Here is a 288,358-nt window from a genome sequence, read left to right as displayed (position 1 = left end):
CAAATAATTGTTATACTGGTTCATGACAGAATCCATAGGAATTAATTGTAATTAATCATTAAAAACAAATTAAAAATGGGATTAAAAGATTACATTGGTTTGGAAATGTGTCAACTATGCATAAAACATCATCTCTTGAAATGCCATCTTTTGTATACATCCGATGAACTATGTTTACAATATCCTCTCGATCTGGCTGCCTGAGTCAATTATTTTATTTATCAGAAAAGTTACATTTAGGTACAAGGTTATGATAGTAATTGTTACAGAGGGGCATACCAGTAAAATTTCTCCATGCGTCCGTCTCGAATGAGGGGAGCATATAGAGTTGAGAAATCATTTCCGGTTACAATAACCGGGACCCGGTGTGTCACATCAGAATCTCTCCATTTTTGGCCAATGCTAACTCTTGTTGGATTATCTGATAAATTCATCAGTGTGCCTACCACTATCTGGTTATTCACTGTCATCTGTGTGTTTCCTGTCAATTCATTCAAATATATATGAAAAATTATACTTGAAACAAATTGCATTAATAGTTAAAAATATATATATATATATATATAAAGAACGAACCAAATCTGCCAAGACCAGCATCTATATCATTGATCATTAAGCAGCTCATCTTTCCCTGTTCAAAGTATATTAATTAAGTAAACTATAATTAACAACCATGCAATTATTTTGGGGTTTTCAACTGAGAGAGAGAGAGAGAGAGTCACTTGGTTTTGAACAACTTGAGAGGCGGTTCGGTACCTATCACGTATAAGTCTTCCAGGCTCTCCTGCATAAAGATTCGTTCTAGTATGACTTGACTTGACTAGTCACAAACTAATTTCTTCTTTTCAAAATTAAACTTCAAATTTGAATTTAGAGGTAATTACCAGCTCTCTCAGATTCAAGTTCTCCAGCCGACATGATAACAGGTTCGACCCCCATAGCACGGAAAATTAACTCAGTTTGAAATGTCTTTCCCTGACCTTTACCACCCCATATCCCTACATTTTTTTTTTATTTCCAAAAAAGAAAAAGAAAAATTAGAGATAAATTGACATATTATATGACAAGATACCCAATTAGATTAAGGTTAATTATACCTAAAATTAAAGGAACTTTGATGTCTAGAGTATGTGCCAGGTAGTTCTTGGCAATATGACAAGCTGCAACAAGTAAAAAAGATAGATATTGAAATGAATTAGAAAATGGTTGAGAATAGCTCATAGATGATGATGTATGATGAACTTACCAACTTTATCCTGAAAATGAAAAGGATAAAGGGTAATTAAAAAACCAATAAAAAACCAAGAAGAAGATTAGATGTTATACTTTATAGTACACAATACATACAAGGAAGAGAGGGGCGATGTAGTAATCCCCATGGAGGTATTGGAAAGAGCGAGTGGCCTTCTGTCTGTAATCGAAAACTATATCGGAATCCTTGCCGAGGAAGTTTCCGACGAAGAGATCGTCGACGACGCCATGGCGGGCGCCGACGGAGATGTTCATGTTATCAGCTTCCTGTCCCAGTCGGAAGAGGTAGTCGTCTCCTTCTGAATCCTTCGATTCCCATGACGACTGAAGTTTCTTCTTCTTCTTAGATTCTTGTGAAGAGGAGGAGGAAGAAGAAGAAGAAGTGGAGGAGCAACGAAGAGAGGTGAGAAGAAGGGGAGATGGTTTCGGGTTCGGGTTCAAACCGAGAAATTTACCCGTTAATAATTTCATACCTGATTAGATTGCAGTGAAGAGTGAAGAGGCAGACAAGCGGCGAGGCTTATCGCCTCCCAACGGTTGCAACTTGCGTCGGCTCTAAATTCATTTTTTTTTTATATAAATCCATCAATATTTTATATTTTAGGTATATTTAACTATTTATTCATTTTAAACTTTTAAATTAATTATTTTTATCTAATTTATATACAGGGATGGTTCAAATGCCTCTATTTTTTATGTCTTCATCATGCTTTCATTTTTAAAAATTTAATAATTAAAATTTAAAATTTAAAAGTCAACATAAAACCATTGGATATGATCTACATCATTTTATCTATTCGCGTATAAAAAATTATGATATTTCAACTTTGTTTTGGTTGTCATCAAGAGTTTATAAAAATATACTAATGTGGATAATTTCTAGACGTTGATTTTTTAACTTATTAATTCACATATAAACAAAACCGAAATGTGATAATTTTTTATGAGCACTTAAAGAAAATAATATAGATCACATCTAACGGTTTTATTTTTAAAATTTATGATTTAAATTTTGAGTTATTAACGTTTTAAAAATGAAGATATTTGAACCCTCCTCTTTATATATTTACCAATATTCCTTATTTGACATTTTAACTAATAAAAATATTAGAAATATTAACAAAATTATTATGTAAAAGGGAATCGAACAAATATATATTTTTTATTTTTACTACATGAGTTCAAATGAAAAATAAGAAGCAAATTACATTTAGGGGTATCGATGACACTCTTTTATTCATTTATTCGATCCGTACTAAATTCGATAAAATGAATACAAGTACGGGTATGAGTAATTTTTTTTTTGTTATTTAAACGGATAAAGATTCAAATAAAAACTATTTCATACATGTTATCTGATCGGATAAATATAAACAAAATTAAATTATATATATTGATGAACAATAAATTAATGTTCATTCTCGACTTGGACAATTGAGTTTCTTGTGTTACAACTTATTAACCAGTAAATACATAAATGAATCTCATTCTTAAAATTATTCTAGAAGATTTCTAAAAAGTCTAAAATAATAATAATAATTAAAGTGTGTTAAAGAGGAATTATCAAACATTCACAAAATATTCATAACTTACAAAATGAATAGAGATAGAAGTAGGAATATCTAGATGCATGTTCTTGTATGAAGTGTACAAGTTTAGAATGTTCTTTTATTATTCAAGTTATCTTTTATTTGTTCAAGTTATCTTCACAATCTTGCAAATCGATCTGAATCATCGATCCATCGATCAACGTAACTGAAGACAAATGTATTATTATTATTATTATTATTATTATTATTGCTTTGAGATTGTCAAATTAAAATCCAATAATTAGAACAACATAAACTAGTAATTAAACTTTCATGTGAAATTAATAAGAAAAAGAAAATTCCAAAGAAAATAAAAATAAAAATGACACAATCTGAGTGAGTGGGACCCACGTGGAGATCGCACTCGCGAATAATTTTGGTAACCCAAATTCAGAAATTGACAAATTCAAACAAAAGATAAGAACAATTAATATTACATATAATAATTACTAGAGACAGAGATTGAAACTAAAACTGGTCCTTATTTTGTCTCTGATTCTAACAAACTAAAAGTTGCCATTAATTGCTCCAATTCTCTTTCCGTTCACACTCTCCATCTATCTTTATCTTTTTCATATTACACCCAGAAAAATGCAAAATTAATTAGCCATACCAAAGACTATATATGCTAGCTCCTGAGATGTAAAATTAAAATTACCGGCCTTCAGACTACAAAACTTTTTTTTTTTTTTATAAATAATAAAATTAATGAAGACATTCAACTTATAATATTAAATATCCATAAAAATTTCTCATCCGAATTTTTTAAACTCGCAACTTCCTGCTCAAAGAGCACAACTTCAATTAACTATTAGATCAACAATCATTTTTTTTTTGTTAATTAAATATAATTTCATCATCTTTCCAATTAAAACTCACAAATTAATTAAGTACAGTTTTGCAAGAAAAAAGATTAAAGTGAAATAAAATAAAATAAAATAAATAAATGCATCACCTATATGACCTGTAGGTATTCTTCGCTTGTGTTCATCAACAGAAGAAGAAGCAAAGCTCTCATTTCTATTGTTCTTCTTCTTCTTCATATCATGAGAGATCATGTTGTACTGATTGGCGGTTACAAGAAGCTGCTCATGATGCTTTCTGGTGACATCTCTTGCACTGTTCACATAAGAAATCAATGCACTTACTGATACTATGAACATGAACATGAACATGAATACCAGTACAGTTGCATGAACCCATTTCCATCTCCATCTCCATCTCCATCTCCTCCTCCTCCTCATATGCATGTTCATCTCTTCTCTGATCCTTAAATTTTCCTACTGAGACTGATAGATTCTCAATTTCAGATGAAATTAAATAATATATGAGATTGTGGGCCAGGGATATATATAGAATACATACGGTTAGAAATAAAAGGTCGGTGCACTCGCTTGTTGCCTTGTTGCTAATTCCTTTTCTTTTTATATATATATATATATAGGTGTAGAAAGGGTTGTCAAGAGAAAATGTGATGAGACTAAGCCAAGCTATCTCTCACTTTCTCTCTCTTAGAGAGAGAACAAAAGAGACCACCAGAGAGAGAGAATCATGGGACGTTGAGGTACTGTAACGCTCTACAATTGTATAACTTGGTTTCTCTATAATTTGTTATAATTTTCCCACAAAAATTTGAAAATTATGTAATTACCCCTCTAATATTCAAAATATTATATTTACCCTCCAAACTTTAAAAACTCACAAATTTATCCATTTTATTTTCTCATTAATCTAATCTTCTAATAGGTATATTTCTGAGAGCAAATGCGTAATTTCTCTAATTAGAAGACTGACAATTTTTTAAAACATGCTACATTATTTTATAATAAAGGGTAACATAATTATTTTATAAATTTAAAATGAGTTTTATACTTCCATAGAAACTTTAGTCCGTAATGAAAAATTAAACAAAACTATTTAGAATATTTTTTTTACAAAATTATCATATAAATATCCATAACGTGATTAATATACAAGAAACACAACACCACCTGTATTTTCTTTTTCTTCTTTTGCAATGAAAAAGAAAATTACATTTTCTGATTTGAATATGTAGTTACAAAATATTAATTGTATTTATCGGCCATAAAATTATGAATAAATGAGTTTGAGTACTAAAGCACGTTTTTAACAATCACCAAATATTATGCGTGATAAGTTCTTATAGTGAAAAATGTAGTTTCACAACAAAACTATATTTTATTAAAACAATAAAAAAAATAAAAATTTCTTTTTATTTTTAACCATCAATTTAAATGAAAATGAGAATATTAGATAATTAGAAACTCAAATTAAAGTTTGAGGATTGCATTAAAAGGTTTTACAGTATAATAAAGTCATGATCCATTTGCATGCATCTTTCAATTAATTAATATCTGTCTTCCACCGAACTGCATTTAATGTCGACCCTCTTCAATTACCCAATTTTGAAACTCCTATATTTTTCTCTTTGAACTTTGATTAAAAAAACATATATATCAATTTTTTTTTAGTTTAAATATTACCTTCCAACATTTGAATAGAATAGAAGTATCAAAGAAAAAGTAAGCAAGAATTACTCTTTTTATATATATAAGTACATAACCAATATAATATAAATTTTACATTTTTCCAATAGCTAATTATAATAGCAAATAATTAAACTAATAAAATATAATAATAATCTCGTCTAAACCGCACAAATATATATCACTTTGTAATACTAATTAATTAGGCTGCTATATATGTTGAACTTTAATTGTGGGTGGATGACTTAATTTTGTTTTTATATATATTTTATTTTGAAGCTAGAGTTTTAATTGGGTAGGTTTTGGATTGATATTATTGTTTTTGGAGTTATATATTCAGCATATTTGTGATGGTCTGACTTTTGTACTTGATTTGCTTTTGTAAAGAAATGAAAGCCGGTATTATCTCGGGATTAAGTTTTTAATGAAAGAATTAATATATCATTGGATTAATAAAGATTGAGAAATTAAAGAGGGTGAAACTTGGGGAGCCAAGTCTTTGTCCCCATTTTCTTTCTTTATCTGAAAATAATATGTTCTTTCTAAAAAATTATATTTTTTTTCTTTTCGGAATTTTTTATGAGAGTGGGACTATGCTACTTTACAAAGCATATACTATAAATTTATAATTTGTTTTTAATATCTGAATAGTCAATTCAAATTGTTTAACATGATCTACATATGAAAATATACTCAAGATCAAATTAATTTTATATTTTCTGTTTGTATTTTTAAAAATCAGTAAAAATGATCTATTTTAAAAATTCTGAACTATATATGTATGAGAAATCAGAAGCTTGAAATTTGAATGGAGGATCCCCTAGTGATTTACAACCTATATATATGATCTAAAAGATAGAAAAAAATTCTAAAAATATAAAATTCAGTCTTCAACTATATATATTTCATATAGAAATTATATTAAGTGATTTATATTAACTGTGTGAACTTCAAAACATGTTCTCACTTTATTTCGGTTAAGCAGTTGGCAATTGAAACTGCTTTTTAACTACTGACTCAGAGATAACTTTTCGTTTGGTTTAGTAAGATCGATTAAAATGTTGAAGACTCTAGGGAACGAGATATGTTCTAAAAAATCATGAGTAGAACTAAGGGTGTTCTTTAGCTTAATTACCAAGTATTTTGGTCTAACTAATTCAAAAATTTGTTAAATTGACTTTAAATTAGGATAGGCAAAAAAAACTTGGAGCTCCTGAATTGCTCAGGATTAGTTTGTGACTCATTCAGTAACAACTTGATTGTTACTAGTCTGAGTTCAAAACGAGCCAGCTCATCATTAGTGGTTTGAGCTAGGCCTAGCTCGCTCATGAGCCTGCTTGCTCGTTAGTGAATTTATATGAATTTGTGTGAATTTCATTTTATCCAGCTTGGTTCAATTTAGTTCTAATTGTTTGTATATTTTATTTTCTTCTTAAAATTCGGTCCATCTAGACCCAACAAGCTAATACGAGCCAGTTCGGTCCAGCTCGGTCCGATTATGGGCTAAGGTATTAGCTCACCCACCTATCCATGTCACTCGGTTCCTGCTATAAGCCAATTACGAGCTGAGCCTAACTCGTTCCGAGACAGCTCGTTGTCATTCCTATTTTAAACGACGAATCTAAACTGTTAAAATTGATCTAATTCTGAGTGATGCATTTGAATGTAAAATTTATAAATTCTCAAATTAATTTAGTTTAAAGTTAAGCGGTCACAAAACGATAAAAACAAACATATTAACTTATAAACCTTCTTCGATCTCTTGACCGCTTGACTTTACACTAAATTATAAATTTTATATGTGAACACATCACTAGTAAAGTATACCAATTTTAATAGTTTAAATTCATAATTTAAAATCAATTCGATAGATTTTGGAGTTAAGCCCACAAAAGACTTGGCGAGGAGTTTAATTAAGAACACTCTAGTTCTAGTAAAAAATCATAACTTATATTTTCAATATTGTAAGTAGAGCTGAGCAGTAATAGGGAAGGCAAATAAGATTGGATGTGTTGAGAATGAAATTATTGTTGATTTCTCGTGATAGAATCATTGTGCCTAGGTAAGGTAGGCATGCGCTATCTCGATCAGTACTTGTCCCTGAAACTGAAATGGGTGGGGGTCCAGTTAGCAGCAAATCCATTAACTCTGGTCAAAAGATTCATTATTTATTGGTCCTGGCAATCTGGCATGTACTCCTGTTGATGTAAAGTTAACAGTTGGCTGCACAATGTATGGATTATAATGGCAAACATTGATCATCGGTCAATATATTAATCAAATTTGAGATAACCTTAATTAATTTGGTTATTTAATATGTCCTAATGAAGGAGTGCAATGGAGGTGATGTGTCCTTTTTGTTTCATGGAGAAATGGAATGTCCATTTAATACTGGGCTGGGCTGGGCTGGGTTGGGCTGACTTGTGATACCTCTTGAAATTAAAATTAGTATATTGGTTAATATCATTGAAGTTTGCAATGCAGATTATATTCACATTAGTTATTACTGTAAGCAGTAGTTAATAAGACAATTACAAATCATGTGTGCATAGGAGAATTTTAATTTGTGCACAGGAGAACTTTGCCTTTATAAAACAATTACAAGGATCATTTTGAAGATATACAGTATATATATTGGAGGAATCATTGATTGATTGATTGATTGATTGATTAGGTGTTTAAGCCAAAATAGTGATGGGTTCACATGTTACAGAAAGGAGCTATTTTGAGCATATCATTAACACCCCCTAATAAAAGATTTTGGATTAATTAGTATTGGATCAGTGATCATCCATGTGGCATCAATCTCCACATTACTCGGAGCCCTTCAAGCTCGATCTCTACCTAAGTCTCAATCAATCGACATACATACATGTATAAATAGCCCTTCAAGTCTTCATTCAGCCTCAACCACACCATTAATTAATTCCATCAATCAAGAACACAAATCCATTTCCTTAATCCCTTAATTACTTGAAAAAGTTTCCAAGATCACCATGTCGAACGAGCAGGCTTTCAACTCTGGCAAGACCATGGGCAAGGCCGAGGTATATATATATATGCATGCCTATATAATTGATCATCAATTGACAAACTTGGACCTAAATAATTGATATATTAATTAATTGATTTGTGTAGGAGAAGACGGATAATCTCATGGGCAAAGCCTCCTCAGCCGCATCCAGTGTGACTGAATCAGCTACGCAGGCATGCCTCGATTAATTCATCTTACCATTTTAGTTGCATTACTTGCTTCATTAGTAGTTTTTTAATTTACCATTAACTGATTTCCTCTAGAGTTCTTAATTAGTCATACTTGAAAAGAAGGATCTGATCATCTGATCTTTGTTTTATTTCATGATTGTTCTTATGTACAGCTTTATAGTGAAGGATATTGTGCTGCAAACTTTAAATAATATATATATATATATAGATAATTTACCATTTGTATTTTCAGAAGGGAGAAGGAATGAAGTGCATGGCGCAAGATGTAGCTGGAACAGTGAGCGACAAGTCATCGAGTGCAGCGGATTCCATCAAGAGCAACTTCAAATGATAAAATCCAACTTGAAGAAGAATTTAATTCCAGGGCTTTTTAATTGCATTTACATTTACATTCTGCTTTTGCTTCAGTAATTTTGGTTTCTGAATTCTGAGTTCATTTGCATTTGTTTGCATATATGTGAGCCTTGTCCTTCCTTTGGAAAGTGAAGTGAATAATTACTCAATATATAATTTTAAATTTTATCCATTTGTTGATGATGTGCAAGCTTGGGGAATTAACACAATTAATGGTTTATGACCTGGACAACATTCAATTTATAATTAAAGAGTATGTACTCCTAACTCCTAAGCAGTCAGAAGGGGCTGCTTAACAACAAAAACATATTATAATTAGATTTAGAGTGCCTCTGAGAGACATTATTACAGAGCAAACAACTGATAACATGAAGTGACAAAAAAATGCCAGTTCTCAAAATAAAATACAGGGACTTGAAATCACTTAAAAATAGCAAATGACAATATACTCTTCCTATAGGCGACTCAAAGGAATTTAATGTGCAATATACTCTTCCTATGTACAAAATCTTCTGAATATCTAAAAATAAGAGTACAAATTTCCAAACAAATATAAAATTTGGTATCAAACACATTTTAATATGGAGATCATATTGAGCTAAATTGGATCGAAACTTGGAATTTTTTTGGTAGAAGCTTATTTTGTAGCCAAAATATAGGGAACAATTGTAAAAAAAAAATTTGTAAAAAAAACTGTAGACAAAAGATTATACTCAAATAATCCACTAATTATATAATATAATATAAACATTACAAATAGAATACACCTTTTATGCAAGCTAGCTATAATTTTATCCATAAAAAATAATATTGCATTGGCAGTATAAATTTAGTGTCGAACTGTTGGATTATGTGTTAAGTTTTTTTTCTTGTTCAAATTTTGTTTGCATAATTTAATTTTTTCTTTTTTGTGATTTGAAATCATAAATTAACAACTGTCAGGAAAAAAATGTAAAATAATTGAAGGACTCGGCCTTACTCGGGCATGACTCGGCCTAACTCGGGCTAAATTGGTCTGACTCGACTTGAAAATCAGATAACTTGGCCAAGTCAACATTGTCCAACCGAGTTTTGATGAAAAAATCGCATGGGCGTGGTTCTGTTATATTCCGAAATTTTAAAAACATGATTAATTTGTTAAATTGATCATTACGCCTAAATAAAAAATTTAATTAAATTAACGATGGTTCTTATCTGATTTATTTAAAACGAAACTAAAATTTTGAAATATAAATATGAATTATGAAATTATGTATATTAAAATTTAGAGATGAAAAAAATAAAATATATAGCATTATAGATAAATTATAATCATTCGGTAAATTCGTAACTTAAAAAAAAATTCGTTACAAGTTCCTTCGAATTTTAGAAAGAAGAAGAAATTGAATTAATTAGATTCATGTGAATAAATAAAATAATTGAATTCTAATTAAGAGTATAATTATACGAAATATTCGTACAAATTAATTATAAAATTTACGAAATTGAAAAAAGAAACGGACTTTAAAATCAATTAAAGGAAACCATATTGAAATTCTGAATTTGTTTAAGCCATTTGATTTCATCCCAGCACGTATCTTAAAGCGGGCCTTTAATAACCCCTCAGTCCCTCACCTCTCTCTCTCTCTCTGCGTTCTTCTTACGCCAAAACCCACCCTCCCGTTTCCTCCTCTCCCGTGCGCGCAAGACAGGGGGCTCCGCCACCCTCCTCTCTTCTGACGCTGCAGCGGCCAGCCCACAAACCCCGGCCCCCTTGTCTCTCCTTCCTCTCTCTGTCCGTGAAACCCCACCAGCGCCCCGCTCCCTCTCTGTCTCTCTTTCCGCCTCCCTTTTTCCCTCCGTTCCAAAACCCTAACCCTCCTCTCTCTTGCTCACTGACCCGTCTCTGTTGCGTGGGGGTTTCCCTTGACTGCCTATTGGTTGTAAGCAGGCCCTTCTCCTCTAAATTTTGGTTAATTTGGTTGTTTGTTCTCATGTGTTGAGGATTTTTGGTTTTTTTTTTCCCTCTTTTCTGTTTTCCTCTAATTTAATTGCTAATTACCCGAATTGTAGAGATCTTGCTGTGATTTTTGAGAAATTCGGTGCATTGTTGTCTCTTGGTTGTGATTCGGTGATTTTGAGAGAGTCGCGAGACGAGACGACTAACCTTGGAACCGGCCATCTTTCCGTGTCTCTGACGGGTGTTCAAACTTTCTTGGGTAAGTACAAAACAACCCTTTTTCTGATTCTCGAGACTTGAATGGTGCCTTGCTGATTTTTCGTTGCTTGTATCAATTTCTGGTGCCGAGTGACTCCCTATCCGGTGCTCTCTGACCTTGCTGCCTCGGTGTGACTGTGCGCTTCTGACTTTTTTTTGTGACGGCCGTGGAGCGAGGTGCCTCGCCTTGGTACTGGCCGAACCGCACCCCTTTGTGATTTGCAGCCATCTCTGGTAAACATTCAATTACGCATCTATTGTTCGATTTCATGTCTTATCGGGTTTTATGGGATGATTTGGGCATTTATGAATTGTCTAGCGCAGGTTGTTGATTTTCCCGGCTGGACTTGTGTTGACTATGCCCTTTTTGCTTGTCCAAATTTCTTGCTGATTTTTGCGATTAATCGGGAGCTCGTATCTGATTTTTGCTTGTCTAAATTGTTTGTGTAATCTTGATTGATTAGTCATCGATGATTATTAACTCGTAAGTAGGTGCTTGAACTACTAAATGACCCCCTTTGTGTATTGGTGCTAGGTGGTATTAAAGCTTCTCTGTTACTGGTACGGTTTGAAAATGACAGGGATCAAAGCGTAAATTTTTATAGTTCGTGGGGTTGACATGTAAATTCTACGCCCTTGGAAATATTCTAATCACAAGGACTTATATGTAAAAATTGAAATTTTGAAATAATAGGCTCGGCATAGAACAAATAGAAAACTGATTTTTGAAAGTTTAGATTTGAGCTCGCGTGGCTGGAATAAAATTCTTGAACTAGGCCTAAGTGGCATTGGGCTCTCTGACTCAACCAAAGAAAGTTTTAGGTATAGAGTGAAGGAGTTGTCAAGAGTTGTCTCCGATGGCCACACCGCTTGACTTAGCTAGGGTTAAGCTTTGATTTGATTTATGAGTCCCGTATTTCATGTGTTATATATACGGGCTCGATAGATCATGTATCCCCTTCATTATTTGATGTTATTTTGGATCCGAGACGGATCAGACTGTATGATATTTATACTTATGTTTGTTTATTTGTTATGTGACTGATACTTGATATTTATATTATTATGCTTTCTCTGCTTTTGTTTATTATGTTTATGATTAGCTTTGCGTGCTTAATAATTAATTAAGCACGAGGTGAGATTGATCACACCTTAATTCAAAATTCTTGGTTTGAGATGTAACACATACCATAATAGATTGTTGTCTCAGACGCGATCATATCACATCAACAAACGAAAACTGTACGCCTACGGGCTTCCAGATAATAAAAAAAGAAACAAAAACTGCAATAGTTATACCTCTATAAGAAAATTCTCCAAATGCTAATAGACTAATATTAGTATATGACGTCATGTACTACATATCTAAAGTTACAGGAGTTTTCATAAAGGGGAACGGGTTTTGTCCGAAGCCCTTTGGACTGAACTCCTTTCCAAAGCCTTAGTTCACCGTACTAGATTGTATCGTATGGTGAAAAAAGGCTTTGGAGAGGAGTTCAGTCCAAAGTGCTTCGGACAAAACCTGTTCCCTTCATAAAGTCGGTAATGGTTGGTATATGTTTGACTTTATCCCATTCCTCCCCTGACTTGTTCTCAATTTTTGACAGGAGTTTTCCCTCTATCTCCAGCTGTTGTAGGGTGGTGACACAATGTAGGTCGGGAAGAGCACGTAAATCAGAACAGCCTACAATTTGAAGGCGCTTGAGCACGGGCAATGCTCCATCCTCCACCTTCCATTCCTTCATTTCCTTGACACCATAGAGCATCAGAGTTTGTAGTCCAGGAAAACTTCCATTAGTGCAAACTATGGTATCCGCCTCCATTTTAATATGGGACAGGTCCAGATACTTCAAACCACGTAATTTCTCAAGTTTCAGCATTGAATCGTCATTCAAATGGAAGCCGTGTAGTGTTAGCTTGGCTATGTTTGGAGGCATTTCTGTAATGTGAACAGTTGGAGGGTCTCTAGGCTTGTACCCAGAGAGATACATGGTGTGTATGTTTTCATAACTTGGGGAGGTGCTGAAATCAATCATACCTCTTGGAGGATAAAAGTTTACAAATTCCACTAAGAGGAGGTGGTTCAACTTGGACATGAGGTTATGTATCACCATGCCATCATTCTCATCATTACAGTGTAGTTTCAACTTACGAACACCATGGAGGTGAGGAAAGTTTTTCTTCCATGATTGTGGAACTTGTAATCCTACAAGGCTTCTTAGGTTAACTAGTTTTGCAGTTGATGGCGGTCCCATTATTTTCTTGGGAAAAGGGGACCGAACATGCCTCAAACTAGGGATTTTCCAGAAACTTTTTGGTAACTTTTCGATTTCTGTATCTCTAATATCAAAGGTCTGCAGATTTTGCAAATGACCAATCCATGATGGAATTGTAGTTACTTTAGTCCCTCTCAAACCCAAGTATCTCAAGTGGATCATCTTCTTCAAATCAGTCGGTAGGTCTCTTATTTTTGCATCTGTTAGTTCCAAGACTCTGAGTAATATAAATCCTGCACCAATGACTCTGCCTTCTTTGAAATTTATGAATGTTCGAAGTCTGGGCATTTTGATCTTTTTGAGATCCTTTGATTGGTTTATGATGCTACTCTCATCGATCTCTTCATGAAATGCCACTCTTCGTGTCATGCTTACATCCCCCTCTGCATTTTCATTCTTCCAAATGAGAAGGAAATCATTTTCTTTGGCTTCACCCAATGCCACTTCGCGCAGAAGATCGTGAACTCGAATAGACTCAATGGCATCATCAGGAGACCTCTCAACAACTTGAACCAAACATCTGTAAGTTTAATAGTACAAAAAAAGTGTTAAAAAAATAGAAAAAAAAAAAGTGTTCTGTATCAGTTAGCACTCTGTAACCACTGTAAATTGTCAATCAAGTAAGGTTGGAGCTACCGGTACTTGGATAATAGAGTCAGCAAAAATATGCTAATAACGAAAACAATATTTTTTTTTTAAGAATCCTACTTATTATGTTTAATAGAACATTGTGTAACAAAGGCTCTGTTTTGGTAACCTACATGTTAGAAGTTGTTATGAATACAAGGTGAAGTAAAGGACTACCATCTACACATTAATTTAATTAATAGGGTAATTTTGCCCAATGCCTTTACTCTCTGTGTTGTAACAAACTTTGAAAATAAATAAAAGGAAAAAAATCAGAATTGGAATCGAAATCGGTCACTTGACTGTGGAATTGAAATTGGAATCGGAATCGGATGAATTGATCAGAATCGGCGGAATCGGATAGAAAACAAAAAAAAAAAAAGAGGAAGAAAATTAAGACAAACAAATCATAAATAAAGAAAAAGGAGGTGTCCATTGTTAATAAAAATGGAGAAGGGAAAAACAAGAAGAAAAGAATTAAAAAGAAATGGATCTGGACTCTTCCAATATTTTACAAAATGGAGAGCGAGAAAAACGAAGGGACCTTCTCCCTCAACCAGTCGCGAACAAAAAAAAATGAAAAATGTCTCCCTCAATTACTTAAGTGTTTAATTGAAAAATCGGTTTGAACAGTGTTGAAACGGACGATTCAAGCAATTCTGCACCGATTATATATAGATCAAGTCAGACGGAGTTAGACCGATTTTCTTGATTATTTTCCCTTTTTTCTTACTTTTTTACTTTCATCAAAAAAATATATGTCGTGACTATGAATTCGTGCACCATCATGCATAATTGACCAAAAATGGTGCATATATGATGATCTGCTAGCAGTGCTCTTTCGAATCAGTGTATATTAGTAATCAATCTTTTTATTAGTACAAAACAAGATTTTGGTAAAAAGTTCGAGTTTCCCATCTGATTTGGCCGATTCATCCGATTTCACTATTGAATGACCGATCCGAATCGATTCCGGTTCCGAATTGTGAACCATGGTTTGATGTTCCAATACAAAATAGAAGTACAAGGAGTTTTATAGACATTTGAAGATCAGAAACAGAGTTTAGAAAGGTATTCTAACAGGCCGATCGAGATGTTTAGAGAGGTATTCTAAAAGGCCTTATGAGTTATGACAACAGTACCTTTGCGCAAGCTCCTCCAAATAATCTTCAGCATAATCCTCTAATTCCCCTTTATTTTTGGTCTCTATTAACCCTTCAGCTATCCACATCTGCATGAGATGTTTTGCCTGATTTTCATAGTCCTCCGGGAAGCAAGCTAAGTACCTGAAACATGCAACCAGCTTGATTCATATATAGTTTGGAATTGCGAGGTTTTATACAAATTTTTTTTGATAATTTACCGGAAGCATGACTTGTGATGATACGGCAAGTCATCATAGCTTGTGCCTAGAATTTTCATGCATTCTCCTTGGCCAATGGTGTGCCAATCCAACCTCTTGAGCACTCCAGACCATTCTCGGTGAGTACAAGGTTTACTTGACAAGAGGCCACCCAACACAACGACAGCCAATGGCAAACCATTGCATCTCTGAACTAGCTTTCTAGCAACATCCTTCAGTTCTTCCGGACAATCCGGCGAGGGATCGCTGCTTCGAAGTGCCTTCTTTAGGAAAAGAACCAAGCTTTCTTCTTCATTGAGAAACCGAAGACGATACACACCTCTAGAATCTGCATAATTTGCTACATTAAGGTTACGGGTCGTCATTAGCACCCGGCTCCCGTTTCTGACATCCACAAGGCCTTTCTCGAGCTGGGTAAAGACATGCTCGGTCCACACATCATCTAACACAATTAGATATATCTTCTCTTTCAACAATGTGTTGACTTCTCCTAATAGAAATACAATCTGATCTTCTTGGTGTATTTCTTTTAATACACCAAGAACACGCTTCCACTCAGTCTCATTTGCAAGCTGCTGGTGTATTTTCTTCAATACATCAAGGAGATTAAAATCTTGGGAGACAGTAATCCATAAGAAATAATTAAAATTATTCCTTACAGTTGAACTATTGTACACCTTTTGAGCAAGCGTGGTCTTCCCAAGACCACCAGATCCAACAATGGAAACTACATACCGGCTTTGGTCGCTCAGCCCATTCAACAACAAATTGATTATATCTCTCTTTTCAGCCTCAAAACCGACAACTTCGCTGTCATCGACATCAGGGAGCACACGGCGTTTAAAAGAATAAGAAGTTCTACTTTGAGAGTGATCTCCATCTCCACTAAGATCTTGTATACCGAAAGTAGTTCTACTTTGAGAGATTATGCAGAGTTTGGCTTGGATCTTAGAAATCTTCCCACCGAGAGAGAAATGAGCTAATAGCCCATTTAGTTTGAGACCGAGCCTCCGACGGTTGGCTTCAACAAGGAATGTGTCGACCGCATCCTCAGTCTCATATGCGACACTCCTCACATCACGCACCCATCCCTTGATCCTCTCATCACCTCTCTTCTTCTTGGATTCTGCATCCTTTAGAAAGCACTGCATCTGACCCAGTTGAAGCTTCACCTCGGCCACTTTGCTGTTGACTCCGCACAGGAAGCGAACTTCGTCTGCAAGAAGGTCTGCTAACTTCTTTCCCACAGCAGAGACGATCGCCTCAGTCATCTTGCTCTATATATTGTACTTTTATCAAAAATAACCTTTGCTCTATTGGTAAGATGGAAAGCGTATTGCATTTGCAGGTATTTAAAGTAAGAGAATATTTAACCAATCTGTCTCTCTATATCGGGTCCACAATCGAAATACAGTACTTCAAAGAAAAATAAAATATTATTTTAGGGCACTAATATTTGACAAATGGGGAAAAACATGGGATCTTTCGTACCAGTGTCATCCAATATATATATATATATATACCAAAGCCTTAACATTGAAAGATATATAATTTGTTTGAGAAAACGTTCAAATATAATTTGATGAACAGTGCCCATGGAATGGTTAATAAACATTCCAATTTGGATGCATCAGATTAAAATTTAATCCATTTTTTTATAATTTCAGATTAAATTATTAATAGTTCAAGTCATGATAAATTAAATAGATTTCCGTCTTAAAAAAGGAGAGAAAAATAAATTAACTCGTCAAAAAGTGAAAGAGAAACCTAAATATATACTATAATTTTTAATTGTTGTTCATAAACAATGAAAGTGAAACCTAAATCTGTACTATAATTTTTAATTGTTATTTATAAACAATTTCGCCAACAAACTTTGTATTGATGAGCTTTCTAACAATGACATACTTATCTGAAGTTTCAACATCCAACGAATCAAATGTTGGAGAAGTTTCCAAGAAACGAAATAAGATGTACGATATATATATAGTCTATAGAAATTGAAATTTATATGAGATTTCTCAGAACCGTGTCGGTGATAATATATAATAAATGCTTGTGCCTGTGGGTTCCATTCCGCGTGGTTTTCTTGTGCCTGTGGGGTCCATTCCACGTGGTACATACATTGATTATTGATGCTTTTTTTGACCCGAAATTTTTAAATATACCATACTTCAAAAATTAATAAACCTAATAATCATGATTTTGTGAAAACTTTAAAATTGCCGTTTAATGAGCCGCATCTAGACAAAGCGATCACTTATTGTGGGCCGCTTCTAAAGAACGTGGCCACTCTTTTTTTTTTTTTTTTTTTTTTTCTTTCAGAATAGATTTTTTTTTATTTATTCGTTGTTTTTTGTTTTAAAAAAAGTTGTAAATTGTGTTGCTTTTTATATCTGTTATTTTGATAAGATTTTATGTTTGCGGAAAAATATTATGTTCGAAATGTCGTTACATTTAGATTTTACTGTGACGAAAAACTAAATAGTTGCTATTTTGAAAAGATTTTTTTTCAGAATGTATATATTTTTTGTTTTGATTTATTTGTAGTTTTTTGTTTTCAAAATAATTTGAATTGTGTTTTTTTTTATGTCTGTTATTTTGAAAAGATTTTACGTTTGTCGTAAGAAATATTATTTTCGAAATGTCGTTACGTTTAGATTTTACTGTGACGAAAAAACTAAATAGTTGTTATTTTGAAAAGATTTTTTTTCAGAATATGTTAGATTTGTTAGATTTATTGAATATGTTGGATTTATTTAGTTTATATTAGATTTGTTAGATGTGAAGTAATTAGATTTGTTTTGAATAGGTTAGATTTTATTTTTGAAATTCGTATTTATTTTTAATAGGTTAAAAAAATATGTTAGATTTATTTTTTGAATATGTTAGTAATTTACATTTTTTTTTGAATAGGTTTAAAAAATGACATCTTATCGCGAATCGGTGGAAAAAGACATCGCGAGAATGTCAGACTCTTTTTTTGGCCCCGAGTTGTCACCACCTAATCCACAAATTTATTCACAAAATTATCTTGATAGTTCCTCCCAGATGACACCACCTAATTATCCACAAAATTATCCAAGAAGAGACCAAATGCTACAAACAAATTATCAACAACTCCCCAATATGAGTGCACCATATTATACTTCAAATGATCCAAACATGTATATTCCACAAGAAGCATATCAACCGACACCATCGTATGCATATGGAGGCACTTCTTCTGTAGCATTGAGTCAATTCACTGACACTGTCCCTGTAGGAGATACTCCTTCGACAAGTTTCCCTCCATCAACAAGTGTCCCCCCACAAGAACCATCAGGAAAGAAGACTAAAAGACAACCCGATTACAATCAGTCGTTGATGAGATTTTATAAGCAGACCAAAGATGATGAGGGCACTTTGCTATATCTACATTATAAGGTAAAAGGTTGCAAGAAACAAAATTTTGAGTATAAAAAAACTAGTGGTATGACTAGCGTTAAGCCGTTAAGAGACATGCTGAAATGCACGAAAGAAAGGGTGAGATTTCAAGTGAAAATCTTGGACCGAGACAAATCCAAACCCTTGTGAACCCGGATGGTACCAGAATCAACCCAAAATACGATGAATAAAAAATGCTTAGTGAATTGGTCCGGTACATTACCCATAAAGAACAACCAATAAGTATAGGTGGTTGCATGAGTTTTGTCGGGTTGATCATTCGGAGGTGTAGTCAACCAATGTACAAGAGGTTCCATCATAGAAAAATGGTTAGTGAAATAAAAAATCAGTTTACCATTACAAAAAACAAGCTACGAGCTTTATTTGCATATCAAAACAATAAGGTGTCAATTACCTCCGATATATGGACTGCCGGTAAACATGGACTTGGGTACTCTTGTATTACCGGGCATTGGATCGATGATCGTTGAGTATTAAAAAAAATGATACTAAGTTTTCGAATGTTGGATTCCCCGCACACTGCAAATGTAATTTTCAAATCCATTATTGAGGTTTTAGAATAATATAACCTTAAGAGAGATATGGATAACAAGATTTTTTCTATCTCATTCGATAATATTAGCAACAACATAGCTTCCATTGAGATTTTTAAACGGTCTCTAAACCCGATTATGAATGGTGCAATGTTTCATTAAAAGTGTGCTTGCCACATACTTAACCTCGTCGTGAAGGCAGGCCTTAAAACAGAAGCCGTAAAACTATTGATAATTAAATTTAAGGATGCTCTCAACCACATTGTTTCAAACCAAGAAAGAAAAAAATATTTGCATTTTTGTGTGTCCACCATAAATTGAGCAAGTTGAAAGTACCTTGGGATATAGATACCCGTTGGAACTCAACCTATAGGTTTTTGAACCGATGCCTTCCTTACAAAGCTGTCATAAGGGAGTTTTTAAGAAGCTCCAGCCCCGAGGGAATGACATTGGATTTAAGCAACGGAGAATGGGAGCAACTAGAAAGGGTTAAGGATTTTCTAGGAACCATTTTTACACCAACCATCAAACTATCATGCTCGTATTCACCGACGTCATTTGAGATGCTCAGACATCTCTATGATATCTCCAAGGTGTATCGTGATTTGGAACAAGCTGAACCCACGATAAATCTCTCACGCCGATCGTAAATGCCATGAAACAAAAATTTCTAAAATATTGGAAAGATGTACCCCTCCTGGCCATTGTCGCAAACTGCCTAAACCCGGCATACAAGGAGTATTACAAGATCAAAGTAGTTGAAAGGTACAAAGATAATCTACATTTAGACAAAATCGGGGTGGAGGCGTACGTGAATTCGAAGTTCAATGAGATATATAACATATACAACTCAAGAATGAGTGACAACCCGTCTTCGTCCCGTGCCCCCCTAGGTATGAATTTAAATATACATGTATTTTTAATCTTTATTATTTATAATATCTACATTATTTGTCCACTAATTTTTGTTTTATTTTTTAATAGTTCCACTTCAGGAGCATTAGCAGTGGTGGATTGTTAGAAGATTTCTAGTCGGAGAGCGAACCGCACACATCTACAAACGAGTTATTGAGCTATATGCCATTGCTCAACGAAAATGAACATGGACTTAACCTCATGGAGTGGTGGAGGCGGCATGCAAGGGCCTATCTAACGCTGGCGATGATGGCCTGCGACGTATTTGCCATGCCCATGTCAACTGTCCCTTCCAAAAGTTGTTTTAGTTGGGTGAACAGGATCCTCTCCGATAAACGCAGTAAGTTGGGTGCACATATTTTTGAGAGACTTGTGTGCATGAAAAATTGAATTAATGCTGAAGAGCGCAAGCAACATCGAGATCAACAAGAATCATCATCCGGATTCGACAATGAAGAAAGCGGTACCGAGGCGCGGCTCGAGGCTAATTCAGATTCAGGCGATGCGGAAGAGAGCGAACAATGGTATATAAATGAGAACTTCTAGATAGGTAGTGTCGGTATAAATTTCTATCCTCTTTTAATCTTTATGGTTATTTTTTAAATTATAAATTTCTAAACATTTCAATTAATTTTAAATTATTCATTTTAAAGAAGAATTACTAACAAAAAAAAAGTTAGAACTCCGCCTATGTTATTTTACATAGTCGATCCCAAGTCCGGAATAAAGGAGGAGGGTAACTTTTATTTTTTAATCTATTGTTTTAAAATAATTCATAATTATTTTTAAAGTAATTAATTTAAGAAAATTTTATTTTATTTTATTGTTTTACAGTAATTGAGTTAAGATATTTTAAAGTAATTGATTCAAGCAACATTGTTTTAAAATAATTAGTAATTTTGATTTATATTTAAAGTAATTGATTTAAGCCACATTGTTTTAAAATAATTAGTAATTTTGATTTATAATTTATTATAACAAAAATTATTGAGTTCAAAAAAATTATAACATTGTTTTAAAATTATTACATTGTTTCAAAATTATAACATTGATTCAAAAAAATTTATTATAATTTATTATAAGCAAATTATTATAACAATGTTTTAAAATTATTGAGTAAAAAAAAACCGAAAAAAAAAAACTGGGTACCCATGTCCGGATCGCTCTACTCGTGAACCTGGACCGCCCTGCCCCCGAACCCGTGACGGGCACGGGTTTGAAACAAGTAGGGCACGGATTTTCAAAATTTTACCTGTGATACCCGACCCGTTGTACCCATGTACTCTTTGTACCCGTGTCTGTTCTACCCATCGCCCGCCACGGATTTGGCGCGGCCTGGCCCGCGGTAGCCGTTTGCAAACCACTAGTAAGAAGCAAAGCGTATTGTATTTGCAGGTACTTAAAGTAAGAGAATATTTAACTTGGGACTAGGAGATGGTCAACAGTAGCAATCTGTCTATATCGGGTCCACAATCGAAATACAGTTTAAAGAAAAGAAAAAATATTTTAGGGCACTACAAAATGATAAATGGGGATAAAACATTCAAAGATAATAATTTGTTTGAGAAAACATTCAAAAATTTAGTGAACACTGCCCATGAAATGGTTAACATTGTTCCGTATGTACATCAGATTAAAATTCAATCCATTCTTATGATTTCAGATAAAATTTATCAAAATATAGATATATATATATTGATACTTCAGGTCATGAGAAAATATATTTTTGTCTTAAAAAAGGAGAGAAATTAACTTGTCCAAAAGTGAAACCTAAATTTGTAATATAATTTTAATTGTTGGTCATTAACGAATTCGATCGTAATTTTTAATCTCCCTCTTTAGCTCTCTCGCTCTTTAATTTCTCTGGTAAGAAACTAAGATGCTAAACGTATTGCATTTGCAGGTATTTCTTTTTTTTTTTTGATTAAAAAAAAAAAAGGGTCCCACCTTCAATATACACCGCTTAGCTTCCATTTGGGCCCACTCTGAAAACCTTTTCCATTGTTTCCATTTTTATGTCGGGGAATCGAATTTAACCAAGGATGCACTTAAGAAACCTCTTCGTATTCGTCAAGCCAAACAATCTCTTGTTCGTAAAGCTAATTTTTATTTCAAAAATACAAAAAATATTTTTGATGTTGGGAAATGTCTCTTTCTTTCCTTCTTTATTTCTCTTTTTCTTTAATTGGATCCACTGTTACGCTTATTTAAACTGCCCAGGGACTTGAGTGTGAAAGAATTAAGTCAAAAATTTTTAGTTATCATCTTAATATTTCAAAATGAGTGAGTCTATGGTACTATACATATCACGGGTTGTTACTGTACTACGGCTCTATATTCAAGTTTTCAAATCTCAATGGTCGATCCAAACCATTCATCTTGTTCTCCATATTAATATGTGTTTGGAGACCAAATTTTACATTTTTTGAAATTTTTTTACTATTTTTTTAGATATTTAGAAAATCACTTGATCTGAAAATTCTGGACCATCCAAAAATAGTGATTTTCAATAAATCTAAAAAAATAGTAAAAAAATTTCAAAAAATGTAAAATTTGGTCTCCAAACACATATTAATATGGAGAACAAGATGAACGGTTCGGATCGACCGTTAGAATTTGAAAACTCGAATATAGAACCATAGCACGGTGCCAAATCATAATATGCATAGTACCATAGACTCACTCTTTCAAAATTCTAATTTTATCATCGCATTTTGAAAAATTCAGAACATAGCACTCACACAGAATTAAGAAGCCGAAAGTGCAGCTATGAGGTGTGCAGGACTCCAACCATAGACTAAGTTGGATCAACCGTTAGCCAAATTAGACCTGAACTGTTTGAAAATTGCACCTAAGTGGACCAAATTTGTACTAATGATCCTTAAAAAATAACAAAATTTATCAGCTTAGTAATTTACCATATTTGACCAATCGTAGATCAAATTGGACCAGATTTGTACCAAATTTGTACTAAAAATAATGCCGGTAAATTATGTAGTATGACATCATCCAGTGGTACGAAGTACACCCCAGATAAGATGACTCACTCAGACATGGACGAGAGGAGCTGGCTCGGTCCATGTTTCCTCAAATCGATGACATAGGAAAATATCAGCACAATGCTCTGGTACCCGACCACGGGATACAAGGTCTTCAAAATACAGAGGTGCAAATTTTAAAATTCTGAATCCAATACACACACTACAAATATATAAGAATTTAGACTATGTATTTAAATTAAATTAACCAAGGATTTATTTTGAAAAATAGACAAGGGAAGCCACACGACATGTTAATCTTAACCTTTCTTTTTCTTTATTATGTGAAAAGCATCGCCTGCCTTTGCCTTTAGTTTTAAGTGCTACAGATGTCCACCTTCAACATACACTGGGTTCACTTGGAAACTTTTTTCTATTATGTCTGGGAATCAAATTTTAGAGATAAGGAATAAATCATGAATAGACTAATTAAGCAATCTCTTCATATTGGTAAAGCCAATCAATCTCTTGTTCGTGAAGCTAATTTTTATTTCCTTATTTTTTTATGTTGGGGAATATATCTCTCTTTCTTTGTCTTCTTTATTTCCTCTTTTTCTTTAAGTGGATCCACTATTATGCTGATTTAAACTGTCGGGGACTTAAGTGTGAAAGAATTAAAGAATAGAAGGTCTAATTTTGCAATATTACTAGAAATAGTAAATTAAACTTGTGGGAGGGTTTAATCGGAAAATTATTAGCCCTTTGTGGTAGTTTGAGAAATTTATTAAAAGGAATTTGGGATCCCATTTGGTTTGGGCTTTTGGTCATGAACTGTTTATGATTCACTAAAGTGCAATTAACTCGATGTAGCTAATAAATAATAATTCGATTGTGAATTCTTATTCTCTGATCGGAACCAAATATATTTTAAAATTAAGTCATTTTTATATGGATTCAAATTTTTCAGTTAAAATTTTGTAAGAATCAACTACAGTCGTTGATTATTAATTATTAGGATAAAATTCATATAATAGTTCTCCATAAAATTTTAATTCATTCTAGTAGAAACGATTCCAAGATAAATAATTTGGAGCTGATTTTTTTTTTTATGCGAATTGTCTCAAAATTAATTGTCTCAAAATTTTCAACAAATCTTGATTTTCATTCAATCTATTGATATTATTGTCAATAAAACTATAAAATGAGAGAAAAAAAAGTAGCACTACAAGAAGGACACTTTTGCATGTTTGCTGAAGTTAAGGGGCAGACTTGATTAAATTACATTTACTGTAATTATATTTACTGACAGTATAAGGACACTTTTGCATGTTTGCAAAAGTTTTTCCTGATATGCAGAAAAGAAGCAATACTCGTTATTTTCTCTTGATTGTGATGTTGCTGACATGTAATTTACTTTGGGAGTGATTCTATGGTACTATGCATATTACGATTTGGCACCGTGCTACGGCTCTATATTCGAGTTTTCAAATTCTAATAGTTGATCCGAACCGTTCATCTTGTTCTCCATATTAATATGTATTTGGAGACCAAATTTTACATTTTTTAAAATTTTTTTACTATTTTTTTAGATATTTAGAAAATCACTTGATCTGAAAATTCTGGACCATCCAAAAACAGTGATTTTCAATAAATTTCAAAAAATAGTAAAAAAATTTCAAAAAATGTAAAATTTGATCTCCAAACACATATTAATATGGAGAACAAGATGAACGGTTCAGATCGACTGTTAGGATTTGAAAACTCGAATATAGAGCCGTAGCACGATGCTAAATCGTAATATGCATAGTACCATAGACTCACTCTTTACTTTGGAGAGCGTAATGTTAAATTGTGTTGATTTTGAACAAAAATCTCAAACGCCAGGTGTTAAGAGTTTTGGGTTTGCAATTTGTGCCAAAGTAACTTTGGTGCTCTGCATTTTGTTGGGTTTCAGGCCCAATATTAGGCCCAGAAACAAAAAAAGATTGCAGCAGTCGACTGCATGATCCTATACTTTGTATTTTGGTGACCAATGCTTTAGACTCGATTGGAAGGAAGTTTTACGGGAGTTGTCTGTTATTTAGTCAATTCTCATAATTAAGTTGTCACATATCAATTAAGAATGAGGGGGAAAGACAAGGGTTATGTGCTCGAGCTTGTTCATGTGGTTTCTATTGTTGCGTACGTCCGGAACGTTTGAAATATGTGTATCGTGTGGATAATAAGGTTATGACTAACGTTTGAAATCTAGGTTGCCCTGTTAATGATAAATTTTGTCTTCAATTTATGTGATAGAAATTAACACAATTTAACCAATTTAACTGTACACTAATAATACCACCTGAGTTCCTTACACGAAATCCATCAAACGGATTCTCCGTGTCATACGAGGTACTATATCTCTTGATTTATTTATTTTATAATTCTTCCACTAACAATTACTTGTGAGTTTATGGTTATTCGAATTCGAATAGTGATATAAGTAGTAGTGCTCATGTGTTCATTGAATTCCCATGAGAACTTGACATTGGGCTTCATAGGGCTCATGTGTTCATGGAAAAGGTACCTGATTACATGGGCCAAGAGCCCATTGTTTCAATTGTGTGTGACTCTCTCTTTTAATTGCGGATATTTGAACCAACAATTCTTAAAACGGAAGAAGTTAGAGCATCTCGAAGGCTTGTTTTTGCCTTGTACAAGATGGATCAATGGTCTGAGGATGTGTTACTCAAAGCATGTTAACTCGAGTTGGGAAATCTGGTATTCTACTCTATTGATATAAGAAACAGATCTAATCTTGCCATGGATGGGTATTCAACTCAGATCGATGTCAATGGTGTTTAAACAATTACTAGGATATTTATTAATTACTATATGGATCAAAGCGATCGATTTGTTTTCAGAATTTGATTAATTAATCGGCGATAAGTCAATCACCTATTTGAACAAATATAGCACTCAGGAAGGTGAAATGAAAAGTTGAGAAAAATTGTCAGACCAAATTAAGGAGCATTATATTAATTAACTAATTAATTTGGCTCTTAGAAAACATGCAAATTCAATAAAAAAAAAGCCATATCAAACACAAGATATACATGTATATATATTAATTAATTAAGAAAGTTCGACTTGAGGCCCAGAGAGAAACATGGTGTGTATGTTTTGATAATTTGGTGAGGTGCTGAAATCAATCATCCCTCTTGGAGGATAAAAGTTTTCAAATTCCACTGAGAGGAGGTTGTTCAACTTAATTGGACATGAGGTTATGTTATGTATCACCATGCCATCATTCTCATCATCACACCTTAGTTGCAACTCACGAACACCAGGGAGGTGAGGAAAGCTTTTCTTCCATGATCGTGGAACTTGAAATCCTACAAGGCTTCTTAGGTTAACTAGGTTTGTAATTGATGGCGGTCCCAATATCATCCGTAAAACAGAGGATTGAACGTGCCTCAAACTAGGGATTTTGCATAAACTTTTTGGCAACTCTTGGATATGTGTCCAAGATATATCAAAGGTCTGGAGATTTTGCAAATGACCAATCGATCTATGATGGAATTACAGCGCAGTTACCTTAGTCCCTGACAAACTCAAGTATCTCAAGTGGATTGTGTTCTTCAAATCAGTCGGTAATTCTCTTATATATTCCTGTGTATTTTTATTTTAGTTCCAAGACTCTGAGTAACAGGTATCCTGTACCAATGACACTGTCTCCTTTGAACTCTATGAATGTTCCTTTGATTGGTTTATGCTGATATTCGCAACGAAATTTTGGTGAAATACCAGTACTCGTCGTGTCATGCTTACATCCCTCTCTACATTTTTATTCTTTCAGATGAGAAGGAAATCATTTTCTGTGACTTCACCCAATGCCACTTCACGCAAAAGATCGTGAACCCGGATATACTTGATGGCACCATCAAGAGACCTCTCAAGAACTTGAAACAAACATCTATATCTTTAATATTACAAAAAAAGGGTTAAAAAAGAATAAAAAAATGATTTCCTTCAACCGGATATACTTGAATATCAATTAGCACTCTGCAACCACTGTAAATTGTCAATCAAGTAAGGTTACAGCTACCAGTACTTGGATAACAGAGTCAGCTAAAATATGCTAACAACGGAAACAGTATTTTTTTTTTTTTTAAGAATCATATTTATTATGTTTAATGGAACATTATGTAACAAATGCTCTGTTTTATTTGCATGTTAAAAGTTGTTATAAATACAAGATGAAGTAAAGGATCTACACATTAATTTAATTAATTAAAAAAAAGGAATGGGGTACCAAATACCATAAGGTTATAGACAAATTCAAATTAACCGTCTACATGTAAATTTAAATTAATCGTCTACATGTATTCATTATAATTATGTGACATAATAAGTTATAGACAAAACCCAAATCTTAAACTAAAAATTGTAGACCTATTCAAATTAAACGTGGAGAAATATTTATTGTCATCTAAATTTTTTTACTATTTTTTTAGATAGGTAGAAAATCACTTGATCTGAAAATTCTGCACCATTCAGATCAAGTAATTTCCTACATATGTAAAAAAATAGTAAATTTTTTTTTAAAAAATGTAAAATTTGGTAAGCAAGTACATATTCATATGGATATCATGTTGAACAGTTTGGATTGATTGTTAGGATTTTAAAAACTCAAATATTGAGCCGTTGCACGGAGGTCCTCTATGCTACGCATAGCATATTAGCATTTTTCATATATATATATATCGTTATCATAAAAAGTTGGGTATTTATTTATTATAAGCCAAAATTTAAACCTCGCTGATTCCTTACCCTATTAAGAATATATAAAACAACAAACTAAACAAAGATATTCAAATACTGTAGTAAAATGAGTAAAAAAAATGTTTTCCTAAAAAATGGCATTTCATTAATACACTAGTTAATATTATCGGAGTGGTATCAAATCCGAACATTAGTTAAAAAGAGGAGGGTTCAAATGCCTCCATTTTTTGTGTCTCCATCATGCCTCTATTTTTAAAAACTTTAATAACTCAAAATTTAAATATTGAAATTCAAAATAAAACCGTTGGATATGAACTATATCATTTTATCTATGCACATGTACAAAATTATGGCATTTCAACTTTGTTTTGATTGTCATCTTGAGCTTGTAAAAATGTATACAAATGTAGATAATTTCTAGACGTTGATTTTTCAACTTATTGATTCATATAAAAGCAAAATCAAAATGTGATAATTTTTTATGGGCACATAGAGAAAATAACATAGATTATATCTAACGGTTTTATTTTGATGTTTAAGTTTTAAAGTTTGAGTTATTTAAGTTTTTAAAAATGGAGGCATGGTGGAGGCACAAAAAATGGAGGCATTTGAACCCTCCTCTAGTTAAAATTAAAATTTACATCTCTAGCTCCTTTCCATGTACACATTAATTATAATGACTGAGTTGTGACAAAGTTTAAACTTTGAAACTAATTTAATTTACCTTTCGAACTATCGATTTCAAAATAACACATTTAATTTATAAAATAATATATTATACTTGGGTGTTAACATTTATGTTTTTTTTTTCCATTTTGAGGCAAAATAATTTTTTATGTGTTCGAATGATATATTTTTGTTACTAAGAGATGAACTGTATATAATAATTTACATTTTATACTCTCATTTTATATGACATCATTTTTTTCTATAATAAACCGTTTCAGTCTTTTAGAAATTAATAAAAATGGTATAACTTAATTGTTAATTAACATAGGAAAAAGAGAAATATGGGAACGGTTTGCAACCGATCGACGGGTCCTTTTATGGTCCGATCTACTTTAAAATCGGTGTGCATTGTTTCCATATTAGTGCGTATTTTTTTTCAAGATTTGTGCCTATCTAGTGCTTATAGATTTTATATCATATCGGACTGTAGAGGAACCATCAAACACAAATTTGAGTAATTTGAGTCCGATGCATGGGCGATGCAAATTTAATTTTACAAATGAAATGGATGGGTTAAAGAAAACTCCAAAAAAAAAAAATAAATAAATAAAAGCAAAGATGGTGCATATATTTCATAACACGGTTTCAAAGTTCCAATACAAAAATAGAAGTACCAGGAAACTGAAAATTTAGAAAGGTATTATGCTATAATATCCATGCATATATTTAGCATTGACTGATAGTTCAACTATAATATTTATGATCAAGATACGAGGGTTGTTTTGACATGGGGAATAATCAAGATACGACAAGCACCAGGTTCATAATCTATGATCACAACACCAAACCGATCACTTCGCATCAGTGTTGTAAATAACGGTATGCGGTCGTCAGACGGACGGGATACTACCAAGCGATTAATTGGTATATGGCCCATTAATCGGAATTATATGGACAATTTAACATTTTTATTAAATTTATGTATAGATATATCATAATTTATTTAACTCATTAAACTTATCAAATAAACTTAATTTAACTTAGTTTGATTATTATAACATGATAATTGCTTGTTTTTCTAACGCATAAATATTTTAGTAAATAACACATTTATTTAATGAAAAATAATTTCAAGAATTAAGGTTTTTCAAATACTAATAACATATTATTTGAAAGAAATGAAATATTCCAACATAAAATCATTAAATTTAGTTTAGGATAACAACTTAGTTTCATAAATAAACATGTCGTACTAATTGAAAAAAAATATCAGTAATTAAAAAAAATATATGGTATATAAATAACATAAGAATTAATTAATTTGAAAGTAAGAAGAGAAAACATATATAATTGGATATAAGTTCAAGCACAAAATAAAACTACAATACATGATTTATAAAACTTATTATCACATACTATCATATAAAAAATCAATATGAAATAAATATTCACTGAAATAAATAGAAATAAACAGAAATAAACAGAAATATACGGGAATAAATATGAATAAATGATCATTAACTGATGATTAAACGGTAAAATGGCCGATTATTCGGAAAAAAAATAGCTGATTAATCATTTTCATCTGCATATAGACATCCCTTAAGTGTATTTATAATGATTTGACCATTGCTAATTATTATAACGGCCGTTTAATCGGAAGTTAAGACTGTTTTTACAACACTGCTTCGCACCAAGTGGTGTTAACTCAGTTTTATCCTGAAAATTTACGACAAGAACTGAATTAACTCCACTTGGTTCAAAGCAATCGGCTTGGTGTTACCATCGTAGATTATGTACCTGGTGCTTGTCGTACCCTGATCAATCGTCGTGACAAAACAATTATCTTCATTTCTAGCCATTTCTTCTTGCTTTTTTTTTTTCCTAATATTATATTGAATTTTGATGGGGGTTCATGAGATGAGGTAAATACACTAATTCAGCTAGCTATCAATGGAGTTAATTACTGTGTGTTTGTGTGTGTCATGGTTATAAGTACTTCTACGAATCATCTAAAAATATCCTATCAACTTCTACGAATATTGCAATCACAAGTAAGTCCCCTACAAATTAACTGGCGAGATTAATGGAAAAAAAAATCATATTACAATTATATATATGGCAACAAATGGAGTAGATCTAGACCCAGATGAGGATTTGTTAGACATGTAGCCCGTAGCCGTAGTCTTCTTTCATGTAGTGTGCCTTAACGTATTTTGTTTTGGTTTAAGTCTTTTGTATGTGTTTGGAAGTCGTATGAATTATTGTTGATTTGTTGAATGTATGATTTAATATGTTTTTAGTTTTTTTTTTTAAATTTGTAGTTTGTTTTTTGTATAAGTCTTTTGTATGTGTTTGGAAGTCGTATGAATCATCAGGCAACAAATTTAAGATGATTTGAAAATTGTTGTTTTTATTAAAATTCTGCACCATTAAAAAACAGCGATTTTCAAACCATTTTAATAAATAGTAAAAATTCCAAAAAAATGTAAAATTTGGTCTCCAAGCACATTTTAATATAGATTAAACATCTAACGGTTTGGATCGGCTATTTAGACTTTGAAACTAGAGATATGAGCGCAAATTAAAACAACCTGTTTAATTCGCGAAGTAGCGGAGCCTTACTAATATATATATATATATATCATCATCATCACACCTACAACAAAAGAAAATAACAAAATTAATTAAGTAAAAACAATTATATAGCTGAAAGTTGCATACAAAATTGTTACATAGTATGAGATACAAAATCATCATCATTCATTCTCCATGGAGATATGTATACTATAACAATAAAAAAGAAAAGAAAAATACCAACTAATGGAAAAAAAAATGGTGCATATAAATAAAGATTGTAGACTCAAAGTCTGATGGGTGCAACTAATGTTTATTGCGAAATCCACCACATGCATGCATGACATATTTTATACAAACAGCTGCCTCCTCATTTTTACTTTTACTGAGGGCAACCGCCCGGTCCACCATAGAAAAAGTTGCGTTGTGCAAACTCCTTACTATGGTACCAGTGAGAGACATCATAACAACCTGGTTTGTCTGTATTGACAATAGGATTATAATGTTTACTCTCAAAACCATTACCATGTTCATCAAATCCAAAGCAATTAATCTTCAATAGAAGCTGCTTTATAATTGAGCTCCCTAGCATGATGCGCACTGCCCATCGAAGGACTTCTCTCTTTGCGATCATGGCTGACAAATCCTGTCCATTCAATTGTCTCTGCATGGCTTGCCAAAGACTTGAAGAGTGTCTTTGGCAATATTCTTTCACCAGTACGATATTGTTTGTACAATGACCAATCTCCAGTTTTTTCGTCCTACACTTCCAATAAACAAGTTCATATCGATATTCCGGTATACATCTAATTCCAATGATAATATTTTTTGTTGAAATTAACATCAGGGATTAATCCTAAATCATTGCAATGCAGACTATGCATGTTATCTATATATACTTAGTATGGCCGATATATAGTAACATATATATACTATATATTAGGCAATTGTACGACGTGTTTGATTATTTCTTCAGTTTAGGAGGTAGCACAATGTTGAATTTATGCAATTTCTGAGGAGAGATTATTTTAAGAAAACAATTATTTCATTTTTTTTTTCTTTACACTGTTACCATTCCTATATATATTACAAACATCTAAGCTACTGTTTTGTTACCGTTTGTACCTTCACTAGTGGAAAAACAGGAATCAGGATCGGCTTATCTGGATCGGGTGTACTAACCAACCGATACTAATACTTACCTGAATCGGTTCTATCACTAAAACCGATACTAAAAGCTAATGAAAGCACAGCACATGCACTATCAGCATCGGTTCTAAGCTTAAAACCGATGCTGATACTATCAGCATCGGTTCTAAGTTTAGAACCGATTCTGATTATAAAGTATCAGCATCGGTTTTAATATTAGAACCGATTCTGATTGTAAAGTATCAGCATCGGTTCTAAGCTTAAAACCGATGCTGATAGTATCAGCATCGGTTTTAAGCTTAGAACCGATGCTGATAGTTCATATTTAGCTTTATCCCGAAGTCTGATTCTTCACAGAATCATTTTTCTTTCTTCTTCCTCCATTGCTTGGCGCAGCAGCTATCTTACTGGGCATTGATCAGCTATCTCACTCTTCGTTCTCAGGTTCATTAATTGATTAATCATCTCTTTTCTCAAGTTTGATGTTAGATCTAGCACAATTTAGGTTCTAATTCGGCCCATTTTATAAACCCTAATCTATCTTTTAGGTTTTAATACATTTTTATATTTTAAGCTTTTCTTTATATGTGAAGATGAGCAAATTCATGATATATATGAATTTTTGATATAACTATATTTGCACATGCATGCTATATTTGAGCTTTTGATATATACCAATATATACCCTAGCATGCATCATATATATGTTATATAGTATTTGGCTAATATGCTATGGGTTGCATAGAGGCCTCCCGTGCTACGGCTCAATATTTGAGTTTTCAAAATACTCACGGTCGATCCGAACCGTTTATCTTGTTCTCCGTATTAATATGTGTTTGGAGACCAAATTTGACATTTTTTGGAAATTGTTTACTACTTTTTTATGGTCCAGATTTGTATGAAAAACAACGATTTTCAATAAATCTAAAAAAATAGTTAAAAATTTCCAAAAAATGTAAAATTTGGTCTCCAAACACATATTAATACGGATAACAAGATAAACGGTTCGGATCGACCGTGAGTATTTTGAAAACTCAAATATTGAGCCGTAGCACGGGAGGCCTCTATGCAACCCATATATAGCATCGTAGTTAAGTCCATGTTATATATATATACATCTCTTATTTAGGTTCCGATGGTTTAATTTTGTAGTTTGGCTATTATTGAGAGATTTGGTGCAGCGATCTTCATCTCACTCGGTACGGCATCTAAAAAAGTTGTAAGTACCGCATAAAACTCATGTTTAATTAGTTTTGTGCATAAATGTGTATTTCGATAGCTAGACTAAATAGATTTGTAGTAAGTATGTAGCTAGAGTATTGTCTTGAGAGCCAAAACCGCATGATTAATGCCTTTAAGTCATGATACCCGTTCAAAATTAATCCATTAGGGATTAATTTTGAATAGTCCCCGTTTTGGGACTGCTCTTTGAATAGTTTGTCTCAATTAAGATGTGACCACTTGTTAGTCGTGTTTTAGTATTTAAGAAAATTTCGGCAGCATTAATCACTGTACCCGTTTTGGGACTCCATATGCGTGTTTGCAGATGATTATGCGGCCTTGCTTACTCCACGGGAGTGGCTCACTGTACCAGTTGTTCAGATCTGGATGCTGTAAGTTAATATTTGTAATAATTGCAGATGTTTAGTACTTGTAATTCAAATTTCACAAAATTGAGATCACCTTTGTGTCTTTATTTTGTAGGTATTGGCACAAATACCTCAAGGAGGAATATCCCGATGAGCAGGTTGGTTTCATGGACCCCAGTCAAACGAATGCCACCCTGTTGAATGATGACCGAGGACGTGTTCTTCAATACATAGGGAAAGCACTCCGAGAAAATCAGGACAAGAGATTAATCTTCATACCATACCATCAGATGTTAGTGTTACATATATATATATTCTAATTTTATTATATTTCTTTCAATTCATATAAATTGAATAATATGACATGCTACAAACCTAACATGCAGAAATCATTGGATATTGGTCGTGCTTATGCCAAGAGAACGTGCATTGTACGTGTACGATTCCGATAAGAAAGGTAAAAGAATGCTGATGATCAGTGCTGCTATCGAGGAGTAAGTGTCTTTCCTAAATTTTACGTTTTTTAAGAATACTAATGATTTTATTATTATATTATCATTTCAAAAATGTATCGTAAGTACTGATTGTTCAATGTTTTCATATTTCAACAGCGTCTTCATAAAGGAAATGGGTGCTTCTTTAACAGTTCATAACGATTGCAAGGTAAAAATTCATATTGCGATATAATTATAATGAATATACATATAAGCCATTTGTATGCTCGTAATACAAACATTTTTTTTTTTGAAACTTGTTATGTAGTGCCCACAACAACCAGCCGGCTGGGAATGTGCATATTATACCATGTTGCTCATGCAAGACATAATAAACCACTGTCTCGATGTTTTTCCGCAATTGAAGGTATATATGCATTTATAAATTTTTCAAAAATAAGAATTGTTGCTTCAAATATAATAAAATACACAATTTAATTGTATATATATGCTCTTCACAAATTCTAAAAATGCAGGATATTCCCGCTAAATATACGTTACAACGCTTGGCCGACTTTCGCCAAATGTGGGCCAAAGCCTTGCTGAAAGAAATTAAGACGAGAGGAAGTTAGGAACATGAATTTTTTGTAATAAGTTAGGATGTGTATGATATATAATTAATTTATGATGTGTTTTATTGATAATTAATTTAGGATGTGTTTTATTGAAAATTAATTTAGAATGTGTTTTATTGATAATTTAGGATTTGTGATAATTTCAAATTTCGGCCAGCTAAATAAATATGGAAGCTGGCCATTTAATAAAAAATATTTTTTAAAAATTCAATTGAGTATCAGCATCGGTTCTTACTTAAGAACCGATGCTGATAGTGATTTTCTTAATTAAAATATAAATCAGTATCGGTTTTTCAGTCAGAACCGATGCTGATACTCTATTTTCTGAATTTAAAAAATATAATTTGAAATATACATCTGTATCGGTTGTACAATAGAACCGATGCTGATAGTTTTTCCTGAATTTTAAAAATTCTATTTACAAAATCTATCTGCATCGGTTGTTAATTAGAACCGATGCAGATTAGTACCTATCTGCATCGGTTGTTAATTAGAACCGATGCAGATAGGTACTAATCTGCATCGGTTGTTAATTAGAACCGATGCAGATTGGTACCTATCTGCATCGGTTGTAACAACCGATACAGATTTGTTTGGTATCTGTGTCGCCCTCATCAGGATCGGTTGTGAACCGATACTGATATCTGTATATAACCGATACTGATTCTATTTTTTCCAATAGTGCTTGTACCTATGTACAGTATACCTATTTGTTGAATATATGCAAGGAGGCCCCTTTACTTCCTTGATTTAATCCTAGCCTTCTATTTCTAGATCTATGATGATTATTAATCTGAGATCCTAGATCCTATTTCTCAACACTCCCCCTCAAGCTTGGAATGTATATATCATACAATCCTAGCTTGCTTGAAATTTTTTCAAATGAACTCGGGTCCAAGCCTTTGGTGAGGATATCCGCTAGTTGATCTTCACTCTTAACGTATGGTGTTTCTATTTCCTTTGCTTGAACTTTTTCTCTAATGAAGTGACAATCCACTTCTATATGTTTGGTTCGCTCGTGGAATACCGGATTCGATGCGATATGTCTTGCGGAGTTATTATCAAAATACATCTTCATTGGTTGATCACAAGCAATGCCTATTTCTTTGAGTAGATGTTTTATCCAAGTTAATTCGCATGCGGTTGACGCCATGGCACGATATTCCGCCTCCGCGCTAGATCGTGCCACAACGTTTTGTTTCTTGCTTTTCCATGTGACTAAATTTCCGCCTACAAATGTGCAAAAGCCGGTAGTGGATTTTCTATCAAAACTTCCAGCCCAATCTGCATCGGAATAGCCACATATGATATTAGAATTATTGTTTTTCATCCAAATTCCCTTGCCGGGATTTTTCTTTAAATACCTTAAAATTCTATTTATTGCCTCTAGGTGTGGAGTTCTTGGTGAGTGCATGAATCTACTAATTTGGCTTACGGAAAAAGAAATATCCGGACGGGTGACCGTTAGATAAATTAGCTTTCCAACTAGCCTTTGAAATTGATTTATGTCTTTAATTGGTTCACCATCCTCATCATTTAATTTATGCCGGTTATCAATTGGGGTAGAGATTGGTTTGCATCCTAATTTACCGGTTTCCTTTAAGAGGTCTAAAGTATACTTTCTTTGGGAGATGAAAAGTCCCAATTTTGAATGTGCTACCTCTATTCCTAGAAAATATTTTAAATATCCAAGGTCTTTGATGTCAAATTTTTCCTTTAATTGGCTTTTAACTCTTTTAATTTCTTCTACGTTATTTCCGGTAACTATAATATCATCTACATATACTAGTACAAGGGTTATATTTTCTCCATCATTTTTAATAAATAATAAATGATCGGCACTACAAATTTTAAACTTGCAAGAAATTAAATAAGAGCTAAGTTTTCCATACCATGCCCGTGGAGATTGCTTCAATCCATAAATCGATTTATTTAACCTACAAACTAAATTAGAATTGTTTTCCAATTTATGGCCGGGTGGTAGGTTCATATATACCTCTTCTTCAAGTGTTCCTTGAAGAAAGGCGTTTTTTACATCCATTTGGTACAAATTCCAATTGTTATTCGTCGCAATAGAAAATAAAATTCTAACGGTATTCATTTTAGCTACCGGGGCAAAGGTTTCATTGTAATCTATTCCATATGTTTGAGTATACCCTTTGGCAACTAATCTAGCCTTGTACCGTTCTATCGTACCATCACTATTATATTTGGTTTTGTATACCCATTTGCAACCAACGGGTTTTTTGTTTTTTGGTAATTGTACAATTACCCATGTCCCATTTTTTTCAAGAGCTCTTAGTTCTTCCTTCATGGCACCACACCATACCGGATCAATTATGGCTTCTTGGTAGTTATTTGGTTCTAGTGTTCTCTCAATGGAGGTGAGAAATGCATTATAAGAAGAAGAAATATTTTTATATGATATGAATTCTTGTATAGGGTATTGCACCGTATAGGTCTCATAGTCTCTAAGTCTAGTGGACGGTATTGGTGTTCTTATGGACCGTCTAACTTCTTGATTTTCTTCTATCTCATTATCATTGGTTTCAATATTTTCTATTGTTTCTTCAACAACACTTGTCTCAACCTCTTGGTCATTATCTTGTGTAACTAATTGGTCATTTACATGAGGTAGTACCGTTGGTTCCAAATTTATTTGGTCACTTGCATGTGGTGTCTCACTCATTTCCATTGTTTTGAAATATGGTTTATCTTCACAAAATATAACGTCTCTAGACGTAAATAATTTTTTTGTTATAGGATCATAACACTTATATCCCTTTTTAAATGAGGAATATCCCAAAAAAATGGTTTTGGTTGAACTGCTCAAAAAACTGCTGCATCGGATCTGACCCGCTTGACCCGCCAGCGCCATCTGGGTTAGACCCTGGTTCACTTGAACCAATCATTTTTATTGGCCGGTTGGGTTCAGTTTGAGCAGAAAAACCCCCACGCGACTCAGTCCCTTTCTTTCTCTTCTTCCCTTCATTCCAGTCCGCCATTTTCACGTCTCCCCCTCCCCTCTTTGAATCCCACCACTTCGACCTGAGATGTGGGTGAAGAAAATAGCATTTTTCGGCTTGGTGACCCTCCTTTTTGCAGTGAGAGCATCTATCTCCCTTGATACTTGATCGGTTTGAGTAATTTGGGAAGTTAGGGTTTTTTCCGAAATTGGGGTTTTTTGCAAAGCTATGAGTCTCGTGTCCCTCACTGCCACCGACTTGTGGACCACTCATAGCAAGCCGTCGGCTTTCTTCTTGCTCCACCATGGTGGTAATTTGAGCAAAGGAGGGAAGGGAAGTTGTTAAAAGAAGTTGTGATTTCACGGCTTCATAGCTTGGATTGAGACCCGCGAGATATTGGAAGATTTTATCTTCTTCTTCTCTCTGAATGGCTATTGGATCTGGTATGGGTGGCCGATAAACTCGAAGTTCATGCCATTTCTTTTGAAGAGCACCCAGGTACTCTATATTACTCCTTGACCCTTGTTGTTCTTGCTGGATTTCTAGTTTTAATCGATAAATGTGGGAATTGTTGTTTTGTCGGCCATACATCGTTTTTAAGCCTTCCCACAGTGAGAAAGCTGTTTCATGGCCAAGGAATATTTCTGAAACACTCGGCTCCATGGATTGCATGATCCATGTCATGACTCTGTCATTCTTAGATTGCCACTGTTTTCTTGCCTTTTTTTCGGCCTCAGTTGCCTCATCTTTCTTTTTTGGAACCGGCTTTACAGACTCTCCTGTGATGAATTCTAAAACCTCTCTTCCACTGAGAGATAATCTTGTGGCACTTGCCCATGAGAGATAGTTTTGGCCGTTGAGCAATGAGTTTGTGAGTTTTGAGGTATTGGTGGCTTCTTTCGAATGCTGCCCCTCTGAAGCCATCTCTTTGACGTGCTAGACTTCTGTTTATGGGTTTTGATTTTGCTTGTGTATATACCAGTTTTGCTGGTAAGAATTTGGAAGAGATTTTTTCGGTCACAGAGACTGATGCTCTGATACCATGTTGAATTTATGCAATTTCTGAGGAGAGATTATTTTGAGAAAACAATTATTTCATTTTTTTTTTCTTTACACTGTTACCATTCCTATATATATTACAAACATCTAAGCTACTGTTTTGTTACCGTTTGTACCTTGTACCTATGTACAGTATACCTATTTGTTGAATATATGCAAGAAGGCCCCTTTACTTCCTTGATTTAATCCTAGCCTTCTATTTCTAGATCTATGATGATTATTAATCTGAGATCCTAGATCCTATTTCTCAACACACAACAAACCTTTTTTATCTGAATTGTCAAATCTAACTCTCTTACACCGTAACTTGAATATGGAGGATCTATGGTTACTCCCGGAAATAAATCTTCACCTGGCTGTATTACGAAACCTGGGCATAACGTATTGTAGCAGCCTGTCGAGTAGTCGTTTCTAGTCTGCATGCAACAGAGATGAATTAATTATGTATTCCATAGTAAATTAATTGAGAGCTATTAAACTGACTGAAAGATGAAAACATCCAATAAACAAATACAAGTTTTGGAATACTTACAGTCCAGTATGTGAAGAAATGCAATTTATTATCATGATAAAGGCTAGGATTTACCTGCCAAAGAACGTAGTTGCTACTGGTTAGAAACTTAGACTTTCTTAATTGATGGAAGAAATTAAGAATGAAGAATGACATATATATATATATACGTGAAATCCAGCTGCGATCATTTCTAGCCCTGGTGATTGGTTGGTTGCTGCTAGGTAAACCCCGGAACTTGACAAAGGATCGACATCATTTATATCCCAAATACCAAATCTTGCTTTAACTCCATGCCACAGTATTGCCTTACTGTAGTAACCTGCTCTAATCTTAATGATAGAACCGCTATTAGATGTTGAAAATTTGATTCCTGGTGGTGCTCCTGTAAAACCAACCTGCATGTAGGATTCATCATGAGATGTTTTAATTTGTTATGACATTTACAGATTTAAAAAATAATAATCATTCAAAAATGAAAACATAATATTCATGTTGCGTACCTTAAAAAGACAAAAGAGCATGGTGACAAAAACTAACATCCTCATTGAAGCCATGGATCGATAAGAATAATTCGTAATTTCTGATACGTGCGATTTTGCTTTTATAAGAAGGCTCTACAATTAAGCATAAACATAACCACCCATTCTTTTCTTTTATTTTCTAGGAGAGAACAGAGGTGGACCTTGCTGCACGGCTCGCACGCACCCATGAGCCAAAATCTCATATATAACAACCCTTCTTTATTTTCGACATATTTTATCCTGATCCAAAATCTCATATATAACATTGTTACTATTTTTATAACGCTGACTTCTTTACTCTTTGTTTAAATAGATAGAATATTAATTACTATTTTAAAAAAAATTATAGATCATTAATTATAACAATTTTTTACCTATCTGAAAATATAGTAAAAAAAAACTAAGAAAAATGTAATATTCGGACTCCAAAGATATTTTTTCATATGGAAATCATGATAAGCAATTTGGATCGACTAGCTCTTTGGATTGGATTTTAAAATAAAAAATATGAATTTAAAGTGAGAAATGACTCTTATTATATCATAATGCACCATAGTCCAAGTTTATAATTTTTTTTTACCACTTTTAATTTTATTGGATAAAACCTAGACTCAGTTTCATGTCAAGGATAATTACTGGAAGATGGCTATGAGTATATCAGTTCTAAACCTAGACTCTGTATATATGACACTAAAACATATACAGGCCTTTCTTTCCCCTGAGCGTTTACAAAATAACTCCCATAATCACTACTATTTTCTCTGCTTTTCACAGGGATAGCAAATTGTTATACAAAGGTTGTAATCATTCATGGCATTTGATTGTTTTAATTGTGAGTAATTGCTTCGCTGCCATTTAAGCTCCATTCTGGTAACAGAGAAGAAGCTCAAGCCAGTTGTTGACAAATCTATAGTTAGCTGTCAGAATGTTTCATTTGTAGTTAAAAGTATGTAGAAAGAGTGCTTGATTTCAAGAAAGCTGTGCTGATCAAAGCTCCAAATGAATTTTTTAGACTTGTGTTCAAATGACGGATCCGAACCGTTGAAATCCGTCTACTTTACGAGTGATGTGTCAACATGTAAATTTTTTTAATTTTGAAATTAATTTTGCATAGAGTCAAGTTGTCAAAAAACATTCAAAAAATGAATGCATCAAAATTAATTTATTAACCTTCTAATTTTGACTGCTTTATTTTATAATTAATTATTTCAAGTATTTAAAATTTTCACATGTAGACGCATCACTCGTAAGGTAGACGGGTTTCAATAGTTCGGATCCATTATTTAAAGCAGATTCGATGGATTTTAGACTTGAGTTCACCGAGAGGCTTAGGGAGCTTAAGAACACCCTAGTTCTACTCAAATTACAGAGTATTTTTGTGTGTACTTTTTTTGAACAACACCCCCTCATATATAATCTGATTGCTAATCTATCTTGCCTTGCCTTAGTTGAATATTTCCAAATAAATACATTTGTCCTTAATAACATATTTTTTTTCTCTACATTATTTTCTTAGTATAATATTGCCTACTATTACATAAGGTAAACAAATATTCAGTAATCTTCTGCCAATTTTGCCAATCTTATTATGATCTTCTGTGACTCACGCACGTCAATATATCATGGTGTATATTCCCACAAAGTAACATTAGCTTAATTTCATATAACACTAATTTTTAAACTCGGTAAGAATACATACTGTATAGAAAAAATATTAATTAATTATTGTTGGAATAGAATAAATACTTGGAAATAATATTTTTGAGTAATGGGATCGTGGATTTTGAACTTCTACATGAAGAATTAATTGATAAGTTCGAGAACATGTCAAATGATCAGGTCTAATACATACAAGAAAAATCTCTAATGGCTTGTTCGGCTGCACAGTGGGAATGAAAATAGGAACAGAAATAAAAAATTTTTGAACTGAAATTTACTGTTCACGTGCGAAAAAAAATTCAATCTGAATGAATTTTTTTTTTTCCCACATAAACAGTAACCTTCGTTTTTCTGCCGAACATGCCCTAAAACAAATAGGACAAACAGAACTGGGGAGAACGTGTGGGATCATCTTTAGGGGTTGTATAGGATCCCCACGTGCCCCATTAATTGAAGGTCATTTTTGTCAAAAGCTCTCATTCACCTCTTTTAGTCGCTGTCCAAACTCCAGTAAAATCTTACATTATATGAACCAAAGAGATAGATTAATGATGCATGCTATCATCATTAAAGGTCGTTTTCAGATGCCACCTTAATTTTATATGACTGGAGAAGTCATATAAAATTTCGTGTAAATGTGCCATCTTCACCAAAAAACTTTCTTGGAATTGTGTCGTCAAAAGGTCAACATACTATTCGCCAGGTGCCAGCAAATAATTTAAGGTTTTTTTCGCAAAGTACTTCACGCTATATCTTCAATTTTAAAGTTCAAAATGTCAATCCGAACCGTTCAAGTTTATCTCCATATTAAATTATGCTTGGAGACCAAATTTTACAGTTTTTAAAAAAAATTTACTATTTTTTTGAATTTTTTTTAAATTATTGTGTTCAGAAAATCGTGGACCATAAAAAATTAGTGATTTTAAAAGGATAAAAAAAATAGCAAACAAATTCTAATAATTGTAAAATTTGGTCTCCAAACACAATTTAATATGAAGATCAATTTGAATAGTTCGGATCAACATTTTAGACTTTGAAATTAAAGATATAGACTTGAAGTAAAACACTCGCTTTACAATAAATTTAAATATAAATTATTACCAATTAGTCTAAAATAAAATATAGAAGATGACAATAACATATATATTTCACAGGAAAAATTATAAATTAAGTTTATAGCACTGAATATCATAATTTAAAGTTTACCACTAAAATATTTCCCTTGACCTTTTCAACTTCTCATTTCGTACGTATTGTAGTCCTTATCAACTTTCATGCAAAATTGAACAAATCAAAGTGAGACCTTTCAGCAATGGAATATTAATTTCCCTTGACCTTTTCAACTTCTCATTTCATACGTATTGTATTGTAATCCTTTTCAACTTTCATGCAAAATTGAACAAATAAAAGTGAGACCTTTCAGCAATGGAATATTTCAATACATATATATGCCAAACTCGGTCGTGCACTAGTTATATATAGAGAGAGAGAGATCATTTATATATAATTTACATTACAAATACAAAATTAGTTTTGCAGGATAGAAATCTCTCATATATACCACCCACAAACTTACGACAGCATGCAGCCGTTTATAATTGCAATATTATTATTTTTCATAATCTTATTTATGGGTTTATTGATTGGTTTATTAAATTATTGTGGAAGAAAAAATAAGAGGATGCAGCTGCCGGTGAAGGGAAGTAGAATTCGATATCACGGTGACGGAGGTGGCGGAGATGACGGAGGTGGTGGCGGAGATGACGGAGGTGGCAGTGGAGGCGGTTTTGGTGGTGGCGATGGAGGCGGTGTCTGCGGTGGAGGAGGCTGTGGAGGTGGCGGTGGCGGTGGCGGTGGAGGAGGCGGTGGAGGTGGCTGTGGCGGTGGTGGTGGTGGAGGAGGCGGTGGTGGCGGTGGAGGAGGTGGTGGAGGTGGCTGTGGCGGTGGTGGTGGTGGTGGCGGTGGTGGTGGCGGTGGTGGCGGTGGAGGAGGCGGTTGAGGGATGCAGTTACCGGCTGTGAGAGGCTGTTATTGATTGATGAATTATGATTATATTGTTTACAATTAATTAATTAATAGGAGGGCATATATGTTGTGGTTTAGTTGTATAATATGTTAACCAATAAACACTTTCAATTATTAATTTCAAAAAGAATAGTTTTGGCTCATATTAGCAGTCAATTGATTTCACTTTGTAAAATGTAAATTTAAATATATACTAAAATATTTGTAGGTATCGAGAAAATAAATTTTATCCATAAATCCACAAATCTCTTTAATTAAAAAAGATCCATAAATTTATTTTGGAGTACAATTTCTTATTGTTTTGTTTTCTTTTACTTGAAAATCTTTGAGTTGTTATTGGCTTGTCCTCCATGTTGTTATGGAGAGATTGTTTATTCAACATTAAAATGCATACAAAATTATTTATATTTTCACCGTTTTTAATTGATGCTAAAAAAATTAAAAAATTATTTATATCTATTGCAATGTTGAAGAATAATTTTGAATTTTATTTAATAAACAATAATGGCAAACAAAACTAAAGGCTATGCATCTAAATCCTCCATAACAAAAACTTTACTAACAAAGCTATAGCAAAGAGACGAACTTAATTAATGGTGCGGAGCTAGATGAGTTATCCGAAGTGTTACTGGTACTGCTAGTCACAATTGACTCTAAACTGTATGGCAACATGTACCGGAACGGGTCTGTAGGTTCTTTAATCTCCTCTTCTCCTTCAAACATTCGCAACACACTACTCATGGTTGGTCGCTCATCGGGTCGATGTTGCACACACCACAAAGCAACATTACACATCCTCTTGGCTTTCTCTCTATGTATCTTCTCTATATCTGCTACATCGAATACAGTATCTATCTGACCTATTTCAAACTTTTGCCAGACCCATCTAGGGTACCATTGATTTTCGCTTTGGAGCTCTTGGTTGAAGTTCCGCCTCCTACCTATGATTTCAAACAGAAGCATTCCAAAACTATAGACATCACATTTACACGTAACTGCTCGGCGCATCCACAGCTCAGGTGCTGTGTACCCGGGTGTGCCTCTAACTCCACTGATGGTTAAATGTGTGTTTTTTCTGTCACATAACTTGGCCAGTCCAAAATCGGCTACCTTTGGTGAAAAATCGGTAGTTAACAGCACGTTTCCTGGCTTTATGTCATAGTGTACTATCCTTTGTTGGCACTCTTCATGCAAATATCTTATCCCTTTGGCTGTCCCAATAGCTATTTTGTACAGCTTGTCGAACCCAATTTTTTTCTCAGTGCTAAACAAATGTTGTTCAAGGGAACCATTTTCCATGTACTCATATACAAGAGCTTTTACTGTTGGTTCGAAACAAAACCCATAAAGTCTAACCAAGTGTAAATGGTAAGTTCTACCTATTGTACCGACTTCCGCCATGAATTGCTCTTCCCCTCTCTTGTCTAAATTATTATCAAGGACTTTTACTGCAACTTGTACGCCATTTGGTAATTGTCCTTTGTACACCACACCAAAACCGCCCGATCCAATCTTCTCAGAATAGTTCACAGTGAAAGATTTCAGATGAAAGGAAGTAAATTGTATCATCCTCTCATTTAATATTTCACCTAGAAATCTATCCATGCTCTGTAGCTCGACTTGGGAGAAACTAATTGCCGCACCAGTGGAGGTATCAGGATTTGGTACAGCTTCATACATTCTGCTAGTTGTGCTAGATTGTAATCTAAGTTCTCTTTTTCTCCATAAACATTGCTTGACACACTTATATATGATATATGCTACGAAGAGTATAACTATGCCGACCACAACAATCGCTACTGGAAAATTGAAATTTAACATTGCAAAATTAATATAAGATGAATCAAGAATTCATGCTATGTTTAATTAGTAACATCTTGTTTGGATGGAGAGTAAAGTGAGGGGAGGTGAAGTATAGGAGGGAATGGAATGGAATATAAATTAATGAGAAATTCGGTGTTTGTTGTAGATTTGTAACAAAGAAAGTTATATGAGAATTACATAGATAATATATATAATTGAACATTTGTGTAGTTTTTTTAAAATATTTGCAACAACTTTGTCTTCATCTGTTATACCTCAAATCAAATCAAGAGGAAAATCAATTCTATTGACTATAATATCATGCAAAGTTCTCTGTTGTACCCTTCATTACCAACATAATTTTGTTAATAAAACATGATTTGAGAGAAAAAATTTTGTTGTCTCCATGCCCTGCCTTCCTCTACTGTCCATCCAAATAAGGTGTATGGTTTCAATAAAAGAAAGAGACCAAAGCTTTGGTGATTTGAAATTAATTTGTTGTACTCTTTTGACATATCAATTGGAGACTGATATGATCATGTGAGATATCTTGTATTTAGGAAATCAAATATGAAAATAATAGAAAAATATGCAATTGAAGGATGAAGAGGAGAGAGTACCAATGGCTATAGCAGCGTCAGCGGCGTTAGTACCGTCTGACATTTCCTTGGAAAGAAAGAACAACTGAGAGAGAGAGAGAGAGAGAGAGAGAGAGAAAATCACTTCTTCTAATTATTAATTGATCTGTGATGTTTATTCAGTAAAGGCTTTTTGCTCTGCTGCAGGTCTCATGCATGTATATATTAATATTGAACTGAAAAACCGTGTTAGATACATGTCGAGAGATGTAGATGATAAGTTTCAACTGCCATACGTCATAAGATGTATTAAAATAACCCAATTAGTCTTGTTCGGCTGCTTAGTATTTCCTAGGAAATTATGTAGGAATTAATGTGCTAAATTTTCCAACCTTTTAATTTCTAGAAACCAAATCAGCGTGTCCTGTTTCAATGTAAATTTTTGGATCCCAAAAAAGGATCCAAAGTCAATATATATTTTCCCACTTCTCCTGTCAGAATCTTCAAAGGGAGGCCCACTTCTTTTATAATTCACACTCTTTTCCTCTCTCTCTCTCCTCTAACTCTCTCTCCTTATACTGTCACACACATATTATCTTATTATACTTCTCATTGTGGGACTAATCAAGATTCTAAATATCCGGACAGATTTTTTTTTTCTTTTTTTTTTAATCGACACCAACAAATAATGGAAAGTGGTAATTAAACACAAACAAATAATGACATGCTAGTACGTATTGACCAGGAGCTGGTCAAGAAAGTAATGAATCTATCTAAACATAAACTGGTTGTTGATTAGAACCTCTGCTTCTATCCTTGGCCGATGCCGATGCCGATGCCGATGCCTAAATTCGACCCATACAAAAGAAATAGGTAATGCAATCTATTAACCTTATAATTAATCAAACGATTTAGAGATAAAAGAGCTGGCGCTCTCCTTAACTTTGACCATTATGCAAAAAATTTAAAATTTGAAATTAATTTTGTATAGAGTCAAGTGATCGAAAGGTGTTCAAAAAAATGAATGCATTAAAATTAATATATAAACCTTCTATTTTGACCACTTTACTTTATATAAAATTAATTTGAAAGTTTAAAATTTTCATATGTAGATACATCACTCGTAAGTAGAAAAATTTCAACGGTTTAAATTCGTTGTTTGAAATCAATCCGATAAATTTTAGAGTTGAGTTCACAAAGAAATTTAGTGAACTTAGAAATACCGTAGTTCTACTCCTGGCGATGTCCTTAACTTGTACCAAATTTTATTAGTATTATTAACATCATTTATTTACCTTTATTTTAAAAATACAGAGAGAAATGTATACTATGTCTTTAGACCATACGCAATGTCATGGCCGCATACTAAAGTTCTTTAATTTCTTGGGGGAATTTCATGTATACCCCTCAAAAATTTCAAAATTACGTATTTATTAATCTAAACTTTGAAATTACATATTCCTCCCTCTAAACATCGAAAACTCATAACTATATCAATTTTATTGTCTTTTGTACCAAAACTCATTTTGTTAAATTTATAAAATACCCATTGTGCATGTTATTAAAAGCATAAAACGTTCATCAAACTCAAATTTGAATCTGAAGGGTTCCTCTACAGTCCGAACTGCGTTACGATCCGTGCGCGCTAGATCACCACGAATTTTGAAGCAAACACATACGGATATTGAAGTGACGTTCACAGATCTTAATGCGATCTATGCAAACCAGAATTGTGTCAAGATCCGTGCGCGCTACATCACAAGCATATTGAAGCGATGCGCACAAATCTTAATGCGATGCGTGCGGATTGGACGGTAGAGGAACCCTTCATATTTAAATTTGAGTTTCATGGGTGTTTTATGCTTTTAATAAAGAGTAAAATGAATATTGTACAAATTTAAAATGAGTTTTAATATAAAAGACAATAAAATGGACATTATATTGTTATATATCTTGAGTTGTTGGGCCGATTTCCATTTTCCAATGACTGAACTCACCGGGCCCATATGATAACGCTCTGATTAATTAATTCAACCAAAGTCAACAGGCTAATATCAAAACATTGATGGTTTTTATTATGATATCCTTTTTTATATGAAAAACTAATTAGGAATAAGCATCTTTCTTTTCTTTTTTAGGGTTGTTCGCCTCTTCATCTCTTCAATTTGATTAAAACCCAAATAAAAATAGACAACTCAAGATTTTATTCAATTTTCAAAATTACAATCCAACTGACCAATATAAATTTATCAACATAATTACAACTGACCTAAACATAAAATTTTGGTTTGTTCAGTTCAACTGAAATAATAAGATTAATCATAAAATTGAATTTTTATTTTTATTTTTAGATTGATTTAAATCGAACCAAACAATATGCATTATGTTGTAACTTTTTTAGATTTTTTTAAATGTTTGGTTAGAACAAGGCATGTGTTAAAAAGTTTTGGCCAGTTTGATCTAAATTGTTTTAAAAATTATGAACTGAACCAAACTATTGAACCATTTTTTAAAAATGAACCGAACCAATCCATTAAATCAGAAAACATAATTGTTTAATCCGAACTCTCTTGGTTCAGTTTAATCCGAATTCTCTCTCAGTTCAATTTAAAACTGATTAAATCGGACCCGATTAACACCTGTATTATTTATCTACTGATCAAGTACTGAGACAAATTGTTTATCGTTTCAAATCGCTTAATTTGTTTGCAAAGGAACAAACTCAGATCATTAATTAAGTTTAGGGCAAGTACAATAAATAGATAATCAATCTACAATTACTCAGGTGTTTGTAATCAATAGAAGGAGGAACGAAAATATATATAAGAAAAAAAAAATGTACAACCACACGAAATATTACAAGAAAAAAAGAAAAAAAAATGAAGACAATGAATAAATTAATAGTCCCCTTTGATCGTTTTATCTCCTTTTTTTACTATGTATAATTACTTCACTGGAGGATGGCAGCTATGCCAGAGACACCTGTAGGTTAGCCACACAAAACCCAGGAGACTCACCACACCTACTGCCGAATAGATCACTGGTACCAACAAAACAAAACAAAATGCAATTTATAATTTCTGATATTTTTTTTACCAGTACAGTTCTCTTGTTTCCTTTCTAAAAGTACTGTTTACTATCCAAGCTGCCACAGTCTCAGTGACCATAAATTTATGACAAAATAACCATTTTTCTTCTTTCTCAAGAAAAGAAAAATAACTATTTTTCTTTGATGATATTTAAAACATGTGCTTTACTATTGGAACAAAATTTTCTATAATGATGGAAAACAACAACCCTAACTTCTCTGAATTCGCATCCTCTGAGATATCTCATATTTTGTATGACTTTTTGAAAAATCTCAACCGTTTAAATACGTTCTACACGAATCTCAAAGCTCAAATAATACTAGCCCCGTGCTATCCCCGAATAGGCACCGGACATGTTGGTCACGCAAAATATTAGATATCTCACAGTATACTTAATATTACAATTATTACAATTTGCCACCCTCATAAAACAAAATTATTCACTTTTGTCCTTTAAATTTTTTAATATTTACAAAATTATTAAAATTAGCTCCTCTCATAAGACAAAATTACATCACACCTATTCATCTAGTTCCCCTATCTCAATTTTCTAGTTCCGCCCCTGTCCTAACTTCTTTGAAATTGCATATATCCTCCGAAATATCTCATATTTTGCATGACTTTTTGGAAAATCTCAACCGTTTTTTTTTTCAAATACATTATGCACAAATCTCAAAGCTCAAATAATATTGACCCCCGCGCTATCCCTGAATAGTCACCGGACACGTTGGTCGCGCAAAATATTAGATATCTCAGATTATACGCACTCAACTTCTCTTTACTTACATAAAAATGGATGTGGAAACAACAACCATTTTTAATTTTTTGTTAAAGAAAACAAGAAACAATTGCAAACATGTACTAATAAATATATATACCAAAAAGGAATTAAGGTTGTAGATTGCATCACCTATTTCTCTTGTATGGGATGAAGGCGGAGCAGGGGGAATGGAATTGCCATCCACCAACGATAGAAGCAGAGGTAAGAAGAAGGAAACCATTGAAACAGAGGCCAAGCCAATTCTAATCAACCAGTTCTCATAACATATATTCATTTTTTTCTTGACCAGCTCCGGTATAAATAGTCAAATTCATTCAAAAAAAAAAAAAAAATATATATATATATATATATAAAGAGAGAGAAAGGGGTTGGCTAAGCTCAAAACGTTTGTTCCTAGCCTTCGGAACAAACGATTCGGTCTTTCAATTTTCAAAGTCTAAACAGTCAGTCCAAACCGTTCAACATTCAATCTATAATAAAATGTGCTAGGAGATCAAATTTTATATTTTTTGAAACTTTTTTTGCTATTTATTAAGCTAGTTTCAAAATCATTTTTTTTAATAATTCAGAAATTTTTCATTGTTTATTAAAATCAGCTATTTTAAAACTGGCTTAATAAATATTAAAAACATTCCAAAAAATATAAAATTTGGTCTCCAAGAACATTTTAATATAGAGATCACATCCAATGATTCAGATCGATCATTTTTATTTTAAAAATTAAAAAACCAATTGGTTGCACCACGGTTCCGAAACAAATGTTTTTATATATATTAGCAAACCCCTCTCCCTCTCTATATATACACACACACGCATACATACATACAACACATATATATAACTGGTCAAAATGTATTATTTAGTTTTCCTGCCAATGGTAGACGTTGCTTAAACTTTCAAACAAGGAACTAATTAATATACGTAATTAGGTTAAGTGTCTTATTAACATATAATTTTTTGACATTTGAAAAAAAAAATATTAACATGTCAACTAGTATTTGTTTTTAAAACTTAATTATTAGGATAAGTTCCAACAATACGTAATGTGGGCCAAAGATTAATAATTAATAATGGAGAGACTATGACAGAATTGACGAAATTTTAATTAATAAATTTAGAATTAATCAAATTTTAAAAAAATGACATCACTTTTTTGAAATTTTTCGTAATAACACTTCAATTGCATTGTACAATCCAAGGAATTGCAACTCCGTCACGAATGAATTGAATAAAATTGCAGAAGCTTAATCTAATTCCACTAGATAATGTTGAAACAATATAATAGAACATTTTAACCCTCCTCATTATTTTAAATGTCTTACAATCCAAAAAATTTATAAGCAGCATACCAAATAAATAAATAAAATAAAATAACATAGTTTTCAATAAATTTCCAGAAGTACCAGTATCACTGGATTATTCAGATATAAAATTGCAATTTCGTTGAATTATCCAGTGGAATTAAATTGAAAGTGATATTAATTTTTTTTAATTTATTAATTTTGTATGTTATTTATTAAAATTTCGGTCGGAATTGTCTTAGCTCATGCACTTATCATCAAAACTGGACTTAAATAAAATACAATGATAAAGTAGAGGGATAATTCAATTACTTGACAAGGATAGAATATTTATTTTACCTGGTCAATAATAGGTATATTATATAGGTTGTTGTGGAGTAAACTTCTGGTTGCGCTCGGTGCACGACATCATTTCCACTTTCCATTGGCTAACAAATTAATTAATTAATTAGATGTTGATGGTCAATAAAATTGCTTATTGGATGTCATTCATTTGGTTTTCAACTGTATGGACAATTATATTTTTGAATTAAATAATTCTGTTTTCTCGGTTAAAATAATTCCATTAGGTTCAATTTTTAAATTTGATTCGGTTTAATTTTTCTTATTTCTTATTTCGTTTACTAAAGAAATTGAAATTTACTTGATATTTATTTAAATTGCTATGGATTTTTATATTTGATTTGATTTAATCTTTGTTATTTCGGTCTGACTGACATATACCGTGATACTCATTTCTATGATTATTTAATGTAATTGTGTATTTACTGAATTTTAATCTTTTAAAAATTAATTTTTTTTATTTTAGTTCTGTCAAAAAAATAAAAAATTTACTTTGATTGTTGTAATTTAGTTATTGTTTGGTTGACAAGTTTAATTTGTTTAGTTGGATTAGATTTTGAAAACTCAATGAAACACAAATGAACCAAAACCTGAAAAGGATTGTGAGCAGTGGGCCCAACCCAACCCAAGCCCACCCACGTGTTGTTTGTATAAACTTATCATGTTTCCAATATCCCCTAAGACTGATACTTTGTGACAACACATGTAAAGGGTTAATGGCAAGTATCTACATACATTGTAACAAATGAATTATTCGAGTTCGGTGAGGTCAGGTCAAAAATTCGTGATTCGGGAATAATTCGGATATAATTCAGGAATAATTAGGAATTATTCAGACTAGATGTCTCATTCCTGCAAGAGAGCAAACAAAAAAAAACCCAAAGAAAAAATATGTTATGAGAAAAATTGCGAATAATTCGGCGTTCAGATCGGCATCACAAAAAAAAAAACAAATTATTTGGGTTTAAATCGCAAATCTTGTGACTAGGTCTACATAATCACAATATTTGCAAATAATTCACGAATAAATTGTTTTATGAGTGATAGTGAAAAGAACACCGAATTATTCAGTTGATTGAACTCCGCCGAACCGAATCCGAATAATTCATTTGTGACTATAGATAAAGCTTTCTAATTCAATATTAAGACATGAAACCTGATTGAAAGCGTGCACAGATGGATAGAGTAAACATCACAGATTAATTATTTACTAGAAGAAGAATTTTCCATGTTATTTAGTCAGAAAAGGTGAACTAAAATTTCAATGTTTCTGGTTGACTAAACTCTAAATTTCTTCAGTTGTCTGTTTCTCTCTCTCTCTCTGTCTCTCTGTTGTTCTTCCTTTCCAAGGAAATGTCTAGCAATAATAGCAGTACCAGTACCAACTCAAACAGTACCAGCGGCACCGACGCTGCTATAGCCATCGGTACTCTCTCTTCTTTACCCTACAATTTCATTTTTTTATTTATTTCATATTTGTTTTCCTAAATCAACATATATATATATATATCTCAGATGGAATCAGTCTCCAATTGATATGTTAAATGAGTTCCAAAAAAGCATGAGTAGTACTGTAGTAGGGTGCCTTAATTGGTCTCTTTCTTTTATTGAAACAGAGCATGAGTTCTTGATTCTTCTTATTAATTTTCATTTTTCTATGTTAAATTTCAATTTTCCAGTAGCGATAGTTGTTATCGGCATAGTTGTACTCTTCATAGCATATCTCATATATAAGTGTGTCAAGAAATTCGCACGGCGAAAAAAAGAAAGAGAACGAGAACGACAATTGCAATCGAGCATGGATGAAGCCTTAGCATTAAATCCTGATACCTCCACCGTTGCGGCAATTAGTTTCTCTCAAGTCGAATTACAGAGCATGGATATATTTCTCGGTGAAATATTAAATGAAAGGCCAATACAATTTAGCTCAATTCATCTAAAAGCTTTCACTGTTAACTATTCTGAGAAGATCGGATCGGGTGGTTTTGGTGTGGTGTACAAAGGACAATTACCAAATGGCGTACCGGTAGCAGTAAAAGTTCTCAATAGTAATTTAGACAAGAGAGCCGAAGAACAATTCATGGCAGAAGTCGGTACAATTGGTAGAACTTACCATTTACACTTGGTTAGACTTTATGGGTTTTGTGTCGAATCATCGGTAAAAGCTCTTGTGTATGAGTACATGGAGAATGGATCCCTCGAGCAACATTTGTTTAGCGCTGAGAAAAACATTGGGTTCGATAAGCTGTACGAGATAGCTATTGGTACGGCCAAGGGGATAAGATATTTGCATGATGAGTGTCAACAAAGGATAGTACACTATGATATAAAGCCGGCAAATGTGCTACTAACTGCTGGTTTTTCACCAAAGGTAGCTGATTTTGGACTTGCCAAATTATGTGACAGAGAAAACACACATTTTACCATCACCGGAGCTAGAGGCACTCCCGGGTACGCAGCACCGGAGCTCTGGATGCCCCTCCCGGTAACATATAAATGTGATGTCTATAGTTTTGGGATGCTTTTATTCGAAATCATAGGTAGGAGGCGAAATTTCAATCTAGAGCTCCCAAGCCAAGATCAATGGTACCCAAGATATGTTTGGCAAAAGTTCGAAATAGGTCAGATGGATACCGTATTTGCCGATATAGAGGAGATGTATAGGGAGAAAGCAAAGAGGATGTGTAATGTTGCTTTGTGGTGTGTGCAATATCGACCCGATGAGCGTCCGACAATGAGTGATGTTGTGCGAATGTTGGAAGGAAAGCAGGAGATTCAAGATCCTACAGACCCATTCCCGTACATGTCACCATACATCTCAAAGTCTATTGCTACTAGCGGTACCGGTACTGGTACCACTTCGGATTACTCACCTAGCACTGCACTATTGAGTTTGTCTCATTGATTCTCAGAGTCAGAGACATATAATTTGTTGTAGTTTTGTTAGTAATTAACTTTTTTATAGAGGATTTAGATGCATAACCTTTCTCTTTGTTTGTCATTATTGTTACATAAGTAAAATTCAAATTTATCATTTTTGTTTCAAATAACCTATAAATTAATTAATTGGTGTATTTATACCAACATTCCAAGTGATAATAAATAGGACCCAATTCTCTGCACTACGTGTGCTTGTGCAACTGCTAACCACTTACTTTTTGAGTGTGCTTATGCAAAGTCTGTTTGGAACCGATTGTCTAATCGCTTGGGATATAGACTAATGGTGTTAGGAGATTCTATTGAGCAGACTTGGTCAAGGTCTAAGCGTTCAGCTATGGCAGCTGGAATTCAAAATTAAAGAGGTTGGATTGTATGGTTACTATAGCATAACTGTGTGGGTTGTGTGGAAGGAAAGGAATGAGGTCTTTAGAAATAATTAAGGTGTTGTCTTCAATGAATTGAGTTGATCGAATTCATGAGAAGGATATTTTGTGGATGAAATTTTGCAAGAGCAAACTGAGATAGATATAAAAGGCTGTAAGAAGAGACAATGGATATATTTTTTATTATTTTTGTTTCATTTTTTGGTTTGGTAGATTATACCAACATTGTCAAAAAAAAAAAAAAAAAAAATACAGAAATCTAACCGGCAGTGCTAGAAACCCAATAGATTTGAGGCCCACATTCCTCTCATTTTGTTTCGTTTGATTTGGGCTTTCACCTTTCAGAAATCCAACCGAAATGAAGAAATTATTGCAATTAGTACTTGTGATTATGATAATTTTATATCATCATATGGAGAGATAATGGTAGCTGCGTGTAACTTTTTGAATAAAAAGTTTTGTCAAGAAACAAAAAAATGTCTGAATTGACTAATTTAAGATATAAACCTTAATTAGAGTACGTTACAAAGTATATCGGCCCTTAATTAGATTCACATAAGTAACAATCATATACTGAGCCTAATAAATTACCATAAAATCAAACTTAACCAAATCAAATACAAAATCTTGGCCCTTAGATTTACAAGTAATAATATATTACCGCGTATTAATCTCATGTAAAGTTTCTGTTTCAATCGGGCTCGACATCTCTACACTATCCATGCCTTTAGTGGCGGTATAATTGCCGGTGGTCGTCCCACCAAGACTCAGACTCCACGGGGTTGAATCCGATGTGTTCCCAGAAAAATAAACAAACGGATTGATAGGCCGCACAATCTCCATTTCCCCCTCAAGCATCCTCACAACACCACTCATTGTCGGTCGTGCCTCGGGCTGATACTGCACGCACCACAATGCAACCTTACAGATTCTCTTCACTTTCATTCGCGACTCATCATCTCCAACAACTCCGCATTGGTCCAAAATCATTTCCAATTCTCCTTCTTCGAACTTTTGCCATACCCATTTGGGAAACCACTGCTGACTCTCCGCCGTGATATCCAGTTGCAAGTTCCTCCTGCGCCCCAAAATCTCAAAAAGTAACATGCCGAAACTATACACATCACATTTGTAGGTCACCAGTTGGCTGAAGTTCCATAGCTCCGGGGCCGCGTACCCTGGGGTCCCACGTCCCCCGGTGAACCCCTTAAATGCGTAGTTTGAACTGCCACTACCACTGTGGGCACTGCTGTTGCTGTTTTCGCTGCTTTTGAGGCTGCTACGTGCACAGTATTTGGCGAGGCCGAAATCAGCAACCTTTGGCACAAAATCGGTAGTTAGAAGGACGTTTGCGGGTTTTATATCGTAGTGTACAATTTTCTGTTGACACTCCTCGTGCAAATACCGGATCCCCTTGGCCGTACCAATTGCTATCTCGTGCAATTTCGGCCATTCCAACCGTTTCTTTTCGTCGAACAAGAAATTATCAAGGGACCCATTTTCCATATACTCATATATCAAAGCTTTTGTGGTTTTATCAAAGCAAAACCCAAATAACTTCACCAGATTTACGTGGTAGGTACGACCGACAGTAGCGATTTCCGCCATGAATTGCTCTTCACTTTTCTTGTTTATAGTTCCTTTCAACACTTTTACTGCCACTTCTAACCCGTTTGGGAATTTGCCCTTGTAAACCACACCGAACCCGCCTTTACCCACTTCGGTTGAGAAGTTGTTAGTAATTTGTAGTATTTGCTCTGCGCTGTATCTCATAGGCCTCTCACTCAAGATTTCATGAAGGAATCGCTCCATTGGTTCCATTTCGATTCTTGCGTCTTTGTCCTTGTTGTATGAATTCGATTGAAGATTTCTTTCTCTAGTCAAATTAATGATTTTCTGAAACTTAGCCACTCGGCGCCATTTTATGGCGAGTATAGTTGCAAGGATAACTACAACGCCACCCAATACACATGATACTGTATATAGAATTAAATTAAGTTAGTACATATTGGAATTGAGAGATAATGCACCAATTATTTATTGAATTTTGGTTTTGAGACTTACTTGTTACCACTACAGAAGTTGAAGGCATTGTATGTGATGCTTGTGCCTGTTCTGTAGTAAATTAAAAAAAGGAAAAGAAAGGAATCAATTAACCAAAAGGCTTCTCAATTATAACTGCAACAAAATTGAAAAAGTACACCTATGCTTCCTTCTTGGATTCTGACTTTGAAAATTCAGGAATCAATTTCACAAAAGAAGGCAGTAAAGATTGAGAATTTCTATTAGTCAAATATTTTCAGTGTTAATAAACTATATCAAAAGTTTAAGGAGGTTTAATCAAGTTTTCTAACAAATTTGCTTTCAAATATGATGTAATCACTTCTTAATAGTGAAAACAATACATAATAGAGAGAGAAGGAGAGACAGAGAGAGAGAGACTTACATTATCTCCAGCAAATGCAACTGTTGTTTGAGTAGCAAAGCGAAATCTTTCTCTCTCTCTATAGGTTTTCTGGCACTGTCTTAATTTGATTTGTCACTGCCTAGTTGCAGGAAGTGAAGTTACCTGTTATCTGGCACTGTCTTTGATTTGTCAGCTGAGAAAATTAAGGGGATAACTTCTGAAACAAGCCATAGCAGTTACCGACAAACAAAAAATCCCAACAACTATATAAGGTGCCTCAATTGACTACCACAAATACAATTATCAATCTTTCTAATCAAAATTTTTATTATTCTAGAAATTTTTAGTCTTTCAGTTAATTTGACTTTTCAATTAAAGTTCATTTCTAAAATTTATAGAGTATTAATTTTGTTTTTTTTATTAAAAAAATATATATGTAACATGTTTAAATAAAATATTTAGTTTTCTGACATATCAGTTTTAGAAGTTAATGATTTTATTTTCTTACATGCAAGGCACAAATAAGTATACTTTCATTTTTTTAGTAAATGATAAAATGAATACTTTATAAATTTAGAATGAGTTTTAATAGAAAAATCAATAAATTAAGTATATTTGTTAGTTTTTTAAATTTATAAAAATAAATACACAATTTTAAGGTTTTTGAGGGGTATACATAAAAATTTCTCCTTTAAAATAGAAATTCTGTCCTTTCAGCTATAGTTGTTTATGTAGCATGGTCGTACTCTATTATGTAACATTGTGACAATATGTTCCAACTATTGTTAATGTCATGTGATGACAGCACAAATGTACGGAAAAACTTCCATCTGATTGCATCAGAGTCCTAAAAAAAAATCTTATTTATTTTCTTATTTATTTGTGTATTCTTCTTCATTCTTTTTTTGAAACTTTTGCAATTTGTAAAAGTTAACCATCCAAATGAGCTGCTAGAGTAGAAAAAAAAATGTCTTGATTAACACGTTGTTACTTTAGTTTCGTGTCATGTATCAAAATATCAAGAGATAATGACTGCACACTTTAAACTTTAACAAGTACCATTTATCAAGTTCTCTGACTTGTACTTGGATACTTTAACCAAAATGTCACATCATGATTTTATAATATGTTGAATAATATGAAGCAGACAAAGTGATTGAGGGTGCCTTTTTCCTTACCTCAAGAAATTATGGACTGAAAAAACTCTTACTTTCCTGAATTTTTTTATTTTTTTCTTACCAAAAATAAATCTCAACAAAGAAAAAAAAAAAAAAAAACAATTCTAATGAGACAGCCATCGATCAGATCTCCTTTTTATATACGCATCTACACTGAAATAAGTAGCAACTTTATATATTTATTTTAATTTTTTCCTTAATTTTTTTCCTTCTATTTTATTTGCTAAAGATGGTAATTAAACATTAAGCAACTCATCAAGCACCTATTAATTCGAAAAAGTTATGGAATCTAATAATTAGTAAAGTTACACAGGAAGCGACAAACAGCCACCATCTAAATCAAATTACCAAAATCAAATTGTTAATTAATTAATTAGCAGCCGCTCCAGCTGAAGTAATCGTGAGGTACGACTTAATTTATAGTTTGCGCCAAATTTGCTGAGATCTGATATTACTGGATAGTTCGATGGCTTTTTCTCAATTAGAGTTACACCTCATAACCAGGGCCGGTCCTGAAGATTTTGGGGCCCGGGGCGGAAGAAAATTTGGGACCCTTTATATATACAAAATTTTTATGAGACCGGCCAATACACTTCGATAAGTATTTCAACACTATATGCTTTAAGTCATTTTTGTATTTTTATAATTCAAATGGTCGATCCGAACCGTTCAATATGATATCCATATTAAAACGTGCTTGGAGACCAAATTTTACATTTTTTTTGGATTTTTTTTTACTTTTTTTAAGATAGTTAGAAGATTCTGAACCATAAAAAAAATTCTACTTACCTTAAAAAATAATAAAAAATTCAAAAAAATATAAAATTAGGTCTCCAAGTACATTTTAATATGGATATTAGGTTGAATGGTTTGGATCGACTATTTGGACTTTTAAAACGCAAAAACACTTATAAACATATGGTGCTGAAGTACTTATGGAAGCAATTAGGGGTGTTCATCGGTTCGGTTCGGTTTCAATTGAACCGAACTAGGCAAACGAAAGTTATAATTTGGTTTTAAAAATAGAACCGAACTGAACCGAACTGAACTAAAGTTTTATTTCGGTTTCTTCGGTTCAAATCGAAAGATATTAATTTTTTTATTTAAAGCAATTGATTTATAATAAACCGAAGTATATTAAGAAATAAACCAGGGTATTAAGAAATAAACCAAAGTATATAAAGCAATTGATTAAGAAATAAACTGGGGGTAGACCGGACCAAATTCATAATATATAAAAATTCGACCGGTTCGGTTTTTTCGATTTTGAAAATTTTCAAACTGAACCGAACCGAAGTTATAATTCGGTTTTGAAAAGCAAACTGAACCAAACCATTAAACCGAATAAATCAAACTGTTTAGTCTAAACTAATTTGATTTGGTTCAAAACCATTAAACCGACTAAATCAAATTGTTTAGCCGATCAGATTTTTTATTGATATGCCAATAAATCATATTTATTTATAGAAAAATTTGAATCATTTATATATACAAAATTTGAGCTCTAATAGTTTATTTATTTTTAATATATACAATTTTTTTTATATATATACAAACTAATTTTTCTTTTTTGAGGCCCCTAGAATTTTGGGGCCCGGGGCGGTCGCCCTGGCTGCACAGCCCCAGGGCCGGGCCTGCTCATAACAATGATTAGGACATGTACATCATTACATATTAGATATTAGTATTGTATCTGTGCGTTGCAACGGAACATGTTAATTATAAGAAAATTAAAAAATATTATATAAAATGATATATTTTCATAAAAAAATATTAATAAAAAATAATTATTTAAAAATATTCACAAAAATAATATAATAGATTAGTCTATCAATATCCAACCTAAACCCTCTGGAAGAGAACAATCCTCAGTGTGTATATATATATACCCCTGCAAGGCCACTTAGGAGTGTCATAATTAATATGATAAATTGAAATTTGAGGTAAGCATAATTATAATAATAGAGTAATAGCCGCACTCCCTCTAACATATCAATATTATATTTTCTAGTCTCCAAAATATATTGAATCAACTTCAAATGACAAATTCAAACCGTTCAAACCAATCTCTTTAACATGAGCTTCATTTTTATATAATTTCTTTTAATTTCTAAATTTATTTACTATCAAGTCAAGCACTCAAAAAAATGAAGGATATAATGCATTCAAATGCGCACAAAATATTTCATATTTTGACCGCTTGACTTGATGGTAAATAAATTCAAAATTTTAACTTTTTTATATGAAAACAAAGTTCTCATTAAGGAGTTTGATTTGAATGGGTTGAATTTATCGTTTGAAGCTGATTTGATAGATTTCGAAGGCTAGAAGCATGTTGTTGAAAATCACTTGATCTAAAATTTTTGTACCATTCATATCAAGTGATTTCCTACCTATCTAAAATAATAGTAAAAAAAATATAAAATTTGGTTCGGATCGACCGTTAGAATTTTGAAAACTCAAATATTGAGCCGTTGCACAGAGGCCCTCTATTCTACACATAGCACTATAGCCAACTCCTATATATATAATACGGCTAATGCGTTTCCTCTAGTATATTGACAATATGCTTATGGTCTTTAAAATCTATCAAATTGGCTTCAAACGACAAATCCAAACCGTTCAAACTAATGTTCTAAACGAGAGCTTCGTTTCCAAATAAAAGAAAAATTCGAATTTATTTACTATCAAGTCAAGCCATTTTTTACCACTTGACTTGATAGTAAATAATTTTTTTTTTTAAATGGAAACGAAGCTCTAGTTAAGGACATAGGTATGAATGGTTCGGATTTATCGTTTAAAGCAAATTTGATAGATTTTGAAGGCCGGAAGTATATTGTTGATGTACTAGAGGAAGCGCCTTAGCAGTAATCTCTCTCTCTCTCTTTTTCTATCTTCATTTCATTATTAAGCACGTTGAGTGTCCGATCCGCCAACGGTTACAATTGAAAGATGAAACTTCGGATTTAATCTTAGCCCTCCAATTACATAATTTGTCTTCTTTTGATTAAATGCATCTGTTTTATGTATAGAAGTCTAAATTTAGTTAAAAACATGCTCACCACATGTGCTGCTACACAATATGTTACAATTAAAATTGAACAAACTATGAAATTTAGCGATATATTTCTCCGTTTCCTTATTTCTTTGTTTTCATGTTTCTTCTCTTCAATTGAGCAGACTCCACTTTCTATTTTCTTATTTCTTTGTTTCCTTACTTCTTCGTTTTTATACGGATCACAATAGAAAACAATTTTTTTTATTTCCTTATTTCTGTTTCTTTGTTTCTATAAATATTTTTGTGGGCAATTTAGAATATATTTTCAATATTGAATATATCAATGTGTGTGTGTGTATATATATTCTAGATTGGAAACAAAGAAGAATATAAATTGGAACGTGTGTGTATATATTTCTCTTATAGTGTGTGTGTGTATACACGATAACACTTTTTATTTATGTTTTTTGATATCATATTATATGTCGATATTGAATTGTTGTACGATATTTAATATTAAATTCGAATCGAGCTATTATTTAATATCATTGGTATTTAAAAATAAAGAATCATCACATCATCAAATTATTATCAAAGATCACGATTCAAGTTAATTAAAAATACAAAATCATATAAATTATCTATTAACATTTCTCTTAATTTTTAGATAATTATTATTTTCATTGATATATTTTTTTTATAAATTTTTTTTCTTATATTATATTCCGTTGCAACGCACGGGCACAATACTAGTATATATATATATGACAGTTCCAATGCCTCATGCTTTTCATACCTCATCATACCTCATATTTTATATCTTCGTTTTAATAGTCTAAATTGTCGATCCAAACCGTTCAACATAATTATATCCATACTAAAATATGGTTAGGGATGAAATTTTATAATTTTTGAAAATTTTTTACTATTTTTTAAGATGGGTAGAAAATCACTGTTTTTTGAACGGTCCAAAAATAGTGATTTTGTACCTATCTTAAAAAATAGTAAAATTTTTTTAAAAAATATAAAATTTCATCTCCATGCATATTTTAGTATAAATATTATATTGAGTGGCTCTGATCAACAGTTTGAACTTTTAAAACAAAGATATAAAATATGAGGTATGATGAGGTATGAAAAGCATGAGGTATTGGAACCCTCCTCATATATATATATATATATAGAGGTGGGCTACGGTGAGTTGCGAAGTAAAACGCGTTTCTACTTCACGCCGTATTTTTATTTTGAAAGTCCAAACGACCGATCCGAACCGTTAGATATTTAATCCATATTGAAATGTGATTGGAGACCAAATTTTATGTTTTTTGGAATTTGTTTACTATTTATTAAGCATTTTTTAAAATTGCTGTTTTGCTGTGAACAGTAAAAATCAGTAAAATTTTCTGAACCATCAGATCAGCGACTTTCAAAATTGCTTAATAAATAGTAAAACAATTCCAAAAAATGTAAAATTTGGTCTCCAAGCACATTTCAATATGGAGAACAAGATGAACGGTTCGGATCGACGTTTTGAACTTAAAAATCACAAAATATGAGCGTGAAGTAAAATAGTCGCTTTACTTCGCAACTCACCGTAGCCCACCTCTATATATATATATATATATAGGAGATGGCTAAAATGAGCCATGGAGTAAAACATGTTGGTGCTCCATGGCTCATTTTAGCCATTTTGAAAATCCAAACAACCGATCCAAACCGCTCAACACGATCTCCATATTGAAATGTGCTTGGAGACCAAATTTTACATTTTTTGGAATTTTTTTAGTATTTATTAAGCCTCTTTGAAAATACTGATCCGGCGGTCCAGAAAGTTTTACTATTTTTTATTGTTCACAGTAAAAAAAAGCCATTTTCAAAGTGGCTTAATAAATAGTAAAAAAAAAATCCAAAAAATGTAAAATTTAGTCTCCAAGCACATTTCAATATAGAGATCACATCTAACGGTTCTGATCGGTTGTTTGGACTTTCAAAATAAAAATATGGCGTGGCGTACAAATGCGTTTTACTCCATGGCTCACCCAAGTACAAACGCATTTTACTCCACTTACATCTTTTTTTTGTGACACCGAATTACACCCTATATTTTCAAAGTTCAAATAGTCGATCCAAACCGTTCAACATAATGGATACATTAAAATGTGCTTGCAAATCAAATTTTATATTTTTTTGAATTTTTTAATATTTATTAAGACGGGTACAAAAATTCAATTGTCCGAAAACAACAATTTTGTAAAATACTTAATAAATAGTAAAAAAATTGAAAAAAAATGTAAAATTTTATCTACAAGCACATTTTAATATATCCATCGCATTGAACGGTTTGGATTGACTATTTATACTTTGAAAATTTTAAAAATGTAGAGTGTAATTCTGTGTCACCAAGAAGGGTGCAAGTGGATCCCTCCTTTCTATATATATATATATATATATATATATATATATATATATATCTCTCTCTCTATATATATATATATATATATACACATATACATACTAGTATCATACCTGTGCGTTGCAACATGGTCATACTATAAGAAAAAAAATATCAATGAAAACAATAATAATTATCCAAAAATTGAGACACATGTTAATAGAAAATTTATATGATTATGTATTTTTAATTAATTTTAATTGTGATCTCTGATAACAATTTGATGATATGATGATTCTTTAATTTTAAGTACCAATGATATCAAATAATAGCTCGATTTGAATCTAATATCAAATATCGTACAACAATTCAATATCAACATATAATATGATATCAAAAAATATAAATAAAAAATGTTATCGTGTGTATGTATAGGATACACACACACATATTATAAGAGAAATATATATCTACACACACGTTCCAATTTATATTCTTCTTTGTTTCCAATTTATATTATTCTTCTTCTTTGTTTCCAATTTAGAATGTATATACATGCACACACACATATTGATATATTATATATTGAAAATATATTCTAAATTGTCAACAACAATATGTATAGAAACAAAGAAAGAGAAATAAGGAAATAAAAAAAAATGATTTATATTGTGATCTATATAGAAACGAATAACAAGTAAGGAAACAAAGAAATAATAAAATAAAAAGTGGAGTCTTCTCAATTGAAAATGAGAAATATGGAAACAAAGAAATAAGGAAACAAATAAATATATCTAAATTTCGGAGTTTGTTCAATTTTAATTGTAATGTATCGTTTGGCAGCACATGTGGTGAGTATATTTTTTTAACTAAATTTAGACTTCTATACATAAAACAGATGCATTTAATTAAAAGAAGATAAATTATGTAATTGGAGGGCTAAGATCAAATCTGACGTTTCATCTTTCAATCGTAGCCATTGGCGGATAGGACACCCAACGTGCTTAATAATAGAATGGAGAAATATATATATATATAGAGAGAGAGATGGGCTACGGTGAGTTGCGAAGTAAAGCGACTATTTTACTTCACGCTCATATTTTGCGGTTTTTAAGTTCAAAACGTCGATCCGAACTGTTCATCTTGTTCTCCATATTGAAATGTGCTTGGAGACCAAATTTTACATTTTTTGAAATTTTTTTACTATTTATTAAGCAATTTTGAAAGTCGCTGATCTGATGGTCCAGAAAATATTATTGTTTTTTACTGTTCACAGCAAAACAGCAATTTTAAAAAATGCTTAATAAATAGTAAAAAAATTCCAAAAAATGTAAAATTTGGTTTCCAAGCACATTTCAATATGGATTAAACATCTAACGGTTCAGATCGGTCGTTTGGACTTTCAAAATAAAAATACGGCGTGAAGTAGAAACGCGTTTTACTTTGCAACTCACCGTAGCCCACCTCATATATATATATATATATATAGAGAGAGAGAGAGAGAGAGATGGGCTATGGTGCATTGCAATGCATGGAGGGGTTTATGCATTGGACCATAAATCTAAAATTCAAAATCCAAATGACCGATCCAAACCGTTCATCTTGTTCTCCATGTTAATATGTGCTTGGAGACCAAATTTTACATTTTTCTGAATTTATTTACTATTTATTAATTATTTTACAAAATTTTTGATCCAACGGTGGCTGCTGATTTTACTGTTTTGTTAAGCCACCGTTGGATCAACAATTTTGTAAAATACTTAATAAATAGTAAAAAAATTCAGAAAAATGTAAAATTTGGTCTCCAAGCACATATTAATATAGAGAACAAGATGAACGGTTTGGATCGGCCATTTGAATTTTAAATTTTAGATTTATGGTCCAATGCACAAACCCCTCCATGCATTGCAATGCACCATAGCCCATCTCTCTCTCTCTCTCTCTATATATATATATATACAGAGAGAGAGAGAGAGAGAGAGTGGAACTAGGGTGTTCTTAAGTTCACCAAGTCATTTTGGGAACTCAACTCTAAAACTAACCGAATTGGCTTCAAATGATAAATCTGAACCATTGAAACCCATCTATCTTACGATGCGAGCGAGTGATGTATCTACATGTGAAAATTTGGAAATAATTTAGCATAATTTCAAGCAGTTAAAATTAGAAGGTTTATAAATTAATTTTAATGCATTCAATTTTTTTTGCACGTTTTTACCATTGACTTTATACAAAATTAATTTTAAATTTTAAATTTTTCGCATGTAGATGCATCACTCATAAGGTACATGAGTTTCAATGGTTCAGATTTGTCATATGAAGCAAATCCAATAAATTTTAGAGGTGAGTTCACAAAGGGAGGGCTTGGCTAAGATCAAAATTGTAGTTTTTGAGTTTTGGTGTTATCAATTAGTTTTGTGATTTTCCGAGTTCAAAAAGTTAATTCAATCCATTAAAGGTATATCTATATATTAAAATGTGCTTGGAGATCAAAAGAGAAGATCAAAATTGTAGTTTTTGAGTTTTGATGTTATCAATTAGTTTTGTGATTTTCAGAGTTTAAAAAGTTAATTCAATCCGTTAAAGGTAATATCTATATATATTAAAATGTGCTTGGAGATCAAAAGAGAATGCGGACTCACTAAGTTATGTTCATATATGAAAAGATTGCGCACCTATACATGGCAGGCTTGAAAGATTCTGATGAGATAATGTATGTGATATTTCATGTAGTGAATAGGTCACAAAGCATGGTAATTTGACTCGGCTTTTTTCCCATTATATATAGCTTGTATAAGATCTAAAGACAAGATTGTGAAACCATCAAAATTAAGGATGTATATCAGTGTATAATTAATTAAAAACTAATTAATAATGAATAAAGTCTATATGTGAAAATTCAAAGATAGCTGATATTTTGCAATTGTTGAACAAATGAGGACACTCTCCTATTGTAAGATTGTTGGGAACAGACACGTATACATCAATATTCAATCAAATGAAGAAATATGAAAGTCAAACAAGAAGTCAACACAAATAATAATCAAGCACACAAAATAAAAGAGACATAAGATTTTATGTGAAAATTCTTTCAGAAAAAAAACTACACGACCACATGGCTCAACTTTACTACATCAATAAGTCTTTACAAATAGAATGGGATAATCAAGATGTTAACACTTATTCTAACACTATCGTACAATTTCATACACAAATCGATGAGATTTTCAAGTGTATAAATATATTGTTACAAAAGAGCAAAAACTCTAAAATGAGCTTGAGGAAGGAGAGAAGAACTCACGGCTTGGGCTCTATTTTTTCTCCTCTATTTTCAATTAATTTGGAAATGAATTTCCGTGAAAAACTAAATGGGCCGAAGTCCAAAATTAGTTTTGGCTTCACGTATGCAACAAAGATAACAGATAAAAAATTCTTTTTTCAAAACTTAGTGATGTATATTTTACAATGAAAAATTTTATGTCACTATCAAGCATGGTGACTTAATGTCTTGCGACATTGTAGATCCGAATTTTAAAATTAATGCTTCGGTACCTCCTATTAATTACTATTACTCTAGCAGGAAATACTTGGTCATAGTTTGTGAGCCAAAAACCCATATATATTAGATAATATATTATAAAGTCAACTACCATTAATTAAGTTTGTAACTAAATTCACACATACTAAAATACTAAATTTTCATATTCATACAATCATAATTCACAAAATAAATTCATGCATACTAAATTCACACAAATTCATATCAATTCACAAATTCATATTTGGAACGAGATGGCTCACCAGCTCACGAGCGAGTTAGGCCCCCAGCTCAAACATGTTAATTTTGATCGAGCTAGTGATGAATTAGTTCGTTAATAGCTCAGTTCACTAACTAACGAGTTGTTAGCGAATGAATCAGATGCGAGTCACGATCGATTCACGAGCTACGAGCTTTTTTCCCACCCCTATGCTAGCTAAAGAAATGGTAATCAATAGGAGGTGCAGAAACATCAATTTGAGTGAAATTCGGATCTACAATGTCACAATGACTCATAGCACAAGGACAAGGATGTCTATAGAAAACAAAAGCATAGATTTAAGTTTTCATATTTAGCCTAGGACTGGGCGTAGCTCGGTCACCAGTGACATGGTTCTCTTATTGGATGTCCGATTGAATGCTTTACCATATATTTGCTTATGGACCAGTTGCTTCCTCTAAGCAATCACCTTTCTATGTAATTCAGCAATCAACCTGGTATAAAAATCCTTAGTTTGAGAAACTGGTGATTTACCTGAAATTGGAAAAAAAAAACAATGAATGAATCTTTCAATAACAACGATTTATTTTCTAAAATTGCATCAAAATGAATATTGACTTACCGTTATCATAAGTTGATGGACCAAGCTAGCTTTAATTTTCTTCGTCAGATGCCATATTAAGTCAATAAGAAATATCCTAAAATTTGAATAGCAGGGCTGTGTAGGCGCCATATTCGGATTGAACATGACCAGAAAAATGTTTGATACGATTGTGAACATTGCATGCTTTGAATTTATAATATGCTACTTGATATGTGAAATTACATTTAAGTACTACGGTTTAGAAATATTGGTGATTTGTTTCTGTGACTTTGTTAATTGTTTTTACATATACATTATTGCATTTAGCAAAATACATAGGTATTTTTTTTTTTTTTTTTTTTTTTTTAAAAAAGGCAGAAGCCCATTTCATATTACTGAAATTGGATAATTACAAAATTAGTTTTAGTGTGCCCTCCAAACAGGGAACACCTCAACTGAGAGTAGATAATATCAAGTCACAAAAACAGCAAATAGTTCATACAACAACCATAATAAAACTAGAGCTAAAGTCCAAAAATATTTCAGATTAGCTAAAACTAAGCCACTCATAAGGGGGCTAAGGTAAACTAGATATGTAGAGCAAAATGGTGAATCTTTCTTCATCTGCCATCAAGTGGCCTCGGAGCCCTCAGCAGGAGGTTGGAGCACTACCACGGAGAGAGGCATGAACTGACTAATTGGAATGGCATCCTCAACGATGGGGAGCCACTCTTCAACCGATTCTTTGGTCTTCTTCTTCAGTATACCTATCCAATACAAGCATAAAGATTTTATCAGCATAATCATTGTTCTAGCTGTTTTAGCTGGAATATTATTAAAACACATTTCATTTCTATTTTTCCAAAGAGACCATGTAACAGCACTTAAAACAATTAGAAAACCTATTCGATTCACAAGAGTAAGGGAGTAAGCAAACTGAATCAAACTATCCCAGTTGTGCCAGAGGTGCATTACCTCTTGACTTTTTCCTAACCAAAACCAAACCTGTTGAGCTAAATCACATTGTAAGAATAAATGATCTACTGTTTCAAGCTGACCACATATATGGCACCGAGTGTTACCTGTCCAACCTTTTTTAGTAAGGTTATCTTTGGTCAGAATTAAATTGTGAGAAACTAACCACATGAAGATTCTTATTTTAGGGGGTATTGGTAATTGCCACCAGACCATAGCATTAGTTGGTTGATACCCTCCAAAGTTTAGAATAGTATAAATTGAGTGAGTTGAGAACTTCCCTGAATTGTCCCATCTCCAGTCTATCTTGTCGTAGGGCAAAGTGAAAGAAGTAGCACTAACAATATCAAGCAATTCTAACCATTCCCTATAATCTACACCTATCAATTCGGTTCTAAATTTCAAAATCTGCCCTTGAGTGTGTATGACATCGGCTAACAGAACTGTTTTATTAATACATTTAGAAAATAAAGAATAATATTTGATTGAGAGGGAGCAATTTTGGTACCACTGATCTACCCAAAACCTAAGTTGAGTTTGTAAGCCAGGGGTATACGAAGAGCTCATTTCGCCAATATGACTAATTTTATTTAGAGAAGACCAGAAAGGAGAAAGATAAACTGTGCGTTTTCGGATATATTTGTGTATGAGAAGAATTTTCCAAAGGGCAACATAGTCAGTATTCTTAAGTTTCCACCACCATTTAAGTAAGAGTGAAATATTCATTTGTCTAAGATCTAAAATTCCTAACCCTCCAAAGTGTTTAGCTAACCGAGAGGTATACCAATCTAAAAGGATGTATTTTTTTCTCTTGGAATTACCTTGCCACATAAATCTTCTCCTAATTTTATCTATCAACTTAATAACAGTAATAGGAACTTTGTAAACCGAAAGAGCATATAGTGGAATAGCAGAAAGGATTGAATTCAACAATGTAAGTCTACCTCCTATTGACAACATAGAACTTTTCCACAGTTGTAATCTACTTTCTACTTTATCTATTAGGAAGGACCAATCAGAAATCTGCAGTTTTTTGTAATGTAATGGAAGGCCTAAGTACTTCATTGGGAATGCACCCCAAGAGCATCTAAACAATTGATTAAGATTTGATGTAGTATCTATATGTAATGGAAACATCTCCGTTTTGTCATAATTAACTTTTATTCCAGAAATGGATTCAAAGGCTAACATAGCCCACCATGCAGCTTCCACATTGTCTTCTTGAGCTTCCAAGAAAAGAATCGTGTCATCGGCATAATGGCAGTTAGTAAGGGCCCTATCGTCTATACATTGAGGACCTAACCCTCGGATAACATTAGCAAGCCTACCCTTAGAGAATATTCTACTTAATGAATCTGCAGCTAGAATATATAAGAAAGGGGATAATGGATCCCCTTGCCTAACCCCCCGTTTACAGTAGAAATAAGGACTAAGATCCCCATTAATATTCAGACAAGATTGTGAGCTTTGAAGCCATTGAGTGATCCATTGGATCCATCTACTACCAAAGTTCCTACCATGAATTATTTCTAGCAGATATTCCCAATTTATCTTATCGTATGCTTTTTCAAAATCTATTTTGATAACTACACCAGATTGTTTTGTAGTATGGCAAGAATGTAAGATTTCTTGACTAAGAATCACGTTATCTAAGATATACCTATTCTTAATAAAGGCAGCTTGACTATGATCAATAAGTCTATCTATAACTATATCTAATCTAGTAGTAAGTAATTTAGAAAGTATCTTAAAACTACAATTAACTAGACTAATTGGTCTAAATTTCTTAACATTATTGGCATTTTTTTCTTTTGGTATAAGGCAGATGCATGACCTATTTATCCTATGCAGATTTAGTTTGTTATCATAGAAAAAATGGACTAGAATCATGAGATCATTTTTAACTATATTCCAAAAAAATTGATAGAATTTAAATGTGAATCCATCTGGGCCTGGTGCCCCATTTGGATCAGAAGCAAAAACCGCATTCTTAAGATCCTCTTCACTAAAAGGTTGTTCTAATTCCCATTGTTCTATTCTAGTGAGTTTATCCCGCTCATCCCAAAAGTTTGCATCCAAATGACCATATTTAAGACCAGGAGTTCCTAATAAATCTTTGTAGTAATCCACTAAGTGATGCCTAATTTCTACCATATTATGATTAAGAGTATTATCTATCATTAAACTATTGATTTGATTTTTCTTAGATCTATGTGAAGCAATTTTATGAAAGTATTTAGTGTTCGCATCACCCCCCTCCAGCCATAATTGTTTAGATCTTAGTCTCCAGTGGTCCTCTTCTTCTTGTAACAATTCTTCTAATCTATTGGTACTTTGAATCCAAATTTCTTCTTCTTGGGGGGTATATACTCTCTCCTCTCTTATTTTCTGGAGGTCATGTAATCTGTTTTGAAGAAGGGTTTTTTCTTTTTTTCGTTGGCCATAAAAATTTTTTGCCCACCCTTTTATTTTTTGTCTAAGTTTTTTCAACTTGTTTGACCAACTTTTAGCTATATCTGGTAACTTCAGAGGTGTTTCGAGCCACCACTTTGTGACCAAATTTACAAATTCCTCTTGTTCAGTCCAGAGAGGATCAAAACGAAAAATTGGAGGGGGTGGATGAATTAAAGAGTTAGTATGTATTAAAAGAGGGCAATGATCAGAACCAGTACTACTTAAATCAGAAATTGAGTAAGAAGGATACAATCTTTCCCATTCAGATGTCACTAATATTCTATCTAATAATGCAAACCGAGTCCCACTAGACCAAGTAAATTTCCTAGAATTAAGTTTCAATTCTATCAAATGATGATCATTAATGAAATTATTAAAAGCTCTACTAAGATTCATATCAAAATTCTGACCTGATTTCTCCTCTTTTTTCCTAATTGCATTAAAGTCTCCACATAAAAGCCAAACATCTATTTTAGGGTCTCTAATTAATCTAAGTTCATCCCAAAATTCAGGTTTATATTGTCTTAAAACTGGACCATATACAACAGTGCATTGCCAAATAACATTATCTAGTTTATTTTCTAAAACTAAATTAACACTAAATCTATGTAATGAATGAGAAATTTCCTTAATTTTATTACTATCCCATCCCACTAATATACCACCAGACCTTCCTATAGAAGGTAGCCAGACCCATTTATCTAGTCTACTAGAAATTTCATTTAGACATCTATTACTAAAATCTACTTTTTTAGTCTCTTGTAATGCTACTAAATCTGGTTTATGTTCTGATATTAAGTCTTTTAGGATATGTCTAGTTCTACTGGAGTTAAGCCCCCTACAATTCCAATTAAGGATATTCATAAGGAAACCATCTGGAATCTATCAGGATGAGAATCCTGTTGAGTATGTGGCTGTATGCTAAGATGATCTAATCTAAGTGTTACTGATGGTTGAGTTGAACAACTAGGTTGAGAGAGAACATTTTTAATCGTGAACTCAAATTGGTTTCTAGGCATTTGTTGAATACTCTCAATAATGGTGTAGCTATCTTCTAAAGAATGCCCTAAATTAATCTGATATACTTTAAACAATTGAATGATCTGATCGATAGTTAGTCTAGAATATGGAAATCGATCTATAAGAGCCATACCTGAGGTACTGCTGCTTGCTCCTTGCTTCCTTTTCTGAGCCTTCTGCATGACTGTCCCCTGATCTACCTGAGCTTGCATCCGGAGGCTCCTTCTGAGATCCTGACCTGCTATGCTATCCCTCACATCAGGAGTGTGAAGTACTGGTGGAGCATCAGGTTCTGTATCTGAGACAGAGATGGGCTTCTTCGGAGATGATCCGGGGGCTCGGTTAGCACTCCTGAGCCGGGAGCTAATGCCCATCCGCTGATTGGGACTAGACAAGTTTCGAGTACGTGCATTCTGACCAGAAGTGGATCCCTGTTTCTTCATCAGAACAGGTTTAGGAGAAATTTTCCTCACAGCAGATTTCTGTTTGGTTCTGGTTGGCTGGTTGTTGGTGTTCAGAATTACATCATGGCTGGTCTGTTCATCCTCACTATCATACTCAACATTAGGGAGAGGAGGGAAAGTCTCATCTTCAATTGGGATCAAACAAACAGACGTACCCTCAAAATCACCAAGGGAGCAGGGAGGAAAGGTAATGTAGAAAGGGAAAGGCACAGCTGGGAACCCTGGGATGGCGGGAAATTCCAGTGCTGGTAAAGTACCATCAGCAGGTTCATCAATAGGTACCGTAGAATCCTTCTCCTCGATGTTCACATTCTCAATAGCCATAACCTGATTAGTAAAAACCAGGGTACTGCCATTCATTACGAAGCCCCCCTCTCCAGCAGGTGGTTGTTCAGGACCAGTTTGAGGTGGCGCTGGAGCTGAGGTTTGCCCAAATTCTGTCCCATTCGGGAAAGGTCGTCCCCCTTTTCTACCAACCCATGCGTGCAACCCTTCTGATTTTGATGATTCGATCTCAAACTCTATGACATGTAATCTGCGTTTACCATTCGCATTTCTAAAGGGCATAAGGTGTGTAGGTGGAATCAGGTTGCGATCACACACTTCCAATTTCACCCGGACAAACCTGACATCAAACCCGCTATGTGTACCAGCATCTACCTCTAACACATAAGCCCCCCATGGCTGAAACAAATGTATTAAATATCAAGAACTAATAGTTATAATAAGGCATTGAGACAAATGGATATTTTTATTCTTGCGCAACTAGTTTAATTATAAGATACTCTTTTGGTTCTGTTTTGCAAGATTTTTCTTGAAATTTGAATCATCCATGTTGTCTTTTCATTTTTGGACTCGATGTGGTTTTACTTAGTTGGTTTGATCTAAGAATAACTTGATTGGAACTGAATATCGCACTTTGAGATTTTCAATCTCTCACATTTTTTCACTTCGGTGGGTTCCAGGTACAAAATGCAAGATGAGGAAAGATGATGCCGAACTTTAGGACTGCGGAACTTGGCAAAAAAAAAAGTTATGTCATTGGTAATGTTTGTATATATATATATATATGGTTATGTATGATAATAGAAATTGCCTGGCACTGATGAGCGTGGCGGGATGTTTTCCCTGTTGTCGGGGTGTAACATATTCCATCTTAAATTCTAATAGTTTTTTTTTTATATATATATTTGATAAATTATGTTTTAAATGTATAGATCACATTGTCTTATCTCCCAAATTAAAAGTAGAAGCAAATTTTTGCAATCAACATCCCGCATTTGGATCACTCACTTGATTTGATTTATTTTAATATTTGGCATTGGGTTGTGAGTTGTGACTAAGCCATTCCATTTGATTTTGACATCTCTATTTGCATAAAATTAACCGCAAACGCAAATGATTAATTATTAACTTAATTTTGGCTCATTTTGTGGATATTGGTTCGTGGGTTGAATTTTATACAAATCTAAGTATTCCTCGGTGGTTTGTTAATTCTAAGTCAGGTGTTCGATTTGATATTAATATGAATCAAATTTTAGTGGATTTTATCGATATTAAAACTAATTATAGCAGCTTATTATTATTGATGTTTTCGTTGTTAAGAAAACTTTGCAGGTATATATAGACATATAATTAATGTATGTGGGATTGTTAATTGCAGCCTCTGGGAATTGGAGTGTTCAATGTACTTGATTTTCTTGGCTTTACTATGATTTTGAAAAAGGAATTACATATACTAGTAATTTAAAATATTAGAAATGTTTTAATCTATTTCAAATTTTTCCACCACTTCAAAAATAATTTTGGGTTTCTTCCCTCTCCAATTTAAACTCTTGACACTATCTATATATATGAATATTCACATGCACACTATCTATACATCAATATTCACATCCAAATAACATGTTAAATAACATTATTCACATGACTTAATGCATGTTGATTGCGCATTATTCAACACTATATGTGTTATATTCCGAAATTTTAAAACATGATTAAATTGCGAAATCGATCATTTCGCTTAAATAAAATATTATTTTTAATTTACATAACGATCGTTCAGAAAATTTTCTGACCGATTAAAATGAATCTAAAATTTCGAAATATAAATGAATCATGAAATTATGTACATTAAAATTTAGAGGGTTAAAACATAAAATAAAATATGGCACTATAAATAAATTGTAAACATCCGGTAAATTGGTAAATCAAAGATTCGTTATAATAATGAAACTAAGAAAGAAAATAAATCAAATCAAATTAATTCATGTAAATAAATAGTTATATTGAGTTCTAATTAGGAGAATAGTTATACAAAATTTTTGTAAGAGATAAATTATATAAAAGTTACCAATTCCGTTTATTTGAGAATTATAAGGATTTGATTTGATATTTATATATATACACATATATACTCTAATTAATATCGAATTATTCGGATTGTAAAACCAAATTATGAACACTCGAATATATTTGTATGACATTATAAAAATATTACGAAACCTCGATTCAAAATTACAAGGGAAACATATTTTAGATCAAACGATCAAGTTAAATAAACTTCTGAATTTGAAGAACCCTGGATCTCGAATCTGCACGAATCTTGAAGTCATCTCATGCCTTGAGCTTTGAATTGTATTTGAAATGGGGAATTAAACTCATTGGATAAAAATTTCGGATCCATTAAAATCCCCTCCATTTCCTCTCCTTTCTCTCCCTCACTGACAGCGGGTCCCCAACAAACTCCTCTCTTTCTCTTCTTCCCATCTCTCCTGTCCGCAGAAACACAGGGGCTTCGCCCCTTTTCTCTTCTGTCGCTGAGGCGACGAGCCCATCTCCCCTCATGCTCTCTCCATTTCCCTCTTGCTAGAGAAGAGAACGGAGAAGACCCGACCCCCTTCCCTTTAGCGCCTCTTTGAGTGGTTTTGAGTGTTGTGTCGTTTCGCTTGTCAGAGGCCTGTACGGGCGACACTCCGTTCACCTGCTCTTGGTGACTTTCGTGCCTTGGCGTGCCTACCCTGTCAGAGGGCTTGGCTGTACCAGCAGACCCTGTTGCGTGTGGTTGCTCCTTTTTACGAGTATATGTATGCTCCCCCTCTTCCCTTTCGAATCTGTTGCTCTCTCTACTCCCTCATGTGTTGAGACAACTTCTTTCCCTCTCTCGATTATTTCTGTTCTGCCTCTGAAATTTGGGGAGGGGATTGTCTGTGAACTCGTGTACATTTGTGTCTGGTGCCGTGTGGTGCTTCCCTTGTGTCAATTCGGTGCTAGGAGGTGTTTCTTCCCTTGTGCTTGTGTCAATTCAGAGGCGAGGCATTACGCTTTGGAATCGACTTTTAAAGAGTAGACACCTAATAATCGGTAATGCACAATCCTTTTTCTTAGAATTTATATGTTGAGCGAGGTTGTATGATTTTGTAGAATTTCATAATCTTTCGAGTAAATTTCGTCTTTTGCGCGGGTTGTTGATTTTCCCGGCAAAGGCATTGCCTAGCTGCATTGTTTAGTCATTTCTCTGACCTGCCTCGTTGAGTGAATTTTGCCTCGCTCGGCTGTTCTGTTTTGTTAGGTATGACTGTGCCTCGTTTAGTTGATCCTTCCCTTTTTCCCGTCTGGTTTTTCCTTCCTTGTCTGTGCTGCCGTGCAACTGTGCTTGCTGTGCTGGTCTTTCCTCCTTTTCTGTTGTGTTACTTGTGTATGGCATGTGCTTAGGAAGTGCTGGTACCAATCCAGTGTCACCACTGGTATGCTAAATTGACCTGACAGGGGCTGATGTGCAAATTTTTATAAATTAGGGACTGTTGTGGAAATTATAGGTCCTTATGTGATTGTATGAATTAAAAAGGGGACCAAATTAGAATATGTGATTTATTTGGATGTGTGGCCGGCTATACATTGTAGATTGATATTGAAGGGGCCCTGAAATGTAAATGATTGTAAATGGACCAAAGTGAAATATTGAAAGGGATATTACGTGATGTGTATGTGTAAATAAAAATTGGATTTCGGATTTGGGAATTAAAATTTTGGACTTGGCTTAGGCTGATAAGCATAATTTGTCGGATAAACGCGGCTTTAAAGGTTTAAGTTTTATAAGGAATCCAATAAAAATTGGATGCTTACATAAATTAAAACATCCAACACATTAAACTAAAATAAAAGTTTTAAAGTTAAAATAATTCTTTTAAACATTTTTCGAACTTGTACAAAAATTCGTTGCTAATTAATAAAGAACAATTAATTAGCAACGAAAAAAATATTCATTATGGACTTAGATTCGAAACGGCTAAAATTAAACGTAGAAATTAAATTAGTTATAAAAATAACGAACTGTGCAACTTAGGAATAAATTAATTAGAAACACGTAAACTAATTAAGGGTTCCGTTTTTAATTTTATAAAACGAATTATACATCTAAAATATAAAATAGCTTAACTATATTAAAACGGATTATAAATTTCGCAATAATCATATAATTAATATATTTTATTAAATTATTTGCCTTAGAGATTTTAATTATAAATTAACTTTCGAAACCGAATTTCGACCCATTTAAAATCAACTATAGTCCGTTTAAAATAAATCGAGTAAGTAGGAAATTAAAATATATTAGTCAAGTAAAACACGTGAAATTTATCGTAGCTCTCAAATAATTATTTATTTGCAAATAATTCAATATTGAAATTCTACAAGTAATATATCTTCAAATTAAATTATTAAAAATATAAATTAATTTAGATCAAAGTGAATGATCAATATCTGACGAACATATAAAGAAATTAAGATTAATTCTAAGCTCGATGACATGAAATTAAATAATTAATATATGCCTAATCGGATCAGCCAGACTGATTGAACCGGTAATTTTATAAAATCAAAATAATCGAGAATTTGACTTGCATATTAATTGGGATGAGGGTTAGAATAAAATTAGCGTAGATTTTAATTAGTTTAAATTACGTGATCACAGATCAGTCAACTTCGTACGAGTTCGACCCGAAGGCCGATCCGACTGACCCGCAGTTCGGAGCATACGCGGAGCACGCTGATTTTTAGCGATAGAGACTCCAGCCCCCTCAGGTGTGAGATATCTGAATTATTCTTTTCGTGGGCGTACTCTTACCAGTCGATCCATCTGACCTGACATCCGCACTTTATTTTTAAGTAGATGCATTAAAACTGTAGAACATGTTTATTCTTTCTGCACTGTAGTTAGATTTGCATAAACCCTGAAAAACCCGAATTTACTGTATTTTAGGAGTAGAATAATGAAATAATATTATAAATATATTATTAGAATATTAGGTTATTAGTTGTCTCCTTCTTGTGGAAGACAATATATTATTATTATAATACGTGCATACGCATGTATTGGTGAGAGCTGAGCAGAGCCGAGTGACTTTGTTCCGTCTTGGTGTCACTTGGCATGGGACGGCCCGACAGCCACTGAGCTGAGGGTCATTTGATCCTTGGATGGCTTTAGGATGTATATTATATGTATAAACTTGATTATATATCATTTTTCGATCATTTTACTATTTGACGTGAGCAGTTCCGTTCTCGAGTTCTGTGGCACGATACGATTCGAGAATTTATTTTTTCCCTACATTAGGAGCTACTTTGCCTAGAACGGAAGTTCCCAAGGTCCAATGCGGGTCTTGAGGAATGAAGTGCAAGTGCATAAGGTCGACGAGCTTTGGTGCACGGGGTCGAGCTCGAGTCGAGCCCCTGATGTCCTATTGGTCTGGCCGGACGGTAGAGTTCTCTCCTGCTCATGAGGGAAGAGATTAACTTTTTACGACTTGCATTGTATGATTTCTCCTATTGGATATGTTTGGGTGATGAATCGTTAGGCGAGATGACACATCGGATTTTGATATAACCATCGGCTAGTGTGCTGTTCTTGTGGGGCAATGCTCGATGTCACTAGGCAACGTGTATCATTGCACTCTGATCACAGTCCTTGGATTATATTGCTGGATCTTGTGATCCTATTGGCACGGCACGGGGTGATTTACTATATCCATATTACTATTATTATTATTGTATCTGGGCACACAGTGCAAGAAGTACTGGATTCGGACTTGATTTATATCCGATATTACACCTTGATTTTATTTTGGGTTTATTTCGCATGTTGGCATAATAGAATAATCGCATCATGACATCATTCAAAAGTATTATAAATTCTATTAGCTATTGATATAGGTTCACACATGTGCATATTTTAATTGTATTCATTTTATAAATAAAAGTGTTTTGACCATAGAGGATCCCTGAGGGGATAATTCTGGGTCACATACTGGGCGATTTGTCGCTCACCCACAAGTTGTTTCGTGAGTTTTAGGTACAGGTTCTGGCAGTCTGCAGCAGGAGATGTCAGGAGCTGTCCCCGAGGGCCACACCACTTGACCTAGTTAGGGTTAGGCTTTTGATTAGATTTACGAGTCCCGTATTTCCTGTGTTATATATACGGGCTCGATAGATCATGTATCCCCTTCTATAGATGGTGTTATTTGGATCCGAGATGGATCGAATTATATGTTATGTATGTGTATGCTTATTTATTTGCTATGTGACTGATGCTTGATATTTATATTATTTTATTTTGCTTCTGCTGCTGTTTGATTTATCATTTATGATTAGCCTTGCGTGCTTAATGATTAATTAAGCACGAGGCGAGGTTGATCACACCTTAATTCAGAATTTCTGGTTTGGGGTGTGACAATATGTTTTTGTTTTTCAATATTGGTTTAAACGATAAGTATATATAATTTACAATAATTTTATGTTAACTCAATATGATAAATGCATGTGTCAATTATGGCTATCCAATTTGAGCAACAAAGCTAATTATAGGATTTTGGAGTAAACTAATTCGTTACCCTTTTTTCATGGTGTTTTTGCATTTGATAATTTTTTTTGGATCAATAGAGATCAAAATTTAACCCGCATTAATAAAATTTGACATTTGAATATCACATATCGTGTTACTTCAATAGAAATTATAATTTGTTAAGCCATATATATTAACTATCCACTTTTGTAATTTTTTTGTCAATCTCTGTCTTGCATTCTAATTTTCAGACTATTTGTTTGCAATTAGGTGGGTTATTTTCACTAATTACACGTTATAGTAGAAGATTTTTGCATTAAATAATTAATTTAATATGAAAGAAAAACCTGTAACTTCATTTCATGGTATTGATAAAATGATGAAACCATTGGTTTAATTAGTTGTTTTTTCATCGTATCTGCAATCCGATTAATATCTCACCAATGATTACAGAAAAGGCTAGTGAATTAAATTGGATGTTAAATATTTATATTGATATTAATTTAGGTACATTGAACTTCAGTCAAATTAATTTGCTTATTCACTTGTAAAATTGTAACAGGAGAGAGAAGAGATTTTTAATGAATGAAATCATCAAATTTACAGAGAGCCCTATTTATAGAGAATGATTAGCCTCTAGTTTACATCAACTAATTATGGTTATATTCTTTAATTAGAGTTCTGACAGACAATCATCATCCTAACAACCACTAATTAATCTGTTTGTTACAGTAACTAACTTTCTAACAACCATTTGCTAATCAAACGTGTCTAAAAGTTATAGCTTGTCTTCTGTGATTGTCTCTCCAGTATAGCTCAATTAACTCCTTCACACCGCCCTCTCCTTTTCTTTTTCATTTGGTGAAATACAATAGTTTCTATCTCACCATTCACCATCGACTATGCACACGAAAAACACATTGTTAATCTTTTCTCTTACAGTCTGGTTTCTTCTCTATAACATAGGCCTCTCTGCTAAAGCTACCAAGATAAATCCACACCGACATCTAACCGTAAGTAAGGTCCTTTCCTTCTTCAATATGTATCCTATTTCTTAAGGACAGGACAACACCAATACTTTTGTTACTTCTTACTTATTACGTACCATTTTTCTTCATGTTGTTTGATCCAACCTTAACTAGTGCATATATATATCAATCGCTAATTTAATTTTCACGTATGAATACATAGTTTTCCATATATGGTGTTTCTGTCATATATACGTATAGTATATTTTGAAATTGGTACTTCTTTATATGATTTCTGAACTGATGTTAACATCTAAATGAAAATACTTTTTGAAATCGTTGTACATGGAGAATTAATAATGGAATCATTTTTTTTCAAATGAAGATAAAAATGGATACCATAGACTGCTACAAATTCAAAGATCTCATGCAAGAGCACGTGCCATGATTAAACGAGCAGCCATTTCCACAGAAAATAATTCAACAATAATTCAAAATGAATTGGGGGTGTCTACTACTCGCATCTACAGAAACCATGCTGTCTTTCTTGAGTAAGCTATTTAATTGTTGTATCTAAGTATTGTTCTGTTCTTAAGTCGATTATGATTTACAGAACACGTGTTCTTAATTTGTTTGCTATAATGGTATAACATGTAACAACGTGATTTAAAGAATAAATTGCTTGTTTATTTTTATATCAATGATTGGAGATGTGGAAAGGAACATAAGATAGAAAACATGACAGTATGCATTTCTTTTCAATGGGCAAACCTAGACAAACTTTCAATATATATCAATGATATTATGCTCAACCATTTATATGCTCCTCTAAATTCTAAATGAACTGGTTTAGGAAAGACAGTGAATAATTTGTTTGCTAATATGGTAGACTAAAATATAAATTGGACCATATACATAATTTAATTTGGCGAATCCAATTTCAGCTGGATTTGCAGCAGAAAACGTAAAAGACATGCATGGTAGTATCAAGTGAGTTGTTGTCGGAAGGACAAAGTACAGGAAATAAGTAGAAACCACACAATGCCTTTTGACGTTACTGTAATATATACATATAATCATCTTACATTTAATATCTCACACGATGTATATTGTTCGCCATTCAAATTTTGATTCAGATTGTTATATATCCTGCATAATGTTTTTGTGATTTAGCCCTTTCTTTGTGTGTGCTTAAAAACCTGAAACAATGCTACATTTCGGAATGTAGGAGCTATAAACAAATGGAGAAAAGATTCAAGGTTTATGTGTACGGGGAAGGAGAGCCACCGATAGTACACCGTGGGCCCTGCAAGGACATCTACTCCATTGAAGGTCGGTTCATCGAACAGTTAGAGATGTTGCAGCCACGCCAAGCAGGGGTTCGGACATGGGACCCGAATCTAGCCAATGCATACTTCATGCCTATCAGTATCCTTGATATGCGTAAATATATTTATGAGCGCCCTCATAGCTATGTCCCTCTCATTCGCACATTAGAAGATTATGTGCAAGTTGTGAAGAGAAAACACCCCTTCTGGAATCGAACTAAAGGCGCTGACCATTTCATGCTTGCTGGACATGATTGGGTACAATTCAAGAATCTCTATTTCTTATTCCATAATTTGGTTTTTTGCCATTTTTATTGGCTGGTACTGTCTTTGTAGAGATGAAATTTGTTCATTTGTGATGTAAATTTCTGCAAAGATATATAGACAAACATTTAAAGATCATTCTGTTTTTGAACAATATTTGATGGACAGTTCGGCACGTAGTCTGAGTGCATTATCTATAATTAAATGTGATATCTTATAACGTAATTCAGCCTAACAAATAATTCCAGGGACCTTATATTACCAAGGAAATTCCAGAACTCTACTCAAATTCTATCCGTGCACTTAGCAATGCCAACACTTCCGAGGGGTTCATCCCGAGCAAGGACGTTTCTGTCCCCGGGATAAGTCTATTTGATGACAGCATGCCTGCGCAACTGACCACAGGTCCGCTCCCGGGTCTGGGGAATCGCACGTTCCTTTCATTTTTCGCCGGAGGTCGTCATGGGCGAGTGAGAGAAATTCTCTTTGACCACTGGAAGGATCGGGATCTTCAAGTCTTTCCTGTGTATGAGTATTTCCCAAAGGGACTTGATTATTATTCATTCATGATGCGGTCTCGATTTTGTCTGTGCCCCAGCGGGTAATCTCCATTGTATCTTCTTCATTAATTAGTTGCTTAAATCAAGGACAGCATAATATCCAAAAAGGCTGGTATTAAACTCAGTTCATAACTAACTTGGAAAAGAGATTGAAATTTCCAATCTAAAAGGCTGGTATAAATATAATATAGCTAGTTTATATAGTTTGACTTTGAAGGGAATTAAACAAAATTTTATGTCATTAATCAAAACTAATTGTAGTCCTTTGAATTTTTACAATAACAGATTTGAGGTCTCAACCCCTCGTATCGCTGAGTCAATTTGGGCAGAGTGTGTACCAGTTATCATCTCTGAAGGTTATGTACTTCCTTTTAGTGACGTGCTACAATGGAACGAGTTCTCAATTTCGATGTCAGTTACTGATATACCAAACCTCAAAGACCTTCTAGCAGCAATACCAGAAGAGAAGATTGAGAGACTCAGAGAAGGCGTGAAGGCCGTGAAGAGGCATTTTGTGTTAAAGCAACAGCCTATGCGATTTGACATGTTTCATATGATTTTACACTCTGTGTGGCTGAGGATACTAAATCTCAATCTAAGATAATTACAAAGCAAGCGGAAATGTCTGTATTTCCAAATATAAATATGGTGCTATACGATTACGACCTTCATTAATTTACAGTTCTTTCACACAATTCTCAAATTGTTATGTTCATGTCCAATTTCAATTAAACCCCAAATTGACATAGTGGGCTGTACTGGTGTCAGTAAACTTGGGACTTGTCCCAATTGTATTTCATTAATATTTTGTTGTATTAATCTCATTAAGATTTATCTTGTATTAATTTTATTAAGATTCTTATCTATAGAAAGTCGCTAATCTTGTTCTTGCGCATCTGACCGACTCCAAAGGCATCTTGCAAGGCACCAACAATCTACTGAGATAGCTGAATTAATGGAATGGTAATGAGGGGCATTTCTGCTCAAAGATGACATACTGTGCAATTTTGTCAAAATATAACTAATCAATCTTATGGTACTAATAAACCTTAAACAGTAAATTCTAAATCCAAAACCAATCTAATAATACAGTTAAAATAAAAAACGAAATCAGAAGAGAATAAAATAAATTACTCGAACATATGAGACCGTAGAAATGAGGACTGACAGTAAAAATGGAGGTCAAAATGAGTAGTAATATCTCTCTATCTACCGCTGGAACAATTTAAACAATAATTGGTTGAATTTGGTACCGTAAAAAATCTAGTTATATTTTTGTCAAAATGGTCAAAATCTAATTAATTTTTATAATTTGGTATTATTAATTTCTACCGTAAATCCTAAACCTACAACAAATTTGGTAATTGTAATGAAATAATAATTATACCCTAAATTCTAAAGGTACAACAAATTTTGGTATTATACTACCGTAAATCCTAAATCCTAAACAGAAAGTTTGATACCGTAAATCATAAACCCTAATTTGGTATTAATTTTAGACAACAAAATTTGGTATTAAAGTTGATACCGTAAATCCTAAAGCTACCCTACATCCTAAACCCTAATCCTATCTAAAACTAGTACTAAAATAAAAATTGAAATGAGAAAAGAAAAATAATACCCACAATCGAAGGAGTTAGGTGCAAAATGAATTTTGAAGTAAAACGAGTGTTTTACTTTACACTCATATTTTGTGACTTTAAAGTTCAAAAGGTTGATCCGAGCCATTCAAGTTGATTTCCATATTAAATTGTTTTTGGAGACCAAATTTTACATTTTTTTGAAATTTCTTACCATTTCTTTAGAATTTTTGAAAATCGTTGTTTTTTATGGTTCATAATTTTCTGAAAAACAATGATTTTCAAAAATTCTAAAGAAATAGTAAACAATTTCCAAAAAATTAAAACTTTTGTCTCGAAGCACAATTTAATATGAAGATCAATTTGAACGGTTCGGATCAATGTTTTGAACTTTCAAATTGAAGATATAGATGTGAAGTAAAACACTTGATTTAATATCAAAACATTTATTCAAGAGTTGTAGTGCAATCAATTGGTTTTTTAAATTCAGAGTCCAAATAGTCGATCCAAATCGTTAGATGTGATCTTTATATTAAAATATGCTTGGAGTCCAAATTTTAAATTTTTTGAAATTTTTTTACCATTTATTAAGCTAGTTTTAAAATCACTGATTTTAATAAACAATAAAAAAATTATGAATAATTGAAAACAGTGATTTTAAAACTGACTATATAAATATGAAACAATATTTCAAAAAATTAAAAAATTGGTCTTCAAGTACATTTTAATATAGATTGAATGTTGAATGGTTTGGATCGACTGTTTGGACTTTTAGAATGTAAATCAACGGTTATTGTTGTTGTCATATAAATCAACGGTTAACAATTTAGTGCATAATGACTCACATAATTCAAGTTGCACTATCGATATCCATGAATAAAATCCTTGATGAAAACCTTTGTTACGGCTACTAATAAATCAAATTAATAGAAACCCTTATTAATAGCGACTTGGATGTATTTTTTTCATATGTTTTTACATAGTGACAATAATGAACACCGATATTAAAAGAACGTAAATAAAGTTATCTCAACAAATACATCAAAATAAAATAAAAGCTACCAAAAATCAGAAACAAATCTATCTCCTCATCTTTTTGCACTTGAACCAGAGAAAAAGAAAACAGAGCAGTCTATATCCAACAATAAAACCCAACATGACCCAGATATTGCTCCATCTTTGTGCCTCCTTCAAACCATACTTTTTAATAAGCATTCCTCCATTTATAACACAACTGGATGCCTCCATTTCCAAGCACTCTCTCCTCCCCTTCTCGCCGCCATACTCGTTCAAGACGAATGCCTCGAACGGGTACTTAAACAAGCTTAAATAGTGCATGAAGATCCAATACTTGGGTATGTTATGTTTGGATATGAAGTAGCCGGAGAAGAGGAAGAAAGACCCCATCAAACCGGCAATTACCGAATTGCCCATGATGAAATTTGGCACGATGGCACTGAAACAGGCAACGAACGAGTTCGCCATTAGCATGACCATCCATACTACCAGAGAGAAATAGAGGAACCTGTCAATTTCTGTTCTGAGACCCACAAGCCAATATACCGGTACGGTGTACAGAAGTGCACCGGCTAGTAAGAACGGTAGAAAAACCAATGCATTGGCTATGACATAAGAAGAAACTCTGTATGCACCTCTAGAGGTCTCCCTTTGTAAGATCTTCTTCTCTTGTAGATATACTGGTAACCCCTCAGTTGTAGAAGACAACAGGAAAGTGAGGCTAAATGCGAAAAACCCTAGCCGTGCTTGGATGTTTGTAACATTTATGAATATTGTACCAAGCCCAATACCAGCTAACAGAGATTGTACCATCCTAGCTACGAATAGCTGCCTTGTTCTTAACACATTTCTAAAGAACCTCTCTGCAAGAATTAGTACCTCACAGACATGAGAATTTGCATAGACAACCCGATCATGATCGACTTTAACATGCCTTGAGATTTCGGTATCGTGCCTTTTTTCCATATTTTCCTCCAATTCTACAATTTTAGAACCAGACATTGTATCCATTGCAAATTCTAGCACATTGACATGGGTAGGTATTACATGACCTAACTCTATCAGCCGGGCCTCCATTGACCCAATTGAACCTTGGTACCGCACCGTACCATCATTGACTAATATGATTTGATCAATCAATTCGAGGATCCGATAACCGGGTTGATGTATTGTTAGAACAATGGTTTTGCCTCGTGACGAACCCATGGATTTCAGCATTTTAACAATTTGCAATGCTGAAACTGAATCCAAACCAGAAGTCGGTTCATCCAGCAATAGCACTGCCGGGTCATGTACCATGTCTACCCCAATTGAAACGCGCCGCCTCTCTCCGCCTGAAATACCACCATTTGATCCACTAATAGTAGAGCCCGCCACATGTGACAAACCCAATTGAGCCATTAATTCATGAACCCGGTGTATGGCCTCGCTATTTGTGACCTTGAGCCTTAGACGCGCACTGTACAATAAAGACTCTTCAGGGGTTAGCAAGGGGAAGAGCGCATCGTCTTGGGTCACATGGCCAGAGATGCGTCTGAATCGAGAGACCTCCATCGGGCTACCATTGACAAGAATTTCACCAGATACATTGCAGGGGTGAATTGCACCAGCAAGAATAGACAACAGTGTGGTTTTGCCGGCCCCGCTCGGGCCCACAATCGCTACCAATTGACCCGGTGGTGCATTGCATGTTACATTTTTAAGGATGGCTGGTTGTCGAGAGGAGGCATTGGGAACATAATAAGAGATCGACTTTGTTTCGATTCGGTACCGGGTTTTTCGGGGTTTCATCAAAGAAGGAGAATCCATAAGGAGATAGTTAGTTTCCAAAGGATAAAAATGGAGGATGGTGAGAGGGGTGTAAGGGAGAAAAAATGGGGTGGTGAGAAAAGAGAGAGAAGGCAAGAGAGGGTGAGCTAACACACCAAACTATGTTTTGTGTGTGTGAGGTGCATGTGTTGAGAGGTGAGTGAGTGCTACATGGCATTCTATTGTTGAAAGTTGGAAACAAATAGGGGCTGTGACGTGTGAGGAGGCTTGACTTGGGAGGTTAATTTGCTTCTCTAACCAACAGCATAATTATATTACTAATTAGGTTATTTGCCTAAGGCCTACGGGCTTGCTTAATTTAATAAATATAAAATGACTTTTGTTTAGTTTCCTGTTTCTGATTATCTGTGGCGCATGTAGATGAAGTTAGTTGTGTAGCGAGTGGAAACTCACCGACAACTAGACCCCACATTTATTTTTTAATTGGGACAAATCTTCAAACTGTAATGAGGTCATAAATACCTCTGAGAAGTGATTCAATTTTAAATTTGTTCACCAAAATTAATGACAGAAGTTTAATTTTGGTCCGATCAGCTTCAAAATTACTAACAATAGAAAATTTAATCATTGGTACTTGAATTGAAAAAAATATTTGGTAATTAATCAAGCCCCTATCATTTCTCAATTGGATACTAATTGCCTGTATGGGATATATAATTCCTAGTTAGATTCAAAGATTTTCCAAAGGAGCAATAGTAAAATTTATGTTGGTGTTATTTGGCTTGTAACATGGTCACAAGACAAATTACTAAGATAGTATGGTGCAACCAATTTTCTGATGAGCTACAACCAAACATTGACCAAACTTTTTTTTTTTTTTTTGGAATTTTGGTTTGGTTGGTATATATATGTGGCCTAACCCCTCTCTATTCTCTAACTCAAATAATACACCAATTATGTGTTCTTTTCTTAATTAATTGGGTATTAATAAGTCCAAGTACAATTGCTCGAGTTAATTTATATGCATATAACAACAAACTTAATCTATTAATTAATCATCTCATAATTTTCTAGGCTCAGATCCAGTCACAGTCTGTGCTTTCTATGTTTCATCACAGAAATTTGTTTTATTTATTTTTTAAATTTGTAATGGAGCAACTAATTAACTTCCAAGGTCATATATACCCATGCATTCTGGTTTTCAAATTCATGTTTTAGATTTTTCAATTAGCAGCAGTTAATGTAGAATCACCATAAATGTCTAATAATAATTTCTCCATTCAATTCTTTTTTAGTTTTGATAAATCTTTCGCACTAATTGTTTTTTACTTTTAAATTTTGAGATCCTGTTTAGAACATTTTACTACCGTTGGATGGACTAGGAAGAAATTCATAGAAGCCATTCAACATTTTTTCAGAACAATTATACTGTTCATCTATTTAATCATAGATTCATTCAGTATTTTGTTTCACATTTACCATCAACAAAATCATCCAAATCAAAAAGAAAAAGAAAATATAACTATATTTTTCATCATTTAATTCGTAGTATATGACAATTTTGGTTCAACATTAATTAAACTTTTTTAGACTTCAGACATAGTTTAAATTCAATGGTTCAAAATTTAAATCATCCGATGAAAAAACTGACCGACTTGTAATTAATTTGGTGTACTTTATTTAGATAGATGATAAAAAAAATTTATATCCAAACAATATTATCAAAGAATATCATATGAGTAATTAGAATCCAAAATCAAAACATAAATCACAATAGATGAAGTGAGATACAAGAACAATTCAAACAACTGCAGATATTTTATAACCACTAAATATAATTTGAACTCTTAGTTAGGGTCTCATTTGAAATCTCTTTTTCTCTAAAAAAAAAGAAACACCCATAAGTTGATTTATTTTTCTTGTAAGAAAGTGTTACTTGAAAAAAGAAAAAAATTTGGTGGTTACCTCTATCTTTTTGTTATGATTGAGAAAAATAACACCTCACATGCACATATCTTTGTCCACAAGATTAATTAGTTACATATTAGAGCTTTTGTTTGGTTACTATTTATTTCAATATTAAAATTCTATGAAGTATGGATTGGCTGAGAACTTGCTCTATAACTTGGCCATGTTAATATCTATTTTGGTTTATCCAAACTTATTGCTCAATGTTTTTTTTTTCTGGTGAAGTGCAATATCAAGAGCACAGCTGCAAAACCAATTTTTGTGCATTTCCATTTGATTCTTTATGTAACTTTCAAGAAAAGAAATAACCATAAAAGTATGTTAAACTTATTGACTGCCATAAATGCAATTATAATCAAAATTATTGACTTTTACAATAGACATTTTTACTTTTCAGCTACTTTGACTAATTTTCTATTAAAATTCATTTGAAAATTATATAATATCATTTTTAACCTTTATAAATATATATATATATATATATATATATATATGAAACATGTTTAAAGAAAAAAAAATCTTCTAACTTATTACTTTTCATAGAAATTTTTTTTTCTTATTTGTGACACACAAGTATGTCTAAATGCAACTATCTACACATCCCAAATAAAAAAAATGACCCATTTGGACCTAAAACCAATCAGTTAGAAGACAAAAAAAATTTATACACTGACTACATACTTATATTTTTAATAAATGATGTAATAGATATTTTATAATTTTAAAATGAGTTTAAATAGAAAAGTAATAAATTGAGTATATTTGTGAGTTTTTGAAATTTATATGGGTAAATATAATATTATTAGTTTTAAAAGGGGAAATACGTAATTTTCAGATTTTTGAAAGGTATACATGTAATTTCCCCTTTTTGGAATAGACATTCTTACTTTTCAGCTAATTGTTTATGTAGCATGGTCCTGCTCTATTATTTAGCATTGTTGACAAAATGTTCCAACTTTATATTGTTAATTGGGGCTACAGGCCATGTTAAAAAAACTTATTTATCTGTGTGTTCTTGTTTTTTTAGAAACATTTACAATTTAACATTATCTTGTAAAAGTTAACCATCCAAATGAGCTGTTACCATCATTTTCAATAATTATCAAATAAATTGAGAGTAGGTTTGATGTCGATCGATCGGACCTACTTTGATTTGATGGGCTCAATTAATTACCATCCGATTTGCTTTAAAATCCATACACTTCACTTTAAAGTTTGTGCAAGTTTGCTTCAATTTTCGTACGCATGAATCTTAAAGTGAATCGGACGGTCTATGAGATCATTTGACCTACTCCGTTCTGTTATCAGATAATTGCCAAAATCTCACATCATGATTTTCTGTTTGGGAAAAGATTTTTTTCCCCGTCTTCTATCCCCCGTTCGTCCCCCATCGCTCTAACTAACCTCAAATCCAGTTACTAACGACTTTTAACTGTTTAAACTTTCATTACCACTCAATCACTGGAAGTGTCCAGTCCACTCTATCTTCTTCTTCTTCGTTCCTTTCCCGAGCCAGCTCTCTGATCTTTCACGATTCCTCCCATCGCTCTCTCAGCCACCCATGGCCACCTAGTTACCCTCCTATCTCTCTCGTCGCTTCAACGCCATTGCATCTCCTCTCTTGTGTCAGCGTGCCACGACCTCTCCTCTCTCGCGCTCCAAGACCTCTCCGCTATCTCCTCCTCTTATGAAACATAGATCTGAAAAGAAGTCCCCCCAGACAGATTCTCAACTCCCGAGGCGGGCTGTGCTCAGTCACAGTGTTCTCATCTCCTCGGTTACAGTTATGTACTCTTCTCCTCTCTTCCTGTAGTTAACCACAAATACAACTCTCAACAGCTATAACCAAGTTCTAGCTAGTTCAGCAAATGGATTCGATTTTTTTCCAATTACAACAGACAGTCTAGGGGTTCCTATGGCTTTATGTAGTTGAAGCAAGAAGACTATTTCAAGCTTAGAGATGGTAATACTGACAACGGATCAATGGAGGAGGCTGGGTGCTGACAGAACGGCACCAACAGATTCATGGAAGAGCGACAAGCAGTTAGTCGTCTTTACTGGTAAATGTGAGATGGGATAGAAAGAATTCTCAGATTTTACTAATAAAAACGGAGCTATCAGAAGGCTAACGAAACTTTTACAATTAGATCCCCAATTTTGTTCTTTTGAAAAGACTTTTCGAAAGGAGAGGGTAGTTGTTAGTTTAATATTTTAGTTTATATTTAAATGGTAGCCTTTTTCTCCTTTTTCCCTAAAACCGGACGAAGGTCCGTTAATTTTCTGTACTGTAATTTATTTTTCTTAGGACAATGTAAGACAGCTTTAAATTCAATAAAATACACCCAAGAAGGAATACTTGCATTACGAATATGTAAGACATATTTTAATATCTAAAATACATCCAGTTATTTTAGAAATATATTAGATGCCTTAGGTATGAATACTTGCATTACGAATGTATAAATATTTGCTCGATGTTGTATGAATACTTATATTCTAGATTTTTGAAAATTGTCATATCGTCGTATTTGTATCGTATCTGTATCATATCTTATACAATATCCATACCTGTATCCAAGCAACATAGTCTACAACGTAAATATTAGTACATAAATGCACAGGTGTCAATACTTTTCATATTACGTATTAATACAATCAAGCACCAAATAGAGTAATTTGTAAAAAATATTAAATTAAGATACTTTTCAACGTAACAATTTATACTTAAGTTATAAGTATGAATACTGACATTATGAGATATGAACACTTACAATACATAATATTAATATTTTCAAATATCATCTAGTGCCACAAGCAAAAAAATAGAAAATATGTTAGATACAAACACTTGATACACGAACTATTCACGCTTGCATGACAATGTATGAATACTTGTAATACTTTATATTAATACTTTCATATATCATCCAGTGCCATATGAAAAAAAAAATAGAATTTGTTAGATACATATACTTGATACATGAACTATTTACACTTATATGAGGAGGTATGAATACTTGCATACTTTATATTAGTACTTTCAAACGTCATCTGATGCCAAAAGAAAAAAAAATCGTTGATAAAATATTTTAGATAAAATGCTTGATACATAAACTATTAACATTTGCATGACAAGGTATGAATACTTGCAATATTTGAAATTAATACTTTCATACATCATCACATGCCATATGGAAATAAAAATAAAAATTTCATAGATTATGCTAGTTACTAACACTTGACATATGAACTATTTACACTTGCATGACGATGTATAAATACTTACACTACTTAATATTAATATTTTCATATGTCATTATCTGTCATATGGAAAAAAAAATTGATAAAATATATCAGGCACAAACACTTCAGACATGAATTATATACACATGCATTACAATATATTAATACTTGAACGTGGAGGTATGAATACTTGCTCGACAAGATATGAATACTTGCACGACGGACAACCCAAAAGTATGTCATCATGGATCTCATTTGAAAGAGAAAATTACGTAGAAGACGTCCATGATTTTAGATTTGCAAATTTCTTCAAAGATCGTTAGAAATATTACTGAGATTAAACGGAGAAAAAAACCCAATTCTAAAAACATGTAGAAGATGTGTGTATGATGTGTCCAGTTTTTTTTTTTTAAAATACTTGGTATCTTAGGTATGAATATTTGATATATTATATATTAACACTTACGCGCATAGGTATTCATACTTGCACGCGTCAGTTATAAAATATATCAAATATTAAGTGGTCCCCCAAGTAATTAATGAAGTACAGTTAGTTAATGGTCCCCACAAGTAGTTATTGACTGGGGGATAAATGGGGGAAATTGATTGGGGATAGTTAGTCGATCCCTTTCTGTTTTGTTGAATAAATTATGGTAACGAAAAACTCAATTTTCCATGAATAAAAACATTTTTTTTTTTAATCTTACTAAATCTAATGAGACAGCCCTCACATCCCATCTTGTGTAACAGAAACATTAATTGAATTCTATTATTAGTTATTGTCCCAGCTTGGCATGAATTGATAGGATAGGGATCCTCTTTTTTAGTAAAAAAATAGAAAGAAAGAAAGGAAAGAAGAAAAAGGAATGGAAAGAAAACATCTTTATAAAGAGTCATCCGACAACTTGATTATATATTGTTGGAATGTAAGGGTGCCTTATCAAATCTTAATTTTGGGCCTACAAGATGTAAAATTGGGCCCAAAAATTAGCCACATAGGAAATTGTGTGGAAGAATTATATTTTTGAAGATATTATTAGTGTGAGAGCATTTCTATCTTTATTTGTTACATATTTAACAAAACTTGTCAATACCGCTATTAGATGCCATTTTTTATATCTAATTTGGACTAGTCGATTGATCAAATAGGAATATTGGACAAAAATTAGAGTATTATGGGGTCAAGCCCAATTTGTTATGTGATTATTTTTGCCATGACAAGTTAATTTTGAAAAGAATTGCTATTTTTTATCCGGTTATACTTGGCTATAGTATTTTTTTTATCAAAAGTTTACCAAAAATAAATTGAAAATTATTCCTTTTTTAGTGTACAAAGCCCTATATAAGTGGAGAGAATGGTTAAGTAGCCTTGTATTTTTCATACCATCGAGTCAATTTGTGAAGAAAGGAGATTTGATCTGATTCTTGTTCAAAATATTAACTAGCATTAGATTTCACAGGTGAGTTCTTCAAAACTTTTATTGTTTTAGCTTTTAGTCAATTTGTTTTTGTCTCCTTCACTTGAAACTTGTTATTTTTAATTGTATTGACAGGTATTTGTAAGTTAAATTTTTCTCATTAATATTTTTTTTTTCCTTTTATCTACATAAAAAGTTCTTGTTTGTATTTTGTTATCAGGAAATTGGTCTTGAATTCTCGAAAACAGATAAAATTGGAAACAAAAATATATATAAATTTGTGCATACTTGCAAAATGAAGAAGAATAAAATAATAGAAATTGTGCATATGTCTTTAAAAGTTAACGTTCCTTAAGTCTTACATAATTGAAATTCATTTACCAAAAATCTACAATATGTTGAATGAGACAATTGATCAATTTTCAGAAATTCTGTCTCTCTACTAGTATTGCAATCCAGAGAATAAGATCTATACATCCAAGTTTCCACCATTAATTGTATGCCATGGAAGCTACCACCATTTTTCATGGCAAGGGCAATGAAAACAAAGAGCAGCAAGATTACATCTCTCGACTGCCGTTAGAATGATTAATGACAGTGATGAAATTAACCTCTCCAAAAGATGTATGTCGATCTGCAGCAGTAAGCACCACCTTTCAATCAGCGGCTGATTTGGACGATGTATGGCAAAGTTTCTTGCCTATTGATCTCTCATCGATCCTTTACCGTGGAGAGATTGATGTCGAACAGCTGCCTGTCTCAAAGAAGGAGCTTTATCTCCACTTTTGCCGCAATTGGATTCTTCTTGATGGCGGTACGAAGGTGATTTTTTTTTCTCTCATTTATTATAGTTTTCCAAAGAACAAATTATGTTCTTTCTCAGTTATTTCCCAATAGTATCAGAAGAAGTCAAGTATTTTGTTGTTTTGAAAAGACTATTGAAAATAAAATTTCTTTAATTCAATATGCTGTGAATTGATTCATCTATCATTATTTTGTTTACTTTGTGTTTGCATTAATTCTTGGTGGTAAAAAGAGTTTTAGGTTGGATTTGTGGAACGGAGCAAAGATAATACAACTGCATAAACAAAATTCATCAATAAAGAATCCGATAGAAACTCCAATAAAGATTCATGAAGCAATACATTTGAAAGATCTCTCCCCCAAGAGGAACTATGGTGCCTATATGATTTTTACAGGAAAACCATATACGCAGGTTCTCAGAATTATACAATGTGTGTATGGCAGTTCAAGTGGCTTTGGAAGTCCAATTTACGCAATGGATATCATCCACCAAGAATCTCAGAAAAGAGAAGATGGATGGAGGGAGATTAAGTTGGAAGAATTTCATACAAATGTTGGAGGGGATCGAGCTGTGCATTTCATCATTAATAATAGATACACTATAAATCCCTACAATGATCTAATATTTAAAGGCATTGAAGTAAGACCTGTATGTTAAATTATGTGTCACATTTGATATATCTATAGAAACATATATAATAGTATTATTCCCCCCAAATTTATTTTGTAATAGATCGATCATTTAGGGAACTAAATTTGCTGAGTTAATTTTTTATTTCCATTTCTTGTCCTTTCAATATTAATGCAATTGATTTCTAGTAATAATAGAAATACGTACTCATTATTAGTATCTGAGTTAGTTACAATATTTCCAGAAAAGATTCATTAAATAACAAAATATTATCATTAGGTACTTGTTTTATTCTATCATATTTCATATTAAAACTTTGAAATACACGTTTTTGTCAATATATATTTTTTTAACTCTTTCCACATAGATATTTAGTTGCATTTCGTGAAGAGATATTTAACTAAAAAATCAAATAAACTTTGCATGATATTACTCCCCTCTCTCAAACAACAAATGCAAATTGTTTTGGTACATCAATTTGGAATGAAGACTTGTAAAAATTCTCTTGTATTCAAATTTTAACTACATGCGTGCCAGCACGCCACAATATATATAACTAGAACCAATAATTTGAAATCATTAAAAACAAATCAGCCGAAAACCTGTTGTTTTGAGGGGTGGAACTAAATCTCCTTGAGGTTTACTTTTGAGTTCATTAGCAAAAAATATAATTAATTTAGAAAAGTGTATTCAATTCTGCTAACCATATATATATATAACTAAGAGGAGGGTTCAAATGCCTCCATTTTTAAAAATTTTAATAGCTCAAAGTTTAAAATTTAAACGTCAAAATAAAACCGTTAGATATCATCTATGTTATTTTCTCTATGTGCTCATAAAAAATTATCACATTTTGATTTTGCTTTTATATGAATCAATAAGTTGAAAAATCAACGTCTAAAAATTATCCACATTAATATACATTTTTACAAGCTCAAGATGACAAATAGAACATAGTTGAAATACCATAATTTTTTGTACGTGCATAGACAAAATGATGTAGTTCATATTCAACGGTTTTATTTTGAATTTTTAGATTTGAATTTTGAGTTATTTAAGTTTTTAAAAATGGAGGCACGATGGATGCACAAAAAATAGAGGCATTTGAACCTCTATAACTAAATTAAGAAATATTCATTGACAGGCCTCAGAATCTTCGACAGGCTTTAAGAAGGAAATTTCCAAATCTTTAAATTTGGGCCGAAAATTTAGCCACATTGAGAATTGCAAGGAAAAATTAAAATAGGACATATTTAGCAAACTTTTTCAGGACCGCCACTTTAATTTGGTAACATTTCCAGTTTGATAAGCCAATTTTGGCAAGTCCATTGATAAAATAAGGTTCGAGAGATATTAAAGCATCAAGGGGTTTATTTTTGTATGGAAAGTTACTTTTGAAAAATATAATTTGGAAAAAAAAAATTCTATTTTCCACTTCTTAAACTTGGCTAGAGTATTTTTATCCAAAATTTACCAAAAAGAGAATTGAAAATGTTTTCATATTTAGTGTACCAAGTCCTATATAAGTGGAAAGAATGAGCAAGTAATACATCGAGTTAATTTGTGAAGAATGATTCTCATTCTTAAATTAAGGGTAAGTTCTTCAATAAATTTTATTTCTTTAGTTTTTAGTCTGAATTGTTTTGTCTCCTCCACTGTTATTTCTTATATTGACAGATATTTGTTAAGTTACTGATTCTTCTCTTTTATTTACACTACAAGTTCTTGATTATATTTTGTTGTTAGAAAATTTGCCTTCCAATTCTCAAAAGGAGATAAAGAGAAAACGAAAAAAAAATATATAATTAAATTTGTACATAATTGCAAAAATGAGATAAAAATAACAGAATTTTGTCGTAAGCACGCAAAATATCAAAAAATAATATTAGTTTATTTTTTTAAGACAAATTAAGGCCTCTCTTTATGTCTGAATTCCGAAAATTATCGAGTTCCTCTTTCGTTCTAATTCTATATATTGCTTATCTAACTCTCCTTAATAAGTATTTCTATATAAGTTCATAATATTTTAAATCTCGGAGAATTTAAATCCATTTGTGAGAAAGGAAAAATATATTTTAGCATACATGCAAAAAGAAAATAGAAACATAAAATTATGCACAAACACTTAATATCTCAATATATACTTTCAATTCATATGCTATCTTTCGCAAAATTATATTTATTTTTCTTTCGTTTGTGTCCTTTCTTCTAAAAAATGTATGTAGGAGAAAATATGACAGACATGACAAAAGCAAAAAAGACAGTTTCAGTCAGTACAAACCAATTGGTAGAAGGTTCACATATATTCAAAATCATTGGTTATTCATTGTTGATAGAAACGAACTGCTCTAAGCCTGTCGAATCGGCAGCTTTTGAGGTCGCCGATCATAATTGGGCTATAAGTTTCTACCCCCAGTCCAATGATGAGCATGTTTCAGTCTATGTCATGCATCTAAGTGAAGACAATGGTGTGAGGGCAAAGATTCGATTCGACGTACGTACGTACTAGACCAATTGGGGAAACCTTCTGGCATGACACCGTAAGTTGGTGATGATACGCTTTTCGAGTTTGGAGGTAATTAAAGACACCGAATGCGGTTATTGGTTCTTTACAAGGAACAAGGATTTGTCATATCTACAAAATGACAGCTTGACAATCAGATGCACATTACGTGTTTTGACATCTTCGGTTAATCAGCTCGTGCGGCCCCTCTTTCGTGAGGCCCGTAGATGGAAAATAGGTACAGATCTTAGTAAGCTCCTAGAGAGCAGAGAAGGGGCAGATGTTATTTTTGATGTCAAGGGGAAACTGTTTTCAGCTCACAAGTGTTTATAAGCTGCGAGATCACCATATTACCATGCGCAATTTTTTGGCCTCATGAAAATGCCAGAAGTGGTAAAACATTTAAAAGTGGAAGACATGGAACTGACCGTTTTTGAAGCTTTGCTTCGTTACATATATATACACCGATTGTTTTCTAGATATAGAAGAGCCATGTGCCAATGACAGAGTTCAGCTTTCACGTACTGTGTTGGCTAAAAAACTACTTTTAGTTGCAGATCTATATTTAATTGATCAATTGAAGATCATATGTGAAGACATATTACGCGAAGACATCTCCGACGAAAATGTTACTCAGTTCTTAGCTTTAGCCGAGAGGCATAAACTACGGTCTGCTTAGAGATACTTGCTTAATTAGGCTATTTTGCTGACTCTAAAACTCTTGCCTTAGCTAGTGTTGTTATCTGATGAATTTTTGCAATTAATGCTAGATTTCCCTTCCCTTTTGAAAGAAATAAAGGAGAACATGATCCATCCAATTGTAGGAGAAGTTTTATTGGATCTTAAGAATTCAGTTGACCTTGCCTCTGATAGTATATGATAATTACAAAATTAGGCAGAGTACCCTCAAATTAGGGTTTCATTTTAGTTTCCATAAGAATATTGTACTAATAATAATTTTCTGTATATTTTATGTCAAATATTATAGTTCATAAATTTTGCTTGAAATTAGTTTGGTTACTACTGCTTGTTTGGATGCTATTACGTGGACTAATTGATGTTATTTATTATAATTCTTCTAGCTAGCTTACTTTATTTATATATTTGAGGAATAATTAATTAAGTCACCTTCTGAAAATAAATTATAGGATTATGTTAACGGATCACATGCACTGAATCTTTCTTTAGAACTGAACTCTAGCTTTCATAATGAGGCCGTATCAATTATGATATTTTATGATTCAGCTGTTGTTTTGTATATAATTAACTTCTCATATTTACAATAGTTTCTAAATACGTACGTGGAGAAAATTAGTCTATGCATGCCCTAAATCAAAATCCCTGGATCAAATGTGACATGCCAATAACTAGCAAATATTTTTAATTGACAAACAGAGATGACATTGAAGGAGAAATTATTATACAAATTAATTAGCAGTGTATAGTATGATAATAACTTTTACTTTTTCTAAGCAGTGTATACTGTTTAGCTGTTTAGCATGAAATTTTTTTAACTAGCTATGAAATGAAACTGAAATTGAAAACACAATTAACTAAACTTACCACGGTGGGAGATTTTTAACTTAAATTAGTGATAAATCAATTTTCTTTATCTCTGTTGGGAGATTTGAGCCTGACTTAGTATACCTTGGCCCAAAAATTAGCTACAGAGATTGCAAAAAGTTAGATTTGCCCTCCTTAGATTGCTTCAAAAAAGCAAACAATATTTCATGTGCTAATTTTAGGAAAGATATTTCTCTCTTCTGCTGTACATGGGTATAGTATATATTTATCAAACTTTATATTTTTAGCTATCAATAATCCTATAAGTAAAGACAATGATAAAATAGTTTTGTACTCATGATATGCCAAGTGAATTTGTGAGGAAAGGAGCAGTGCAGTAGGTATCCAAGTGAGCTCATTAATTGTAATTTCTTTTCATATTTTCAACTCTATTCATCAGTTTTATTTTGCAAGGTACCATGTAGGATATTTTTGGCTTCAGTTTTGCTCTTCTTTTTCTTTTTGTCAAGGGTTAAATCACTGATCAATCTGTCCTGTAATATTTCTCCAACTTCCCAAATATTATAATATCTTCAGAAGTGTAAAGAACCAAGATTTTCCACTGTAATCATTAGATATCTGCAGTGCTTTGGGAGAGCAATGAGGCTCAGTAGGGTCACTTTATGACTGTCTACATAAGACATGTCAATTTATTATTTCAATTAGGAGCAATAACTCAATACTTTCATATGTAGGTCATGAATTTATTTTCAAAATTCAATTTATTATTCTGGTCACATTTTTCTAAGATATATACATGCAGGGGAAGATATGGCAGAGATAAAGAAAACAAATGAGGCAGTTTCAGTGAGCATAAACAAATGGGAGGAAGGTTCACATCTGTTCAAGATCACTAGCCACTCATTACTCTTACTAAATACTCATATATGCTCATATAAAAAGTGCATCCAGTCAGCACCATTTGAAGTCGGCGGCCACACATGGGCCATCAATTATTACCCCCAATGGTTCACCTCGCATTCTTCATTTTATGCCGTGCTACTGAGCGAAGGCAAGGATGTAAATGCAAAGGTCCAATTCACCCTAGTAAACGAATCGGGAAAACCTTACCAGGGAGTGAGTACGACACCATACTATAATTGTATTTTTAATTTTAGGCGTAAAGGCTCCGAGCATGGTTATGATTATTTTATTCTCCATTCGCAATTGTTTCCGTACCTGGAGGATGACAGTTTCACAATCAAATGCACATTGCGTGTTTTGGCATCTTCGGTAAAGCAGCATCTCATGCCCCATCCAATTAGAGAGGCGCCTCCTTCTAAAATAGGTTCAGATTTCGGTGAACTCCTTGTTAGTGGAGAAGGAGTAGATGTCACATTTGAAGTCAAAGGGAAACTGTTTCCAGCTCATAAATGTGTATTGGCTGCTAGATCACCATATTTTCGTGCAGAGTTTTTCGGTCCCATGAGAAAACCGAAAATGGAAGAGCATACAAAAGTGAAAGACATAGAACCGGAAGTCTTCATGGCTCTGCTTCATTACATATATACCGATAGTTTATCTAAGATAGAACAAGAATTGCAGTTCACGCATACCACATTGGCTGAGAAATTACTTGCAGTTGCAGACCAGTTTTTAGTTGACAGATTGAAGATCATCTGTGAAGACATTTTATGTGACAAGATCTCTGTTGAAAATGCTGCTATGAGATTAGTTTTAGCTGAACAGCATAACTGTGGTCGGCTTAGAAATGCTTGCTTAGAGTTCCTTGCCGATACCGACAACATGTCGTTAGTGATGTTGACAGAAGGATTTCGCCAAATCAGTCTAAGTTGCCCTTGGGTTTTGGGGGATATCAAGGTGAAAGATATCTCTAAAAAATGCTAAAGAAAACTCAATCAATTCCCTCAAGTTGCACTTTATTTTATTTTATTTTATTTTTTCTTGAGTTAAGAAAGGGCTCAGCCCTCTTCTTTGTTTTCTTTTAATAAATTCTAGTTAGAGTTGGATTTGAAACCCGCTTGTTACCAGTTTGTATTAGGAATGGTTCTTTCGGATGCACTTGTGGTCGCACCTGATAGAACATGAATACAAATTAGTCACTCCCTCTCCAACTATAAATAAGTAGTGATCCATACATATATGTTTTCTCTATTTGATAAATAAATGCAATTAAACCTGAATTCTTATGATGTTTAATTGATTTGAAAGTTGTTTTGAATTATCCTTTGTAAGAAAATTATATGGCCCAAAATAAAACATTAATGGGCTGATTTAAATAGGCTGATTATGAAGCGTGATTAAATAGACTCAATTAAGAAAGCATAACATTTAGGCTTAATTAGGAGTACACTATTAATTGGACGGGTGCATATCTGTATGTGGTTGGCAATATACAATGCATCTCATAAAAGGCTTGATTAAAAGGTGCCTAATTAAAGGGTGCGTTGATATATTGATTAAAGATGCATAAATCATGATTTAATCTGTAAGGGTGCCCAAGATATCTCCATTCTATTATTAAGCACGTTGGGTGTCCGATCCGCCAACAGCTACGATTGAGAGATGAAACTTCGGATTTGATCTCAGCCCTCCAATTACATAATTTGTCATCTTTTGATTAAATGCATCTATTTTATGTATAAAAGTCTAAATTTAATTAAAAGCATACTCACCACATGTGCTGCCACACGATATGTTACAATTAAAATTGAACAAATTCTGAAATTTAGTGATATATTTATTCATTTTATTATTATTTTGTTTCTATATTTCTCCTCTTCAATTGAGAAGACTCCACTTTTCATTTTCTTATTTATTTGTTTCCTTACTTCTTTTTCGAATCTATACGGATCATAATGAAAATCATTTTTTTTTATTTCCTTATTTCTCTTTCTTTGTTTCTATACATATTGGTGTGGACAATTTTAACTATATTTTTAATATATAATATATCAATGTGTGTGTGTGTATTCTAAATTAGAAACAAAGAAGAAGAGGAATACAAAATTGGAACGTGTGTGTAAGTATATATTTCTCTTATAATATGTGTGTATATATATATCCTATACATACACATGATAACACTTTTTATTTATGTTTTTTTATGTCATATTATATGTCGATATTGAATTGTTGTATGATATTTGATATTAGATTCGAATCGAGCTATTATTTAATATTATTGGTACTTAAAAATAAAAAATCATCACATCATCAGATTGTTATTAGAGATCATGATTAAAGTTAATTAAAAATACAAAATCATATAAATTTTTTATTAATATGTGTCTTAATTTTTAGATAATTATTATTTTCATTGATATATTTGTTTCTTATAATATATCCCGTTGCAACGCACGGATATGATACTAGTATTAATCTGTAAGGGTGCTTGATACAGTGCATAAATTATTGATAGGTGCATATTAAAGGCGCTGTTAAAAGGGTGCTATTAAAAGATGCATACATGCGCTATCTGATTAAATGGCTTAATTAAAGGTGCGCATATAGTGCATATTGTCAACAGATGCATTGACTAAGCTTCTAAAGGGTGCGCTATTATCCACATATTGTCAGACACAGAATTAAAAGGCTGCCCTATCCATCCTTTGCCATATTCATCTCCCTGTAAATATTGCTTTAATGACAGGCAGTAATAGATATGAATTCTAACAGTAAGGTTGATCATCTCTTCATCGATATTTCATAAATAACAAGTTATTATTGCTTAGCTTAGAAAGGAAAAGAGAAGAGAAATCGCTTTACGGTTTTTCTGACGGTTTGCGAAGAACGTTTTAAGTGTTGTTCTACAGATTACTATGGATAAAGGTATGTAATCTATTTGATTGATTTACACTTGGAAACTTTGATTTCTAAAGTCTTTGATTTGCTTGAAGATGATTTTGCACATAATAATGTTGCTCATGACATCCCGATCCTATTCATGGTATGCGTAATTGGCGTTGTAATATTTAACTACGGTCACAAACAGAAGAAACCACCGCCTAAAGTCACATATTATGGAGGTGGTGGTGGTAGTTCTAATTATCCAAGCAAAAGCAAAGTTGGGGTTGGAAAGAAAGGTGGCGCTGCACTGGGGCTAGCAGCAGGAGCTGGCATTGGCCGTCAGCAACATTGGTGGTGGCGATGCTAGCGGTTGCGGCGACGGTGCTAGTGGTTGTGGTTGTGGTGGTTGCGGTGGCAGCGGCGGGTAGGATTTGTTCAATGGGAAATTTGCACAACTCAAATCTAATTTGTATTTGCTTCAATAAATGATTAGTGTGCTTGGTATAGTTGAATTATGTCAATCTTTTCCTTTTTTTCTCTTCAATATATATATAGAGAGAGAGAGATGGGCTATGGTGCATTGCAATGCATGAACCCTCTTATGCATTGCACTATAAATCATGGATTTAAAGTCCAAACGACCAATCCGAACCATTTATCTTGTTCTTCATATTAATATGTGCTTGGGAACCAAATTTTACATTTTTTGGAATTTTTTTACTATTTATTAAGCAATTTTGAAAGTCGCTGATCTGATGGTCCAGAAAATTTTACTGTTTTTTACTGTTTACAGCAAAACAGCAATTTTCAAAAATACTTAATAAATAGTAAAAAAATTCCAAAAAATGTAAAATTTGGTCTCCAAGCACATTTCAATATGGATTAAACATCTAACGGTTCGGATTGGTCGTTTGGACTTTAAATCCATGATTATAGTGCAATGCATAAGAGAGTTCATGCATTGCAATGCACCGTAGCCCATCTCATATATATATTATTGTATGCAAATATTTTCCTTTTTATCTTAAATATATATTTTTTTTATCGTAGAGTGAACTAGTCAGTTTGATTCTGTGAATGAATGCTTATTAATTTTGAAGGAAGCAACCTAAGGGCCTTTTCACTCCAAAAAAAATAAATAATAATAAATAATTGGAAGTAAAGTTGCTATTTCATTCAAGGGTCGGTGTTGTAATTTGGAAGGTTGCCTTATACAGTTATAACGGATCAACTCCCTTTAATTTCTCGATGACTATCGAAATAAAATCAAAATAGTCCAAAATTTTAAATGCATGTACTAGAGAGATGATATGAATCACAAATATAAAGGTTTGACATTATTCGTCACCAATGATCTTTAGTATTGCTCCTAAAAAAAACCAAAAAATTCCAAATTAATAGGCAACAAGCAAGAAGAAAAATGGTAAGCGTTCTTTCCACATTGTTTAGAAATTATTTTACAGTTGGGTAAAGTTGAACTATAACAATCTTTGTTTTATTGTCATTAAATTATTTGATAAATAGTTTCCATAACGTTACAGAATTAATACGCTAACAGTTTCATATATATATATTTTAGGATTTGTTGGGTCAAGGGATATCATTTCCAATTCAACGGTATCAACAGCAAACACATTAAAAACACCACTATTCCTTGTGACAAATAAACCCCATGTAGCAAAAATTAAAACTTAACAATAACAGCATTCCTTCTGTAAAGTGACTAATTATAATCTCTTTGTTCAAGCTTCTACCATAGGTTCAGGTCCTGAAGAGTCTGGCATGCACTGATGATACCGGTTCGAGTTGAATAAGATGTCCTTTATCACCTATATATTTATTCAACATAATGCATAACGGTTTTTAAAATAATAATAATATCAATATAAATTTAATTTAATACAAATCAACAAATTTGTAAACCAACCTGTGACATGAGGCCATGAACCTGCTCGGCTGTAATTTTTGAACTGTCACGAGTTATCTTAGTTAGTTGTGATTCCTCCGGCTACAAAATTAAACAAATAATCATGAAAAAATATTAAATAAATATAGAATGTCAATATATATATTAGTGCTCAAATCAAGGTTTAATAAATAACCTCTTTTTTGCGCTGAGAGGAACTCATGTAAGATCCATAGCGTGACGAGGCCATCTGATTCTCTGCTTGTTCCAGCTTATCAGCTGCACCAAAACAAGTTAAGATAAAATGATATATTATATATATATACATAACAAGGTAACTTCTCCACAACATGGTACCTCAATAACTACATAACAAGGTAGCTTTTACTTAAAAAGAGTGTCAAAAAGAAGGAAAGCTGCCAGCAAAAATTATGTGTTTCTTTGATTGGTTTTTTATTCTCGCAAATTGCATATGGTAAAACACTTTGCTTTTTGGAATAGAATTCCAGAAAACAGTAACTTTGCTTATCTTTGCTTTATAGTAATTTACTAATTTTGATGTTTCACAGGGTAGGAATGTAAATTACAAAAACTTAATTACCTAAATCAAAGATCTGGCCAGCAACATAGTCACGACTAGCGAGAATAGGAGAAGAAGAGAGAGTGTTGACCCAATACTTATTCCACAAAAGATCCAGCAAGTGTGAATCCAGTGCCGATTTGAAGTATGTTATATCCAGTGCATAATACTACAAAAAATAAGATTCAAATTAAAGCATGTAGTTTATTTTCTCAAATGACAACTGATATTTACAATATTTTAACTTACTAACGACCATTAATTTTGACTGCTGATGAATAGTACCCTAACCGTTTAAAAATAAAGGAGGAATTGCGTATTTCACCCTATTAAATTCATAATATCATATTTAGCATTATAAATTTCAAAAACTCACAAAGTTACCCAAGTTATTGTCTTTTCTATTAAAACTCTCACAAGCTTTTAATTGTATTAAAACTCTGTGAAACACAAATTTACCCTGTGAAACATGTATAAAATGAATTATTTTTCATGTTTCACAGGGTAAATATGATATAATGAATTTTAGAGGGGGGGAATACACAATATCAAAGTTTTTGAAGGGTATTATACATGAAACTTAAAAATAAATAAAAAGCAAATGGTTAAATGGTGAATCAATTAAAGCACAAATTTATCAAATGTAAATTCAGGGTCAATATTTTCCCTAAACCCTGAAACCCAAACCCTATTCACAAAAGATACCTGCTTGCAATGCAAAATTCAGGGCCAGGATAATGTCCACTAACTTTAGGCTTGTTTTGAACGAGTTTTAATAGAAATGTCAATAAATTGGGTAAAATTTTTTTAGTTTTTGAAATTTAGAAGGGTAAATATGATACATGAAATTCCTCCAAACAATAAAAGCCCACTGAGACAATGATGAATTAATCAAAGCACAAATTTACATGTTGATTTTGTACCTATCCAAAAAAAAGTAAAATATTTCCAAAAAATAAAAAATTTGGTCTCCAACCACATTTTAACGATGTGGGACACGAAACCAATGGTGTATTGTAACCCTACTAAAAAGAGTATTTTAGAGGGGAAAATACATAATTTCAAAGTTTTTGAAGGGTATACATGAAATTTCCCCAAAAAATAAAAGCCAAGTGATACAATGATGAATTAATTAAAGCACAAATTCGTCAAATGAACCTGAAAACCCTAAACCCTAATCACAAGACATACCTGCTTGCAGTGCACACCAAAATCCTCAATTTTGTTTAGAGGGATAGTTTGATATTCTGATACTGGCTCATCAGGAGGCTTGTACCCTTGCGGATAGGTACGGAAAGCACCGATCTCAACCTTACCGGCCGAGACGGTACGGGTCGGGTCTATAACAACTGCCAGAAAGGGTTCCTGGAATTGCTGATTTAGCATCTGAGTTGAGACATCAATACCAGATAGCCAACAGCCGTAGCCTGGGTGAGAGTGGTACCAACCCACCACATTCTCTAACCGACCCACCTGTTAGTAAAAAATAGAAATGTACAGCATAAAACCCTGTTTCATTAGCCTGAAACCTATGATGTTACATCCCTAAAAGGATAAAATGTATTATTACTATGAAGTAAAGAACGTAAACTGTTAAGGAGTTCTGAAACCCTTTTTTGGCACAAATTCAACACAAGACCTCATTAATACCGATATAGTACATCAAATGTATTCTTTCAGACTGGTTGGAAATAAAAATACATTAATGGTTTTTTTTTTATATTAATAAAATCTACATAGTAGGAACTTGGCCTACTAGAAAAAAAAATACGGCTTTGCAGAACACAGCTTTTATTGGAATGGTAAATGATAATTGTATATACTACATACAGTGAGGCTATGATACTATGCATAGCAAGGATTGGTCCATACCATGGATATAAATCTTCATTTTTAAAGTACAAATAGTCACTCTAAACCTTTCAACATAATCTATATATGCAAATGTACTCGCAGACTAAATTTTACATTATTTAGATTTTTGTTATTATTTTATTAAATAGGTAGAAAATCACTACTTTTGAATGGCCTACAATTTTTAGATCAAGCAATTTTCTATCTATCTAAAAAATATAAAATAATTCTAAGGAATGAAAAACTTGATCTACAAGTACATTTTCATATGGAGATCATGTAGAACGGTTTAGTACCATAGCCTCACTCTACTATATATATAGAGAGAAAAAAGAAATACCAATCTCTCACTCGAATGCAGAGAACCTCACATTCAATATAAAATAAAATCAAAAGAACTACAAGGACCTGCAGGTGTGCAATTAAAATAGATTTTAGTGGCCATGATGCAAAAAAACAAATTTAGGGTTTAATAATACCTGCTTGTTGATAGTAGAATACTCTACCATGTACTCATACGCATCAGCCTGAGCATTAACCCTAGTCTCAGTACCTTCAACTGGAAGGGCAAAAGCGTCCATTACTATTATAGTGTCACCATCTGTTTTCCCTTGCATCAAACCCATCACCTCTATTGTACCGCCCGACCTTGCATGTACCACCATTTTCAAAAGTGCCAAAGCTGATATCTGTTACAATTAATTGTGATTATTTATCAAAGCGTGGTTTAGTGGTGATGGTGGTGGTGTAGTACCAGTAGGAAAAGTACACCAAGAAAGAAAGAACATAAAATTCACACAAATGCTCTCTCTCTCTTTCTCTCTCCCTCCATCTCTCTCTCTCTCTATCCCTCTTTCAAAAGAATTTTTTTCCTCTATTTTGAAGCCATTTTATTGTTCTCTCTTTTTAAACACTTTTTTTTTCCTCTCTCTCTCTCACCCCCATCTCTGGAAGAGGTAATTGTAATACCATGAAATTAGCTCTATTTAGAGAAACAGGTATAAGAGAAGATCAAAAATTCTAATTTTTCCTGTAATAATTACATTCTTATAAAAAAACAATGAACCTAACAGCAGAAATTTGAAACTTCTGTTATCTTTTTCTAATTAAATTTTCATGATTTCCCATGAAATATCTCCAAAATATCACCTACACTTCTATGATGCTACAAAATATAATCTATGTATATATACTGATCAAAACAGAATCATATACCTTAACTTTCTTGAAGTAATGGGGATCGGTGGTCCATGCCTTCTCCTGCTGCGTTCTGGCGTTGGCTGCTTCGTCGTAACAGTAGATCCGATCAGGCGAGTTAACCGCCGAGGAGGCGGCGATGGGATCGTCGGTGGTGACGATTTCGTTCTCCAGTTCCCATCGCTGCCGCGCCATTGTCGACGACGAGGAGGTGGCTTCCATGGCCAAAACCCTAACCCTAGCTTCCTAGCTCAAAGAGAGAGATGGGGTTTTACGCTTCTACTGCTTTGTGTGAAGCGTTGCGAGTCGAGGCTTGGGACAGAGAAGAGAGAAAATAGACATTGGAGTTAATCACCAGAGGTAACGGAAATTTTGAGTTTTTATCCAGATCGTTTAATCTGCTTTGGCACGATTGTTGAAGGATATTTTGTGGTCCGGATTATGATCAAACGGTTAATATCTAAAAATAAATATTATGGTACCTCAGAGGATTTGGGATCTAAAAATAAGACGAAAACTTTAGGTTTTGGAATTGGATGAGTTGGGCTTTTTTTCTGGGTTTTCTAACTGGGCCTTGATTTTCTTTCTTTTAACTTCTAGTTTTTATCATTTATCATCCCTAGCCCAACTGTTCAATTTTGGGCTGTTGGCACGTTCATAGCACTTCTGAAGAATAGATAAACAAATTGATTGGCTTGTGGTTTCACTTCTGAGGTAGATCTTTTGTGATGCTAATGACATTTTTGTTTTGAGAAATGTGATGCTAATGACAGTAACCAAGTGTAGTGGATGTCCTTGTATAATACTAACAACTCACAAGCATAGTGACAAATTATTGATTCAGGAGAGGTTCGGGGGGTCAAAATGTGTGATTCGGAATAATTCAAAAATATACGTTGAGAGAACAAAAAAAGAACCCCCACAAGAGAGCAAAAAAAAATCGTGAAAAAATCGGAAAAAGTTCATAAAATTGGTAAAATTCGCAAATAATTCGGAAAAAGTTCGGAAAACCAAATAATACGGGGATTTATTCGCCAACAGTTCCAATCTGAATTATTCGCAAATCTTGTTACTATGGTAACAAGGTTCTCGATATTATATTCTATTATCTAATGATTTTACTATTTAGTTTTAATTTTTTGAATTATGGGCATCCCACTATTTCTTCAATATTAATTAACTAACTTTAATTTACAAATATTTTTTTATTAATTTTGAAGATATAAATATTTATATATTATTTGCATTATGAGCAATGAACATTTTCTGAATTATATTATTATTATTATTATTATTATTATTATTATTATTATTATTATTATTATTATTATTATTATTATATTCAAACAACAATTTTAGAGGTTACAAAATTATTTGTCCAAAAATAAATATGAAAAAGGAATATAATAAGTGATGTTGTAATAACAATTGAATATCCAAGTGGATTGCATAATTAAGGCCCCAGATACACCTGCCAAGCATGTGCTTGCTCCCTAACCCTAGGTCAGGTGCCAACCCTATTATTACTAATTATTTTCTCATCATTTTTTTTCCTTTGGTAGTTTGGACCATGCATGATATTATTAAATCATGAAACTGCATATTCTCATCACAACTTCCAAAATACCCATATCTAATTTTTGTTCTCACATAAGAGTACAAATAGGGTGTTCTTAAGTTCATCAAATTTTTTGGTGAATTCAAGTCTAAAATTCATCAAATCGGCTTTAAACGACAAATTCGAACAGTTGAAACTCGCATACTTTACAAGTGATGTATCTACATATAAAAAAAATTAATTTTGCATAGAGTCAAGTGGTCAAAATACATTCAAAAATGAATGCATTAAAATTAATTTATTAACCTTCTAATTTTGACCGCTTGATTTTAAACTAAATTAATTCGAATGTTTAAAATTTTTACATGTCGACGCATCACTCGTATGGTAGACGAGTTTTAAAGATTCAGATTCACTATTTAAAACCAATTTGATGGGTTTTAGACTTGAGTTCACTAAGAGACTTGATAAACTTAAGAACACTCTAGTTCTACTCCTCACATAATATTAAAATGGAGACTCTAGAGTCTAGAGTCTGTCTAGCAATATATATATATAACAACTAACATTTATTATGAAACTATTTTTTTTTCAACTATGGATCTACTAGGTTTAAGTATGAGTAGAGGCTATATAATTCTTGTGTGAAGAAAAAATATTTAAAATATATATTCTGCCAAAATTGACTCATACTTAAATTTAAATTTAACACAGACTAATTTAATCATACTATACACTCTCCTTGTTGATAGCCATACAAAACATTCCTAATTCTAACTTAATACTTAATTAGCTAATAATTAAGAAACAACTAAAAAGTAATGTTACATTACATGTAATAACTAACTAATTAATTAATGCGAAAGATACTTTCTAATACTTCTACTTGAAGAAGACGATGAAGATGGCGAATCTGAATCATCGTCTAAATCATCAAAATCCCAGAACTCTTCTTCCTCTTCCTCCGCTTCCAGCATTTGCCATCGATTTGCCGATATCTCGCCGGTGCCTTCTAACAGCTCCAAAACCTACAATGTTATCCAAATTAATATCCATTAATTAGGGTATATATCATTGGTAGTTGTACTCTATTAATCAAACCAAATCATGTTTAAACTAATGATAGTGTGTAGACCACTGTACCTGTTTATATATATTTATATTTCTCTATGTTTGTGTAATTATGAGTGTACATGATTAGCTTAAGCATAATGTGTAATAATAATAGATGCAAGTGTGGGGGGGGGGGGGGGGGGGGGGGGCATGTTTTGTCCTTTCAGAAGTTAAATTGCACAAAATTTCTTGAAACTGAGAGGTGTCAGTGTAACTTAAAAATTCTCGTGAATCAAAGACTGAAGAATGAAAGATAGAGCATGAAATTTAATAGTAGAATCCCTGACTTACAGTCAGAGAATCCTATGCTGCTCCTACAAAGAGCATTTCTCAAAATAAGGAAAAAAAAAGTACAGTTTGCTCAATATAAATTGCCCATAAATACTTTGAACATCAAAAGAAAGTTTTGTATTTTTTTTTAATTTAATTTCTATATATCACTTTATTAAGAACCAAACTAGCTAAAGGTGTAAGGTTTGAGTTAAAGAAAAGACACCAGTTTCTAAAATATTTCATAAACAACATTTCTGCTAAATAATTCAGCAGAAATCCAGGCTAATTCCGCTGTACTATCCAGAGGAATTGAATTGGAGAAGTTGAATCCAATTTCAAAGTCAAAAACATTTCCTACCTATAAAAACAAAGCTTACACATCAACTAGCTAGTAAAGAAAACTTACAAGATTTGTGGTGTATAAATTATATGTTAAATTATAGTACAAAGAGCCAACTACCATTCATGCTAATCTTTTCCTACCAAACATTCTGCTATTATCAAGGACATGTCATGTAATTAATTAATTATTTGCATAACCAATCAAAGAAACACAACCATTATTTGAAGTGTTCAATGCAAAATTTTCTTAATCCAGTTATATATTGGGACTACTAAAGCAGTTGAGAAAAGTGCTCTCTCTAAAACAACACCCCCTCAACCAACAAGGAATTGTACATATTAAAATTTAACTACAAGCAATAATTATGCGTAACAAAAAAACAAGCATGTTTATTATAAGCAAATATGCAAACTCAAGTTGTAAAACTAAAAAAAAAAATATTAGAAAAATATATATATTACCTCAGTCATGGTAGGTCTCCATGAGGCAGATGCTCTAATACATAGAGATGCTACAAAGGTGAGCCTTTTAAGTTGATCTAAATCATAATCATCTCCTATTCTTGGATCCACCATTGCTTCTATTAATCCATCATTTAAATATGGTTTTGCCTATTTATCATAACATGAAAACAAAATTGAGAATTCAATTAGAGAGATTAATATTGAATTATTGATTGAGGTCTCAATAAATAATATAGACAAGTATATACCCAGCTGACGAGGCTCTTGTGGGACCGATCGACCGGTTTTTTACCAGATATAACCTCCAATAAGAACACACCAAATGCAAATACATCTGTTTTCTCATCAACAATTCCATGGGTGTAATATTCAGGTGCCAAGCATCTAATAATTAATACCAACAAAAAAAAATACAAAAAAACAAGAGGTTATTATCACAATTAATTGTTTTCTTAATTTGTAGTACTGTTGAAGGTTATACAGTCAATTCATATAATGTCAACTAATCAACAATAAGAGAATATTTGCAGTTAGAGACAAAAATGTATTTTAATTTTTGTGCATACCCGAAAGTGCCTTCTATTGGAGCTATTGCATGGTGTGACCACTCAGAGGGTAGCCATCTAGCAAGCCCAAAATCCGATATCTATAAATATATATTAATTGAAGTCATCATTTAGTTAATTTGGGTTTGGAAAAACTAAATTAATATATGATGTGTATTATTTTTATTCCATTTTTTTTGTAATTTTATTTCTGAATCCACCAAAAGTTAAAAACTCACAAAGTTATCTATTTTATTGTATTTTCTATTAGAACTCATTTTGAATTTTAAAATACCCATTTTATCCTTATTCAAAATAGAAAAAAAAAAAAGTATGTGTTTTAGAAAAAATTATTCTTCTAATTGATTGATTTCCAAAAGAAAATGATAATTTCTCTACTTCTGATACTTACACAAGTATATACCTAAATAGTACTATACAAGTGACGTCAAAAGCAAAGAAAGATCTTAAAAGCCGACCAATTAGAAAATAAACGTGTTTCTAAAACATGCCACATAATTTTTCTTTTTTTAATAAAGAGTAGAATGGGTATTTTATGAATTTAAAATGAGTGAGTTTTAATAGAAAATACAATAAAATGTGTTAATTTGTGATTTTTTTTTAATTTAGAAGCATAAATATGATAATAAATAATAAATGTCCATTTTGGGTACAAATAAGCACACAACATTTAATTTCATATATTTCAAGTAGATAAATCACAAAAACAAATTAGGAATTTAATTAATTTATATATCTGATTTAATTACCTGAGGTTCAAAATTATCAGTGAGGAGCACATTAGAGGCCTTGATGTCTCTATGTATAATTCTTCTCTGGCATCCTTTGTGCAAATATTGCAACCCTCTTGCTGTGCCAACAGCTATGTTCAACCTTTGCTTCCATGTCATTATGGGTTTGCTCTCATCTGAAACCATATATTGTAATTATTTCATAATAAAACTTAATTAAGTTGTGCATTACAAATTAACATGTTCTGCCTATAATTTGTTATAATTTTACAACATCGATCGGCAACATTTGTTATAAATTTATTTTGGTCAGTTTCAGTTGTATTTTTTAAAACCGAATAAAAAGGATGAACACCCATGTTTGCATCAAAATTTCACAACTCTTGTGTGAATTATAAAAATTAAAATTAAAAAAAAATGTACCATGAAGATTGGAAGAAACAGAGCCTGTGGAGGAGAGTTCAAAGATCAAATGCAAACCATTCTCTACACAACAACCCAATAGGCGAGATACATTTGGATGGCTGACATGGCTGACCGTTCCTAACTCGGTCAGAAATTCTTTCTCTCTTTTGCCATCTGTCAATGCTGCTGGATTTAACCTTTTCACTGCTATGGCCCGCCTGTCAGCGACTAATATTCCTTTGTACACCTCTGCATAGCCTCCTCTTCCCACCAAATTATCTACATATGTAATTCAAATATATGGTACTTATATTTTTTTTAAAAGAATTCTAAAATAGAAAGGTTTTAACTTTTAATGAGCAAAATTTGGAATTTTTTTAAGGGATATTAAAATTGACCGAACCGATCGAAAATTCAAAAAAATTAACAAAAATATGTTTATTTTTATAATTAATCTTTTTTATTTTTGTTCAACCGAACAAACTAAAATTTAGTTCATTTATTCAGTTCGGTTTGAATTCAGTTGATAAATTTATTTTGGTCGGTTCAGTTGTATTTTTTAAAACCAAATAAAATTTTGATTTGCCAAATTTATTTTTATTTTAACTGAACCAAACCAATCAACACCCTAGATATTTCAAATTGCAATGCCAATTTGAAATATTTAAAAATAATTTCACCTTGATTGAAGTCGCCCGTTGCCTGAGAAATCTCTCGGTAGGAGAAGCAACGCCACGCTAGCTTGCGTTGCGGTGACACATCACCGGTAGGTTTCGGGTGCTCTTCGTCGGTTTTTTTGCCAATGGAGAGAAGTCTCTTGAGGCTTCTGCTCCTGAGAAGCAAGTGACCCATTATTGCATAATACTTTTGTTTCTTGAGGTTGAAAATGAAATTGAGAATTTGGCGCCCTTAATTTGCTCAAAAGGAGAGGGAAGAAATAGAGAGGGAGAGAGAAAGAGAGAGAGAGAGAGAGAAGAGATGTTAAAGGCAGAGTGAGGGCTTTAAAAGCAGCAGTTTCTTTAATTTTGATGCAAATACAAGCAACATTTATTGTTTGAACTATTATTGCTGTATGGACCCGGTCCATATTTCACCTCTTCTATTTGGAAGGAATTCATATTACCTCAGGTAATATAATATTTTTGTTTAGATCCTGACCGTCTGATCAGAATCCACACGAATATTATAGAGATCTGTACATTCCACCTAGGGCGGCTGGTTTGACCTAGATTCTGATCAGACGGACATGATTGAAATAGAAATATTTTGTTACCTCATTTGGAAGAACAAAATGCAAAAAGAAGTTAATTTCAAATATCATGACAATTTCTATGAATGTCAATATGAGAAAAGCTAATTAATATATATCAAATGAATTTGTGTATATTCTAGTTTACCATCGAGAATAAGATAATAAGAATTAGAAATATTGGATGAAAAAAATATAATTAAAAAAAACTAACACTTATATATGTTTCCCAACGCGTTGTTCAATTTGTGACCTCTAATTAAAATCTAAATATTTTTTTATCAAAAGAAAAAAATAAAAATAAAGAACATTATGCCAACCAATAATGTCATTTATTGTTACAACTTTATTAGTGCTTTTTGTTTCTCTTTTGTCTTGTGTGTATACTATAATAAAAAAATTCAGATGACTATATAAAGAAAGGTCAACTTATTTATTTACAAGTTATCTTATTTTGCACATTTTTTTTAATAGTTAACATCGAGTTGACAGCTATGAATTTAGGTCACAGAGAAAACAATTGTTGAGACTTTTTTTTAATTTCATTTAATTCATTTTAATAATATAATAAAAACTGAAATGTTCACTTCGTTCCTGGCATGTCTGGTTTAATTATCTAATAAAAACTGAAACAATTGTTGAGACTTTTTGTTTCAGTGATATGTTTTTTATATCTAAATTCTAGAAAATAAGTATAATTCATCTACGAAAGAATTTAAAAACAGAAATCTATATGAAAAAAGAAAGAAATATTGACTGAACCTAAGAATGAACTCATTAAAATTGAACGAATAAAGGTTTGAATAAGATTCAATCGCTTAGATCGTTAACTAAATAAAAAGTTATTTCCTTTTTATTTTTTATGAGCTATGACACCAATTTTATTGAATTTATGATTTTAAAAAAACACTAAACATGACCAAATTAATATATGTACCAACTTAGTTATCTCAAAATTGGCTTTGCATATAAAAAAAATACCCAAATTGGTACACCCAGTATTGTAAACTTGATTAATCAGCCAATTAGTCATTGGCTGTGACTAAATTAACTGTCACGGATTTTCTCGACTAATTAGCCAATTATTTCTGATTATAGCTAATTATTCTCGATTAACAACATGGTGATATCTTGTCTGTCCGATGAACACATTTCGTTATTTACAACACTGGGTACACCAACACATCCTACTTATAGCTAATATGTCACAAGCTAATTATTAAATCTCTCAATGTATATATAAAGCATATATAACAACAGTTTTTAGTACAAATGACAACTGCACATCGTCTCAGAATAATTATATTCCAGCCTACATTTGGTCCTATACAGTGCTGAATAGGGATGGCATTCAAATAATTAATTAAGATGCCATCTACTTTTGCAGATTTGATGTAATTTGTTACTTCATTAAAATTGTCTACCCAATATATATTTACCATGACACAAATTAGTAAAATCATATTTTACTTATTTCAAATTTATGCAGAAAAAAATATATCTCATTTCTCATTTTTAAAGCACACCCACAAATTGCACCAACTATAATAAGAAATGCTCTCTTTTTTTCTTTTCTTTTTTTAAGAATTAGTTGTCTTTCTAAGGATTCTAATTAAGAAAAAAAAATTTAGAAGAGTTGTCACTTTTTCTAAAGCCTGTATTTCTCTGTGAGGCAACTATTCTTTCATTATTTCTGAATTTTTTTCTTTAAATATTTTGGTTGTCAGTTGCTCCCAAGTGGCAATTTTGTCTTGCAAAAATTGACTGGAATTTTGGCAGATATCATGCCTGCTTCAATTATATTTAAAAAAAAAAACATGAAAATAATATCCCAAAAAATAATTTAAAACCCATGATAGGTTGGGCTTTAATATATTTATTGTTTCTTGGTTGTGAGCTTGTGGGGGCATTTCATGAATAAAATGAAATATAGGCCCATTAATTAATCTCCTCAATTATTATAACTCAATAGTAAAGAGGGCCCCTGATGAACAGTTCCCACAACTTATTAACTAATTATTTAGGGTAAATTTCGCTGTAGGTCACTAAACTTTGTTATTTGTCACGAATTGGTCACTCAAGTTTGATTTGTCCATTTTAAGTCACTCAACTTTGTTATTTGTTCCAATCAAGTCCCTCTATTTTTTCCATCCAAAATTTTAACGGAATATACTAATTCCGTTAGTATTTTGGATGGAATATGCTCATTCCGTTAATATTTTGGATGGAATGAGTATATTCCGTTAATTTTTTGGACGGAATAGGAATATTCCGTTAAAATTTTGGATGGAAAAGTGTAGAGAGACTTGATTGGAACAAATAACAAAGTTGAGTGACTCAAAAGGGACAAATCAAACTTGAGTGACCAATTCGTAACAAATAACAAAGTTTAGTGACCTACAATGAAATTTACCCAATTATTTAGGATCATATTTTATGACTAGGAGTGTTAATGGCACCCTTTTATCTGTTTACCCGACTCATCATGTATTTAATAACACGGGTATGAGTAAGATTTTTTTTTTCATAAACTTATCAGGTATGTTATGAGTACGGGTAAAGATTTTTTTCATTATCTAAATGGGTAAGGGTATGGGTAAAGTCTATTTCGTACATGTTATCCGATCAGGCAATTATAAAAAAAAATATGGATATTATACATATTAATAAGCATTGAAAAATTACTTTTATTAGTTTACTTGCGCTTAGCATGATCAGATTTTTTATGCTTAAAGTCTATTTAAAGGGTACGAGTAAAGCCTATTTCATTTATTTATGTTATAAATTAGATTATCTCTCTCTATCTCTCTCTTGGAATTAAACTACATATCATTTTAGATTGATGGTGATATATTTTAGTTAGATTATCTCTCTCTATCTCTCTCTTGGAATTAAACTACATATAATTTTAGATTGATGGGGATATATTTTAATTAGATTCTCTATCTCTATCTCTCTCTTGGAATTAAACAACATATAATTTTTGATTGATGGGGATATATATATTTGTATATGTTTGGTTAGACCTTTTTGGACTGATGCTAACGAGTTTAATGGATCAGTTTGTTGCATCTTAACTTAAATTATATCATCTAATTAACTATCAAATTATGAATTCTGTTACTATTCTTTAATTTGCATTCAAATTCATTGATCACATCATTGTTTATTTTATGCATTTTTTTAATATTTGTTGCTAGCTGGGCTGTTCTTCAATTATTAGATTTAGGTATCTGTTACTAATTATCTTCAATCTTGTGCTATTATCATATAAGAATAATTTAAAGCCTAAATTACATGTGCATATGTCGCTTATGTTATTGAAGGAGAAATAGATATATTAACAATCATTTTTTATTCAAAAGGTGTGACAATTGGTGTCAAAATTTACATAGATCACAAAACAAATTTAGTGCAATATAAAGAATCAACTTTAATTCTAGAGATAAATGACAACATTCTCTCACAAATTAAGATATTGAGTGCTGAAAGAAAACTTCCTCAATAAATACTTATCTTGCCATTTCTCAATAAATACTTATCTGCGAGAATAGCATAATTTTGTGTAATTTTTTTTTTATAGGATTGTGATGTAAACACATTTATTTTATAAAACTTGGTAGTCTCTATCAAGCATTTAAAAATAATAATAATTATTATTATTATAAAAGAAGTGAGAGATATCCATTTTTAAGTGATCACAAAATAAGACTCAAAATTATATCAGAGAAAATTTTCTCTCAACACCCAATATTTAAATTTCCTATAATATAATGCATGTGTTTCATATTTACATAGGCAATATGTTCATGTTGACATTAATTGGTACAGTTCTTTAAACATTTAAGTAAAATCAATTCTATCCAACTTTGCAATATAGTAGTTGGGTCACTCTCTCTTTTAACATGTGATTGCTTTAAATGATGAGAGGTTTGTTTTTTTGTATTTGTTTTTCTTTGCCAAGTTTGTATGGTATGAACTTTGAACTTTGAACTATGAAGAGAGAAGGAGAAATGAGAGCCTGGTCTCGGCCCAATAAAGAAAAAGTCTGGTCTGGGCCTTAAACACATGACACACCATACGGGCCCATAATTTGTATAAAATTTCGACCAAATTCTGGCCTCTGTGGTGTTTGTATTCACCAAATAATTAATTAAGAACAAAACAAAACAAAAAAGTAGTTCAGACGAGTCACGAGTACTACAGTCAATTGATTAGATCGCATCGCATCGCATCAAAATTTGTTCAGAAACAATGTGTACAAAAAAGGTACAAAGCAATTTAATATTAAAAGAGGAGGGTTCAAATAAAATTTCAAAGCACGTGATTATTTAGTTGGCGAATATTGAGTACTTGTAGCAGCACCTTTTGGTTGACCATTTAATTTCCACAGCTCCCTTCTCTTCTCTTAATTAGTCATAGTCTCCCAATGGTAGTTATTGACCAAACTGTTTCCCTTCACCAAATATTTCTTCAAAAAATTCAACTATTAATTAGTCTCCCAATTTATTTTTCTTTTTTTTTTTTCAAAAGCAACTTCATTTGTTCTTCTTTCCATATTTTTTCTTAACAACAAAAGGAATTAAAAAAAAATGGAAACAACTAGCGTTCAAATTTTCAAAGTACAAAAATGCACCAAGTCATAAACTAGAATCCTTCAAATCGTTTACCTTAAAACAGGGGGTATAGGACAAAAATGCTAACAACCTTCTATAAATTAAAATGTTGTATTTCTGTTAGTTCTTCTAACCAAAAAAAAAAAAAATGTATGACACTTACTTATATAGTCCTTCCAACTATAATGACAAATGAATTATTGAGATTATGTATAGCGAAATCAAAAATTTGTGATTCCGAAATAATTCGGGCATAATTTGAAAATGATTCGGAATTATCCAGATCAGAGATCTCAGTCATGCAAGGGAGCAATAAAAAAATACTTGAAAAAAATGTTTTGAAAAAAATCCGGAAAAAATTCGTGAATAATTTGTAAAATTCAACAAAATTTTGTAAAATTTGCGAATTATTCGTGAATAATTTCTTCAAAATTCGGTCAACTAAATAATCCGGTGTTCAGTTCGGCATCACAAAAAAAAAAATGAATTATTGACGAATTTTGTGACTACGCTTCCAACTTGAATTTTCTAATTTCATCCTGCCTTGGAAGTGTTACGTAAGAATTTGTTTAATTTGGAACATATATATGGCTCACATAAATGTAATTAAACATCATCACCCAATATAAAAATGGTTAAATCCAATTAAATCTGGCATTACTAATTAACTTGAGAAAATGGTGAAGAGATCCAAAAAAGCTGATGCATGTGCGACTAATGACATCCGCTTATAGAAAATCACAATCATACCAAACCCACCTAATTTCAATTACTACTATTTAATATATATATGCTTAATTCATACCAAACACTTCATTTCATCAACCCCACCCACCCCACCAAAAGTAACCCAATATTTGGGTTTTAGATTGGGATCATTCGATTCAAATCCGTCATTCGAGATTGCTTCGCGATTCGAATTCATCTCTCATAATGCGTGCACTCCACTTTAGATAGATTATCACGGATTCGAATCAGATGGCCCCAATTTAAAACCCAATGATTTGGCCGCTTCACTGGATCTGAAACCCCGCCCCTTTCGAATACAATACGGATCGGATAAATGGATAAAAAAGTGTCATTAACATTTCGATTTGTGCTTTCGATAAAATATTTTTCAAAATAAAAAAATAATAAATACAACTAATTTGTATTATGAAAATTAAATAAAATACAAAATTTTATTGTATCATGTATCATCTTCATACAAATATATATATATATATATATATAGTACGGCTAACGCGCTTCCTCTAGCATATGGGCCGAAATGCTTCCGGTGGAAATTTGAAATTTCAAAATCCAAAAAGTCGATCTGAACCGTTCATCTTCTTCTCCATATTAATATCTGCTTGGAGACCAAATTTTACATTTTTCTGAAATTTTTTACTATTTATTAAGCCATTTTGAAAATCGCTGATCCAACGGTAGCTTCTGATTTTTACTGTTTGGTAAGCCACCGTTGGATCAGCAATTTTCAAAGTGGCTTAATAAATAGTAAAAAATTTCACAAAAATGTAAAATTTGGTCTCCAAGCAGATATTAATATGGAGAAGAAGATGAACGGTTCAGATCGACTTTTTGGATTTTGAAATTTCAAATTTCCACCGGAAGCATTTCGGCCCATATGCTAGAGGAAGCGCGTTAGCCGTACTCTATATATATATATATATATATAGATTGACTAATATGCTTTCGGTAGCATATGGGCCGAAGTGCTACCGGTCCAAATTTGAAATTTCAAAATCTAAAAGGTCGATCTGAACCGTTCATCTTGTTCTCCATATTAATATGTGCTTGGAGACCAAATTTTACATATTTCTGAATTTTTTTACTATTTATTAAGCCACTTTGAAAATCGCTGATCCAACGGTAGCACTGTTTTGTTGCCGAAAGCATATTAGTCAATCTCTCTCTCTCTATATATATATATATAGAGAGAGAGAGAGAGAGAGATGGGCTATGGTGCATTGCAATGCATAGGTACTCTTGTGCATTGGATTATAAATCATCGATTCAAAGTCCAAATGACCGATCCAAACCGTTCACTTTGTTCTCCATAGTAATATGTGCTTCGAGACCAAATTTTATATTTTTCGGAATATTTTTACTATTTATTAAGCCACTTTAAAAATCGCTGATCTGATGGTCCAGAAATTTTTACTGTTTTTACTGTTCACCCAGATTTTTCAGATTTTCAATAAATCTAAAAAAAATATTAAAAAAATTCCAAAAAATATAAAATTTGGTCTCCAAGCACATATTAATATGGAGAATGAGATGAATGGCTTGGATCGGTCATTTGGACTTTGAATCGATGATTTATGGTCCAATGCACAAGGGGCCTATGCATTGCAATGCACCATAGCCCATCTCTCTCTCTCTCTCTCTCTCATATATATATAGAGAGAGAGAGAGTGGCTAATATGCATTCGGTTGCATATGGACCGAAGTGCTTACGATCCAAATTTGATTTTTCAAAATCCAAACGGTCGATCTGAACCGTTCATCTTGTTCTCCACATTAATATGTGCTTGGAGACCAAATTTTATATTTTTCTGAATTTTTTTACTATTTATTAACTATTTTACAAAATTGTTGATCCAACGGTAGCTTAACAAAACAGTAAAATCAGCAGCTACCGTTGGATCAACAATTTTGTAAAATAGTTAATAAATAGTAAAAAAATTCAGAAAAATATAAAATTTGGTCTCCAAGCACATATTAATGTGGAGAACAAGATGAACGGTTCAGATCGACCGTTTGGATTTTGAAAAATCAAATTTGGATCGTAAGCACTTCGGTCCATATGCAACCGAATGCATATTAGTCACTCTCTCTCTCTCTCTCTCTATATATATATATATGAGTTAGGCTGGGGTGCTATGGATAGCATAGTGGCCTCTATGCTACGGCTCAATATTTGAGTTTTCAAAATCCAAACGGTCGATCCGAACCGTTCATCTTATTCTCCATATTAATATCTGCTTGGAGACCAAATTTTACATTTTTCTGAATTTTTTTACTATTTATTAAGTATTTTACAAAATTGTTGATCCAACGGTGGCTGCACAAAACAGTAAAACCGTTGGATTAGCGATTTTCAAAGTGGCTAAATAAATAGTAAAAAAATTCAGAAAATTATAAAATTTGGTCTCCAAGCAGATATTAATATGAAGAATAAGATGAACGGTTCGGATCGACCGTTTGGATTTTGAAAACTCGAATATTGAGCCGTACCATAGAGGCCACTATGCTATCCATAGCACCCCAGCCTAACTCTATATATATATAATTTTATTTTTAAAAATTATCTTATACGAAAACGGGTAAGACAACAGAAAAAAAATAATTATCCTTATCCGTATCCGATTAGTTAACGGAAAAAAAATCTCATCCTTACTCGTATTTTCAGTTACGATATGAGTCTGGTAAACGGGCAAAAGGGTGCCATTGACGCCCCTAATTTAGCCGGTTCTTTTGCGAAAATTTTGATTTTTACCAGTTTCGCTAAAATGGTTTCCTATCAAATTAGCAGGGAGATTTCGCCATAAAATCCTTTTTTTTAATTTTTTATTGTGCAACAGGCTGTGATTTTCGCATTTTGGGACGCCGAGACGAGAACTAATCAGAAGACACCACGTGTAATATCCTGATTTGAATATATTTCTCTTTTATCAAGTCCGCAGTTAATATCTGCGCAACCAATTTTATGAGATGAATATTTTATAAATTATTTTATAAGTTAATTGTTTTATGTATATTTTTTTATAATATTTTTACTTCTTAATATTGTACTAAATAGATTAAAAACTTCTAATTTTTTTATATATATGCATCATTTATAAAATAGATAGATTTCAATGTATGAATTCGTCATTTAAATTTAATCCATATTTAAATCCAATAAACTTAATAAGCATATCAGATCCTAACTTTGCTCTACTAATATTATCAAATTTTGAATAAACAATCTCCAACTTCAAAATTGAATGCGTCTACTGTAACTATATATGACTTGTGAATAGTGTGGGAAAAATGATACAGCGGAGCCAGTTCCGTCACGGAACGGCATTACACGTGTTACTACTCCGTGTCGCATGCCGTGATTACCCCTTGACATTTTGGCCACGACACGGCATGCGAAAGATTCGGTCACGACACGGCACATAATTACGCGTGTCACGTGTAATTAGAACCGTTAGGTCTTAATTAAATAGTGAATCTTGAAAAAACTAGCTTAAATTATAAAAAAATAGTTAAATGTGAGAAACGTGACCGGTTACGTTTGGACACGACACGCGAGTTACGGCGTGTCTCGCGTGCCGTGACCATTCGGGTGCAGTGACCACCTCTTAACATTTTGGTCACAGCACGGGTCACTGTTTACTTGATCACAACACGACACAGCACAGCACGAGATCAAAGTCACAGCGTGTTAGTGACGGTACATTTTTTCCACTCTACTTGTGAAGTTGTAATAAGTCCACAATTCTATATATTTAATTAATTAATTAATTATTTTATGATATGCACAAAATTTGTTGGTCACGGTGACTCGGTGAGAATAAAAGCGGTAATAATAATATATTTTTTTACCGGGTGTTTGAACTTTGAAGTACTTATAACATATTTACGTAATTAAATAACTGGATCAATTAATTTGACAGCTCTGATGGGACCGACCTCAAAATATGGGGAACATTTACTTCCAAACACATGGACCATGTGTGCATGTACAAACAAATCTAGATTCTCTAAAACATCAATTTCTCTATATCAAACTAATAGGCAAGCAACACCTCATACTCACAAATAAATTATTCATATTTGGTTTGATAGGATTAAAAATTTGTAATTTGAGAATAATTTAATTATAATTTAAAAATTATTTGAAATTATTTAGATTAAAGATCTCAGTTCTAGAAAAGAGAAAAAAAAAATCAAAACAAAAAAAATGTTATGGGAAAAATTCGCGAATAATTTGTAAAATTCAGAAAAATAGTACAATTATCGAATTATTCGCAAATAATTTAGTCAAAATACGGTCAACCGAATAATTCAGTATTCGGTTCAGAATCATCAAAAAGCGAATATTTTGCCAATTTTGTTACTATCATAGTAACAAATGAATTATTCGAGTTTGGTTCGGGGAGGTCAAAAATCGTGATTGGGAATAATTCGGGTATAATTTGAGAATGGTTTGGAATTATCCGGACCAGAGATCTCAATCCTGTAAGAGAGCAAACAAAAAAACAAAAAAAATGTTATGGAAAAAATTCGCGAATAATTTGCAAAATTTGGAAAAAATTCGTAAAATTCACAAATTATTCAGGTTTAACTCAGTCAAAGTTTGATCAACTGAATAATTCGACATTCAATTTAGTATCATAAAAAAACAAATTATTCGGGTTTTAATTCAGGTTTAATTCGTGAATTTTGTGACTATGGTTACTCTGAGCAACACATGAATTAGATTCGCGACATGAAGAGATACACAAGAGAAGAATGAGGAGATCATAATTTGAATTTAATGAGAGAAAGAGAAAGAGAAAGAAAAAGAAAGGGGTTGGTTTGTTTCTCTCTATCTTCTCTTTCTGTGAGGTAGACTCGCACACATCTTGTTTTCCTATCTACCACATTCGCATCTGAGTCGAATCTCTCTCTATTTCTCTCTTCTCTTCTCTTCTCTGGTACATGTACTCTACCTACCCCTCTCACCTCACCTCTTACTCCTATTTATTCTCTCTCTTCCCTCATTTCCCACGCGGTCCTTCTTTCCACCTTTCATTAATTCCTTGTCAATTTTCTGACCCAGACCAGATTTGCTCAAGGTATATATATATATATATATAATATAAATAATTAACTAAATCTTAGTTTTTCTTTGTACTGTAATTAGTTTGTTACTCAACTAGGCAACTACCACTCTCTCCTTTTTCTTCTCTTCTTCTATTGATTTTTGCTTGTTTTTTACTATATTGTTAATTAATATATTATGTTATTTATATAGGAGGTGGTTGGTAGGAAGAGTTGCTATAATAATAACACACGTAGTCACCCCCTTTGCTCTCTCATCCCCTTCTCTCTCTCCTACTTCTTTGGAAAAAGATAGTAACTTGGATCTCTAGCCATGATCACCATTGAATCACCTAAAACAGACACACAAATTCACCAACCATTTTCAACCTCGCCTCAACCCACCACCATTTTCAGGTCAAAACTTCCTGATATACCCCTACCTAACCATCTCCCCCTTCACACTTACTGCTTCGAACACTTGCCGGAATGTCACGACTCGCCATGCCTCATCATGTCAAACTCTAACAAGACCTACACTTTCGCCGAGACTCACCTCCTCAGCAAGAAAGCGGCATGTGGGTTGTCGAAACTCGGGATTACAAAAGGCGATCGCATAATGGTGTTGTTACACAACTCGGCCGAGTACGTGTTTTCGTTCATGGGTGCATCCATGTTGGGTGCAGTCACAACCGCGGCAAATCCTTTTATGACATCGGCTGAGCTTTTGAAGCAGTTCAAATCATCCGGTGCTAAGGTGATCATCACTCATGCCGCATGCGTGGGCAAAATTACAGATTTCGAGGGGTTAACCGCAATTGTCACCGTCGATGAGGCACCGGAGGGGTGTTTGAGCTTCTCAAGTATTTTAGAGAATGATGGAGAATTTGAAGAGGTGGAGATCGATTCAGAGGATCCAGTTGCAATGCCTTACTCATCAGGAACAACAGGTAATTAAATTAAGTAATTCAATTGTTACTAGTTACTAGTTTACTAACTACTTGTTTAGTCAAGTTATATATAATGAGGAGGTATCCAATTAGGCAATTACTATTTATTAAGTATTTAATAAAATTGCTATATTTAGACTGTTGAATTTTTGTACCAAACTTAATAAATAGTAAAAAAATAAAAATAAAATAAAAAATTGAATCTATAAGCACATTTTAACGTATTCATCGTGTTGAACGGTCTGAATCGACTGTTTAAACTTTGAAAATATAGAGTGTAATCTGGTGTCACAAAAAAAGAATGTAATTAGATCTCCTCATATATAATATATATATTAATTTGAGAAAACCACCATAGAGATAAGTATCGATAAAGCAATTCATTTGAGATTATCTCAAACTCAAACTCTGTGTAAATTATATCTTCTTTCATTAATTACTTCCTATATATAATATGACAATAAAGGCTAATATAGATTCCGTAAATTTTGAAATTGATCCTTAAAATCGGACGGTCCAGATTCCAAATTAAAATTTTACGTTACCGTAGAGAGAAGAGGTGCTCCCTTAAAATTGAGTATTTTCCAATACAATTGCCCTTAATTAATTAGTTTTCATATAACAGTCAGTGTCAGTAATTATGGAGGGGCATTTTATTTAATAAATGGCTGGATATATAATATGTGATAAGGACTAATGATCGGTACTAATTAAATATGAGATGCCTAAAAAGGATATATATATAATGACTTTTAAAGTACAAGCTTGCACGCACACTGTCAAAGTCAATTAGTTGTCTATATTCAAAATTGAAACTTGAAATTAAGGGTTGAATGATTTCCACTTTTAAGACTGACAAGAGAAAGGTGGTTACAGGTTACCAATTATGGCATAAACTAAAACAAATTAAAAAATAAACAACACTACTCATTATTAATCATGATCATCTATGAACAGGTTTGCCAAAAGGCGTGGTGTTGACACACAAAAGCCTCATCTCAAGCGTGGCGCAACAAGTCGATGGAGAGAACCCGAACCTCTACCTGAAGCGTGATGACGTGGTCCTTTGCGTGCTGCCTCTTTTTCACATCTTCTCTCTCAACAGTGTGTTGTTGTGCGCTCTTCGTGCCGGAGCTGCCGTTTACATCATGCCCAAGTTTGAAATCAATGCCATGTTGGAGGGAATCGAGAAGCACCGTGTCACCATGGCAGCTGTCGTGCCTCCGCTCGTGTTGGCCATGGCCAAAAGTCCCGTTGTAGACAAGTACGATCTCTCATCGATTCGGATCGTTCTTTCTGGTGCGGCACCACTTGGGAAGGAGTTGCAAGAGGCGTTGAGAAACCGGTTGCCTCAGGCCGTCTTCGGACAGGTCTGTGTTATGTATATATATTAATTGATTCATTCTCATTTCTCTAACTGATCAAATAGGAAATAATTAAGCAAAAAAATTAATTAGGACCCATATGATGGGTTTGTTGGTTTAACATGTTAATTAATATCTAATTCTTTTAATAGAAATAAATGTGTTTGATGCAAGCACCCATGCATACATAGTGGTCTGGTTTTTAGATATTATGACCGCTAATTTTGTTTTTTGTTAGTGCATGCGAGATCCTACCTACCACCAGCAAGTAGTTTGGAAATTAAAAACCCAATTGACAAACGGCACCTAATTAAAAGTTTGTCTTACCTAATTCGTTAGCGGTACAAGACAAGCTTATCATACTGTACTGTACATATATAGTTGCTGTTATCAACGCTTTCAATTTGACGATCTGTTGTTCAAATTAATCCAGTCCGTCCATTTATGAATGGAACATATTTAATCATATATAAATCAATAATTCATAAAAAAATATATAGATATTTTTTTAATCTGGATCGTTAATAAATTATGAAGCTCTTCAAGTCGACATATAAATTAAAATATGCAATTTGCTTGCAAATGCCATAATGAGAAGTGAGAATATATAATATTGAAAATATATAATTAAGACAAGAAAACAAAAAATGTAATAGAAAATTACAAAATAATTTAAAACTCAGCTGGATGAATAAAATAATTTTTCAAATGTTTTGAATATATTATTGAATTAAGTTTTATATTTTTTTCTTTCCATTTTTGTTATGCAGGGTTACGGAATGACAGAGGCAGGACCGGTTCTATCAATGTGCCCGGCCTTTGCGAAGAACCCGACACCTGCCAAGTCGGGCTCATGCGGTACTGTTGTCAGAAATGCCGAGCTCAAAGTTGTTGACCCGGAAACCGGTTTCTCACTCTGTCGCAATCTACCTGGTGAGATCTGCATCCGTGGGCCCCAAATCATGAAAGGTACATATTCTTCTTTCAATTTCAATAATTTCAATATAACTATATATTATATATAGTCAGTGATCCATTCATTAGTTAATTTGAAATCATTAAATCATAATTTCCATCAATTTGTCCTTGAAAAATTCTGTAATCATCTATGCAGGATATTTGAATGATCCTGAAGCCACGGCAACAACAATAGACATCGAGGGATGGCTACACACCGGTGATATCGGGTTTGTAGACGATGATGACGAAGTCTTCATAGTTGATCGTGTCAAGGAGCTCATCAAGTTCAAGGGTTTCCAAGTAATTTCCATTTATGTTTTTCTCTAATTGTCATCTATTATATACTATATATCGAATTTAAAGAAGATTTCTGACATCGATGCTAATATATAGAATATGTGCTTAATTATGCAGGTGCCACCAGCAGAGCTTGAATCTCTACTTATCAACCATCCTTCTATCACTGATGCTGCTGTTGTTCCGTAAGTCCAAATAAAATTTCTTAAATTAGTTATTTTCCTTTTTTTTTAGTTAGTTTTTAATCGGAAAACCTATATTTATTTTTATCTTTTTGTGGATATAATAGGCAAATAGATGAAGTTGCCGGCGAAGTTCCCGTTGCATTTGTCGTCCGAACCAATGATTCTGACATCACTGAAGAGGCTATCAAAGAGTACATATCTAAGCAGGTATGAGGGGTAAAAAGTTTCTATTTGGTATGAAATAAACCAGACATGCCAGAACAAATTGAGCCAAATAAAATATCCTTCATCATATATATTGTATATATAATACCTATGCATTATTTCTATTTTCTATTTCATGAATAGTATGTTTAATTAATTATGGAGCATCACACAACTAAACCTATGTTACAAATTATATAATTAGCCATACCTTTCCAAATATAATTTATTCCCTCAAGTACACTCAACAATAGAATTGATGAGTAGTTTTGAAATACATTGATGAGTTTAATTTACAAAAATAACTAAATAAGATAGTTAATTTGTGATATGAATAATTATTTGTTATGAAATTAAACTAAAATTATATAATCTTTCAGGTGGTTTTCTATAAGAGATTGCACAAGGTGTACTTCATCCATGCAATCCCAAAATCTCCCACTGGAAAAATTCTAAGGAAAGATTTGAGAGCCAAACTGGCTGCTGCTGCTTCAAATTGAAATATTTTTTTGTTCCTATTTCCTTGAATGTAATTTTTTCTCCCTCAAATTAATGCCATATTGGCAATTCTATTGGGTTGGTTTCTAGATACCAGTATCCAATTTAAAGTTGTGGTATAGCTATATATGCTATTATTATGTGGTTGTTGCTTCTTATAATTTTCCGCCTTATGGTAAATAAATCCCATAATTTTCTGGAGCACTTAATTTCAAAAAATTAATTTATAAATTTGCATATTTCTTTCTTTTTTCACTTTGGGGCTGAATACTTGATCAAATTTAATTAAACACACTAGAAACAGTGGATTACAAGGATAAAAAAAAAAAGAGGTCAGCAGAAAATTGCAACGAACAAAAAGGCTAAAAGAAAAAAAAAATGTATATATGTTCAAAGCCAAGTAGCCTTAAAAAATTGCACCTGGACATATTTCTTTGTTGTGTCCATTATTTGATACTTTTTTATAACGTAAGATCCCAGTTCATTTCCCACCAAGTTGGAGATAAGTATCATTTCTAGTATTGGTTAAATTTTTGGTTAATGCAAGCTGATGCCCAATAATTAGCCTACTTAACTTGTCTCATCTAATACTAATATATCTTTTTATATATATATTTTTTTTGTTTTTGAGAATGATTTAGAAAATTTGCTGTTTCCAAATTCTAATAAGGTCAATCTAAATCAGGGATGTCAAAAAATCATGCCGTGATTACATATCATAGCACGGAAAATGTGCCGATTACGTGTTGTGATAGACATGGAACAACACGTCACATGAACTGGTATATTCACGGCACATGGTTACAAGATTAAGGCACATGATCACATGAACTATTTGTTTAAAGTGAGCATCATTTGAAAATGGACACGGCATGACACGTCACATGAATTGGTATATTAACGGCACATGGTTACAAGATTAAGGCATGTGATCACATGAACCATTTGTTTAAAGTGAGCATCATTTGAAAATAGACAAGGCATGACACGTCACATGAATTGGTATATTAACGGCACATGGTTACAAGATTAAGGCACGTGATCACATGAACCATATGTTTAAAGTGAGCATCATTTGAAAATAGACACGGCACGACACGTCACATGAATTGGTATATTCACGGTACATGGTTACAAGATTAAGGCACGTGATCACATGAACCATTTGTTTAAAGTGAGCATCATTTGAAAATAGACACGGCAGGACACGTCACATGAACTGGTATGTTCATGGCACATGGTTACAAGATTAAGGCGTGATCAGAACCGTTAGATCTTGATTTGTAGGTAAATTTTGATTAAATTAACTTAAATTACAAAATAAATAGTTAAACGTAACCAAACGTAACAAATATGATAAGCCACGTTTAATTAGATATGACACGTGTGGTGATTATTCATCTCAATTTAATCACAACATAACACAACACATAAAAATCTGACTAATCATGACAAGGTACATGATGCAAATCACACCATGACTAATTAATCACAGTGCGTCACGGTACCATACATATTTACATCCCTTTTCAAGTGAAACTATTGCTGCCCTTGCTCTGCAACAGGAATTATTAGACCGACCAGTCATGTACATATATCAACGAATCTAATAAAGACGTAATACAGGCTACAGTTATTTTCCCAGTGATGTTTATGTACTTCAACACAGTTACACAGCATGTGGAAACGCGAGAAATTTTGTAGATCATTTTTCTTTTACAGAAAACAGTTTAGTAGTAAAACATCAACCAAAAGAGGAAAAAAAAGTTGGGTTTTATTGGGCTTGGTTCTTCTGAAATCGTAGGCCTTGAAATTTAACTGAAGTTGGGATGAAGATGGTATTTTCTATTCGGGGTTCTAACATGTAACCTCCTACATAAATAGTATTATCTTTGCCGCTGATTAGATAGAAAAAATGATTCTCAGTTTTGAAGTATAAAAGTTGTTTCTGAAAGAAAAAAAATTAAGAAATCAGATAAGAGCCTCGAAAGGAAAAATCCATAACAGATATGTTCCAGGTAATATATAAAATGTAAATAAATAACTAAATCTTTCTTTAGCTCGAACAGATTTTGCTGTCCTCCTTTACTCCTCTAATTTGAATGAGCTCACTTTTCAAATCCATAACAGATATTCAATCCGAAAAACACTATAATTAATTATGCACCGAAATTGGAGGAAAATGCAATGACGTACAAAACATCAAAAAGATGTAGATAATAAAAAAGAAAAGACAAACTATTTTATTAGAGAACTGATATTCAATTTGAAATTTTTTTCTTTTGATCAATCACATCTCTTATCGTATCAATATATCTACATGCTTTATTTGATGGAAGAAATTTGACTTTTCAAATGCAGAGGAATATTCTTATTATGATATAGCATATATTTAGGGGTGTCAATGGCACCCGTTTACCCGTTTACCTTACCCGTATCGTATTCGATAAGACGGGTATGGGTAAGATTTTTTTTTCGTTAACTTATTGGGTATGAGTATGGGTAAGGATTTTTTTTCGTTAGATAAACGGATATGGGTACGGGTAAAGGTTATTTCATACCCATTGGGTAACGGGTAATTATATCATAAGAAGAATATTATGCTAAACATTTTACTTTTTTATTTGAATGTTTTATTATTTAGTTAAGAAATTGAATTTGTTAGAAGAGATATTTATGATTTTGATTTTCTTTTGCTTAATAAAAAAATTATTACTTAGAATTAATTGCATATTTATATTTTAATTTTATATTAGTAATTGTGATTGCTTTGATGGTTTATTTGAAAAATTAATAAAATTATTATATTATGCTAACCATTTCGCCCACTACCGTTTCGTTACCCGCTAATCTTAACGGATATGGGTAGGATAGGGTAAGACAAATTTTTAACGGGTATGGGTAGGATATGGGTAAGGTCAATTCTTAGTGGGTATGGGTGTGAAAATGGTTCCACCCTACCCGTATCGTACCCATTGACACCCCTACATATATTGTACCAAATTAGGAACAAGCTTGTGATTGTGGCAAAGAAGAAGAGCAATAATCGTTTCCGAATTCATCTTTTAACAACCATTTTCACATCACATTTAGTCTTACAACCAAGTTGAATTAAATAACTAAATCTTTGTTTCTTTGTTTTGTATCCAACTAGGCAAAGGCAACTCCCACTCTTAGGGATGTCAATGACACATACACTCTTTTAATCGTTTACCGGATCCGTATCGTATTCAATAAAGTGATTATGAGTAAGATTTTTTTTTCGTTAGTTTATTGAGTATGAATATAGATAAGCATCTTTTTCATTAATTAGTTAAATAGATAAGGTAAAGATATGAGTAAATGTCATTCCATACCCGTTACCTTATAGGATAATTATAAATAAAATTATATATAGATGTATATTTAATTACGGATAATATAAAACACATTGAACGCACAATGAACGGAGCATAATAAAATCAATTTTATTTTTATTTTTAATTAGTTTCTGATATCGTATATTGTTTTCTTTCCGATTCATTTTAAACATGTTAATTACTTTTTTGTATGTCTTGTTTTTAGTTAAAGAATTAAAAAAGAGATATTCATTTTTTGAATTTATTTGCTTTGATAAAAAAAATTAGTTAGAATTGATTGCACATTTGTATTTTGATTTTTTTATTAGTAATGTGATTGTTTATGTGTGTGAAATGTATGAGTTTTAATGGTCTATTTATAAAAATAATAAAACTAATTATTAAATTAATATTATTCGTTATTCATCTGCTATTATTTCATCATCCAATTTTCTTAATAGGTAAAAGTAAAATATGAGTAAGATCAATTTTTAATGGATATGTATATGATAGTGCTTCTATCCAAACTATAATATCGCACCCATTGACACCCCTAACCACTCTCTACCCTTCTCTTTCTTTAGTGGTTTTTTTTTTTCTTTTGAATAAGAGAATCACTCAATATTTTTTTTTGAACTTCTATTATTATAAATAATAATATTTTTTATATGCGTTTTCTCTCACATCACATAATAATAATATACATGAGATAATATGTGTTGTTGCCACTAAACCTCTTGATTCTTCTTTGTTTTCTTTTTCCTTTTTTTCCGTTACTATATCTCTTTCTGTCCTCTTTATCAGTTACTATATCTCTTTTTATCCTTTTATACCATTTTATCCGTTACTATATCTCAAATATATATTTATATATTGGGCCCTGATAATTGTTCCCACTCTCATTCCCCCATTATATCTCCAATTTTATTTGTTTAATCTTGACCACATTTCTCATGATCTATAAGGAATTTTGCGAATCTAAAACCACGAACGTCTTCTACGCAATTTTATCTTTCAAATGAGATCCATGATGACATATTTTCGAGCTTGTCGTCACACAAGTATTTATACCTCGTCATCTAAGTATTTGTACATAGTATTTTCCACATATGACACTGCTGACATTTAAAAGTATTAATATTAAGTATTACAAGTATTTATACCTATGCACTAAAGTATTTATACCTATGTGGTCAACTATTTTTCTTAGAGAAAGGTTGACGCATGGACGATTGGAGAAGGTTGATGCGGAGATGCGGGATCCACGATTAGGGATAAATACTTACAAGTATAGGTATAAATACTTGCACGATGAGGTATAAAAACTTGTGTGACGATGAGCCTGAAAGTATGTTATCATGGATCTCATTTGAAAGATAAAATTGCGTAGAATACGTTCGTAGTTTTAGATTCGCAAAATTTCTCATAGATCGTGAAAAATGTGGACGGCATTGAAAAAAGAAGAAAAAAAAATCACCTCCAAAAACGTGTATGTTTCTTCTCCCCATGTAGTTTGAGTAGTCCCCTCATATAGTCATATCAAGTTAGACATGCAAGTATTAATATCTTAGTTTGCAAGTATTAATTTATTATCTTCCAATTATTTATATCTATGAATTTAATTAAATTTGGAAGACCACAGTGTTTTGAATAAATTTAATTAAACTAGTTAGTTAAGTTAGTTTATGAAAGTTAAAATCTGTTTAAGAGATGGGGGATGATGGGGAGATGCGGGGTCCACGATTGGGGATAAATACTTACAAGTAGAGGTGCTATCGGGTCGGGTCGGATCCGGATACTATTATATTTGGACCTGTACCCTAAAAGTGCTCGGGTCCAAATTTCGATCCATATACTTATTTGTTTCAATTCAGGTCTGGTCCGGATTCGGGTACCTATCTACTCGTAGATATTTCGGGTCCAGTCTTTCGGTTCTGGGTAGATATATACCCATAACTTGTTTGTAGATTATTGGGTCCGGTTCGGATATGGGGCGGTTCCTGATCCGGAGCGGGTATATGTCACAAAAAAATCAGGAGGATGGAGAGAAAATAACTTTTGAAAAAAAATATTGAAGAAGAGATATAATTTTTAAAAAGTAAAATATTAGAGATGACGATTTCATTTTCTATGGTTCAAAAAAATCTATGAATGAAATACTAATAATTTGTAGAAATGACATATCAACGAGAGCAATAAATTTTCATTATTATGCAGAGGATATCAACGCAAATATTGAAGGATATATCAATAGTAATAAATTTTATTTAAAAAATTAATGCGGCTTTATAGAAGAAATAAATTTGGCATCCATCTATGTGCATAAATATAGCGAATATGTCACTCCATTCTATTTTCTCATATTAAAAAAAGTACTGGGCTCACCACGGCCTATGCAAAAATTAATATGCAAAGTTGTATTTTTATATATTAATAGTTATTGATATATGTTTTATCAGGTATTTATACGGGTATTGGGTCGGGTTCAGTTATGGGTTGGATAATTAAATGAAACCCATATCCTACCCATTACAGTATCGGTTTCGGTTCGGATCCGGGTCGGATATTAAATTATTAATTTTGTAACCATACCCATAATTTAACCGGTTATATTTTTTAAACCATACCCTATCCAAATTAATCGGATCCGGGTCGGTTCTGGGTCGGATCCGGTTCGATTCCGGATCAGATCCGGGTAATCGGGTAAAATTAGCACCTCTACTTACAAGTATAGGTATAAATACTTGCACGATGAGGTATAAATACTGGAACCAATTCCTCTGCCCACATATGAGCATGAAAATCCTGTCCACCATTGAGTTTAGCCATTCTTAGCTTGACACATGGCATTTATCTTTTATGTCATTAATTAATGAATCTTTGTATTCAATAAATATATTATAGATAGATTAAAAAAATTACTTACCAAACTAAGTATTTTTCTTTTCTGTTTTTTCGTGACTTCACCTTTCATTTCATAAAAATATTATTATATATATAAAAAAAAATATAAATCCTTGTTTGCTTCATTCGTAGAAGGGATTGTTTAAAAATTTTAGGTTTGGAAATAAAACTCATAGAATGAAAAAAAAATTGTGAAAGTTGGTCAGGTGACTTATCACTTTGATTCCACCAAATTTTTAGGAAAAAAAAAGAACAAAGTAAACCGAATAGATGATATAAATAATAAAAAATAAATGAAAAAACTTTAAAATAGCAGCTCAAGTTATGAACTTCCATACTTACAAAAACCTACAAAATGCTGAAAAATTGAAAATCTATCTAGGGTCCGGCTAAATTGCTGCCGGCAGCATTTCAACAGAGGTGCTGCTGGGACTCTATTTAGTCGTGTGATGTTGAAACAACAAATCCAAACCGTTAGATGTTTAATCTATATTAAAATCTACTTGGAGACCAAATTTTACATTTTTTGGAATTTTTTTACTATTTATTAAGCTGGCTTGAAAACCGCTGTTTTTCAATGCTGCAAAAATTTACTGAAAATAGCGGTTTTCAAACCAGCTTAATAAATAGTAAAAAAATTCCAAAAAATGTAAAATTTTGTTTCCAAGTAGATTTTAATATAGATTAATCATCTAAATGGTTTGGATTTGTTGTTTGAACATCACACGGCTAAATATAGGCCCGACAGCACCTCGGCTGAAATGCTGTCGGCAACAATTTAGCAAGACCCATCTATCTAATGTAAGAATCACCATTGTAACACCTTTATCTCCAAAAAAATAATATGATACCTTAATTTTAATTGAAACTTGTACTGAATTATTATTTATTAGAATTTTTTATATTTTTATTTGTAATTTTTAACAAAAAAAATTGCATAATTTTTTTTAATAATAATATGTTATTTGTAAATTTTTTATTTAATAATTTTCATCTTATGATTGATAAATTGGAAACAAAACATGTAGATATATTTTCTATAAGATATTAAAAGACATGCAGATATATTTTCTATAAATAAAGCAAATAAGAATTAATTAGATCTTTGTATTTTACTAAAAAAAAAAAAAAATGAAATGGAAGGTGAATGAGGAAAACAGAAAAGAAATGATACTCATTAGTTTGAAAAGTTATTTTCTTAATCCATACATAATACATTAATTGAATAAAGATTCTCATTAATAAAATGAAAGAGGGATGCCATGTGTTAAGCAAAGATTGGCTAAATTCAATGATGGGCAGGAAAATCCTACCCATATGTGGGCAGAGGATTTGGTTTCATAAATACTTTGTGTGATGATGAGTCCGAAAGTATGTTATCATGGATTTCATTTGAAAGATAAAATTGCATATAATATGTTCGTGGTTTTAAATTTACAAAATTATTCATAAATCGTGAAAAATGTGAATGACATTGAAAAAAGAAAAAAATTCACCTTTAAAATATGTTTAAGAGATGAGGAAATGATAGGACAATTCATATAATTATTATTATATTATTTATATTGGAGGTATCGGAGGTGGTTGGTAGGAAGAAAAAGATACACTGGCCCAAACCAAATCCAAACAAAACTTACCACACCTCATCCTATAATCTATAAAAACACACGTAAACTCCCTGCTTCAAATCACTCTTCTTCTCTTTATCATTCTTCCTCTGTGAAAACACATAAACTTACTGCCTATTGCAGCCATGATCACCGTGCAATCACCTAAGCCCGACACACAAATCTACCAACCCATCTCCGTTCCGACTCAACCCGACACCATTTTCAGGTCCAAACTTCCCGACATACCCCTTCCTAATCATCTCCCCCTTCATACTTATTGCTTTGAACACTTGCCAGAATGCCATGACTCACCATGCCTCATCATGTCCAACTCCGGCAAGACCTACACTTATGCCGAGACTCACCTCCTCTGCAGGAAAACGGCATGCGGGTTGTCAAAGCTCAGGATTACAAAAGGAGATCGTGTAATGGTGTTGTTACACAACTCGCCTGAATACGTGTTTTCATTCATGGGTGCATCCATGTTGGGTGCAGTCACAACCGCTGCCAATCCTCTAATGACTGCAGCTGAGATTTTAAAGCAGTTCAAATCATCTGGAGCCAAAGTGATCATCACGCATGCCGCATGCGTGGAGAAAATTAGAGACTTCAAGGGGCTAACCGCAATTGTCACCATCGATGAGGCACCGAAGGGGTGTTTGAGTTTCTCGCATATTTTGGAGAATGACGGGGAATTGGAGGAGGTGGAGATCGATTCAGAGGATCCAGTTACATTGCCGTACTCGTCAGGAACAACAGGTGAAGCAATAGATAAAGATTTTGACAGAACATTTTTTATTTCATGCAGCACACGAATCTTATACGCAGTACTATATTAAATTTATTGTAAGTACGCTGCATGAATATATAAAAAAAAAACTACTCTATCAAAATTTTCACCGGAAAAAATTCAATGGCTACTACTTGTTTTAGTCAAGTCAAGTCATACATATAGTTGTTTGACTTAATATTTTATATTATCTTGTAGTATTTCTGTTGAGATTATTTTTCTAAAAACATTTATTGTTAATTTCTTTATATATTATGGCCATACAAGTAAAATATTTGAAGTTGTTGTGTTAATCATATTCATACCAATTATGACATAAACTAAAAGATTTTCTTTAAAAAAAAAAAAACTCATGAAACATGATTTTGTATGAACAGGTTTGCCGAAAGGCGTGGTGCTAACGCACAAGAGCCTGGTCTCCTGCTTGGCTCAGCAAGTTGACGGAGATAACCCTAACATCTACCTCAGGCGTGATGACGTACTCCTCTGTGTGCTACCTCTCTTTCACATCTTCTCTCTCAATAGCGTGCTGCTGTGTGGCCTCCGCACCGGAGCTGCCATTTACATCATGCCCAAGTTTGAAATCAATGCCATGTTAGAGGGAATCGAGAAGCACCGTATCACCTTTGCAGTTGTCGTTCCCCCGCTTGTGTTGGCCATGGCCAAGAGTCCTGTTGTAGACAAGTACGATCTCGGATCAATACGAGTCATACTATCTGGTGCGGCACCACTGGGGAAGGAGATGCAAGAGGCGTTGAGAAACCGGTTGCCCCAGGCTGTCTTCGGACAGGTCTGTGTTATATATATTGATTGATTCTCATCTAATTGAGTTTATTTTTCTTTCTCTTGTATTCATTGTAAGATCAATGGTATAGTAACATTTTCTTTTATGAAAATACTTCTCTCTCTGACCAAATAGGAAATAAGAGAAATTTGTGTAGGACAAATATATGATGTATTTGTTGGTTTGACATTTTTAAATCTAATATTTGTTATGCAGGGATACGGGATGACGGAGGCAGGACCGGTTCTATCAATGTGCCTGGCCTTTGCAAAGAACCCAACACCTGCCAAGTATGGCTCATGCGGTACTGTTGTCAGAAATGCCGAGCTCAAAGTTGTTGATCCCGAAACCGGCTTCTCACTCGGTCACAATCAATGTGGTGAGATCTGCATCCGTGGTCCCCAAATCATGAAAGGTATTAATTCCTCTTTCAATTTCAATATCTATTATTGTTAGTGATCCAATATTCATAAGTTAATATCAAACCATTAAATCATCATTTCCATCAAACTCTCTGTGATCATTAAATTATGCAGGATATTTGAATGATCCGGTTGCCACGGCAACAACAATAGACGTAGAGGGGTGGCTACACACCGGCGATATTGGGTATGTAGACGATGATGATGAAGTCTTCATAGTTGATCGTATCAAGGAGGTCATCAAATTCAAGGGCTTCCAAGTAAATTTCATTTAGTTATCATCTATGATATACTATATAATATATATCGATATAAATGTTTTTGCAATGAATTATTGCAAGTGCCTGTCTTCTTCCTAAACTTTTTTCTCCAAAAAAAGGGTAATAAGGTTTCAAAGATAATTTTGGTCTATATAGGATTTCCAAATGATCTTTAACTTTCTTACTTAATGATTAGTTGATGCTAATATATATAATATGTGTTTACGCAGGTGCCACCAGCAGAGCTTGAATCTCTACTTATCAATCATCCTTCTATCACTGATGCTGCTGTTGTTGCGTATGTGTGCATCCAAAAAGCTCTTAAATTAATTATTTTCCCATCTTATAGTTATTCTTAACTGGAAAACCTATTTTTACATTTATCCTTTTGTGGATATAATATATATATAGGCAAATAGATGAAGATGCTGGCGAAGTTCCAGTTGCATTCGTCGTCCGAACCAATGATTCTGACATCACTGAAGAGGCTATAAAAGAGTACATATCTAAGCAGGTACTAGGAGTATACAAGTTCATATCTTGTCTATGGAGTACACTCAAGTTTACCAGCTAGTAACAAACAGTTACAATCTATCTGATGATTAAAATATACGTTGTATTGTGAATCTAGAAGAATAACTAAACAAGATACTGAATTATAGTGATGTTATCAATAAATTATTATTTATGTAATTGAGCTAGAATTATATATTGTTTCAGGTGGTTTTCTACAAGAGATTGTACAAGGTTTACTTCATCCATGCAATCCCAAAATCTCCCTCTGGAAAAATTCTTAGGAAAAATTTGAGTGCAAAACTTGCTGTTGCCGAGACCTCCTGTTCAAAATAAAGAAGAATCAAGGGTTTGATCTCATATGTATTCATCAGAGATCAAGTGGCTAGAATTTAATTAATCAAGTGATGAAAGTATTTGTACTTTTTCACTTTACTAGAAATAGGAAAGAAATAAACGGTATATATACTGATGTATACACAGTTACCAAAACATCAAAAAATAGCAATTAGCTAGCTAGGTCCAGCAGCTCTCCAACGGCTCTTAGGACTTGGAAGCATTGTAAATTTATCATTGCAAACAATCAATAAAAAAACATTATCTCCTGAGACTTAAATTTCAATAGCTGCTTCAGTTTGAAATTCCTTTTTTTTTGTTCCTATTTGCTTGAATGTTCTTTTTTTCCTCCTCAAATGCCATATTGGACAAGTCTATTGGTAATTAAGTTTCTACCTGTATCCAATTTCAAGTTCTCATACATATGTTATTATAATGTGGTTGTGTTTTCTTGTTTTTGCCTTTTTCTTTTACGACTTGCGGTAAATAAAAGCACTGTGGCTTGATCAGTTTTCTATGTTTTTCTAGGTGTATAAATTTAAATTTATTTAGAAATATACATACTCGTCATATGTAAATGTCGAAATCATTTTTATGCTTTTTTTTTATTCTATGCTCTTTTTTTCATTGGTTATGATTTCTTTTCATTTTGAAAATATCATTTAAGGATACAAATCACTCAATTCTTGATTTTTTTGTATGTCAGTTAACGATATAACACATAACAATAATAAAAATTACATATCCACATTAATAGCAATTGCAATAAGGATATTACATATCCACACGTACTAGCAATAAGAATGACATATCCGCATTAATAGCAATAAAGATATAGATCCACACGTCGTAATAGCCATAAGAATTACATATCCACATTAACATATAAAAAAAAAACTATATAAATTTTCATTCAACAAAACTATAATAGATTGGAAAAATAATAAAATAACAAATTACAGTAGTTTTTGTAATAGAAAATACCACATAAAGCCAACGTATGCATGAATTAAAAGTTCTCCAACTTATTTTGAATAAGTATTCTTTTCATTGGTCTATCGGGCACAATACTAATATCTGATTACTAGTATCGTGTCCGTGCGTTGCAACGGGAACATATTATAAGATTGAATAGAATATAAATAGACTTTTTTGTTTAACATTCACACAAAATTAAGAAAAATATATTTAAATGAAAATAAAAGACAATTGAGAAAAAATAGATATCCAAATAATAAATAACAACAAAAGAAACAACAACAAATGAAAACAAATAAATCAAATATAATATGAAAAAAAAATTCTTGAAGTATCATAGCGATTTAATATCTAATTTTCTCCACAAGCAATACATGTTATTAAACGATTTAGAGGAGAATTAATCTGTAAATAAAGAAAATTGGAAAAGATATGATTAAATAATCAAATAAGGATTTTCTCTACATATGTATTCAGATAAAAAAGATATGATTATTTCCATCAGCACAAGATTTGCTATTCATCTATTCACAAAGATACGGTAACCCTAAATAAAATTCGGAAATATATGATAGTTCCATTTTTGTTTTTAACTAAATTTAGACTTCTATACATAAAATAGATATATTTAATCAAAAGAAGATAGGTTATGTAATTGAAGGATTGATATTCAATTTGAAAGTTCATATTACAATCTCAGCCGTTGACGGATTATGACAACTACGTGTATAATATAATAATGGAGATAAATTGAGGGTACGTGTTAATTCGTAAATGTTAATTATTCAAACTAAATTTTCTGCTAGCTAGATAAAAGACATCCAAAATATCTAATCGAAAGATTTTGTATTTTTTTTTTTCCATTCCGAATTATTATCCAAAGAATTTTGAACAGCCAAAATTGTGGGAAGGTGGTAACTACGTAAAGGTCACGGAGCAACATAGTGGTTTATGAAAACACAGCGAAAAAAAGGTCTTAATAGGAGAGTGGACCCGCAAACGTTGCTAACTATATAATAAGAGATTAATTGTCACGCGTTCAAGCTTTTCTTTCCAATTCTGCGGAATTACTGTTCTCTGTTTTGGAATAAGACTTGACTTCTGTTCTAATAATTTCATAATAAAACAACGACACCTTGAAATCGAGAGTAGCTAGATTCCTAATAATTCTGCGGAATTGGAAAGTTCTCTGTTTTGGAAAAAAGACTTGACTTCCTGTGCATGATATGATTACTTTCTACAAGTATATAAAATTGCATAAATTTTTTTCTTTTCTTTTCTTTTTTCCATTCGCGGCTAAATCCTTTACCAAATTTTATTAAGCAAACTAGAAACAGTGGATTACAAGGATGAAATTAATAATATGGGCTGGGGGGGGGGGGGGGGGGGGGGGGGGTCTAAACCCTCTGGCGTGAGAGAAACAAAAGAATTTTTTTTAAACAAGAATCCTAAAGTGTATTGTTTGATAAATTGTGCGGACTTAGATATTTGTTAATGTGTAAATTCGGTATAAGATATTATGTAATATTTTAGAATTTTATAATTAGAAATAGAATAGAAATATATTTGTAAATAACATTTTTATCAATATGTTTTTTGGCATCCGCCAACCTAAAAAAAAAAAATACAAGGATGAAATAAATAAAAAGGAGGATAAAAAAAATGTATTTTTAAAGCCAAGTTAAAGCTCTAAAAAGGCTCCTCTAAATAATTACACCGTATTGTGAAAGAACATGCAATTAGGATTTGATCATAGGAGGCTAAACATCATTTTTAAAATTTACATAACACAACACAAGATCATATATGATCCTTCACAAATTGATTTCATAAAAAAAAAAAAACCAATTAATGTTATCAGAACCAGATCGAAAATCGATCTGATAAATCTTCGGATCAATGGTTTAGTGGTCCGACCGATGAATCAACCAGCGCAATTACTGATTTAAAAAAAAATATATAATTTATTTATTTATACTTCAAAAACAAAAAATATACGTGATTTCCTCCATAAATTTGTAAATTTTAAATATTTTTTATTAGCTTTCTTGCTTCCTTAATTTTTAAACCGGAGAAGAGTAAACAAACATAACAAGAGTTCAACATTGGAGAGACTACAAACATAACAAGAGTTCAACACTGTGATTCATAGAAATTTTATTAAAACAATTGAATTTGTGCCACCTAAAAAAAATGGAGTGTGTCATTAAAATCCGCGCTACTTAAAATCTTCTCTATGCCACTTTAAAAAATGGGATCACTATTTCATTTGAAGATCTCTAAACTGGGACCACAGAGTCAATTGGCGGTCTCCAATCTTTGGGGCCGCTAAATGATTTGACGGTCTGGATGAATTTGGAATTCCCACCAAACTGGGATGTTTTGATTTTTTTTTATTATAGTAAAAATAAAAATTTCCGTACTAATTAATAAGATAACTTAGTACGTACTTATGTTTTATTCTACCATTGTTTTTCATTCTCAGAACAATTATGTTTTTCACTGATGCTTTAGATTTTACTTGTAGCTTAGTCCGGGTTTTTTTGATTGAATCGTCCGGTTCAATCTGATTTTAAAAATATAATAGATAACTAACACTAATAAAATATTTTTATCAAAATCAAACTAAAAATATAATATATATATAATTTAGACCTATAATTTTCTAAAAAATCAAATTTAGTCATAAGATTATTCTTGACTTGGAATTTTTTCCTCAGATTCACTTTTCATGCATTCCAAATTCCAATCACTTATTTTTCCAGTCACCTATTTTTCAATCAAACTTAGACATGGAATTTTGGGCTGGGAAGTTTCTGTTATACTTCTGAATTGTCTTCTTTTATATCTACCAATTAGGAGACTGAAACACAATTTAAACTTCCCAAATTTCAAATTAAGATTGCATGCTTTCTTTTTTTCCACACAGTCAAAGCTACTGATTTGAATACTTTAAGAACATTTTTAAAACTGAACAACAATTTAAACTTTCCAAATTTCAAAGATTACTTTTGTTTCATCACATAGTCAAAGATATTGATTTGGAAACTGAAGGATACTTTTTTATAACATGAGGGCTCCATTTTCCCCCTATTTTGGTTGTCATTTGAATTTTATTTTGAGCAAAAGTAAGAGATCGTTGTCATTTCTCCAAAGTTAAACAGTATGGGTTTCATTTTTTTTTTTTTTTTTAAATGCAAGCTATGCCCAATATTGGCCTACCTGTCTCTAACAATTTAATAATATATAGGTTTTGGTTTTGTTGGTAGGATAAGTACATGTTATTAGTTTTTAGTTTAGAAATAATTCAATCTACCACTAATATGTTTTTTTTTTTTTTTGTGTGTGTGTTTTGAGAATAATTTGAGTCAAAGTTCAGCGACATTTTTATTTTTACCCCATTAAAAAAATATTTTAATAATAATAACCAAAATTTAGTAACAATTTTAAAAATACCCCACCTGTAGAATTTTTCCACAGGCTGGAATTTTTTTTTTTATAAAACAGAAATTTGTTTTTATTTTTTATTTTTTGTATTGAAATATTAGAAATGTTGGATATATTTCTTTGAAAATAGATAGAATACAATATAATTTGATTTATTAGAAAGACTGTAACAAATAACCCAGATCAATATTTTTCAGGCCGAATTTTTCGCAGCTGTAAGAAAAATTAATATATTTCTTTATGTGTTATTGGAAAAAAATAAAAATGCTTAGATTCTGAGTTATTGATCCCGGTTCAAAAGTCACTTCTATGTAATCTAGAAAATATTGTGATTCTTCTAGGACATTTAATTTATGAAAAGTTGTATCTATTTTTGAAAAAAAACAAAAACTTTAAGTTATTTAATAATTATTATTCAAAAAGAATTATCAAAATAGATACAACTTTTTATAAATTAAATGTCCTAGAAGGATCACAATATTTTCTAGATTACATAGGAGTGACTTTTGAACCGAGATTAATAACTTAGAATCTAAGCATTTTTATTTTTTTTCCAATAACACATAAAGAAATATATTAATTTTTCTTACAGCCGCGAAAAATCCGGCTTGAAAAATATTGATCCGGGTTATTTGTTACAGTCTTTCTAATAAATCAAATTATATTGTATTCTATCTATTTTCAAAGAAATATATCCAATGTTTCTAATATTTCAATACAAAAAATAAAAAATAAAAAAAAATTTCTGTTAAAAAAAAAAAAAAAATTTCAGCCCGTGGAAAAATTTCACGGGTGGGTTATTTTTAAAATTGTTACTAAACTTTGGTTATTATTATTAAAATATTTTTTTAATGAGGTAAAAATAAAAATGTCGGCAAAGTTCACAAATCAATAGAGATATAATACTGGCTACAGTTATATCATAATTTTTAGCCCACTAAAATGAAGGCCCGTTAAGTTAAATTTGGCCCATAAATGGGAGTCATATCTGATTTATTAGTTTTCTCTCATTTTGTGATAGACCCATTAAAGAACTTGGGAAGCATAGGTTTGGATTTATTGGGCTTGATTCTTGTGAAATAGTAGGCCTTAGAATTTAACTGAAATTGGATTTGTTTCAAATTTTAGTCCCACTTCATGTTCTTCTGAAATGTGAAGGTAGGGATGGGCGTTCATTGGATCTAGTTTATTTGGTTTTTACTTAACAGGCTTTTTTTTTATTAAATAGTTATTTTTTTCGGTTTAAATGGTTCAATTTTGTTTAATTTTTGAATTACTTCGGTTTTTTATATTTGATTTTATTTAATTTCTGTCATTTCGGTTCAATCAAATAAATCAAAATTTATTAGGTATTTATTTGAATTGCTTCATTTTTTATATTTTGTCCAGTTTAATCTTTCTTATTTCGATTTGACTAATATATACTTTGTTATTTATTTCTATGATTATAAGATATTTGCGTATGTATTGAGTTTTGATTTTTCTAATTTAATCTTTCAGATAAAGAGCTTTGAAAGCAACACTAACCTTTTTTTTTTTTTTTTTTTTTCCAGTAAAGCAACACTAACCTACTATGTCAACTGTGAGACCTCTTTTTGACGCTATTTGGTGCACTAGTGTGGTTCTTCTGTGGTACTCCATTGTGTGGATTTGCTGTGCTTAGTTCCATCTATATACTATTTTAGCGAATTTAAAGTTTTAATTACAAAATGTCAATAATAATAGTTAGCCTAAGTTTATGGGGCCAATAAGACCATGCATACAAAATTTTAATTCAAGCACCTGTTATACTGACACAAACAGTGCTTTAATTTGAGCCACAGAAGAACCAAGAAGAGTATATTTCTTTCTTTTGACTATATAATAATACAAAAGATAGAAATATTGTAATGCAACAAGGGTAGTGGATTTGGTGAGGTCCCATGGATTCTTTACCTAAACTCTGCCTAAATTACAGCCAGCCTCACATGCTCTCTCTCTCTCTTTCTCAAATCACTAAAACAAATCAAATCAAGCATCCCAATTTCCCAAATCTTGTATTGCATGCAACCTCCTCAGTCAAACAATTAGTCAAACTGATCCTCTTCTAATTTCATTCATAACTCATAACCCCCCAAATTTATCAAATCAACCCATACATATTTTCTTCATCACACATGGCCTCTATCAAATCAACCTTATGTTTCATTCTCTTTGCCTTTTCTCTTCTCTCCTTCTTTTCCTTTATCTATTGGCCAGTCCATTGCAATTCCACCTCTTGCAACTCCATTTCATGCTTCCCCACTTCCTTCTCTCTTATCTCTGAACAACCAAATCGCAACCCTCTTGACCTCCTCTCCTTTTCTTCTTCATGGAATCATCTCTCTTTTCCTTCAAATCCACCACCCAAAACCCTCAAAATCGCATTATTTGTCAAACGGTGGCCTCGCCGCCATCTGGCAGGCGGTCTCGAGAGGCACGCACTAACCCTACATCTAGCCCTAGCTAAGAGAGGCCACCAAATCCATATATTCACCACAAACTATCCTAATGAGACACTAGATAACATGTTCTTTCATGTGACTCCACCGACTAAAGCCGGGTATATAAACCAACCATTAGCATGGGAGCAATTCAGGGTTCTCAACTCCAATAACCCGTTCGATGTGATCCATACCGAAAGTGTTGCGCTATACCATGCGCGTGCACGTAACTTTTCAAATTTGGTGGTTTCATGGCATGGCATAGCTTACGAGACCATACATTCAGATATTGTACAAGACATGTTACGTGCACCTGATGAGCAAAGACAAAAGGCGATTACTGAAAGAATTGGTAAGATAATAGATGAGGTTAAATTTTTTCAAGATTACGCACACCATGTTGCCACTAGCGATCATGTCGGTGATGTACTAAGAAGGGTTTACATGCTCCGTGAAGAACGGGTGCATGTGATTGTCAATGGTGTTGACGAGAGTGTGTACAAATTGGATGTACCAAGAGGGAAGGAGTATAGAGAAAGGATAGGGGTACCCCAAAATGCAGCGCTTGTGTTCGGGTTGGCCGGGAGGCTAGTGAAGGATAAGGGACATCCCTTGATGTTTGAAGCAATCAAGCAATTGTTTGAAGAGCGTGATAGCTTTAAAGAGAATGTGTTCTTCTTGGTGGCCGGTGATGGGCCGTGGGCTAGCCGGTATAGCGAATTGGGGCCCAATGTGGTTGTGTTGGGCCCACTAGAACAGTCTGAGTTAGCCAATTTTTACAACTCAATTGATGTGTTCATAAACCCGACACTTCGGGCTCAGGGTTTAGATCACACGACTATTGAGGCAATGATGTCTGGTGTTACAGTGGCTGTCACGAGATTTGCCAGTATAACCGGGTCACTGATAACGGGTCCTGAGGCAGGATACACATTTTTACCGACGGTCGATTCACTGAAGAGGTGTTTGTACCAAATTTGGGAGGATGGCAAGGTGACGACTAAGAAGAAAGCAGAGTTTGCTAGGAACAGAGCTGTTCAGCTTTTCACGGCAAGTAAAATGGCACTGGCTTATGAGAGGTTGTTTCTCTGTGTTGCTTCCAAAAATGAAAATAAGGGTGAAAATGATTATTGCAAATATCAAAGTATGAGGTGAAATTATAATGTGAAGAGCTGATAATTTTGTTCTTTGAATGTGTTGTGGGGTCCACAATGCAGAAAAGCTAGCCTGAACCAGAGCACAGGAGTGCAAACAATGAGAAAAAAAAAAAAAATCTGATACAATATGAAGAGATAGTTTTCATAATTTTTTTTTTTTTTGTGTTTCAAAGAAAATGAAGGGATAGTTTAATAGGGGGCAAAGATGAATGTTATTGAATTGAGTTTATAGAGGGGTTGAAGAGATAATTTGTAGTGTTTAGATATATAATTTGTAGTGCTTGAAAGAAAATTCAACTGTTATCTTCTCATCTAATCATGATAGATTTTGATCAACAATCATGGAGCCTGACAAAATTAGAAAATAAATCTGCTGCATGTTATTCAAATGGAATAACAGGTTCCTGCTATTCAGATCGTAACCATTGAAAGTTTTCCATGCGCGGATCTCAATAAAGAAACTTTTTCATGCACGAATCTCAACGAAATTGAATGGTTGGGATCGGAATAACAGGAACCTGTTATTCTATTGGAATAACAGCAGATTTATTTCCACAAAATTATGATCCAGTAATTGCAGCATCATGTGATGTGCAACAACTTAGCTGTCATAACTGGGCATTCATTACCAGCACCACACACACACAGAGGCTCCTTTTGTTTAATGGTTGAGCCATTTTTATCAACCTTAATCTGAAACAGACTTATACTTTAAATGAAGTTTAGACATGTAACATACCCTTTTCATCACTTGATTACAACTGTTCAATTTAATCCAAATTTTCTTAGCCCAGTCCTGAATTAATTGGCCCAATTACATGAATGGATCAAATTTAACTCCTACTGTAAGTCCAGTGCCTTGCCACCCTGTGAATGTTCTTATGCATCCTGTTCTGGTATTGTTATTACTATTGCTGGCATTTTATTGAAATTTTTTTATAAACCATAATTGAAAAATATAATTTTATAAGAGCAAAACTAGGGTGTGATGTGCTTACCAAGAGGGGTTGGTGAGCACAACTCCAAAAGATTATCGAGTAGTAACCTATTAAGCTTTATATTCAGTTACTTTCCAAATTGGAGTGTAAAAGACGAAAACAAAGCCAATCAAACAAGAAAATAAATAATATAATAATCTTCCATTACATTTTTTTTTCATGAAACTACCTAGCTATTTGCCCTGAAGGAAATTTTTGAGACTAAAATTAACTTGAATTTCTTTTTTTTTCGAATATGAGATGGAGCTTTTCAAAATCACCTTGGGTGACAAGTACTGGATACAAATCAAAATTTTCAAATCACATCCTAATTTCACAAATTATTTTATAACAAATTAAACTCTTAGAACATAATATATTTGCATATAGATTAAAAATTTGAACATGTGATGTACACATCTTTCCATGAATCTTCCCTGATAATATTCTAGGTTGTGCTGCACTGCACGTTATATACCTTACATAATATATATATAGTGTGAAGAATATACAATAAATTAATACTCATCGTACATTTAATTTGTATTTCAGAACTCCGCAATATTGAATAAAAAATAAACTGAGATATAAAACTGTTTATATACGTTATGACATGATAATAGTTTAATAGGATGAACCAATGATTTTACATGTTTGCATAATTATTATAGAACACGTCGATCCGAGAAATCACATGATAGACAGTACAGTACAACACATCTGAACTAACAAGGTTTTAAAAATCATGAATTACAATACATCTAAAAGATTCTAACCAAACGAAACTAGATTATCAACTTCTTCATTAGATTAGTGCCAACCCAAAGATATAAGACCGTACAGCAAAATATACATTACAAATACTTGCAAGAGGATGATGCCAGAGAAGTTGTCCCTGATGTGCATCGAAGTCCAAGGACCAAGGCAGGGCTTATACAATCCTCTCCACCCGATCCGTTTCACTATCGGTGGTGCGAGTAACAGCACTCCCCCGTAAGCTGGATTGCCAAACAGAAGTAAACCGAATGAAGCAACACAAACCAGTATGCTTATTCCCAAATTTACTTGATATAGCATTGCATATATTGCTAAAGCAAAAGCACAGAGAGTGGCTCTGCCAGCAATATACACCATCCCTATTGAATATTGAAGGAATGTATTACGAAGCTCAATTTCTACATTATCTGACCCGGCATAAATAACGCATGTTGTGCCTGCCATAGATAATAAAAACGCCAATAAATCAGCAACAATAAAAGCCTTGAAGGCATATTTCTGGGAAAGAATAGGTGTGCCTCTGTTCATGTGGTCATCAGCAATATATCCACCTGGCATGGTGAAAATAGCAGCAAAAGTCACTGTTGCAATTAGTACTGAGATAATTGCCAAGTTACGGGTAATACTTTCAACTTTCTTTATCTCTCTGTTTTTGTCTATCCTCGGGATCTCTAAATCATCATCGGTATGATCAGCCCGACGAGGACTAGGAAGTGCACCACTCCACATCATGCAACGAAGTATATTGTTCTTTCTGTCCTGAATAAACAGAAATTATAGGCCAATATCAAATCAAATTTCTGCGGGTAGTATCCTCATTCATTAAATAATTAATTTCCTTCTATTCTCTTAGTTAGGATCGATCAGTTGGATTTTGAAAATAAAAAACAATTGGTTGCACTACGACTCCAGAACAAACATTTTTTATATTAGCCAACCTCTATGTATGTATGTGTGTGTGCGTGCGCACGCGCGCTCTCTACTTCCATAAGCATATGAGGGCATATGCTTATAAGTTATTTTTGCGTTTTTAATTTTCAAATGATTGATCTGAAGCGCTCAACATGCTCTCCATACTAGAATGTGCTAGAAGATCAAATTTTATATTTTTTGAATTTTTTTACTATTATTTTATAATTTTTCGAAATAGTCATAAAAAATATTTAAAAAAAAAATATGAAAAACCTTGTTTTGATAAATTCTGAAAAAATATAAAAAAATTAGAAAAAATGTAAAATTTGGTCTCCAAATACATATTAATAGGAAGAACATGTTGAGCGCTTCAGATCAACCATTTAGACATTAAAAACGTAAAAATAAGCTCTAATATACTTATCGAAGTAGAGTAACCAACCTGATATGTATACATGTACATATATATACATGCATATATACATATATACATATATACATACATATATGTATATATACATATATATCTATGTACATATATACATATATATCTATGTACATATATACATATAGAGATTGGCTACGCTCTACTTCCATAAGCATATGAGGGTATATGTTTATAAGCCATTTTTTCATTTTCAAAATCTAAAAAGTCGATCTGAACCGTTAGATGTGATCTCTATATTGAAATGTGCTTGGAGACCAAATTTGATATTTTTCTGAATTTTTTTTGCTATTTATTAAGCCACTTTGAAAATCGCTGATCCAACGGTGGTTTCTGATTTTACTGTTTTGTTAAGCCATCGTTGGATTAGCGATTTTCATGATGGACGTCCTTACCAAAAAGAAGGAAAATGACTGTAGAGAAAAAAGAGGAATAAAAATGAGTTTATGCTCCTTACCAATAAGAATAATCCAAATCCTCGATCTAGCTGCTTATAAGCAAGATCAACTGGTGTTAGGCCATTCCTGTTCATGATGCTCGAGTGCACCATCTTCATTGATATCAGAAACCTCACAACGGTGTATCGTCCTGTTTCACCAGCTAAATGAAGTGGTGTATTTCCTTGATAATCTCTGGCATTGAGCATTCTAAAAAAGGTGTGATTATGACGCATACGAAAAATTATGTTTCCTTTTCCACTTTGAATGGCAAGGTGAAGAAAGTTTCCACTTAATTATTGATGCTGTGCCACACTTTGCAGCTGTGTGTATGGGAAATAACCCGTTCTTGTCTGCCATGTAAGCTGCTTTTCTAATTTCATCATCTCCCAGTAAGAGCTTTACAGTCTCAAGATTTCCAACTGATGCTGCAATATTGAATAAAAAATGAACTGAGATATAAAACTTTTTCTATACGTTTATGACATGATAATATAGTTTAATAGGGTGAATCAATGATTAACAAAATTACATGTTTGAATAATTATTATAGAACACATCCGTCGGAGAAATCACATGATAGACAGTACAAGACATCTGAACTAACAAGGATTTAAAAATCATGAATTACAATACATCTAAAAGATTCTAACCAAACCAAACTAGATTATCATCTTCTTCATTAGATTAGTGCCCACCCAAAGATAAGACCGAACAACAAAATATGCGGTAACAATTCGTGGAAGATGATGCAAGAGAAGTTGCCCATGATCCAACCTTCAAGAGTATTGTTCATCGAAGTCCAAGGACCAAGGCGGGACTTGTACAATCCTCTCCACCCGCTCCGTTTCACTATCGGTGGTGCAAGTAACAACACTCCCCGTAAATCCGGATTGCTAAACAGAAGTAAACCCAATGAAGCAACACAAACCAGTATGCTTATTCCCAAATTTACTTGATATAGCATTGTATATATTGCTAAAGCAAAAGCACAGAGAGTGGCTCTGCCAGCAAATGCCACCATCCATATTGAATAATCAAGGTATACAGTACGAAGCTCAATATCTATATTACCTGCCCCGGCATAAATAATGCATGTTGTGCCAAACATAGATAATAAAAACGCCAATAAATCTGCAACAATAAAAGCCTTGAAGGCATATTTCCGGGAAAGAATAGGTGTGCCTCTCTTCATGTGGTCATCAGCAATATATCCACCAGGCATGGTGAAACAAGCGGCAAAAGTCACTGTTGCAATTAGTACTGAGATAATTCCCAAGTTACGGGTAATACTGTTGACTTTCTCTATCTCTCTTTTTTGGTCTCTCCTCGGGATCTGTAAATCATCACGGATGTGATCAGCCCGACGAGGACTAGGAAGTGCACCAATCCACATCATGCAACGAAGTATATTGAACTTTGTGACCTGAATAAAGAGATATTATAGGCCAACATCAAATAAAATTTCCGCGGGTAGAATCCTTATTCATTAAATAATTGATTTCCTTCTGTTCTCTTAGATTGGATCGACCAGTTGAATTTTGAAAATAAAAAAATCCAGCTGGTTGCACTACGACTCTGGAACAAACGTTTTTGATATTAGCCAACCTCTCTCTATATATATATCTATGTATATATGTATATATATATATATAGAATTAGGCTGGGGTGCTATGGATAGCATAGAGGCCTCTATGCTACGACTCAATATTCAAGTTTTCAAAATCCAAACGGTTGATCCGAACCGTTCATCTTATTCTCCATATTAATATCTTCTTGGAGACCAAATTTTATAATTTTCTGAATTTTTTTACTATTTATTAAGCCACTTTGAAAATCGCTAATCCAACGGTTTTACTGTTTTATGCAGCCACCGTTGGATCAACAATTTTGTAAAATACTTAATAAATAGTAAACAAATTCAGAAAAATGTAAAATTTGGTCTCCAAGCAGATATTAATATGGAGAATAAGATGAACGGTTCGGATCGACCGTTTGGATTTTGAAAACTTGAATATTGAGCCATAGCATAGAGGCCTCTATGCTATCCATAGCACCCCAGCCTAATTCTATATATATATATATATATATATATAGAGTAAGGCTTGGGTGCTATGGATTGTTGGAAATTATTAGAATCGGATTGTGGATGATATCAGTAGAGAGGAGTTTATATAACTTGGCTTGTTTTATTTAATGGAGTACACAAGATTTTACAACTCTTATATATGCCTCACTATACTCTCTGATTCTATCTATTTTTTCATTGGCTTATTCACATGCGCTACATCCTATTTATAACAGCATATGTCGGTGTTAGAAACTTCTACCTAATTCATTTAATTTCTACTGGACATTAGACTCTAGACTATACGGAATGCACTAATCTACAAAAGTCTAGAATTTATCCTACCGACATTGGTTTATAATTTTTCTTGAACAATCTAGAAGAAATATTTGGCCTAATTTGGGCCTTGACTTTTGGTGCTGTGTAATTCAACACTCCCCCTCAGCACCGACTTGATTTTCTTTTTCTTTTGCGGATCGATTTTTTGTATCCTCCATTCACTCCCCCTTGATTTAAAATTCCATGTGGCTCCTTCATGTAAATTTCTTTATCAAGGTACTTATTTTGAAATTCCGATTTAACGTCAAGTTGATATGATCGCCACTTCTCTAGCCTTCTCATTGGAGCATATGTCTTCCAATAGTTGATGCCGAGTTCTTGTTTGAAACCTTTGGTCATCAACCTTGTTTTATAGGTGTATTTATCACCAATGACTTTACGATATTTTGGTCGATCTACAAGCTTTCGAATGTTGTTCTTTTCAATCTCGTGACTTTTGTCCTCCACGGCTTTCTTCAAATTTTCATGCTTTGCGGCCTCTTCATAGATTTGAGGTTCAACAAATGAAAAATTAGATGACTCGTAAATTTCGGATAAAGATCTTACTTGCTTGGGGAATGACTTTGATATTGTAGACCCTTCTTTAGCTCTTCGAGTATCACTTAGTTTTGACCCTTCATTTCTTAGCGCCATATGCGGAGCATAGCTTATGCAGAGTGGGAAGCTTCTAGACTTCTCCATTTGTATTCTTGCTATTATTTGATTTTTATTTCTTCGGTCGAAAATTTTGCAGCCTCCATTTTCAAAATGAACTGCATATCCATTTTGCACTAATTGCCCCACGCTCAGTAGATTTTGTTTTAGGTCCGGAACCAACAATACATCTCGGATAAATTTTAGACCCATCTTGGTTTGCACGGCAATACTTCCTTTTCCTTTTGCTTGAACAATTGAGCCGTTTCCCATACGTACCTTTGTCTCATACGAAGCATCGATGACGTGAAATAATTCACGATTTCCGGCCATGTGATTTGTGCAACCACTGTCGAGAAACCAGATATCTCCTTTCTCTTCATTGGCTGAGTGGCACGCATAGAAAATGCTTTCATGACTCTCATTTTCTTCTAGGAAGTTTGCTCGGTCGTTAATTCTTGATCTGCACATTCGTGCTATGTGGCCGATCTTCTTGCATTTGTTGCATCTCTTTGTCGACCAACATTCAGATGTACTGTGGTTCGACCTCTTGTGTATATCGCACCATAAATTTGAATAATTTGAACCTGGTGCTTTCTCCTTTTGCGTCGACTGCTTCTCTGCATCTTGTCGCGGACCGCCGCCTTCTTGGATATTTTGTTGACTCGTGGGGTTATATCGTGGTCTGAAGCTCAGCTTGGAGTGGAATGCATCTTCCACCAAATTTACTTCGCGTTGGAGTTTTCTCTCTTCGTGAGACTCCAAGGAGCTCATTAGTTGTTGAATTGAAAGCGTCGATAAATCTTTCGATTCTTCTATCGCAGTAACGATGTAATCGTACTTGTCAGTGAGGCTAATTAAAATTTTCTCGACTACCTTCTGATCAGAGATGTCTTCTCCATACGTCCGCATTTGGTTGACAACTTCGATGACTCGCGAGAAGTACTCCTTGATCTTCTCCGACTCCTTCATTTGAAGGTTTTGAAATTGTCTTCTTAGCGTCTGCAGCTTCACCGCTTTCACCTTCTCGGAGCCTTCAAACTCCTCCTTCAAAGTCTCCCATGCTTTCTTGGATGTAGTTGCTCCACTTATTCGTGGAAATAAACTTTCAACAACACCTTGTTGAATTAGAAACAATGCCTTAGCATCCTTCATTTGTTGTTGTTGTTGCTCCGGCGTCAATGCTCCTGTTGGCACCGTAAAATCTTTTTCGACGACATCCCACAATCCCTGCAAGAGTAGCAGCGTCCGCATCTTGATCTTCCACATGGCATAATTTTCTCCAGTAAATATAGGGACCATCGATTGCGCCATAGTTACATCAATACCTGAAGACATCGTCTTGAGATGCTTCTTATGTTACACGAACGCCCTTGTCTACTTCGCTAACTCGAACCTGAAGCTCTGATACCAAATGTTGGAAATTATTAGAATCGGATTGTGGATGATATCAGTAGAGAGGAGTTTATATAACTTGGCTTGTTTTATTTAATGGAGTACACAAGATTTTACAACTCTTATATATGCCTCACTATACTCTCTGATTCTATCTATTTTTTCATTGGCTTATTCACATGCGCTACATCCTATTTATAACACCATATGTCGGTGTTAGAAACTTCTACCTAATTCATTTAATTTCTACTGGACATTAGACTCTAGACTATACGGAATGCACTAATCTACAAAAGTCTAGAATTTATCCTACCGACATTGGTTTATAATTTTTCTTGAACAATCTAGAAGAAATATTTGGGCTAATTTGGGCCTTGACTTTTGGTGCTGTGTAATTCAACATGGATAGCATAGCGGCCTACGGTGCTACGGCTCAATATTCGAGTTTTCAAAATCCTAACGGTCGATCCGAACCGTTCATCTTATTCTCCATATTAATAAGTGTTTGGAGACCAAATTTTATATTTTTTGGAAATTTTTTACTATTTTTTTAGATAGGTAGAAAATAAAATATCTTAATGGTGCAGAATTTTTTAGATCAAGTGATTTTCTACCTAACTAAAAAAATAGTAAAAAATTTTCAAAAAATGTAAAATTTGGTCTCCAAACACTTATTAATATGGAGAACAAGATGAACGGTTCGGATCGACCGTTAGGATTTTGAAAACTCGAATATTGAGCCGTAGCACCGTAGACCTCTATGCTATCCATAGCACCCAAGCCTTACTCTATATATATATATATATATATATATGGAATCGGCGTGACAAGATGCTAGGGTTTTAAATTATCTTTCTCTGACTCAAACACAAAATTGAGCATGTTATTCAAAGAGAAATGAAGAAACATTTCCTTAGAAAAAGGACAAGAAATCATGAGGCAGAGAAGCTCAATAGACAGGATCGAGTAACTTGGAGAAAGGAAATCACAAGGAAACTATTATTAGGATAAGAAGGAAAATGAATGTAGGGAAAAAAAGGAATCAAAATGAGTTTTTGGTCCTTACCAAGAAGAATCCATATCCTAGATCCATCTGCTTTAAAGCAAGATCAACTGGTGTTAGGCCATTCCTGTTCATGATGCTCGAGTACACCATCTTCATTGATATCAGAAACCTCACAATGCCGTATTGTCCTCTTTCACTAGCTAAATGAAGTGGTGTATTTTCTTCATAATCCCTGGCATTGAGCATTCTCAAAAAGGTGTGATTATGATACATACGAAACATTATGTTTCCTTTTCCGCTTAGAATGGCAATGTGAAGAATGTTTCTTCCTTGGGTATCAAGTAATTCATCTGAGTCGGGAAATTGCTTTATCAGCTCCTTAATTATTGATGCTTCACCACACTTTGCAGCTGTGTGTATGGGAAATAAGCCATTCTCGTCTACCATGTAAGCTGCTTTTTTTATTTCATCATCTCCCAGTAAGAGCTTTACAGTCTCAAGATTGCCAACAGATGCTGCATAGTGAAGGGGAGTGCTTTTCTTGTCATCTACTTTAGTTGCAAGTGATTTGTTCCATTCCAAAAGTGCGCGCGTAATTCCTGTTGCATAACAATCAAGAAAAGGTGTTAGAATCTATAAATGAATCTAGGATAAATCGGATCTTGTTTGAATCAAATGTTACATGAGTAAGGCTTGGATAAATGATCGACTAATTTCAGTCAGATCTGTAGGTTTTGGTTGGAATTGGTGGGAGAAGAGTGACAAACAAAGGCATCCATCTAGGAATTGCTATTATTTTAGCAAGGCTATGTTCATAGACCATTCTTGGTCTAAACAATTAAATATAATTGATTTACATAAATCAAGATCGTTCAAATTTAGATTGCTTAATTGTTCCTTTGACTAGATGACCAGCATTGTTTAAAACTTTAAATGTCAAAGGTCAATTAATTAATGTACTTTGTAGTTCTCGGGATTTTAAAAAAATTCAAATGCATTTACATATTACTCAAATTCTTTGTAGAAACATATATATTTGGTTAATAGTAATTTTGAATATTTTTCCGGCATTTGTATATTAAGCAATTAAAAACTTTTAAGATTTTGATCTGAAAAGCAAAATAAAATTATGACAGAAAACAATACATACCGGTATATTCCAGTACAGCAAGATGTAGTGCAGTTTGTCCTTCTGGTCCTGCACTGGACACCCATAAAGTATAAGCTTCATCTGTGAAGAATGCAACTATGTTAAGTGCATTCATCATAGTTGCCAGGTACAGAGGAGATACACCCTTTGCGTCATCAATACCAGTTATGCTGGGTTCAGAAAGTATAAGCTTCTCCACTATATACCCGTGACCAACTCGCACCGCCTCATGCAGTGCGGTCTCACCGTGTATATTTCTTGCTGTTAGAAGGGTCTTCTTTACAGCCTGATCCTCTTCTTCAGCAAAAGATATCAAGCGGTCAACCATTCTATAGTTCCCGGCCTTCGCAGCACAATGGAGAGGAGTCTCTTTTAACCTATTGCATGACGTCAGCAAGGATCTGTTTCTCTGGTAGACTTCTGTTACGAAGTCTACATTATCTCTTCCGCGCTGCCATGTGAGCTTCCGGTTTGAACTAGCAGCAATATGTAATACTGTGTTGTCTCCAATTGTTACTCCATCCAATGGAAGCAAATCTAACACAATCAAATTGCAGCTTATTAAGATATGTCCAATTAATTTATTAAGTAAATAAATTTTGATTTTTGAGTAATCACAAGAAATTTCTATGTTGGTCAAAGCAAAAGACTCTCGAGCATTAATTTGACTCAAACACAGCTTGAACTTCAAATTATATGCTAAATTTGCTAACAAGAAGCCAGAGATGGAGTCTATATAAACAGGTAGGCTCAATGAAGCAAAAGTGTGGGGCTGAGGCTAGAACTGTTAGTTTTTTTGCTCCTGTACCATTCTCTTGTATGGTTGTAGTTAGTAGTTGGACAGTTCAGTCTGTGAAACAAGAGTTGAGTTGCTGCAACCCTTACAGTTTTGGGTTTTATTCTAGGCAAAAGGGGTTGAATTAGGATTTAATTGTTGTAAATACTAGTAATATCGTAATACAATTGGTTATCATCTCTTTTCTCTAAAAAAATTAAATAAATAAATAAATTCATACAAGCAAAAGAAAAAAAGATCTCCATTGAACGACTAGAGAGAACAATAACACACGTACATCATCCTCTTTACAAATAAGATGTTTTAACTTTTAAGAGCTCAATTTACTTGATAATTTATTATTGGTCTGTAATATTACCCAGTACTACTTCATTAAGAAAATCATCACTATAGCTTAAACATATTCACTTATCAGTAATAACGACATTGGAGGTTAATTAAGGAAAAGGGACATCCTACCAGAGACTATGATTGGAGCTACTTAGCAATATTACCTATCACTGTTATCAAACCCAGACCGGACAGGGCCATATAAACTGTAACCGTATTGGTTCATTATTAATAATCATATGTACATCAACTGAAAAAAATATAATGAACCGTCCTGGTTTTTTTTTAAACCGGATCCACTGAATCAAAAGCCCACGATTCATTATGATTATGTATAATTAATAGCATAGCTTTCCTATTGAACAACGTAATTATAACAAATGTGAAGAAGAAAATAATTAAGTAAGTTCACAAAATCTGCCAATATAATCTAATTTACATCTTTTTCTAATATAGACTCCATGAATTTGAAAGACAAACAAAAAAATTATTTGTCAAACATCTAATTTATATTTTAGGGAAAATTTCTAGTGTGCCCATGTAAAATTTTAAAATGGCCAATTTTCCCATTAAAACTTAATATTTTATTCAATATTTTCTGTTATTTATTTAATTATTATAGAAATTAAATTGACAATTATGTCCTTTATTTCAAATTCTTCCATCTCCTTTGTAACATTTGCAGTAATTATTACTTTATTCACCTGTAACGACGTGTATATGTCTAACCATTTGCCTACGTTGCAGCGTGCCATATTCATTGATAGCATTTGCTGTTTCAAGCAACAGACCATAACTCCATAAGGAGGATCTTTCAAATGCCACAGCCATAAAAAAATATATGTACAACAATAGTTTTCTTTACATAATATTTTTTTCTCCAGCGTTTCCCTACCGACACCAAAGGAGAAAAAAAAAAAAATCTGAAACCTAGATCTACTTAGCCGCCACTTCTCACTGCACACCTCTCCTTTCTGAGTTTTCACCTCCAACACAATGATACCTTTTTCTCTCTCGTCTTTACCTCTTTGAATGGAGAGGAGAATGAGGGGGAGGGGAGGGAGTCAAGCCGACCGGAGCCGAGAAAGTGGTAGTCGGAGCTCAGAGAGTAGAGTCTTCATCTCGATCGGAGTGCGACAGTTGAAAGAGCATATCCAATCGTGGAGCGATATGGAAATTAATATATATGTGGTGATTATGAGTGTATATTGTTGGCTTTTGGAGCCCTCAACTTACTCATTTGACTAGATTTGCAAAACATACATAATTGTTTTTTATAGTTTTTCTTTCTTTGGGACTAACATATATAAGTGGGATTAGAAGAGTAGATCTAGTAAAAAAACTAGATTTAGGAATTTAGATTGTGACTAAGGGTGATTAGAGTAATTTTGAGTAATTTGGAGGATTTCTTGAGAATAAAGGAGCTTGTATGGATGGAGAGTAGAGGAAGGGAAAGAAGGTGAAGAATATATAGAAGAAAACGAAATGGAATAGAAATGAATATTAACATATTTCATCTCTTCGTGTTTGCATGATTAATGAGAAAAATAAATTTTACTATATTTCATCTCTTATTTCTTGTTTGGTTGCTTAAAGTTTACAAGATTAATGAGAAATTTGGTGACTATTATAGGTTGTTATATATTTGTGACAAAGAAACTTGGATGAAAATTATATAGGTAAGATATAGAGTTGGACATTTGTGTCATTTTTCTGAAAATATTTGCAACAAAATTTATTTCTATCTGTTATACCTCAAATCGAGAGGGAAATCGATTCCATTGATTTTATTCATGCAAGGTTAAACATTTCACCTCCCGTATCATTTACCTCCAAAAAGATTTTGTTAAACAAACACAATTCGAGGAAAAAATTTCTTTCCTTTCCATTCCATCCCTTCCTCTACTCACCATCCAAACAAGATGTTAGGAATTAGAGTCATTTGACTAGTTGTAAATATATTTTTTATCAATTGAATAGTTAGTAGGCATAAAAGCCATGAACCGTAAAAAAGAAAACAATAGTTTTCTTTCCAAAAATATAAGAGAACAAAATCAATATTTTTGACAAAATAAATGTTGGAGATAAACTTTCAGAACAATTCAGATAGATAGAAATTAACTAAAATAAATCAAATTGAAATAGAGTTACTCGCATCGTACGAAGCACTATTTTTAGCGTAATCTGTCTCTATCATGTAAGATTCGGAATTGTTATCAAGATGATCCGGGGATGTTGCTCTTAGAGCATGACTATGGCAACGACTTGGAGATTAAATTTTACATTTTTTTGCAATTTTTTTACTATTTATTAAGTATTTTACAAAACCATTGTTTTTAGACAATTCTGGACCACTAGAAAACAACAATTTTATAAAAATACTTAATAAATAGTAAAAAAATTTAAAAAAAATGTAAATTTTGATCTCCAATCACATTTTAATATAGAAATCATGTTGAATGGTTTGAATCAACTGTTTGGACTTTAAAAATCACAAAACCGAATTGTTGTAAGATGTTGTAAGTGAATCCCTCCTCTTTAATTAAATGAATATCCTACGGATTTCACTAAAAAAAAAAAACTTACAAGCCGGTAGGCACACACATGCACACACTTAAAATTGGAATCCTACATCGTTAATTATCTAATTAAATCATAGCCTTGCTGATGCAAGTCAACAATTAGCATATATTTTATTAAGATTCATTTTCGAAAATTTGAACAAAAGCTTTGTTTTATTGGGAACTGAATTATATATTTTATTGGGAAATGAGAGAGGTGCCATCGTTTTATTGGGAACTGAATTATATATTTTATTAGCGCACTCCAATTTTGAATATTACAAATAGAGATTTTAAACAAATATATTGAATTGAAAATTTTGAGTTTTCAAACCTAAAATTTCAACAACTAATTTTTAAAAAACTTTCCTATTTTTTAAATGAGACAGGCTGGAATGTCACGACCCACAGAATAATTTAACGAGTCATGACGAAAGCATGTCTGGTGAATTATTCCGCAGATCGATGCTCTCATGCATGACCGCTGAATATAATTCAGCAGTCGTGGTATTTATTGAAAATGATAACAATAAAGCTAGGAAAAACAAGCTTTTCTTTAAAAAAAAAAAAAAAAAAAATCTGAGTTTCGAATTCGATTCATCCGATTAGTTTGAATTCTATGATCAATTTATTGGTTATGTTTCCAATTCCAATTTCTAAAACCATTCTATTGTTGTAACACAATTATAAGATCCAATCCTCATGTTATGTTTTGGAAGGATATATTAGAGAGCAGACGAAATTAATAATTATAACACCCATATGTGTGTTGGTTATGCATACACACTCAAAAGAAAAAACAAAACAAACATGAAAAAAGGACAATATTTATCTTAATAAAATTGTGTTGTTAAATTTCACCTTTAGATTGTAGAAAATCATCCAGCACCTCGAGATTTCCTTCCACTACAGCATCATACAGCTTAGGATCTAGTGGGATTCGTGGCGGCCGCCTTTCTTCTGGGGCATCTCTCGGACCGAAACTAGAGCTTTTGGCCTCCACCATTACATCGCATAGCATGGGATCAGTGTTTACCACCATGTTGTTAGTGTAATAATCTAGAAGTCAATAATAAGATAATTGTATCATATATATTTTGTTCATAAATTGAACGATTAATAAAAGATCATTTTGTTCCTTAAGTATTATTACATTTATGAATCATTTTGAGTTAATAACTGAAATTGTGAAAATTCATAATATAGATGATAAATACTCTTAATAGTCTCTAACCGAGGTAATTAGAATGAACACTAAATGACCATTTAAAGGTTATTATGTGGATTAAAAGATTGTTAAGTTTTACAGACCATAGACAAAGAGATGTCATTTTAATCACATAGATATATGCTACAGAACTTGGTATTTGACAGACCCTAAATGAAACATTAAATGTAATTGTGTTCATATCATTAATGTTTTCATTCAGTGTTAAGTTTTAAAGTATGAGGTATTTGTCTTTCCTACAAAAAAAAGTGTGTATTTGTGAGTGTTATCTAACACTATCCGTAAAAAGTAGCTATAACGGTGTCATTTCAATATACATGACTTATGCGGAGGAAGAGATGTTCACCAAGAGTACTATTGTCCCTCGTATTACTATACGAGTAATAATATCACTAGGCCCCTTGATAGAGTAAGGTTATCTGCATGCAGTATGATTACAAGAGTAATCATATTTGATAATCTACTCAAGATAAAAAAAAAAATATTAAGTTTGCAAAGATGACACACATCTACCTTGAAACTGATCTGATACTATGAGAAGAAATAATTAACACGAGTAAATAGTTTTTTGGATCGTGATATTGTACTATACAAAATCATCTGTGTAATTGGATGGTTATAATGCATTCTGCCAGGTGCCGCTTATTATTTGTAAAAGTTAAAACAATTTTAATTATATTTATCAACATAACACAAATCTAATTGGGTCACACTGCATAAGAAGTAATCAGAGAATCTTATCGTTAATTATAAATAGTTATAATTAATAATGAGATGGTTTATGATTAATTATTTGATTAAATATAAATGTCATAAAGATGATAAACTTAAACATATTAAAATTATAAGCGTGTATGACACGTTGTATAAATTTACCGAAACAACAATCGCAAGAAATATAATTGTTTAGAACAATTATATAGATATTAGATGGATTATAAATGTTAATAATGAATTAATATTTTGGGCTTAAAACCCATGTGAATTTAGGCCTTAATTATATTTAGAATTTAATTAAAAGCCCAAATTAAACAATTGAATTTGGGCCGAGGGCATTTTGGTCATTCCACTTCAAAACCGACCTTGTGAGGGGCAAAATGGTAATTTGCAAATTGACCCTATGGGGTGTGAGAGAGAAAATTACTAATTTACTTCTGATAGTTCATGTCTGATTGATTCGAATATATATTTTCTCTCTCTCATGTTTTTGCTCCCAAATAGTGTTTCGATTTATTAGAAAAGAAAGTTATACATAATCCACGTATATTCTTGCGAGTTGTTGAATAGTGTTTTTGTGAAAGTCGCGGTATTTCTGTTTTTGCTCATTGTTGTGAATCAATTTTTCCGCGAGTCGTGATCGGAGAGTGTTTTTACGCCTCCTGTGAATAGTGTTTTTGCGAATACCGCGGGTTCAGTATTTCTGGCAAAAGAAATATCCTCCCTCTGGTTATTCCTGGTGGATAACCTATAGAGACATCAGACATCTGGGGCTCTGAGATGAGTCAGACTTCAATCCAATTGGAATTTGAAAACAATGTATAAATGTTATCTTAATTTATTTAATTGTTAAATAGATTTAGTTTTAGAAATCAATTAGAGAGTAAATTCTCGGAGGATTAAGAAGGTTTTGTTAAGGAAAGACTGGAAAATGAACTCTCAGTTGTCTTTCCGACGAATCCCTTTTAATCCTCGGCTTGAGTTAGAAGTACAAATTCTTTTTTACAATCTTTCCGCAACTTAAGCATAAGCAAAGAGAACAGCCGTTTCCCTACACATGTCATCAATAGCTGGTCAAAAACCGGACACAGTTAATTATTATTATGTATAATTAATAGCATAGTTTTCCTATTGAGCCACATAATTAAAGAAAATGTAAAGAAGAAAATAAGGAAGTGCACAAAATCTGCCAATCTTTTATAGAATCTAATTTTGGACGAGCCGAAAACGGTAGCTCTACAGTACCCTCCTATCTCTTCTTCATATGATCCATATTTAATGGTTAGATTTGCTTCATTTTCATCCGACGGTCTGCCTCGAGCTTTCCGAGGCCTCTCCTCTCTTTTGCCATCCCTCTCTCACTCAAATTCGATTCTCTTCTCCTCTCCCAAATTGGACCAACCCTATCTCTTCTCCGTTCAATTGAGATCAACTGTCTAGTCCGCCTCTCCTCCATAATCTCTTCTTCTCTTTCCCCAGACCTCTTTCTTTACCTCTTTGTTTTGTGGCAAAAGAGAAACTCTAACCCACCTTTCTTTTGCCGCTCTAGCTCTCGACATCTCTTTCTCTCTCCCCGTTGGGCTCTGAAGGTTTGTTTTTCTCTTTTTCTGATAGATAGATTTTCTTTCTTTTTTATTTCGTCTGTTGTATTATTGTGTGTGTGTGTGTGTTTTTTTTAAATGCTTTCTGTTATCAACAATTGAGATTACTCCTCTCATGGTGTACTGGATTGAGGTCTAACAATTGTGCTAAATTTTACTATTTGGGGATAAATTTAGTGTCTTCTGCAATTGCCGCAGCAACTGTTTCCTCTGCCTCCACTTGTCTGCAACCTTCTCCACGCCAAATCCTCACCTACCGTGAGTGTAAGGTAAGCCTTCTATATAACTCTTCAGAAAAAGTTATGAAAGAACTATATTGGAGAGAACTTTTTCCATCTCAGCTATGTATTTAGTAATTTGGTAGTTGATACAGTTTATGCTCTTTTTTATTTGTAGTTACTTTTCTAATTTGAAAATAGATGAGCTCATGTTTATCACTTGATATTACAGGATTTGAAAGTAAGTGACAAAGCAATATGACATGAAGCTCTATCTTGATATGTTCATGACAGTTAGGAAAATTTTAAAAGTGCAAATATGCAATGTAAATAACTGATTTACATTAAAATTTTACTAGATAAAATAGATTTGCAATAATGAGTGGTGTAATAGTGTAAGGACTGCACTTTCTGTTTTTAGTTTAAATAGTTCTTGCAAATAACCTCAATATATCATGTTTAGACAAAAATTATAATTAAACCCAAAAAAAGAGAGTAAGATATGGTCTTGACTATTGGTAGGCGTATTTTCTGTGGTTATACAGGAAACAATTATTGATGCCGGTATGTATGATGGTAAAGTTGGCAAAATTTGTGCAATCTCTGCTCTGAAGTCTTTGAATATCAGTGGAAAGCTTGAGAAATTGCAAAGACCAATTACGGTATTAGTTTATTGTGGTTCATGACGTTCGTTTGTAATGCAAGTAGTGATTGATTATTGTACAACAACCCGCATACAAATAGATTATAAGGCAAGTTTTATAAATTGACAAAACTGAATGCCTCAGGCCCTCAATAGCTATAGATGGATTATGTGTTATATGCAAGAAAATCAATTTGATAAGCAAAACCTCTACTTTTAGTGCTACATATCTGTATGTGTGATATCATCATAATACTTGCTCTTTGATTTTTTTTTTTTTTAATATCTATAGAACTTAAATCTTACGTTAATTCAGGTTATTGCATTTAGCAATGAGGAGGGTTAGGTTCCAGTCATCTTTTTTAGGAAGTGCTACTGTAGCTGATAAGTCTACCAAGATATATTCTACAAGTATATGACAAGAGAGTGATCTCTAAATCTATTTAGTTTAAGAGAAAATGGACTAATAATTAATTTTTAAACAACAATAGAATATTAATATTGTTTTCATATTTCTTTTGTATTATCCTTCTATATATGTAAACTAACACTTGCATCATGAGTACAATTTTTCTTATGTTACAAACAACCTATCTCCATTAATTATCCTTGCCGAAGCAAAGCGAGGTGTTATGCTAGTATGATCTAATTTAGATCTTTTTCTTCCTATACAGACTCCATGAATTTGAAAGACAAAACAAAAACAGAAATAATCTGTCACTCAACATCTTATATTTGTTTCCTTCATTTATTTAAAAAAAAAATATGAGTTTCCAATGTGATTCTCTCAATTTCAATAAATTATATGATCAACTTATTGATTGTGCTTTCAATAGTTCCGATTTCCAGAACCGTTCTATTGTTGTGACAAAATTATAAGATCCAATCGTAATAATGTTTTGTTTCAAAGGATATATTAGAGAGTTGACGTAATTAATAATTATAACCCATATGTGTGTTGGTTATGCATACACACTCAAAAGAAAAAAAAAAAAAAAAAAACATGAAAAAAGGACAATATTTATCTTATTAAAATTGTGTTGTTAAATTTCACCTTGAGGTTGCACAAAATCATCCAGCACCTCGAGATTTCCTTCCACTACAGCATCATCCAGCACCTCGAGATTTTCTTCTGGGGCATCTCCCGAAACCGAACTAGAGCTTTGTGCCTCCATCACAGCACCTTCTATACTCTCCAATGGAGGTACAGTTGGTACTTGAGACCCAACTGCAGTTAATCCATCACAGTTGGCACGATCAGAAGCCATTGGGACAATGTGTTGTGCAACATCTCCTGAAGCTTGCTCCAAAGGTTCAGATGTGGTATGGGGATCAGTCTTTACCACCATGTCATCAACAGCTGATTAATTTGTTATGGTTAGTGGCAGAGTCTGATGACTATTATTGTTTGAATCAGTTATTGACATGGGGGAAGTAATTTTCGAGGTGGACAGAAGAAATTGGTAAATGATGTTCTAAAAAAATGAGAGATTTCGATTCCAAGAGAAAAAGATGGGCTAATAAAGAACTTAATTAACAAAAAGATAGATTTTACGCATGCACAAGAGGTTAAGAACTTAAGATGCGAGAAAGAGTGTGAAATAATTAGGATTTTCTTTGATAGGTGTATGAGACATATACATTAGTAAAACAGAGAATTTTCCTAAATGCTTAACCCCGAGGATTTCTAGCCTTAATGAACCTATGCTTACTGAGCTACTGGGTACCAAAATAAAAGAGAAATTTATGTATATACATATTATAACGAGCAAAGCTAGTATGTGTTGTGCTCACTAAATGATCAAATTGCTCTGTCAATTGTTAACCCTCTGTGACAGCTGATCTCCTTCTCTCTTCGTCTGGGCCAAGTCAATAATTAAGGGTTTAAACGGCTATCTCCAAATCAATAATTAAGGGTTTAACGGCTATCTAGTTCTGAATCAACAATTAATTGTTTAACGGCCATCTCCAAATCAATTTTATCGCATGATCTTGGTCTTGGTGTCTAGATGCACGCATACCAAGAACAAAAATTTATAATTAAACTCAAAAGTTAATTTTTTTTATTAAATTTGTCAGAGTGCTCTTGGTGTATTAGAGATGCAGGAATAAGCCACGTGGGATTTACACAAGTTTTGCAGGAATAAGCCACGTCAGTGTTATAAATAACGGTATGTATTTGTCGGACGGATGGAGTACCACTAAGCAATTAATCGATATGTAATCAAGTAATTAAAATTTTGCGGATAATTTTGTGTTTTCATTAAATTATATGCCTATACTTGTTATTATTAAAAATGATTAATATAACTCATCAAACTTATTTTTAACTTAGTTTTATGAGTGAGTCTATGGTACTATGCATATTACAATTTGGCCCGTGCTACGGCTCAATATTTGAGTTTTCAAAATCCTAACGGTCGATCCGAACTGCTCATCTTGTTCTCCATATTAATATGTGTTTGGAGACCAAATTTTACATTTTTTTCAAATTTGTTTACTATTTTTTTAGATTTATTGAAAATCACTATTTTTGGATGCACTAGTGGAAAATATGGAATCAGGATTGGTTATATACGCATATTAGTATCAGAATACAACCGATCCTGATGAAGGAGATACTGATACTACACTAATCTGGATCGGTTAAATAACCGATCCTGATAGTTACTATCAGGATCAGTTGTTTACAAACAACCGATCCTGATGTTATATTGGATCTAAAAAATATTTTTTTTATTTGGCCAGCTTCCATATATATTTGCTGGCCAGCATAAATTTTTTTTTTATTTACCATTAATTTATTGGAGCTCAAAACCAATGAACTATATCCAAGTTTGTTGATTCCCGATTGTCCCAATACCCTATTTTTGGCTACGTAAATATTAGTCCATACTTGAGAAATTACCATGACTAATTTGTAATAAAAAAGTAACTAAAAAAGGTGAAAATAAATCTATCAATAATAGAACCAGCAGTGAATAATTTTACCAGCTCAACTTGTTGCTAGCCTGCTACGTACCAATTTGGTTGGGAGGAGAAGTCGTATTGGTAGAAAAACGAGGAAAGTAGGTGAAGAGGAGGGGAATAAATAAGAAGCGCAAGAAGGAAATAAATAAGCTATTGGAAAAAAAGGAGGATTACAAAATACAAACTTGGTAAAATTACCTTTTTTTGACATGATCGAGACAGAGATCACTAAGTTGAGAGGCGCTGGAGACAGACAAAGAGAGACGTCGGAGGAGTTGAGAGGCGGATTTGATTTTTGCTAAGTTAAAAATGAGAGGCGCGAAATGAAAATAAGAACCCTAGAAGAGGGAGAGACTGAGACTGAGATAGAGACGGAGGAATTGAGAGGCGGGTTTGATTTTCGTTAAGTTGAAAAGGCGCGGAATGAAAATAAGAACCCTAGGGAGTTATCAGGATCGGTTGTTTGTAAACAACTGATCCTGATAGTATTATGATCGGTTGTTTACAAACAACCTATCCTAATAGTTTATTTATTAGGAAGAAACAAAGCAATTATTAGTTTCAATTTAATTTCGAATTTAGTATATATATTTTTCTTAAAATAATTTGAACAAAATAGAAAAAAATGTGTATGCACTTATACGCACAAAAAATTGTTGAATTAAAACAGTTATTTGTTATTGTCTTTGATTTTCTATTTATTATTTGCTTTTCTAGTGTTCAATCTTATAACATGTCACCGTTATAACGCACAGGCAAAATCTTTTATAAGAAGATAGTGTATTAGATATCATCTTATATATATATATATATATATATATATATAGAGAGAGAGAGAGAGAGAGAGAGAGAGTAAGGCTTGGGTGCTATGGATAGCATAGAGGCCTCTATGCTACGGCTCAATATTCAAGTTTTCAAAATCCAAATGGTCGATCGGAACCGTTCATCTTATTCTCCATATTAATATCTGCTTGGAGACCAAATTTCATAATTTTCTGAATTTTTTTACTATTTATTAAGCCACTTTGAAAATCGCTAATCCAACGGTTTTACTGTTTTGTGCAGCCACCGTTGGATCAACAATTTTGTAAAATACTTAATAAATAGTAAAAAAATTCAGAAAAAATGTAAAATTTGGTCTCCAAGCAGATATTAATATGGAGAATAAGATGAACGGTTCCGATCGACCATTTGGATTTTGAAAACTTGAATATTGAGCCGTAGCATAGAGGCCTCTATGCTATCCATAGCACCCAAGCCTTACTCTATATATATATATAGAGAGAGAGAGAGAGAGATGGGCTATGGTGCATTGCAATGCATAGGCCATGGTGTGCATTGGACCATAAATCACCGATTCAAAGTCCAAATGACCGATCCAAACCATTCATCTTGTTCTCCATATTAATATGTGCTTGGAGACCAAATTTTACATTTTTTGGAATTTTTTTACTATTTATTAAGCCACTTTAAAAATCGCTGATCCAACGGTGACTGTTTGGAACAGTAAAATCAGAAGCCACCGTTGGATCAGAAATTTTCAAAGTGGCTTAATAAATAGTAAAAAAATTCCAAAAAATGTAAAATTTGGTTTCCAAGCACATATTAATATGGAGAACAAGATGAACGGTTTGGATCGGTCATTTGGACTTTGAATCGGTGATTTATGGTCCAATGCACATCATGGCCTATGCATTGCAATGCACCATAGCCCATCGATCTCTCTCTCTCTCTCTCTCTCTCTCTCTCTCTCTATATATATATATATATAGATAGATAGATAGATCAAAATAGTTTATTTGTTTTATTCCAATAAACAAACCGAATATGAAATTATTATACTAACACAATTAGTGAGTTTAGGCAATTTCTATTTGAAGTAATCAACTACAAAAGTATATATACATCATATTCCGATTTTGAAATCAGATCTTGATTACTGGATGAAAGGCAAAAGTTGAAACAAATTATATGATTGCAATTGAATAAATACAAAAAAGAGAGTAATTACGGATTTTAATATCTTTAAAGAACTAAATTTTCAGATTTTAATTAAGTAATACTTATTCATAAATTTATAGAATTTATAACGAAATTGATTCTACCAACAAGATCTAACTTATCATCTCCTAATCTATTTAATTTATTCAACAAATTAAATAATAGAATGTTTAATTAGCTTGATGCATTAATTTTTAACACAAAAGAGAGGAATTTGAATAACCCTTCGGTGGTTGTGAAAAGAAAAAGAGTGAATTAAGAGAGATGTGCCTGGAAGGGTTACTAATTTTAAATGAAAAAGGAAATTGCTCCTATTGAAAGGAATAATATAAATTTGCAAATTTCATTTTCTTAATGCTTTGAATTAATTAGAGGCTTCTCATTTGAACCGTCGGATGATTTTTTTTGTAACATACAATTTTAGAATTGATTGAAACATCTTAAAAAAATGGCTATCATTAGAAGCAATATAAAGGGAATAAAATAAATTTGGCCAAATCCGTAATTTAAGAACCAAACAAAAATTATAATTTTATTATTTCATTCTTATAATTTTTTTTTATTAACCGTTGTGTTAATTCAGAAACATTTTTTTATTAAAAAAAACTTATATAGTAATACACAATATTATAAATAAAAATAATTTAAAAATAGAATAATATTGAGTTATTGACACAATTTTTTTTCTTAGATCGATGTAACGGAATGTTACAAATGATTTCCACTGGCACTTTTATATGCCATCCTAGTTGTAATACGTTTGATATATAAACCATAATTTTTGTACCCTCTGGACATCTAATATATAAATTATTTTTAGAGATGGAAAAGTTGTAAATGATGTGGGTGATTTGGATGATACAGATGATAATGATATTGTGATTAGATGGATCCGTCATGAAATTACAACTCTAGAGAGAATTGCTGAGGCATACTCTCTTGTTATTGAGAGAATAATATATATTGGTTGAGAAATATTAATTTAGAATTCAAAGAGAATTTAATTCAACAAAAAAAAATTGTGTCTCCAATAATAAAAGTCCTTTGATAGTAGCAACCGAAGATTCCGGAATAGATTACTCTATCAAACTGCTGTTGCTGAATTTTAATTCTCATCATACATATGTACTTTATATCCCATACAATTATTTTTGCAATGTCTTTTGATAAAAAATATGTGTAATGTACATGATAAAATATAAATATTTATTGCAGATGGTGCAAAAATAATGTATGTATTAATATTTGGATATGAAGTTTATGGATAAATCATAGAATGTTTCTTTCTTAAATTTTCAAATTATTAACAGTAATATTTTTTTCTTAAGTTTATGGATACTATCAAGGATCGGTTGTTTACAAACAACTGATCTTGATAGTATAACTATCAGGATCGGTTGTTTGTATCTGGATCGGTTCTAACAAACAACCGATCCTAATAGTTTATTTATTAGGATCGGTTGTTTATAAAAACTGATCTAGATAGTTATTAGGATCAGTTGTTTCATATAACTGATCCAGATAGGCCAATCCTGATTCTAGTTTTTCCACTAGTGATGGTCCAGAATTTTTAGATCAAGTGATTTTCTAAATATGTAAAAAAATAGTAAAAGAATTTCAAAAAATGTAAAATTTGATCTCCAAACACATATTAATATGGAGAACAAGATGAACGGTTCGGATCGATCATTAGGATTTTGAAAACTCAAATATTGAGTCGTAGCATGGACCAACCCGTGATATGCATAGTACCATAGACTCACTCTAGTTTTATTGTTAATTAATAAAATTTTAAAAATTATCATCTACAAAATCTCAAATAAGACAAGACAAAGTATAGTACATATAAAAAACAAATGCAGAAAAAAAAAAAAAAAAATGGCCAACTAATTGGTTATTTCTTACGGAAACGGACCATTCTTAATGATTTGGACACAACCAACAGCTAATTGGTTCATTAGTAAAGGCTAAACGGCTCTTTTTTACAACACTAATTTGCCAGTAGTAGAAGCTCAAAATTATGAATCAAAATTACAGCAGTTGAATTTGGCAGTAGTAGAAGCTCAAAACTTCAACCATGCATACTGCTGATAAAATCAGCGGTAGCTAGTGTGATTTTTTGAGATTTTAGTAATATAATGTTATGTTTGAATTTTGTATTATTTTATGTTATAAATAAATTTAATCACCGCATAGAAGCTATATTTATATGTTGTTCTATCGTGTCTAGTCTAATTCAATAATTACTGCATCTAATCTATAGAGATCAAGCTGCCCAACTATTTAATACCCTTATTATTAGTTTATTACCATAAAAGATTTTCTTCATTTAAGTTTTAAAATCATAACCTCTAATATAGAAACCATATGCCTTTAACATTAATAAAAAACTAGTTCTTATCAATTATCATAATAATTATTGAAGATAAAATTTCACGGTAAGTCTGGCTCTGTACCGATGATAAATTTAATTACAATTTTTAGAAGTTTACGTCCAACACCCATAACGGCAAAATCTAAGCCCATGCAGAGGTCGATGCAATGATATTTGTTGCATTTTTCTCATGTTTGATGTCTTCATATAACTATTTTGTTGCTTACACTACAAAAGATTGGTATTTTTCGCGAAAGTAAAAAATAACTTTTCGCAACGGAGTACTATCATAAATGTATTTTTTCTCTCGCAAAAAGTAGGTACTTACCTTGTTGTTGTATTAATAACACTTGATAATCTTGAATAATTCTGTGTTGGACCACCATTATTTAATCAAGTCTTAATAGTCATATATCACCGGTTTCTTAAACTATAACATAAAAAAATAAAATAACCAAGCAAAACAAAACACATTTGATTGAGCTTGGTTTAACTCAGGACAAAACCATTTTTTTTTTTCCTTTCAATTTTAACCCATTTACCAATGCACATATGAAATGGACAAAAGATGGTGGAAAGCCAAGTACGTGGGGTCCATGCACGTGTTTTTCATTACAGTAGTTCAATATAAAATGGGGTACTCCTAGGGCTGGCAAAAAAATTCGAGGTTCGTGATTCGATTCGGGTTTGATTCGAGTTTAATTCGATTAGAAATGGGTTCGAATTGAAACGAATCAAACCAGATTCGGTTCAGAATTAATTCAAACCAAACCCAAACCTAGCCTGGTTCGATCGAAATGGGTTCGATCATTTTTATGGTTCGAATCTCATAATAACATTGGCCGTCCATTTACCTGATGAAATTAAAATCCAAGATAGAGAGTCATAATTTAACTTAGCCGACACTCCCTCGCTCTCAAATCTCAAACCTAGTTCTCTCTCCACCTCTTCCTAACTCACTCTCCCTCTAGCTCTAAAATCTAGCCGACGCTCTCGGCGACTGGCTGTCTCTCCGGCTGTCACTCCTCTCTTCGGCCTAGATGACTGTCTCTCCTCTCTCTTCGATCGTCTCTCATAGTTCATACCAGAAAAGCCGTCTCTGATTTATTTTTTTATGAACAATTTTTCAACTTAAAAACACTCATTTCATAGTTCATACTGATAAAAGGAAGCCATGTGAATTGTCCCGCGAGAAAAAGTTAATGTATAAACTACCGGTATAACTAGGACTGCTAAAAAATAATTTAGTTCGTGATTCGATTCGGGTTCGATTCGAAAAATGTGTAGTTCGAAATGGGTTTGGTTCGAAATGGGTTCGATTCGAAACGAATCAAATCAGGTTCGGTTCAAAATTAATTCAAACCAAACTCAAACCTAGGGTAAGTTCGGTTCGGTTCGATCGGTTCATTGCCACCCCTAGGTACTCCCAATCAAATATAATTTTCATTAGCATAGGCGTATTTTTTTATTATCATACGCCTAAACAAAGATTATTCTAATAGTGAAGCATTTTTGGTCAAAACCAAAAGTACAGATGTATATTTGTAAGTTTGATAATTAATTCAATTTTTATTATTTTTGTATCGATTTGTTGCTTAGAACTGATAGAGAAGTGTCACATTTATTCTAGAGAGAATTTTATGTATACCCCTCAAAAACCTCGAAATTACATTTTTTTTCCCCCTCTAAAATTCTTAATATCATATTTGAAGCCCCAAAAGCATGCCCGTGTTGTGGCACTAATTAATACTGGGATTTTTCTCGACTTCATGGTGACTAAGTGGTTGTCGTCATGTTATTTATGAATATATAACATCAGGTTTGTTTTTTTAAATAACATCAAATTTAAATATTTCAACGAAACAAACACACTATATTTCGTTTTTATGAAAAATAACTCCACCATGCTTACTACAGAATAACATATTTTAGTGAAAAGTCCACGGTTCATTATAGCAAATGCAAAGAGGCAAATAAGGAAGTGCACAAAATCTGTCAATATGAATAAATCGATAAAATTTTCAGAAAATTTAGATAGTTGGGTAAATTAATAAATAAAATATATCAAGTTAAAACAATGTAATTCGGACTTTTAAATAAATCGATATATACAACGTTGTTAGGTTTTCATAATATAATTAAATCTTTCTGTTGTATTTTTATTTTTAATCTTAAGATGTGATTAAAACAAAATAATAAAAACAGTGGACTATTTACTAATATTAGTAATTTAACTTTTAAAGAAAGAAAATCATAAAATAATATATGAGAGAAATAGATTTTAAACAAAATAACATATTTTATAAACATAACTTTTAAGGGAAAAAATATCCTATCATAAGATATGAGAGAACCATTTTTTAAAGGAAATATTCAATGCAGAGTAAAATTGTCTATATATTAAAATATTTAAATAATTTTGTGTTATTAAAATAAAAAGTAGTGTTAATATCATCACACCTTTTTATTCCTATATAGACCTCATGAATTTAAAAGACACAAAAAAACAAAAATTATCTGTCAATCAAGATCGAATTTATATTTTGGGAAAAATTTCTACTGTACCTATGAAACCTTCTAAAACAGCAATATCCCCTGTTATTTATTGGATATTTTACTTATTATTTTAAAAATTAAATTGACAATTATACCCTTTATTTCGAACTCTTCTCTCTCCTTTGTAATTTTTGTAGGAATTATTAGTTTATTCACCTGTACCGATGTGTATAGTATGTCTAACCATTTGCCTTCATTGCAGAGTGCCACATTCATTTATAGCATTTGCTTTTTCATGCAACAGACCATAAGGAGGACCTTTCAAATGCCACTAACTTTAAAAATTATATGAACAACAATAGTTTTATTTTCAATAATGGAAGAAAACTTCACCGCTGTGTAGCACAGCCTTTAAAAAAAAGATAATTTATCTTATCAAAATTGTTTTGTTGAATTTTACCTTGAGATTGTAGAAAATCATCCCGCACCTCGACATTTCCTTTCACTACAGAATCGTACAGCTTGGAATCTATTGGGATTCGTGGCGGCTGCCTTTCTTCTGGGGCATCTCTCGAACTAGAGCTATGGGTCTCCATTGCACCTTCTATACTCTCCAATGGAGCTACAGTTGGTACTTGAGATCCAACTGCAGTTACTTCATTACCATCGGAATGATCTCCTAGAGCTTGTACCAAAGGTTCAGATGTGGTATGGGGATCAGTCTCTACAGCTGATGAATTTGTGATGAATAGTGGCAGAGTCTGATGACTGTTATTATTTGAATCAGTTATTGACACGGGGGAAGTCATTTCAGAACTTCTGAGTTTTGCAATTATATTGAAGGTTTGCTTGTATAAAGCAGCAAGGCCAATCCTGTATATATATAGCTGATCCAAATGTGACTTGAGTTGAAAATAAATATGTGGCAATTGATATATACTACAATTATCCCGTATATCAAAAGTGACTGGGTGTGGATCTAATTTAAAAAGGGGAAAATTGGTTATTTGCCACTTCAAAACTTTCAAATTGTAAAAATATCATCCCGAAATTTAAAATTATAAAAATGCCACTCCAAACTTCATTAATTTGTAATTTTGTCACTCCAAATAATTAATTACTAAAATGTTCTCCCTTCTTCTTCTCCTCTTCTTCTTCTCCTGCCTCCTCTTGGAGAACTTGAGCAAATAAGGAAGGTAAAGGGGAGCGGGGGCTTCTCTAATTCTGTTGTCTAAGTCGGTGATTGTTTACACCATCCGATTCTGCATCAAAATTCATACGATGGGAGATGCTGGATTTAGATTTGAGGGAGCGCTTCAATAAATTAAATCAAAAAATAGCGGTCAGCAAAAGGTTTTCTTCTAAAATAGTCTTAATACGGCTTTTTTTTAAAGCATCGAACAATTTTAGAAAATCACAAAATATCATAATTTTTTGTCCGATTCTACCATACACTTATCTTTATAGTTTGTTGCAAGTTGCTAAACTTGGGATTTCTTTTTAGTAAAGAAATTAGGCGTCATTTGCCAAAATTTGTACCCTTGAGTGTGCGCCAACTGATATTTTATCTTCACTGATAACTTATACGCCAACTGGTACAACATCTCTTCTTGTACCAGTACTGGCATCGGTTGTACCGGTACAGTTCATATTGCTACAAACAACATGTAGATCTCCGGAAAGGCATAATCAAAATCAATAATACTGGGTTGGTTTTGAGGTTCCAAGTACTGATCGTGCATTATACTTCAACAAATTAATTAAAAACGAAAAGGAAAAAAATCAACTGTAGAAGTATCAAGTATCCTCCTGGAAAATTCGCTAAAATTATGATCCCAGGTTTCTCCAAAGTAAACATATCTCACAAAACTCTAATCGTACTTTTCTGATCAAACAGAGATCAGGATTGCTCGATAAATACGATGCTACCCCAAAAAGTTCTGAGCTACCGTATTCGCAGTGGTAGAGGAGGAGAAGAAGAGGGCATTTTAGTCATTAATTATTTGGAGTAGCAAAATTACAAATTAATAAAGTTTGAAGTGGAATTTTTACAATTTCAAATTTTGGGATAGTATTTTTACAATTTGAAGGTTTTGGAATGACAAATAACCAATTTTTCACTTTAAAAAATATTACGCAATATATGTATAAAAGCAATGAAATTAAAAAGGTTTCGAGCAAAGGCACATGATCTCTATGTGAGAGGTCATGAGTTTGAAACCCGAATGGAGGACATTTGTTGTAATAACAAGGGTATTAAATAGTTGGGTGACTTGAGCTCCAATCTTTACTCAAAAAAAAAAAAAAAAAAACAAAGGGTTTCGAGCACAATCATATTGCAGCTAAAGTTATATATATTGATCAAAGTCGAGTTTCGAGCATTATTTTAATTCAAACGCAGTTTGAAACTTTGATTTATATTTTAAATTGTGATCAACAATGAAAAAGATATTAACAGGGAAATCATTGCTCGTCGAAGAAATATATAATTAAGTCAATAATTAATTTTATATCAAAGTCAATTATCGGCTATCAGCCCACTTGTTGGCTATTTATTTACAAAAAAAAAAAAAATTCAGTCGTCAGAGATATTCAGCTCAACAACCAATTGATCTGTCACAATTGTGACATCTGTTTTAATTTCAAGCCCGTAGAAGAATTCTATTTCGAGTTAAATTAAAAGCTACAGGCTCTCAAGGAAGTTGTATTATATTTAGTTGTACATTCTCTCACACAATTGTAACATGCTTCCTTGATGAATTCATTTTAAGGTAATCATGACATGCATTGCTTCCAATTTTTTTCAAGACTGTAGCCAAACCTTTTAAATTAAAGTCAATTTTGTAATCCAACTAAAGCACCTGGTCCAGATGGCATGTCTTTTCTTTTTTATCAAACCTTTTGGGACATCATTAATGTAGATTTACTTAGTTTATTTACGACATTCTATAATCATGAGTTGGATATAGCTAAATTTAATTTAGCATCATTATCATTAATTCCAAAGAAAGAGGGTGCTATTACAGTACGGAATTTTAGACCTATTAGTTTAATTAATTGTAGTTATAAACTTATTACTAAACTTCTTGCAGATAAGATTTCAAATGTTATGGACTATAATTGATTCATCACAAACAGTTTATATTAAAGGTAGATTTATTCTTGATAATGTAGTATGTACCTATGAGGTATTGCATCAGATTAAGATTACGAAACAGAAATGAGTCTTATTTAAGTTAGATTTTGAAAATGTTTTTGACCATGTTAATTGGGATTTTTTTATAAAGGTTATGCAATTAAGAGGCTTTGGTCCTAGATTTACTTTAGAAGGTAGTCGAACTTGTGTTAATCTGAATGGTACTTTAGGTCCATACTTTTCATGTAAGAGAGGGGTGAGACAAGGTGATCCCTTATCACCTTTTCTCTTTATTTTAGTTACGAATGTTTTAAATAAGATTCTGTTGAGAGCACAACAAGGGTGATTTATAGAAGGTTTATGTAATTTTCCTAATTCAGGAAATGTGTTAAATTTACATTTTGCAGATGACACTTTACTATTTCTTAAAGCTGATAAAAATATTTTAGGTAATATGAAATGGCTTCTTTTGGCATTTGAGAATGTCTCGAGTCTCAAAATTAATTATGACAATAGTGAGATATACCCACTAAATTTGAATGATTTAGAGTGTGCTAATTTAGCTTTTGTATTGGGTTGTAAGGTACTTAATTTACCACTTACTTATTTAGGTGTCCCAATCAATAATAAGTCTCTTACAGACATTGATTGGCAAATTCTTATAGATAAGATTGAGAAAAAATTGCAAACATGGAAGGGTTCCTTATTATCCTTAGGGGGTAGAGTTACTCTTCTCAATTTTGTTATTTCAGCTATTCCTTTATATTGGCTATCTATTTATAGATTGCCCGTAAAAATAAAGCATAAAATAGATAAGATTAGAAGAAAATTCTTGTGATATGGGGGTAATTCTACAAAAAGAAAATATCATTTAGTGAAATGGAGAATAGTTTGTAAGAGTAAAAGTCAAGGTGGTTTGGGCATTTTAGATTTGAAACTTATGAATAAAGTTTTATTAGCTAAGTGGTTAATTCGATTTTTAGATAATATTGTACATGGTAAGTGGAAGGATATAATTTGAACTAAATATGGGACAAGAACTACTCCTACAATTTCCTCTCCCTTTTTGGAGATCAATTCTTAAGAATATTCCGGTTATTAATTTAGGATTAAACAAAGAAATAGGTAATGGTCAAACTACTTCTTTTTTGTTAGATAGATGGTGTTCTGAGCATGCTTTACAACATCAATATCCGCACTTGTTTTCTATAGTATCTAATAGATTCATTTTAGTTGTCGAGGCTTTTGTTAGTTCTACTCTTCAATTGTCTTTCAAAAGACAGTTGACTGGTGTCTGTTTAGAAAAATGGCAAACTTTACAATTTAGATTTCAGCATTTCACTTTATCTGATCAATTAGATGATAGATTGATTTGGAGATGGTCTAAGGATGATAACTTTACTGTATATTCTTTTTATCAATGGCTTGAATATGGAGTTATTCTAAATAAGGAGTATAATTCTATTTGGCAATCACATATCTCTTTGAAAATCAAAATATTTTTATGGTTAGTTAGGAGGGATAAAATCCTAACTAAAATTAATTTAGCTACCAAAGGTTGGCAAGGTGATATTTCTTGTGTTTTTTGTGATCAATCTGAAGATACTGAACATCTTTTTATATATTGTTCTTACACTAGATTAATATAGAATTGAATTGCCGATCATAATAATTTTACATTTACTTGTGCATCTTTAGAGGATTTATGGTTATTAGATGCAAATATTTCTTTAAAAGATAGGCTATTGATTAAGCTATTACGAGGATCCATTTTATGAATCATTTGGTTAGAAAGAAATCGAATTTGTTTTAATGATGCTAACCCATTACCAATTAAATCTATGGATGCAAGAATTATTTCATTGGCTAGTTTTTGGTGTCAATCTCGTTTAGATAATTCAGTTGTAAAATTGAGTCTAATGCTCCCTTCTGATGTTAAGGATCTCCCATATCAACTTCAGGAGGAAAATGTTAGAAGTCCAGAATTGGCTCAAGTAATGAATCTTCCAATGTCCATTTCTCAAGTAACTAGTTTAGAGGATATGCAGGTTTTTTGAGTTGGCAACCATCCATCTCCAATGTCTGGAGAAGAGGAGGATGATGAAGACTTATTCGATATGTAGTACTTACTTTTATGCATATTTTGATGTTTTTTGTACTTTCTTATGTTGTTGCCTTGCTTAGTTGTGTGCATGTTATGAGATTTTGTATTTCTTTTGTTTTTGTTTCTGTTTTGAACAGTTGTATAAAACTTGTCATATTTGATTTTGGTACCAATTAGGTATTATATCAGATATGCTATGATTTCAAATGAAATCGGTGGTATATACCACTATTTTTCAAAAAAAAATTAAAGTCGATTTAGTCCCAATAGATATTAATTATTAACAAATATAGTATCACTATTATTAGATAGATATTAATTATTAACAAATATAGTATCACTATTATTAGATAGTAGCAGCACGGATCCTTTTGAGACTCCTTCACCATGTCTCACTGCTACCAAACTGCAGTCTTCTATCTGGTAGAAACTGAATCTGCTAATATGGATTCCCTACCGCTATCAATCAACAAGATAGAAGAAACAAGAATTGTGTTAGCGGTTCTATACCGATAACAGATTAAACATCATCTATTGCTACCAAATATATGACTGATAGAACCATCATTCATCTATTTGTAGTTTATTTTGTACCGATAGGAAAAATGTGATTGTCCTAATGGTAACGAATCATGTACCGATAGACAATGAATTTTTTCAATTGAATTTCATTTATAAAATTGGTTAGCCCCCCAAGTTGTTAGCCGTAATAATCATAAGCATGCATATATATATATATATATATAGAGAGAGAGAGAGAGAGTGTAGGTTCTAGTGCTTTTTATGTCTTTCTATTTCTACTCTATTGTTGTTTTGTTTTTTTATTATTTTGTTGTAACAGGCTATGAGGTAGATGGATGACAGAATTAGTTCTGTAGGTTAGTGCAGAATAGATGTGATGAATGGAGAGAAATGTAATTGTAACACTTAATTTAAAAATAATTATATGGCAGCTACTGCCATCATTTCAAAAAAAAAAAGATTGGCTAAAATCAAAACATTTGTTCTAAAACTGTGGAACAAACGCTTCGATTTTTATATTTTCAAAGTCCAAACAGTCGATCCAAACCGTTCAACATTCAATCTATACTAAAATGTGCTTGGAAACAAAATTTTTATATTTTTTGAATATTTTTATTATTTATTAAGCCAATTTAAAAATTAAATTAGCTATTTTAAAATAATATTAATAAATAGTAAAATATAAAATTTGGTCTCCAAGTAGATTTTAATACAGAGATCATATCTAACGGTTTGGATCGACCATTTGGACTTTGAAAATAAAAAAACAATTGGTTGCATCACAACTCCATAACAAACGTTTTTATATTAGCCAATTCTCTCTGTCTCTTTCTCTATTTATCTATCTATCTATCTATCTATCTACCTATTTATATATATAGAGAGTAAGACTACCATACATTGCAATGCATATGCATTTTTGTACATTAATTGGACTATAAATCATCGGATTCAGAGTCCAAATAACCGATCCAAACCATTCATCTTGTTTTCCATATTAATATGTGTACGGAGACCAAATAACTGATCCAAACCATTCATCTAACGATGCCTTTTGATTTTACTATTACCATTGGATCAACGATTTTTAAAGTGGCTTAATAAATAATAAAAAATTTCCAAAAAATATAAAATTTGGTCTCAAACCACATGTTAATATAGAGAACAAGATGAACAGTTTGGATCGGTCATTTGGACTTTGAATCTAGTGATTTATAGTCCAATGCACACAAATGCTTATGTATTGCAATGTATGATAACCTTACTATATATATATATATATATATTACATGTAACCAGATAAGATAAGGCAAAATATAGTACATATAATAAATAAATGTTGGAAATAAAAAGAATAATAAAAATGACCAGCTAATTAACTGTATAAATGAAAACAAACGGACAATTCGTAACGATTTGATCCGCCAAAGACTAATCAACTAAATAGTCGTATTAAACGGCCATTTTATATAACACTGAGCTACATAGCTTAGAAAAAAAAAGCAACAAGTCAACGGATCTCTCTCATGTAGAAGCTTGATTGGAGCCCAATTCTTTGATCCCAGCGCACTCTTTTGGCGACGACTTGGAGCACGACAGACCACATCAAATTATTGAAACCAAGGAATCGAGAACGTGCTCTGCACGTGCACTCTCCTCCAACAATAATATATTTATGCCTAAATAGTTGTAGGCGGTATTGATGGGATGAGCTTGCATTTTGACCGTGCAAGGGCAACACTGGCCTGTTTTTAATTTGTTTTGATGGGAATAACGACTTGGAGCACGACAGACCACATCAAATTATTGAAACCAAGAAATTGAGAACGTGCTCTGCATGTGCACACTCTTCTCCAACAATGATATATTTATGCCTAGCTAGTTAATAAGTTTAGGCGGTATTGATGGGATGAGCTTGCATTTTGACCGTGCGAGGGCAACACGTACTGGCCTGTTTTTGTTTTGATGGGAATAGCAACTTCTTCTTTTTAAGGATTCAATTGAAGGAGAGGAGAATGGTATATTTGTCAATTCATTTTTAAAATATCTAAATAAAATGTCAAACAAATAAAAGGGATATAAGAAAACATATTAAGTGTTAATGGGATATTGAATATTATAGAATTTTCATGGAGAAATTGATTATTTTGAACATTTAGATGGACACACAACAAATTCTTCCTAAAAAAAATGGGCTTTTGACCGTAGGAGGCTGTAGCCAACTCATATGGAATCGTTCCCTCAATCCTTCTGGTGAAGTGCATATTTTGTTTTTTCCAATTTGGAATGACTTGAAGCAATCAGTCAATGATTGGAATCTTATTTTATTTGATTCTACCCCAAATTTGTTAGTATTTTATAGGCTTGTGTTTACTGATTTTTTATTTATCAATAAAAATTATTAATACTAAACTATGTAAAAATGATTGATACATTTACAGTCCTATAATGATAAAATTGTATCTCCAACAATTGACGACCCAATTACATAGCCACCAGTAATGAAGACATGTTTCAAATATATAATTAACAAGAATTCGTTTTCACTAACAAGTCTCATTATACAAATTAATGATTTCTACAAATAATTTAATTAGTTTTGTCTTTTCAAATTACAATTACATAAAAATTAAGGTTTGGTATATATTCTGCGATTAAAATTCCCAGATAAATAATTCAGTGAGCACAGGAACCATCCTTGAAAGCTACCACTTGTGGGTTGTATCTTAGAATAAAGTACCAAATGTCTCATACACCTACCAAAGGAAATCTCAATTATTTTACACGTTGCTCAGGCATTCAGGCCGAAAGAGCATGTAGATTAGTAAAACAGAGGATTCTCATAAATGCTTTACCCTGAGGATTTTTGGCCTTAATGAACCTATGCTTACTGAGCTACTGGGTACCAAAATAAATTACAGAAATTTATTATATCTATTATAACGAGCAAAGCTAGTATGAATTGTTGCTCACCAAGAGAGTTTGGCCAACACAATTCTAAAAATTATCGAATTGACTTCAAATGACGAATTCAAACCGTTAAAATTCATTTGTTTCATGAGTGATACATGCAAATACAAAAAAATTTAAGTTTCTAATTCATGTAGTAATCTTGTTAGATTTTGATCAACAATCATGAATCCAGACAAAATTATGATCAAGAAATTGCAGCATCATGTCATATTGTAACAACTTACCTGTCAGACTTATAACCGGGCATTCATTACCACATACACAGAGGTTCCTTTCGTTTAATGATCAGGCCATTTTTATGAACCTTAATCTGAAACAGGCTTATATTTTAAATGAAGTTAGACATTTAACATACCTTTTTCATCACTTGATTACAAGTATTCAATTTAATCCAATTTTCTTAGCCCAGTCCTGAATTGGCCCAATTACATGAATGGATCCAATTTGCCATTATGTGAATGTTGTTAAGTGCATCCTATTTGCTCTGATAGTAGTTTACTAGGATACTTTTTTTATTTTTTTGCATTTCCGGTCCATTCTATGGGGATAATTTTTTATGTACACTCGTAACTTTTGCAGTTACTTCTTCTGTCTAAATTTTAAAATTGAACATATTTTATGACCTCATATATTTATTAATCTTTATCGTTCATATTTTAAGCAAAGATGAAAAATTATAACTATGACCAAAAATAAATTTGGTTTGCTTGATCTTTATTTCCAGCTCAAAACCGAGAGCAGTGGTCTCCATTCCATAGCAGATTGGAACTGTCCAGTTGCCATCCTTTTTCCTTCTTTTCTCTTCTTTCTTCGCCATTTCCTCCACTAATGGCCACCTCCATTTCGCTGGTTTTTTTTTTGTTTTTTCTTGCTCTTTCTTTTTCCCATTTATTTACGGGTCAGCACTTCACCGATGCGAGATGAACAAGGAATATTCCACGGTTCGATATGTCTTTTAAATATTTATTTTATTTATTATATATATGCATAAAAAGCATATATTTTTTTGCATAACAAATTTCATTTGTTCTTCTAAAAGTTTAGAATATATAAGTTACAAAATATATATACACATATTAATATTTTATTATGTAAATACCCACTATTGCACCGCTATAGCTATCCTATGCCATCGAAAAAAATATGAAAAATTATAGCTATGACCAAGAAGTGTACAATTGAAGCCGTTATCCCACTACTATATATAACTAGAGTAAAGCTAGTGTGTGACATGCTCACCAAGAAAGTTTGGTGAGCATAACTCCAAAAGCATATCGGATCGACGTCAAATGTCAAATCCAAACCGTTGAAATCCATGTACTTCATGAGTGATGCATATATATGCAAAATTTTGAAAGTTTCGATTTTATTTGCTACACGGTCAAGTGGTCAAAGAAATGAACATTTTATTATAAGTTATTTTATATATTCAATTTTTATTATTTCTTTGACCACTTGACCGTGTAGCAAATAAACTCGAAACTTTCAAAATTTTGCATGTATATGTATCACTCATGAAGTACATGGATTTCAACGGTTTGGATTTGACATTTAACGTCGATCCGATATACTTTTGGAGTTATGCTCACCAAACTTTCTTGGTGAGCATGTCACACGCTAGCTTTACTCATATAACTATATATAAGCATTTTAGCACGATTCACTTTGCAATTTTTTTTTAGAGAAAAATATGAGTCAAGCCCACATTAGATTTCATGGATAACATTAGAAAAGTTTTATAACAATGTAAAGTAATTTGCAAGGAAGAATAAAAGAATGGACAGGAGCAAAATTGGGTAATATTAAGGAGCAAATTATAGTGTGTAGAGAATTCATTGATTGGTATGGCAAAATACAGGAACAAAGGAGGATATCCCAGCTAGAAAAATGGGTAAATGTGACACTCAAGAGAAGATATGTAGAATTGGCCGTTTTAGAAGAGGACTTATGGAAACAAAGAGCAAAAACAAAATGGGAATTGAAAGGAGACCGAAACACAAGATATTTTCACACACTAGCCTCATCTACAAAGAAGGCAAATACAATTCATGAAATTGAATACGAAGGACAACTTCATACGACACAAGGGATGAAAGCAAGGGCATTTTGGGAATTCTTTGTCCAACTGATGGGTAAACATTCCAACAAAGTTCCTGAAATAGCTTGGAACAACCTGTATGGAATCAATCAAGACCTAAATGATCTAACTGCACCAATACAAACAGAAGAAATTATCAATGTAATCAAATCATGGCCCTCCAACAAAAGCCCAGGACCAGATGGATTTACAGGAGAATTCTATAAAGAATTCAAAGACATTCTGATACACGATCTACATAAAATTTATACAGCTGTTTTAGAGAATGGAATTAAGATGGACAAACTAAGTGCTTCATACATTGTTCTAATCCCTAAAAAGGAAGATGCAAAAAGACCACAGGACTTTAGACCCATAAGTCTGCTTCATGGAGTGCAGAAATTTTATCTAAAGTTCTAGCAAATAGATTACAGCCTCACATCTCTAAGTTGGTGAAGGATAATCAGACATGCTTCATTCAAGGAAGGCAAATTACTGAAGGTTTCTTATACGTGCAACAGACTTTGCATATGGCTAAAGAACAGAAGGTGCCATTAGCCTTATTTAAAGCTGATATTCATAAGGCCTTTGATACACTAAGTTGGGAATTCTTAATTAAAGTAATGACAGCTTTGGGATTTCCATTAAAATGGACACAATGGATGGATAATTGTATATTACCTGGAAATTCACAGATAATAATAAATGGTCTACTAAGTAAGAAAATCATTTTGAAAAGGGGTGTGAGGCAAGGTGATCCACTTTCTCCATTGTTATTCATTCTTGCCATGGACTTTATACCAAGATGGATGGACAAGTTAAAAGAACAAGGAACATGGCAATTGCCATTTGATAGCATGAGGCCTTGTTTGCTATATGCAGATGACTCAATCTTCTTCCTAAAACCTGAGTTGAGACAGGTACAGGCATTAAAACTGATGTTGTCGGTTTTTCAACAAGTGTCAGGCTTATCAGTAAACATGGCGAAATCTGAATTACTTATATCAGAATTTCATCAAGATCATCAGCAGTTATTGAATATACTGGAATGTAAAAAGGGTCATTTCCCATTCACATACCTAGGTTTGCCACTGTCAGACAAAGCTTTGCCAAAAAGTGCATATATACCCCTGATACAAAAAGTTAACAAGAGATTACAAGGTTGGGCGGCAAAACTATTATCAATGGCAGGAAGACTAATTCTGATAAATTCGGTGCTTTCATCAATTCCAACCTATTTTATGACTGTTTTCAAATTACCAAGTTGGGTAATTGAAGACATAGACAAAATGAGAAGAAAATTCTTATGGAAAAGAAATACTTTAGATGGAGAAGGAAAAGGAATTCATCTGGCAAACTGGGAACTAGTTTGCAAATCAAAAAAGTCAGGAGGATTAGGAATAATAGATTTGAAAGCTTTCAACACAGCATTATTGATGAAATGGTACTGGCAATGGCAAAAACCTGAAGCACGCCTTTGGAAGAATTTGTTTCAGAATGAATATAATATTGATGATGAAGGGCAATTACCAAATTGCAAATTTTTCAAAACCACACTAAAGGAGGCCCAATATTTCTGTGAATTGCATCTTAAGAGAAGAATAAACAATGGTGAGAAAACTAAATTCTGGCACCATGATTGGGGATATGGGCATCTTAGTCAAAAATTGCCAGACTTATATGCATTAGCATTAAATCAACAGGAGATGGCCATTCAAGTGATAAACTCCCAATCTATTGCTTCACGTTTTCAACCTTTGGTCTCTCAAGCAAGTCTGGACCAATTTATCCAATTATTCACAATAATTGGAGGTTTGACTCCACTGAACCAGAGTCAAGATGAGATGGAATGGAGTCTGACAAAAACAAAAGAATTCACAGTAAACAGTGCATATAAGGAGTTAAAGAATGAGACAAATAGTAATATTATAATACAAAGGGTATGGAAGATGAAGGTACCTCCAAGAATGAAAATCTTCATATGGTTAGCTTATTACAAAAAGATTTTGACAGCAGAGAATCTACAAAAAAGGGGATGGAATCTTTCAAGCATGTGCGTGATGTGCAAAAATAGTGGGGAGTCGATTCTTCACTTATTTTCACATTGCCCCTTTGTAATGGACTTATATGGAAAAGTCGCAAGTATTTCAGGAATCCAACAAAGAAATTGGAAGGAAGAGTTTAATGTAGAAGAGGCGATCAATTGGACAGTATCATCAAAAGGAAGTATGAAATCCAGAGAATTAATATTATTATCCATATTTATCTGCTGGAGGGAAAGATGCACAAGAATATTTAGAGAAGAAGTCAGAGAGGTGGAGGAGTTGGCTCAAGAGGTGTTATTTCAATGGCAGATATTAAATAACAACTCTTGAAGAGCAGTTAGAAGAGTTTTAAATTTAGAATTTTGGTTTTTTATTGTTTCTCAAAAAAAAAAAAAAAATTATTATTTTTAATCTGTTACTCAACATGGTTGAGTGAATTTTTCGAAATATGTAAAAGGTTTCACATCGAAACCTTTAAAAACCCTCTCAAATTAATAAAATAAATAAGGACTTTGATCCTTATTTTTACTCAAAAAAAAAAAAAAATGTAAAGTAATTTAAAAGTTTTAACAAATACATTTGAAAAAAAAAAAAAAAATTTCAAAACATTTGACCTTCATGCCAGAAAAAAAAAACAAAAAACAAATACATTTGAAAATGTTCAGCACAAAACAAGTAAGAAAAACTATTCCTTTGAAATGTTTTATTCTCCTGACTCCTGAGTTAGGTTGGTTGCTCGTTGAGTGAAGTGTTGCTCCGTACCCCATACCACGTCTCTGCTCCTGAGCACCAGCCGTACCAGTAACATCCTCTGTACCAGCACTGGTGCTAACCGTATCAGAAACAGTACCTGTACCAGAACTGGTACCAGTACTAGCACCGGTACCAGCAGCCGTATCAGTGATGCTACCAGATGATGTGTTCCCTTCTAGATTCACCTGTACCCACCTGTTCTTGATCCGAGCATGTGTTGCCATCTCCTCATTGGGTATTCTTTCATTTGCTTGTGCATAAAAACTCAATTGCCATAGTACTTCTTCCATCAAACTGTGCTGGTTCTGACACAATTCTGTGAAGCACCGTGCACACCGCTCTCTCCACAGAAGGAATTGCATAATGAGGAGTGAAGCCTTCTGTATGTGTTCCAGCCTTCCCACCTTTTCCTCACTTGTTATCTCTATTGTTGGCTGTGGTGGTCATTTGTTTGATGGCCTTTTCAGCTTCAACTTGCTGTACAATTCCAATGTATAGGGGCAATCCAAAGGGAGCATCTACTCACAATTGTCCATCTCCTTTTTTGCAAATTGTCGTGTGTTAGAATCCAATTTTTGAGTTCAAGCCACACAAAAATTGCATTCTTGGTGGCACCCATAGAAGGAAAAATCGGAATCGGACACTTGATCGTAAAATCAGAATCAGGTGAATCGGATCAAAAGCTACATCAATGTTTGTAAATAACAGGATGAGCTCCTTGGACTGACAAGTACCATTAAGTGATTGATTGATATACAGTCTATTAATCATAATTTTGTTAATAATTGTATATATTTATTAAAATTATATGTATATACTTGTAATTATTAAAAATTAAAAATTTATTAATTTAGCTCATCAATCTAAATTTAACTTAGTTTTACTGTTCACTAATAATATTTTATAAAATTATTATTTAAGAAAACTTAGATAAGACAAGCCAAATTATATTATAGTACATATTACAAATAAATGCTGAAAATAAAAAGAATAATAAAAATGACCATCTAAGTAACTATAAAAATGAAAACCGACGAATAATCTGTAACAATTTGATAACCGCCAAAGACTAATCGACTACTTAGTCAGACTAAATGGTCGTTTTGTATCATAGCTCTGGAGAAAAAAAAAAAAAACTTGTACCGCTGGTTTTAGCAACTTTATAAATAAAGTTTACTGCAGCTAAATTTGCCGAAAATAAATCTGCTGTGATCCATAGGAATTGCAGGATCCTGTTATTCCAAATCCATCCTTTCATTTTTTGAATGCACGGATCTCAATAGAAATTGTTTTTTATGTACGAATCTCAAAACATCAAATGAAGATTGGATCTGAAATAATAGGTCCCTGCAATTCCTATGAATCACAGCAGATTTATTTCCGAATTTGGCAGTAGTAGAAGCTCAAAACTTCAACCATGCATACTGCTGATAAAATCAGCGCGCGGTAGCTAGTGTGATTTTTTGAGATTTTAGTAATATAATGTTATGTTTGAATTTTTTATTATTTTATTTTATAAATAAAAAGAAACCACCACATAATTATACGCCTATATTTATATTTGTTCTATCTTGTCTAGTCTAATCAATAGACATAATTATACGCTTACATCTAAGCTATCAATCATCATAATATATAGGGGGAATTTCACGTATACCCCTCAAAAACTTCAAAATTACGTATTTCCCCCTCTAAATTTGGATATTACGTATTTCCCCCTCTAAAGTTCAAAAACTCACATATTTACCCATTTCATTGTCTTTTATATTAAAACTCATTCTAAATATATAAAATACCTATTTTACCCTTCATTAAAAGTATAAAATGCCCCATCGAACTCAAATTTGAATCTGAAGGGTTTCTCTACCATCCGATCCGCACGTATTGCAATAAGATTATTGCGTGTTCGCTTCAAGATTCGTGCTAATCTAGCCCGCACGAATCTCAAAGCAATTTTGATCTGTGTGCATTGCATTAAGATCCGTGTACATTGCATCAATTTCAGTGTTTGTTCGCTTCAAGATTCGTGCTGATCTAGCGCGCACGGATCTCCAAGCAATTCAGACGGTAGAGGACCCTTTAGATTCAAATTTGAGTCAGATGAGTGTTTTATGCTTTTTAATAAAAGGGTAAAATACGTATTTTATAAATTTAGAATGTGTTTTAATATAAAAGACAATAAAATGGGTAAATATGTGAGTTTTTGAAGTTTAGAGGGGGAAATATGTAATTTCAACTTTTAGAGGGGGAAATACGTAATTTCGAAGTTTTTGAGGGATATACGTGAAATTCCCCCTAATATATAATTATTGAAGATACAAAATTTATCAATTTTTTTTTGCATCTACCGATGATAAATTTAATGGAATCGACTAACAGTCCCCTATCTGTCCTCCGCACTAAAAGACAAAAAAAAAAGTTAAAACGTGCTAACTACCACCAAAGAGCAAGATTAATGCTATTTTATTAATAGTCAAAACGTATAGTATTCATACCTACGAATTTATAGTATTCATACTTATTATCAGAACCATTTGTAATATGTAAACACAAGCTGGAGGGGACCAGTAACGACCAGGGGGACCGCTGACGTCTTGTGACAGCCTGGATTGGGGACCGCAATCGTCTGAAAGCGACATTTTCCAAGATTGGGGACCACTACAACAAATCTATATATTTTTCATATCTAAATAAAGAAGTATTCATATCTAAACAAATGAAGTATTCATATTGACGATTACGAAATATTCATACATGTTTGAAATAATTTATACAATTCAAAATTCAAAGTCAGATTCATCTCTCTCACCCCACTTCTTTCAAGAAGTATTCATACTGACAATTACGAAGTATTCATACATGTTCGAAATAATTTATACAATTCAAAATTCATTGTCAAATTCATCTCTCTCACCCACCTCTTCTAAGAAGTATTCATATTTAACATGAAGTATGCATATCTAACAAATGAAGTATTCATATGTAACTAATGAAGTACTCAATATCTAACAAATGAAATATTCATATATATAACTATTCATATCTAACTAATGAAGTATTCACACATGACACTAACAATATTCACATCTGACACTAATAATATTCACACCTGCCCAGATTGGGACCAAGAAATATTCTCAACAGACTAGTATGCATATCTAAAACAATGAAGTATTCATATCTAACTAAAGAATTATTCATACTGACGATTACGAAGTATTCATACATGTTCGAAATAATTTATACAATTCAAAATTCAAAGTCAGATTCATCTCTCTCATCCCACCTCTTCCAAGAAGTATTCATATGTAACATGAAGTATGCATATTTAACAACTGAAGTATTCATATCTAACTAATAAAGTATTCATATGTTGCACTGTGATAACCTTCGCTGGGCTAGCACGGACCCCCTCTAATGGTGCACCACGCTCTCCCCGTCAAATCTTGACGGTGCACCATACTCTCCTCGTCGGATCTCGACGGTGCACCACGCTCTCCTCGTCGGATCTCGACGGTGCACCACGCTCTCCTCGCCGGATCTCGACAGTGCACCACGCTCTCCTCGCCGGATCTCGACGGTGCACCACGCTCTCCTCGCCGGATCTCGACGGTGCACCACGCTCTCCTCGTCGGATCTCGACGGTGCACCACGCTCTCCTCGCCGGATCTCGACGGTGCACCACGCTCTCCTCGCCGGATCTCGACGGTGCACCACGCTCTCCTCGCCGGATCTCGACGGTGCACCACGCTCGCCTCGCCGGATCTCGACGGTGCACCACGCTCGCCTCGCCGGATCTTGACCGCCATCACAACTGTCGGCGTGGATAGATGGTGGCGAGCAGTAGAGGAGAAGAACAGGGTGAGTTATATTGAATTTTTTTTTCTTTCTAAGAGAAGATTGAAAAGGATGTGTTTTGACCACGTGAGGGAACAAAAAATGAAGGTTGTTAGGGGGACAGATTCAAGGGGGACAACATCTTTACTCAAATTTAATTACAATTTTTAGAAATTTATGTCCAACCCAATAACGGCAGAATATATTTATTTAAGCGCATCCAGAGGTCGATGCCATGATTTTTGTTGCATTTATAATGTTTGATGTCTTCATATAACTATTTTGTTGCTTATTAACACCTGATAATATTGAATAGTTCTGCATTGCACTACCATTATTTAATTAAGTCTTAGTAGTCATATATATATCACCGGGTTTTTTTTAACTATAATTAACATAAAAATAAAAAATCCAAGCATAAAAAAATAGTGTTAGAATTAATGATCAGGACAAAAAACATATCCTTGAGCTTGGTTTAACTAAGGACAAAACCATTTTTTTTGCTTTCAATTTGAACCCATTTACCAATGCACATGTGAAATGGAGACAAGATGGTGGCAAGCCAAGTAGGGTGCATGCACTAGTTCAATATGGGGGTATTTCACATATACCCCTCAAAAACGTCAAATTACTTATTTTGTATCGACCTTCATATTGACATTGTTTTCACTTTCTTGACACATTCTAGTTTTAGAATTTTTTGACCATATGAGATAAAAGACTGGAACTGATCTGGCACAAATTTCATTGAGACAGCTCAACAGTTCATTATAATGGAATTTGTAACATTAATTCCTTTGCACGAACATGCACCGGGATTCAGTCATTAACGGAGGCATCTACATGGGAGCACATTTAATTTCTTTTTTCAAGTTGCAAGATGACAAGTGTTGGAACATTTCCAATAATTAATTAATTTACGATCGACCTCTAAATAAAATTTATATGAGCATGAGCATTTGCTAACAAGAAGTGACAACCGATCAAATTGTTTTACACAATTATCCCCAATTTAGAAGGCCACATGAGTTGCTTCATCTATGTTAAAATAATTGAGCTATATATACTCACTTTTTGATATATCTATCTTTTTTATTTCACTATTTCAAGCTCTTCAAACATTTGAATCATTTGCACTCACTCTTGATTTTCATGGTATCGGATGGTTTATTCTTTCAAGAGGTAAAAGCTACTTCCTATTAATTTAGTGCATAAAGTTTCTCAAAGGTTCTGAAATTCAAGATATTAATTGACATCTATTTTCATAAAGCCTCTTTCAATTCAGCCCTTTTTTTAAGAATTGCTTGTTTTCTTAATTTAGATGTCAATTTTAGTTCCACATCAGATAGTGATGATTGACATGTTAATAAACCTGACACTTCGGGCTCAGGGTATAGATCACACGACTATTGAGGCAATGATGTCTGGTGTCACAGTGGCTGTCACGAGATTTGCCAGTATAACTGGTTCACTGATCATGGGTCCCGAGGAAGGGTACACATTTTTACCGACGGTCGATTCACTGAAGAGGTGCCTGTACCAAATTTGGGAGGATAGCAAGGTGATGACTAAGAAGAAAGCAGAGTTTTCTAGGAACAGAGCAGTTCGGCTTTTCATGACAAGTAAAATGGCACTGGCTTATAAGAGGTTGTTTCTCTGTGTTGCTTCAAAAAATGAAAATAAAGGTGAAAATGATTATTGCAAATATCAACGTATGAGGTGAAATTATTATATGACAGATTATAATGTGAAAAGCTGCTAATTTTGTTCCGGGAAATGTTGAATGTGTTATGGGACCCACAATGCAGAGAAGCTAACCTCAACCAGAGCACCCAAGTGCAAACAACGAGAAAAGAAATTCAATTTGATACAGTATGAAGAGATAGTTTTCATAATTTTTTTTTTGTTTGAAAGAAAAGGAAGGGATAGTTTTATAGGGGGCAAAGATGAATGTGATTGAATTGAGTTTATAGAGGGGTTAAAGATGAAGAGATAATTTGTAGTGTTTAGAAATACAATTTGTAATGTTTAGAAAGATAATTTGTAGTGCTTTGAACTATATCTTCCCATCTAATCCTGTTAGATTTTGATCAACAATCATGGAGCCTGACAAAATTAGAAAATAAATCTACTGCATGTTATTCAAATGGAATAACAGGTTCCTGCTATTAAGATCGCAACCATTCAAAGTTTTCCATGTGCGGATCTCAATAAGGAAATTTTTTCATGCACGAATCTCAACGAAGTTGAATGGTTGGGATTGGAATAACAGGAACCTGTTATTCTATTGGAATAACAACAGATTTATTTCCACAAAATTATGATCCAGTAATTGCAGCATCATGTCATGTGCAACAACTTAGCTGTAATAACTGGGCATTCATTACCAGTACCACACACACACAGAGGCTTCTTTTCTTTAATGTTGAGGTCATTTTTGTGAACCTTAATCTGAAACAGGCTTATACTTTAAATAAAGTTAGATATGTAAGGTACCCTTTTCATCACCTGATTACAAGTGTTAAATTTAATCCAATTTTTTCTTAGCCCAGTCCTGAATTGGCCCAATTACATTAATGGATCCAATATTGTTATTACTATTGTTGGCATTTTATTTACTTTCCAAATTGGAGTGTAAAAGAGGAAAACAAAACCAGACTCACATGTTGATGGGCATTATTCAGTGCAATTAATGCTTCAGTGGTATCCTTTCTCAAAATTATACCTATTTGATCTGAAGAAAATTATTGCGACTAAAAGTAACTTGAATTTTTTTTTTTTTTTCGAATATGAGATGGAGATAAAAAAAGTTTCAAAATCACCTTGGATGACAAGTACTAGATACAAATGAAAATTTTCAAATCACCTCCTAATTTCACAAATGATTTTATAAAAAAATAAACTCTTGGAATATAATCTATTCACATATAGATTAAAAATTTGAAAATGTGATGTACACATCTTTCCATCATGAATCTTCACATATAATCTATTCACATATAGAGTGTACAGTACAACACATTTAAAATAACAAGGTTTTAAAAATCATGAATTACAATAAATTAAAACGAACCTAACCAAACCAAACTAGATTGTCAAGTTCTTTATTAAATTAGTGCCAACAAAAAGATAAGACCGTACAGAAAAATATACGATAACAATTCGCGGAAGATGAGGCCAGAGAACTTGTCCCTGATCCAAGCTGGTAGAGTATTGCGCATCGAAGTCCAAGGACCAAGGTGGGACTTAAACAATCCTCTCCACCCAGTCCGCTTCACTATCGGTTGTGCAAGTGACATCGTATCTGCCCAGTAAGCTGGTTTATTAAACAGAAGTATACCAAATGAAGCAACACAAACCAGTATGCTTATTGGCAAATTTACTTGATATAGAATTGTATATATTGCTAGAGCGAAAGCACAGATAGTGGCTCTGCCAGCAGTTCGCACAATAACTAATGAAGCTCCAAGTAATAATTTACGAACCTCAATATCTACATTACCAGACCCAGCATAACTAAGGCATGTTGTGCCTAACATAGATAATAAAAACGCCAATAAATCTGCAACGACGAAAGCCTTGAAGGCATATTTCCCGGAAAGAATAGGTGTGCCTCTGTTCATGTGGTCATCAGTAATATATCCACCTGGCATGTTGAAACTAGCAGTAAAAGTCACCGTTGCAATTAGTACTGAGATAATTGCCAAGTTACGGGTAACACTCTCGACTTTTGCTATCAGTCCCTTTATGTCTTTCTTGGGGATAACCAAATCATCAATGACATGATCAGCCCGACGAGGACTAGGAAGTGCACCAGTCCACATCATGCAACGAAGTATATTGTTCTTTGTGTCCTGAATAAAGAGAAATTATAGGCCAATATCAAATAAAATTTCTGCGGGTAGAATCCTCATTCATTAAATAATAAAATTTCCTTCTATTCTCTTAGTTCTGAGGCCACTACAGGGAATATATATATATAGGAGAGAGATTAGTAGGGGAGATAAACGTCAGAGGAGTACAAAAAAATGAGGCAGCTGATCTGATAATGTCAGAGGAGAATGGGAGCAACAGATTCAACAGTGCTGCTTTGGTCACAAGGAGTCAAACGATAATGAGGCACGGATAATATTTATGTTATTGTATATCAAACAAAATGATAAACGAAACAGAGATCATCAAAACAGAGACCAACAATTTGAAATGAATTTACAATTTAATTCGCAAGTCAATAATATGATAGGCTCAAAAATATTAATCAAATAATAATTAAGTTGAGAAAAAGTTACAAGAATACAGGTGCTGAGTTTGGTGCATGGGTTATTATGGCAATTCAGAGGGGTACCATCCACAAAAGTTCAAACAACTGTAAAGACTAACCGCCTTCTTTATCAAACAATTAATAAAAAAGTTAGATCCAAATGAAAGTTCATGACAAATTTGGTTTTCATTTGGAATAGTTGAAAGACTACCTGATAAAAAAAATTGCCTGTTGTGGAAATAGATATTTGAATTATTGGTCATAAGTGTATCAATTTGTCATTCTAAGGTTTTGATATTAAGAATAATGTAATTATATTTAGCTGCTGAGTGTCTATGCTATGTATTTGTAACATGCTAGAGCAGCTGAAAGATGCTAGGGTTTTAAATTATCTTTTTCCGGCTACCTTTTCTTTTTTTTTTCTTTTTTTTTTAATTAATGTTGGTAGAAGCTTCCAGCTGCCTTTTCAAAAACAAAATTTAGCTTGTTATTCAGAGAAAAGAGAAATGTTTTAGAAAAAGGATGAGAAATCATGACAGAGAAGCTCAATAGACAAGAGTAACTTGGAGAAGGGAAATCACAAGAAAACTATCATTAGGATAAGGAAAATGGATGTAATGAAATAGAGGAATAAAAATGGGGAGAGGGGGGTTTCCGATGGGCATCGGACCAAATCCGGTTCGATGGGGGGTTTAAACCGTCAGATTTGCTTTAGGATTCGTGTGTACGGATTTTAAAGCAGACACAAAATTGCGGGTGCGAATCCTAAAGCAAATCTGACGGTTTAAACCCCCCATCGAACCGGATTTGGTCCGATGCCCATCAGACACCCCCCTCTTCCATAAAAATGAGTTTAGTGAAAACGAATTTAAATAAAAATGAAAACGAATTTAATGAAAAAGAATAATTGAAATGAGTTTACGGTCCTTACCACAATCAATCCTAATCCTCGATCCTTCTGCTTTAAAGCAAGATCAACTGGTGTTAGACCATTCCTGTTCATGATGCTCGAGTACACCATCCTCATTGATATCAGAAACCTCACAATGCGGTATTGTCCTGTTTCAACAGCTAAATGAAGTGGTGTATTTCCTTCATAATCCCTGGCATTGAGCATTCTCAAAAACGTGTGGTTATAACACACATAAAAATATATGTTTATAATGAGCAATTTCAAAGCGATGTATTTATCACGTATACAACGAATTATGTTTCCTTCTCCGTTTAGAATAGCAAGGTGAAGAAAGTTTCTTCCTTGGGTATCAAGTAATTCATCCGAGTCAGGAAATTGCTTTATGAGCTCCTTAATTATTAATGCTTCACCACACATTGCGGCTGTGTGTATGGGAAATAACCCATTCTTGTCTGGCATGTAAGCTGCTTTTTTTATTTCACCATCTTCCAGTAAGAGCTTTACAGTCTCAAGATTTCCAACTGATGCTGCATAGTGAAGGGGAGTGCTTTTCGAGTCGTCTACCTTAGTTGCAAGTGATTTGTTCCATTCCAAAAGTGGGCACGCAATTCCTGTTGTTAAGGTTTTTACATAACAAACAAGAAAAGGTGTTAGAATCTATAAATGAATCCAGAATAAATCAGATATAGTTCGAATCAAATGTTACATGATTTAGGCTTGAATAAATGATCGACTAATTGTTAGGTCAGATCTGTTAGTTTGGGTTGGAATTGGCAGGACATGATTTTTATGAGAGAATTCATCTGAGAATTTTTTCTGCAATAATCAATCCAGTCAGTTGCTTCATCCTCTACTTTCCACTGTTTCCAGCATTGGCGTAATGGGACAAAACTGCACCGATTTTTGTGCAAGGATAATAATAAAAGAGGCAAAACCCTTTAGTTTATAGAAATGTTCAGTTTTTGACAATTTCTAGAAGAAAGGACGACACAGTGTGGACTGTGGCAGAGATGGGTATCAATTTAGTAGTCAGTCTCCTATTACTTCTTATTTACAATTTTCCTTTTTCTGATCAGAACTGTCTGATTTAAAAAAAAAAAAACAAAAAAAAAATGTCAAATTAAGCTGTCGTGTCATCTACATGGGTTACTGATGATGTCAGTAAAGAAATCTGATACATTTCCTCTAGATCAAATGATCCTGAAAAAAAAAAGAGCAGGATCCTCTGATTTGGATCAGGAAGAGAAGAATGAAAAACAAAGGCATTCATCATTCCATCTAGGAAGAAAACAAGATGAAATATCTGTTATTATTTTAGCAAGGCTATGTACGTAGACCATTCTTGTTCTAAACAATTAAATATAACTGATTTATCTTTCTCAAAAAAAAAATATAACAGATTTATCATAAACCAGGGTCGTTCAAATTTAGATTGATTAATTATTCGTCTGGCTACATGATCAGCATTGTTTAAAACTAAATTTTGAATATTTTTAATGCATTTAAAATATTAAACAATTAAAAACTTTTAAGACTTTGATCTTAAAAACATAATAAAATAATAACAGAAAACAATACATACTGGGATATTCTAGTACAGCAACGTGGAGTGCAGTTTGTCCTTTTGGTCCCGCACAGGACACCCTGGATGGCTCTTCTTTTGTGAAGATTTCGACTATGTTAAGCGCATTCATCATAGCTGCCAGGTACAGAGGAGATACCCCATCTGCGTCAACAATACCAGTTATGCTAGGTTCAGAACGTATAAGATTGTTCACTATATTCCCCTGACCAACTCGCACCGCCTCGTGCAGTGCGGTCTCACCGTGTATATTTCTTGCTCTTAGAAGGGTCTGCTTTACAGCATTACCCTCTTCTTCAGCAAAAGATATCAAGCAGGAAACCATTCTATAGTTCCCGGCCTTTGCAGCACAGTGGAGAGCTGTCTCTTTTAACCTATTGCATGCCGTCAGCAAGGATTTCTTTCTCTCGAAGACTATTCTTGCAAAGTCCACAGTTTCTGCTTTGCGCTGCCATGTGAGGTCCCAGTTTGAACTAGCAGCAATATGTAATACTGTGTTATCTCCAATTGTCACTCCATCCAGTGGTTGCAAATCTAGCACAATCAAATTGTGTATTAAGATATATACATCTAATTTATTAAGTAAATAAATTTTGATTTTTCAGTAACCCCAAGAAGTTTCTATGTTGGTCAAAGCAAAAGACTCTCGAGCATTATTTTGACTCAAACACAGTTTGAAACTTAGAATTACTTGCTAAATTTGCTAACAAGAAGCCAGGGATTGAGTCAATATAAACAGGTAGGCTCAATGATGCAAAAAGTGTGGGGCCGAGGCTAGTAACTGTTAGTTTTTGTTTCTCCTGTACCAGTCTATGGTATGGTTGCAGTTAGTAGTTGGATAGTTCATGAAGCAAGAGTTGAGTTGCGGATCCCTTACACACTGTTTTTAGAGCGGTGTCAATGGGTACAATACGGATAAAGTGGAACCATTTTCATATTCATACCCATTAAAGAATTGATTTTATCCATACCCCACCATTATTTATTAAGAATTAACCTTACTTTGCTCTATCCATACCCGTTAAAATTATCGGGTAACAAAAAGGTAGTGGGTGAATAACAAAAATTAATAATATTATAATTTGTTTTATTATATTTTACAAATAGAAAATCAAAACTTATTTATTTCACACATATAGAATCAGATTACTAATAAATAAATAAATCTTGAATCAATTCCAACTAAATTTTTTTAATAAATCAATAGAATTCAAAAACACGAATATCTCTTCGGACAAATTCAATTATTTAACTAAATAATAAGATACACAAATTAATGTAAAATGTTTAACATGTTTCTTATAACAAGAAACATACATTAAATAACAAAAGTACGGCACTAATTATTGCTCAAAAAATATCATATGAAATATTACACAAATAAATTTCACCATCACAAATTATTGCTCAAACATTATCATATAATTTTATTTTATATAATTTGTCTATAAGAGTAATGGGTATGAAATAGCCTTTACCCATATCCTTACCCGTTTAGCTAACAAAAAAAATCATTACCCATACTCATACCTAATAAGATAACTAATAAAAAAAAAAACCTTACCCATAACCAGGTGCTATTACGGGTTAAATATGAATGCATAATTTGATGTGTTCTTGTGTGGATTAATCCGACATCTTTAGATGGTTGTTAAATTAAGTCTTCATAGAGAAACGTGTCGTTAAATAACCGGTTATTGAGCTTTGTAGTTGACTCTGTTTTGTTATTTTTGTTTCTTTTATGTTGATGACGTAGGTTGATGGGTCAAGAAAAGATGTGAAGATACTAATATTATCACATTCTTTTTTTCTCTAAGGCACCGGATGTTGTTATTTATTATAGCGTCAGTCCCATGAACTGAGATTTTGTGAGATTGGTGTTGTTTTTCAAATTTATTTTTTCTTTTAATTCTATGAATAAAAAATTCCACACTTGTCGTAAGCATGTGCTTTCATGCAAAGACCATAAGGACGAGGTTTAATATTCAAATTAATGCGACAAACTTCAAAAAATATATATACAACAACATTTTTTTAAATAATAGAAGAGAACGAAAGCAATATTTTTGAAAAATTAATTGCTTACAAATTTTTCCTATTTTTTAAATGAGATAGACCGGAATGGCACAACCCTAGTGGCATGATGAGAGGACGCCGGATTAATTATTTCGTCGATGATCTCATGCAGACTGCTAAATAATTAAGTAGTCGTGGCATTTTTTGAATTTTTCCATAAAAGGTGGTATGGATTTTTTTTTTTTTTATGATATGAATAAATTAATTTCATCAAAATAAGCTTTCTTTTAAAAAAAAAATCTGAGTTTCCGATCTGATTCATCTTATTTCAATTCTATGAATATTTTAGATATATCTTGAATATACTATAATATGAATATTCTAGCATATGCTTGCTTGTATTACGAGATGTATACTTATTCCAGAAGTATCTTACAAGAGCTGTGGTTGTAGTTGAGAATGAGATCTAGAACAAATATTAATGAAATTGTTGTACTCTCATTTATAATAGAAGAAAGTTTAATATCCAACGGTTCACGTAATTGCAACACCGATATGTGTCGGCGATTTTTATTAATATCCCTAAAACAAATCAAAATTTTAAAAATGCCCCTGTCTCCAAATTTTTATCAAATCTGCCCTGACCGCCTGGCTTCGGGCGGCCCAAAAAAGCCCGTGAGGCGCCCCCCCATCTGGCGCCCCATACCACAAGTGAGGCGCCCCCCCATCTGGCGCCCCACTGCCCATCTAATAAACCCTAAACCCGTGAGCCCCTCCCCCTCCTCTCTGCCTCTTCTCCCCCTCCTCTCTGCTGAAAAAAACAGAAAAAAAAGAGAAAAAAGAAGAAGAAAGAAGCCCTGCCGAGTCGACCCCTCTCTGCCTCGCACCACGCTCGTCACTGCCTCGCGCCTCGATTCGCTTCTCTCTCGATCGAACAAGTGAGTTTTCTTCTTTTTGATTCGATTAGGGTTTAGGGTTTCGGTTAAATGTGATTAAATGATGTAATGTGATTCGGTTTGGTTTGATTCGATGTTTAGGGTTAAATGTGAGTAATTAGTTGAATTGATTGAATTGGTCGAATTAGTTCGATTGGATTCTTGAATTAGATGGTTGAATTGGTTGATTGCTTAAATTAGATGCTTCAATTGCTTGAATTGGTTCAATTACTCGAATTGAGGATTATGATTTATGGTAAAATTGCTTGAATGTCATATGGTTCAATTTAGGGTTTATAGTTGTCAATTGTGAATTTATGGTAAAATTTAGGGTAAAATTTAGGGTTTATAGCAAGCTTCTAAATAGCTAGCTATAGCGAAGCTATAGCGCCGCTATAGCGGTTTTGGACCCAGAAAGCTAAGCTACGGGCTAAAACTGCGCTAATCAAGCTACGACCGCTATAGCGGTAATAGCGGTCCGCTATAGCGCGTAGCGGTAATAGCGGCAATAGCGGTCCGCTATGCTACATGGGTTATGATTTTGCAATTTTTTTTTTTTCTGAAAACATGATTTTGCAATTTTAATGGGCATTAATATCTAGATTGGTTTTTTTTTTTACTTTATTAAGCTATATCAATACAATGGAACATGTGCGGGCTATACCGCTATATCAATTAAATTTTGTATCATGTATTAATATACGGTAGTGGTATATTTTGAATATAAAATATATCGATAGTTTTTGAATTAGGGATATTTTGAATGACAATTTGAACTTTGTATTGGTTTAATATGAATAATATTAGAACTTCTTAATTAATTTGATATTTGTTTTCTTGATGAGACATTTTTACTAGGCAAAGCCTTCTATGGACATAAGGACCTATTTGTAAAATGAACATATTTTTATTTTTAAAGTTCAAACAGTCGATCCGAACCGTTCATCTTGTTCTCCATATTAATATGTGCTTGGAGACCAAATTTTACATTTTTCTGATTTTTTTTACTATTTATTAAGATGGGTACAAAATTCAATGGTCTGAATTTGATATTTTTTATACCCATCTTAATAAATAGTAAATAAATTCAGAAAAATGTAAAATTTGGTCTCCAAAGATATATTAATATGGAGAACAAGATGAACGGTTCGGATTGGCTGTTTGAACTTTGAAAATAAAAATATATTCATTTTACAAATAGGCCCTTATGTCCATAGAAGCATCACTCTTTTTACTATTAGTAGAAATATAAAATATAATTTTTGAAATAAAAAAACGCTATTTATAATAGCTTTCGCTATAGTTCCGCTATTCGCTAAAGCTTTTTTTTTTGTCTCCCCGCTACACCGCTATAAACGCTATTTAGAAGCTTGGTTTATAGTTAAATTTAGGGTTTATGTTTGTCAATTTAGGGTTGAAATTTATGGTTCAAATGGTTGAACGGTTTAAGAATTTATTTTTTGGGTTTATGATTTAAAAATATGCATATTTATTTTTTGAAAATTATTTTTGTGATAGTTCATGAAAAATATGTATATATCAATACAAAATAATTTGAAGTAAAAGTAATTTTTTTTAAAAATGACATATATATATTTTTTATTGTAAGTAAATTGCATGTATATCTCATTTTTTTATTTTTAAAATTTAGGTCTGCAAAAATTTTGTGCGGTTTAAAATTTCAAAGAATTGCATGTATATCAAAATTGTGGACCATGCAAAAACAGTGATTTTCAATAAATCTAAAAAAAGTAAACCCAAAATAATTGCATGTAAATAAATTGCATGTGCATGTATATGCATTTTTTTTGTTTAAAAATTAATTTTGTTTTTTGTAAATTTTTTTTTTTTACAAAAAAAATGCATATACATGCAAAATTAATTTTGTAAAAAAATTGCATATACACCCAAAAAGTAAACCCAGAGTTGTATATGCATTTTTTTTTGTAAAGTTTATTTATTTTCAACAAAATTATTTTTTTTAAATCATATACATGCAATTATTTTGGGATTATATACATTCAATTCTTATTAAAAAAAATTTATATAAATTGTATGTTTTGATTAATAATTTTTGGCAAATGTAGTATGCCTAGAGTTAGACGGTGGGGAGTACGAGCTGAGCCTGCAGAGGGTGCAGATCCTGTGGATCCGAGTGGAGCTGGCACGTCCTCGGTGGATCCGACTGGAGAGGGCCCGTCGTCGTATGATGATACGACTGGTAGGGGTTTTGAGGATCCGACTGGAGCGGATCCGTCGTCTCAGGCTGATTTTCCAGATGGTGTGCATGATCCTGACACATTTAGTCCTCTTCTATGGACCCATCATGTTAAGCACCGCGTCTCATTGGCATCTCTTGAGGTATGTGATTTTCATACTTAAAAAAATGACATTCTGTTGAGTTACTAAAAAAATGCACGATTTGAGTCTGACAAATTGATAATAAATACAGGATGATGTCATGCTTACTGTGAGGCACCGCAGGTCTGAGATTCCGTACGTCCCCCATAAAGAAATGCAGCGATACATCTTGAACCTCGGCTTGTATCAGCTTGCCACCATGCCGCAGAGTAGGATCGATGTGTCTCTGATGCAGGGTCTAGCGGAGAGATGGCGACCTGAGACTCATACATTTCATCTCCCGGTCGGGGAGATGACAGTCACCCTTGGTGATGTGAGCGCCTTATGGGGTTTACGTATCGATGGCGACCCCATAGGTGGCATCTCAGACCATCCAGAGCTGCAGAGGATGATACCGGAGTTGTTAGGGTGTGATCCGAAGACTCTGCAGAAGAAATATAAGAAGAAGAAGGGGGAGGAGGAGGAGTTTCGTTATTCCGGGTACTGCATTTCTCTAAAGGCACTCCGGTCTCACTTCTTCCAGAATCAGATAGATGTTGATACTGATGACATTGAGGCGGTCAGGAGGTACTATTACACTCTTTAAATTAACTTAGTAGTTGCTCAACAGTCTCAATTATTTACATTGATTATTTTATATTGCAGGTATACTAGAGCATATGTGCTGGATTTGTGCGGTGCTGTCATGTTCGAGGATTCCAGCGGTGACACGGTTCCGATGATGTACCTCTCCCCGCTGAGGGACCTGGAGAAAGAATCGAGATGGAACTGGGGTGGAGCTGTCCTCGCCCACTTATACAGAGGCCTCTGTCATACTTGTCTGGTAAGTCTGTATTAATATACGTTGTTATTGAAGGATGGATAAGAAGCACCCATATTTAATTGTAAGTCTGTATTAATATACGTTGTCTGGTAAGTCTGTCATACAGAGGCCTCTGTCATACTTTTCAGGTCAAGAATAAACAATACAATTAAAGTTCAACAATACAATTAAAGTTCAACAATATAATTAAAAGCTTAAAAGTATACTTCAAGTAATTACATTCAAACTAAGAAATTATATTCAAGTAATTACAATTTCTTCACTATTTGCGACCCACACTCCCAGCAGACCGCCTGTGACAGGGGCGGTTTGCTAGGGTCCTGACCGCCTGGGCCACGGGCGGTCCACTAGGGATGTCTATTTATTCGTTTTTTCTCTCTCTCTTCTCACTCCAACATCAGTCTACCTTCCACCTCAAAGGCAGAAAGAAGGGAGAAAGCGCTCAAGGCGATTTCGGGCGATTTCGGGCGATTTCGGGCGATTTTCTGGGCGACTACAGCTACAGGTAATTTAAATATTTTTTAAATTATTCTTTAAATATTTTTGGTAATTATTTTTTAAATATGTCTTTTAATTATTTTTAAAATATTTATTTCAATTATTTTTTATATATTTTCTAATTATTTTCTAATTAGCCTTTGATTACTGTACAGTTAGTATTTAATTACGCACATAATTAGCCTTCCTAATCAATTGCTGTCACTTGAAACCCTAGTTATAATGGCACCCAAAGTTGGAAAAAATAGAGGAAGAACTGAAACCGAACGCGAAGCAAAAAGAGCACTCATTAATAATTTTTGGACGGCTGAAGCCTACGCGATGAGGAATTTGGAAAGATTGTTTTCACCCAAAAATAAAGAAGCATTTCTGAGCACTCTTGATCTATCAATTAGAAAAATGCTGATGGAAGGCTGGGTGGACAGGGTCCCTCCACCTGGATGGAGACAGTGCTGCTTATGTGAGCTGAACGAAGATATGGTGGATATGTTCTTCTGTTATAAATGTGGCAAAGCTGTTCATCCCAATTGCATGGACCCGCATGCAGATCTGCTGAACGACGCTCGTCTCACTACGTGGGAGTGTCCTGCGTGCGTCCGTCGGGCTGAGAAAAAAAAGGGAGCAAGCTCCTCGTCTCGTAAGGCTTAGACCCCAATTGTATGTTGTTGTAGTATTTTATGTTTTAACTGTAACGGTTTGTATAATTGATATTTGAACTGGTTGTTGCTGTATGAATTTTATGATACCTTTTTCTATGGACTCGACGGTACTGTATTATTTAGTAATGTATTTCAATTTTAAATTCCTTGATTTATTATGAATTTTAATCCGTTTTTCTTCACAAAATTCTTCAAATCAAAATTATAAGATCTATATAAAAAAAAACAAAAAAACAAAAAAACCATGGGGCGCCCTTAGGGATGGCGCCTCACTTGCCTTATGGGGCGCCCCAGGGGGTGGCGCCTCATAGGGTATTTTGGGCCGCCCTGGGCCCAGGCGGTCAGGGCATTTTTAAAAAAAAATTGGGAGCAGGGGCATTTTTAAAATTTTGATTTGTTTTAGGGATATTAATAAAAATCGCCGGATATGTGTTGGTTATGCATAAAATCAAAAGAGAAAAAAGAAAAAAAAAAAGACAATTTATCTTATCAAAATTGTGTTGTTGAATTTGACCTTGAGATTGTAGAAATTCATCCAACACCTTGACATTTTTTCTTTTCACTACAGCATCGTACAGCTTGGGATCTATTGGTCGCCTTTCTTCTGGGGCCTCCACCACTGCACCTTGTGTACCCTCTAATGGAGGTGCAGTTGGTCCATTACCGTGGGCACTATCAGAAGCCATTGAGGCAATGTGTTGTGCAAACTGCAAAATGAAGTAGAGCTTGTTCCAAAGGTTTAGATGTGGTATATATGGGCCGGGATCAGTCTCTACTCTCTACCACAAAACCAAGCGTGTGGGTCGTCACATATCATGGACCTTTCTTTTGTATGGCACCAAATATATATGTGGCCTTCATGTGCAGTGACCCCATTATAATCGTAATTATTCAATAAAAATCACATGAACGGTCCACGTGGATAAGAAAAAACTTTCTTTATTTTTTTGGATTGCCACTTTTAAACTACTTAAATTATACTACAGAAAGCAAGATGTCTAATTACCGAATTTTTTTTACCAACTTCTAAAAAATAAAAATAAAAAACAATTTACCCAATTTCGTAGAAAATTACATTTTAAACCAAAAGCCAGAGCGCGCTATCAAAAATAGCTATTATTCATAACAGCTCCTGTTATGAAAATAGCTTATATTCGGAATAGTTATGGAATCCAAGTAAAGAAATTTGCTATTTGGAATAGCTGCTATTCTTGTCAATCTGGTGTTTCTTGTGTTGGATGGAATTACCACTATTTCTGTATGCGAGGAGAGAAAAAAATACTTCTTTTTTGGCTTTCCGCAAACACAATTATGAGATGAAATTGATGTCACTTTGTTTGTCTCCACATTGTGACAATTAATTTGATACTCCATTTACCTATCTTTCTTCTTCATTAACACCACATTAACACTATTCATTCTCGATTACAGCTATTCACAATTCCAAATGTAAAATTTAAATAATATTTTTACTAATCCAAATAATACCAAATTAACACTATTTTCACAATAATTTAAAATCACTATTTTCTCTCTATTCTCTAACAAGTTTTAGTACCACACAACTCTATTTTAAGATTCATGTCACTTGTCAACTACCAAACCAACTTGACAGTGCCTAAGCTGACAATACATTGGGCCTAGTGCTTCGGGCCCAAGCAAAGTATGTCAGGTTGGGCCAGATTCCAGCCATGCCATTGGACTATTGGAGAAGCTGTAGTACTGGCATTTCCATATTCATTATGTGAGAAGAGTTTTAGATGTGTTCGTCTTGGTGGCCGGTGACGGGCCATGGGCCGGCTAGCCAGTATAGCGAATTGGGGCCAATGTGTTTGTGTTGGGCCCACTAGAACAGTCTGAGCTAGCTAGTTTTTACAACTCAATTGACGTGTTTATAAACTCGACACTTCGGGATTTATATCATGGTTCTGAAAATCAGATTCGGAATCGGGATTGGGTGAATCGGTAGGAAACAGCCGAGTCAACTCGGATTTTTCTTAAAAAATCTTCTTTTTGTATTAGAAAATAGGAAATAAATTGTGAAAAAAAAAAAAATTTGTACAAAGTAATGTTAAGGTCACTTGTTCACTCCTAAAAAAAAAGAAAATAGAGAAAATATAGAAAATAAAAGAATCCAACAAAGAAAACGGAAATAGTTAAGAAAAAAAAATCAGAAAACAATGAACAAATGGACGTGACCATTAAGAAAAGAAAACGGAGAGGACAAAAGGAGAAAAAAGTTTGAATTGGATGGAACCAGTAGGCAGGAAACGGAGACAAGGAAAGGAAAAAGTGGGGGCTGAGAGCACGGTTCACAGTTTTAATAGCTGTGGCCCATCTAACAGACTCATGTTTCTCTACGAACCGCGACCATACAGGGTGAAGCACAACACTATTTTCCTCTCTATCATTTAATCCGACAAGTGGATCCCACCTCAATCAGCCAATCAACACCTGCACACTTCTTAGCCTCTCACATCAGTTACAGGGGTCCCATGGTTCCTCCTAGCGGTGTACGTGCACCATGCCCATTTGCGACTGAAGACCCTTTCTTCTTCATCAGAAAACCACTTGAAAATCAGAAAAAAATGGAGAAATTGAGATCCAACTTCACCAAGAATCAAGTAGGTGAGAATCGGTCCAGGTAGAAGAGAATCGGCTCAACTCAGACTAAAACTCGGTTGACTCGGCCGAGTTAACCCGATTCAACCCGAGTTTTGATAAAAAAAATCGCATAGGTGTGAAACTCGGACGAAACTCGGCTCGGAACCGACCGATACCGTTCCAATCCATGATTTAGATCACACAACTATTGAAGCAATGAGCCAATGATGTCTGGTGTCATAGTGGGCGTCACGAGATTTGCTGGTATAATCGGGTCACTGATCATGGGGTCAAAGGCAGGGTACACGTTTTTACCAATGGTTGATTCACTGAAGAGGTGTTTGTACCAAATTTGGGGGGATGAAAATAAGGTGACGACTAAGAAGAAAGCAGAGTTTGCTAGGAACAGGAACAGAGCAATTCTGCTTTTTACAGCAAATGGCACTGCTTATGAGAGGTGGTTTGCCTGTGTTGCTACCAGAAATGAAAATAAGGGTGAAAATGATTATTGCAAATATCAAACTATGAGGTGATAATATTAACTGACGGATTATAATTTGAAGAGCTGATAATTTTGTACGAAGAAATGTTCAATGTGTTGTGGGACCGACAATGCAGAGAAGCTAACCTGAACCAGAGCACCCAAGTGCAAACAATGAGAAAAAAAAATTCAATTTGATACAATATGAAGAGATAGTTTTCATAATTTATTTTTTGTTTGAAAGAAAATGAAGAGATAGTTTTATAGGGGGCAAAGATGAATGTGATTGAGTTGAGTTTATAGAGGGGTTAAAGATGAAGAGATAATTTGTAGTGTTTATAAAGATAATTTGTAGTGCTTGAAAGAAAATTGAACTGTATCTTCTCATCTAATCTTGTTAGATTTTGATCAACAATGATGGAGCTTGACAAAATTAGAAAATAAATCTGCTGCATGTTATTCAAATGGAATAACAGGTTCCTGTTATTCAGATCCCAACCATTCCAAGTTTTCCATGTGCGGATCTCAATAAAGAAACTTTTTCATGCACGAATCTGAACGAAGTTGAATGGTTGTGATCGGAATAACAAGAACGAACAAATGCAAATATTTTTTAATTTGTCAATCAATTTTTTGACTTTCAATCATACTTAGCCCAATTAACTAGCCACAAAATGGTATCAACTGCACCTGAACTTAACAGCCTATAAACCTTATTTGATAATAGTTTAACAGCCTACAATGACTCAATGATTAACAAAATTACATGTTTGAATAAATATTATAGAACACGTCTGTCCGAGAAATCACATGATAGACAGTACAGTACAACACATCTGAACTAACAAGGTTTTAAAAATCATGAATTACAATATGCTGTAATAATTCGCCGTACAGATAAATATGCTGTCAACCCAAAGATAAGACCGTACAGATAATCATGAACTAACAAGGTTTTAAAAATCATGAATTACAATATGCTGCCAACCCAAAGATAAGACCGTACAGATAAATATGCTGTAATAATTCGCCGATGAAGAAGGCAGAGAAACTGCCCCGGATAGCATTGCCTATAGTATTGTGCATCGAAGTCCAAGGACCAAGGCTGGGGTTATATAATCCTCTCCACCCGATCCGCTTCACTATTGGTGGTACAAGTGACAGAAATCCCCAGATAGCTGGATTGCTAAACGGAAGTAAACCGAATGAAGCAACAAAAACCAGTATGCTTATTCCCAAATTTACTTGATATAGGATTGTATATATTGCTAAAGCAAAAGCACAGATAGTGGCTCTGCTGGCAATTACCATCAACCATATTGAATAGAAAAGGGATACAAAACGAAGTTCAATATCTAACAAACCTGACCCGGCAAAAATAAGCAATGCTGTGACAAAAGTAGATAACAAAAACGCCAATGAATCAGCAACAATAAAAGCCTTGAAGGCATATTTCCGGGAAAGAATAGGTGTGCCTCTGTTCATGTGGTCATCAGCAATATATCCACCTGGCATGGTGAAAATAGCAGCAAAAGTCACTGTTGCAATTAGTGCTGAGATAACTGCCAAGTTTTGGGTAATACTTTGGACTTTCTCTTTCTGATCTCTCTCTTCGTCTATCTTGGGGATTTGTAAATCATCATGGATATGATCAGCCCGACGAGGACTAGGAAGTGAACCAGTCCACATCATGCATTGAAGTATATTTATCTCTCTGCCCTGAATAAAGAGAAATCATAGGCCAATATCAAATAAAATTTCTGCTGGTAGAATCCTCATTCATTAAATAATTAATTTCCTAGTATTTTCTTAGTTAGGTTCTGATGCCACTACAGCGTGTGTGTATATATATTTAGAGAGAGTGACAGAGAGAGAGGGGTTGGCTAATATCAAAACGTTTGTTCCTAGGCCATGGAACAAACGATTCGGTTTTTACATTTTCAAAGTCTAAACAGTTGATCCAAACCTTTGAACATTTAATTCAACTGGTCGATCCAACCATGGAACAAGCGATTCGGTTTTTACATTTTTTGAACTTTTTTAATATTTATTAGGCCAGTTTTAAAATCGATATTTTCAATGATTAAGAAAATTTTCACTGTTTATTAAAATGAAAGATTTTAAAACTAGTTTAATAAATAGTAAAAAAGTTTCAAAAATTGCAAAAATTGGTGTCCAAGCACATTTTAATATAGATATCACATCTAATTGTTTGGATCGACCAATTGGATTTTGAAAATAAAATATTCAACTGGTTACACTACGACTCCGGAACAAACGTTTTTGATATTAGCTAGGCTATATATATATTGATATAAATATATATAGATGAGGAGGGTTCAAATGCCTCCATGTTTTTGTGCCTCCATCATGCCTCCATCTCTCTCCATCATTTTCAAAGTTCAAACAGTTGATCCGAATCACTCAACCTAACCTCCATACTAAAATATATTTGGAGACCAAATTTTATATTTTTAGGAAATTTTTTACTATTTTTTTAGATAGGTAAAAAAATATTGTTTTTAGATGGTTCAGATTTACTGATTTTGTACCTATCTAAGAAAATAGTAAAAAAATTCCTAAAAATATAAAATTTGGTCTCCAAAAATAGTTTAGTATGGAGGTTAGGTTGAGCGGTTCGGATCGACTGTTTGAACTTTGAAAATGATGGAAAGAGATGGAGGCATGATGGAGGCACAAAAACATGGAGGCATTTGAACCCTCCTCTATATAGATATATATAGATATATATAGATAGAGGAGAGAGATTAGTAGGGGAGATAACGGTCAGTGTTAATCAAAATAAAAAAAAATTGAGGCAGATCTGATAATGTCAGAGAAGAATGGGATCAGCAGGTTAAATGGTGCTTCTTTAATGAGGCACGCGGATAATATTTATGTTATTTTATATCAAACAAAATAATAAACGAAACAGAGAGTGGCAAAACAGAGACCATCAAAATGAAAAGTGGAAGAACATTGACCAAAAATTTGAAATGAATTAAAAATATTAATCAAATAATTTTTAAGTTGGGGAAAAAGTTACAGATATACAGGTGCTGAGTTTGGCGCATAGGTTATTGTGGCAATTCAGAGGGGTAGCATCCACAGAAGTAGAGTGGTAGTCCTTCAAGTTCAAACAACTGTAAAGACTAACCGAATTATTTATCAAACAATCAATCAATAAAAAAGTTAGATCCAAATGAAAGTTCTGACAAAATTTGGTTTTCATTGTGAATAGTTAAAAAACTATACTTGATAAAAAAAAATCCTACTTGTGGAAAGAGATATTTTAATTTATTGGTCATAATATCAATTTTGTCATCCTAAGGTTTTGATATTAAAAATAAAGTAATTATATTAAGCTGCTGAGAGTCTATGCTATGTATTTGTAACATGCTAGAACAGCTTAAAAATGCTAGGGTTTTCCGGATGCCTTCTCAAACATAAAAAATAGCATGTTATTCAATGAGAAAAGAAAAACATTTAGAAAAAGGACGAGAAATCATGAGACAGAGAAGCTCAATAGACAAGAGTAACTTGGAGAAGAGAAATCACAAGAAAACTATCATTAGGAAAAGAAGGAAAATGAATGTAGCGAAAAAAAAGAGGAATAAAAATGTGTTTATGGTCCTCACCATTATGAAACCAATTCCTTGATCCGTCTGCTTCAAAGCAAGATCAACTGGTGTTAGGCCATTCCTGTTCATGATGCTCGAGTACACCATCTTCATTGATATCAGAAACCTCACAATGCGGTATTGTCGTCTTTCACCAGCTAGATGAAGTGGTGTATTTCCTTGATAATCCCTGGCATTGAGCATTCTCAAAAACGTGTGATTATGACCCATGCGAACAATTGTGTATCCTTTTCCGCTTAGAATGGCAAGGTGAAGCACGTTTCTTCCTTGGGTATCAAGTAATTCATCCGAGTCGGGAAATTGCTTTATGAGCTCCTTAATTATTGATGATTTGCCACACTTTGCGGCTGTGTGTATGGGAAATAACCCGTTCTTGTCTGCCATGTAAGCTGCTTTTTTTATTTCATCATCTCCCAGTAAGAGCTTTACAGTCTCAAGATTTCCAACTGATGCTGCATAGTGAAGGGGAGTGCTTTTCATGTCGTCTACCTCAGTTGCAAGTGATTTGTTCCATTCCAAAAGTGGGCACACAATTCCTATTGTTAAGGTTATTGCATAACAAACAAGAAAATATGTTAGAATCTTTAAATGAATCCAGACTAAATCAGATCTAGTTCAAATCAAATGTTACATGATTTAGGCTTGAATAAATGATCGACTAATTTGGGTCAGATATGTTAGTTTTGATTGGAATCGGCGTGACAATAGCTGGTTTTTACCAGAGAATTCATCTGAGAAAAAGGTGTCAGTTTCTTCATCCTCAATACTTTCCACTGTTTCCAGCATTGGCGTAATGGGACACAACTGCACCAATTTTTGTCAAGAGTAATAAAAGTGGCGATATTCTTTAGTTTGAAGAAATGTTCAGTTTTTGACAATTTTTTTAAGAAAGGTCGGCAGTCGGCACAGTGTGGGGTATAACTTTTTTTGGTTTTCGAAGGCTAGTAGGCAGAGATGGTTATAAATTTAGCAGTCTATGCTCCAATTACTTCTGATTTACATTGTAAAATTTCCTTTTTCTCATCAAAACTGTCTGATTTAAAAAACAAAAAAAATGTCAGATTAAGCTGTTGTGTCATCTGCATGGGCTATTGATGATGTCAGTAAAGAAATCTGATACATTTGCTCTAGATCAAACGATCCTGAAAAAAAAAATGCAAGATCCTCTGATTTGGATCAGGAATAGAAGAATTAAAAACGAAGGCATCCATCATTCCATCTAGGAAGAAAACAGGATGAAATATCTGTTATTAATTTTAGCAAGGCTAGTTCGTAGACCATTCTTGTTCTAAACAATTAAATATATCTGATGTTGAAATAACAGCACCGAGGCCCAAAACCAATTTAATAATTATATCAAGAATATTCTGTAAACTTCAAGAGGTGTCTAAACCGACTAATACATAATCAGTAGTTTAAAGAAAGTTCTAGAAACTAATATTGTAATATTATGTATGTAGAAACATGTATAATCTAGAATTTGTCCTAACCGACATTGAGTGATATAAATAGATAATAGAGTTCTTGTATGAGTGTCCATGATTGTGTAAGGAATTAAATAGAGTGAGAAGTAAGAAATATATCAATGTATTGTATTTATAAACTCCTCTCTTCTACTATCTCCTATCCGAGTGAATATTCAACATTTGATTTATCATAAACCAGGATCCTTCAAATTTAGATTGATTAATAATTCCTCTGGCTACATGATCAGCATTGTTTAAAACTAATTTTTGAATATTTTTTATGCATTTAAAATATTAAACAATTAAATTTTTTTAAGGTTTTGGTCTAAAAAACATAATAAAATCATGACAGAAAAAAATACATACTGGAATATTCTAGCACAGCAACGTGTAGTGCAGTTTGTCCTTTTGGTCCCGCACAGGACACCCTGGATGGCTCTTCTTTTGTGAAGATTTCGACTATGTCAAGCGCATTCATCATAGTTGCCAGGTACAGAGGAGATACACCCTCCGTGTCATCAATACCAGTTATGCTAGGTTCAGAAAGTATAAGCTTGTTCACTATATTCCCGTGACCAACTCGCACAGCCTCATGCAGTGCTGTCTCACCATGTATATTTCTTGCTGTTAGAAGGGTCTGCTTTACAGCCTGATCCTCTTCTTCAGCAAAAGATATCAACCGGGAAACCATTCTATAGTTCCCGGCCTTTGCAGCACAATGGAGAGGTGTCTCTCTTAACTTATTGCGTGCCATCAGCAAGGATCTGTTTCTGAGGTAGACTTCTCTTGCGAAGTCTACATTATCTATTGTGCGCTGCCATGTGAGGTCTCGGTTTGAACTAGCAACAATATGTAATACTGTGCTACCTCCAATTGTTACTCCATCCAATAGAAGCAAATCTAGCACAATCAAATTGCAGCTTATAAAAATATATCTAATTTATTAAGTAAATAAATTTAGATTTTGGAGTAATCCCAAGAAGTTTCTATGTTGGTCAAAGCAAAAGACTCTCGTGCATTGTTTTGACTCAAACACTGTTTCAAACTTAGAATTATATTCTAAATTTGTTAACAATAAACCAGGGAGTGAGTCTATATAAGCAGGTAGGGTAAATGATGCAAAAAGTTTGGGGCGGAGGCTAGAACTGTTAGTTTTTGGCTCTTGTACCAGTCTCTGGTATGGTTGTACTTAGTAGTTGGACAATTATGTCTATGAAATAAGAGTTTGAGTTGCTGATCCCTTACTGTTTGTGGTTTTATTCTAGGCAATAGGGGTTCAATTAGGATTTAATTGTAGTAAATACTTGTTATATGGTAATACAATGGGCTATCATCCCTTTTCTAAAAAAAATAAAAAGTAATTTGCTAACAAGCAAAAGAAAAAAAAAATCTCCATTGATCGACCAGAGAGAACAATAACATAAGTACATTATCCTATTTACAAATAAGATATTTCAAGAGCTCAATTTACTTGATAATCTATTATTAGTCTATCTTATTACGCAGTGCTACGTCATTAAGAAAATCAGCACTGTAGCTTGAACATATTCACTTATCAGTAATGACAACATTGGAGGTTAATTAAGGAAAAGGGACATCTTACCGACTTCCCCCCAACGATCCATAATCTGTTTGGATAAATCACAATAATAATGTAATTATATTTTTGGTTTGGATAATGAAAACATGCTGGGGGTATTTAATTTTATGCTGACATTCTCTACTCTCTTGGGAGGTGTTTGCTTTTTAAATTAAGGACTATTTTTGGTGCTCCATTCTCTTAGCTTGTGCTTTTGAACTTCTAGACTATCTTCTGGTAATATATATTACTTAAATGCAACCAATTACTGTATTGTTCCAGACTAGCTAGTGTGAAGTTTGATTCATAGTTCGCAAAATTGGAATTGGAATCGGGATCGGTCACTTGACCATAGAATCGGAATCGGTTGAATCGGATCAGAAATTTATTTATTTTTTGTACTAAAAAAGAGAAAGAAGTTGGTAAAAGAAATATATGTTTTTGAATACTTATATTATTTGACGGAATTAAATCTTTTTATTCTTGGTTATTAAAAATCAGTTCACGTAATTTAATACTGGTGCTTGAATCAATCTGGTTAACTTGTTATTTTGTCCTCAAAAAACCATTTAAAAGGAAAACTTTATTCTTCTTAATGGGGGTTCCACCTGTCATAATATCGTTCTTCCCCAATCCTCGTTCTTTTAATTCTTACGCAAACACAACTGGTACTCAACTTCTCAAACCAGAAATTGGCCTAAATCTTGAGAATCGGTCTAGAATCGGTGCATAATCGCTTGAATCAGCCAGTTCAACACTATTCAAACAAGTTTTCCATGAAAAATCACAACCCGCTTAACTCCGTCGAAAAATCAGATTTGATTCCGTTTCGAATTAGCTGATTCTGTTCCGAACGGTCGATTTTGCAAACTATGGTTTGATTCCAATTTAGGTATAGACATTAACGGGGACCTTTTATATTTGTTGAATGGTTGATGGTATCTCAACCTCTTTTTTATCACATCAATTTTGAAACGAAGCCAATTCAGATGAGGTTGCTAAGTTTAGTTTGAGTCCTATTCAATTGCATGGATCCAAAAATTGGCCGATTTCGAGTTGACTCAGTCGAGTTGATCGGAATCGACTGGTGACGATCACAGTTTTGTTTGATTCAGATGGTCGGATGATGTTTGTGACAAAATTTAGTGTAATAGGTTTGACTTGGCCAATTGAACTGTGTTTTATTCCGAGTTGGACCGATTCTCTACAAGGTCGGCCAAATTGGACTGGAATCGGCCGATAATGAGTTAATTATTATCCGATTTACTTGTCTCTATGTAATTTTGTGCTAGAAACTAAAATTCTCGACTGAAATAAGACTGAGTCGGAGGCTAGCTCATCTGAAAATGCTTAGATGGTGCATAGTGAAACTAATTATACTCTTTTGCTTCTCAATTTCGAACCAAGCAATTGAATTAGTTTTGAGAAGCAAAAGATATGCTGGGTTGGAGGAGAAATTGGGAAGTAAAAAAGAAAGGAGACGACTTAAAAGGAAACTCTCTACACTCTCTAATAAATCCTCCTCTTATACTTTCAGTAAAAAGCAAGAGTCATCCAGAAAAAGATAAAAACAAATCATAGATAATGATTACTCCTGGTATTACTTACCTGAATAACCTCCTATTTTACTTTGCAAATTATGTCTCTTTTATCTTGGACCCACTTGTATGTCTTGCCGCCAAAGAAGTCTTCTTAAGGCTCTCCAAGCCACGTCCTACAGATGCTATACTTGGTACAGTGGGCACCAACATCATGAGGTAAGGGGAAGGGCATCAGTGACATAGATGAGCTGGGTCTTTGAAGAAGTAGAAAGAGGTAGGTGCTCATTGGGTTTGTTTTAATTAGTTTTAAACCGAATCGAGAGAGTTCGGATTAAACAGTCCAGTTTTTTCGATTAAATGGATCAATTCGGTTCATTTTTTTAATCGGTTTAATTGTTTGGTTCAGCTCGGTTTATTTTTTTTTAAAACTAGTTAGATCCAACCAACCTAAAAGGGGACTATAATTTTTTGAAATTCATTATGAGTGTTTTCTTTCTCCTTGAGTATGAAAATTACTAAACCCTAATTCAATTTTGTGTATTGAAATAAATAATTGAAGAAATCAAAATTTAGTTCAGTTGTTTGGTTTGGTTTTAATTTAGTTGATAAGTTTATTTTGATCAGTTCAATTGTATTTTTGAAAACCGAATAAAATTTTGATTTACTTGTTTTATTTCAGGATAAATCGAACCGAACTAATGAACTGATAACAATAAAGTTCTGTAAAATAAGCTTTTCTTTCAAAAAAAAAAAAAAAATCTGAGTTTCCAATCCAATTCACTTGATTTCAATTCTATGATCAACTTATTGATTATGCTTTCAATTCCGATTTTTGGAACCATTATATTGTTGTGACAAAGTTATAAGATCCAATCGTGATGATTTGTTTGGAAGGATTAGATCAGTTTACGTAATTGCAACACCGATATTTGTGTTGGTTTTACATACACACTCAAAAGAAAAAGAATTAAAACAATCTTGAAAAAAAGGACAATTTAATTTATCTTATTAAAATTGCGTTGTTGAATTTCACCTTGAGATTGTAAAAAATCATCGAGCAGCTCGACATTTCCTTTAACTACAGCATCGTACAGCATGGGATCTATTGGGATTCGTGGTGGCCGCCTTTCTTCTGGAGAATCTCTCGAACCCGAACTAGAGCTTTGGGCCTCCACCACTACTGCACCTTCAATACCGTCCAATGGAGGTACAGTTGGTACTTGAGACCCAACTGCAGTTAATTCATTGCCATCGGCAGCACGATCAGAAGCCATTGAGGCAATATGTTGTGCAACTCTCCTGGAGCATTTTGCATGGTTTAAAAATATATATAGTAATTGATGACATGAGGGCATTTTGGGGATAAAGGAACAGGTGGACTGGGAGATACGAGGCACACCTATGGGACAATAGTCGTCAACGTGAAGGGCAAAATCGGAAAGGTTGCCAAGGTAATTAATTGGTTAACTACTTGTACTAAACTACGCTTACTATTCTCTTGCACAGTGCACTCTTATTTCATTTATCAATTTAACGTTGTATTTTTACCAAATTTACATTACTTGGGCATATGAAATGAACATTTGAAAATGAAATTTTCAGGCGGGCATGAAATGGATTTCTAGGGCATATGAACTGGCAACGCTCAAATACTAGGGCCCTGTTGAAAGTTGATCCAAAATTAGCTTTCCACATTTAGAATTATGTTGAGAGTTGGTCTAAATTCATCTCTTTATATTTGGAGTGCTATAATTAGTCATGGAGCATGTAAGAGTTAGTGGGTTCTATAATTAGTCAAGTAGGTTCAGCTTGTAAGGAGGATAGGTAGTGGGATACTAAATTTAGATGTTCCAGATTTAGTCTTGTTGTTGTGCTATAAATTCAGCATGTTGTAATCGAATTTAATCAAGCAATAGAAGTTAATTTCAGCAGCAAATTTCTTCTCTTTGTTTCATTGTATCCTTCCGAAATTTCCAACAGCCCCACCACTAAGTACTACTCTTCTTTCTTAATTTTATTTTCTGTTGTTGTTTATCTATATCATTAAAGTACAGTGATTGATGTGAAATATTCGTATGATTTGGCATGTTGTCAGGTCAAAGATTTTTTTTTTTTTTTTTTATAAGAGTGGGGGTGTCACACCGATTTCATTAGAAATCCATGAGTTTATTCACAAATGTTGGTACCGAAATAGTACTAATCATCCATGAATAGTATTACAACTACAATGTTTAGAATGCAAATCAACCAACATACAGAACAAAGGCTAAAGTCAGAAAATAGCACAAAATTCAAGTCAGAATCTTTAGAAATACCCTACTATAATAAGGGACCACTTCAAAAGCTAAACTCCCAAAATAGCACAAAATACAAGTCGGAAACTTTGGAAATAGCAGTTCAATCTACTCTAAACTGATCTTGCCCATGTATAAGGGGCTGAGGTGTGTCTTCCTCCCCTTCCTCTTCCTCTTTTAGTGAACCACTTAGAATTTGCATCTAAAAATCATTAACATCAGGTGATACTACTAAAGAAAGTTTTTAAGTATGAATTATCTAAGTTTGACTTGTACCAAACTAGCTAAATAAATAATTTTAGAAGCAACAGATTTTACAGATTTGCCCTCATTTTTTTAAACTTAAATCATTTCTTTCAAGCCATACAGACCACAAAACATCACCTCTAATTAATTCAATAAGCAATATGTCTTTTAAAGAAATGGATGCATCTATATACCACAAATCATCTATATTAACACAATTAAAACTAAAATTCTTATACTTAGCAATCCAGGTCCAAATTTGCGAAATAAAAGGACAAAAAATAAATAAGTGATCAGTAGACTCAGGATTACCAAAAATATGGACATGCTACATCACCTACCAGCCTTTCTCAGCCAAATTGACCTTGGTAAAAATTCTGTTCTTTCTACCAGCCACAGAAAAATCTTGATTTTCAGAGGTATTTTTTATTTTGGAAATGTATTTTAATCATGATTTTGAATACCTCCAAATTCTGTTCTTTCTTACAAGCCATGTATAAAGGGATCTTACTGTAAAAAGACCATTATTAGATGCACATCTCCAAACAATTTGATCTTTCTTTGATAAATTCAACATAGAAGAGTTTCGCTTTGATAATAATTCCTTCCATTCAGAAAAAAGCAAATCAGTTAACTGTCTTCTAAAATATAAGTTTAAATTTCCATAATAAAATGCTTGATAAACAGTAATTTATGGATTGTTTGCAATACGAAATAAACGAGGGAATGTACTATATAAAGCATTTTGATCTAGCTTTCCAAAAGAAGAAAAATTATTACTGTTATGCACATTGTCATACTTTGCAAGAAGTATTGATTTTCATCTACTTGTCAGGTCACAGATTACAAGAAAGGAATAAAGGAGATGAAGCACATGACAAAGCAGGAGTTTGTTGCTTCTCTCAGAAGGTTACATAAAATATATCTTCTCATGCTTTACAAATCACATGACAAGTCTCATATTTTGTTACTGTACATAGCCCCACTTCGAAACAGTACTTGAATTTCCCCTCAACGAACAGTGTAACACCGAGCATTTTTGGTCAATTAACAAACTACATTTTTTAACAGGTTATACCTTTATATGTAATCTACTAATTATAAAACTAAATTAGTAATTTAAAAAATATATATTTTTTCTTCCTCTTTTTTTTTCCATTTTCTCCTCTTTATCTTCCTCATTTGAAATGTGGTTTGGTTGTGTGAGTTGTGACTGGAAGGAGAGAAAAAACAACACCTTTATAGCAGAAAACATAATTGTATACTACTGTTGGATTTTTCAGCGGTAGTTTTATGAAGTCTATCACTCAAAAAGCCAGCAGTAGAGGCAGATTAAAAAAAAATTATATGTGAAGACAACTTTGTAATTTTTTTTTTTTTTTTGTTGAGGATATGAATAAAAATTTCAGGAGAGAAGGTGATGTAGACGTGTACAAAAAAGAAGAATATAAAAGAAGTGACAGGAGATCTAGGAGAGAAAAGTTTTGCAAATGGGCCACCTAATGATGAGTTCCTTCTCTTTTTCTTTTTTTTATTTAAATTTTGTTGCTCCTTTTTTCTTTTTGTTCTTTTGCTGACATGATTCCCTGTAGCTACCCTGTCATGTAAGCAAGATCAGCTTTAATTGTAGCTTTGTCATTATTGGTTTACCTTTTAATTTCCTTTCCGAATAAGTACTTCGTTAATATACAATTAATATAATAGTTAGTCAAAGGAAAAGGAGCTATTATATAATTAATTATGCAACGTGATGTTTTGGACATATGTCAAAGTTAATGATTAATATAATTTTAAATAAGCTTGTATAATTTGGAAACACATCATATATGATATGCCTCTTTTGCAGGCGATCCAATTAATGGGCTTATTTGTTTGGACCTCCGTGCATAATGATATACAAAGAATTGTTATTTACTCAGCAATTAATGCGCTGGCGAGTGGGACCCATCAAACATTGCCCTTTTGCATTCATTGGTTATACCTCGTGCTTTTGACCGATTCAGCGACAAATTTGTATCCCAAGCTACCTCAGGTGAAATAAATAAATTCGGACTGTTCTTTTAACCTGCACTAGTACAAAAATGTTAACCATACAAAGTATACGAATGCGATAAAAATATAAATTAACAGTATGTAAAAGGAAGAGCTGCTCATGTGAAAATTAACACAACTATCACTACTACAGAAAACACGACTATATATATATTCCAAAAAAAATATTGAAACAAAATGTTACACACAAATAATTTATTTATATAATATAAGAGGAGTGATCCAATTACATCCTTGTTTTATGACACTAGATTACACTCTATATTTTGAAAGTCCAAACAGTCAATTCAAGTCATTCAACATGATGGATATATTAAAATGTACTTGCATATGAAATTTTACACTTTTTAAATTTTCTTTACTATTTATTAAGATGGGTACAAAAATTCGATGATCTAAAAACAACAATTTTGTAAAATACTTAATAAATAGTGAAAAAATTCAAAAAAAATATATATAATTTGATCTGCAAGCACATACATCCATCATGTTGAATGGTTTAGATCGACTGTTTGAAATTTAAAAACTTTGAAAATGAAAAATGTAATTCGGTGTCATCAAAAAAATGTGTAATTGAATCCCTCCTCATAATATAATGCGATTATTATAATTAAAATAAATTCTAAAAATAATTAGTACAATTTGGAGTACTATAAATACTATGGATAAGATATTAAAAAAAAATTGTGCACGGATAGTCTTAGTGTGAAGTTAGTCTCAAACCAAAGCATAGTTTAAGTATTATAGTCATCCAGTGAGACGGTCTTGGGTTCGAGCCCCATGGTGGACAATATTTGGAATAAGACTTATATGGCCGAAATTTCAGACAATATTTTGGGAGCTGAAATGGTTGGAATTTACTGGAATAAGACTTATATGGCCGAAATTTGACTGGATTGAACTGTTTTGGTTGAAATTTGACTGGAATAGGACCATTTCGGCCAAAATTCAATGAAAATATTGCCTACTGTTTAAATCAGCCGGAAATCTGATCGGTTCCGTCCGATTCCTGTCAGGAACGGCCAATTTTTCCTTCTATAATTTTAAACCCAATCGTGTATGAAAGTCACTAATATAGTAAATTGCGGGACATGATTCTCTCAGTCAGGAGGTATTTTTGGAGTTTGATGGCTACAAAAAGGTGGCACCCAACCATGGGTCTTCTTCCTTTTTTTTTTTTTTTTTGTAACAAAACAATTTTTCAGCAGTAACTTGATCTTTGATGAACAATTAATATATATGAAGTAAAGTAACAGTAAACTGTGATAAATACTTGAAAATTGGTATAGTTTTATAGCTAAAACCTTGGCCTAATTTATATATAATTTTGGGCCTGTCAGTTAACTTTAATCAGTAAGCTTAGCCTAGAAGGTTATTTTCCAAAACATCGAACAAAAGTAAATATTTTTTTCAATTTGCCAAACATTGGTTTGAAGGTTTTTAATTGGCCACAAAATGGTATGAACTGCACCTCAACTTAACAGCCTGCGAACCCCATTTTTACGTTTTTCTTTTGGTTTCATCTACAGAAAATTAAACTTCATGAGTAAACAACTTAAATTAATTAATAGTTATCGTACATTGAATTTTTATTAAACTTTAAACTCCGCTATATTGAGTAAAAGAAAAAACTGCGACTAAAACTTAATATATATATATGTACGTTTATGTCATGATAATAGTTTAATAGGACAATGAACAATGATTAACAAAATTACATGTTAATTTGAATAATTATTATAGAACACGTCCGAGAAATCACATGATTGACAGTGCAAACACATCTGACCTAACAAGATTTTAATATCATGAATTACAACATATATATATATATATATCTAAACGATTCTTACCAAACAAAACTTCATTATCAAGTTCTTAATTAAATTAGTGCCAACCCAAAGATAATACCGTAAAGAAAAATATGCATTGACAATTCGACGAAGATGATGTCAGAGAACTTGTGCCTGATCCAAGGTCCTAGAGTATTGTGCATCGATGTCCAAGGACCAAGGTGCGACTTATACAATCCTCTCCACCCGATGCGCTTCACTATTGGTGGTGCAAGTGACAACATTCTCCATAAAGTAGGATTGCTAAACGGAACTAAACCAAATGAAGCAACGCAAACCAGTATGCTCATTCCCAAATTTACTTGATATAGCATTGTATATATTGCTAAAGCAAAAGCTGAGAGTGGCTTTGCCAGCAATTGTCACCATCCCTATTGAATGTTTAAGGCAATTATTTTTTCTTTTTTTACAAAAATTATAAGACCTGAAATGCTATTTCAGTTTGTTATTTTATTTTTATTTTTTTCGGGGGAGGGGGGACTGAAATGGCAATTCGGTTTGTATTGGTTTCACAAGTTTTTGGGAAAAACATGTGTAGTCATTGGTGCAACACCCATGGACCAAAATGTCATTTCGGTCCAATTTTTTTTTTAGGAGTTTGCTTATAAGGCTGTCTCGGATGGAAAAAAAAATAATACGGGACTGAAATGCCCTTTCAGTCCGGAGATGTTTATGAATTTTCTGTAGCTGCTGGTATGAAAAGCTGTGAAACCAATACGGACCGAATTTCCATTTGGACCAGAAAAAAGAAAAACTAGCGACCGAAATGGCATTTCAATTCTTATGATTTTTGTAAAAAAATGAAGTAATCATGTTGGTTTGATAAAATTATTTTTTTTAATTATGATTTTTTGAAAGAAAATTCATTTTATTTGCTTCCATCTGACACTATTAAATTGAAAATTGGAGTGTTAAAAATATTGGCAGGTTATGGGTTGCTCCTTTGGGCTGTAAAAAACATCCTTATTACTTTTGTTAAGTTGAAAATTAAAAAAGTAATAATAACAATTATTCTTGTAAGTTCTTATAACCTATTACGCTTTATATTCAGTTACTTTCCAAATTGAAGTGTAAAAGCAGGAAACAAAGCCAATCAAACAAGAAAATAGATAATATAATAATCTTCCATTACATTCTTTTTCATCCACTTTTCCCTTCACCTCATGAAACTACCTATTTGCCCTGAAGGAAATTGTTGAGATTAAAAGTAACTTGTAATTTGGTTTTTTCGAATATGAAATGGAGATCAAAATTTTCAAAATCACCTTAGGTGACAACTACTGGATACAAATCAAAATTTTCAAATCACCTCATATATAATTTCACAAATGATTTTATAAAAGATTAAACTCTTAGAACATAATATATTCGCATATAGATTAAAAATTTGAACATGGGATGTACGCATCTTTCCATGAATCTTCTCTGATAATACAGATCTAGGTCAAAAATTCAATTAAATATTCTAGGTTGTGCTGCACTACACGTTATATACCTTACATAATATATATAGTATGCAGAATAAGCAATAAATTAATAATTATCGTTTGTATTAAAAAACAATGCAATATTGAAAAAAAAATGAACGGAGATATAAAACTTGATATATATGTTTATGGCATGATAATAGTTTAATAGGATGAATCAATGATTAACAATATTACATGTTTGAATAATTATTATAGAACATGTCCGTCCGAGAAATCACATGATAGATAGTACAGTACAACACATCTGAACTAACAAGGTTTTAAAAATCATGAATTAAAATACATCTAAACGATTCTAATCAAACCGATCTAGATTATCAACTTCTTCATTAAATTAGTGCCAACCCAAAGATAAGACCGTACAGAAAAATATTCCAGAAAAGTTCGAAAAAGATGAGGTCAGAGAACTTGCGCCTTATCCAACCTCCTAGAGTATTGTGCATTGAAGTCCAAGGACCATGGTAGGACTTATACAATGCCCGCCACCCAATCCGCTTCACTATCGGTGGTGCAAGTGACAGACATACCCTGTAAGCCGGATTGCTCAACGGAAGTAAACCGAATGAAGCAACACAAACCAGTATGCTTATTCCCAAATTTACTTGATATAGAATTGTATATATTGCTAAAGCAAAAGCACAGATAGTGGCTCTGCCAGCAGTTCCCACCAAAGATATTGAAAATCTAAGTAATACTTTACGAATCATAATATCTACATTACCTGACCCGGCATAAATAAGGCATGCTGTGCCTAACATAGATAATAAAAACGCCAATACATCTGCAACAATAAAAGCCTTCAAGGCATATTTCCGGGAAAGAATAGGTGTGCCTCTGTTCATGTGGTCATCAGCAATATATCCACCGGGCATGGTGAAAATAGCGGCAAAGGTCACTGTTGCAATTAGTACTGAGATAATTCCCACGTTACGGGTAATACTGTCGACTTTCTGTATCTCTCTATTTTTGTCTATCTTGGGTATCTGTAAATCATCAAGGGTATGATCTGCCCGACGAGGACTAGGAAGTGCACCAGTCCACATCATGCAACGAAGTATATTGAACTTTGTGCCCTGAATAAAGAGAAATTTTAGGCCAATGTCAAATAAAATTTCTGCAGGTAGAATCCTAATTCATTAAATAATAAAATTTCCTTCTATTCTCTTAGTTCTGAGGCCACTACAGGGAATATATATATATATATATATATATATATAGGAGAGAGATTAGTAGGGGAGATAAATGTCCGAGGAGAAAAAAAAAAATGAGGCAGATCTGATAATGTCAGAGGAGAATGGGAGCAGCAGGTTCAACAGTGCTTCTTTGGTCACAAGGAGTCAAATGATAATTAGGGACGGATATTATTTATGTTATTGTATATCAAACAAAATGATGAACGAAACAGAGACCAACAATTTGAAATCAATTTACAATTTAATTCGCAAATCAATAATATGACAGTCTAAAAAATATTAATCAAATAATAATTAAGTTGAGAAAAAGTTACAGGTGCTGAGTTTGGCTCATAGGTTATTATGGTAATTCAGAGGGGTACCATCCACAAAAGTAGAGTGGTAGTCCTTCAAGTTCAAACAATTAACTGGATTCGTTGTCAAACAATCAATAAAAATGTTAGATCCAAAGAAAATTCATGACAAATTTGGTTTTCATTTGTAATAGTTGAAAGACTATACCTGATAAAAATTTGGTTTTCATTTGTTAGATATTTGAATTATTGGTCATAAGTATATCAATTTGTCATTCTATGGTTTTGATATTAAGAATAAAGTAATTACATTAAGCTGCTGAATGTCTATGCTATGTATCTGTAACATGCTAGAACGGCTGAAAGATGCTAGGGTTTTAAATTATCTTTTTCCGGCTGCCTTTTTTTTTTTTCGTTTTAATGTTGGTAGAAGCTTCCGGATGCCTTTTCAAACACAAAATTTAGCATGTTATTCAATTAGAAAAGAAAAAGATTTCCTTAGAAAAAGGACAAGAAATCATGAGACAGAGAAACTCAATAGACAAGAGTAAATTGGAGAAGGGAAATCACAAGGAAACTATTATTAGGATAGCAAGGAAAATGAATATAGCGGAAAAGAGGAATAAAAATGAGTTCATGGTCCTTACCAATAAGAATATTCCCAATCCTCGATCCACCTGCTTTAAAGCAAGATCAACTGGTGTTAGGCCATTCCTGTTCATGATGCTCGAGTACACCACCTTCATTGATATCAGAAACCTCACAATGTAGTATTGTCTTCTTTCACTAGCTAAATGAAGTGGTGTATTTCCTTGATAATCCCTGGCATTGAGCATTCTCAAAAACGTGTGATTATGACCCATGCGAGCAATTGTGTCTCCTTTTCTGCTTAGAATGGCAAGGTGAAGCATGTTTCTTCCTTGGGTATCAAGTAATTCATCCGAGTCGGGAAATTGCTCTATGAGCTCGTTAATTATTAATGCTTCACCACACACTGCGGCTGTGTGTATGGGAAATAACCCATTCTTGTCTGGCATGTAAGCTGCTTTTTTTATTTCACCATCTCCCAGTAAGAGCTTTACAGTCTCAAGATTTCCAACTGATGCTGCATAGTGAAGGGGAGTGCTTTTCGAGTCGTCTACCTTAGTTGCAAGTGATTTGTTCCATTCCAAAAGTGTGCGTGTGATTCCTGTTGTTAAGGTTTTTGCATAACAATCAAGGAAATGTGTTAGAATCTACAAATGAATCCATAATAAATCGGATCTAGTTTGAATCAAATGTTACATGATTAAGGCTTGGATAAATGATCGACTAATTTCGGTCAGATCTGTTACTTTTGGTTGGAAATGGCAGGAGAAGAGTGACAAACAAAGGCATCTGTTATTATTTTAGCAAGGCTATGTTTATACGCCATTCTTTTTTCTAAACAATTAAATATAACTAATTTATCATAAATCAGGATCGCTCAAATTTTTAGATTAATTAATTATTCCTCTGGCTACATGATCAGCATTGTTTAAATGTCGCTGTCAATTAATTAATGCACTTTTTATTTAGTTCTGGGGATTTGGAAATAATACAAATATATTTAAATATTAGTCAAATTCTTTGTAGAAACATATATATTTAGTTAATACAAAAAATTTAATATTTTCAATGCATCTAAAATAATAAGAAATTAAAAACTTTTAAGATTTTGATCTGAAAAACATAGTAAAATTATGACAGAATAATACATACCCGTATATTGTAGTACAGCAACGTGCAGTGCAGTTTGTTCATCTGGTCCCGCACAGGACACCCTGGATGGCTCTTCAATTAAATTTGTGAAGATTTCGACTATGTTAAGTGCATTCATCATAGTTGCCAGGTACAGAGGAGATACACCCCCCATGTCAACAATACCAGTTATGCTAGGTTCCGAACGTATAAGCTTGTTCACTATATTCCCGTGACCAACTCGCACCGCCTCATGCAGTGCGGTCTCACCATGTATATTTCTTGATGTTAGAAGGGTCTGTTTTACAACGTGATCCTCTTCTTCAGCAAAAGATATCAAGCTGTTAACCATTCTATAGTTCCCGGCCTTTGCAGCACAGTGGAGTGGTGTCTCTTTTAACCTATTGCATGATGTCAGCAAGGATCTGTTTCTCTGGTAGACTTCTCTTGCGAAGTCTACATTATATATTGCGCACTGCCATGTGAGGTCCCGATTTGAACTAGCAGCAATATGTAATACTGTGTTATCTCCAAATGTTACTCCATCCAATAGAAGCAAATCTAGAACAATCAAATTGCAGCTTATTAAGATATCTCTAATTAATTTATTAAGTAAATAAATTTTGATTTTTGAGTAATCACAAAAAATTTCTATGTTGGTCAAAGCAAAAGACTCTCGATCATTATTTTGACTCAAACACAGTTTGAAACTTTGAATTATATGCTAAATTTGCTAACAAGAAGCCAGGGATGGAGTCTATATAAACAGGTAGGCTCAATGATGCAAAGAGTGTGGGGCTGAGGGTAGTAACTGTTAGTTTTTTTTTTTAAGGTTAGTGGCTTTAAATGACAACTAACAATTTCATTGATAAAAAAATCAAATTTACAATGAGTCAAATGACTCTAAACCTAAATCCACTCTTATATTCTTACAAAATCCTCAAAACTACTCTACATAACTCTAATCTCACTTATATACAATCAGAATTACCCTATTACCTTTCCCTATTGGTCTCTATGATCGTTTCTGCGTTTTCAACCGCCACCTCACTTTGACGATCGGATCTGCTCACCCGCACTCCGATCGAGATGGCATAGAGGCTCAACGCTCAGAACTCCGATGATACCGCACTCTCAGCTCCTATCAGCTTCGGTCCTCCTTTCTCATTCTCTTCTCCTTGTGGTAGAGGGGAGAGAGATGAGGCGTTTTGTCGGAAAAGAAGTCTAAAAGAGGTGTCAAAGGAGTGGATTGAAAGTAGAGGTGTGTTGGAGGAGGAGAGGAGGCAGCTACCTAGGGTTTGAAATCGCTCAAGGGCTCTTTTTTTCGCTCTTTCTTTTCTACCTAGCGACTTGCCCGTTTTTTGAATGAATGTACCCTTAATCTTTTGTAACTGTTAGTTTTTGTTTCTCCTGTAGCAATCTATGGTATGGTTGTAGTTAGTAATAGCTAGTTGGACAGTTCAATCTATGAAACAAGAGTTGAGTTGTTGATCCCTTTGCACACTGTTTGGGGTTTTATTCTGGGCAATAGGGGTTGAATTAGGATTTAATTGTTGTAAATACTAGTTATATTGTAATACAATGGGTTATCATCTCTTTTCTCAAAAGAAAAAATTAATAAATAAGTTCATACAAGCAAAAGAAAATAAAAGATCTCCATTGAACGACTAGAGAGAACAATAACACTCACAAGTGCTCAATTTACTTCATAATTTATTATTAGTCTAGAATATTACACAGTACTACGTCATTAAGAAAATCACCACTGTAGCTGAAACATATTCACTTATCAGTACTGACGACATTCGAGGTTAATTAAGGAAAAGGGACATCCAACCAGAGACTAAAGTTGAAGCTACTCAGCAATATTACCTATCACTGTTATCAAACCCAGACTGGACCGGCCGGAATAAACTGTAACCGTATTGGTTCATTATTAATAATCATATGTATATCAACTGGAAAAATATAATTAACTGGCCGGTTTTTGTTTTTTTAAAACCGGATCCACTGAATCAAAAGCCCACGGTACATTATGCCGCAATTTTTATATATAAGAAAATTGAAAAACAAAATATTAAAAACGAGAACGGGTCTGTGAAAATTTTAAAAACAGGAAGGGGTGCACGACCCATGGCGTCCCTCAGGGACGCCATACCAAATTCAAGTCCGACGAAAAAAATATATATATATTTTGAAAAACCAGGGACGCCATGGCATACCTCAGCCCAAGAATTTTAGCAAAAAGAAAAAAAAAATTAAATTTCAGGGACACCATGACATATCCAGTCCCATATACAAAAGCTGAAATGAAACTTTACTTGGCGTTTTTCAGCTGAAAAAAGAGCTTTCGTGAGATTTGTATATGGGACTGGATATGCCATGGCGTCCCTGGAATTTTTTTTTTTTTTTTTGCTGAAATTCTTGGGCTGGGGTATGCCATGGCGTCCCTGGTTTTTCAAATTTTTTTTTTTTTTTTGTCGGACTTGAATTTGGTATGGCGTCCCTCAGGGACGCCATGAGTCGTGTACCCCTTCCTGTTTTTAAAATTTTCACAGACCCATTCTCGTTTTTAATATTTTGTTTTTCAATTTTCTTATATATAAAAATCACGGTACATTATGATTATGTATAATTAATAGCATAGCTTTCCTATTGAAGAACGTAATTATAACAAATGTGAACCAAATAAGGAAGTGCACAAAATCTGCCAATATGATCTAATTTAGATCTTGTTTTCCTATATAGACTCCATGAATTTGAAAGACAAAAAAAAATTATTTGTCAATCAACATCTAATTTATATTTTAGGGAAAATTTCGTGTACCTATGTAAAATTTTAAAATAGCCAATTACTCCAATTGTTTCCTATTTTTTAAATGGGATAGGCTGGAATGTCACGACCAGCAGAATAATTCAATGGGTCATGACGAAGGGATGCCCGGTGAATTATCCCGCAGATGCTCTCATGCATAGGACCGCTGAATATATATAATTCAGTGGTCGTGGTATTTATTGAAAATGATAAGAATAAAGATCAGCAAAACAAGCTTTTTTTTTTTTTTTAAAATCTGAGTTTCCAACTCGATTCACCCAATTTCAATTCTATGATTAATATATTGATTTTGCTTCTAATTCTGATTTTCAGAACCATTCTATTGTTGTGACAAATTATAAGATCCAATTGTGATGTTTTGTTTGGAAGGATATACTAGAGAGTTGACATAATTGCAACACCCATATGTGTGTTCGTTATGCATACACACTCAAAAGAAAAAAGAAAACAAACATTAAAAAAGGACAATATTTATCTTATTAGAATTGTGTTGTTGGATTTCACCTTGAGATTTTAGAAAATCATCGAGCACCTTGACATTTCCTTCCACTACAGCATCGTAGAGCTTGGGATCTAGTGGGATTCGTGGCAGCCGCCTTTCTTCTGGGGTATCTCCCAAAACCGAACTAGAGCTTTGGACCTCCACCACAGCACCTTCTATACTCTCCAATGGAGGTACAGTTGGTACTTGAGACCCAACTGAAGCCATTGAGGCAATGTGTTGTGCAACATCTCCTGAAGCTTGTACCAAAGGTTCAGATGTGGTATGGGGATCAGTCTCTACAGCTGATGAATTTGTGATGAATATTGGCAGAGTCTGATGACTGTTATTATTTGAATCAGTTATTGACACTGGGGAAGTCATTTCAGAGCTTGCTGTGGACAAGAAATTGCTAACTGATCTGATGTTCTTCTAAAGAAATAGAAGAGATTCTATGACTTTAGGTTTTGTTCTAACAATCCTTTTTTGTTCTCTCTCTCTCTCCTTTTTTTTGCTTTTAAAATGTTGTTGTGTACAGAACCAAGAAAAAAAAATACTAACAATTTGTAGTGGAATGGTGGATAAAAGTTGAATTGAGAGATTGAGATTCCAAGAGAAAAAGAAGGGCTAAGGGAACTCAATCAAGAGTTTAAGTTCCAAGAAACAGGTCATTCTATATATATGTACTAGTTCTTAGACCTCCTTAGGCTTAAGTCATTCTTAATCCTTCTGAATATAAATTCTTTAGACGGAATTAAAACTCTTCCTTAACTTGAACTCTTAAGTCAAGTATCCTCCCTTTCTTATCTTAACTTATTTGCCTCCTTTACACAGCTCCTTGGTCTTTTTCTACAGATAAGTATAAGATTCTTAAAGCTACCTACAGTTGGCATGCACAAATCTCTTGCTTAATAGTAGCTGTACTTGGTGTCTCCTTTCTTCTTTAGAGACGAATTTTACTAGTTTATATCCTACTCCACGACCAATGTGATTAAAGTCAATTCTTATTGTTCAATTTCATCGAGTCGGCACTTCAATTAATTACTACTTAATTAGTTTGTCTTCAAAGTATGTGTATCAATTAATTAATAAACTAACCTAAGTTCTTTTCAATAAATAATGTTTTTCATGCATATTGAGAGATCTGCTTTAACATTGGAAAAGTCACTTAGAGGTAGCAATCACATGGTTAACTTGCGAAAGTCTCTTGCTTAATAGTATAAGATTCTTTATCCCTTTCCCCTTACAAGTTCCTTGGGCCTGTTCAGCTACATCAATGGATTGAGTATTTACTATTTACTTTGCTACGTACCAAGTACGTTAAGGCCTTATACTGTTTAATATTTGTAATACATTAAATCATGTTTTACTCGTAAACTTGATATTTTTGTTTTACTTAAGTAGGTTATAATATATTATTTGCTCGGGGGTGAATAATTATATTTTACAGCTAGAGCCTAGGGCCTAGAGCCTAGAGAGATGGCATGAAAATGAAAACTAAATAAAATCAATACTACCTAATTAATTAATCCATAGATGTATATAACAGTGGATTAATTGTAGCTCATTTATGTCACCAACAAAAATCAGAATTTTTTATTTTCGAAATGTATTAGATATGTTATAAAGAAACAGAAAGATGAAATGTTTTTTGATGTCATAGATAGAATTGAGTCGATAATTCAATTTCTTTAGATATTAGACACTTAATTTCTAAGGAACCGAATCAGTTTCTTCATGCAAATTAATTGTAAGGAATAGAATCAAATTTTTCTTCAAATTTTTATTGTAAATACCAAATGGTTAAATTCCTAAACATGATTTCTTTCATTAATTTATTTCCATAATATCTTATGGTTATCATAGACAATGAATCTTACACCAGAGAAACGGTTGTCAGAGTATTACTCATGCATTCTACTTATTCAATTTTTCAATTAGCTAGGTTTAGTTTACTAATTTTAGTTTGATAATATTCAAGGTGCATGTATAGAATGCAAATTAACAAATCCAATAAGCAGTAGTAAAGAGGATAGAAGAGATATATACTTGTTGCTGTGCTAGCCATGTTCAGATAAGAATTATTTGAATTAGAGGGAATAGAGATTAGAGCAAATAATATTAACCATTATACCCAATTATTTGTAGTGAACCAAGAACAAATCAGACAGGGTTTTAGCGGCAAAAATATCACAAAATTTTGCAACTTTCATGACTCAATTCAAAAACAAACATTCAATTTTCATAGTTTAAGCCACCATTATTTCCCAATCACACAGAGAAATTAGCAATAACAACTTAACAAGACAACTCTAAGCATATATAAATCCAGATTATAAGAAGTTAGGCCTATTGTCTTAATTAATTATACATTCATACTACAGTTAGCCTCAATGATGAGGATATATATAGAGTAGAACTAGGGTGTTCCTAAGTTCACCAAGCCCCCTTGTGAACTCAATTCTAAAATTAGTTATTTGAATTGCCTTCAAACGACGAATTCAAACCGTTGAAATCCTTCTATCTTACTAGTGATGCATCTATATATGAAAATTTTAAAATTTTGAATTAATTTTGTATTGAGTCAAGTGGTCAAAAGACATCGATATATATAATATATATAACAGCTTGGCTTAATAAATTATTACTGTAGTACGGTTGCACCTTCCAATTCAAGTAATAAGTGCATTAATGACTATAAATTAAGACATCTGACTGATTATGAGCTTTCCACCACTACCTTAACGAAAGAAAAGTGTTTCTTAGCTCCAAGTTCAGGACCCCCATTCCCCCACAGGTTTTGGGTAAGCACACCGTCTCCCAATTGAATAAAGGCACTCCTCTACCTTCACCTTGAGACTTGCCCTATAAAAAATTCCTACATAGCTGATCCACCCTCTTGAAGAATCATTTCGGCATAACAAAGTTTTAAAACCTTTTAATTTCTATCTAGTATCTACATATATAATTAATTTCTATTAACATAATCGATCTAAAGCAAGAGTTGTGGTACTATATTCATACATTTTCAAATGGTTGTCATTGATGGTCAACATTAATCTGTAAGCTTAGCCTATAAGGTTATTTTCCAAAGCAACGAACAAACATAAATATTTTATTTTTTTAATTTGCCAATCAATTTTGTCACTTTCAATGATACTTAGCCTAGTAAATTAGCCACAAAATGGTATGAACCACACCTGAACTCAGCTATATTGAATAAAAAAAAACTGCTATATAAAACATGACATGCGTTTATATATGGCATGATATTAGTTCAATAGGACAATGAATGCAATGATTAACAAAATTACATCTTTGAATAATTATTATAGAACACGTCTGAGAAATCACATGATAGACAGTACAACACATCCGAACTAACAAGGTTTTAAAAATCATAAATGACAATACATCTAACGATTCTAACCAAACCAAACTAGATTATCAAGTTCATTAAATTCTTGCCAACCCAAAGATAAGACCGTACAGAAGAATATGCCAAAACAATTCGCCGATGAAGAGGTCAAAGAACCTGCCTTGGATAAAAAATCCTATAGTATTGCGCATCGATGTCCAATCACCAAGGCGGTACTTATACAATCCTCTCCACCCGATCCGCTTCAGTATCGGTGGTGCAAGTGACAGTATTCCCCAGTAAGCTGGATTGCTAAATGGAAGTAAACCGAATGAAGCAACAAAAACCAATATGCTTATTCCCAAATTTACTTGATATAGCATTGTATATATTACTAAAGAAAAAGCACAGAGAGTGGCTTTGGCAGCAATTACCATTAATAATACTGAAATGTTAAGGCATACTTCACGAAGCTCAATATCCACAAAAACTAACCCGGCAAAAATAAGCCATGTTGTGACAAAAATAGATAACAAAAACGCCAATGAATCTGCAACAATAAAAGCCTTGAAGGCATATTTCCGGGAAAGAATAGGTGTGCCTCTGTTAATGGGGTCATCAGCAATATATCCACCTGGCATGGTGAAACAAGCAGCAAAAGTCACCGTTGCAATTAGTACTGAGATAAATGACAAGTTACGGGTAACACTCTCGAATTTCTCTATCTCTTTCTCTTTGTCTATCTTGGGGATCTTTAAATCATCAATGAGATGATCAACCCGACGAGGACTAGGAAGTGCACCAGTCCACATCATGCAACGAAGTATATTGTTCTTTGTGTCCTAAATAAAGAGAAATTATAGGCCAATATCAAATAAAATTAGTGTGGGTAGAATAATCATTCATTAAATAATAAAATTTCCTTCTATTCTCTTAGTTGGGTTCTGAATAAAGATAATTTTTGCAAATGGCTGTTTTTGATGGTCCAGAATTTTCTGAAAAACAGAAATTCTAAAAAATTCCAAAAAAATAGTAAAAAAAAATTCAAAAAATGTAAAATTTGGTCTCCATGTTCATTTTATTATGGTGATCATGTTTAATGGTCTGGATCTAACTTTTGAACATTAGAAACAAAGATATGAGGATGAAGTAAAACACGTCATTTACTTCATGAAGCACAATAGCCCAACTATCTCTCTCTCTCTCTCTCTCTCTCTCTCTCTCTCTCTCTCTCTCTCTCTCTCTCTATCTATCTATATATATATATATATATATATAAGAAAGAGAGTATGTAGGGGAGATAAAGGTCATTGTTAATCAAAATTAAAAAAATGAGGCAGATCTGATAATGTCAAAGGAGAATGGGATCAGCAGGTCAAACGGTGCTAGTTTGGTCACAAGGATTCAAACGATAATGAGGCATGCGGATAATATTTATGTTATTTTATATCAAACAAAATGATAAACAAAACAAAGAGTGGTACAACAGAGACCATCAAAACGAAAAGTGGAAGAACAAGGAACAACAATTTGAAATGAATTTACAATTTAATTCGCAACTCAATAATATGATAGCCTAAAAAATATTACTAAAATAATTTTCGAGTTGAGAAAAAGTAGAGTGGTAGTCCTTTAAGTTCAAACAACTTTAAAGACTAACCAAATTATTTATCAAACAACCAATAAAAAAGTTAGATCCAAATGAAAGTTCATGACAAATTTGGTTTCGTTTCGAATAGTTGAAAGGCTATACCTGATAAAAAAAAATCTCCTCCTTGTGGAAAGAGGTATTTGAATTATTGGTCACAAGTGTATCAATTTGTCATTCTAAGGTTTTCTTGTATTTGTAACATGTTAGAACAGCTGAAAGATGCTAGGGTTTTAAATTATCTTTTCCCGGCTGCCTTTTCAAACACAAAATTTAGCTTCTTCTTCAATGAGAAAAGAAAAACATTTCCATGGAAAAAGGACAAGAAATCATCAAGCAGAGAAGCACAATAGACAAGAGTAACTTGGAAAAGGGAAATCACAAGAAAACTATCATTAGGATAAGAAGGAAAGCGAATTAAGTAAAAAGGAGAAATAAAAATTTGTTTGTGGTCCTTACCCCTACGAATCCGAATCCTTGATCCACCTGGTTTAAAACAAGATCAACTGGTGTTAGGCCATTCCTGTTCATGATGCTCGAGTACACCATCCTCATTGATATCAGAAACCTCACAATGTAGTATTGTCCACTTTCACCAGCTAAATGAAGTGGTGTATTTCCTTGATAATCCCGGTCATTGAGCATTCTCAAAAAGGTACGATTATCACCCCCCATACCACCAATTATGTTTCCTTTTCTGCTTAGAATGGCAACGTGAAGAAAGTTTCTTCCTTGGGTATCAAGTAATTCATCCGAGTTGGGAAATTGCTTTATCAGCTCCTTAATTATTAATGATTTGCCACACTTTGCGGCTGTGTGTATTGGAAATAACCCGTTCTTGTCTGCCATGTAAGCTGCTTTTTTTATTTCATCATCTCCCAATAAGAGTTGTACATTCTTAAGATTTCCAACTGATGCTGCATAGTGAAGGGGAGTGCTTTCCAAGTCATCTACCTTAGTTGCAAGTGATTTGTTCCATCTCAAAAGTGCATGTGTAATTCCTGTTGTTAAGGTTTTTACATAACAATCAAGGAAAGGTGTTAGAATCTATAAATGAATACAGAATAAATTGGATCTAGTTCAAATCAAATGTTTCATGATTAAGGCTTGGATAACTAATCGACTAATTTCGGTCAGATATGTTAGTTTAGGTTGAAATTGGTGGGACAAGATCTGATTTTTACGAGAGAATTCATCTGAGAAATTTTTCTGCATTAATCAATCCAGGCAGTTGCTTCATCCTCAATACTTTCGACTGTTTCCAGCATTGGCGTAATGGAACACAACTGCACCGATTTTTGTAAGAAGAGTAATAAAGAGGCCAAATTCTTAGTTTAAAGAAATGTTCAGTTTTTGACAATTTTTATAAAAGGTCGGCACAGTGTGGGGTATAACTTATTTTTGTTCTTTAAGGAAACTAGGTAGAGATGGTTATCAATTTAGCAGCCTGCCTTCTATTACTTCTGGTTTACATTGAAAAAATTTCCTTTTTCTGATCAAAACTATCTGATTGAAAAATATATATATATATATATGTCAGATTAAGCTGTCGTGTCATCTACATGGGCTATTGATGATGTCAGTAAAGAAATCTGATGGTTTGCTCTAGATCAAACGATTCTGACAAAAAAAGCAGGGTCCTCTGATTTGGATCAGGAAGAGAAGAGTGAAAAACAAAAGCATCCATCTAGGAAGGAAACATGATGAATTCTTTGTAGAAACATATATATTCGGTTCATACTAATTTTTGAATATTTAATACATTTAATTAAGCAATTAAAAACTTTTTAGATTTTGATATAAAAAACATAATAAATCATGACAGAAAACAATACATACTGGGATTTCGTAGAATAGCAACATGTAGGGCAGTTTGTCCTTTCGGTCCCGCACAGGACACCCTGGATGGCTCTTCTTTTGTGAAGATTTCGACTATGCTAACTGCATTCATCATAGTTGCCAGGTAAAGAGGAGATACCCCATTTGCATCAACAATACCGGTTATGCTAGGTTCCGAACGTATAAGCTTGTCCACTATATTCCTATGACCAACTCGCACCGCCTCATGCAGTGCGGTCTCACCATGTATATTTCTTGCTGTTAGAAGGGTCTGCTTTACAACCTGATCCTCTTCTTCAGCAAAAGTATCAACCGAGAAACCATTCTATAGTTCCCGGCCTTTGCAGCACAGTGGAGAGGTGTCTGTTTTAACCTGTTGCATGCCGTCAGCAAGGATCTGTTTCTCTGGTAGACTTCTCTTGCGAAGTCTACATTATCTATTGCGCGCTGCCATGTGAGGTCCCGGTTTGAACTAGCAGCAATATGTAATACCGTGTTATCTCCAATTGTTACTCCATCCAATAGAAGCAAATCTAACACAATCAAATTGCAGCTTATTAAGATATGTCTAATTAATTTATTAAGTCAATAAATTTTGAATTTGAGTAATCACAAGAAGTTTCTATGTTGGTCAAAGCAAAAGACTCTCGAGCATTATTTTGACTCAAGAACAGTTTGAAACTTCGAATTATATGCTAAATTTGCAAACAAGAAGCCAGAGATGGAGTCTATAACAGGTAGGCTCCATGATGCAAAAAGTGTGAGGCTGAGGCTAGTAACTGTTAGTTTTTTTTTTTCAATGTTAGTGAGCTTTAAAGGCCAACTAACAATTCCATTGATAAAAAAAAAACAAATTTACTACAAGTCAGATGACTATAAACCTAAATCCACTCTTATATTCTCACAAAATCCTCCAAACTACTCTAAATAACTCTAATCTCACTTATATACACTTATAATTACCCTATTACATTTCCTTATCGCTCTCTACGATCGGATCTACTTTTTTAACCGCAGTACTACATCATTAAGAAAATCACCACTATAGCTGAAACATATTCACTTATCAGTAATGATGACATTGGAGGTTAATTAAGGAAAAGGGACATCCAACCAGAGACTATAGTTAGTGCTACTTAGCAATATTATATATCACTGTTATCAAACCCGGACCGGACCGGGCAGAATAATTAAAATGTATCCTTATTGGTTCATTATTAATAAGGGTAATTATAATTTCCCCCACCTATCCATCCTCCATTTCATCCCCCAACTAACTTTCTATTTTAACTATAACTATAACTACTATTTCTAACAACCTTTTATTTTTTTCCACTTTCTCCCTTTCTCTTCCACCTCTATTTTTCTCTTTCACCTCCATCTTCTTCTCCCACCTTCTTCTCCCACCTCCACCTCCGCCTCCCACCTCCCTCTCCCACCTCCGCCTCCCACCTCCCTCTCTCACCTCCGCCTCCTACACCTCACCTCCGCCTCTACCTCCCTCTCCAACCTCCGCATCCCACCTCCTCCTCCGCCTCCGTTTTTCCTTCAATAAGCTCCCCTCCCTCTCCCACCTCGAAATTGTAAATACAATAAGCTCCCTCTCTCTTACACTTTCGCCTCGGTTTTTTCCCTCTACGCCTGCTACTCCTGCTCCAGCGAACGTTCTGCCGGAGATCATCCGTCACTCCATCCCAATCAAGCATGCCTCTGCCAGGAATGAATACTTCAATGTATATGAATGAATACTTCATTGTGTATGAATGAATACTTCAATGTGTATGAATGAATACTAGAGCACGTCTCTACCGGGTCAGATCCGTCACTGTTGATCGTATCAAAATAATTTTGTATATGTATATGCAATTAATCTCTTTCATGTTTATATTCTTCTTCCTCATGAAGTAGCGAGTTTTGCAAAGAACAAAGCTTTATTAATGGTGAATTAGGCCACTGCGTATTAAATAAATGACATAAAAACAAATTTTGAAAAAAAAAAAATAGAGATATATGAATGAATACTTGATGTCTTAGAATGAATACTTCAATGTGTATAAATGAATACTTAATATCTTAGGTATGAGCACTTGCGTGACAAGATATTAATACTTGTGCAACGGACAACTCGAAAGTATGTCATCATGGATCTCATTTGAAAGAAAAAATTGTGTAGAAAACGTTCGTGGTTTTAGATTTGCAAAATTCTTCATAGATCGTCAGAAATATTGGTTAGATTGAACGGAGAAAAAAAACACACCTCTAAAAACGTGTAAAAGATGGATGAGTGATGTGTCCAATTTCTACATTTGCATTTACACGACGATAATGAATACTTTCTCGATAAGAGATGAATACTTGTGCAACGGACAACTCGAAAGTATGTCATCATGGATCTCATTTGAAAGATAAAACTGTGTAGAAAACGTTCATGGTTTTAGATTTGCAAAATTCTTCACAGATCGTCATAAATATTGGTTAGATTGAATGGAGAAAAAAAACCACCTCTAAAAACGTGTAAAAGATGGATGAGTGATGTGTCCAGTTTTTATATTTGCACTTGCACGACGAGGATGAATACTTTCTCGATAAGGATGAATACTTGTACAATGGACAACTCGAAAGTATGTCATCATGGATCTCATTTTAAAGATAAAATTATGTCAAAAACATTTGTGGTTTTAGATTTGCAAAATTTCTCATCGATTGTCAGAAATATTGATTAGATTGAACGAAGAAAAAAAATCCCACCTCTAAAAACGTGTCCATTTTTTTTTTAAAATACTTGATATATTAGGTATGAATACTTGATGTGTTATAGATGAATACTTGATGCATTATAGATGAATACTAGCGCGCGCCAGTTGTAAAATCTTTCAAATATTATGTGATCCCCAAATAGTAAGTGGTCCCCCTAAGTAATTAGTAGTTATTGAAGTAGTTAATGACTGGGGGATGAAATGGGGGATTGTTACGGGAGGATAGCTAGGTGCTCCCTATTAATAATCATATGTATATCAACTGGAAAAATCTAATTTAGATCTTTTTTTCAGAAATAAGGAAGTGAACAAAATCTGCCAATATGATCTAATTTAGATCTTTTTCTTCCTATATAGACTCCATGAATTTGAAAGACACAAAAAAAAATATATATTTGCCAATCAACATCTAATTTATATTTTAGGGAAAATTTCTAGTGTACCCATGTAAAATTCTAAAATAGCCAATTTTCCCATTAAAACTTAACATTTTATCCAATATTCTCTGTTATTTATTTAATTATTTTAGAAATTACATTGATAATTATACCCTTTATTTCAAATTCTTCCATCTCCTTTGTAATATTTGTAGTAATTATTGTTTTATTCACCTGTACCGATGTGTATATGTCTAACCATTTGCCTACGTTGCAACATGCCACACTAGTGGAAAAACTAGAATCAGGATCGGCCTATCTGGATCGGCTATATGAAACAACCGATACTAATACCTATCTGGATCGATTTTCTTAAAAACACTGATCCTAAAAACTATTTAGATCGGTACTTTTGGTCAACCGAACCTAATTTATGAACTATTAGGATCGGGTTTTTGTTAGAATCGATTTTCTTACTCCACATCTCTCCTTTCCGAGTTTTCACCTCCAACACAACGATACCTTTTTCTGTATCGTCTCTACCTCCTTGAACGGAGAGGAGAATGAGGGAGAGGGGAGGGACTCAAGCCAATCGGAGCCGAGACAGCGGTATTGTCCGATCTCGGAGAGTAGAGTCTTAATCTTGATCAAAGTGTAACGGTGAGTAGATCCGGTCATCGAAGTGCAGTTACGATCGAAAGAGCATATTCGGTCATTGAGCTAGATAGGGATTAATATATTATGGTATTATGAGTGTATATAAGTAGGATTAGAAGAGTAGATCTAGTAAAAAAAACTAGGTTTAAAAATTTAGAGTGTGACTAAGGGTGATTAGAGTAATTTTGATTAATTTAGAGCATTTCGTGAATAAAGAAGTAGATTTATACCTTGCTTGGATGAAGAGTAGCGGAAGGGAAGGGAGGTGAAGAATAGAAGGAAATGAAATGGAATAGAAAGAAGATTAACATATTTAGTCTCTTCATGTTTGCATGATTAATGAGGGAAAATAAATTTAACTTGTTTTTTGTCTTATTTCTTGTTTGGTTGCTTAAAGTTTAGAAGGTTAATGAGAAATTTGGTGGATGTTGTAGGTTTGTGACAAATAAACTTGGATGAGAATTATACAGGCAAGATATAGAGTTGGCATTTGTGTCATTTTTCTGAAAATATTTGCAACAAAAAGAAAATTCTATCTGTTACATCTCAAATCAGGAGGGAAATCGATTCTATTGATTTTAATCATGCAAAATTAAACCTTTCACCTCCTGTATCTTTCACCTCCGACATAATTTTGTTAACCAAAAACAATTCGAGGGAAATTTGTCTTTTCTTTCCATTCCCTCCCTTCCCCTACTCTCCATCCAAACAAGCTTAAGGTATTACGAATTAGAGTCATTTGACTCATTATAAATAGAGGAGGGTTCAAATGCCTCCATTTTTTAAAACTTAAATAACTCAAAGTTTAAAACTTAAACATCAAAATAAAACCGTTAGATGTGATCTACGTTATTGTCTCTATATGCCCATAAAAAATTATCATATTTTTATTTTGCTTTTATGTGAATCAATAAGTTGAAAAATCAACGTCTATAAATTATCCACATTAGTATACATTTTTACAAGCTCAAGATGACAACCAAAACAAAGTTGAAATGCCATAATTTTTTACACGTGCATAAATAAAATGATATAGTTCATATCCAATGGTTTTATTTTGAATTTTAAGATTTAAATTTTAAATTATTAAAGTTTTAAAAAATGGAGGCACAAAAAATGGAGGCATTTGAACCCTCCTCTTATAAATATCTATTTTATCAATCGAATTGTTAGTAGACATAAAAGCCACTAACCGTTAAAAAAAAAAAAAAAAAAAAAACCATAGTTTTCTTTCCAAAAATATAAGAGATCGAACAAAATCAATATTTTTGACAAAATTAATGTTGGGGATGAAATTTCAGAACAATTCCGAAAGTTACCGAAAGTTAGAAATTAATTAAAATAAATCAAATTGAAATAGAGTTACTCGCATCGTGCGAAGCACTGTTCTTAAGCGTATTCCTTCTCTATTGTGTAAGATTCGGAATTGTCATCAAGATGATCTGGGGATGTTGCTCTTAGAGATCAAATTTTACATTTTTTTTTGAATTGTTTACTATTTATTAAGTATTTTACAAAATCGTTGTTTTTAAACAATTTTGGACCACTGAAAAACAGCAATTTTGTAAAATACTTAATAAATAGTAAAAAATAAAAAAATATATATAATTTGATCTCCAAGCCAATTTTAATATAGAAATCATGTTGAACGGTTTGAATCGACTGCTTGGACTTTGAAAATCACAAAACCGAATTAGTGTAAGATGTTGTAAGTGGATACCTCCTCTTTAATTAAATGAATATCCTACGGATTTCACTCAAAAATAATATCTTACTAGCCGGTAGGCACACACATGCCCCAATTCAGTTTAGTCAAAATTAAAATTGGATTCCTAAATCATTAATTATTTAATTAAATCATAGCCTTCCAGATGCAATTCAACGATTAGCATATATATTTGCTTACATTCATTTTAGAAAATTTGAACAAAAATTTCGTTTTATAGGGGACTGAATTATATATTTTATTAGAGAAGGAGAGAGATGTATGTGGGATCGAAACAGATTATATGACTAAACAGATTTATTGATTATGCTTCCAATTCCAATTTCCAGAACCATTCTATTGTTGTGACACAATTATAAGATCCAATCGTGATGTTTTGTTTTGGAAGGATATATTATATGAGTTGACGTAATTGCAACATCCATATGTGTTGGTTTTGCATACACACTCAAAAGAAAAAAAAAAACAAACAAACATGAAAAAAAAGGACACATTTATCTTGTCAAAACTGTGTTGTTGAATCTCACCTTGAGATTGTAGAAAATCATCCAGCACCTCGAGATTTCCTTCCACTACAGCATCATACAGCTTGGGATCTAGTGAGATTCATGGCGGCCGCCTTTCTTCTGGGGCATCTCTCGGACCCGAACTAAAGCTTTGGACCTCCACCACTGGATCGTACAGCATGGGATCAGTCTTTACCTCCATGTCATCGACAGCTGATGAATTTGTGATGAATAGTGGCAGAGTCTGATGAAAGTTGTTGTGTACAGAGCCAGAAAAAAAATAGTAACAATTTGTAGTGGAATGGTGGATAAAAGTTGAATTGAGAGATTGAGACTCCAAGAGAAAAAGATGGGCTAAGGGAACTCAATCAAGAGTTTAAGATCCAAGAAACAGGCCATTCTATATATATGTACCAGTTCTTAGACCTCCTGAGGCTTAATCCTTCCGAATATAATTTTTTAAGACCGAATTACAACTCTTCCTTGAACTCTTAGGCCAAGTATCCTCCCTTTCTTATCTTATTTGCCTCCTTTACACAGCTCCTTGGTCTTTTTCTACATATAATTAGTATAAGATTCTTAAAGCCACCTACAGTTGGCATGCACAAATCTCTTGCTTAATGGTGTCTCCTTTCTTCTTTAGAGACGAATCTTACTAGTTTATATCGTACTCCACGACCAATGTGATTAAAGTCAATTCTTATTGTTCAATTTCATCGAGTCGGCACTTCAATTAATTAATTACTACTTAATTAGTTTGTCTTCAAAGTATGTGTATCAATTAATTAATAAACTAACCCAAGTTCTTTTCAATAAATAAACTTTTTCATGCATATCGAGAGATCTGCTTTAACATTGCGAAAGTCACTTAGCGGTATACCCTCAAAAAAAAAAAAAGTCACTTAGCGGTAGCAACATGGTTAACTTGCGAAAAGAAAATCAAATTAGACTAAGCATCAGTCTGCTTTCCAGTCTGCTATCTTGCTTAATAGCAGCTTCATTCTTTATTCCTTTCCCCTTATAAGTTCCTTCACCTTTTATCAAATGTATCGTACACGGCCTCTTTCTAGTTATATGATTTCTTCTCTAATTAGTAGCTTCTTTCTACCCATTACCTATCTTGGAGTCCCATTACATTGGAAAACCCTTAGCATTGCAAATTGGAACCCCTTAATTAGTAAGATAGAAAAAAGACTCCAATCCTGGAAAGGATCACTTTTATCTCTTGGTGATAGAGTAACACTTCTTAATTCAGTTCTTTCATCAATCCCACTTTATTAGTTAGCTATATATAAAATCTCTGTAACTGTCTGTAATAAAATTGATTAAATCAGAAAAAAGATTTCTCTAGTCTGGTAGTTCCTCAGCCAACAAGAAATATCATCTCATAGCATGGGAATATGTTTGTCTAGGTAAAAATCAAGGAGGGTTAGGAATATTAAATCTAACTAGAATGAACACAGCTCTTTTAGCAAAATGGTGGTTTCGTTTTAAAGATCCTACAGTACAAGGAAAGTGAAAAACAATTTTAATCAATAAATATGGTTCCACAGGCTTTGATATCCCCAGACTTTCTCATTTCTGGAATGGTATTCTGCAATTAAGATCAATTTTTGAGTTAGGCATCAATAGAATAGTTTATAATGGTAATGATACATATTTTTGGCTTGATAGATGGATAGAAGAATGTAGTCTTTATTGTAAATACCCTAACTTATTTCAAATAGCTTCCAATCCCACAATTACAGTAGCAGAAGTCTTTTCTTCTCTTTCACTTTCACAATCTCTAACTTTCAGTAGACAACTTACTGGTATACTTCTAACTGAATGGAACAATTTGAGACAGTCCATTTCCTTCACATACAAAGATGGTCCTGACTTAATTACTTGGAGATGGACCTCAGATGGTCATTTTACAGTAAATTCATTATATAAGTGGTTAGAATATAGTGGCCTCAAAAACAAATACTTTACAACAATTAATATGGAAGGCCAACATACCCCTCAAAATTAAGATCTTTTTATGGTTATTTAAACAGGATAGAATTCTTACAAAGGTATGTAAGTAGTCTTTATTTCGTGCTTAACTACTTACACACAATCATTATCATGAGTACAACTAATTATCTTTAAAGTTTCGATAGCGGAATTAAAATCGTCAAAATCAAATCAAAGATATGAGAAATCAAAATCTCCACATGTAAATTAATCAAATAGATTACATATCTTTGTTCATAGTAATCTTTAGAATAACACTTGAATTGTTCTTCGCAAACCGTCAGAAGAACTGCAAAGCGATTTCTCTCCTCTTTCTCTTTCTAAGCAATGACAACTTGTTCTTTATGAATATAGATGAAGAGAGGATCAACCTTACTATTAGAATTTTTCATTACATATGCCCGTCATCAAAGCAATATTTATAGGGAGATGAATATGGAAAAGGATGGATAAAGGCGCTGAAAATTAAAGGATGCAATTATATCATACTGTCAACGCACCCTTTAATTATCTGTACATTCAGCGCACCTCTGATCATCTGTTATTATGCATCTTTAATTAAGCATCCTTTAATCAAAGATTGGATAATAGAGCATGAGTCAAAGGATGCAATTATGCACCCTTTAATCAAGCCTCTGTTGAGTATATGTTGACTTGCGCACCCTTTAATCAGGCACCCTATAATCAACCAAAGGATAATAGCGCACCTTTAGACAGATCAATTAATTTTTATAAATCACGCCATTTATATCATGCCATTTAATTACGTCTCATTATAATCAGCCCATTTAAACCAGTCCATTAATGTTTTATTTTTGGGCCACATAATATTCTTACAAGGTAAACCTAACACATAGAGAATGGCAAGGAGATACAACCTGTTCCTTCTGTAATGAGGAGGAAAATACTAATCATCTGTTCATTACCTACCCCTATTCTAAGGCAATATGGTCTTGGATAGCTAACCATAATGATTTTGACTTTAATTGCAATAACATAGATGATTTATGGTTGATTGACTGCTGTATACCCCTTAAAGATAAATTATTAGTGGAATTAGTTAGAGCAGCCACTCTATGGTCGATTTGGTTAGCTAGAAATAAAGTTTGTTTTGAAAATTCAGCTATTCCTTCTCTTACTAGTATAGGTACAAATATCATATCTTTAGCCTCTTACTGGTGTAAAGCACGTAATGATGAGTCATACTTTAAATTGAGCTTAATTTTACCAATGGATGTTCATAATTTGAAACCGGGGGGGGGGGGGGGGGGGGGGGGGGGGGGCTCTGACCCTTTTGCCGGTTTCAGATACCCAATAAGTGACAGCGCTGTAATTACGTTGAACTTTTTACCGTCTGTTCTGGATAACATAACCAATGGCGTTGATGGACCCCCTCCTTTGTCATCGATTAAATTTCACAAAGAGTTAGTACTGAGTGTCTCTCCAACATCGGTTTGGCTAAAAAGCCGATGGCACTAAGGGGGTTACTTTACCATCCCTTGTGTACATGATTCATTGGTGTCAGATTGATCAACACTGTCTGGTATCCTTACTGAACTGATGTTGTATTTTTGTTTGGCAGCTATGATAATTAAATAATTGAAATATTGGTCATGCAGGTACATCAATTTAACTGATGGTGTTACTACTACAAAAAACATATTTAATTACTATATATATCCAATTAAATTATTATAAGGAAATAATTATTTAATAACATACATAATCCCAACTCAATAATATCTAATTAAGGATCATTAATATAACCATATCAATTGAAATTTTTGTGTTATATTTTTTTAACAGAAAAGTTCATAATTAACCATGAGAGAGAATTAGGCCTAAGACCCAACGAAGCGCTGAATTTTTTATTTTTCCGTTCCGTCTGTTCAGATCAACAACGAAATCTAATTGGATAAAACACGGATCTAAAATTAGATCAGACGGTTTAAAACTTTGCTTCACAGTCCAAGAACAATCGATTTGATATTAGCCTATATATATAGAGAGAGAGAGAGATAGGCTAATATACAATCGATTGTTCCTAGCCTCCCGTGCAACTAAGTCATTTTCTAATTTTTAAAGTCCAAATGATCGATCCAAACCATTAGATGTGATCTCCATATTAAAATGTCCTAGGAGACCAAATTTTACATTTTTTGAAATTTTTTTACTATTTATTAAGCCACTTTGAAAATCGCTGATCCAACGGTGGCTTAACCAAACAGTAAAATCAGAAGCTACCGTTGGATCAACGATTTTCAAAGTGGCTTATTAAATAGTAAAAAAAAATTCAAAAAATGTAAAATTTGGTCTTCTAGCACGTTTTAATATGGAGATCACATCTAACAGTTTGGATCGATCATTTGGACTTTAAAAATCAGAAAACGATTTGGTTGCACGGGAGGCTAGGAACAATCGATTGTATATTAGCCTATCTCTATATATATATATATAGAGAGAGAGAGAGAGAGATAGGCTAATGTGCTTTCGGTAGCATATGGGCCGAAATACACACGGTCAAAATTTGAAATTTCAAAATCCAAAAAATCGATCTGAACCGTTCATCTTGTTCTCCATATTAATATGTGCTTGGAGACAAAATTTTACATTTTTATAAATTTGTTTACTATTTATTAAGCCACTTTGAAAATTGTTGATCCAACGGTTTTACTATTTTGTTAAGCCACCATTGGATCAGCAATTTTCAATGTGACTTAATAAATAGTAAAAAAATTCAGAAAAATGTAAAATTTGGTCTCCAAGCACATATTAATATGGAGAACAAGATGAATGGATCATATTGACTTTTTGAATTTTGAAATTTCAAATTTTGACCGTGTGTATTTCGGCCTATATGCTACCGAAATCATATTAGCCTATCTATCTATCTATATATATATATATATATATATATATATATATATATATATATATATATATATATATATATATATATAAATTTACGGATTAATAAAATAAAATAAAATCCTCTTTGAATTTCTTCCGATTTTTCTGATTTTTGTTGAATTTTCTTGTCGAACTTTCTGTGATATGGACTTTATTACCAAACATGCAGCAGGTAGATAACAATAAATTCTTGGCATGAAAAGATATTTTACAGATTTGCACGGAGAGGATGCCACAGGAAATCCAAAGAAAATATGGGAGACGGTGGTGGACCCACTTTTCACGTGAGCAAATGGTCATATAATATTGTTTTTGCAAATTAGGCCCTGATAATTTGTATAATCACGGATAATTTATGAAAAGTATGGTTATAATCTTCAGATGTTTTATATTTTGTCAGTCATTGTCAAGATTTAAATATATATATATATATATATTGTAAATAATATTGGATTTTCATAATTTTATTTTAGAGTCGTCTTATATTAAATAATGCAATCTGATAATAGTCTCTCTAACAAATTTACAACTGGCACACACAAATGATACTTATGCATGCAAATATTAATATATAATATATCATATATTTATATCTAACATACTAACTATTTAAATAAAAAAAGTAAGCATATTAACTCTTTTTCTCTCTCTCATCAGTCATTCATTTTTTACAAATTAAATAATATTTTAAGAAAAATTATGTTTGTACATCTTATTTAAAAAATGGTTAAGTTAAAAAAAATTAAGTTCCTTGGGCCAGTTCAGCTACATCAATGGATTGAGTATTTACTTTGCTACCAACTACCAAGTACGTTAAGTCCTTATACGGTTTAATGTTTTTGTTTTAATCAAGTAATATTTGTAATACATTAAGTTATGTTTTAATCGTAAACGTAATATTTTTGTTTTAATTAATATATTATTTGCTCGGAGTGAATAATTATATTTTACAACTAGCTAGAGCCAAGCTAGAGAGCCTAGAGAGATGCATGGCATGAAAACTGAAAACTAAATGAAATCAATACTACCTAATTAATTAATCCATAGATGTATATAACAGACTTAACAGTGGATTAATTGTAGCTCATTTATGTCACCGACAAAAATTAGAATTTTTTAATTTTTCGTCAAATTTTTATTGTAAATATACCAAATGGTTAAATTCCTAAACATGATTGCTTTCATTAATTAGTTTCCATAATATCTTATGGTTATCATAGACAATGAATCTTAGACCAGAGCAACTGTTGTCAAAGTATTTATTACTCCATGCATGCATATTATACTTATTGAATTCTTTAATTAGCTAGGTTTAGTTTACTAATTTTAGTTTTATAATCTCCATGGTACATGTATAGTGCAAACAAATCCAATAAGCAGTATATATACTTGTTGCTATGCTAGCCATGTTCAAGTAAGAATTGAATAAGAGGGAATAGAGATTACAGAAAATAAAATTGACCGTTAGACTTAATTATTTGAAGTGATCCAAGAACAAATCAGACAGTGTTTTAGCAGCAAACAGATGACAAGTTTTTTCAACTTCCATGACTCAATTCAAAAACAAGCATGCAATTTTCATATTTTAAGGCACCATTATTTTCCAATCACACAGAGAAAAAGGCAATAACAAGAAAACTCTAAGCATATATAAGTCCAAATTATAAAAAGTTAGGTCTATTGTCTTAATTAATCATACATTCATACTACAGTTAGTCTCAATGATGAGGATTACATAATATATATAACAGCTAGGCTCAATAAATTATTACAGTAGTACGGTTGCACCTTCCAATTCAAGTAATAAGTGCATTCATGACTATAAATTAAGACATCTAGCTCCTTGCATTCCCACACAACACCTCCGATCCAGTCCTCCACCACCAAATAAAATGGCATGCTTTGACATCCGTGCCACCACCGCCGCTGCAGTTGCTATCCTCCTCCTTACTGTACCGCATGCTGCGAGTGCTATTAATTGTCTGGAAGTTTTGGCTACTATGCGGCCGTGCTTAGATTATTTAAACGACCGTGCGTCGCTGTCTGAAGCATGCTGCAGTAGCGTAAAGAGCCTCAATTCGATGGTAACAGAAAGCGAGAAAGTGTGCTACTGCCTGGATAATATTGCCACGTGGGGTTCCGACACCAGTCTTCTTGCGTGCCTTCCCGAAAAGTGCGGCGTCGTATCAATGTGCTCCAATATCGGTGTCTCCACCGACTGCTCAAAGTATGGAATTTGTTGAAATTACTCTTAATTAACTTTGATTAGACTAATCTTATAAAGAATAATTACATTGTTCATTAATGGTCATTTTGGAAACATACTAGAATAAATAACATTCTTTAAATGACATATTAAATAACATATTAAATGACATACTACTTTTTGTCTCATAAAAAAATCTCAAATAAAATGATATATTAAGTGACAAATAACATTCTTCAAATAATATAGAAAAATAAAAGAAATGAAAGATATAACCAATCAATTCAAAAATTCTTTAAATGATATTTAATAAAAAGAAAGAAATCATGACTAATTATAAAGATATACAATTTGCATGTAAAAAGTAGATGTCTAAATAAATGTAGAGTTCTATACATAAAAAAAATATAAAAAAATGAATAGAATCAAAATATTTAATCACAGAGCTAATACCGTTGACATATCAGAATTTGAGTTCACTGGTTGAACATATTTGATATATATAATGCAGGGTGACTAAAATTACTAAAGCAGAGCAAGTCATGGAGCTGATTTGAGTTCTTATATATATATGACATAGGTGCTATTGGTTGGCTTCTCTATCGCTCATCTCTGTTATCAATCAAATAAAATAAAGATAATTGTTGGACTTGGAGATGAGTCCAAAATGTTGTATTTCTATTTGTCCGTTTGATGTGATTTATGTGCAGGCTTTTTGTTTTTTTTTGTTTTTCTTCAGTGTGGAATATTTTGTTGCCTCTGAGTTACAAGTTTGAAACATTGAATTTCTATTTTTAAAAGTGGTCATATGGCCGGAGTTTATAATTGATTGAGTATAAAGTATCATGCATCTTAATTTAACTTGGAGATTCTATGCTGTAAGTTTGAAATTTGAATGGCGGTTTTTTATGAATATTTACAAAACGAAGATCGATCGAAATTTTTAAATATATCATTTGTTCAAAAAAATTAACCCAAAAAACTCTCGTTCATGAAAAATTTAATTTCTGCTATGGTCGCAACTAGCAGATACAACCCTATTTACTGGGGAGCACCTAGCGGATGAGATTCCAGAAAGAGAGATCGCACCTAGCGGGATGATCCCTAATTTTTTTTTCTCATATATGGTTTTATGATGCGGACCTTATTCTGGGGCCTCATCCACTAGGTGCAGCCCCTATTCTAGAATCTCATCTACTAGGTGCGGACCTCAGTAAATGAGGTTGCATTTGCTAAATGCGATAATGACAAAAATCGAATTTTCCAAAAAAAAAAAAAAAAAAAAATTTGGTTTATTTTTTTTAACAAATGGTATATTTATAAATTTTTGGAAGATCGATCTTGGTTGTCTTCTTTATATTGAAAATAGTTAGTAACCAATTAGATGGTTACGGACAAATATTTAATAATCGGACCCGTTATTTGGTGAGTTTAATTAACTTCAAATCTATCAGAATGACTTCAAACAATGAATTCAAACAAGTTTATTTTCTTCACGAGTTATACATTTATATACAAAATTTATAATTTTCGACTTAATTTAGTAATTAGTCAAGCGGTCAAAAAAAGAAAGTTCATAAGTTAATTTTAATACATTTATTTTATATTATTTTTATCACTCAGCTTTAATTAAATTATATTGATTCTGAATTTTATAGATTTTAAATTTAAACACGCCACTCGTGGAAAAAATTAGTTTTAACAATTTGAATTTTTTGTCTATAATTATTTCGATAAATTTTAAAGTTAAGCTCACCAGATCCAGTGAGCTAAAGAATACTCTAACATCTAGCTACTGATCGTTACAGAAATACAATTAAAATGTATATTGACATTCACATATTAATCAGACACGTCTTGCAATTTAGTTTTAGCAGTTTTTAAATGTCTCATAAGGCTCTTATAAAGAAATATAACCCATAGTGTACTTTTACGCATATGAATATATGATGCAATAATAATTCAAGTAATGCAGAAATACACCAATCATTTAATTATTAAGGCTATATATGAACTAATTGTATCTTCGTTCTTAAAGTCCAAACAGTTAATCTGAACCGTTCAACATGATATTTGTATGAAAATGTATTTACATATCAAATTTTTGTATTTTATAAAATGTGTTTATTATTTTCTTAGATAGGTAGAAAATCACTTGATTTGAAAATTCTAGACCATCTAAAAAGCTTGTGAATTGAAGTGTTAATTCATTTCAAATTGTTGGTCTCTGTTCTTCCGCTTTTCGTTTTGATGGTCTCTGTTTCGTTCATCATTTTGTTTGATATAAAATAACATAAATATTATCCGTGCCTTATTATCATCTAAGACAATCTTTTGGGCTGAATTTGGATTTTCTAACGGCCCGGCCCGTTAAGTAGCTCATACTCTAAACTAGTTATATAGTTTGTTTAGGCCCAACTAATCGATGTCCTTCCTCTCTCTCTCTCTCTCTTCTACTTATCCCAGTTACCCTATTCACCGCCTCTTTTCTCTAAACCCTAAACCCTGGTTGCTCCACTATGGCAAAGGTTTGTTTTTCTGTCTTTTGCTGGTTTGACTGATTGATTTATAATATGTGAATTTTATGAAATTGAGATTTATTATTGATGCTATCTGAGATCAGGAGCATGGAATTCGCTAATGGGTATTGTTAAGTGATCAGATGCAAATTGAATAATGCCTAGTATTGTTAATGGATAGTATTGTTATGTTACTGGGTTTCAAATTTTGGGTTTTGACTGAATCCCTATATTGAGCATATATTGTGTTTCAAATCAGAAATAAAAAGTATCAAGGCATTAAGTTTTATTTGCTTAGTCTGGTCTGATAATTTCTGACCAATTTTGTACTGGTATTACTGGAACCCTGCAACTTGCCACTGAAAAAGAAATCTCTGCAGTCTAGCAATTTATTTGCTTAGTGTATAGTTGGTGTGAGAAGCAACCAATAGAACAAATTTATATGACAAATATTATTTTGGTTTTCTTATTTGGGATATTTTCTTAAATCATAACAATGATTGTGGTTGTTCCGTTGTGAAGCTGGATTGCTGTTGTACTTGTAACACTTGAGATATGTACCTTTTTTTTTTTTTTTAAATTAAGACTTGTTCATCTTAATTCTTGAAATTTGAGAAGCGATTAACTCTATGCAACTCACTAAAGTTTGTTACTTTTTTGAAGGTGAAAGATGACGGATATCAATAGATGCGGTATTGACAACAATTTTGGCATTGACAGGATCAGTAGCTTGCCTAATGATCCTCGCACGCATATCCTATCTTTTCTGAGTACAAGAGAGGCCGTGCAGACATGCATCTTGTCTAAAAGATGGATAAAAACATGGGCTTCTGTGCCGGATTTGAAATTTGACATTAAAGAGTTTGGATTGTTCGAGATTGTTAATGATGAAATGGCTGTACAATTTGTGACCAAATTCGAACTACTTTTGAGAAGTGTGTTGGAGAAACGAGAGACATTAAGTGTTAACAGATTTCAACTTTGGTTAGATTCGGAGTTTTGCTTGCCTTGGACTCAAGCTATTGCCGATTGTATTGATGATGTGATGAAGTTGGAGCCTCGAGAGTGCTTAGTCAAAATGTGTTCATGGGAAAAGTTGAATTTAAACACCAATCTCATTTTCACTTGCGCATCACTAATATATCTCCAATTGTGGCTCTCTACAGAAGTTATTTTAGAACTTGAATCAGTAAACCTTCCTTACCTTAAAACCCTTAACCTTGGTGGTTTTCCAATTAGTGACAACTCTTTGAAGAAGCTTATGTTGGGGTGTCGGGTGCTTGAAGAATTAGTTCTAGAAAATTGTTATATTAACAACATTGAGATATGTTCCAACACCATGAAGAAGTTGGTCCTTCGTAGTTTTTATATGGGAATGAGATTGCAAATTTCCTTGCCTAACCTCCTGTATTTGTATTTGGATATCTGTATGGAGGAATTTATATTGCTAAATATGTCATCGCTAGTTGATGCCTCCATATATATTCCTGGTTGTTATGGTAAGGATAAATATGTTACTGGGGTACCCAAGCTTATTGATAGCCTTTCAAATGTCGAAAACTTACGGCTTGATTTGGATTTCCTCAGGGGACAGGTACTTTCTTTTTGCAATATATTTCAAACAAAAATCTGTCATGCTTCTACTTTTACATGTACTATTTGTTCTTATTTTAGGTACTTCAAATTAAACAAAACCTTTCTACTGTAATATGCACTACAATGTCTATCCAAGCTCTAATTGTTTATTAGGATGGCCACATGCAACAAAAAAAAATTGAAATAGCATTGTTTTAAATTAATTGGTTCTTGATGTTGTTTTACAGTAATTCAGATACAATTCAGAGTCTTAATTGTACATGATATTTGTTGTGGTTCTTGGAGTAAACACATCCTATGGCTATAAGCATTCAAAGTTCTCATTTGTATTTAGCTTTGTGAATTGTGATTCTCCTTTTTGATTTTTTAACATAGTTTTAATTTTACTTTGTAATGAAAATAGGTAGATGACAAGTTTTCTTATTGCCCATTCTTCAACAACTTGAAGCGTCTGGAAATTTTGAATTCGCGTCTCTTTGTCTTTGATCTTGCACCTTATTTCCTTCATCACTCACCTAAACTACAGGAGCTCACCTTAGGAGCCTCCAGTGTAATCTCTCTCTCTCTCTCTCTCTCTCTCTCTCTCTCTCTTGGTATTGGTACCAGTACTTTTACTTTTTCATGCCTCAATTAAAATAGGCAGACAAAAACAAAGTCAATTAATGAGATGGTTGAAAGATTTAAATTTGAATAAAAATATAGTAAATGAACTAGATCAGCAGGATCTCACCTTAGTTTTTATGTTCAATGGATCTACTATAATGAACTAGATTAGGAAGTTACAATATAATGAAGGCCGTGTAATATCATGTTAGCCCCCTCAATTAAGCCCTTGTAGAAGGATATATGATCTATGAATCAAATGTAACTTGTTTTGTTTTACTGAAGTGTTGTGTCAGGGAATCTTTAGGGGAGGAGACGACTCAGGAGGGACCGGGAGATGCATTTGTCCAGCGGGAGTTCCTCAAGACCGTTAGAATTGAAAGATTTGAAAATGATAATGAATTTGTTGATTGGATAATCAACAAGTTGCTTATCCATGTTAAGGTCATTGGTGAAATTATAGTTTAAATTATGTGTTTTATCTTGTTTAATTTTCGGATATTCTTGATAACTTGAGAGATATTTCATGATGACTCAGTTACTGGTATTATAGTCATCTAATATGTAAAACTTTGAACCTTGTTGGTGCCTTCTCTGGATGTTGTTTTGCATTTTTCAACTATTTAGTTGTTTGTCAGTGGACTAATTATCAGAATATGGTACCTACAGAGAGAAATGTATTTATATACTTCATGTGCAACCTATTTATTAAGAAGCTAGCCATATATTAGGAGATAAAACATAGAGCATGCCCCCCCTCGACTACTATATATTGTAAGAAAACTCAAACTTGCAATTTTGAACTATATATGGAGTAGAATTAGGGTGTTCTTAAGTTCACCAAAGTGTTTGGTGAGCTTAACTTCAAAATCCATTAAATCGGTTTCAAATAACGAATCCGAACTGTTGGAACCTGCCTACCTTACGAGTGATGCGTTTACATGTGAAAATTTTAAACATTCGAATTAATTTAGTGTAAAGTCAGTCGGTCAAAATTAGAAGCTTAATAAATTAATTTTAGTGCATTCATTTTTTGAACGTTTTTTGACCGCTTGATTTTTTATTAAATTAATTTGAATGTTTAAAATTAGACGCATCACTCGTAAAGTAGGTAGATTTCAGCGGTTCGGATTCGTCATTTAAAATCGATTTGATGGATTTTAGAGTTAAGCTCACCAAACATTTTGTTGAGCTTAAGAACACCCTAGTTCTACTCCTATATATGTTCTTTATCTCAGAGAAAAATAAGAAATACAAACAAGCACACAAGCATTAAAAATTTAAGAGAGAGCAATGCCAAATATGAAATTGGAACCTTTTAGGAGTAGAATATGCATTGACCGGAGTCGAGGGCTCTACAACATTTTTTGCTTCTGGTAATGGAAGTATTGCAAAACCACCTATGTGCTGACTCTATACAACATTTTTTGCTTGGATATGTGTTGTACCTGCTAAACTAAATATAATTAATAATTGAATATCAGAAATTATTAATATGAAGAATTTTTTGTTAAATTAACGAAAGAGGATTCATAACCATACACGCCCTCTAACTGGCACCAGTTCAGTCTGATGTGTACAGCTTCTGTACCAGTACCGGTCATGACAGTCAGTCAGATATTTGTAGTATTTCACCTCACAATAACATAACATAATTCCGTTCTCTTTATCTAGAGATCGAGTGAGAGAGAGAGTACTGACAGCGAGCAACCCAGCAGTTCAGAAGAACCGACCGCACACATTATTTGCTAGAGCCTAGCAGGCCTCCAAGTCTGTCTATCAAATAGACCACTACAACGCACCCATGTCCGACCTAGGCTTCACAAATGGCTTAGTATGTGTGACACAAGGCATGTCATGTCCACTATTTTGTGATTCTTTTTGTAGTATTTGATCAGGCTTTTTGGGACTCTTATTCAGGTTTCACAATAGTGTAGTATGTAAATCTTTTAGGCTGGGTCAAACAAAATTTGAGACTACTGGTAAATCTTTTACATAGTAACACAGCATGGATGAGGCATTGGTACACTCTACATTAAAGAAAATAATTCTTTTGTCATAGTAACACAGCAAACTTGATAAAGTTTTTTAAATTTAAAAGCAAATAAGTACCTACTAGGGATATGCAGGCTGGAGGGAAGTTATTATACAACAATGGTTAATATGAGACAAAAGGATGGAGGGGAACAATGTTATATGCTCCATTAGGAGGTGTACCAGTATCCCTGATACACATGAGCCTGTATCTTCTTACACAACCTATATCCCTGATACAATCAGACAATGACAAAACTCAGGTAAAACAAGCACACAATAAAAAAATAATAATAAATAAACTAGTAATTATATAATAAAAGTGCATGTAGACTCTGCAGAGCTCCATCTGAAAGACCTCCCAGTAGTGATTTCCATTATGTTGAAGCAATTGCCAGTAGCCCAGTTAACACAAGCAAGCAACCCAAGCAACTAAGTCTAACATATGCAACATTCATCAGTAGTCCTGCAAAACAAGATACTGCATCCAAAACAACACCTAAATAAACCCGATCAACAGACAATCAAACTCAAATCAACAGACCCAAATTACATATACAACACAAATCCTGGTAAGGACGAGAAACTTTACCAGAGACCCCTAAATATACCCCTTAACTCCTGAAAGTTTACAGAAAAACCCTTTAACTTTACAAAAATTTACAGAAAAACCCCTTGAACTCCTGAAAATTATCACAAGTTATGAAAAATGCCATATCCCCAAAATACCCTTTGAACAATAATATACAGTAACAGGAACTGAAGTTTACACATCAAGAGGAAACATAGTAACTAAGAGGCCCTAGTAACAAAAATTTAAGTGCACACATGCCAGATAATAGACAAATAAATCAGTACTTGCTGTTCTGGTAAATCGTCCAATAAGCACAACAGAAATTGATGTGGCAGAACCCCTTGAAGGTGATGAGTTCTGAGACCCAGAGGGAAGTAAAACCAGGTGAGTCAAGCATGCTGACAATGAAATAAAGCATGTGAAATTGTTTCCTCGGTATCCCCACATAAGCATGTGTACCAGTAGTTCTCATATTTGGTACAGTGAATGAGTTTCCTTTAGATTTGATTCATCGACAAAAAAATCATGTTTGTTAGAGACAACACACCTTGAATATGGCCTAAGATTGTTAGCATTTCAGTTAGGAGTTTGTTAGATGTAATAATGACATTGTTAGACTATCTTACAAGGCTATGAAAAACCTTCCATGTACATGTAACAAATGACGAAATTAATACAAAGAATTTTGTTGATCGGAATAAAAAAGGAAAAGAATTCAATTATTTTCTGTTTATTTATTGTGATGTACACATGATAAAAGAGAAGATTTCATTTGAATAAAAATGGCTTTTGTGCCCTTAAGGTATATAATTAAAAAGGATTAAAAAAACAAAGTGACACTTAAGTACCAATCTCTTCACCCAGTACCAGTAAATAGATTCGCTAATCCATTCCTATCCCAACCACTAATTGCATCCCCGGTACTAGTAAATACACACATTGCCTGACTTGAGGTACAAATTACTCAATTTTCAATTTGACAAGTCAAAAGTCTTCAATGGTTATAAAAAAAATAACAACCAAAATTAACATATCTAACACCAGCCCTATATATGTTTTTCACAGCAGTACCAGAAAAAACCCATTGAAGCTGACAGCGTGGCTGGAGGCCCCCCCCCAAAAAAAAAAAAAAAAAAATTGCTAAATTACAACATCCAAAACTCTCATATAAAATACAGAAAAGCAAAAATCTATAAAAATACAACACTGCTTCATTTTTGGTTTTGCCTTGGACGAAAAATTTAGCAAATGATTAAGTGACATTTGATTAACTTAGTACCAGATTTACCATTGTTTCTATACCATTTTGGTTTTTCATAGAAGTTGTACCAGTATGGGCAGTGAAGGGCAGTACCAGTATGAATCTGGTACAGGTCTGGTATACGGTACCAGATAAAATTTGTTGACAGAAACTTGCAGCCCACCATAAAAAAGAAAAACTTGGAGGTAATTGAAAGTGCATACTTAGAGTTATACACAACTAATTATACTATGTATTTTTTGGAACAAAGTAAAAAGGGAACAACAATCTTTGTAATTTAAATCTGATATGGAGTTTTCTGAAAAGAAAAGAAAATAAATGACAAGTAAATGCATAGCTCTGCGATCTAATCTGAAATTACATGATAATGTACGTCATCAGATATTAATTCATTCTCTAGATGCAGTATTAAAATTGTTTACTTGAATAAAAGGTATTTTATATCCAGTTATTATATTAGTGATTTGCTGGGGGTCTCCAATTAAAAATACAACTGGCTTCAAACTGGTACAAGAAGCCTGAATGAAAGACTTTGCTAACACTCAATTTGCTGGGGGTCTCCAATTAAAATTGTTTACTCAATTTATACTGTTTTCTTTTGTTTTGTTCTTTTGTTGCTGTTTATTTACATGATCTTTACTTTTTTGTTATAACTCTTTTGTAAAATTGACACCCCTGGTGTCTCAGTTAATGGAATCTAGAGGCTAGACCTCTTTATTTCTCTCAAAAAAAAAACACTCAATTGATCAAATAAACAGTAAATTAGATTAACTAGGGCCTAATTGACAATACAACAAGAATAAATATTAAGCCAGAAGCACAGTTATAAAAACCTTTCTTAAGCATGTACAATGTTACAAACAAAATAAAAAAGCAGCACTTTTTATCTCAAAAGTCAAAAGGTAATTAAGCAGATTAACACTACTTCAAGACTGGACCTTTTCTTCTAACTTTCAAATGGAGTGCTATTGATTTCGCTGCTTCAGGAATAGATGGTAGTTTGGAGCACTTTGGCCTAAATAAAAAAAAAAATTAAAAAAAAACTTAAAAAAAATATGAATATATATTTGCAGACCAAATTTTACATTTTTTAGCATTTTTTCAGATCTAAGTTATGAAAGAATAATAAAAAAAAAACTTTATTCGGCGTACAAATTTACATAATGAAAAGCTTAAAAAAAAAACAAGTTATGAAAGAAACATGACTTTGATAGGACAGATTGATATCATTTATTATAAAAGGTTTAAGTTTAAAAAAAAAAGTTAAGTGGCCTTGTGAAAATTATAAGTGAAAAATATTGTGAAGATATATATGAAAGTTTTGACAATCATTTCGTTCTAAAAAAAACCATATTTATCTACTAAAGAATGATTTATGTAAGGAAACCAGGCACACAAATTAGTCTGATGTTTACTCAAAACTGTCCAATTGATTTTATGATTTCTACACATTTGATTTGTATAAATATTGAAACGATACATACAGATTATGAAAAGAATTAAACAGTCTTGAACAAATATAAGACCAATTTAAGTCTGATGCCTATCAAACGTGCCCCGCTTCCATTTAACAAAAGTAAAGCCTTAAAAAGCTTAAGCATGCTCAAACTTTCTCCTTCATGATATATTCATTTGATACATTAAAACATATACATCCATTTACTTTACTTCAATTAACAAATTAATTAAAATTATAGATTTGTTTTTCGTTATTTAAAATAACATGTGTAAAATTTGAATCCATTAGAAAGCTTAATTGTTTAGATTTGCATACGAAATTATAGTATTTAATGAACGAATTTTAAAGATTTTATATATGATATATATTGTACATGACCAGTCAAATTGTAAATTGTCTCAAAATTTGATGCACATTCTATGTGAATAATGGAGAACATATTAATAAATTTTTACTATTGAATGTATTAAACTTTTAATTATTTAACTAGCCAAGTATGACTATGAATTTATTTATTTTTACATATTTAATAATCATTGTTCTTTAGATAAAATAATTTTTCCCTTAGGACACAAAATATATGTAACACCGGAAGTCGGAGGCTTTTAATTTATTAAATAATAAATATGAATGATTTTTATGGTATATTTCTTTAGATATTTTGTATTTTACTTTACTCACAAAAAAGTTGAGATATATTTTCAAAAATGAATAATTTAAAGCTTGCAATTAAACTTTTAATGATTCGTCCTCTTAAAGGTACAAAAACAAAATCAAAAGTTTACAAATTAACTGTAATGTGAAAAAGTAATGTACTATAAACAGAAAAATAGTTCATAATTATTGTTCAAATAATTTTTAATAACTAAGGTTCAAAGTAAATGTGATTGCAAAAAAACAAAAAAACACTCATAAAACTCTAGTTAAATTCACATTATCCTAGGGGTGCAAACGGATCGGATACGGATCGGATAGTGGTAAAACCATATCCGTATTCACTTTTAATTTTCGAATCCAGATACGAATCGGATATCAGATATCCGTAGATATATACATAAATATTTTCATAATTTATAATAAATTATATAGTAGATACAGTCAGATAATATCCGACTTGCACCCCTACATTATCCACTTAGATTTACATGTGCAATGAATGTTGTACTCCATTTATTATTTATATTCCCTCTATAGATGATGAATTTTTAAAGTCGTGATTTTCTTAGAGAGAATTAAAATAAGTTATTTATGTGGATTTCTTATCAAAATTAGAGGAAGACAGAAATTGAACGTCTTCTTTAACGTTAGATATCTCATGCATATGTGAACATATATATCTTGGAGATGAATGGCCATTTTCACGTTTATTAAAACAATAGAGTTTTGTTGCCTATTTTCACGTTTATTAAATGCATATTTGCACAACAAACATCTGAGTTCCTACTCAATTTCATATGAAAATATAAAATACATTTCCTACATGTGATATGCATTTCCTTGCATTATTTTGGATGATATAAATATGCACTCATGTATATAATATTTTTATTAGTCATTTTCTCAACCGTGGAACATACACTTGAAATCAGACATATTTTTTTTAACATGCAAAGTAATTTAATTTAATTTAGAGATATAATTTTAAAATAAACTACCAACTAAATTTAGCTCAATAAATTATTTGAGGAAATCAAATTTGTAGAAAATTAAAAGAAACATATTTTATGAGGAAATTAACGGTATTTTCTTTATCCCAAGTGGATTCACTTTTTTTATAATTATTTTTCTTTTTCATTTACTATCTTTTGCATTTATTAGATAAATATATACAAAACAAATTAATGAGTTTATACTTTATACTCAAGTTCATATGAAATTATGACTTTAATTTTCTAAGTGCGATATGTGTTCCCTAGCATTATTTTATATTATATAAGTATAAACTCATGTATATATGGTTTTATGAGTAATCCACAGAATAATGAAATTTTATTTAGAGATATAATTCTAAACTAAATTTTTCAGCACTAAATAAAGTATTGAAGAAAATGAAATTTGAAAAATAAATTAAATCAGCATTAAAAAAAAGACACAAATAAATAATCCACTCTCACTATGTGGTCTTAACTGCAATCTTCTGTAATTTAGTTTTCAATTATTTTTTTGTTTCCTCTAAAATATTATACGACTTGTAAAAACTTTGATAATTTAATAAAAAATTGTAAGGAAATATATTATTGTGAAATAGATAAATATTTGGTAAAAAAAAATAGATGTTATAAATGTAAATTGCAAAACTTGTAATCAGTACAATTCTTTATAAACTATTATAATGAGTATTTTACATACAAGAATATTGTATTTGTTTGACATGATATGAGAGAATTTTGTTCAAAAGGACGTTTTATGGATATTTGATTTATTTTTTTATTGGTCTCTTGTTAACTAGTAATCATAAAATCAGTATTATCATCTAATTTATTTGTATGCTTTGACTTGAATAATTAATTACATGTAATGAACCATAATCTAATTAATTTATTTTAATTATAATTATATTAAATAATTAACTAGTATAAATAGTTTGAATCGAAAAGGCAATTATTTATTTACATATATCCAACTTGGAGGTAATTATTTTACTTTACCATAGGAGTTGTAACTATTAATTTGAAATAATAGTACCGTAGGCTTCTGTAAATAATTTTTTTCATTATTTATAAAATAAATTTGTTGACAGCAATTTACCACCAACCAAAAAAACCTGTAATTGAAAGTGCATAACTAATTCTGCTATGTATTTTTTGGAATTTTATGAGCCAATAAATTAAAAAGGAAACAACTTGTATAAAGTAAATTTGATACATGATTTTTAAAAATAAAATTAAACAACAGATTTTGCAATACTAAAAGAATAGATAAAAAGACAGAAGCAAAGTTATAAAATCTACTAGTTATACATACAAGTGATACAACAATACCTTGCATTCTAACTAAATTCTGATATACAAAAAGAAAAGATGAGCTTACATTTATGCTAAGTGCCTAACCCAAAAAAAGAAAAGAAAAAAAAACAACAACAACACTCTTTGATCTCAAAAGTTGAATAATTTAACACTGCTTCAAGACTGAACCTTTTCTTTTTTCTTGCCATTGGTTCTAACTTTCAAATGGAGTGCTATTGATTTCGCTGCTTCAGGTATAGATGGTAGTTTGGAGCACTTCGGCCTAAATTTAAAAAAATTACGGAAGTTTTAGCTAACAACTAAGAAAATAGAAAGAATAAATTGCAACTTCTAGTAAATAAACTGAATAACTCAAGTGAATACCTTTTAACTGAAATTTGAATTAGATCAATTGAGTCTTCATAATCATCTTCCTGCAAATAGTTTACGAGTGAGTCTATGGTACTATGCATAGCACAGATGGATCCGTACTACAGATCAATATATTTTTTTTAAATCCTAACGGTCGATCCGAACCGTTCAACATGATTTCCATATGAATATGTACTTGCAGACCGAATTTTACATTTTTTTAGCATTTTTTAACTAGAACCGACTTCCTGACAGGTAACATTGACCATTCCCTTGTGGATATTGCCAATAACTGCTCTGATGATCAGTGGACCCTGTTTGTAAACTCCATCTGGGCCATATGGCGGTGTAGGAATGATAAAGCTTATAGTGGAAAGCTGCCGAGTTTCAATGGTTTCAGTTCTTATCTTCGTAAGATTAATGCTGAAACTGTGATTGCTAAATCAGCAAGGAGGAGCTGACCCATCTCAATTGTCTCAGGTTCTAGACCAACACTATTGCTATGTGGATGGTTCCTGGGTCAATGAATGGAGGGGCGGTTTGGGGTTTGTTCTCAGATATGGTGACTCACTGGTGGCCTACAAATCAACAGGAGCAATGACATCTTGTCCCTTACAGGCAGAGGCCTTAGCTTTAAAGGATGGGATGTGTTATGCTTTATCTTGTAACATCACCTCTTGTGTTTTTCTCACAGATATATTGTCAATCATTATCTGATACGGTCTCTCAGTTTCATCCACCAATGGATACTGACTGGAGGGCTCTTGATGATATCATGCAAATCTCGGAGATGATGAAGACTAACCAAGGTTTTGTACGCAGACATATTGGCAGAGAAGAGAATGGCATAGCAGATGGCTTAGCAAAATTAGATAACACAGTGATTTTTCTCATGTCCAGTAAACAGAAAACCTTCTATGCCTATTTACATCTAAAAATCAAATGTGTCAGCCATTTTTTTGTGGCATGTTAATAGATAACACAAACAAACATAGAAATGAACAAATAGATGAACATTTACTTGATCCAATGAATCAGAAGGTTTCTCAGATTCTGATAGCTCTTGTTCTTTGTTAGAAGCAAGATTAAGGCGTTTCCTCTTATTTGATCCTGCATTCAATTGCTTCTTATCCCGTATCTGTCAGCCCAAAAGCATAATTAGGGGTAAAATTGGTATTATAGAAATCCACTAATCCCAATTCAAGCAAAATTAGTACTAATTGAATTTGAATTCTAAATATGAAAGGCAGAACCTTCCAAATGGAGCCGTTTTGAATCAAAATCATAGCAGATTAGGGGTAAAATTGGTATTATTGAAGTCCAATAATCCCAATATAGGCTTAATTTAAACAAATTGAGGCCGAATTTAGTTAAAACTAATTGAATTTGAACCTTCCAAATGGAGCCTTTCCGAATCAAAATCTTAGCAGATTTCCACCCGGGTGTGCTTGTATCAATAACAGTTGCCTCGGTTCGACCTTTCATGCCCGAACCCGCTTCAATCCTCTTTTTCCCCTTCTTCTTCTTCTTTTTCTTTTTCTCTTGACCTCGGTGATTTTTCTTGATAGCCTTGATGGTGAGATCCGCCATATCAGCATTTGTGATGATATTCTTCAAAATGCAAATTTTAGGTGTAGGTTGCTTGCGTAAACCTCGTTTAGAATTGAAATTTGAGATGGGATTTGAATGGAGAGGATCCATGACAAAGAGATCAGATAAGATGGTAGTCATCACATCAGAATTAGATGAAATAATTTGTGAATCGGAGTTAGTGTTAGGATTAGGGTTAGCATTTGAGGAAGGAGGAATGGAGTCATTGGAACCCTTGAGAGTGTGAAGGCGATCGAGCCATGTGGAACTGGATTTTGCGTTTGGGAGAGAACAGAGCATTTTGCTGCTGCCGCTGAGAAGCGCCACTAGATTTGCTCTGCTTACTCGAGTTGAGTTGAGTTGAGCTGAGGAAGGAGAAGTTCGAGTCCGGATCCTCTGTGGTGACCTAAGAATTTGGATTCTAACCATACGATCAGAATCTGAAGTAGATCGGATGGTTCAGATCTGACCACAAAATTTGAGTTACCTTAGGTGATTGAGTGCCGTGTGTCCGGTTCCCTTGTCATGAAATGAAGAGGGAAATTGTATGGAACAATTGTAGCGGTTTTTACCGAAATTTTTTTTTTTTACTTAATTCCTAATTAAACAAATACCACCCTAATCAATCTATTTCCAGAGTTACCATCACACTTTCTCAGCCCACGCATCAAACTAGACTGGTACACACTCTAGAAAATTTCTCAGTCCATGCATCAAACTAGACTGGTACACACCCTATGAAATTTCTCAGTCCACACATCAAACTAGACTGGTACACACCCTAGAAAATAATACCATTTGATGTGCACTGTGATAAAAGGTATCATTTAATACTTTAACCGGGGAAGGATACCATTTGATGCACCAAATTAGTAGACTTTATATTGTGTTGTAGTAGAATTTATTTGTTGTGATCTTATTTGTGCTATTTTTTTTTTAGTTAAAACCAATTAATTTTTAGTTTTTCTATCTTTTTAAGCAAATAAAATTGAGCATCCAAAACAAAATTCAGAATTCCAAAATTACAAAACAAAAACTGAACAAAACCAAAAGAAAAAAAAATTGGTGCGCACCCTGAGGAAAGACACCATTTGGTACCCTTCCTCAGTTAGAGCATCAAATGGTGGTAACTCTATGAAATAATACCAATTTGTTTTGATTTGATGCGCGGATTAGAAAAGTGTGGATGGTAACTCTGAAAATAAATTGATTAAAGTGGTATTTGTTTAAATAGGAATTAAGTGGTAACAAAAAAAGTTACGCTGGTTTTTATAATCAATCCAAACCTTCAATCATCTCTATATTAAAATATAAAATGTACTTGGTGATTGAGTTTTTTATTTTAATGTTTATTATTAATTTTCTAGATTGGTAGAAAAATCACTACTTTTGGATGGCTCAGAATATTTAGATCAAGTGATTTCTATCTATTTAAAATATAGTAAAAAAATTTAAAAATATATACAAATTGATCTTCAAGTATATTTTCATATAGAAATCATATATAATTGTTTGAATTGATTATTTTCAATTATAAAAATATAAATATAATCATAACACGGTTCATCGTAATATGCATATTACCATAGTTTCATTGAATTAGATTTTTTTTTTTAGTTGGGTGCCTGTGTGCACATTTGAAAAACTATTTGTTAGAGAAGGAAAATAAAATGATGTAAACTATTTGTTAGAGATGTTGATTTGTTCTTTCTCTCTTATTTCTTTTGCATGTCATTACTAGGTATCTATATTGACTAGAACTAGGATGTTTTCAAGTTCACCAACTTTCTTTGTGAACTCAACTCAAAAACCTATCGAATTGATTTTAAAAGACAGATCTGAATCGTTAAAATCAGTCTACTTTTCGAGTGATACGTCTACATGCAAAAAAAAATTTAACTTTTGAATTAATTTAGTTTAAAGTCAAGCGGTCAAAATTTGAAGATTTATAAATTAATTTTAATGCATTCATTTTTTGAACAATTTTTGACCACTTGACTATATACAAAATTAATTCGAACATTTAAATTTTTGCACATAGATGCATCACTTGTAAGGGAGACGGGTTTCAACAGTTCGAATTTGTCATTTGAAGTTAATTCAATAGACTTTAGAGTTTAGTTCACAAAGATGATTCGTGAACTTAGGAGCACCCTCGTTCTCATCTATATTTATTGGAACATTAGAGTTTTTTTTTCTTATTGTTTTCATTCTTATATTCACAATTAATATATGCATATTTGCACAACAAGCACATGAGTTCTTACTCATATTTATATGAATTGCATTTCATACATGTGTTATGCGTTTTCTACTGTTATTTAAAATTTATAAACATGCACTCGTGTATCTATTTGAACATTAGAGTTTTAACCTTTTTTATTCTCATATTTGACATTCTTTTTTTTTCTATGAACTCATCTTTCACATTTAATATATGCATATTTGCACAACAAACACATGAGTTCGTGCTTAGATTTATATGAAAATATGAATTGCATTTCATACATGTATTATGCCTCTTCTACCATTATTTAAACATTATAAACATACACTCGTGTATATATGATATTTTTATTAAACATTTCCTTAGTCATCCAACATACATCTGAAAGTTTTTTCTGTAATATACAGAGCAGTTACATTTATTTTAGATATATAATTTGAAAATAAAATTTTCAGATTAATTTTAGCTCAATGAAATATTCGAGGAAATCAATTTTTAATTGGAAATTAAAAGAACCGTAGTATTAAAAAAAATTAACTGTATTTGAATTTTTCATTTATGATGGACAACTTTTTTCTTTTTCGCTTTTGAATTATTTATCTTTTTTGTTTACTATATTTCACATTTATTTATTATATATTTGCAAAACCATACCAGGAGTTCCTACTCCAATTCATAAACCAAAACCAAAATTATAAACCCGAAACATACGGATTAAGATGTTGATTTGGTTAATAAGGTACGTTTCATGGCCGAGATCAAATTGATTAGGATATTAATCTCAATCTAGCTCAATGGTGCAAAAGAGAAGGATATTTTGGTAGATTTGAATCGCGTCATGGCAATTTGAAATGTTGTTACCGTGGTTTGGATTTTGAAAGTGAAAGCAGAAAAAAGCATGTTGAATGCGATCAAAGAATCACACTAAACTCAAAACCAAAATCTAAACCATAAACGAAAAACTAGATATTATATTTTCTTGGTAAATTTTTTGAAATGTGGCTGGCCTGCATTTAAATGTTTTATAAGTAACAGAGTAATACCTGAGAGAGAAGAATAAATTATCTTTACATAACAGATCTTCACCTTTGTCTTATTGTGACCGGCTAAGATTTTTTTCAAAGTAAGAAAAAAACTATTATTTATTTTTTTTTTGTTATTACAATATTATTATTAATTTTTATCAGAAGTGAAATTGGGAGAATCAGTCGAATTAGATTGATTCGAACTTAAAAAAAGGTAAAAATTAATATAAAACATGAAAATATTAAATTTTACATTGGAATATAGCATAGTAATCATTCTTTTGAAATTTGGATTATTTTTGAATAGTTGAACGTCATAAAATAATTAAATATTTTATATTAAAGACTAACTCATTTTATTGAAAAAAAGAAAACCAAATTTAGTTCCACTGTTAAACTTTTCTTTCTGTTATCTTTCGTTATATTTTTTTAAATGAAAAAATTCAACCAAATTTACACCAAGAGCTGAGAGGCTGAGGCACAGTTAGAGGCATAGTAGCATGGTACACGATTTTTTTTGCATATAATTTGTTTTTTTTTTTTACGTTTTCGAATCGAACAATGAATAACACGCAAAAAAAAAAAAACATATAATACGTTTTATTCGTGTTCGTGAATAAAATGCAAATTACTAATTATTTGTGGCAAAACCGCGATTTTTTTAGATTTCTTTTTTTGGGGGGTTTTTTTTGGTTTTTTTATTTTTTTTGCTTGTGATATCGGATTATTTCCGAATCAAATTTTTTTGATTATGTCAAATTGAATCCAAATTATTTATTTATCACTATGTTATCAACTGGATCTAACTACGGACTGCACAAGATTTTTCCACCGGAACACAACAGAAAATGGAATTACGTACAATTATATAATGGACTCACGGGCTGTATAATCTCGAGATGGAATTACGTACTAATTAAGCATTTGTATCTATTACAACAATAGAATTCTATCTTTCATGCTTATTGGATGCATATTTCCACAACAAACTCATGAGCTCGATCGTACTGATCAGTTCATATAAAATTATGAATTGCATTTCATACATGTGTTATGCGTTTACTACCATTATTTAAAATATATAGGTATACTTTTATATATATATTGCATGTATATCAATTTAATTTAATTTAGAGATATAATTTAAAAATAAATTTTCCAGCTAAATTTAGCTTAATAAAATATTAGAGGAAATCAATGTTGAATTGAAAATTAAAATAATCATAATATTAAAGGAAATCAACCGTATTCATAATTTTAATCTTTAATAAGCACTTTCTTAGTTTGCTATTTTATAATTATTTATCTTTATTATTTACTATCTCTCATATTTATTTGTTTCATATTTGCATAACAAATTCACAGGTAGGAACTCAAGTTCATATGTAATTATGAATTGCATTTTCTACATTTGATATGATTTTCTTATATTAATTTAGTTAACACGGGGATACCCTTATGGTTTTGATCAATTTCTCTGCCATCTAACATACTCTTCAAATCAAATAATTTTTTTTTTGTAATATACGGAGAAACTAAATTAAATTTAAAATATATAATTATGAAATTAATTTATATAGTTAGTTATTAATAATTTGTTGGTAATTTTCTCCAAAATTTTATGGACATTTAAAAACTTTCATATTTTAATGAGAACTAAAAAACTTAGATTTATAATGTAAATCGCCTAAACTTGTAACTATCATTATGCACTTATAAACTTAGATTTATATATATATATATATATATATATATATATATATATATATATATATATATAGAGAGAGAGATGGGCTATGGTGCATTGCAATGCATGAACCCCCTTATGCATTGCACTATAAATCACAATTTAAAGTCCAAACAACCGATCCGAACCGTTAGATGTTTAATCCATATTGAAATGTGCTTGGAGACCAAATTTTACATTTTTTGGAATTTTTTTACTATTTATTAAGCATTTTTTAAAATTGCTGTTTTGCTGTGAACAGTAAAAAACAGTAAAATTTTCTGGACCATCAGATCAGCCACATTCAAAATTGCTTAATAAATAGTAAAAAAATTCTAAAAAATGTAAAATTTGGTCTCCAAGTACATATTAATATGAAAAACAAGATGAACGGTTCGGATCGGTCATTTGGACTTTAAATTCATAATTTATAGTGCAATGCATAAGAGGGTTCATGCATTGCAATGCACCATAGCCCATCTCTATATATATATATATATATATATATATATATATATATATATATATATATACACATTTTTTTTATGAGTTTCTTGTTAACAAGTAGTCATACAATTAGTATTAAATGGTTATAATCTAATTTACTTGTATGCATCCAACTAGAATAATTAATTTACTTGTTTGCCCCCTTTCTTATTTCCATTGAGATCTGTTATGCTGTAAATGCAATGGCTCAGAAGATTTCGAACTTGTTTAAATGCCTACGAAAATAATGAAATTCATATATTTTTGTTTTCTAATAAAAATTAACAGAAAAAACAATACAAGTAAAATGATTTATTTTTTTATTTTTCAGCAAATCAAATAACGTTTATACAAAAGAATCCTTCGTCATTTTTTAGCATATAAAATTGGCCCTTTCATCCTTCCAGTTTACGAGTGATACGCATTAGCGTGTAGCGTGCTGTGTGTATTTGGTTTTTTAACCCATTTGCCTACCAAAATGATTCACCACATGGTACATCATAGAGTCTCTTCTACGGATTGCAGTTTTGAGCCATCAGATTGCATTTATGCGCGAATCGTAATGACTATCTAACGGACAATATGACACTCTAGAGAGAACGCCTAGTGACCTACATAGCCTCTCTATACATCTCTCTCTTGTTGGCCTCCTTTTCTGAAATCATATCAACATAAAATAATTATGAAATCATATCAACAATCTAAATTGATCAATTAATTTCCCAATCGATTTTGTCAACAAAGATCGGTTCCTCTTTAATGCAACGTCTCAAAAGTCTTCGAATCGAATTAATGCGTATCAATTAAAAGCAATTTCTAGTTTTTTGTTTTGTTTTGTTTTCTCATTAAATTAACAAAAAAAATATAACTTACATAAAAAAACGTTTAATATTTTTTTTAATAGTTTCCTTCTTTATTTTTGAGCATATCAAACAAGCTGTTCCATTCTAGCGTGTAGCGAGCTGAGCGTATTTTGTTTTTTAACCCGTTTACCTACCAAAATGATTCACCACACGGAACATTATACAGATGGATTCACACCCTATTGATGGGTTTCTAATTTTGGAAACTTTGCACTTGTGGAATCCACAACAGACGGATTCAGATCAAAAGTAACGAAAAATCACCTTTCTTTGGTCTACCTTTCCTGGAGTTCGTATCCTCTGAGATATCTCAACTTTTGCGTGACCGACGTGGACGATGCCTATTTGGGGATAGCGCGGTGGTCAATATAATTCGTACTTTGAGATTCGTGCAGAATGCATTTAAACGGTTAAGATTTTCTAAAATAACACTCAAAGTTTGAGATATCTCAGAGGATGAGAATTCCCTTTCCTGGGCCTTTTCGACTCCAAACCCGACTAGGTGACTAGTGAGGTTCCTCTGCACTAACCTACCATTTGAGAATTCGTTCAAATCGTCCGATCAGGATCTCTTTACAGAATATTCTGATCTGACAGTTCAAATGTAATTGCAAACGGTGCGTGAATGCAGAGGCTGTGAAAAGTGTGCAAACCCTGCCTCTCCAGTTTTATGAAAAATGGAGATGACAATCATCTCCTACCCCAAAACTATGGAGCTTCCGTAGTTAGGTGATCTAGACCTCTTCTCACCAGACCCACTCTCTTCCTCCCTCGCTCCTTCCCTTTCAAGCCTAACGCTACAACAAAGAGAGAGAGAGATAGAGAGATCCATGGAGGAATCGAAAGAGAAGGTATCGTCGCTTGTAGATCTAGTTCTCTCTCTTTTCGATCTCAAGGGATCGAGCGGTGATGCTTCAAAGGAGGAGGTCATCACGTTGATCGCAACGTCAGCGGCGTTGGTGGTAGGGTGTCTCTTGCTGATCCTTTGGCGCCGCTCCGGGAAGGTTAGTAAGCCGACGGAGCCACCGCGTCCGCCGCCACTGAAATTGGATGTGAAGGAGGAGGAGGTGGATGACGGGAAGAAACGGGTTACCGTGTTCTTTGGTACACAGACTGGTACAGCCGAGGGTTTCGCTAAGGTAAAAAATACTCTGTATCAGTAGTTTTTTGCAATTATATCCTTGATCTATTGTAAATTGTGCCTGCAAGTAATTTTTCCAGCAAATTTGGATTCATAATCTGTCAAAATTTTGTTCGAAATGGTTGCCTATCTCTAATTTGTACCATCTAAAAGCTGGAGAAATGGATAGGTTGCATTGTTGCATAGAATCCCTATGGTAAATTACTAATTCATTCATGCACAAGGGGCCATTTTAGGGATGATGAAAATTGCGGTGAAAGCTGCTTTTTGGTAGTATGCGATTGATGATCCTTTTTTTGCTTGTTTTCTTTTGCTTTGATTAGTCATTAGCGGAGGAGGCGAGATCACGGTATGAAAAGGCGTCTTTCAAAGTTGTTGATCTTGTAAGTATGTTTAATCATTGGTTTTACTAATTTGTTTTATCTTGTTGATCTTAATAATTTCATATTAACTAATTCTTTCAAAAACATTTTTTTTTTTTTTTTTTGTAATTATAGGATGATTTTGCTGCTGATGAGGAAGAGTATGAAGAGAAATTGAAAAAAGAGACTCTCTCTTTGTTCTTTTTGGCCACGTAAGCTTTAGTCTTTTTTATGTGTTAGTAACATATATTTTGCTTTAGTTACAGTCCTATTCGCTAAACTAAATGAAACTTCAAATAAAATGATGCTTAATTCATGATAAAATGTTCTGAAAACAATGAAAAAACTCAACAAGGCACAAAAGTTATCTGATAGTATTACATTTTGCACTAGATATAAGATAATATAACCACAAATTCTTGGTGCTTTTCAAATATTTTAAAAAAAGAAAGAAAAGCTGAATTACAATATTAGAAAAATATCATATGATTGTTTTATTGTCTTTTCATATTTAGTTATGGTGATGGAGAGCCAACAGATAATGCTGCTAGATTCTACAAATGGTTCACTGAGGTTTGTCTAAGGACTCTTAATCTTCTTCTTTTTTTATTTTTTTTTTAAAGTTGGGCTGATAATTACAATCAAGGTTTTGTTGCAATTGAAAGATCAAAGGAAATATATCTGTGCATCTTGCCTTTTACATTTTTTCCTTTTTAATTTGTCCTTCAATTATGACTAATTCATTTCTTTTGGTATAATTTTCATATTAGGAAAAGGAAAGCAATGGTTTGTTCAAGGATTTAAACTTTGCTGTATTTGGTCTTGGCAACAAACAATACGAGCATTTCAATGAGGTTTACATTTTATACTGATAATTAACATCCTATGTTATATTAAGTTTTAGGCATGGATGATTAATTTTTTCTTTTTTTAATAATACTCAGGTGGCGAAGGTGGTAGACAGGATACTAGCCAAGCAGGGTAATTACTTTTACATCATGCCTCCTTGTATTTTTTTAAAATCTAATTGAAGAAATATCAGAAATGGACCCCATTTTTCCATATCCATTATTTTTGACTGTTAAGTAACACTTTCATGTTCATGTTCATTCAATTTTTGTTTAGGAGCAAAGCAATTGGTACCGGTGGGGCTTGGTGATGATGATCAGTGCATTGAGGATGACTTCACTGCATGGTAAGCATTTAACTATTATTTTATTTGCTAAAAGAAAATATTAATATTATATAATTGTTGTTAAAGTCCAATATGAGGTTGGCAACGGCTGAGTTTTATTCACATGTCCTTTACGACTGCATTAGACTATCTAATCAAGACTAATCAGAGTTAGCTGATAGTCATATTTTTAGCAGCATAGCACCTTTGATAATTTTTTACTTGTTTTATTAAATGGTTTTCATCAAAAGTAATGTGTTCATGTGCAAAAGTTTCACTTGTATAAGGATGTCAAATATACATATTTGTAACAATTTTTATAATATAGGTCTCTTTTTTCTCCTAATTGTATTATGTTTCGGAAGAATATTTATGAACCAGTTGCTATTTTATAGCCATGCTTAAAGACGTTTAACACATGAGTTAGGTAAATTGATTTCCTACATCAGTCTAATTAGAAAATGGACTTTTTATAGATTTCCATTGCTGGTTTAATATAAGGTTCTCTTCTTATTTTTTACTTGCTCTCAAAACTTCAGCTAATTTATGTTCTCATTGAATTTGTAGGAAGGAGCTGTTGTGGCCAGAGCTGGATCAGCTTTTACGTGACGAGGATGATACATCAGGAGCAACCACACCATACACCGCAGCCATACCAGAATATCGGGTTGTTTTGATCGACCCATCTGAAACTTCTTCACACTTGGAGAAGTCTTGGAATCTCGCTAACGGCCACAGCACCATTGATCTCCAACACCCTGTCAGGTTAGGAGTGTTTCATACAAAACCTCAAAATATCAAAACATCAAATATACCCTTGGAAATATAAGAATGTTTCTTTATACTTTTCCTTCTTCTTCTCAACATGTTTTGGTGCCACTGTTTCTTTTTTCAATATTCAAGAATTTGAACTATTGATCTTGTAATCGATGCACATGAAAATTTGTAAACTGTTAATTCCATTTTATACAAGATCAAGTGGTAAAAAAGTTAGCTCACTACAATTTGTCATTGTAATCAAGTTGGTCTATCATTTTTGCCACTTGGTCTTGTATAATACAGCCTTGAAAGTTTATAAAATATGTGCATGGAAGAGTTGGATGAGTTTAGGTTCATCATTTATGTTTCATTGCATTTCGAATTGTTAATACTAAAAAGAAGCTTTGGAAAATTGTGGGTATCAAAAACCTGTACTTTGCTTTTTTTTTTTTTTTTTGAACAAAAACAGACTGCTGCTTTGCTTATTTATGAACAAATTATGAAGGAGGTATAGTTCAAGTATTTGACATTTATTATGGGCTGAGATTATTGTCGTTTCCCAAAAACATATACTAGTTCTTTAGTATTTTCGTCTCATATAGTTTTTCCTTTTAATTTTAAATTTGATGTATGTCAAGGGCTAATGTGGCTGTACGAAAGGAGCTCCACGCACCAGCTTCTGACCGATCATGCATTCATCTTGAATTTGATATCTCTGGCACTGGCCTCTCGTAAGTTCAATTATGCTTCATCTAACTATATATATTAAATACATCATATACATAATATCTCAAAATATATAAAAGAATTATAATTTTTTATATCATTTATAATTTTCAAACTCATTATTTTAAAAGATATAAATTATTAATTAAATAAAATGATATAAAATGATATATAAATCAATTTTTACAGGTATGAAACGGGGGACCATGTTGGGGTATATTCGGAGAACAGTCTGGAAACTGTAGAGGCAGCGGCAAGGCTACTTGGCCTTTCTCTCGACACTCTCTTCTCTTTACATTCTGACAATGACGATGGTACCCCTCTAAAAGGGGGAAGCGCATTGGCACCTCCATTTCCATCCCCATGTACTTTGAGAACTGCATTTGCTCGTTACGCTGACCTACTTAATTTTCCCAAAAAGGTAAAATTCAGGTTGATCCTCCATTTTTTAGACGTTAATTACTTAATTAAAACTCAAATATCAAAATTAGACTGTTAGATTTGATCTATATTATTTTCTCTCCGAGTATATAAAAGATTACAATGTTTCGACTTTGTTTTGATTGTGTATTAAGAGCTTGCATAAATACATTGATATGGATAAATTCTGGATATTGATTTTTCAACTTATTGATTAACATAAAAACATAACTGAAAAATTATAATTAATTTATGTGCATGTAAAGAAAATAATATAGACCTCAAAATCCAGAATTATTATATTATTATATATTATGTTTATTATATTATACTCATTTCAAAATCCAGAATTATTCAATTTTTTTTTTTTTTTTACTGAAACTCAGGCAGCTTTGCTGGCTTTAGCGGCATATGCCTCCGAACCGAGTGAAGCTGAAAGGCTGACGTATTTAGCGTCTCCTGCTGGAAAGGTTTGTGTAAATTTTTCATATTTTTTCTTTAATTTTTTCTTTTTGGTTATTAAATCTTATCCTTGTTTGGGACTAAAGGCTTTATTGTTGTATTAAATCTTAACCTTTTGCATGTCAGGATGAGTATTCTCAGTGGGTAGTAGCTAGTCAGAGAAGTCTTCTAGAAGTGATGAGTGAGTTTCCTTCAGCAAAACCTCCCCTTGGTGTCTTTTTTGGGGCTATTTCACCTCGTCTCCAGCCCCGTTACTATTCTATCTCCTCCTCTCCAAGGTATCTATAACAACAACAACAACAACCAAGCCTTTAGTCCCAAACGATTTGGGGTAGGTTAGAAATGAAACCCAATCACAATAAAACAATAAAGATAAGTAATAATACAGTAGTCATAAAATAAAAGTGAAAATGATAGTAATAATACTAATACTAATATTAACTATATTCTATCTAATTGTAGAGGTCAAAGTCCTAAGCTTACATCCTACACTCCAACTTCCTACTCCTGTGACTTAAGACCTATAATACTATCTCTAAATAATCCCTTCATAAGAGAATGGCTGGTTTTTTTACCGCTGTCTCGCCAAGCCTATCACGAACCCTTCTCCTTTATCCTGGCTTGGGACAGACTGTGCAAAAACTACACAGGTGGAAACCTGGAAGCGCTTCTATTTTCTCTTTCTAATTTAAAGGACTGTTTTGTTTTCATGCAGGATGGCACCAACAAGGATTCATGTGACATGTGCGCTGGTTCATGGGCCCACACCAACTGGGAGGATTCACCAAGGAGTTTGCTCTACTTGGATGAAGGTACTCATATTTTGTTACTCTTTTCATTGAGTGAGACTATGGTACTATGCATAGCGCGGATCTGTCCATACTATGGATCAATATCTCAATTGTAAAGTTCAAATAATCAATCTGAACCATTCAACATGATTTCCATATGAAAATGTACTTGCATGTACCCGCTGAATAAATTTTACATTTTTTTTAGATTTGTTTTTACAATTTTTTTAGATAGGTAGAAAATCATTTGATATAAAAAATTCTAGACCATTCAAAAGTAGTGATTATAATAAAAAAATTCTAAAAGATGTAAAATTTAGTCTGAAAGTACATTTTCATTTGGAGATCATGTTGAACTCATGGTTCGAAAACTCCGCCGATTCCGAGTCAACTCGGAATCAGTCAGGTCCGATCTGATTTTCACCCGATTTTCGCTCCCAAACGAGTTTTATTGCAAAACTCGGTTGAACAGTGTTTGACTCGGCCGAGTTAGCCGATTTTTAGACAAAGTCCAGCCGAGTCAAGCCGAGTCAACCGACTTTTACACCGAGTTGAGCCGATTCAAAGCAAAAACACCTGATTCTCACCAACCTGGGCTGAATCTCAGCCGCATGTACCGTCCTAGGGTGAGGCGGAGCACCTTCAAGACTCAAAGAGTTGTCCAAATTGAGACGATTCTCATGATTTGGGGGGAAAAACGCAAGGATAATTTGAGATTTTAAGTTTCGTTTTGCATTTTTTTCGAAAAATACAATGGTGTAGCAAGAAATTGGGAAGGGCGAAAGTGTTTGGCTGTGTGATTTGGGAGGAAGAATCTTCTTAGCTTTTGTTTTGGATAGACTTGGTGTATAAGTTTCTCATAGAAAAAGTTGGAAATATCTATTGGTTCATGGTGAACCTTGAACATATTTATATCTGGATCCAATGATGTAGTACATAGTTTTTCTGTGAACTTAATATGTAGTCAAGTGTGTGGTTTCATTTATAAAAATCTGTTTGACAGTAAATACTATATATTGAATAAAATTAAATAGTCCTGTCAAATGTACTAACTAAAAAATAAAATTATTAATATTGAACATTGATGCATTGTAAACATTCCCAGTAAATTTATTTGTTTCTAAAATTCTTATTTCGTTCCAACCCACTTGTTCCAATGTGTATTTTTGTTTGACTAATTAAGTAATTTGATTATATGTATATTCTAATTTGACTGAAGTAATATAGTTTAGAAAATATATAATAAATATATATTTTAAGTTGTCTTTAACTAAATATATAATATTTTCTTTTCCTTTATTATTCTGCTTAAAAGCGATTCAATCAGGCTGCCTGATCAGCTTGAAATACTCATATTTTATTTTATCAGTGAGTTATATTAGTGCAAGAAGTGATATTAACATTATTTTTAGACAAATTATATTTTTTACAATTTTTCCTTTTTTTTTTAAATGCAAAACAAGTTTTTTTTCGAAAATATCCGAGTTTCCGAGTTGACTCGGCCGATTCCTCCGATTCCAAGTCAACCATGGACTACCCGATTCCGATTCCGATTCCGATTTTTAGAACCATGGTTGAACTTTATTTGAGATATGGATCCATAGCACAGTCAATCCATAATATGCATATAACCATAGGCTCACTCTTTTTCATTTATTATCTCTTAATTCCTGTATGACCTGATTTCCTTTTCTGGTCCTTTGTGATGTTTACATATCATGATGTATTGTATTTTTTTTTTTATATTTAGAACACACTACCATTGGAGTACAGTGAGGACTGTAGCTGGGCCCCGATTTATGTTCGGCAATCAAATTTCAGATTGCCGTCAGATCCATCTGTACCTATTATCATGATTGGTCCTGGTACCGGTCTTGCACCTTTCCGGGGCTTCTTGCAGGTACACACTACCATTCCAAAGTATTTTTATGACTTTTTTATACATGATTCGGATTGTTTACTATGGTCTCACCTCTAAATGTATATTTCTTCGGAAACTTTATTTGTACGATTGCAGGAAAGACTTGTCCTGAAGCTCTCTGGAGCAGAACTTGGCAAATCTGTTCTCTTTTTCGGCTGTAGAAATCGCAAGATGGTATGATTTCACATTTTTTGTTACTTTTTCATAGATTTTCCCCCATTTGGTTATATGTTTTTGACTTTTAATATTATATGATTTATGACTGGATAATTGAAAATTTTGTAATATACAAAATGTACAATTTCAGGACTTCATTTATGAGGAGGAATTAAGTAATTTTATAAATGAGGGGGCTTTGTCTGAGCTTATCCTTGCATTTTCACGTGAAGGTCCAGCTAAAGAATACGTGCAACATAAAATGGCCGACAAGGTATGAATAAATAATAAATATCAATTTCATTTATTTTCTACTTGGTTATCTATTTTTAGATACTATGTACTACTAATAATGGTTATTTTTTCTTAGGCATCAGAGATATGGAGCGTAATATCAAATGGAGGCTACATTTATGTGTGCGGTGATGCCAAAGGAATGGCTAGGGATGTTCACCGGGAACTCCACAAAATTGTTCAAGAACAGGTTCATATCCAAAACTCTTTATAACAACAATATAATTAAAATAAATTAAGAGAAAATAAAGTTTTAATTTGAAAAATGGGTAAATTCCATTCCAGGGATCACTTGATAGTTCAAAAACAGAGAGCTATGTGAAGGGTTTGCAAATGGATGGGAGGTATCTTCGTGATGTGTGGTGAAACAAAAAACAAAACCTTCAAGGGAGGAAGATATACATTTAAATTGGCGTTATTATTGTTATTATTCTTTGACCTGCTAAGCCTAACAAGGTTTTATTAGTGTAATATATAACTCCAAATTAAGTTTTGCGGTTTATCATAATTTAGGATAAATTTCTAAATTGTAATCAAGCGGGAAGGTGAAATAAGGAAAAGCTAGATTGGATTTGGGTGAGAAACTGTTGGGGAGTTGGTATGCATTTTAAAATTTGTATGTATTATTTTTTTTTAAAATAATACACAGTTAAGGGAGGGGGGGGGGGGGGGGGGGGGGGGAGGGATGGATAGTTCTTTGGTGCAACATGGTTATATTTATTATAATCTTATCAAATCTTTTATGAGCAATAGTGGGTATTTATTGTGTTGCGTTTTTTGCATTTTTATTAAGATTCATTTGGTTCATATATGAAACAAACAAGATGATCACTAAAAATTAAAATAAATAAAAAAATAAATTTCAGCTCTGTATGTAATGACAAAAAATGTACTTGTTGCTAGTATTAGTGTGTATTGAAACTCGTGTGTTATGTGCAATTTGTACAAGGAAATGAAACTGGAGAAATTGGATATAAGAATATTACACGAAGTCTCCATCTCTTATCTTTTAAAAAATATTAGATTATTTTTTCTCTACTTCTTAAAAGAATTGAATATGTATCAATATAATAATTATCTATTAATGTAATATTTAAATGTGTGTATTCAGTAATAATTAGAAGTATATTTTAAGAAATGAAATTGGTAGAATCGCAATTAGTCCAGTGGTAGGAATCCTCATCTGTGACTCGTAGACCTGCTAAATGAATTGGGCTGACTCATGGACTCTGAGTCGGACTTTTGAATGAGCCTAATTGAGCTGAGTTCATTTCGAGTTCAGTTCAAACTCGGCTCAAATAATTCTTCCCTATCTGAATCGAGCTAGAGCTGAAATAAAGAAAGGGATCCGATCCTTTCGCACTCAGGTCTCACCTCTCACCTCTCCTTTCCGAGACGACCGAGAAGAGAGCAATGCGAAATAAAAAAAAAAGAAAGAAAGAGAAATGGTGGGTCCCCCTTCATTTTTGAGATAACTCTCAAGATTATTTTAACGTATACAATCTAGTTCTGTTTTCTCTGTTACGACTCAAGAATCAAGATCGAGCAGGCCTTTCTTGAGAGTGGAATGAATGTATCTGAGCCCTTTAATAAAAAGAAAATTCATCTTAATATTGATGTGATATTGAGAAAACCAATTTGGGAGATTAAAATAAAATAGAGATAGAGTCAGAGAGGGACTAAATCCGAATACAGTACACTCGTGCCAAAAGAAATAGTAGCAAACACAAAACAAAAAGAAGAAAAGAACGAACGGGAGTTACGGGACGAGAGAAATATGAGAAAAACAACAAATGAAAAACGCTTAAAAAATGCGCATCCAGGGAATCGAACCCTGGTCAGTACCGTGGGAGGGTACTATGATACCACTACACCAGATGCGCTCTTGTTGTTAGAGATTCATAAATTTAATATAACATTATTTGTATCTGAAATTATTGCTCCCAATACAGATATGGCGATATGACAATTTTTAAATATTCTTTCAAACTAATAATCATCTCACACACATTAATTGGTCGATCACAACTCAAATGAGTACCTTCATAAGGAAAGGAAAGATGTTGAAGGTGCATTTAGCAAAAACAAGATAGAAGAGCGCTACATATATAATTTTTTGTAGACAAGGACACAACCGTCCTTTCAAATTTTTATTATTATTAATCTTTATTTTAAATTAATTAAATTAAGATATGGGTATATTGGTAATATATGTGAGTTTAGCTGAAGAAGTAACTAATTTTGAAATTTTGATGAGAAAAATATCTAAATTAGCAAGTTATATATGATGGCCATATATCTAAATTTCTCTAAAATAAAAATAACAACTTTAAATTAGATTGTACTATGATAATCCTTGATCGACTTATAAAACTTAATTGTCATTCTAGTTATTTTTGGATACTATAATGTTTCCTTCCACATAAATTATTTCCATATTTTATTAATTAACAATAACTAATCATAATATATTCTATTAGATGTACATCAAGTATATATATATATATATATATATATATATATAGAGGATAGCTAAGCTCAAATCGTTTGTTCCTGGACTCAGGAAAAAACGATTCAATTCTCTGATTTCCGAAGTTTAAATGGCCGATCCAAACCGTTAGATGTTTAATATAGATTAAAATGTGCTTGGAGACAAAATTTTATATTTTTTGGAATTTTTTTACTATTTATTAAGAGGGTTTGAAAGTCGCTGTTTTTATTAAAATTCTGCATCGTAAAAAAACAGCGACTTTCAAACCATCTTAATAAATAGTAAAAAAATTTAAAAAAATATAAAATTTTGTCTCCAAGCACATTTTAATATAGATTAAATATCTAACGGTTTGGATCGGCCATTTAAACTTCGAAAATCAGAGAACTGAATCGTTTGTTCCTGAGTCCAAGAACAAATGATTTGAGCTTAGCCATCCTATATATATATATATATATATATATATATATATATAGAGTTAGGCTGGGGTGCTATGGATAGCATAGTGGCCTCTATGCTACGGCTCAATATTCGAGTTTTCAAAATCCAAACGGTCGATCCGAACCGTTTATCTTATTCTCCATATTAATATCTGCTTGGAGACCAAATTTTATAATTTTCTGAATTTTTTTACTATTTATTAAGCCACTTTGAAAATCGCTAATCCAACGGTTTTACTGTTTTGTGCAGCCACCGTTGGATCAACAATTTTGTAAAATACTTAATAAATAGTAAAAAAATTCAGAAAAATGTAAAATTTGGCCTCCAAGCAGATATTAATGTGGAGAATAAGATGAACGGTTCGGATCGACCGTTTGGATTTTGAAAACTCGAATATTGAGCCGTAGCATAGAGGCCACTATGCTATCCATAGCACCCCAGCCTAACTCTATATATATATATATAGAGAGAGAGAGAGAGAGAGAGAATGGCTAATATCAAAACGTTTGCACCACGCCTCCCGTGCAACTGATTCATTTTCCAATTTTTAAAGTTCAAATGATAAATCTAAACCGTTAGATGTGTTCTCCATATTATTCAAGTTACAATATGAGAGTCAATAACCTGTATAATTAATCAAACTGAACCGCATATCTTTTTTTTATGATACTCATTTTACCACTGATATTTTTTTACCATGATCATAATTATATGCAGAAAGAAACACATATTAAGTTTATCTATACAAAGGATTAAACTAGCATAAAATAAATTATTACCATATCCTTTATATAATCGAGTATATTTTTAAAACCACACTCCATCAATTTAATCAGATCTGGTCGGATCTGAATTGGAACCGAATAATCAGATAAAAATAGCACCTCTAGCCATCACCAAATTGTGCTATAACATAAAACTAAATTACGCATCTTGCTATAAGCACTACAATCTTAACATAGATTGCGTAATGACGCGAGTTTTTTTCTCTCTACAAAGAGATGGAAAAAATATTTAATTAAAGAGATGGAAAA

The 288,358-nt window shown here is 32.8% G+C and overlaps 23 protein-coding genes, 5 long non-coding RNA genes, 1 other non-coding gene and 1 pseudogene across 33 annotated transcripts in view; 13 read left to right on the top strand and 17 right to left on the bottom strand.

Annotated features, from left to right (window-relative positions):
• The window catches only part of LOC144546465 (P-loop containing nucleoside triphosphate hydrolases superfamily protein), a 2,614-nt gene extending 964 nt beyond the window's left edge, over positions 1-1,650 (bottom strand). The window contains exons 1-8 of the mRNA XM_078295021.1: positions 1,348-1,650; positions 1,247-1,256; positions 1,098-1,160; positions 885-998; positions 723-784; positions 577-631; positions 280-481; positions 94-200 (exon numbers count right to left, since the gene is read on the bottom strand). Coding sequence (XP_078151147.1) covers positions 94-200; positions 280-481; positions 577-631; positions 723-784; positions 885-998; positions 1,098-1,160; positions 1,247-1,256; positions 1,348-1,506 — 772 coding nt within the window. The 5' untranslated portion in view covers positions 1,507-1,650. The remainder of the gene's footprint in view (positions 1-93; positions 201-279; positions 482-576; positions 632-722; positions 785-884; positions 999-1,097; positions 1,161-1,246; positions 1,257-1,347) is intronic.
• Positions 1,651-8,234: 6,584 nt separating this feature from the next.
• Positions 8,235-9,053, top strand: LOC144546478 (uncharacterized). Its single transcript, XR_013508792.1, has 3 exons — positions 8,235-8,394; positions 8,486-8,554; positions 8,805-9,053. It is a non-coding gene; the product is annotated as an uncharacterized LOC144546478 (long non-coding RNA).
• Positions 9,054-10,575: 1,522 nt separating this feature from the next.
• Positions 10,576-12,266, top strand: LOC144546464 (uncharacterized). The gene is made up of 3 exons (XR_013508789.1): positions 10,576-10,848; positions 10,979-11,357; positions 11,659-12,266. It is a non-coding gene; the product is annotated as an uncharacterized LOC144546464 (long non-coding RNA).
• A 353-nt stretch (positions 12,267-12,619) lies between these two features.
• Positions 12,620-16,702, bottom strand: LOC144546249 (putative disease resistance protein At1g50180). Its single transcript, XM_078294789.1, has 3 exons — positions 15,390-16,702; positions 15,169-15,312; positions 12,620-13,919 (listed from the first exon to the last, which is right to left on the bottom strand). Exons 1-3 carry the CDS (start codon positions 16,658-16,660, stop codon positions 12,620-12,622), a joined length of 2,715 nt encoding a protein of 904 aa, XP_078150915.1. The 5' UTR covers positions 16,661-16,702.
• A 5,518-nt stretch (positions 16,703-22,220) lies between these two features.
• LOC144546073 (uncharacterized) lies at positions 22,221-24,306 on the bottom strand. The gene is made up of 3 exons (XR_013508706.1): positions 24,180-24,306; positions 23,690-24,132; positions 22,221-22,277 (listed from the first exon to the last, which is right to left on the bottom strand). It is a non-coding gene; the product is annotated as an uncharacterized LOC144546073 (long non-coding RNA).
• A 7,129-nt stretch (positions 24,307-31,435) lies between these two features.
• Positions 31,436-40,177, bottom strand: LOC144546463 (protein neprosin-like). The gene is made up of 5 exons (XM_078295019.1): positions 40,119-40,177; positions 39,786-40,013; positions 39,637-39,690; positions 39,368-39,520; positions 31,436-32,033 (listed from the first exon to the last, which is right to left on the bottom strand). Exons 1-5 carry the CDS (start codon positions 40,170-40,172, stop codon positions 31,821-31,823), a joined length of 702 nt encoding a protein of 233 aa, XP_078151145.1. The 5' UTR covers positions 40,173-40,177; the 3' UTR covers positions 31,436-31,820.
• A 4,111-nt stretch (positions 40,178-44,288) lies between these two features.
• On the bottom strand, positions 44,289-46,377 carry LOC144546309 (G-type lectin S-receptor-like serine/threonine-protein kinase At1g34300). Its single transcript, XM_078294866.1, has 2 exons — positions 46,247-46,377; positions 44,289-45,622 (listed from the first exon to the last, which is right to left on the bottom strand). Exons 1-2 carry the CDS (start codon positions 46,287-46,289, stop codon positions 44,391-44,393), a joined length of 1,275 nt encoding a protein of 424 aa, XP_078150992.1. The 5' UTR covers positions 46,290-46,377; the 3' UTR covers positions 44,289-44,390.
• A 2,528-nt stretch (positions 46,378-48,905) lies between these two features.
• LOC144546044 (uncharacterized) lies at positions 48,906-50,386 on the bottom strand. Its single transcript, XR_013508683.1, has 2 exons — positions 50,204-50,386; positions 48,906-49,244 (listed from the first exon to the last, which is right to left on the bottom strand). It is a non-coding gene; the product is annotated as an uncharacterized LOC144546044 (long non-coding RNA).
• Positions 50,387-52,976: 2,590 nt separating this feature from the next.
• On the top strand, positions 52,977-54,777 carry LOC144546402 (rust resistance kinase Lr10-like). The gene is made up of 2 exons (XM_078294937.1): positions 52,977-53,143; positions 53,397-54,777. Exons 1-2 carry the CDS (start codon positions 53,071-53,073, stop codon positions 54,620-54,622), a joined length of 1,299 nt encoding a protein of 432 aa, XP_078151063.1. The 5' UTR covers positions 52,977-53,070; the 3' UTR covers positions 54,623-54,777.
• Positions 54,778-55,517: 740 nt separating this feature from the next.
• LOC144546460 (rust resistance kinase Lr10-like) lies at positions 55,518-108,954 on the bottom strand. 2 transcript variants are annotated; one of them, XM_078295017.1, is made up of 3 exons: positions 108,945-108,954; positions 57,105-57,155; positions 55,518-57,016 (listed from the first exon to the last, which is right to left on the bottom strand). In XM_078295017.1, exons 2-3 carry the CDS (start codon positions 57,130-57,132, stop codon positions 55,698-55,700), a joined length of 1,347 nt encoding a protein of 448 aa, XP_078151143.1. In that variant the 5' UTR covers positions 57,133-57,155; positions 108,945-108,954; the 3' UTR covers positions 55,518-55,697. The 2 variants fall into 2 exon arrangements, with proteins under 2 accessions (XP_078151143.1, XP_078151142.1); XM_078295016.1 differs by lacking the exon at positions 108,945-108,954 and adding an exon at positions 57,487-57,606.
• LOC144546421 (uncharacterized) lies at positions 76,077-79,886 on the top strand. The gene is made up of 3 exons (XR_013508776.1): positions 76,077-76,632; positions 78,242-78,351; positions 79,619-79,886. It is a non-coding gene; the product is annotated as an uncharacterized LOC144546421 (long non-coding RNA).
• On the top strand, positions 80,948-83,985 carry LOC144546407 (putative glycosyltransferase At5g25310). Its single transcript, XM_078294944.1, has 5 exons — positions 80,948-81,124; positions 81,461-81,626; positions 82,304-82,661; positions 82,916-83,268; positions 83,513-83,985. The coding sequence occupies exons 1-5, from the start codon at positions 81,010-81,012 to the stop codon at positions 83,829-83,831; spliced, it is 1,311 nt and encodes a 436-aa protein (XP_078151070.1). The 5' UTR covers positions 80,948-81,009; the 3' UTR covers positions 83,832-83,985.
• Positions 85,752-87,721, bottom strand: LOC144546329 (ABC transporter G family member 10 pseudogene; annotated as a pseudogene). The gene has a single exon (XR_013508739.1). The product of XR_013508739.1 is annotated as an ABC transporter G family member 10 pseudogene (transcript).
• LOC144546248 (putative F-box protein PP2-B2) lies at positions 94,815-95,685 on the top strand. Its single transcript, XM_078294788.1, has 2 exons — positions 94,815-95,045; positions 95,260-95,685. The coding sequence occupies exons 1-2, from the start codon at positions 94,815-94,817 to the stop codon at positions 95,683-95,685; spliced, it is 657 nt and encodes a 218-aa protein (XP_078150914.1).
• On the top strand, positions 100,016-101,855 carry LOC144546448 (BTB/POZ and MATH domain-containing protein 2-like). 2 transcript variants are annotated; one of them, XM_078294987.1, is made up of 2 exons: positions 100,016-100,073; positions 100,488-101,855. In XM_078294987.1, the coding sequence occupies exon 2, from the start codon at positions 100,496-100,498 to the stop codon at positions 101,570-101,572; it is 1,077 nt and encodes a 358-aa protein (XP_078151113.1). In that variant the 5' UTR covers positions 100,016-100,073; positions 100,488-100,495; the 3' UTR covers positions 101,573-101,855. The 2 variants fall into 2 exon arrangements, with proteins under 2 accessions (XP_078151113.1, XP_078151112.1); XM_078294986.1 differs by having other exon boundaries at positions 100,016-100,088.
• LOC144546462 (COP9 signalosome complex subunit 5-like) lies at positions 105,093-109,346 on the bottom strand. Its single transcript, XM_078295018.1, has 7 exons — positions 109,030-109,346; positions 108,294-108,503; positions 107,152-107,433; positions 105,982-106,129; positions 105,577-105,659; positions 105,402-105,482; positions 105,093-105,303 (listed from the first exon to the last, which is right to left on the bottom strand). Exons 1-7 carry the CDS (start codon positions 109,231-109,233, stop codon positions 105,217-105,219), a joined length of 1,095 nt encoding a protein of 364 aa, XP_078151144.1. The 5' UTR covers positions 109,234-109,346; the 3' UTR covers positions 105,093-105,216.
• A 1,863-nt stretch (positions 109,347-111,209) lies between these two features.
• LOC144546518 (putative receptor-like serine/threonine-protein kinase At5g57670) lies at positions 111,210-115,432 on the bottom strand. Its single transcript, XM_078295065.1, has 7 exons — positions 115,145-115,432; positions 114,483-114,743; positions 114,078-114,235; positions 113,329-113,408; positions 113,011-113,146; positions 112,760-112,909; positions 111,210-111,597 (listed from the first exon to the last, which is right to left on the bottom strand). Exons 1-7 carry the CDS (start codon positions 115,314-115,316, stop codon positions 111,424-111,426), a joined length of 1,131 nt encoding a protein of 376 aa, XP_078151191.1. The 5' UTR covers positions 115,317-115,432; the 3' UTR covers positions 111,210-111,423.
• Positions 115,433-126,101: 10,669 nt separating this feature from the next.
• On the top strand, positions 126,102-130,739 carry LOC144546459 (4-coumarate--CoA ligase 2-like). The gene is made up of 8 exons (XM_078295015.1): positions 126,102-126,163; positions 126,343-127,078; positions 128,036-128,448; positions 129,213-129,411; positions 129,557-129,702; positions 129,817-129,884; positions 129,989-130,091; positions 130,469-130,739. Exons 2-8 carry the CDS (start codon positions 126,463-126,465, stop codon positions 130,586-130,588), a joined length of 1,665 nt encoding a protein of 554 aa, XP_078151141.1. The 5' UTR covers positions 126,102-126,163; positions 126,343-126,462; the 3' UTR covers positions 130,589-130,739.
• Positions 130,740-138,524: 7,785 nt separating this feature from the next.
• LOC144546458 (4-coumarate--CoA ligase 2-like) lies at positions 138,525-141,706 on the top strand. The gene is made up of 7 exons (XM_078295014.1): positions 138,525-139,197; positions 139,606-140,018; positions 140,229-140,427; positions 140,549-140,694; positions 140,925-140,992; positions 141,106-141,208; positions 141,415-141,706. The coding sequence occupies exons 1-7, from the start codon at positions 138,582-138,584 to the stop codon at positions 141,541-141,543; spliced, it is 1,674 nt and encodes a 557-aa protein (XP_078151140.1). The 5' UTR covers positions 138,525-138,581; the 3' UTR covers positions 141,544-141,706.
• A 6,189-nt stretch (positions 141,707-147,895) lies between these two features.
• On the top strand, positions 147,896-149,592 carry LOC144546258 (UDP-Glycosyltransferase superfamily protein). The gene has a single exon (XM_078294797.1). It carries the CDS (start codon positions 148,125-148,127, stop codon positions 149,583-149,585), a length of 1,461 nt encoding a protein of 486 aa, XP_078150923.1. The 5' UTR covers positions 147,896-148,124; the 3' UTR covers positions 149,586-149,592.
• A 1,640-nt stretch (positions 149,593-151,232) lies between these two features.
• LOC144546257 (uncharacterized) lies at positions 151,233-235,222 on the bottom strand. Its single transcript, XM_078294796.1, has 5 exons — positions 235,175-235,222; positions 209,671-209,863; positions 201,865-202,398; positions 158,637-159,175; positions 151,233-152,100 (listed from the first exon to the last, which is right to left on the bottom strand). The coding sequence occupies exons 2-5, from the start codon at positions 209,840-209,842 to the stop codon at positions 151,375-151,377; spliced, it is 1,971 nt and encodes a 656-aa protein (XP_078150922.1). The 5' UTR covers positions 209,843-209,863; positions 235,175-235,222; the 3' UTR covers positions 151,233-151,374.
• Positions 159,704-221,719, bottom strand: LOC144546096 (uncharacterized). The gene is made up of 3 exons (XM_078294627.1): positions 221,655-221,719; positions 178,122-178,265; positions 159,704-160,263 (listed from the first exon to the last, which is right to left on the bottom strand). The coding sequence occupies exons 2-3, from the start codon at positions 178,255-178,257 to the stop codon at positions 159,704-159,706; spliced, it is 696 nt and encodes a 231-aa protein (XP_078150753.1). The 5' UTR covers positions 178,258-178,265; positions 221,655-221,719.
• Positions 213,205-221,719, bottom strand: LOC144546094 (protein ACCELERATED CELL DEATH 6-like). The gene is made up of 4 exons (XM_078294626.1): positions 221,502-221,719; positions 217,715-218,248; positions 215,880-216,418; positions 213,205-213,960 (listed from the first exon to the last, which is right to left on the bottom strand). Exons 1-4 carry the CDS (start codon positions 221,563-221,565, stop codon positions 213,205-213,207), a joined length of 1,893 nt encoding a protein of 630 aa, XP_078150752.1. The 5' UTR covers positions 221,566-221,719.
• LOC144546093 (protein ACCELERATED CELL DEATH 6-like) lies at positions 230,369-235,153 on the bottom strand. Its single transcript, XM_078294625.1, has 3 exons — positions 234,949-235,153; positions 231,630-232,169; positions 230,369-231,078 (listed from the first exon to the last, which is right to left on the bottom strand). Exons 1-3 carry the CDS (start codon positions 235,151-235,153, stop codon positions 230,456-230,458), a joined length of 1,368 nt encoding a protein of 455 aa, XP_078150751.1. The 3' UTR covers positions 230,369-230,455.
• A 3,159-nt stretch (positions 235,223-238,381) lies between the features above and the next one.
• On the bottom strand, positions 238,382-245,581 carry LOC144546247 (protein ACCELERATED CELL DEATH 6-like). Its single transcript, XM_078294786.1, has 4 exons — positions 245,426-245,581; positions 241,771-242,095; positions 240,391-240,932; positions 238,382-239,125 (listed from the first exon to the last, which is right to left on the bottom strand). Exons 1-4 carry the CDS (start codon positions 245,579-245,581, stop codon positions 238,382-238,384), a joined length of 1,767 nt encoding a protein of 588 aa, XP_078150912.1.
• A 9,011-nt stretch (positions 245,582-254,592) lies between these two features.
• On the top strand, positions 254,593-254,943 carry LOC144546246 (non-specific lipid-transfer protein 1-like). The gene has a single exon (XM_078294785.1). The coding sequence runs from the start codon at positions 254,593-254,595 to the stop codon at positions 254,941-254,943; it is 351 nt and encodes a 116-aa protein (XP_078150911.1).
• A 3,123-nt stretch (positions 254,944-258,066) lies between these two features.
• Positions 258,067-260,223, top strand: LOC144546327 (F-box protein At4g22280-like). Of its 2 annotated transcripts, none has more exons than XM_078294875.1 (3): positions 258,067-259,019; positions 259,425-259,571; positions 259,921-260,223. In XM_078294875.1, the coding sequence occupies exons 1-3, from the start codon at positions 258,096-258,098 to the stop codon at positions 259,996-259,998; spliced, it is 1,149 nt and encodes a 382-aa protein (XP_078151001.1). In that variant the 5' UTR covers positions 258,067-258,095; the 3' UTR covers positions 259,999-260,223. The 2 variants fall into 2 exon arrangements, with proteins under 2 accessions (XP_078151001.1, XP_078151000.1); XM_078294874.1 differs by having other exon boundaries at positions 258,069-259,019; positions 259,910-260,223.
• A 7,646-nt stretch (positions 260,224-267,869) lies between these two features.
• Positions 267,870-270,288, bottom strand: LOC144546245 (uncharacterized). The gene is made up of 4 exons (XM_078294784.1): positions 269,662-270,288; positions 269,291-269,407; positions 268,282-268,331; positions 267,870-268,180 (listed from the first exon to the last, which is right to left on the bottom strand). Exons 1-4 carry the CDS (start codon positions 270,286-270,288, stop codon positions 268,075-268,077), a joined length of 900 nt encoding a protein of 299 aa, XP_078150910.1. The 3' UTR covers positions 267,870-268,074.
• A 6,602-nt stretch (positions 270,289-276,890) lies between these two features.
• On the top strand, positions 276,891-285,023 carry LOC144546345 (NADPH--cytochrome P450 reductase 1-like). Its single transcript, XM_078294890.1, has 18 exons — positions 276,891-277,325; positions 277,651-277,710; positions 277,825-277,901; positions 278,205-278,262; positions 278,460-278,543; positions 278,634-278,670; positions 278,815-278,884; positions 279,431-279,628; positions 280,261-280,353; positions 280,538-280,769; positions 281,155-281,238; positions 281,357-281,508; positions 281,946-282,042; positions 283,772-283,921; positions 284,039-284,116; positions 284,250-284,372; positions 284,469-284,582; positions 284,678-285,023. The coding sequence occupies exons 1-18, from the start codon at positions 277,017-277,019 to the stop codon at positions 284,756-284,758; spliced, it is 2,097 nt and encodes a 698-aa protein (XP_078151016.1). The 5' UTR covers positions 276,891-277,016; the 3' UTR covers positions 284,759-285,023.
• A 1,181-nt stretch (positions 285,024-286,204) lies between these two features.
• Positions 286,205-286,275, bottom strand: TRNAG-CCC (transfer RNA glycine (anticodon CCC)). Its single transcript has one exon. It is a non-coding gene; the product is annotated as a tRNA-Gly (tRNA).
• Between the last annotated feature and the right edge of the window lie 2,083 nt (positions 286,276-288,358).

This window comes from Carex rostrata, chromosome 29 (genome assembly GCF_964058835.1).
Source record: "Carex rostrata chromosome 29, lpCarRost1.2, whole genome shotgun sequence".
Classification (NCBI taxonomy): Eukaryota; Viridiplantae; Streptophyta; class Magnoliopsida; order Poales; family Cyperaceae; genus Carex; species Carex rostrata.
This window is presented reverse-complemented; position numbering and strand designations above follow the sequence as displayed.

Excerpts from the sequence above, each read along its gene's own strand:
- LOC144546459 (XM_078295015.1), top strand. The coding sequence starts at position 126,463 with ATGATCACCATTGAATCACCTAAAACAGACACACAAATTCACCAACCA. Across the intron at positions 128,449-129,212 it reads CTCAGGCCGTCTTCGGACAG|GGTTACGGAATGACAGAGGC; the intron begins GTCTGTGTTATG and ends TTTGTTATGCAG. Across the intron at positions 130,092-130,468 it reads AAGAGTACATATCTAAGCAG|GTGGTTTTCTATAAGAGATT; the intron begins GTATGAGGGGTA and ends ATAATCTTTCAG.
- LOC144546257 (XM_078294796.1), bottom strand. The coding sequence starts at position 209,842 with ATGGCTTCTGATAGTGCCCACGGTAATGGACCAACTGCACCTCCATTA. Across the intron at positions 159,176-201,864 it reads TGCTGTACTAGAATATCCCA|GAATTACGCGCGCACTTTTG; the intron begins GTATGTATTGTT and ends GTTATGCAACAG. Across the intron at positions 152,101-158,636 it reads TAGGATATGGATTCTTCTTG|GACAGAAAGAACAATATACT; the intron begins GTAAGGACCAAA and ends CTGTTTATTCAG.
- LOC144546248 (XM_078294788.1), top strand. The coding sequence starts at position 94,815 with ATGACAGTGATGAAATTAACCTCTCCAAAAGATGTATGTCGATCTGCA. Across the intron at positions 95,046-95,259 it reads TTCTTGATGGCGGTACGAAG|AGTTTTAGGTTGGATTTGTG; the intron begins GTGATTTTTTTT and ends GGTGGTAAAAAG.
- LOC144546458 (XM_078295014.1), top strand. The coding sequence starts at position 138,582 with ATGATCACCGTGCAATCACCTAAGCCCGACACACAAATCTACCAACCC. Across the intron at positions 139,198-139,605 it reads GTACTCGTCAGGAACAACAG|GTTTGCCGAAAGGCGTGGTG; the intron begins GTGAAGCAATAG and ends TTGTATGAACAG. Across the intron at positions 140,993-141,105 it reads ACTGATGCTGCTGTTGTTGC|GCAAATAGATGAAGATGCTG; the intron begins GTATGTGTGCAT and ends ATATATATATAG.
- LOC144546463 (XM_078295019.1), bottom strand. The coding sequence starts at position 40,172 with ATGGCTTCAATGAGGATGTTAGTTTTTGTCACCATGCTCTTTTGTCTT. Across the intron at positions 40,014-40,118 it reads TGCTCTTTTGTCTTTTTAAG|GTTGGTTTTACAGGAGCACC; the intron begins GTACGCAACATG and ends TCCTACATGCAG. Across the intron at positions 32,034-39,367 it reads TGACAATTCAGATAAAAAAG|GACGAAAAAACTGGAGATTG; the intron begins GTTTGTTGTGTG and ends TTGGAAGTGTAG.
- LOC144546249 (XM_078294789.1), bottom strand. The coding sequence starts at position 16,660 with ATGACTGAGGCGATCGTCTCTGCTGTGGGAAAGAAGTTAGCAGACCTT. Across the intron at positions 15,313-15,389 it reads CATCACAAGTCATGCTTCCG|GTACTTAGCTTGCTTCCCGG; the intron begins GTAAATTATCAA and ends TGCATGTTTCAG. Across the intron at positions 13,920-15,168 it reads TTGGAGGAGCTTGCGCAAAG|ATGTTTGGTTCAAGTTGTTG; the intron begins GTACTGTTGTCA and ends TTAAACTTACAG.
- LOC144546402 (XM_078294937.1), top strand. The coding sequence starts at position 53,071 with ATGTCTAGCAATAATAGCAGTACCAGTACCAACTCAAACAGTACCAGC. Across the intron at positions 53,144-53,396 it reads CGACGCTGCTATAGCCATCG|TAGCGATAGTTGTTATCGGC; the intron begins GTACTCTCTCTT and ends TCAATTTTCCAG.
- LOC144546460 (XM_078295017.1), bottom strand. The coding sequence starts at position 57,132 with ATGCCTTCAACTTCTGTAGTGGTAACAA. Across the intron at positions 57,017-57,104 it reads AACTTCTGTAGTGGTAACAA|TATCATGTGTATTGGGTGGC; the intron begins GTAAGTCTCAAA and ends TTCTATATACAG.
- LOC144546246 (XM_078294785.1), top strand. The coding sequence starts at position 254,593 with ATGGCATGCTTTGACATCCGTGCCACCACCGCCGCTGCAGTTGCTATC.
- LOC144546093 (XM_078294625.1), bottom strand. The coding sequence starts at position 235,153 with ATGGCTTCAGTTGGGTCTCAAGTACCAACTGTACCTCCATTGGAGAGT. Across the intron at positions 232,170-234,948 it reads TGATTTTCTAAAATCTCAAG|ATTTGCTTCTATTGGATGGA; the intron begins GTGAAATCCAAC and ends TGATTGTTCTAG. Across the intron at positions 231,079-231,629 it reads TGCTGTACTACAATATACGG|GAATCACACGCACACTTTTG; the intron begins GTATGTATTATT and ends CCTTAACAACAG.
- LOC144546247 (XM_078294786.1), bottom strand. The coding sequence starts at position 245,581 with ATGACCGGATCTACTCACCGTTACACTTTGATCAAGATTAAGACTCTA. Across the intron at positions 240,933-241,770 it reads TGCTATTCTACGAAATCCCA|GAATTACACATGCACTTTTG; the intron begins GTATGTATTGTT and ends CCTTAACAACAG. Across the intron at positions 239,126-240,390 it reads AAGGATTCGGATTCGTAGGG|GACACAAAGAACAATATACT; the intron begins GTAAGGACCACA and ends CTCTTTATTTAG.
- LOC144546327 (XM_078294874.1), top strand. The coding sequence starts at position 258,096 with ATGACGGATATCAATAGATGCGGTATTGACAACAATTTTGGCATTGAC. Across the intron at positions 259,020-259,424 it reads TGGATTTCCTCAGGGGACAG|GTAGATGACAAGTTTTCTTA; the intron begins GTACTTTCTTTT and ends TAATGAAAATAG. Across the intron at positions 259,572-259,909 it reads TCACCTTAGGAGCCTCCAGT|TGTTGTGTCAGGGAATCTTT; the intron begins GTAATCTCTCTC and ends GTTTTACTGAAG.
- LOC144546407 (XM_078294944.1), top strand. The coding sequence starts at position 81,010 with ATGCACACGAAAAACACATTGTTAATCTTTTCTCTTACAGTCTGGTTT. Across the intron at positions 81,125-81,460 it reads ACACCGACATCTAACCGTAA|ATAAAAATGGATACCATAGA; the intron begins GTAAGGTCCTTT and ends TTTCAAATGAAG. Across the intron at positions 81,627-82,303 it reads AACCATGCTGTCTTTCTTGA|GAGCTATAAACAAATGGAGA; the intron begins GTAAGCTATTTA and ends TTCGGAATGTAG.
- LOC144546096 (XM_078294627.1), bottom strand. The coding sequence starts at position 178,257 with ATGGAGACCCATAGCTCTAGTTCGAGAGATGCCCCAGAAGAAAGGCAG. Across the intron at positions 160,264-178,121 it reads TGATTTTCTACAATCTCAAG|ATTTGCTTCCATTGGATGGA; the intron begins GTAAAATTCAAC and ends TGATTGTGTTAG.
- LOC144546518 (XM_078295065.1), bottom strand. The coding sequence starts at position 115,316 with ATGGGTCACTTGCTTCTCAGGAGCAGAAGCCTCAAGAGACTTCTCTCC. Across the intron at positions 114,744-115,144 it reads AACGGGCGACTTCAATCAAG|ATAATTTGGTGGGAAGAGGA; the intron begins GTGAAATTATTT and ends TTACATATGTAG. Across the intron at positions 111,598-112,759 it reads GGAGACCTACCATGACTGAG|GTTTTGGAGCTGTTAGAAGG; the intron begins GTAATATATATA and ends ATAACATTGTAG.
- LOC144546309 (XM_078294866.1), bottom strand. The coding sequence starts at position 46,289 with ATGTCAGACGGTACTAACGCCGCTGACGCTGCTATAGCCATTG. Across the intron at positions 45,623-46,246 it reads TGACGCTGCTATAGCCATTG|TAGCGATTGTTGTGGTCGGC; the intron begins GTACTCTCTCCT and ends TCAATTTTCCAG.
- LOC144546245 (XM_078294784.1), bottom strand. The coding sequence starts at position 270,288 with ATGGTTAGAATCCAAATTCTTAGGTCACCACAGAGGATCCGGACTCGA. Across the intron at positions 269,408-269,661 it reads GGAAAGGCTCCATTTGGAAG|ATACGGGATAAGAAGCAATT; the intron begins GTTCAAATTCAA and ends TTGGGCTGACAG. Across the intron at positions 268,181-268,281 it reads ATTCAAATTTCAGTTAAAAG|GCCGAAGTGCTCCAAACTAC; the intron begins GTATTCACTTGA and ends TTTTAAATTTAG.
- LOC144546448 (XM_078294987.1), top strand. The coding sequence starts at position 100,496 with ATGGCAGAGATAAAGAAAACAAATGAGGCAGTTTCAGTGAGCATAAAC.
- LOC144546094 (XM_078294626.1), bottom strand. The coding sequence starts at position 221,565 with ATGCTGTACGATGCTGTAGTTAAAGGAAATGTCGAGCTGCTCGATGAT. Across the intron at positions 216,419-217,714 it reads TGCTGTGCTAGAATATTCCA|GAATTGTGTGCCCACTTTTG; the intron begins GTATGTATTTTT and ends CCTTAACAATAG. Across the intron at positions 213,961-215,879 it reads AAGGAATTGGTTTCATAATG|GGCAGAGAGATAAATATACT; the intron begins GTGAGGACCATA and ends CTCTTTATTCAG.
- LOC144546258 (XM_078294797.1), top strand. The coding sequence starts at position 148,125 with ATGGCCTCTATCAAATCAACCTTATGTTTCATTCTCTTTGCCTTTTCT.
- LOC144546345 (XM_078294890.1), top strand. The coding sequence starts at position 277,017 with ATGGAGGAATCGAAAGAGAAGGTATCGTCGCTTGTAGATCTAGTTCTC. Across the intron at positions 278,544-278,633 it reads AATACGAGCATTTCAATGAG|GTGGCGAAGGTGGTAGACAG; the intron begins GTTTACATTTTA and ends AATAATACTCAG. Across the intron at positions 284,117-284,249 it reads GCTGTAGAAATCGCAAGATG|GACTTCATTTATGAGGAGGA; the intron begins GTATGATTTCAC and ends GTACAATTTCAG.
- LOC144546462 (XM_078295018.1), bottom strand. The coding sequence starts at position 109,233 with ATGGAAGCCACCTCCTCGTCGTCGACAATGGCGCGGCAGCGATGGGAA. Across the intron at positions 105,483-105,576 it reads CCTCTCAGCGCAAAAAAGAG|CCGGAGGAATCACAACTAAC; the intron begins GTTATTTATTAA and ends TTAATTTTGTAG. Across the intron at positions 105,304-105,401 it reads TTCATGGCCTCATGTCACAG|GTGATAAAGGACATCTTATT; the intron begins GTTGGTTTACAA and ends ATAAATATATAG.